A 236,088-nucleotide genomic window follows, 5' to 3' on the forward strand; every position below is an offset into this window, starting at 1 on the left:
GAATCACAGCAATATTATTCAGAAAGTCGCCAAAACACTCGGCACCTAACAAACAACAGGATCACACGGGAAGTCGGCATGTTGTTTACGACAGTTCCAGTACCTTAGGATCGCCCGCATTGTGCCGCTATCTACTGCCAGACATTTTTCATCGGCTCAAGTGTGTTTACCCTCTCTTGTGGCACGACCAGAAGAGTGTTGCATCAGCAGTGTAAGAGACCTGGGTTCGCATCCCACATTGAAACCAGGAAGAACTTGTGTTCAAGTAATCAGTGACGAGTGCAATTAAGAGGCTGTGTTTTTCTCTCCAACATTAGGTTTATGTTTAGGTATACCCTGTACAGCTGAACAACTCACTTCAGAACTCGCTTCTGGTGCCCCTCCGTGGACATTACAGATGGAAAATTTAGCTCACACGTGTCCTTACGCCCAACAACACTTACTGCTTTGGCCACTGGGGGCCGTGTTTTGAATTTCTGTAAGCACAGACCGATTTTAGCTAAAGTCAATCTACTGTTTCTGATTTCACCTTCAAATGTTACATTTGAATTTTTCTCTTTTTGTCCACTAAGGATGTAAGGATGAGCAGGGATGATTTTAAACAAACAAACAAACAAATGATGTCAGTACTGACTTAAAACTCAAAATTTAAATTCTGTCATCATTTACTTACTCTCATGTTATTCAAAACCTACATTTCTTTCATTCTAAAATGAGAAAAACAAAAAGGTCACAAAAAGACAGGATATTAAGGAGTGACAGTCACCACACGCCATTAAAGTGTTAATGTGTGTGTGAATGGGTGAATGGTACACAGTGTAAAGCCCTTTGGTAACCTCTAAGTTTAAAAAAGGTGCTTTATAAGTGCAGACCATTTACCATTCACTTTCAGTCCTCTTTATTTCATACAATGAATGACTGTCTTCCATGGATTGGTCACCATTCACTTGCATCGTGTGGTCCTACAGAGCTGAAATATTCTTCTAAAAATCTTCATTTGTGTTCAATAGAAGAAAGAAAGTCACATCTGTGATGGCATGATGGTGTCAATGAGAATTTTTATATTTGGGTAAACTAACTCTTCAAAGCCTGTTCTTCATAGTCTGGATGTCTAGTGTTTTAGGATGTGATTGTCTAACTTTTGCATGTACACATTAAATAAAGAAATTCACACTAGGGTTTTTCCATGTCTCGTTAAACTAAATTTCAGAAACTTCCATAGATTAAATTTTTGATTTTATTAGCACGTGTTTTCTTTCACCAGTAAATTAATTATGAAAAACTATATTTTGTGCTTGGGACCTTTTGCATTTATTGTTACTTCTTTCCACTGTTAATCAGAATGAGTAATATGAATGTAACATCGACCTTCCTGTGATTCCAGGTTAATTGCATCTGAATTGTTTGAAGTTATATATTGAATCAACATTGGTAATGACTGCTTGCATGTCAAAGAAAATGTTTAACGTAAAGCTTAGATTTTTTTCCTAAAAACTTCTAAGCAAACGAGTAAAAACCTAAATGTTTTACAAAGATCCCTGAACCCCAGTGTACGTTTAGTATGCGGTATGTAAAGTACCGGTTTTATGGAACTACCAAACATAGAAGCCTTCATTCAATTATTTATTTTACTTGTTTTATTAAAAACAGCCAGACAGCAAGTAGAAAAAATTAGTGACACAATCACATTGCTTGAAAAGCAAAAATTTTGTCAATGTATAACTTATTTTTTTTTATCAGAAACCATACACTGCAGTGTAACGGACAATAAAGAACAAAGACGAAGTAGCATACATAGAGGACAAAGATCACATAAAACACAGAGAACAGTCAGCTTTCACAACAGCAATAAAAATGTAAACTTAAAAAGGGTTTGATGGACCTTTGACTATTTCACTACTTTGAAAATATACAAAATGTTTTTGGGTTTTAATGCAACAAAGTCGAGCAGAACCGCTGATGTAGACAAATCTCTGCGGGTGTCTCCTCACACATTGTGTTTTCTGAGTCACTGTGAGTTCCGTAGAAAGCAATGAAATTGTGGTGGTGAGCTGAGAGTAGAGGCATAGGTGGTAGCACAATACATACGGCAATGTCATCTGTTAAATGAAGGGCATCAGCACAGCTCGGCACAAAGAATATTTGACAGGAAAATGTATCCATTTGATAAAAATAAAAAAAATCTGAAATGATGTGTTATCAACCAGACTTCTACAAAGTTTCATATGAACAACAGAGGTTAAATACGCAACATTGTGAAATACTGCAGCACTGTCCACTGACATTTACCCTCAGAGATCTAAAACTTTTCTGGGGTTTAACCATAAAAGACCTCTGTTGGAATGTGGTAGATAAAGGACAAGTTAACAAACAAATGTAAATTCTATCATCATTTACTTAGCCACGTCTTTCCAGCTATTTTTGGCTTCAAAAGAATTTGAATATAGCGCAAAAGCCATATGGACTACTTCTATGATGCTTATATATGCAGGGTTGGGAGGGTTACTTTTGAAATGTATTCCACTACAGAATACAGAATACATGCTGTAAAATGTAATTTGTAATGTATTCCATTAGATTACTCAATTTGAAATGACATGAAGAGAAGGTAAGTCAATGATGACAGACTTTTCATTTTTGTGCGCACTACCCCTTTAAGTATGTTCTATAATCAAGATGAAAAGGGAAGTTTGAAACTGTCTCCTTTGTTGCTACAATGTTATTCACACCTTCACTGACAGCAGGGAGAGCTGGAACAAGAATAGTCAAGACAAAGTAATTACACCTCCAGTAGTAACCTCAATTCTGCTATAAAACATTCTAACACATATTCATGCTTTCACAAATACAGTGTTGTGCTGAGATATGAGAATGATCTGAATGTGAAATAAGCTGCTACCTATTTGACTGCACAGCAAAATACAGTAGACTGACCTTTAAACCAAAAATCTAAGCAATTATACAGTAACAGTCGATGATGCCTAAACAGTTTGAATCCATTTGACTGTCTTTTCAGTGAGACAATCCTTTCTTAATTAAAGAAAATATTAATAATAAAAATAATTATTAAATACACACAGAGCCACTTTTGTAGCAATGACAGCTCTTTTGACCAGTTTTGCACAACCGCTCACCTCAGGTGTAATTCTGTCCCATTTTCCTGGGCAGATTGGCATTTCAAGTTTGCCAGTGACCCTTGCACTGTGACTTTCAAACAGCACCAGAGATTCACAATTGGACTGAGATGAGGTCTTTGACTCGGCCACTGTAGGAGATTCACCTCTAAACTGACTCCAATTTTAAACTGACCTTGTGTTTAGTATCATCGTCAAGCTAAAACATTACCCTATCTTTTTCACCATCCATTCCCCCCTCTTCTTCTAATCCTTTTTTATTTCTTTTAGCAAGGTGCATACAGTAGACCCTGCTTTTAAAAAGGAGTCCAACAAAATGATACTTTCATCGCTTTACTTCAGTCTAGATCCAATGGTTTTTTTTTTTTTTTTATGTTTATAGTTACTTGGGGACTTGGGGATGGTTAATTTGACTTGGGCCATTAAGCAACCACCTGGAACACCTTAGTAACCACCTTGCAACAGCCTAGCAATCACCCACACTAGTGTCAGAAATGAACATAAGCAACAAAAATTTGCTCCTTGGATTTGATTTTCAGGTACTTTTTTTTATTTTATTTTTACCTTTATGAGGGCAATTTTTTTTTCAAACCATATAAAACAACCTCTGTCCCATCTGTTTATGTTAAATACTTTAATATGAATGCAAATGGTCAAGATTGAGAATTATTACCTTTAAAATCAAATGAACATCAACACATTTTTCTTGCAATCATATGTACTGTATAACTAGGGCTATAACTGAAAATTAAGAATTATGTCAGATGTTACAAATACACTTTTTTTTTTTTTTGACCCAATATGTTGAATATCAGGGACATTTTTGCCCCGAGCCCTCCTAACCCTGACCCACACCACCCAGCATCATAGTGCTGAGTTTTTATGGGCAAGTTACCTTCAGAATACTTTCAGAAATTGTTATAGTGATATTCTGTGATATTCGTTTACACCCTTTCCTAATCTATTCAATTGTTTTACATCATCTCTAACGTCATTGTAATGATATTTAGACTTTTTTTTTTTCTAACTGGCCTTTTGAATCCCAATCTGAAATGTTTTGTTGTAAAACTTGTAAAAGTTGTTTCAAGGATTCACAGGTAGAGGCCATCTGTGTCCTTGTAAGGGGAATAATTACTTTAGCAAGACAATGTATAATTGACTCTTAGATTCCACTATTAATGGGGGAAAACACAAAAATCATCGCTTGCAAAAACAGAAAGCCTACCTTTGTCTGCTGTGAATGGCTGAAAGCTTAATTGTGTGACAACATACACATACCAACAAAGAAAAATATAAAAAATAAAATTCAATAACCAGAATAAAATGATAAAAAGTACACTTTAAGCTGCAAAGAAAAGTGATGAAGCGTACACCTCAAAAATGCACCCTTTTAAAAAGTTAAAGAAAAGCATTTATGACATTTGATAAAAGAAACAACATAACACAAGAACAATGCCGAAGTCAGAGTAGTGTTTTCACAAACAAAAAGAACAGAAAATGTGCTGGATTTAGTCTCAATCGAACATCTGGGTGATAGGTCAACATTCCCATTCTTGTGTGAAGTGCTAATGATGCTGTAGATCAATGGAAAGGCATGGACTGTATCAAGCAGATCATGAGATCAAGATTAGCAAGTTTTTCCAAGATTCATGACCTCTCTACCCACAAGTTCAGAGTATATCATTAGTATATATGGTAATAACTGAGGCACGAACAGCAGGGCAGGGGATGAATTCAAGAATATATACAAGATTGAAAGTGCTGTTTTCCTTATCAGGCCTTTTTTATCACATGGTGAACAAAATCAATACATACTGTAAGACAGGAAATTATGTTCCTGGGTCAACACTGGGTCAAGTTGGGATGGGCAAATCGATCTTGAAATATTGATACTTCCCATACTAATGCTGTAATTCAAAGGGTTAATTCTGACATTTAAATATTAATCCTAAGTGTTTTTAACACTTCTGATTGAATTCATTATTTAACATGAAAATGAATGTATCAAAACTTTGAAGGGGAAAAAGTGAACTTTGTTAACAAATATCGCTCAGATGATCACAAGCAGGAATGCCGAAAGACACAAACAGTCACAGACAGTGCTCAGTCAAAGTACTCATTTACGAAAACAGAAAGAGTGGTGCATAGTCAACATGATCGCAGAGAAAATAAACATGTTGCTTCCGAAAGTTCATGTACCCTAAAATCAACCCCATTACTGAAAAGCAGCATCCCCCATCAAGCACTGTTTTATCAATTTCACCGTGAATACATTTCCCTGTAGCGCTACTGGTAGCTTGTTGGATAAACAACCTCCAAGACACAGGTTCTGGTCCCTCGGGAACCAGGAAGTAATCACGTTCACATAATCAACTCAGAGGTTGCATCAAAGACTACCTTTTTACTCCATTGAAGGTTAGGTTTAGGGTCGAGGTTTGGGTTAGACCACGGGTTTAAAAAAACATGCATTCCTGTTAACTGTATCACGTGATTTTCAACTAAAAATACAACTCACTTTTGGCACCACTCTGTGGACATTTCACCCAGATATTGGAGCTCACACATGCCCATATGTTCAACAACATTTCCAGCTTGAGAAAAAATGGACACTGTAACGTCCTGTGATGGGGTTTGCTCAAATATGATTCATGAGATTCATGTAAAAATCGAATTAGTGCATTACCATATACTGTATTTACAACACATTTGGCTGGCAATTCCAAAAACATTTTATCCCATATTTCCCAGTTTCAGTGCTGGTGTAGTGTAGATTTTTGTAGTGTTTGATTTTCATTTTATCCTCAGAAGTGGCAATGAAAATTTTGTGGCATTATGTATGTAAAATAATGTTATGTTGCTCCTTACATGTATCGCGGGAGTTCTGAGTTGAAATGTTCACTGTGTGGCACTAAAAGTGAGTTAAAGTTTCACCAAAACAGATGAGGTGTTTAAAGTTAACGCTCTATCGAGTTTGAAATCAACAAAACCTTCCGCCCTAACCTAAACCTTAAACCTAAAGCTAACTGATTGCGTCATCAAAAAACAATGGTTAAATGAAAAACACAATTGGCTGAAAGAACACTTTTGTGTCACGTTTCTTCGACTCATAGGACTCATACCCCAGTCCTTCATGTTGCAAGTGCAACCAAAATCTTTCTAGCAAGTCAGTCCACTGGCGGCAATCTTTTGAACACTTCTGGGAAGCTATTTCCAGTCATGAATCAGCAGTAAAACACTGGTATCATAAATTGTGCTTCTTTACCACAGATTAGGCTAAAAAACAAAAGCTTATATTGCTTAAAAAAAAAATGTTTAAGCTTATAAAGGGGTTGCGAATGGCATTCTCGAGTTGATTGACAGGCAATGTCTGTATCGAAAAGGTGATTGGCTCTTTTGACAAATTTTACTTTCTACATTCGTAAACTGTTGGGCATTCCAATTTCTCCCATAATAGAAGTGGCTTGTCTCTGCTAAATAATCTCTGGTGCAATTCTCTATTAGACGATCAACTGCGCAATTCGACCACATATTAACAAGCTTGTAAATGTATTTGGTTGTATAATAATATTTCACCAGGAAAATGCCACAATACGAATGAGCTAGGTAAAAATTACTTTGCAGAAATATAGGTATAGTAAGTAAAATTATTCTGTAAGACCAGTTAGAAAACTTTCTCGTTTAATAAAAGGTATCAGTATTGGTATCACAATCGGCTGTATTTTCTCGTACTTGGTATCACATCAAAAAGAAAATAAGTATTATTGCCCATACCTAACTTTACCATGTATCGGTTGTTTAAATGAATTGATTGGCCCAAAGCATGAGCAATATATCATCACAAAACCGCTCCAGAAGTGGCACCACCTTCCTGTTCTCCTATTCTGACTCCATATTTACTCCATCCTCTCTTCACACAGCTAATCCATCCAGCAGCTTTGTTTTTCTCTCCAGGGAAAACATCTGGCACTGCAATGGTGCTTACACGTTGTTGCAATGCCATAGCAATTCTGGTCAAACATGCACAAAGTGGCGCATTATAGAGAAAGGCTGTCTGGGCTGAGCTGCCAGATGATGTCATAATCACAAGATGAAGCATTACGCACAGTATCAACAACAATGAATGTTCTTAATATAGATACAAAAAAAGATCCATGCTGTGCTTTGATGGAGAAAAACCACAACTACATGTGCTGGGGAAGTCTCGACACATCGGGGGAGCTCCTGGGGTGCTGCATTGTCTGCTAGTTTATATGATGCTACGACACTTAGCTACAGTAGCTGTTCAAATTAACCTGCTGATCTGACAACAGAGACAGTGTAAAATCATCTTAAAGGGATAGTTCACCCAAAAATTTAACTTTTGCAATTATTTACCCTCATGTTTAATTATTGGGTGAACTATTCCTTTCAGGATACTGACAGGTAATTTTTTAAACAAGCAAATAAGGCATAAGAATGGTGATGGATTGCTACATGCCGTCAATGTACAGTATACACTACATTTAATACAGGAACAATCTTCACATCGGAACTCACAGCACCGATGCTGGACCATGAACTAGACCATTCTCATGTCATCTCTCTATGGTACATTAGGCAAACAATGTAAATCCAACAATACTATCGCACCTTCGGCTTTCTTGCGTTTTTGCCCTGGTACATAACAACAGAATATAAGTTTATATTCCACAGCCTATTTTAACAGCATAAAACTTGCATAATATCTGCAAGTGTGCAAAAATGATATACCAAGGTTCCCGAATGACCTAATATTCAGCTGTTAAAAGGTTGCATACATATTTACGTGTCCCCAAAGAGACGTGAGTGTCATAGTCATCATTTTTTGGGTTTTTGGCTGATGACTTTTGTAGGTCATGTACAAAATTAAAAGATTTGAGAGTGGCATCACATTTTCTGAGGTCTGATTTAGTCCGATGCTTGTCTATGAGACAATAAATAACTTATTATGTGTACTCATTTACAGAAACCAAGATCCATCGCTGTTCATATAAGACTGCATCAGTAGTTGTTGTGATCCGAGATGCCAATCAAAGCAAAGGTTTCTCAATCATGTACTTCATCGTCTCTTTTCTAAGTCTGGTGATCAAAGAATAAACAAGGATGTGACATTCTACTGTAGCTCATCTTTTCTGCAATAACTGTATGTGCTCAGAGAAAATCTAAGCTACTCGGTTGTCCAATGAGTAAAAAAATTTTAACATGCAAAATCCACTAAATGACCACAACGATTCAACACCAGGTGCAATAGAGACCTCTCAGTATGGTTACGATGGGTGACTTACAACACTCAAACAACTGGTGTTTGAAATTGCAATCAGAGGGATTCTTCACCTCAACGTTTGTGTGTTAATTTAAGATGGAAAGGTTATGGGCCAACAGAGTGTTGGGACATTCAGAAGGAATGGGAGTCTTCCATTGGTCATGACAGCTGCCATTCTGGACTGAAAAACTTGATGGGGTGAGTCTTGGCCCACTTTGCAAAAACCGCCTTCTCTGTGATGAAACGGTGTCCGCCATAAGGTGCGCTCTCGTGCAAGAGATATTCTGCACATTCGTCTCGACTTCCTGCTTCATAGTAGTGGTACGGTACTTTCCTGTTGCCCTCTGACCTAAAGAAAATGACAAGAGGAATGGATGCAAAGGTTATTTTGCTATTCCATGACAGTAACTTTTTTAGCATATTTAAAGTCAAAGTTAAGCTCCAAATGTTTTCACCAAAGCATGTATTTGTCATCTTGCAGTGATGTCAAAAATACCAGTGCTTCTTTATCAAGTTTATACCAAAATATAAATATTAGAGCTGTCAGTCGATTAAACATTTTCATCATGATTAATCGCATTATTTTTCATACCCTTACAAAAATTGAGTGTTCATAGCTAATTCGAAGCAAACTTGCCATGAATTTGCCACTGATAATTTTCACATGCACATGAGCTTTGTGGCAAACATGGGGCAAATTGTCCATTGTTGCCAAAGGTTTGTTGGAGGTTCACCACTACCAGTGAAGAGCAGCATACTTCTGGCAAACATTTGGGGTGAATCAAAAGCTCATTAGCATGTGAAAATAACAAGTGGCAAATTTGCCTCAAGTTTGTGGCTAGTTTAGATTTTTTGTTAGGGTACTCAATTGCGACTAATCGCAGATTTTGAAAGTGCTGTAATTTGTCTAAATATATTTCGTTTCCAGTCAAAATAAATGTATTTCCATCTTGGGAAAGAAAACAAAATGATAAGTAACAATATAATGCTTTATTAACATTTTCCAAACAAAGCCATCCAGAGTATGAAGATAGAAATGCACTAAAATAGCACCTATTCAAGTAACATTAAACATTTCCCAAAGTCTAAGTGGGAGTTTGAACAATTGAAAGAACTAGTCTACACATAGGTTGCATTTTCATCACAATGGGCATTAAATCTCTTAAACACTCATACAAAAACTCTAAACTAGCTGCAAACTTAAAATATAAATTATATATATATATGAATATTAATCAAATGATGGCCACATACATATCCAGAAAAGGTCTGGCTAACCCCTGAATATCCACTGAACCTAGAACCGATTTTATCTATCTGGAACTAGACTTGAGTGAGTCACTCTTGAGATCATTTTGACGTATATTAAATGGTAAATTTTCTCGTTAATTCTATCATTATTAAGAGTCCACGTACCATATTTTTTTTACTGCCTAAAAAGTGTCTAAGTGTCACGAGATCCCAAATCCCAACTGCTTCTCAGGCATACATACACACACAGCCATCGGAATTTAGGTGGCATTATAATATGCACATTTAAGTTCTGCTAATAACTTCCGAATCATATGGGCTAGAATCAAACTGTCTTTTTTTTTTGTCTGATTCCTTGAGTGAAGCGATTTAAAATCTTTATGCCATTTAGATTTTTCTTTTGTGAGAATTGGCCTTGGTGCAACGTGAAAGAGTATTCGCACTTTTCCAAGGCCACTTCACACAAACTTGCCGTCAAACATCTACAGACCCTCCAAAAGAATTGATTCATCAATGCACTTCAAAGTTACAAGCCAATTAAATTCTTGGGCATGACCCATTTTCACTTATCAACAAATATCTTCCAATTGCAAAGTCCAAACTTAAAGAAACTTGGTTTGACTTTTTGAGGAGGCACACCAAATTTCATCCAATTCAGCCCATGGGGGGCGCTATAACTAAAAAAACAGCCATAACGCTGTAACTGTATAAAGGTAGGTTGAATTTGGCATGCAACTTCTTTGGTTTAAGTGCTAACATCTCTCCCTATCTCTCTCTCTCTCTTTCTAGAGCGAGAGAGAGAGAGAGAGAGAGATTTTACTAATGAACAAAAATAGCCACCAGCAGCACATCAAATTTCTGCACCAAATATCTTTAATTGCGATTCATTTAATTGTGCACAATAAGACCAGGAATGTGTACTAAGAAATCAATAAAGGTCCATTTTGATTTTCATGCTCCAACCCATTGTTACTTTTTCATCAAAGCCTGAATGCTCTAAATCCTGAAGGAGATGGCCATTAGAAATGGAAACAGGTGCTTAGGTACGAGCCTGACTGATTCCTGCCAACACAAAATCATCCTGTAAGCATTTGTAACACCTCATTTACATAGTCTTGATTCGGCAAGACAGAAATCATAAACAGATACAATACTTCACAAGTCAATTCACTGTCTAAACTGTTAATATTATATTTACTGTGTAGTCTGCCAATTAAAGATGCCACTTTGAATGACAGCACAGTGGTCTGAGCCTAGATTTGTCAAAATAAAGTGAATACCAAATACTGCACATGTACTGTATGTACTGTTGGTATTGGAAAGAAAAGGAAAGAAGGTCCATTTTCTTTTAAATACATTTTATTGTTCTCTCCCTCTAAAACCAGTTGGAGATCCAAAGAGGTCAACTGCAACAACAGCTCACCACATCCTGCTAAAATAGATACTTCTCAGCAGAACTGCCTTTTTTTTTTGTAATTGTTTTTTTTATTGATTCCTATGTACATGACAAAGAAAAACCCAATTTTTAAATGTGATTATCCCCCAAATGTATGACCACCCCATCACCCAAAATAAAGTAAAATTTGAATGTTCAAAAAGTAACAAATAATTCTGAACTTTTAACCAAAAATCAGAAGTTGGAGACACAACCCCCAAAATACATGGGTTGTGTCCAACTTCTGATTGGTATCGCCAGCAGGTGGGTGTTTATGTATCAATATAATGACTCCCCTGCTCTTACTTGAGCCAGCACTAAAGAAAACATGCCCACCCCATATCTTCCCAAAATTTTCAGCTTCCTGCAAGGAAAGATGTGTTTATTGAAGAAACACTGTCATATTTCTTATGCTTAAGAAAATAAACTTCCTTCTTTTTATGGGAAGCCCCAACCCATTCACATTCCACGTGGAGAAAGATAACCAACACATATTAACATTTTGATATAATAGAAAAAATAAACTGTGTGGCAAAACCAAGATTATAAAGACCACATAAAGACCACATTCCCACATTAGTATAACAACCAAAACCTGAACATTCGCTGAACAACAAACAGATTAATCCAGAACTGTCCTGAAGCGGTGTTATTCCATAAATCAAACACCAGCCACTAAGCAGAACTAGCACAAAAAGAAACAAAACAGGTGTCCCGGTTCCTCGGATGGTCAAGAGTCAAATTCACTCGCAGGCCGCATAAAAAAATACACCATGACTTACTCAGTCCAGCAACTTTATAAAAGACATCCTTTGTGTGGGCATGTAGATATTTTGTGGCCACCCCAGCGTCCACTCTCAATCTGTCTGGGAAACCCAGTTCAAAAGCAATCCTCTGTCAATGCAAATGTTTCTTGAAGGAGAAGTGATATTCTACAAAACAAACTCCAGCCACAAGGTGGAACCAACACAAACAGAAGAAAAATGGTGCCCAGGTTCCTCAGACAATCGAGTGTGTGTTCAGCTAGTCAATCCACTCACATAAGAAACACCAAATGGCTTACTCGCTCCAATGTATTTATGTAGGACAGTGCTTGTTTGGGACACATAAATATTTTGTGGCCATCCTTTGTTTCTATTCTGAGTTTGGCCGGAAACATCAGTGCAAAAGTGATCTTCCGTTAATGAGATCTTTCTTACATTCCTTAAATCGATTGCATTTCTCTCTTCGAATTCGCAAAGTCCAGGAATAAGGATATCAAGAAATCTTTCCTTTGCTCTTCACCTCGTGCAACACGAGATCTTTATCAGATGATCTCAGAAATTTGGCCAGAATTTATCAAGGCCTGTCTCCTTCAGCAGATCGGTTCTCTGTGTGCTTGCTCGATTTCCAGCTTATGGCATGTTATGTCGAGCAGATTCAGGAAGAGCTTGTCCAGAAACCCCACCATATCTCTGCCTTGTTCATGCTCAGGAATTCCAATAATCTGTACGTTATTTCTTTGGCTCCTATTTTCGAGATTTTCCAGTTTATCCAAAATGTTTTCCAGGTCTATTTTAGTCACGAGCGGATTAGCCGATAATCCCTTTCCGATGACTCCAGATAATTGATCCGTTTTTCAACATCTGCCACTCTTGTAACAACCAATTTTATTTCCATCACCATAATCGATTGACGTATTACAGTGAGATCCTCCAAGTCAGCAACAACCTTTATCAGCATCAAAAATATGTTGGACAGTTGACGCTGGATTTCTTTTCCTGCTGTCCCATCCAAATCAAGTACCCTCTCAGCAGGCTAATCAGACGTTTCATCTTGAGCATGTAAGTGTCTTTTACTGTCTCCACAGCCAGAGGATTTTGACTTCTTTGCCATGTTTACCTCAAAGAACAAATATTTAACTGGGTGTATCGAATCTCACTGGATTATAACATGAAAATAATTTTTAAAAAACTAGCAAAGTGCACAGCGCTTGTTTTGTAGAGGAAAGTGGAATGAATAAATGGTTTGGGAAAACAGATGATCATAGCTACACTACAAACACATTAATCACATAATCACATGCTTTTCTTATGTCTATCTACAGCAAGGGGGCATGAGGTTGTCATCAAAGCATTAAATCATTAAACTGCAATCAGACTGTGCAATTCATGATAATGGGGATTTATAGGATGTCAGTAAACTGCAGACACACTAGGGAATGAGTTAAAAAACACGACAATTAAGGGAGTATTTCACATGGCAGATGTTTGTTTGTTTGTTTGTATTATTTTGTACAGGAATAGAATTTTGACCTCTAAAATGATTATTCTACTGACCCCAAAAGACTGTTTTACAAACCAGAAAGTATAACAGAAACTGTTAAATAATTGTATTTGTAAAGTATCATTTTAACTGTTATTGTAATAGTAATAATGCAATAGATATGGTAATACTTGCCTTAGCACCACTAAGAATATTATAGTAACACAGTGTATTGCTGAAACCTTGTGAAAGTAATTATCATTATGGCAAGCCCATAGGTACAATCTGACTGAACTGAGGTGTTGCCTATTGCAGAGCCTTTTTTTCACTAGTATCAGCCTGTGCTGTATGTCCTCCGAACAACACAGAAAATAGGAAGATGAAGTTACTTTTAGACCATTGACAAGTTCTAGATTACGCATCAGTCTTACTTGCAGTACGTGTCGTTAATCATGCCATAGACTCGGATCTCCTTGCACATTTCCATGGCCAGAATGAGTGTGAACCAACCGGTGCTCAGGTACGACCCCGACTGAATCCTGCAAACACAAAATAATCATGTAAGCAAACTTCCTTTATAATACCTCATTTACATGGTCTTGATTCAGCAAGACAGAAATCATAAACACAGATACAACACTTCAAAAGTCAATTCACTGTCTAAACCATTATTATTATTTTCACTGGGTAGTTGGGCAATTGAAGATGCCACTTTGAATGACAGCACAGTGGTCTGATCCTAGTGTTTTCACAATAAAGTGAATGCCAAATACTCCACATGTACTGTATATACTGTTGGCATTGGATAGAAAAGTAAGGAAAAATATGAAAATTTTCTTGGGATGTAAAGTATTTGATTTATACTTATTTTACATTTATGATTGATCTTCAAAAGATGATATTAAAATGCTCTAATCATCTGCTGTTTCCAAAAAGCTGTAGAATAAAAAAAGCACCGTAAAGCAAATACACACACATGCACAGTTCAAAATTCTGAAAACACTAGTGAAACTGCTTCTCTTTTGCATTTTTCTAATTGAATACATTTGTTCCCCTTCTGACCTGTCCAAGGTGTCCCCCGCCTTTCGCCCAATGTTAGCTGGGATAGGCTCCAGCCCCCTGCGACCCTGTACACAGGATAAGCGGTTGACGATGGATAGATGGATGGATGTTCCCCTTCTGTCACTCACTCAACGTTGTGTCGATGTAATAAAAATTTTTCTTCGGAGCCGAGCTGTTGTGTTTCAGCGATCCTTTCATCTCTACAAAAGGTGATGGATTTATGGCGCATTACAGCGGCATCTCCCCCACTTGCATCGGTTGAGTGCAGAGAATGCCCCTGGGCGCTTCAGCAGCCTAAAATAGTATATTATTCCTCTAACCCAGATAGCAAAAAATGTCCGCACGGCTTCTTTTTGCCGCTGTCCCCAAGCTGTCGGCTATAGGTGCGTCCCACTGGCGGTGATCCAGCGTTTGCCGCCGAATTCGTCACGCCCATTTCTTGCGAGATGCCACCGGCGGTCAGATCGGCGGGCCGCCAGCGTCATTTCTCTGGCGGTTGCCTCGCGGCAATTCGACCGCTGACGGCCGGCGGCAAGCCGCTTTGAAATACAGTCACAGCTTGACTCTCAAAATCGACCAGCCATTTGGCTATTATTATTTTTGCTCCAAAGCCATTAGGGTTTATAACAGATTCTTGACTCTTGATTCCATGATAAGGTAAGGTTTAGGAAATGACATTTAAATTACTTTGAAACTCTGAAGCGATTATACAGTAATATATGTAAAATATATTGAATTATTTATGCACTTAGGTGAAAATTGTTTATATTTCTTTGATTGATGCACATTGAGACATGCACCAATAAACCAAGAATAATTCCTTTTTGTAAAACTTACTTGGCAATAAATATCTTTCTGATTCTGATTAGGTTTAAAAATAGATATTTAATACAGGGTATGAAAAATTTAGCAGAATAAATTGATGAAGTTAGACTTTTCACCAATGCCTGACTATCAGTGAACAGTGAAAGACATCTGTCCCCGTTTTGACGTGAAGGATAAACTCAATGAAAAAGCTTTCTCCCCTGGTTTCACAGTTGCGCAGAAATTTCGTTTGTCTGTAATTTTTTCCAACCTCGATTTTTTTTTTTTTTTTTTTTTTTGTTGTTATTTTACCTTTTACAGGTAAGGGATTCATTTGCAATTACGACCTGTACTAATGTTTAAGAAAGTGTGAAAGTCCCTGTAAAGGCAATAAAAATTAAATAATCCAAACACACTATACATGGTAAAAATGTATTGCTAAAACACATTGCACTGTGGACTGTGAAGTACTGAATTGTGTAGTTAAACCGTTAAACAGTTTTGCACCAGTGCTGTGTTCAGGATTCTTTTGGGCGGGGCTAAAACGGTGGCTCGATGACGCACTGGACCCACCGAGGCAGGCCCCTCCCGTAACAATATGACTAGAGCACATTCGGTTCAGTTTGCCATTCATGATCAATCAGAATAATTTCACAATGCAAGGTTTATTAGGGAAAACATCTAGTAACATTTATCACTTTGTTATTAAGTATCTGAGAGACATAGACTTAGACAAAAGGATTTAATTTTTTTTTTTTTTTTTTTTTTTTTAAGCTAAGTTCCAATATCTCTTGATTCACACTCCAGCCCAGTCGGTGGCGGTAATGCACCGTTAAGTTGGTTTGCCAACCGCCATAAAAACAAAAAAAAAAAAAAAGAAAGAAGAAGAAAGAAGAAGAAGTTTGCCATTCAATCACGAGTTACAGTCAGACTCAGTACTAGTTTCAACAGCCTACAGTTAGCAAAGTCATCGACTACCATCGTTTAAGTAAGTACATGTTTCCTTTTTGTGTAACGCAATATTATGTTTACATTGTTTTTAAAATATCTAAGTTAGTCACCATTGTTCTTGCAGTATGCTGCTAGTCCAGTAGCTAGAGTGGCTAGAAAGTGTTAGCTAACACGTGCTGTTTTGCCCTCCTTACAGTACACACTGAGGTTAAGCAATGTTGCTAGTAACATTACATGTAGAAATGTTATTAACTACATACAGTAGTTAGCCAAAGCTTTACATCTAGAAAGACTAAGTATAACTTGTGTGTTTTTTTTCTAACAAAACAATGATGTATATAGGTTGTTGATGTATATATGTATAACGCCATAGGGTTATCTAAAATTAAGATTGTACACTGCATATTCTACAGTCTGAATCCACAGCCGGTCACATTTTAAATTTATGAGAAGCTTCAGAGAAATGTAATTTGTAACCCTTTTTTTTTTTTTCTTTCAGCTTCGGTTTTTGGCAATCAAGTGTGGGAGGGACCTCAAGACAACTGTGTGGCGAATGCTTCAGAGTATCTTCTCTAATCGCCTTTCCATTAACACAACCTGGACTGGTGCAGGGGAAAAAGCATGTTTTAGAGACATGTTCCTGAAGACCATTGTTCAAAGTAAGTTGGCTATTTTTTTTATATTTAAGTAGATGTGTATGACCTTATGCCATTCAAATGGAATGACAGATCTTTATTTTCTACAGGAGCCATCCGGAAGAACTTCGGCAACCCAGGATGCCACTGATGAGGCGATCCAGGTTAACGCTACGCGTTACCTGAAAGGAGCAGCTGACCGTGAAGGTGGAAAAAGGCGCCGCACAGCTGAGAGGGACCCACAGCCGACCCCTCAAACCTAGGCTGACTACCGACACCCCTGCTAAAAGTGTCAGACTAAACTCACTCAATCCACACTCTTCACTAGAAATTGCTGTTTTTTTTTTTTATTTTTCCCCATCTCGTGACCCTGCCTTCAGGGCAGCTCCTTGGATGAATATGGGATGGTTTGTCTTTTTATACAGGCGCACGAGGAATCACTGAAGATGTGCCAATTTGCACTGCCTCATTCTGGAGGTCGAGGAAAACCAGACCCCAACCACTCCAGACATTGTGATTGACTGTGTTCTCAACAGCCAGATTTTCTGCTGTTAATTGCATTTGTTCCCACTTATTGTCATGTTTAAGTTGAATGTAAAACTTTACATTATCCTGCACATTCTTTGATACCAAAGATCTCAATTATTTAATATACAATTTGCTGCTTATTTCATTGTTACAGTGCTTAACTATTCTATTTTTAAATATAGCTTATAAATCCTAGATTATACATCTAATACTTGATATTTGCACATTATCTGGTATCAAATATTCTACTTACCGTGACTTTAGTATTGGCTTATTTCATTCCGTCAGTGCTTAACGATTCTATTATAGTTTGTAAATCCTATTTCATACCTCTGATATTTGATATTGCACTTTTAACTAGTACCAGTTAATTCTACTTTCATTCCATCAGTGTGCTTAACTGTTATTCTATTAAAAATAGCTTGGTTATACTATTTCATACCTTTTGATATTGCACTTTCACTAGTACCAAAAATTCTACTTTCATTCCATCACAGTGCTTAACTGTTATTCTATTGTTAAATATAGCTTGTAAATCCTTGTGCCACAGGTCAGCATTGCAGTTATAATGGCATATTCTACTCCAGAGCTTTACTCTAAATTATTACCACTTATCCTATTGTTAGAAATGACTTGTAAATATGATGTTATACCTCAATTTATTTGATATCCTGCACTTTATTTGGTACCAAATATCCTCATTGCTTATGTTTACTGGTAATTCTTTTCATCCCAGAGCTGACCTCTTTATATTATTAACAATTATTGTAAGTGTTACAATAGTGTTTTTTACAAAAGTGTTTTTTTTTTTGCTTGTTTTTACCAAAATTTAATTGGAAACCTGCATTTTCTTTGGGTGTATATATGTTTGTATTTTTCTGTTATTTATATTTCAGTGATCTGACATATTGTTTCAATGACAGTTACTGTAATTTGAAATGTGGAATAAAAACGGCAAATGGAAATATGTCTGCTTTGATCAATCATTATTCTTGATAAACTGCATGCTATAAATAAATATATATATATATACAATAAGCGCGACAGATCGCTCGAAAAGCGGTTTGCCTCGGCGATCCGCCTTCGATATAACGGCGGCGCGAGCGGCTGGCCAGCGGGCCGTCCGCGGAACGAAGGCGGTAGGAAGGCGGCTGCCGCTTTTAAGCGGCTGCCGCCGGCGGACCGCCGTCGAACGTGTTTGCGATCTCGCCATTCTGCCGCTTCTACTGCCGCCGGCGCGCCGCCGGCGGACCGCCGACTTATTGCTATCTGGGTAAAAGAGTAGCACTCACAGAGAGTATATTTTTAAAGATGCCTTTCCATTTGTATATATTTCCTGGTTGTGATCGTTACCTCTCCGCTTCCCGCGGCCACGATCGCTGCCTCACATACTGGGCACTGCCCATGCAGGGACAGCATTTTACTGCCCAGACCCGGTCTCTGAGCCTCTCCACTCTCACTACCCTCAACAATGGGCCGGCCAGGGGGTACTCGGCGATTCCCCAGGTGGATAAGGCGATTGCGGTGTACCTGTTCCCGCAGAGTGCTGCCACTTTGTGGAGCGCTCCAAGACTCCTGTCCAAGGCCTGTAGGTTTACGTCGTCACTGGTGACTGAGGCCTATAGTGCTGCTGGACAGGCCTTAGTTGCTGGACAGGGCGTGGCTCGCGCTCTCCAACTCGTCGTGGTGGCTGATCAGGACTGTCTGACTAAGCTATGCCATTCAGTTTGACAGGCCCCTGCCGGGTTCAACGGCATACACTTCACCTCGGTGAATGGCAAAACAGCACTGCCTTGCGTGTGGAAATCAAGTCCCTTCTACGGAAAGACGCGATAGAGCCTGTCCCTTCAGCCAAGATGAAGGGGTTTTACAGACCTTTCTTCATCGTACCCAAAAAAGTGGTGGGTTGTGGCCAATCTTGGACCTGCGAGTTCTGAACCGGGCCTTGCATAGTCTCCCGTTCAAGATGCTGAAGCAAAAACAAATTTTAGCAAGAGTCATCAAGATTGGTTTGCGTACGCGTACTTCCACGTCTCGACTTTACCTCATCACAGGCCCTTTCTACAGCTTGCATTCGAGGGCCGGGCATATCAGTACAAAGTCCTCCCCTTCGGTCTGTCCCTGTCACCTCACGCCTTCACGAAGGTAGCAGAGGCAGCCCTTGCATCGTTAGGGGAAGTGGGCATTCACGTCCTCAACTATCTCGACGACTGGCAGATTCTAGCTCACTGTGTTGTGCACACAGGGTCCTAGTGCTCAGGCACCTCAGCCGGCTGGGGCTTCGGGCAACTGGGAAAAGAGCAAGCTCCCCAGTTCAGAGCATCTCTTTTCTCGGCGTGGAGTTAGACTCAGTATCGATGATGGCGCACCTCACAAGCAAGTGCACACAGTTGAGTGCTGAACGGCGATTCAACTGAAATTATTTCAGAGGCTCCTGGGGCATATGGCTTCCTCAATGGTGGTCATGCCGCTCAGGTTGATACATATGAGATTGCTTCAGTACTGACTTCAGACTCGAGTCCAGAGATGGGCATGGCTCTGCAGTGAAAACCACGTGCACGTCATGTTGGTCTGGCGCCGTTTGTTCAGCCCTTGGATGGACATAGCATTTCTAAGGGCAGGGATTCCCCTACAGCAGGTCTCCAGGCACTTCGTGGTTACGATGGACGCCTCCAAGCGTGGCTAGGGCACCGTGTGCAAAGGGCACGCAGCTGCCAGTCCCTGGACAGGGCCACGACTGCATTGGCACATTTACTGCCTCGAGTTGCTGGCAGTATTGCTCGCCCTGCAGAGACTTTTACTGTTGATCCAGGGTAAGCACGTATTGGTCCAGACAGACAACACAGCAATGGTAGCAAACTTCAACCACCAAGATGGAGTGCGCTCTCATCGAATGCCGCAAATAGCCTGCCATCTCCTCCTCTGAATTCAGCAATGGCTCAAGTCATTTCAAGCCACTCACATCCTGGGAAACCTCAACAACGCAGCAAACGCATTGTCGTGGCAGGTCACGGTCAGGGGAGAGTGGAGACTCCACCCTCAGGTGGTCCAGCTGATCTGGATTCAATTCGGTCAAGCGCAGGTAGACCTGTTTGCTTCCCGGGAATCCTCCCACTGCTCGCTCTGGTATTCCCTGACCGAGGCTCCCTTCGGCACAAATGCACTGGCACACAGCTGGCCCCTGGGGCTATGCAAGTTTGCGTTCCCCCCAGTGAGCCTACTTGCACAGACGTTGTGCAAGGTCAGGGAGGACAAGGAGCAGGTTGTCCTAGTAGCACCCTACTGGCCCACCCAGACCTGGTTTTTGGACCTCAAGCTGGCCCCTAGAGTCAACTGAGCTAAAGGCACTCTCTTTGAAGACGGCCCTCCTGACGGCGCATACCTTCAACAAGAGTGTAGGGGACCTGCAGGCATTCTCTATTTCTGTGCCTGAAGATTGGTCTGGGTTACCCCGACTGGGCTATGTGCACACGGTTCCCACAAACCGGTTTAGGGATCAGGTAGTGAACCTGCAAGCGAAGCTGTCCCGGGAGGAGGCAGACACAGCCTTATCTTTGCTGTGTCCGATGCATGCTTTGCGCATCTATTTGGATCGCATGCAGAGCTCTAGATGCTCTGAGCTGCTCTTTGTCTGTTTGTCGGACAGCAGAAAGGGAGCACTGTCTCCAAACAGAGGATCTCCCACTGGGTCATTGATGCTATCGCTATGGCATATCACGCTCAGGATGTGTCGCCCCCCTTGGGGCTACAATCCCACTCTACTAGGAGTGTGGCAGCCTCCTGCGCTCTGACAAATTGTGCCTCTTTAGCGGACATCTGCAGAGCAGCGGGCTGGGTAACACCCAATACCTTGCAAGATTCTATAATATCCGGGTTGAGCCGGTCACGTCCCGTGATTTGTCAGGTACGAACAGGTAAGTTCCGGGAAAGTTGGCCAGGTGTACCACTTGCACATAGTGCTTTTGACCTCCCCTGAGGTGAAGACGTGCGCTGTTTACCCCCAGTCATGTTCACGAAGTTGTGGACCCTGGATGTCCTTCTTCCTTAGCCCTGTGGCAGGCGAGTTTACAGAGAAACTCGCTGCCAGCCCAGTACATGTGCTAACTAGGCCCTGTACTGGGATAGATGCTCCACATGCACTGATTGCCCGTACATAACACCGTGTGATGTATCTGCTGCAAAAGGTTTTCCCTGTTGCTAAACCGCATCTTCCTTGTGCAGAGGTACCTCTTCGCCCAGTCACCGTGTTTGTAGAACTTCTTCCCCAGTTGGATAGGACCTACCACGGAACATCTCCACAAGTAACACTGCCGACAAGGTTCGTAAGACTTTGTGACACATTTCCACTCAAATTGGAAGTGGTCTCCATGGTGTCCTCTTCTTGGGATGGACACCCCCCGACTTGGACCTTATAGAAAAAGATAAGAGGCCACAGTTGGGTCAACTGGTCCCTATTTTTGGGCAGTCAACTTGTCCCGAGGTGCAGGGGACCGCTTGACGCCTGTAAGAGTGTTGGGGGAGGTTACGTGATGGCCTGGTGCGCTGGGCACGAGGCACTCAGTGGGCTGCCTGTCTCGCACCACCAGTTCACATAACACAGCTCAGTTTGTCATGGCATTTTGTATAGGGAAACCTAGTGTCATCCTGCAACAACACTGAATTACCCACTGACCTGGTCTCGGCTCCTCAGCACAAAACTTGAATGAGTGGTTGCATTCCAGCTCCACTGGCCAATTCCCATTGGCCTTTTCTCAAAGATCAGAGGTGTTTGGGGCTACCAAGAGTGACCCCTAGTGTCACTAAATCGACACAACGTCTCGTTCCCTCCATCAGGGAATGGAGGATACAATAGTAACCGAGACATTTACAAATATTATTATCAGCATAAAGTTTAATAAAAATCTGAAACCTTACTGATAGGCTGATGAAGACAGCTAGACTAAGAGGTCCAATACAGGACCTGCACTGCTAAGAAATGTTTAGTAGCTGTTAAGTTAATAGATTAAATCATAGCAGTGTACATGTAAATAATGTTCTATGTCGCACACTATACACACTACTTTACATGTGGAGCTTCCTTGCCCAGTATAAAAGCACCTCCACAGCGTCAAAAGCTCCATCACACACATTCAACTCAGAATCTCATATTCCCTGCAACCTTTGGTCCATGAAAACCCTCCCCTGCTGGGCTCAGGAGAGTGGTCAATCATGAAGACATATTAGACAACGTGGCCATTGGCACCTGTGGAAAAATCAATTTCCCTGGCGCTTTGTTAAGAACATGGGCTTCATCAGAAAGAGCAGACTTGCTTTTAAAGTACAGGCATTAATTTTAAGTTCGCCTTCCCACCATCCACCCACCTCAATTGTGTGTAGGCTTAAATTGCCATTCACACTGAGTTTCAGAGGCAATGTTCGCCTCTAAATCACATAATTTGGCTGATTAAACACAACACCCTTTTAATGACAATTTCAACGGTAACTGCTGAAAATTAAAGGTATATTTAATTTTAAAGGGATAGCCTAAAAATGTAAATTATACCATTATATTTTAGAGTCATTTAAAAAAAAAATGTTTTTATAATGAACAACAGATAATGTGCATTATTCAACTCTTGTGCAACACTTTTCCATTCAACGACAGGGTGAACTATTCTTTTAAAAGAAATGTTCTGCTTGAATACAAGTTCAGCTCAATCAACAGCATTTATGACATGCTGTCAATTACCACAGAAGATAATTTCACCTCGTCTCTTAATTTCCAAAAACAAGCAAAAAATCATGTTTACATTGATGCACTTACAATGGAAGTCTATATAGTAAAGCATTGCACTGGAGTAAGCATTTAAATACACATTGTTTCAAAAGTATAGCCACATACTGCATGTGTTTTAAAATGATACTAGTGAGATAGAATTGCTTACCAAAATTGTTCAAATAGGGAAGCACAGCTATTTTGCAATTTAATTGATGAAACTAGACAGATAATTTTTAATAGTAGGGTTCTGCTGACTAATACAACAGAACACTGCTTTCCAAAGACGTTTTAAACTATTTCTTCCCTTGGGATGAGTTCTTCATATAGCCAGGTGTGAATGCTAGAGTTGACTAGCACACTCAGGCAGCACTAATTTATCTTTGTGAGGGAACTAAGAATGGCCATTATTACCTGACACATTGAAGACAGACAGTTCCTTGAAGCTAAGGTTGTGCTTACTTTCATTTTAGCAATATCTATTAATAACCCCAAGGCTGTCATCAGTTGCTAGTAAAGGTGGCCCTTCAGGAAGTACACCAGCTCCTGTTCTTAAGTGCTTTTTCCTGGTGAGCACAAGACTTTCCAGATGTATCCACTAACAGCTCATTGTGCCATTCCTGTTTTCAGTCTGTCAATGTGTGTGTGTGTGTGTGTGTGATAAGATGAGGGCAGAATGAGTCAATAGAACCTTAGCATTGGAAGGAATGGGAGACATTGTTTTGGATGACAATTGACAACTGAAATAAAATAATTAAAAAAAAAACACTGCTTTAACCAGCCTAAAGTGGTTTACTGAACTTAGTGGGCCACTAAAATCTGGTTTGACTGTTCTAAAGGAGAACAGTTAGCCAGCCAGCTGAACACCAGCTTGGCCAGATTGGGAAGACAAGCCAAGTCTAAGGTTGTTAGCAGGTCTGTTTTTATGGTTTCTAAGGGGTCTGGGGCACTTGTCAGTTGCTCAGGCTGGGAGACCAGCTGAACACTACATTAACTAGGGTTGAAGACAAGCTAAAACAGCAGAACATCAGATTGACTATGCTTGAACTTCAGCTAAACCAGCTGAACACTATCTTGGCTAGACTGGAAGACAAGCTAAACAAGCTGAACATCAGATTGACTAGGCTTGTAGACCAGCTAAACCAGCTTAACAATTTCACCAGATAAGTAACCCAGCTAAATCAGTTGAATATCATCTTGGCCAGATTGGAAGACCAGCTAAACCATTTTAACAAAATACTAACTAGGGCTGAAGATCAGTAAACCATCTGAACACCATATTGACTAGGGCTGAAGACCAGTTAACCAGCTGAACACCATACTAACTAGGGTTGAAGATCAGCAAACCATCTGAACACCATTTGTCCAGACTAGATTAGCAGCTAAACCAACTGTTCACAAGATTGTCTAGGCTTGAAGTCCATCTTCACCATCTGAATACCAGAATGAATAGGCTTGTAGACCATCTAAACCATCTGAAAACCAGATTGACTGGGCTTGAAGACCAGCTAAACCATCTGAACACCAGATTGACCAGGTTTGAAGACCAACTAACCACTATCTTGGCCAGACTGGATAAGCAGCTAAACCAAATGAACATCAGATTGACTAGGCTTGAAGACCAGTTAAATAAACTGAACACCATCTTGGCCAGACCAGAAGACCAGTAAAGCCAACTGAACACAAGATTGATAGGCTTGAATAGCATCTAAACACCAGATTGATTAGCATTGAAGACCAGCTAAACCAGTTGAACACTATCTTTGCTAGACTGGACGAGCAACTAAACCAGCTCAACGTCATTGACAAGGCCAATCATTTGAACACCAGCTGGGTCAGACTAGAAGACCAGCTAAACAAGCTGAACACCATATTGACCATATTCGGCTTGAAGATTAGCTAACTCTAATCTTGATAGGGTGCATTTTTACCCACTTCTTCTCTCTGAAAATCAATGTCATTAGGGGCACTCTCATGCAAGAGATACATTCATCAAAACGTCCTGCTTCTTAGTAGCAGAATGGCACATTTCATATGAGAGCCTGGCTTGTAATCTCAACAGGAAATCCCTTAGGAAATCTGGGCAGACATTAGTTTTGTTTGTGCATTTTGTACAGAATGCTCTATAAAGTTTTCAGGAGCTATAACTCTTTCTGAAACATGACTGCTCAATCTCAACAGTGAAAGGCCTAGAATTACATGTACAAGTAAGTTGACCTAAAATATTACACTCTACACTCACAATCTTGACTCAGTTTCAGTCCTATATTAAAATGGATAGGAGAAGTCCAAAAGCCATGAACTAATTTATCTTCCATCTATTCCTCTTTGTATTCTTTACAGAACAAATTTCATTAGCAGAAATATTCATTAATCAATGACGAGCCTTATGCTCTGATTCGTATCAGCTCACAGAAGCAGCATTGCATGATTTTACAATCTTATATGGTTGAAAATAGAACCAGTTGATCTAATGGCTTTAATGTCACTTTTACTTGATCTAAGGACAGTTTGTGCATTTAAAACAAGGAGAAATGTAGCATTAGATTTGTTGTGAAGTTAAGCAGATTAATTTCAAGTGCGTGCAAATTTTTGCATCAAGTGATTCAAAGATCAATTTAAGTCAAAGCTTGCTGTAATAAATAACCTGAAACCAGCACAAATAATAATACTGCTATCTTGATTTAAAGATAAGAATAGGAAGGATAGTATATCATAGCTGGAAAGATGAATAAATTAAACTGACCACTGCATGATTTATGAATTACCTTCAAAAGAGGTAATTTTATTTCAAGAGAGGCAATGTCTGGAGAAAGAAACATAATTACATCTAACATTTGTCAGCATTTGAATGAACAAGAACAATTTACTGTGAGTTCATTTGTTTTTCAGTGTAATTTTACTTGTACAGTATTTAGCATCTCCACATGTATATTTCTGTTACCAAAAGCATGCATATGGTTTTTCATTTTAAACACAGGCCCAATGTCTTTTTTTCTATCATTTACATGTCCAAAAAACAAAAACACAAAAACATTACTCTATGAAGACAGCCATAGTTTACATTTTTAGATCCAATATCAATCTTCAAGGGCTAAATTGACTTTGTTGGAGTACAAATCTAATCTGTGTGTAGCTGCATTTGCTGCAGGGAGAAATATGTGTGAGCAAAATAATGAACAATTTCAATATTTGAATTACGCTCACATCCCATCTCTGTAATGTCTCTTTCAAAGGCTCCAGAATCTGTAATAATAGGCAATGAATGATGAGGCCTTTAGCATACATTAGGACTTTTATTCCCTCGTCCTACTCACAGGGTCCTCAGGCAGCCCCTTAAATTCATGGACTATAAAGCCATCCATCCCGACACACAGTTGATTCAACAGAACTGGCACAAGAATACACAAAAGGAGGTGCCTCAGGAAGCACTCTCTGAATAATGGAAGGCCATTTTTACTATTTTTCTGACATTCAGCCAAGTTCTACAAATGAAGTGAAATTACACTGGCTGCTAAGAAAGAGAAAATGGATTTCATAATGGCATAAGCATCTCGTAATACATCAGATAGTTCGTAGGGATGTGGATATAGAAGCGCTGCATCACAATTTGCATACTTCTGTACTATGAAATGGCATTTTGCAAAATAACTAGGCTGTTTGCAATGGCTGCAGCTTTCCTTACATAGCAGAAAGGGAGGGGCTTGTGATGCTGTCCTAAAAAAATATTACAATTGCAATTCTCAATAAGCACATCTCAAAAATCCTCCATGAGCATTCAGAACGAAAACTGTAAACTGAAGGACTAATCAGAATGAATACCTTTGCGGTTCCAGTATGAAATAAAGGATTAGAGTGGAAATAGGGGTCAGTGCTGTTTTACATGGTGGATTTGAGACTAAATGTATTTTTCAACCAAACTGCAGTGCAGCGTTTGCACACACAGTCTTTCTCATACATCTCTCTATGAATACATAGAATAAATCAAGTAGGAAAGTACAGTGTCACACTTCAGATGAGTTTAGATATATCAATTACTCTTGATTAGCTTGGATTTTAAAATGCATCAGTGGAGCTATAAGTCTTTCTAATGCAACAGATTTAATGTAGCAGATATTTATAAGTATAAATTTAAGATGCCATCCATGCTTTTGGTTCCAGTAGAACTACAAAAATGTAAAATTTTCAGTCATTACAGACTGTTAATAAATAAAAGAGCAATATGGGGTGGCAATGACAACATGGGGCGAATTAACTTTTGCACAATTTCGGCTATTTAAGATGGTGAAAATCTTTGGGTGTATTTGCGCTGTTACCTGATTTGCATTGCTTTACAGAATCAAACGACAAAATACACTAATGACTATAACAAAAGCTAATTAGAGTCAGGAGTTGGCAAACCTGTCATCCAATTAATGAAACGAGATTGGAGGTGTGGGTTAGAGCTACTTTGACTTATAAAAAGCACTGTGGTACAGTGAGACAGTGGTTCCCTACAAGCAATGTGATAAAAAAAAAAAAATAAAAAAAAAAAAAAAATCAAGCAAATGACAAAATCCTAAATATCCTAAAAAAAATTTAAAACATTTTGAGTTTGCTATTCACAAGAAGTATCTGCTGACATGGACCATGCCTCACAAAAAAAAGAGATCTCAGAAGACCTACGATCAAGAAATGTTTCTTTGCATAAAGCTGGAAAGGGTTACAAAGTTATCTGGAAGAGCTATTCATCTGTCAGCAGTTAGACAAATTGTCTAAAAATGGAGACAATTTAGAACTGTGGCGACTCTCCCTAGAAAAACAGCCTAATGCTCAATGAGGTAAAAAGAATCCAAGAAAGACAGCTAAAGATTTGAAGGAATCGTTGGAACTGAATAACATCTCTATTCACGAGTCTACTAGATGGAAAACATTAAACAAGCATTTTTTGGACTGATGAAACTAAGGTTGAATTGTTAGGGAAGAACACGCAGTACTACATATGGCATAAAAAAGGGTACCGCATACCAAAACGAAAACATCATCCCAACGGTTGATGACCTTTTAGAGTGGCCCAGTCAGAGACCAGACCTTAACCCAATAGAGATGATGTGGAATGACCTCAAGAGAGCCGTTCACACCAGACATCCTAAGAATATGGCTGAGCTGAAGCAGATCTGTAAGGAAGAATGGTCCAAAATTCCTTCTGAATGTTGTGCTGGTCTAATCGGCAGCTACCGGAAACACTTGTTTGAGGTTATGCTTCCAAAGTATGAAATCCAGGGGTTCACTTACATTTTCCACAGCAGTGTGAATGTTTTATGGGATGTGTTCAATAAAAGACATGAAAGATTATAATGAATATAATGAAATATTAAAATGGCAATATTTATATTGTTGGAAAGTACAGCAAATGGGTATAATGTAATAAAGTGATAACAAAGCAGTTATGAAAATGTAACAGATGAAAATACCGGAGAAGCAAACTAAGTCATTCACAAAATGGATCCTCAGACTATCAGTAATATCAGCAGGGACTTGGCACCCTGTGTGAGGTCAACAGTACTACCATGGCAATGGTACCAGCACACTAAAGTGACAGTGTGATTTAGGAGGCTTGTCTGCTGTTATCTACACATAGTTTTGCAGGCCACCCCAACACATATCATGACAGCAAACCAATAAAGGTGTGACATTTAAGATAAAACAAGTCCGTCCGGAAGGTTCTGCTTGGCCTTAAACACAGGGCAGAACATTTTCAGATCCTAAGATTGCAAAAAAGTTTACATATTACCTTGGAGAAAACATGGAAAGGATGTGGAGGCAAGAATGAAGGGAGAAATAAAGGATAATTAAAACAGAGGAAAGGTCATAATGAATGGTAAAAAAAGAAATAAGCCAGGAAAGAAAAAAAGGGATCTAATTAGCCTGAAAACACAGGCAGTTCGAACTCTAATTAAGCTGATTAAAAATCTTGAACATTCACCGGTTGTTTATTCCCACACTGTCCAAAACAGAGAGAAACCGCAGAGAAACAAAACATCTTAAAACATCTTGCTTGTCTCAGCTAAACCAGGCTGGAAGACCAGCTTAACCCTGTTAAGACCAGCAAACCAGCTTAGTGTGCTTTCTTTTTTTTTACACAGGGAAATCTTAATTGCACCACAATGAGAAACAACGAATATTGAATTGCTCAGATTAGTGAATCAGAGGACTGTGTAGTCAGCAGTACAGAAGCTCATCTCATTCTATTCTTTGTGAAACAAAACAAATGAAACTTGTCCTATATATCTTGTCACCAGAAGAACATGCTGTCCTTATAGGGGTACAGCAAGACATAAATGTATGTCAGCACAGTAATGAATGAGTACTGTCTGGTATAATTATGTATGCTCTGTCCCATACAGTACTAACAATGCTTACTCTTTGTTTACTGCACTGCAACTGATTTATCACTATGCTTTGTAACTCCAACTTAAGACAATAAATAGTGATGTCTTCAATGGACACTGGTGTTGTGTTCGAGTCCACGTCAAGCCAGAGTCTTTAAACAATCGAGTCTGTGTCTAAAAGTGGCAGATGGACTAAAGGCCGAGTCCATAACAGGCCAAGTCCATGTCGAGTCCGAATGAATCAGTTCATGAATCTGAATTCAAATTGCAACTGTAAACTTCACAACTAAGAAAAACAGTTTGTCAATATAAATGTAACAAAAACTCCTCTGTTGCATGTCATATATATATTTTATGATTTGTTTCTGCTGAACAAACTTCAAAGTGCTTTCAGAATGAAATCATATGAAGACAAAACTGTCCTTCAATACGCTTCTTATTCTGTTGACATTTATTTATTGGTTGCTTTTACCCCTCCAGTCAAACAGACTAAAGAACTGAAAGCAGTGCTTGTCATTAAAACGTTTGGTTACGTATGTAACCTCCGTTCCCCGAGGGAGGGAACGACACGTTGTGTCGGAGAAGCGACACTAGGGGTCTCTCTTGAGTGCCGATATTCACCTCTGATCTTATTGAAAAGGGCCAATGGGAGTTGGCAGTCAGTATTTGCATACCCCGCCCCCGGATATACGGGTATTTAAGCGGGGCAAATACGGGAGTTCATTCAGGATTTTTCTGAGGAGCCGGAAATGGTCCGGCCACAACAGTGGCTCGGTTCAGCGACATGGCGGAGGAAAGACACAACATGTCGTTCCCTCCCTCGGGGAACGGAGGTTACCTACGTAACCAAACGTTCCCCTTCTGTCGTTGTGTCGGAGAAGCGACACTAGGGGACCCATTCCAATCTTGCCATGCGCTGAACCTTGTACGTGGACCGCCGATACAGAGGCGGGCAGGGATTTCATCCAGTGCCACGCATCGTCTGTACCTGGCTGCACGTACCCTTCCCCAATGCCCCATAAGAACATCGGAGTCCTTCTAGTTACCCTGGGAGGGGAACAAGGCGATGTTTGCCAACATGGAAACGGGCCAGCCTGGCTGGGCCTCTTTTCTCTCTATGTTTCTCGCATAGAGCAATCACGGCCGGGGCCCTTACACGCATATAGGGAAGGGGGTCTTACCCAGACCCTGCGGAGACCACACCTGCCCTTTTTCTTGGGGAGGAAAAGTGGTAGACACGTCCAAGTATGGTGCGGTGGTAGCGCCAGCCTCGAAAGGGGGGAGTTGCTACAGCATGGCGACCGAGGCAGCTGTAACTGCCTAAGGGAGACACGGGGGTCCGCTCGTAAGGGGACAGAACCGTGGAATTACACACAGGGGGAGTCCGAACAGGAGGCCTTCTTATTTTACCTGTGGAGCCCCTATACCAGTACGGGGTGGCCATCAGGGTACCCGCAGTGGCTTGGGTCGGTGAGTTCCTCCGCTGAACCGCGGACCCGGAGGGCTGGGGAGGAATCAACCAGGGGCCCGACTCAGAGTGGGGCGCCCTGGGAAGAAGGCGCACTACTTTACCTTGACGTCAGGAAAAGGGCACTGGGCGCAAGCGATCCACCCGGCCGGTCGGTCTACGTGTTACCGAGTTCTATGGGCTCGGACCTGAGAAAACAGGAGACGCAACCGACTCAACGCGGAGGTTGTAAAACCTCGCGAAGGTGTTGGGTGTTGCCCAACCCGCGGCTCTACAGATGTCTGCAAGGGAGGTGCCCTTGGCCAGTGCCCACGGCCAGTGCCCACGAGGATACAACACCCATTGTTGAGTGAGCTCGGACCCGTAAGGGTAGGGGCACGGCCTGGGTGTGATAAGCCAGTGTGATGGCATCGACAACCCAGTGGGCGAGCCTCTGTTTGGAGACGGCATTCCCTTTCTGCCGTCCCCCAAAGCAGACAAAGAGCTGCTCAGAGCGTCTGGTGCTCTGTGTGCGGTCCAGGGCGCGCACTGGACACAGCAATGAAAGGGCTGGGTCTGCCTCCTCCCGAGGCAGCGCTTGCAGGTTCACTACCTGATCTCGGAATGGTGTGGTAGGAACCTTGGGCACATAGCCCGGTCGCGGTCTTAGGATCACAGACGTATCTGCCGGACCGAACTCCAGGCAAGTGTCGCTGACAGAGAACGCTTGCAGGTCCCTGACCCTCTGAATGGAGGCGAGCGCAATCAGCAGGGCCGTCTTAAGAGAGAGGGCCCTGAGTCCAACTGATTCGAGCGGCTCGAAGGGAGGTCTCTGGAGTCCTGCCAAGACTACCGAGAGATCCCAGGAGGGAACTAGGCCTGGCCGGGAGGGATTCAACCTCCGGGCGCCTCTCAGGAACCAGAGGATCAGGTCGTGCTTACCCAAAGACTTGCCGTCTACAGGATCGTGGTGGGCGGCGATAGCGGCAACATACACCTTGAGGGTGGACAGGGACAGCCTCCTGTCCAGCCTTTCCTGTAGGAACAGAAGCACTGACCTAATCGCGCATCTCTGCGGGTCTTTGGCTCGGGAAGAACACCAATCTGCGAACAAGCGCCACTTTAGGGCGTAAAGGTGCCTGGTAGAGGGAGCTCTGGCTTGGTTGATGGTATTCACAATGGTCACCGGTGCAAGAAGGCTCACTGGGGGAAATGCGTACTTGCGCAGCCCCGAGGGCCAGCTGTGTGCCAGCGCGTCTGTCCCAAGGGGAGCCTCTGTTAGGGCGTACCAGAGCGGGCAGTGGGAGGTTTCCTGGGCGCGAACAGGTTTACCTGGGCCTTGCCAAACCGTTCCCAAATCAGCTGGACTGACTATGGGTGAAGCCTCCACTCCCCGCCGGGCAGGCGTTGTCGTGATAGCGCGTCCACTACGATGTTGAGCTTGCCGGGGATGTGAGTGGCACGCAGCGACTTGAGTTGCTGCTGGCTCCATAGGAGGAGACGGCAGGCGAGTTGTGACATGTGGCGGGAGCGTACGCCGCCTTGGCGATTTATGTACGCCACCACCGTGGTGCTGTCCGATCTCACAAGGACATGTTTGTCCCGAACTAACGGGAGGAACTTCCTGAGAGCAAGAAGGACGGTCAGCAACTCCAGGCAATTGATGTGCCAACGCAGCGGGGCCCCTTTCCAACGGCCCGCTGCTGCGTGCCCGCTGCACACGGCACCCCACCCGGACCGGGAGGCGTCGGTTGTGACCAGGACGCGTCAGGACACCTGCTGCAGGGGCACTCCTGCCCGTAAAAAGCAGAGGTCTGTCCAGGGTCGGAGTGTTTTGAGGCAGGCGGGGGTGATCCTTACCCGATGCGTGCCGCGGTGCCATGCTTGTCTCGGGACTCGAGTCTGGAGCCAGTGCTGGAGTGGTCTCATATGCATCAACCCCAGCGGCACGACCGCCGCGGAGGACGCCATATGCCCCAGGAGCCTCTGGAAAAGTTTTAGAGGGACCACTGTGCCTGGCTTGAAGGAAGCGAGGCAGTCCAGCACCGACTGAGCACGCTTGCTCGTGAGACATGCTGTCATTGAGACTGAGTCTAACTCCAACCCGAGAAAAGAAATGCTCTGAACCAGAGTGAGCTTGCTCTTTTCCCAGTTGACCTGAAGCCCCAAGCGGCTGAGGTGCCGGAGCACCTGGTCTCTGTGTGTGCACAGTAACTCTCGAGAGTGTGCTAGGATGAGCCAGTCGTCGAGGTAGTTGAGAATGCGGATGCGACTTTCGTGAATACGCGAGGGGACAGAGACAGGCCGAAGGGGAGGACTTTGTACTGAAACGCCTGGCCGTTGAACGCGAACCGTAGGAAGGGTCGGTGTCGTGGCAGAATTGAGACGTGGAAGTACGCGTCCTTCAGGTCCACTGCTGCGAACCAATCTAGATGCTGAACGCCAGCCAGAATATTTCTCTGCGTAAGCATTTTGAACGGGAGTTTTAACAAGGCCCGATTGAAAACTCGCAAGACCAGGATTGGTCGTAAGCCGCCGCCTTTCTTGGGTACAATGAAGTAAGGGCTGTAGAAACCCTTCCTCATTTCGGTTGGAGGGACGGGCTCTACCGCACCCTTGGCTAAGAGGGTCGCGATTTCCGTGCGCAGGGAACTGGCGTGCTCGCTGTGTACTGCGGAAAAGCGGACGCCCCTGAAGGGGGGCAGGAGCCGGGCAAACTGAATTGCGTAACCGAGTCGAATGGTCCAGTGCAGCCAGCGTGATGCATTGGGAAGCGAAAGCCACGCTTCCCAGCTCTGCGCTAGGGGCACCAAAGGGACGAGTATTTTGGACGTACCCGGCGGGGCCTCGCAGCGGGGCGGAACAGGTAATGCAGCGTCGGGCGGCTTCGTTGCGGCCTGAGGCTGAGATGCTGAGAATAGACTCAAAGCACTTACCTTGCTCCGCGCGCCCGGCAGGGGGCGGGTTCTTGACTGAGCAGGAGGTCTGATGTTAGCGTCCTCTGGACTTGTCTGAACTGGCCGGCCGGGGGACAGTCGTGGGCAGGCGTCCGGTGTACCGGGACTGTTGTGATCTGAAAGCACATTGCCGTGAAAACGGCATTTGCGGGCCAGGTGACCCAGAGGCAAAGGAAATAGCTCTTTTATTGAGAATGTGGGTACCACATCCCCCGTCAGGGGGTGTGGCAAATGAAAAAACAAAGGATTCTCCTCCCGGCCCTCCACCGGGTGACGGAGCGGTCTTCCCACCTCCGGAGCTAACGTCTTCGGCTCTGGGTCGGCTGTCTCAGGAACGCTTGGGAGCCTTCTGGGTCCTGGAGGGGGTTCGTGAGACAGGGGTCGTGCGCCGCCTGCGGAGTGCTCGACGCTGGGGCTGAGAGCTGGGCCCGGGTTGAGGCGGAGCAGGAGCTGGTTTCCTCGCAGGGGGACGCCCTCGGCGGGCAGACGGGGCAGGGCCCGTAGCGGCAGGTCTGCGGCGGGGCATGATCTGTGAAATGGCCTCCGTCTGCTTCTTCACCGCGGAGAACGGTGTCACCGAAAAGGCCAATCTGGGAGACAGGTGCGTCCAGGAAGCGGTTTTTGTCAGCCTCACGCATCTCGACCAGGTTGAGACAAAGATGGCGTTCCTGGACCACTAGGGTGGCCATCGTCTGTCCGAGTGCCTGCACTGTGGCCTTCGTCGCTCTCAGGGCGAGGTCGGTCGCTGAGCGCAGTTCCTGCAGCACATCAGGATCAGGTCCACCCCCGTGCATGTTTCTGAGAGCTTTGGCCTGGTGGACTTGCAGGAGGGCCATCGCATGCAGGGCGGAGGCAGCGCGTCCAGCCGTAGTGTAGGCCTTCGCGTTAAGCGAGGATGTTGTCCTACAGGGCTTGGATGGGAGTACAGGGCGACCCCGCCAGGAGGTAGGGCTACCGGGGCATAGATGGTGCGCAACTGCCCTATCAACCTGGGGAATCGCGGCGTACCCGTGGCGCTCTCCGCCATCGAGGGTGGATATAGTGGAGCGGGTGAAACCTAGACGAGCGGAGAGCGGGGCTCTCCACGTAGACGTCAGCTCATCATGCACCTCCGGGAAGAAAGGGACCGGGGGGATGCGAGGCCGCGAACGGCGCGCTGCCCCCAGGAACCAATCATCCAACCGAGAAGGCTGTGGGGAGGATGGAGGGTTCCAGTCCAACCCCACGCTCAAGGCGGCCCGGGCAAGCATGTCGGACATCTGAGCGTCGGCCTCTGCCTGCTGGCCCGAAGGCGGCAGTCCAGGGGAGTCCTCGGCATCAGACACCGCACTCTCCGATGCAGCGGCGAGCTCATCTGCTTCGGACTCGGGAGGATAGACAGCCGGGCCGTGAGGCGAGCCGCTATCGCCGCGAGCGTGGACAGAGACCAGCGAGCGTGTCGGGGAACAGGAGGTTCGCGGGGGGCTACCCGGCGAAACTGCACCCGCTGCCGCCCCCAAATCGCCCCCAGCGCCAACCGCACCGTCCTTAATCCTGTGGGAAGAACGAGCAATGCGGGGTGCTGCTGGGGTGGCTTGCTTGCTGTTGAAAGCGAGCAGCGACCGCTAACGTGGTCATGGTCATGTTCTCGCGGAGCATGAACCATCCAACGGCGCCTCTGTGTGATCGCGGCCCAAACACACGAGACAGCGCCTGTGGCCGTCTGAAGCAGAGAGCACTCTACCGCATCCAGGAACGACACAGGGGCGGAAAGGCATCTTGAAAAGACGGCGTCCTTAAAAGGACGTTCAACGCCGCTGTGTTTGCTCTTTTAGAGAAAATTACTCTTTTAGTAAAAACTCTTTTAATACACAGTGTGTGTGTACGTGTCTGCGCTGTCGAAGCGCTCAGGGGCAACAATGCACGCCGTGCACTGAGAAGGAGAAAGAAGGTTGTGCGCCGTCAAGATCCAACAGCATGCAGATCGTCAGAGGAAAAGAGGAACGTTTAAGTGGCGTGTAACTCGCAGCAAACTGCAGACAGACCATCGGCTCCGAAGACATTTTCTGAATGAACTCCCGTATTTGCCCAGCTTAAATACCCGTATGTCCGGGGGCGGGGTATGCAAATACTGACTGCCAACTCCCATTGGCCCTTTTCAATAAGATCAGTGGTGAATATCGGCGCTCAAGAGAGACCCCTAGTGTCGCTTCTCCGACACAACGTGGAGAGAGCGACAGAAGGGGAACCAGAGTTAATATTATTTTGAATTTTAAATTGGTTTTCATTCCTACTTAATTTTCAATTTGTCAAATCAATGTCCATGAAAATTCCACAGTTAACACAGGACAAATTATTTTTGTTTAAAAATTGGACCCTAACACTTACACGGCACATAAATAACTAATATTGGCATTATATTCATGTTGTTTAGCCAGAGGGGAACTGGCCCCCACAGTGAGTCTGGTTTCTCCCAAAGTTATTTTGGTCCATTAACCAACATCTTATAGAGTTTTGTGTTCCTTGTCACAGTCACCTTGAGCTTGATCACTCAGAATATGTCATGTTTGAGGAATTCAGTAAAGTGGTTCCCTGAAAGCAATGCAATGACACATTTCTTTTAAGCAAATGACAAAATCCTAAATTGAAAACATTGAAAAATCAGCTAAAATCAACCTGAAATAAATCAATAAATATTACTTTACTTTCAAAACTAATTTACATTTGGCAGATGCTTTTATCCAAAGGGACTACATTTTACTGGATTGGGTGATCCTTGGGAATCAATCCCATGACTTTGGTGTTGCTGGTACCATTCTCTAAATCAGTTGAGCAACTTAGTATATGAAAACAACTCATATGGGAGAGTTTAATTTCAATTGAAATAATATGCTGATTTGCTGTGGCACTTTTTGTGATATGGCCTACTGTAAGAACTAAAGTTGCTAATACATCTCCGATTGCCTAAACTTAGTGAGATCTATACAGTATCACGGCAGCTCAAACTGAGCAGAGTGATTTCTGGAATTCTTTAAAATTTCCATTCATCGTGTGCTACATTAGAGCCGTCATCACACATATCAGAAATGCCATTGCTGCTCGCAAAAAGAATAATGGAGTGTCTCTCACTTGACTCCCCTGCTGGTTCACACTGTTGGCCTCTGATTGATGGATCACACTGGACTAATGAGACAGAAATGGATAGTCAGACGTATTCACGGAATTCCATTCAGTTTGACAGGTATCTTAGGTGCTGAACAATATGAAAACTGAAAGAAGATGCAAATCAATTATTAACGATGAGGTGCACATGCATTCAAATGAAATATAAAAGCCAACTTTAAGACACCAGCACAAATGACAGTGACTAATTTGTTCAAGGCTGGAACAAAATACTGAATCTGGTTGCATTGGCATCAGGCTGTATATGTTGCACTTAATCCAATAAAGATTGATACTGATACACTAACAGAAAAACAAAACGTTTTGTTAATTTCACACTCCTCTCTGAAACCTCATGTCTATACAGTCCGAGTAGGATTTAGCATGTTACAGCAAGTGAAATGCTGCAACAACAAATGACAATGAATCTCTACCATCCATTTACATATTACTGTATATTAAATCAGTCTCGGTAGTTGTATAATCTGGCCAGTGTGTGAAATTGGTGCAGCTTCAAAATGCCATGGGAAATGAGTTATCTCTAGCAGCAATAGGCTTAAATTATCTCTGGATTCACAAAATATAGCATGCCTACTTCCTTAAGTTTTATGTCTTCACAGTTTGTCCCATAGTAGCCATAGATTTTTACATTCTCCTCCTTGTCACACACAAACCTCAAACCTTTGAATTCTGCTGCAGTCTGCTATGATTTTAGGCTATATTGGTGATCATTTGGTGTCTCTAAGCTGAACAGTCCAATTGCTGGTGTTGTCTATAAGTGAGTCTGCTCCTAAAATATGATTCTAACAAAGGCTTTACCGCCAACTGTTCCCTGACACGCCAATCTGCTCTATTAAGTCTGATTTATTACTGACATTACACACACATCTGCTCATGGCCACACACACACACACACACACACACACACACACACACACACACACACACACACACACACACACACACACACACACACACACACACACATGTTGTGTTTCCATGTTTTATGGGGACTTTCCATAGACATAATGGTTTTTATACTGTACAAACTTTATATTCTATCCCCTAAACCTAACCCTACCCCTAAACCTAACCCTCACAGAAAACTTTCTGCATTTTTACATTTTCAAAAAACATAATTTAGTATGATTTATAAGTTGTTTTCCTCATGGGGACCGACAAAATGTCCCCACAAGGTCAAAAATTTCGGGTTTTACTATCCTTATGGGGACATTTGGTCCCCACAAAGTGATAAATACACGCTCACACACACGTTGGTCTACCTATCATTATGAGGACTTTCCATAGACATAATGATTTTTATACTGTATGAACTATATATTATATCCCCTAAACCTAACCCTCACAAAAAACTTTCTGCATTTTTACATTTTCAATAAAACTTTAATATGTTAAATAAAACAACGTTTCATTTGTTTTTTAAGCTATTTAAATTATGGGGACACTATGTCCTCATAAACCACATTTATAGCATAATACCCTTGCAATTACCAGATTGTAACCTACAAAATTGTCCTTGTAAACCACATTAACATGACCCTCCCCCCCACCCCCCACACACACATATATATAAATGGGGACATATTATTTTTATATAAAACTTTATTATGAACAACCCTAACTCACACCCTAAACCTAAAATTATTAGAATGTTACAAATCATTATAAATGTATGTATGGATGGCTTTTACAAGTGAGGACGTCCCAAAATGTCCTTAAAGGGAGGTTTGTCCAATTTGGCTCAGTTTTGGGAACAAAACTGTCCAGAAACCATAGATAAGGAAGTACACACACACTATTACTTAGCTATCTTAAAGGGATAGTTCACCCAAAAGTGAAAGAAAGAAAGTCATACACATCTGGGATGGCATGAGGGTGAGGAAATGATGAGAGAACTATCCCTTTAATGGGAAACACTGTAGGCTTCTATTGTTTTTTTATATAAAGCTAATTGTAAATTACTATAGACTAACCCTAACCCACACCCTAAGACAATAGCTAAATGCAGTGCAACAAGTGGAACAGAACGCATTAGTGTAACGTATGAGGCTGGTATCCCTTCAGCCGACCGCCAGAGGGAGACCTCTCCTAAATACTGACACCGAACCGTTTTCTTCTATGGTGGCTTCCTGTTTGAACAATATAAACCATATTAATATCCTTGCTTTTTGCCATTGTGTCTTTGCGAAGTATTGCCAGTTTTACTGGCTTACCAAGCGTTTCATTGCCTACTTGTTATGACCATTGTGCCCGCTTTACTGGATTACCGATTTTGGATTAACGTTTTTCTCAGTTTGCCTGGTTGGACTGATTCTGTTAACAACTACTTTGCCTGCTTCAATGATTACATCTCTGCCTTGTGTTTTGGATTAGTATGTTGATTGTCAATAAACTTCCTGCATTTGGATTCTACCTTCGCCTCCATGTCGAGTCTCGAGATGCATTTTTAAAAGTTCTTTTTAACTTGACGCCATCAATTTATGTGCACAATGGTCAAAGTTTTCCCCCTAGCATGTTTACATAGAAAAAACATTCAAAAACAGAGCAGACGGATGCTAAAACATATTTGGCATCAACAGCCCCTAAAAACACATATTTTTCTCCAAACAAGAATGATTCCAAATGTCCCCAAAGGGAGGTTTTGGCAAATTTTGCCTGCTTTGGGGGACACATTTGTTACAAAACTATAGATAACCACACACACACACACACACACACACACACACACACACACACACATGTTGTGTTTCCATGTTTTATGGGGACTTTCCATAGACATAATGGTTTTTATACTGTACAAACTTTATATTCTATCCCCTAAACCTAACCCTACCCCTAAACCTAACCCTCACAGAAAACTTTCTGCATTTTTACATTTTCAAAAAACATAATTTAGAATGATTTATAAGCTGTTTTCCTCATGGGGACCGACAAAATGTCCCCACAAGGTCAAAAATTTCGGGTTTTACTATCCTTATGGGGACATTTGGTCCCCACAAAGTGATAAATACACGCACACATACACACACACACACACACACACACACACACACACACACACACACACACACACACACACACACACACACACACACACATGTTGTGTTTCCATGTTTTATGGGGACTTTCCATAGACATAATGGTTTTTATACTGTACAAACTTTATATTCTATCCCCTAAACCTAACCCTACCCCTAAACCTAACTCTCACAGAAAACTTTCTGCATTTTTACATTTCCAAAAAACATAATTTAGTATGATTTATAAGCTGTTTTCCTCATGGGGACCGACAAAATGTCCCCACAAGTTCAAAAATTTCGGGTTTTACTATCCTTATGGGGACATTTGGTCCCCACAAAGTGATAAATACACGCACACACACACACACACACACACACACACACACACACACACACACACACACACACACACACACACACACACCTCTTCCCTATGCAGGAATTGCACATCACCAATTGCAAATCACCTACTGGATATGTAAACTGCAGCACACTGCTAAAGACACAACTAAAAAGGCTTTTTTTCTAAAGGAGCTGATGTTGGATAAGGGATAATCCTCTCCAGTCCTCCTTAGGAATATCTTTTATCTTTACAATAACACAACAGCATTAGGGCTATCAATTGAGGATTAGCATTGAAAAGCAGATCTATTGCAGCATTTCAGTTGGACTGATCAAACATAGTCTAAGCCTCTCCATGAAAGAGAGATGTTTGGGCTACTTTTTAGACAGTAAGAGTGAATCTGCTGACTTCAAATGAAACATTCAAGAGGGTGTTATGTTATAGTCTGATGTAGGACTGGGCGATATGTAAAAAATATTTTAGCAATAATTGCCCTAAAGAATATCGCGATATCTGATTACATCGTCAACCGCTCCATTTGCATTAGGCAGGAATCTGCAATACATGCTAACTGTGAGGAAATAAAGCGCATTAAACTCACAGCACCTCCCAATATGATCAGGGATAATTGGCAGCGTTATCGTAGATGACATTATTCTTGCAAACAGTTTTCAAACAAATTAGACACAAGCATTGATGGCTTTTCTGTTGTCTGTTCTTAAAAATATAATAAAGTGTGTTTCTTCAAGCGTATGCCTTTGTGACTAACAGCATTTCTTGTCATGTGTCACTATGAGACGTCTTACAGGTCATACGCCTGTTGTGGGTAGATGAGCAAAATTAATAGGTATGCACCAATACCACTTTTATCTCTTCCGATCCCGATATCTGAAATCTCAGTATCGACCGATACCGATCCAATACAAGTGTTGTTGTTTTTTGCTGTATAATCAGTTTAGAATATCTTTATATTATTGTGTGCAACTAATTAGGGTACTCTTATATGTAAAGAAACACAAACCTCTGACTACACATTATTTCAATATAAATGTATAGCTTATTAAGAAAAACTTTATTGTGATAGTGTAACAGCAAAATTAACAGTAATTCTAAGTGTTCATTCACACAGCCATTCAACTTAATTATTGTTATTATTTGTAAACATATAATAACAACAATACATTATTATTATAATTATTACTATTATTATTGACTTTTAGAATTTTATATACAACAGTAATATCTCTCAATCATGCACCTTTAACTTTAAAACACTCTGGCTTTTATTTTGATATTCCGATCTCTCCAGGAAGTCCTGTGTGTGTATGTTTATAGGCAAGTTCACAGTAGTTTAATTCGCTTCTTATTCAAATTCTGGTAAAATGCACCTCAAGCCCCGTTCTAAATGCATATAAGTGAACCGAACTATTGAGCATCTACATCTGAGATGTTGTCGTGAGTAAGTTGTCACGTGAAGGCTAAAAATAGCTGCGAGTGTGTGTGTAAACAGAGCAGCGCCATTCAATAACGCACTGGCGCTGCACGTGCATAATATATATATTTACTTATTAAACACAGCCTTTTGTGATTCACAGAGCTATTGCACATCTTCTAGTGGCTTTGAATAAAATGCACGAGTCATATGATCTACTTCAATGGTGTTTTTATGGTTCTTTTATGTCATTTTTGGAGCTTGACAGTAACGATAACGATCAGTTTAAAAGCTTCAGTATCGGAGCCGATACCGATCCAGGTATCTGATCGGTGCATCCCTAAAAATGACCCGTGCATGAAATTAATTTGGACGAGGAGCTTGCGGACTGGATTCTTTTAGGTTGGCGCGTGCTTGTTTCAAGAAACTGGACACTATTTAATATATTTGGTGACTTCCCAGCTCCATGGTTTTGCCATTTCCAGATATTGTCGATCATCATCTGTTCGCAATCGGCATCGGGATCTTTGTAAGGCATCATCGATATCCGATTACATCGTCATATCGCCCAGCACTAGTCTGATGACTGTAATGATATTTCTCAATGATACAACAGCTGATAAATTTTTTCTCTCTGGCTGCACAGAGCACCAGACTCATTAGCATACAGCAAATCCTCTTCACAACTCAAATAACCTCAAGTCCATTGATTTCTTCTGGTGACGTCTCCCCTTTGTTACCACTGGGATGTTGCTGACGGCACGAGGAACGTTTGATGTACTCTTTCTTTCTGAGAATACAGATTAACTGAATAGCCATTTCAAGCTGGCTGGAAGGTGATATTTCTGCTTTTATACTAAAGATAAAGTAATTTGGTTGCTTATCCAACCCAATCACACGAGAATTCATCATAATATTACGAGGTTAATTCGTACAAATCACGAGTTAAATACCCACCAGTGAAAGATTGTGTCCTTGTCGTTCTCGATGCGGCGCTTCATCCATGTTAATCCAAAACAGTTTTTTCATAACTTTAAACCATACCACAAACCTCATCCCTAAACCTAACCATAGAGTATAAAACCTTACCCTACCAATAGTGTAAACATAGCCATGATATTAATGTTAATAAAACTGATTTGTAATACGGAAGAAAGCAACACTACTGTGTTAGGAGCGTGTTTTGTGAAGTGTATGTGATTGGCTGTGCTGGATAGTAACAGATTACATGTAAACTGGATTGCGTAATCAGATTTAAAAAAATCAAGTACTTGAAATTGGTTAAATTACATTTTAAATTCATATTCGGACTACGGATACTTTTTTATCGATTACATAATTACATATTAACAGTATGTCAGTAAATAGTTAATAATTACTAATCATTTTCATATCAATATCATCATGTTCTTACCCCAAAGCGCAATAGTCTCAATGATTAATATTTTGAGTATGTGCTCTTATTATGTTACAACAGTAAGATATGCCCCTCAGTTAAGGAATAGGCGATGGACTATTACTAAGTAGTAAGGATTAAAAAGTAAGTGTGTCAGAGTTTAGAGCTGTTAGCCTTGACCAAGCAATGTCTTTGCTGTTGATTTCAGGTTCATTGAATGAACTAGATATGTTTTTATTATTATTATTATTTCTTACATTGAACTGAATTGCTTCAAAGGATCTATGGATGCAATCTCTGAAGGTCCTTCCTGCAGGTTACACAAATTCAACTGCAAAATGTGCAGCAATAAGTAACAAAGCCCATCACTCTACTGTTGCTGCTGCAATGGAGTCAACTGCATGAAATGTGAGATAAAACTTGACACAATTGTTCCTTGTGTGACTCAGTGGAACTCTGCTGTTTTTACATATTCTGCTCTTTTAGAATATTCTTGCTGTTCAAAAGATAATATCTCGCAGCTCAGCGTTGGAATAGATGGACTGTCAGTAAGCAGTAAGGGTTAAAAGTGTTTCAGTGTTTTTAGATTAAAGCTTTGACCTAGGCAATGTCATAGCTATTGATTTTATGGTCATTCATTTTTGTTGATTTTATTATTCCCTGGGATGTTGACTCCCCCCATGAATGTTTCATGTGAAAGTATGCTGTGCGTGTTTGGCTGCCGCTTCACACTGGCATTCCTGTATTGTTCTTGTGTTTTGTTTGATTTACTTCCTGGACAACACTGAACTTTTGTTCACTGCTGACTAGGGTTGCAACGGTATGAGATTTTCACAGTATGATAACCGTCTCAGAAAATATCACGGTTTCACGGTATTACACAATTACTATAATTAGTGAAAACAGAAGGGTTATTTATTTATTTATTTTTGAGCAAATACTTTTATTTTATTGAAGTATGTGTAAAAAATGTCTCCCTTTTGAAAATAAAATAGATAGAAAAAATAAGAAAGCTAACAGAATTATAATAATAAATCGAATTATAAACATGATAAAAATGTAACTATAACATGCTAAATAATTAAAGCATGTTAGTTTACATGTTAAAATATCTATAAAATGAAAAATAACTCCAGCTGTGTGAGCTTTTGAATTTATGTCCTATGATTATTAATAATTAACATATACTGTAGACTGCTCCTGTCTGTACCTTTATCTCAGTGGTTCTCAACTGGTTTTGCTTCAGGACAGATTTTACATTGGAAATCAAGTGGCGACCTGCCATAGATTAAACATAACCTGTATTTAATGTATCCTGGGTTGCATTTCCTTTAATGTTGTATAGTTTTATTCATGGTTTTCCAGTACAAGGACATGCATCAAGTGACATCAAGTGTTGATGTCAACGTTTGACTTTCAGCACACAACTGAATAACACAGGCTGCATGAATATGATAAATGATTACTGCAAGAATTAGATTAACATAGTTGCGAAGGGACTTCAACATTTCTCAATTGCACAAATAAAAAATACATTTACATATTTGTCTCTGGCTTGCTTTTGCTTGCATGTCAATGATGCCGAGATCTACTTTTATATTTAATTTAATCACTGAGAAGGTTTACCTGAAAAATTAGTAGCACCAAACATCACAAGCAGCCTCAAGAATGGACACAGCAGCCGTATAACACTTTTCCTTGAGCCGAATATTGCACTACAGATCGGCAAGTTTGTTCAAAGGGGAAAGCGAGACGTACATGTTTGCCAGATTGCACAAAATAAGTATAACGGTAGGCAGAATATTTCCAATTTGCGCAAGTATAAATCTCAAACTGGGGGTTTTTCGTCTCTTATCTGGCAACCCTGAGCATGTTAAACGCTTGTGAGTCCCAATGTAAGTTAACTGAAATATCCAATGAAAAATAAAAATTATTTTACGATAAATGGCCGTATGTTGCCCATGTTTGCTTTAGCTGTTTGCGAGATTATCATTAAATCTGCGTTGGCAGTCCTAAATAGTCTATCACTTGTCGGCCGCCGAAATATCTTCAATGGGAGAATATGGCATTGTTCTTTCTCTGCTGTCCATGACCCAGTCCGAATAGACCAGTTGAGAAACACTGCTTTAAGTCACACACAAACTCATGTCAGACCCCCTCGCTTCTCTCAGACATTTTCTCCGCTGCGCGCGCGTGCGTGTCGCAAGTTGACGAGTCTGAAACAGGCAGACAAGAAATAAAGGAGATTTATTTCTTGTATTTTTTCTCAATACCGTAGATAAGCAAATGTACATGGTATGATAAGTCAATTTCCAAACCGGGGTATACCGTGAAACCGGTATACCGCTGCAACCCAAGCTGACTGTATTTGGAACTTTGCTCTCTTGGAGTCTTCACTGTTGCTAACTTGCTTTCTGAACTTCATGTGCACTGTTGACCATATTTGTACTTCACCGGATCACTGTGGAATATATCTCTACATGGACTACCCACATACCCTGGACTCTTTAGCTCATGCACTGCCTCACACACCATTGGCGAGCCCGCTGACCACTATTTATCCCTGCTGGTTTAGCCGGTGATTAGCCATCTAATGAGTTAGTCTGCACTTTCTACTTGGTTGGGTTATGGTGTTTTCTGCTTGTCTGGTCATGGCTATGTGGTACGGAATGTTGTAGGTGTTGTCTGTCTGTAGTTGAATCTTGTTCTTTGCCATGCCTTATATGAAATAAAAATGTACAGCAGTGAGCTTTATTGGCCTCACTCTGCTAGTTATACAAGTAGCTATCTCTGTGGATATGACACTTGAACACTCTTCATCGCAGCTATGTGGTCTTAACTGCTATTCCCAATTAGACTGATTATTGTAAATGGCTTGGGATTACTAGACGTCTACTCTATGTTCTCCGTTCTGTGAAACATCATTGGAATTTACATTACTCATCACCTACATTGATTCCATCAATCTGGACTTTCTTCATCATGAACTTCTTATTGTTGAGTTAATGTTGGCTTGATACTAACCCCAGTCAGACTTGAATCAGTTAGTAGGCCTGCTATGGACTATGTGTCCCCTTGTAATACCGGTGCTCTTTTAAATGATCGCTCATTGACTGGTGGTAATTCTAATCTATAGACCAATTAATAGACACCAAAGCTTTATTTCTGACCTATTTGCTTACGCTAGACTGTGAAACACATAAAACAGTGATAATATTAGGAGATTTCAATATTCATGTTGACACTAACTCAACTGCTTCTCATGAGTTTATGTCTATACTTGATTGTTTCCATTTCAATAAGCATGTCAATTTTCCTACTCACTGTCATGACCACACTTTGAATTTGGTATGTTCCTCTGAGCTTAACAATCGGTGTTGGGAACTTTGGATGGTTTTTCTGATGATAAAAGTTTAATTTCAGTGGTTATCTTTTTAAGTCTTGTAGCAAAAAACAGATATCCTATCGTAATATAAAATCTATCAATTTGTCGTCTTTCACTGACTCTATCTGTAATTCTGTACTCACATCTTCTATAAAACTTTCCTGCCCTGATGAAATTATTTCTTTATACAATGCAACAACTACCTCCATCTTAGATGACTATGCACTTGTCAAGTGTAGACTGGTTTTTTCCTCTTATTCCTCTCCTTGGTATACTCCAAAATTGCAGGCTATGAAAGCAAAGGGTCGACGTCTGGAACAACTCATCAATAAAACTGGTTTGACTGTTTATTCTGTGGCTCTCTCTGATCATCTTGTCTAATACAAGACTTCTCTTAAAACTGCACGGGCAAACTGTTTTTCTTCCATTATCAATAACTCAAACTGCAAACATAAAACATCTAGGTTACTGTTGTAAACCGTTTTCCCCGATGGAGGGAACGAGACGTTGTGTCGAATAAAGCAATACTAGGGACTTTCTTGAAAGCCTCGGTTACCTCTGAACTTGAAAACAGGCCAATGAGAATTTGGCAGACAGAATTTGCATGTCCCTCCCCCGGACATACGGGTATAAATTGGAGAGAATCATGCATCTGTTCATTCAGGTTTTGCACTGAGGAGCTGAGAATAAGTTTCGGCCATTGCAGTGGCTCGGTTCAGCGTCGTGGCCGGGGGGAAACAACGTCTCGTTCCCTGATGGAATGCCCACGGGAGATGCGGGCCCACCAGCAGGGGGACCGTACCACGGAAAATACACACAGGGGGATTAGTCCACAAAGGCCCATCCTGTGGAGCACCTATTCCAGCACAGAATAATTTTAGTACCCATAGTGGGTCTGGTTGGGGTATTCCTCCGCTGAATGGAGCAGAGGGCTAGCTCTTGATCGAATCGAGTGTGATCATGAGGGCTGTCTTCAAGGAGAGGGCTCTGAGCTCGACTGATTCTAGCGGTTCGAAGGGGGGGGGGGTTCTGAAGGCCTGAAAGGACCACGGAGAGACCCCATGAGGGGAACAGGAATGGCCTAGATGGGTTCAGCATCTGGGCAACTCTAAGGGACCTGATAATCAGATCATGCTTCCCTAGGGACTTACGTCCACTGTGTCATAGTGAGCCAATATGGCGACTACATAAACCTTCAAGGTGGAGGGGAACAGCCTCCCCCCCAGCCTCTCCTGCAGGAATGAGAGCACTGACCCGACTGCGGATCTCTGTGGGTCTTCGGATCGGGAAGAACACCAATTCTCGAACAAGTGCCACTTCAGGGCGTAAAGTTGCCTGGTAGTGGGAGCTCTGGCCAGGTGGTAGGCCACTTAGATCTTCCACATTCCATCCAGTGGCCAGACTTAGGGGTTCCAGAGGTCTGGGTGCAGATGCCAGTGGGTGCCCCGTCCCTGAGAAAGAAGGCCCTTCCTCAGGGAAATTCGCCAGGGAGGGGCTGTCGCGAGGAGCGTGAGATCCGAGAGCCAAGTCTGTGTGGACCAATAGGGGGCCACCAGAGTGACTGGTGTGGCTGAGTGCAGCGTGTCTATCCCGAGGGGAGCCTCCACTAGGGAGCACCAGAGCGGGCAGTGGGAGGTCTCTTGGGAAGCAAACAGGTCTACCTGTGCTTTGCCGAAATGCTCCCAAATCAGCTGGACTGCCTGGGGGTGGAGCCTCCACTCTCCGCTGAGCGTGCCCTGTCGTGACAGCACACGTCTGCTGCCATGTTGAGGTTGCCCGGGATATGAGTGACACGCAATGACCTGAGTCGCTGCTGGCTCCGAAGGTGGAGATTTGCGACATGTGATGAGAGCGCACACCGCTTTGCCGATTTATGTGCGCTATCGTGGCGGTGCTGTCGGAAGCAAATTAAGAGGTTCTTGCCCTGAATCAGTGGGAGAAACCTCCACAGGGCAAGAATTTACAGTAACTCTAGGCAGTTGATGTGCCAACCCAGCCGGGGCCCTGTCCAGCAGCCGGCAGCTATGTGCCCATTACACACGGCACCCCAACATCTGTGGTGACCAGAACGTGTCGGGACACCTGGTCTGTCTAAGGGTTTGATGTCTGGTGGCAGAAAGAGGTGACGAACACATGGTATGTGCTGCGGCACCATGCCCATCTCAGGACTCGAGTCTGAAGCCAGTGCTGAAGTGGTCTCATATGCATCAACCTGCACGGCCACCGCTGAGGATGTCATATGCCCCAGGAGCATCCGGAACTGCCGCAATGGAACCTCTGTGCCTTGTCTGAGCAAACTTAGGCAGTTCAGCACTGGCTGCGTGTGTTCGTTTGTGAGTAGTGCTGTCGTTGAGACTGAGTCTAACTAATCTTTTCCTCATCGATGTGCCTGAGCACCTGGTCCCTGTGGGCGCACAGAGACTCTCAAGAGTGAGCTAGAATCAGCAAGTCGTCGAGATTGTCGAGTACACGGATGCCCACTACCCTTAGCGGGGCAAGGGCAGCCTCTGCAACCTTTGTGAAGACGCTAGGGGACAGGGATGAGCCGAAGGGGAGGAACTGGTACTAGTACCTCAGGCCGTCGGACATGAGCCGTAGGAAGAGTCTGAGCCGAGGCAAAGTGAAACATGAAAGTACATATCCTTCAGGTCTGCCGCTGCGAACCAATCTAGATGCTGGACACATGTTGAATAAGTTTCCTCGTGAGCACCAGGGAGTCTGTGTGAGGCCCTGTTCAGAACTTGCAGTTCCAAGATTGGCTGCCACGCACCGCCTGTCTTGGGTGCGATGAAGTGAGGGCCGTAGAACCCTAGCTTCATCTCGGCTGGAGGGATGGCTCTATCGTACCCCTCTGGGGTGAGTGCCTGGTGAACTAAATCGTGTTGCAGAGTCGGATGGTCCCGGCCCGCCAGCGCAACGGGTTGTAAGCGTAAGCGACCATTCATAAAACGCTGCCTGTGTGTGATCACAGCCCAGGCACACGAGGCAGCTCTTATGACAGTCAGAAGCGGAGAGATATCTGCCGCATCCAGGAACTACACAAAGGCAGAAAGACATCTTTAAAAAGACGCATTACAGTAATCAATACGAACAACGCAGAAACACTAGTCCATGCGTTCATCTCCTCTAGATTGGATTATTGTAACTCACTCTTCTATGGTATACCCACTAAGCCCTAAATCGCCTACAATACATCAAAAATTCTGCAGCTTGAGTTCTTACTTCTAGTAAAAAGTCAGCACACATCACTCCCATTCTGCGACAGCTCCATTGGCTACCAATTACATATTGCATTCAATATAAGACATTGTTGATAACTTTCAAGGCTCTTCACACTCTTGCTCCTCGGTACATCCCAGTTGCTTTGCCCTTAAATTCCCACTCACACTCTACGGTCTGCTGGTGCAAATTTCCTGTTTGTCCCTAAATTCAAGTTATCTTCAATTGGAGGCAGGTCATTTATGACTGTTGCTCCTCAGCTTTGGAATGATCTCCGTCAACCCCTTCGGGAACTCACCACTTCTCCTCCTTTAAATTACATCTAAAAATGTATCTCTTCACTCAGTGTAATCTCTCGGCTGCTTGTTAGTTTTTTTATGTATGTGTTATCTGATGTTATTGTCATTAATGTTCCTGATGACAAGAATTGTTATATGCACTTAAAATTAACTTGATGTCTCAGTGTTTTGAATTATAAATTATGCCATGCCCTGTCATTGCTGTTAAATTTAATATTTATTAAATTCATGTAATGTTTAATGCACTTTTTAAAACTGTCATAAGGTACTCTTTTTGTGAGGATCTTTTTGTTAGTGATAAAGAATGGAATACATTTTTTTCCTGTTTATACTTTTATGTTAAAATCATTATCCTCCTCAAATGCATATGACATAAAATAAAATAGAATTTGGTTGAAAGTAATCCAAAAATAATCAGATTACATTACCCCAAAAATGTAATCTATGAGATTAGGTTACTGATTGTATTTATCATGTAATTTGTAATCAGTACCTGATTACAATTCACCCAGCACTGGTGATTGGTTGATGTTTAAGTAGTACGTTTTTGTAGGAATTAAATCATGCAAATTGGTTTGGAATTTGCCATCTTGTAGTATTGTGACGAATTCTCATCAGACTATGTTACATGTATCTAAAGATAAAAGATATAAAAAAGGACAAAGAGCTCATTTTTTTCAGATGTCATGTGATGAAATTAAATGACAGTGATATATAAGTACGAGCATAGGAACAATTTGGAAAGTGTGTTAATATCTTGCTATTGACGTTTCAAGCTTGATTACACTTCCTAGAACTTGATGCATACGCAGAGAGGTAGGAAGTGTAATCAAGCTTGAAATCATGATCATCAAGGAGACTGCTAATGTCAAGATTTATAGTGAAAAAGAAGATACATTTTGGTATGTTCTCACCCAAAACCGTTCAGGGGTGTATTTCCCTTACAACAACATAACTCACTGCGTTACCACACAGGTAACATGCATTGTTGTAGAAATTAGCTAGCTAGTCACAACAGTTTCCTGACACCACAGTAACTATGTCACACATCCATCATTCAAACCACATTGGTAGAGCTGCCATAAATTATGTTACTCAAGGGGTGGAGTAATAAATTCAACAAATATTAAATTATAATGAATGAATGAATGAACTTTACATTTATATAGCGATTTTCTGACACTACACTCAAAGCGCTTTACATTGTGAACAGGGGACACTCCACAACCACCAACAGTAATAATAGCTAATTTACATGTACACCAGAAAGCCATTAAATGCGAGAAAGTTGCTGAAGACACAAAAACTGCATGCACTGTGTAATGCTACTGATGCATTGCGTTGCAATAGTGGGGTGTTGTCTACATTAGACTTGTGACCGGTGTTGCCATGACACATTTGACGTATACACTGGCAGCTAAAAGTTTGGAATAATGTAGAGATTTTGTGGTTTCGGAAGGAAATTGGTACTTTAATTCACCAAAGTGGCATTCAACTGATCACAAAGTATAGTCTGGACATTACTGATGTTAAAAGAAGCACCATCACTATTTGTCTTCAATGACAAATGAACACAGACATTGGACAACAGATAATTGGAAAAGAGTGTTATGGATCTTAAACTCATTGAGCTTTTGTGGGATAAACTAGACAGCTGATCCCACAAGACAGCTACATCTATGGCAAGTGCTACAAGAAGCATGGGGTGAAAAGTCACCTGAGGATCTGAAGAAACTGACAGCTAGATGGCTGTCGTGTTTACGTGACATTTCAGAATGCCGCTTTCTGCAAAACCTCAGAATATCTTTTTTCTTAAATGCATGTAAAACGTCTAGGTTACGTATGTAACCTCCGTTCCCCGATGGAGGGAACGAGACGTTGTGTCAGAGAAGCGACACTAGGGGTCTCTCTTGAGCGCCGATATTCACCTCTGAACTATGAAAAAAGGCCAATGAGAGTTGGCACCCAGTATTTGCATGTCCCGCCCCCGGACATACGGGTATTTGAGCGGCGCAAATACGGGAGTTCATTTAGGATTTTTCTGAGGAGCCGGAAATGGTCTGGCCACAACAGTCGCTCGGCTCAGTGACGTGGCAGGGGAGACACAACGTCTCGTTCCCTCCATCGGGGAACGGAGGTTACATACATAACCTAGACGTTCCCCTTCTGTCGCTCTCTCCACGTTGTGTCAGAGAAGCGACACTAGGGGTCCACTTATAAAAGTGCCATGCACTGAGCCGTGTACGTGAACTGCTGATACAGGAGCGAGCAGGTATTCTTACGTGCAGGACGACCAACTGTATCAGGCTGCACGTACCATTCCCCAATGCCCCATTTAAGCCATCAGGATTCCTTATCGTTACCCTGGAGGGGGGAACAAGCTGCTGGCCGCCAACCTGGGAACAGGCCAAGCCTGGCCGGGCCTCTTTTCTCTCTATGTTTCTCGCATAGAGCAACTAAGGCCGGGGCCCTTACACGCATTGAGGGAAGGGGGTCTTAGCCCTTATTCAGGGTGGAGAAGACCCTGCGGAGGCCACGCCTACCCGAGAGGGGAGGCAAGTTTAAGTGGCAAAACCATCAGAGGCCTGACTTAGGGCCTATGTGGAAAAGTTGGTGCGGTGGTGGATCCAGCCTCATAGAGGGGGGAACATACAGCACGGCAACCGAGGCAGCCGTGACTGCCTAAGGGAAACACGGGAGTCCGCTCGCCAGAGATTGTAGAATCTCGCAAAACTGTTAGGTGTTGCCCAGCCCGCTGCTCTACAAATGTCTGCTAGGGCAGTGCCCCTAGCCAGTGCCCATGAGGACGCAACACTCCTTGTGGAGTGGGCTCGGACCCGCAAGGGGGGGGGGCAGGGCCTGGGTGTGATAAGCCAGGGAAATGGCGTCGACAACCCAGTGGGCGAGTCTCTGCTTGGAGACAGCGTTCCCTTTCTGCTGTCCAGGGTTTGAAGGTTTGGCAGCAGGCAGAGGTAACTTTTACGTTGTGCGTGTCGCAGCACCATGCTCCTCTCAGGACTCGAGTCCGGAGCCAGTGCTGAAGTGGTCTCATATGCATCAACCCCAGTGGCGGGGCTGCCGCGGAGGATGCCATATGCCCCAGGAGCTGTTGGAAACGTTTTAGCGGGACTACGGCGCCTGGCTTGAAGGAAGCGAGGCATTTCAGCACTGACTGAGCACGCTCGTTGGAGAGACGTGCTGTCATTGAGACTGAGTCTAACTCCAGACCGAGAAAAGAGATGCTCTGGACCGGGGAGAGCTTGCTCTTTTCCCAGTTGACCTGAAGCCCCAAACGGCTGAGGTGGCTGAGCACCTGGTCTCTGTGTGCGCATAGTAACTCTCGGGAGTAGGCCAGTATGAGCCAGTCGTCGAGGTAATTGAGTATGCCTATGCCGGCTTGTCGGAGCGGGGCAAGAGCTGCCTCTGCGACTTTCGTGAAGACGCGAGGGGACAGAGACAGGCCGACGGGGAGGACTTTGTACTGATACGCCTGGCCGTCGAACGCGAACTGTAGGAAGGGTCGATGTCGAGGGCGAATTGAGACGTGGAAGTACGCGTCCTTCAGGTCTACCACTGCGAACCAATCTAGATGCCAGACGCCAGATAGAATTTGTTTCTGGGTGAGCATTTTGAACGGGAGTTTGGACAAGGTCCGATTGAAAACTCGCAGGTCCAAGATCGGTCGTAAGCCGCCGCCTTTCTTGGGTACAACGAAGTAAGGGCTGTAGAAACCCTTCTTCGTTTTGGTTGGAGGGACAGGCTCTATCGCGTCCTTTAATAGAAGGGAGGCGATTTCTTCGCGCAGGGAATGGGCATGTTGGCCGTGTACTGCGGAAAAATGTACGCCCACGAAGGGGGGGCGGAGACCTGGCAAACTGAATTGCGTAACCGAGTCAAATGGTCCGGTGCAGCCAGCGTGACAGGTTGGGCAGTGAAAGCCACGCCTCTAAACTCCGTGCTAGGGGCACCAAGGGGACAAGTTTTTTGGACGTACCCGGTGGGGCTTCGCAGCGGTGCGGAACAGGTAACGCGGCGTCGGGAGGCAACATGGCGTCCCGAGGCTCTGGTGCTGAGAATAGACTCAAAGCACTTACCTTGCTCCGCGCATCTGGCAGGGGACGGGTTCGTGACTGAGGAGGAGGTCTGATGCTGGCGTCCTCTGGACTCGTCTGAACCGGCCGGCCGGGGAACAGTCGTGGGGCTGAAGGCGGGGACACCGCGTCCATGGAGCCGGGACTGTTGAGGCCTGAAAGCAGAGTGCCGTGAGAACGGCATTTGCGGGCCAGGTGACCCCAGAGACAACAAGGAAATAGCTCTATAGAGTGTAAAGTATTTAACAAAAAATTCTCCTCCTGGCCCTCCACCGGGGAACGGAGTGGTCTTACCAGCTCCGGAGCTAACGTCTCGGTCTCTGGGTCTGTCATCTCAGGAGCGCCTGGGAGCCTTCTGGGTCCTCAAGGGGGTCCATGAGACGATGGGTGTCCAACTTCTGCGGGGAGCTCAACGCTGGGGCTGAGAGCTGGGCCCACTCACTTGTTAGTTGAGGCGGAGCACAACTTTCTTTCTTTCTTGAAAGCCGCAGGAGGACGCCCTCGGCGAGCAGACAGGGCATGGCCCCTGGCGGCAGGTTTGCGGCAGGGCAGGATGCTTTTTTGCTTGAAAATAGCCTTCGTCTGTTTCTTCACCACTGAGGACTGCTGGGTGAAGTCGTCAAGTGGTGTCGCCGAATGGACGGAGCTGGGATATGGGGGCGTTTGAGAAAGCGTGCTTTGTCTGCCTCCCGTACTGCCTGTCCATCGTTGCGTTTCTGGGCCATTTGTCTGCCTCACGTACTGCCTGTCCATCGTTGCGTTTCTGGCCATCGCCTGTTTGAGTTCAGTTCCTGCAGATTTTGAAGTGCCCTGGCCCGGTGGACTTGCAGGAGGGGGCCATGGTGTGCAGGGGGGAGCGGTCTGGGACCGTTCTACCACCGAGGGTAGCGAGAGCGGAGGAGCGAGGAAGCTGGGCTTGCTCAGCTTGTCATGCACGTCCGGGAAGGAATCCGGGGGGGGGCAAGAATGCACAGCCGTGCACGAATGAGAAAGCCGCTGTTATGCGCCGTCAGATCCAACAGCATGCAGAGCGTCAGAGGATTCAACAGGAACTTGGTGTGTAACTCGCAGCAGACTTCGTGCACGACCATCGGCTCCGAAGAAATTTTTCTGAATTAACTCCCGTATTTGCGCCGCTCAAATACCCGTATGTCCGGGGGCGGGACATGCAAATACTGGGTGCCAACTCTCATTGGCCTTTTTTCATAGTTCAGAGGTGAATATCGCCGCTCAAGAGAGACCCCTAGTGTCGCTTCTCTGACACAACGTGGAGAGAGCGACAGAAGGGGAACTGGTCAAAGTCTTAACAGAATGAAAGATATGCATGGAATAATGGAAGCATCAGCAAAATCAATGTATGTCCACACAGCAAACTAACAAGAAACTATGATTCTAACCACAGGTGAAGAGCTGTAGTTCCAACAAGACAACTTTAAACAAAAAGCAGTTGTAAACAAAAATAGTTAAAAGGCAATTTTACACTTCCAACTGAAAGGAAGGACTTTCCTATATTCCTTCAGCCTCCTTTTTGAGAGTTGATATTTCTCCCATTCATTTTTTAAGGAGTGGTCTGTCTCTTCTTCCTTGTACTGTCTTACACATTCAGAATCCAGGGCAGATTTAGTGCTCCATTTACTGTCTCTGTATGCACTACAGAATACAGCACAGCACAAACATGTGATAAGACTTTCACAGGAGGTGATTACAGCTCTCTCACCTGTCTTTACCCGTCTCCTTCTTGAATACAGTGTCACAGTAATTCATGCGCTCTTCTGTGGTGACATAGATGCGAGCCTGGTGGTAGTTATCCACTGCCTGCCGCAGCATGTTGTACACAATGCCCTTGCCGTCCTGCCTCATGTTACGTAAGGGTCCCCATACCACATAAACAGTCTCATTCCCCTGGCCAAAAAAGTGCTGTGGCTTTTGGATTAGCAGAGGAACACTGGTGTGGGACACCACCCTCAGGTCCGTCCTGCGGCCCACGTCTATCTCAAAGCCTCTTGTGGGTGCATTGTTCATTCTCCATATGCAGGAGGACTGGTCGATCTCGGCCCCGGCCTCACGCCCCAACATCTGGCCAGAGCTGGACACTATACTGCACAACTCACAATGCAGCTTCAATGGCTAGAGGAGAAAAGAGAAGATGAAATTTAAAACATTCAAGAAAGATTCCATATTTTATTTTGACTATGTATAACAAAACAACCAAGAAAATGCTTTAGGTTATAGCAACTTTGATAGATTATGATTCTGGTTACTGATTATGTCACACATAAAACATAATGAAATTATAATATCCTGATGCTGGGTAGGACCAATTATTTCATACATCTTTATTTAAAGGCAGAGTTCACCCAAACATTTTAATTCTGTCATTATTTACTCACTCTCATGTCATTTAAATCCTAAATGCTGTTATGTTTTCCATGGAAAAACAAAAAAGGGACATTTTGAGGATTCTTTACACATCTACTGAGGAACTGGCTGAAATGTAAGTTATTCACTGATGATGTTCCTCTCCACTGAATCAACAGTGCCAAACCTGAGGCTAAGCATCAATGCATCATATTTAAATCTGAACGTGAACATTCATGATAATAAGGTTATCAAAGTTATTGTATGACATTGAATGATTTGGAATGTAGCACACAAGTCACTAGTTAGTTGTTATTATGTCCTTTTTTAAAGCTTGACAGCCATGCTCACAACCAGTGTTGGGTGTAATCTGATTACAAAATAATTAGTTACTGTAATTGAATTAAATTAGTCAAAAAAGTAGTATAACAGTAATCAGATCCCAGTTATGGACATTCAATTAAGTTAATTCTGTAAGAATTTAGAAGAACGGTGCAGGTCAGGAAAAAAGAAAAGAAAAAAGAAAATGTTTATTTAAGAAAATTTACAAAAAAGGGCAAAACAAATCCTGCAAGAAGAAATTATCAGTTAGAAAAGCAGTGAGCAGACAAACTGAGAAACATGAGCATGACGAACAAACAAACAATTCCACAGAAAACATGGCAAACAAAGGGAATATAAGGAGGGAGAAATCAGGGAGCCAACGAGGACGGCAGGTTACAAGAATAACGAGGAGAAGACAGGGCAAATGAGGGTTTACAGACAAGGCACAAGACATAGGAGCACATGGTGACGAGACACAAAAAGAAACCAAAAGGCAATCTTAGATTTACAGGAAAACAAACAGAGATGACAGGATCCTGACAAATTCCTTTTTAGTATATTACTGTAATTAGGATACACATTGTTCTATTAAAAATATTTATGTAGAATACATTTAAAATATGAATTATGCTCCAATTTATACCTGTTTGTGTTTCTGTGACGGTTGAATTGAACAATATAGATATTACTTTCATTTTTTAACACTTCTGTGAAAATATTTGTAGAAAGTAACTTAAGTTTGAAGTAACTGTAGTCATGACCACACTCTCAAAGATTTATCATGTTAAAATATTGATTGACATGACATATTGATAGGATATTGGTCTTGGCGGACTAGATCTGCTACGCTGCTGCTGCTGCTGCAGATCAAGTACGGAGACATGCTACTGCTAGAACATACGCGGACAAGGCCAGGCTTGACATTGGGGGGTCCAGCAGGGGGCCCACCTTTACCTTAATATAACTTATGTCAACTAATTTAACAGTCAGAAAGAAAGATGGATTGTCAAATATTTTAAGAAAGAGACTGATCACAAATGCTCACTAAAAATACCAGATGGCCAGGATGTACACAGTGTGAGGAGGTAATTACCACAAGCTTAATTGTGGAATTTATTGAGACATGTGGCCAAAAACATGACAAAGTGCTCCGTTCATATAAGGAAAACATTTTAAGTTCGGTTACTGTATGTCTCTCTCTCCTCTTCCACATACCCAATTCAAAATGTCGAAATATTATCATATTAATATATCATCCTTGCAAATACTACAACAACCAAAACACCAACTAAAGTAAACAGTTTGTATCAGGGATTCAAGAAATGAAAACCGCTAACAAATATATATTTTTTTGCTGAAAATAATAGAAGACAGGAGCAGACTTTTTTTCATGTAACAAAAGAATTTCCTGGATTACCTCTTGCCTGAAATCTGACATCGCTCGCAAGCTCTTATGAAGGAAATTAGTTCACCAGGCAGTGACTGCATGCGGCTGACATGACAGATATATTTCTATTTTTGTTTCCAATTTGATCCACTCATTTTATAGAAAATGTTCCCCATATGCTTACCACTTTACATAAAATGTGTCAAATTAAATAGGGGGTGTGGGCAAATGGCATGGGGGGATAGTATTGCGCTAAAATGTATTATTATCCGTCACTCAGAGGGACTGAGTTCTAAAATTTCCATCATGGACTGAGTTTCCCAATAACGTTATTAAGGTAATACCATCATACGTTTTGAACTGGCACGTATATCGTTTGCTATTTATAAAAAACCTAGAGTGGAGTTCAAGCAGAGTGATTTCAGAATGTTTATGATGTCACACACATACAATGCTTCTGTTCTCTTTGTGTTTGTATAGCTAGGGCCTGAAGCACTCAGCGCTATGCTTATATGGCTCTCTCTGAAATACCTTATATTTGTCTTTCTGAAATGGTAGCATAATATTTTATGGTGTAGGGCCCCAACAATTAATCTTGCCCAGGGGCCCCAGCCACCCTAATCCGGTGCTGTACACAGATATATTTAAGCATGTGGACATGGTGCTGCTGTAGTACAATTAGAAAAGCACAAGACATGTGGCATCAAGCATGTATGACATGCTGTTGAAAAATTAGACATCAATACAATCAACAAACCAGGGAAGCTGCACAAAAGCATAACATACAAACACGAAACAACCCTCCAACCAAGCAGATCTATTGCCAAGATTTGTGTACTGCTACTGCTCTGAAGAGCCATATGCACCGAGAATATGCTAGCTACTGTAGGTGTGCCTTGGCCTGCTGGTCAAATGGCATAATGCTAATGAACTAAATCTCTATGTGTGCGTGGGCCTGCTTGGCCAAAAGGCTTTAACAGCTAGTAACTTGATTCAAAGTGTATCTGGACCTGGAAAACCCAGAGCTTCTTTAACTAGTGACTTAGCCTAGCTATGTTTGGATTTATTTAAACTAATGACCTAAGATTGCAATGTGTGCCAGTGCCTGATCTGGCAACAGCTTACCTTGATAAAGGTGAGCTTCTACGTGTCATGGCCAAAGCAGACTTTACCATGCAAGCCCCAGCAACCAAATAGCATTTTCAGAGAAAACTTTTGTGGTGTGCTGCAATGAAACCGGCTAACTAGCAAACTGAGCTAATTTTAATGTTGGGCAGTACGCAAGTTGATTGGCTACCCAAGTACACATCAAAGGACCAACCAGCTTACACCATGTGAGTCGTTTGGCTTGACATATCACATGTGAGCGAGCTGATAGGTTTTATGGAACATCTGTTAGCCAATCTGCTTGCGCTATTCAGAGTTGCATTCCTGAACTTAGTCATTAGTAACTTGATTACTTTTTTTACTTAAGTAATCAATAACGTAATCTGGTTACAATTTTGGATAGGTAATCATTTTTGAATAACTTACTCAACACAATGAACTGGCATTGTATGCAAAGGGACATAAAGATTGTTCAAAATTTGACCTTTTGTGGTTCATGGAATAAAGTGCTAATATCATTTTGAAATTAATGTTTTTGATGAAATAATGACAATTTACATTTTTGGGGAAACTATTAATTTAAGTATGCTTTATCAATTAAAGAAGACATACAGTATAAAAGAGGTGTGTGGATATTTTTAGAAAAATTAATAATAAGCTTTCTGCTGAACTCAAGTTACAGACAAGAAAATGTATTTCTCTCCTGTGTACAGCAGCCAAATGATATGTCTGCTTTGTCTGCTTGAAAGCTATACCCTTAAACTGTGAGCATGCAGGCAGAGTGTGAAATGAATGCTGTTTCTCTAAGCCGATGACTGAGACAGAACTCTTAAACACTTACCTCTACTTACCGGCAATGTAATGACTAATCATCAGCACTGTGGCATTAAATCTATCACCCTGGTCTTTCTATTTATTCGCCTAGAATACCAAAGGGATGCTGAGTGCCATGAGATTGCCCTAACAAATTAGAGCATGTTGGCCCTGCTTGGCTGATCAGCAAATCTGAGCACAAATTACTATTGCTCCAGGCAAGATAATGGTGGTGGGGACCGATGAATAGCTTATGACTGACCAGCAGATCGGTAACAATTAGGCAGTAATTTGAGGTATGCCTCTTTAAATGTTACAATAGTCACATTATTATCTTGGGCACAAAGAACTGTTTAGGTGACCACTGAGTCACTGTCGGCAATGAGACAAAAAATAAAGAACAACTCCTGGAAACCATCAGATGCACCTTAGTGGATGCCAAGTGTTTGGCTACCCATTTGTTCGCCAAAGATAGTCGATAACTATGTAGTGGCTTATATTGTATGATGTCAGACATTACAATGCAATATCTGGAAATGTATCTGTATACTGTATTGTTGTTCCTTCACAGTCTATTTCTTCTCACAAAATAAAATAGTTTTGACACAAATCAATATTTATTGTCCATTTGTTTATTTATTCGACAAGTAGCTGTGTAATAAGTGAAATAATGCACAGTCAACTGGTCATTATTGCAAAATAACCCACGATAATGGAAAGCGGAGGGGTCATGTATGACCCAGAAGGTTTTTTTTAATAATTAATTTTCATCTTAAGATTGGACTACTGCAACACTTTAAAACTTAAACTTCTGAAATTTGCATTTAGTACCCCCTCTGTGGCTGAATCTTCCTCCCTACACACTATCTGCAAAACTAAGGAAAGGTTGCAACTCCAACCTCTCTTTCAGTGGAGACTGAGAGACATCTCAGTGCAGCTTTGGACTCTCACTTGTCCTTCTATTAACACTCTCAACCTGCCGCTGGACTGTACACCCACAACTCACACTGACATACACAAAATGATTGGCTGGCAGGACCAAGACTACACTGTCATTAAGTTGGTTGCCATAAAATCATTTTGGGAGCATCTGGACTATGCCTGGACAACAAAAGACAATCTGGGCAGAACAACAAATATGTACACTTGAAAAAACAAACAGTGGAAAAAACACACACAGACAAATATGTGACATTTTGAAGAGTATATAAGACACCACGATGCATTGCTATAAAAGATTATGTAATTAAATGTGCAATATAAAGTAACATTGAGTTAACATACAAGACAAAAAATCTATTCAATGTGAACTCAAGAAATAGGCTATGCTAAAAAAATAAAAAAAAACAGATTAGCCTCTTCAAAAAATCTGAGATGCTTCTTATAAAAGTACAAATTGTTTTTACATTATACACTGTAAAACTGTCTATTGTCTATTGTAAAATTGTCTATTTTTATAGAAAGTTTTTATATATTTAAAGAGCTTTTTCAGACAGATACAGTACAACATGAATGCTTCATGCATTAATTGTCTGGTTGAGTTCAGCACCTCTGGATTTGTTAAATCAGACTCAAAACAAGGTCATAACAAGAGGAACCAAATGCACATAGTAATGATTAATGCTGTTATGAAGCAGACCACTGCTTTTTTTCATAAAAATGGTGCACAATTGTCCTGCTTTTTTTAATAATTTCACCTTGGAAATGAGCGATTTCATAAACAAATGGTTTGCATTGCATGATCCTAATCAGTTAGGCAATGTTTATACAAACATGTTTAGAAAATGAATGATTGGCTTTTTGAAAGTATCCAAGCTTGTACAAGCCTGGAAACCTGGGATTTGAATCACATGTATTTCCATTAAATTTGGTTTGGAATAAAATGCAGTGGAGTATTGCAATAACCACAATATTTAATCCTCTCACAAAGCTTAAAATGCTGAGAGATAACATAAAAGAAAGAGAAAGAGAGAGAATTAAAGTAATATTCACGGAAAAAATTAAAATTCTCTCATGATTTACTCACCTTTAAGCCATTCCAGATGTGTATGACTTTCATTTTTCAGCAGAATCAATGTGAAGATTTTTATAATCACATTTCAGCTCTTTTTGTCCATACAATGAAAGTGAATGGGTGCCATGACGCTGATGGCTGTCTGATGGTCCAAAAGGCCTATTTAGGCAGCATAAAAGTATACTCCACATGACTCCAGTTGATCAATTAATGTCTTCTGAAGCAAACTGATAAGTTTTTGTGAGAAACAAATTGATAATTAAAACATTTTTAACTTTAAATCGTTTTGAAATGGCCTAACTCTCACGTTATGTTTGTTCCTCTGTTGTATACAAAACATGCGTTTCCGACTTTTTGCGTGATTGCACCATTGAGCTACCATCAGGGGACAGCTCCGTGATGGGTCAACTGGTAGCAGGAAGCATTTTTAAAATTGAATAAAGTTTTAATTATCTATTTATTTTTTTACACAAACCTATCAATTTGCTTCAGAAGACATTCATTGATTGACTGGAGTCTGTGTGGATTATTTTTATGCTGCCTAAATATGCCTTTCAGACCGTCAAACAGCCAGCAGCGTCATAGCACCCATTTGCTTTCATTGTATGGACAATAAGAGTTGAAATGTGCTCATAAAAATATTCTTTTCAGTTATGCTGAAGGAGGAAAGACATACATATCTGGAACGGCTTAAAGGTTAGTAAATCATGAGAGAATTATCATTATAGCATGCAAGCCATATAAACTACTTGATCGTTTGCCTTTTTTGGAGCTTGATATATGAATTTACTTTCATCGTATAAACAAATATAAGAAAATAATCTTGATTTTCTTTCATCTCAGTTTAATATGCAGAGACAACCAAGTAAACTATTCGTAGGTTGATTTCCCCGAAAAGTACAAGCCCTGTGATTATGTGGCACTATCAGAACTATCAGAAGGTATGTCATAAAATATCTTTGTATCGATTACTGATCAGCATGTTATCTTATCTATAGATTTTTGAGGCATTGATATATTTACATCAGCCAGCATTTAAATTAAAATTCTAATTTGCATGTTTTCCAATTGACTCAGTTGGCCGTGTTTTGTGTAGTCTGGTGTAATAGCATTGGATGAATGGTGATATAACATTTACTGAGAAGTGGACAAGGCACAGTTCTCACAACACAGGATGCATCATTAAGGTTCAAGTGGCAGTTTTGAAAAAAGGGAAGAAGGTTTTTGTACATCTTCAAGAATGAACAAAGTAACTTGATGAGTTTGCAGGTTAGTGTATGAAACTGGTGTAACAGTGCAAACTGAACAATTAGAACATATTATGCAATTTCTCTATATGTAGCTTTGAAGAGGATGCATTCAAGCTGTCAAACTAAAAGACATACTTGTAACTGAAATTACATTGTGTAGGCTCTATGAAAGATATATATACACAATATACCATCCTGTTATACTAGAGCAAATAATCCTTTTACTTCGATAATGATTTGGGTCGAATTTAATGGAAAACTATGCAAGTTGATCTCTGCGGCAATGCAGAATTTTGAACAGCCTCCGAAGACGGCAAGTGGTGGCTGCGATGCGCATAACTTTGAAGAAAATAATTGTTACAAATTTTAGAACGCACCATATCGTCCGTCTAATGCGTCTGGTGTGCAAGCTCCTTTAATTTACTCTGCTGCTCACACTTTACCAAAGTTGTGTTGATAAATATCGATAATCATTATTGATGTGTGAAAAATAAATTGATCCAAAGCCTTATAAGAGCATTGTTCTTTTTGTTTGAGAGTCACGACCAGGCAGACACTGCAACAATGACTCAACCAATTGCATAAGATTGGGACGGGATCGGTTTGTTTGACTAATAGCAAACATATAAAAACAATGTTCGTTTTTACAATTCTGTTTGGCATCGCTAATGGCACACATCACCTTTAACATAAAAAAAACAAAACTGTCAAAACAAACAGGTCACCTGTGTCACGGTACAGAAAAGATAGAAGAATAGTTGCAGGATCAACTTTATTTACCATATAATCTATATTTTAATAAAACAATAGTATCAAAAACTCTATAAGCAAGGGAAAAATAGAATCATAAACTGTCGCTAATGGGTCAATATTATTTTCTAAGGATTTTTTCATATGGCAAAGCATTAATTCGGTTGGCACTGCTTAGAAAGGCACATTCAAATTAATTCCACTTTCCTTTGATGCCATAATAAATGTTAGAAGGCTCAATAGAATATATACACTTTTAATAAACAAACATCTTGTTCAGAATCAAAATGTTCAGAACTTCTATGCAATATTTTGACTGAAAAAACATGCAAATTAAAGACGAATGTTCAAGAAAAAAATATTTTAAAATTTTCAGCCTCACTTCACAAAAAGCATATTGATCTCATAACAGCATGATTCAAGATCATTCAAATCTGATCTTTAATATTACTTTTATGGTGATAATCATTTCTATCATTTTAACTGTATCTAGCCGCTGCTGATGAATTTTATTGCTATATCCTTGGCAAAAGGTTCAATGCAATGGGTTCCAGAATAAAAGTAAAAGACAAGACAGTGAATACTAGTGTAGCATATTATAAAGTCATACACTTTACAAGATAACTTACTTGATAATTAATTTTAATAATGAATCTTCTGGGGCCAAACCTAACCTTGAGGTTCAGTAAGATGCTTATAAGCACTCGTTGCCAAAAAGGAAGCCTTCACATGAGCCTGTTCCAACACTACATTTTGATCACAGATCAAAAAAATTAGTTTAAAGGAACAGTTCACTCAAAAATGAAAATTGTGTCAACGACAGCTGTCAAGCTTCAAAAAGAAGAAAAAGAAAACAAAAACACACACACCATAAAAGTAGCTTAAACGATTCATGGGGAAGATTTTCAAACCTAAATTACGGTCTGTTCCTCCCAGACTCTGAATATAGCATGACATATCTTATGTAATATGCACTACTTTTATGTTTTTTCTTTATTGTGTTTTTTGGTCCTTTTGGAGGTTTATGCAATTGTTGTTGACGCTGTATGGAAAATAGCTGTGTAAAGAAACATTTTATTCCTTTTGCATTCCAACAAAAACATAACAGCATACAGGTCCGGAAGTAAACATTGAGTAAATAATGACAGATTTTTCATTTTTGGCTGAACTATCCATTTATATGCATATACTGTGCGAAGAGTAATATAGTGTATCAAGGGGTGGATAAATGCCCTCTATCCAGTTTTTAGCATACGCCTATAGCACTGTGTCCTTGGAATGGCTATCAGCCTAAACATCGCTCATTGTTAAAGGGCAAGTCACATATTTCTGTCAAAATAAATGTCAGTGGAGGCACATTTATGGTCTCTGATAAGACTAAGTCATGTAGGAACATAATCCTGTGCTGATAATATACACTAATGACATACTCAATCAAATACCCTTTTGAGCTTATGTCAAACAAGGACAAAAATACCAGAGTACAAAGGGACCAACGATGAAAATGAATAACTTTTGGTCATTTTCACACTGCAATTCGCTGTCAGTGTGAATGCCCCTTGAATCTGAGACTTGAACATGCCAAAATAAAATCAAGTCCATTATTCACCTGAAAGTAGCAAATAAGACAGTGTGGGACCTCTTTAATAGTTTCTTAAAGGGGTCCTATTATGCTAAATTTACTTTTACATGGAGTTTGTACATAAATGTGAATCGGCAGTGTGTGTACACAACCACCCAACAATGTTACAAGTCCACCCAGTCCTCTTTCTTATATTTCTATTAATCAAAAACAGTGTCTAAAAATGAATTGTTTTCTTTTCTGCTCTAAAGTGAAGTCACGTTAGAGCGGGCCTCGCCAACGACTGGTGACGGACTCCACCCTATTATCACATATCATCCCTTGAGTGATCTACACATTTTTTTCCGTGCTGGAGCAGATACAGTGAGAAGAATAATGTCTCGGCTTCGTAAGCGTCATAAGTGTTCTGTTGTTGGCTGTAAAAGTGAACATAAGAGTCTTCATGTACTCTCGGCATCATAGCCACTGAAGACGCAGTGGACAAGTTTTGTTTTTGAAGGAAATGTGCCCATAAATTTGTGTATGTTTGTGTAAATCATTTGAAACCGGACTGCTTTGTGAATGAGTGTCAATATAAAGCAGGATTTTCAAAAAAATATTTCTCAAGCATGGATCAGTACCAACTTTTCCTGTTCCAGCTTTATATCCTGAAGATGTAAGTATTGCACTTTACATTTGGTGAATGTATATTTGGTGCCTTTCCGAATGTGCTTGTTAGCTGATTCCACAGCTAATGCAGCTAAAATTACCATTGACTGTATTCACGGAGACCAGAGCTATGTCGTGGTAGGGAGCAGCAGCTCATTTGCATTTAAAGAGACACACACGAAAAGAGGCATTTAAAACATGGTATAATAAATGATCCGTGGGGTATTTTGAGCTGAAATTTCACAGACACATTCTGGGGACACCTGAGACTTATAGTGGGTATGGAAAGTATTCAGACCCCCTTAAATTTTTCACTCTGTTATATTGCAGCCATTTGCTAAAATCATTTAAGTTCATTTTTTTTCCTCATTATTGTACACACACATCACCCCCATATTGACAGAAAAACACAGAATTGTTGACATTTTTGCACATTTATTAAAAAAGAAAACTGAAATATCACATGGTCCTAAGTATTCAGACCCTTTGTTCAGTATTTAGTAGAAGCACCCTTTTGATCTAATACAGCCATGAGTCTTTTTGGGAAAGATGCAACAAGTTTTTCACATCTGGATTTGGGTATCCTCTGCCATTCCTCCTTGCAGATCCTCTCCAGTTCTGTCAGGTTGGATGGTAAACGTTGGTGGACAGCCATTTTCAGGTGTCTCCAGAGATGCTCAATTGGGTTTAAGTCAGGGCTCTGGCTGGGCCATTCAAGAACAGTCACGGAGTTGTTGTGAAGCCACTCCTTCGTTATTTTAGCGGTGTGCTTAGGGTCATTGTCTTGTTGGAAGGTGAACCTTCGGCCCAGTCTGAGGTCCAGAGCACTCTGGAGAAGGTTTTCGTCCAGGATATCCCTGTACTTGGCCGCATTCATCTTTCCCTCGATTGCAACCAGTCGTCCTGTCCCTGCAGTTTACTACAACTTTCTCCCATCTCCCGACTGCATCTCTGGAGCTCAGCCACAGTGATCTTTGGGTTCTTCTTTACCTCTCTCACCAAGGCTCTTCTCCCCCGTTAGCTCAGTTTGGCCGGACGGCCAGCTCTAGGAAGGGTTCTGGTCGTCCCAAACGTCTTCCATTTAAGGATTATGGAGGCCACTGTGCTCTTATGAACCTTAAGGCCAGCAGAAATGTTTTTGTAACCTTGGCCAGATCTGTGCCTTGCCACAATTCTGTCTCTGAGCTCTTCAGGCAGTTCCTTTGACCTCATGATTCTCATTTGCTCTGACATGCACTGTGAGCTGTAAGGTCTTATATAGACAGGTGTGTGGCTTTCCTAATCAAGTCCAATCAGTATAATCAAACACAGCTGGACTCAACTGAAGGTGTAGAACCATCTCAAGAATGATCAGAAGAAATGGACAGCACCTGAGTTAAATATATGAGTGTCACAGCAAAGGGTCTGAATACTTAGGACCATGTGATATTTCAGTTTTTCTTTTTTAATAAATGTGCAAAATCAACAATTCTGTGCTTTTCTGTGAATATGGGGTGCTGTGTGTACAATAATGAGGAAAAGAAAATTAACTTAAATGATTTTAGCAAATGGCTGCAATATAACAAAGAGTGAAAAATTTAAGGGGGTCTGAATAATTTCCGTACCCACTGTATATTACATCTTGTAAAAAGGGGCATAATAGGTCCCCTTTAAGTGTTACTGGCAGCTTACGGCAACCTGTCTTGAAACGCACCACCTGACATGTAACCTGACAGAGGGCCATGAACTCAACCTTTCTGATCATAATTCAGGGACGCCATGAATGATTCATGGGTCAAACCACACGATTTTGCTGACTCTTGGCCTTATATTGCCTGCAGGTAGGAAAGAGATTTATTGATTTTGGAAATTTTTCTGCAGAGCTAAATGTCTTGCGTCATGAGAGAGACAAAAAAAACAACTGCTCTGAGTTTCTTTTAGAAAACTGATTGTGTTGTTTGTGTGGCACACAGGACAATGTGGACCGAGTCCCTATTGAGCCAGATCAGTTACATTTGATTTATGTGTATTTCTAAAGGGGCGGAAAAGCAAAGTAGCTTGAAATGCAAATGGTTATGTTTGGGCTTTGAGCAGCTGTGTAGAAGCTTTTGGATATTAGAATACATTAATGCTCATTGGCACTGCAATTGTAGAACTAGGAAATAAAGGGGAAGATACACTACATTAGTCCAAGAGCCCAGAGAAAATAAGCTATGGTTTTTTTCATTAAAGCTGAGATGACAAAAACAAGGAGAATACGCTGCATCTAAAATTGCACTGTGTCAAGCCACAACAGCACTGCATAAGTATGTAAACAGACAATATTTGAGAAATATATTTTCATGTGGCCGCTCGCGTGTGGGTTTATTTTTGTGTTTGGGAGTGCAGAGGGAAACCAGAAAAGTTTTAAGAGAAATTAGCTTCATATTTCTTGAGTTGTGCTAGTATATTTTTTGTTCTGGCACAGTATATCATTAATATATTGTCCTTGTATCCACAGAAAATTTTAGAGAAAATTTAAAGATTTTACAATATATATAACAGTAAAAAATATATTTTTTAAATATGCCAAAAAATCATTTGTCATTTTAAAGTGTTAATTCTACTTCCTTGCAACACATGTATGTTCATAAATAATTGTGAACATACTGTATACATACGTACTTTATGTATATATCTTTTTTTTTTCTAGGGATTTTTTCATTGCCACTGTTCTTAGCTTGCTCACCGGTTGGATGGCATTATTTCATGTCAAGCTGCTTTGGAACAATACTAACTGCTAAAAACTCTACATAAATATTAGTATTTATAAAAAATCAGTAATATTTCTCAAATATTTCTTCCAGGCGGCCGGGCTTCTCGTCCCCCGGCAGATGGCCGCGGCTGCTCCGTTGGGGTGGACGGTAGTGGCGAGAACTCTACTACGGCGTATCCCTCCTCCTTCCCGGGTTTCGGCACCAGTGTAACGTATTCAATGGAAAGGAGGAGGCGAGAACTGGCTTGATAATATAAATAATATTTTAATTATAAACTTAACACACACCCACGCACGACGGACATGTCCGTAAACAATCTCTCTCTCCCGCACAATCCTTCGTAGTCGGCCTTTATCCCTCTCGGAGGCTTAATTAGCCTGATAAGGGACCGGGTGTGTAGAAACACGACCCTGGCACCGCCCTCCACCCTGCCACAATGGTATAGTAACAAGTATTTCAAACTTTTAGAAGTAGAGTCTCTATAAATAAAGAAACTTCATCAAAGCGGACACTAATTACCCTGAATGTGACTTAAAAAGTGGTGTGGTGCACACAGCTGCATGGGAGTGGTGGTGGCGTAGTGGCTAAAGCACACGGTTGCTGGTTCTAACCCCACGGCCACCACCATTGTGTCCTTGAGCAAGGCACTTAAATCCAGGTTGCTCTGGGGGGATTGTCCCTGTAATAAGTGCACTGTAAGTCGCTTTGGATAAAAGCGTCTGCCAAATGCATAAATGTAAATGTAAAAAAAAATACGTTTCACTGCAAAACAACATTAAAAACACAAAGAGAAAAAACATTATACAAAACAAATTATTTTCAAATTATATACATGTCCTCATAAGTCGGCACGCTTTGACCAAACACACTTAAATAAATTCAAGAGCAGGGGATTGTGGGTACTGTCTTTAGCCACAATGCTTCTCCATTGGGCATGCTCAGTAGCAGGTGCAACAAAATGTGTAGTTCATAGTGCTCAACCTTACAAGGTCTATCACTCATTCGATGTTTTGTCGATGAAGTGACACCAGAGGTCACTCTTGGGAGCCCCAAACACCTCTGATCTTTGAGAATTCCCCAGTGGGAATTGGCGAATGGAATTTGCATGCCACTCCTCTGGACATACGGGTATAAAAGTGCCTGGAATGCAACCACTCATTGTGTTCAGTGAGCTGAATTACTCTGCCGATCCATTCACCTCTGAATTGGATTTACGGCGGTTCTCCCCCTCTTGCACCGTTGTGCAGTGAACGCCCTTGTGTGGTTCAGCAGCTAAAAGAGTATATATTCTTCCTCTAAAAGAATATATTTCCTTCTAAAAGAGTGGCACCTACAAAAGCATATTTTTTAAGATGCCTTTCCGTTTGTGTATTATTCCCGGTATCTCTCTGCTTATGGCGGCCACGATCGCTGTCTCACATGTCTGGGCACTACCCACGCTGAGATGTCCTTCGTGGATGGCTTGCAATGCAGTCGTCAGAGGGAATTTGGCAAACTCCCATTCTCCAGCAAGCTCATATGCCCCGGTTGAGTTCTGGGATGAGACCGCGGGCCCATCTCAGAGCGTGTTAGCAATCTCGTTTGGGGCTAGTGAAGAGGATGAGTTGTCGAGAGCACCATCGGAGATCGGGCTCCTCCTGTCTGACGTGGAGGACTCGGCTGGGCTCCCATCCTCGGATGCGGTAGCCCAGTCACAGGCCGATGCGGAGCTGGCGGCCATGCTTGCCCGGGCAGCTGCGAGCATCGGGTTGAAGTGGAATCCTCCGCTACCCCCACAAACCCTCGCAGCCTGATTATTGGTTCCTAGGGCCAAAGTGCCTCTCACGGCCGTGCTCCGCCCCATTCCTTTCTTCCTGGAGGTGCATGAGGAGCTCACGCGATCATGGCAGGCACCTTTTACAGCCCGGACATGGTTCGCTGGGCTCCTCCGCTCTCACTAGCCCTCGACAGTGGGGTGGCCAGGGGGTACTCGCCGATTTCCCCAGGTGGATCAGGTGGTCGCAGTGCACTTTTGCCCACAGAGCGCCGTCCAGGGTCTGTAGGCTTACGTCATCGCTGGCTGTTAAGGCCTACGGTGCTGCTGGACAGGCCGCCTCCACCCTGCATGTCATGGCTCTCCTGCAGGTGCACCAATTGCGAGGCCCCACGATGCGATTGTTCTTTTGGTCCCCCTCGCTGGGAGCTTGGGGCCGTGCTCACTGTTTAAAAATATAAGTTGCTCTGACTTAAATGTCAATTTAAGTCAGATTCAATCAACTTTTTAAATTGAGCTTATCTGACAAAATTAAAATTGGATTTTTACAGTGAACAAAATAGTAATTTAAATTAAAAAAAAAGTGATGAATTATTGTTATATGATTGTATTGATTGTAATATTTAAGCATGCTGACACGCGTGGTGCTTTTGCGTGTAGTTACTATCAGCGAGTAAACTTGAAAAGTTGCTTCTTAAATTGTCCTCATTATTTAAAGCATTGCTTGTGTATATTCAATATAACAATAAATGTGAATTTAAGTAATGATCGGACTTTAAATTGCCTGCTGTAAGCAATACTCCAGTTATTATTCATAGTCCACAGGTTTATTTGTGAGATGTTGTTGTGAACATTATTTTTATGGAGTCTGTTGCCGATTCTTTATGTTGGGATGTCTAACAGACAACAGATTGCTTTAATAAACTGATGCAGAAGAAAACCACTGTTGGATGCCATGAACTACATGTTACGCACCCACAATAATCTTACAGTTACACACTTTTGAAGCACTCTGGTTACATTGAAGCACATCATTGAGCTTGGGATGTGCATAAGTGGTGTCGTGCAAAAGATTGGAGCATCCCTTATTGTACAACTCCTATTTAATTATTTTTATTATAGGGCTGCCCTTAGCATCCACATATCCCCCAGAAATACCTCCACTTAGACGTTTAGACAATTGTTATGTGATATGCATTTGTTGCAACAGTGCTGTTGCATAATAAACATTTTTGCAAATAATTGTAAAACCGGTTAACTGCTATTTGTTTCTCAGACGGTAACCTAACTATCAAAAACTCACACCACGGCATCCCTACGCATCAATAATATAATCTTAAGCACTTCAGATATTTGTTGTGCAGTCTTAAGATTTTTCCTCCATTTTATGTCAGATTTCAAGGTAAATTCATTGACTCTCAGCTGCAGCAAGCAAAGTAATGTTTCACATGCCAACCTCGCCAACATAATCACATGAAATCTGAGGTGAAATGAAAATACCTCCTAAAATTCTCTGCAAAGCAAATTACTTTGAATGTGGAACCAACATTTATATCATTCCATAACAATTTCATATAGATTTGATAATGTGAACTGGAATGGTAGGAATTAATTATTTTAAATACAGCATAAATGTTTGCTCACATTTTTCTTGTTACATTTGTGCTCAATATTTTGCATACCCTGGCAGAAATTGTGAAATTTTGGCATTGATTTTGAAAATATGACTGATAATCTTTTTATTTAAGGATAGTGATCATATGAAGCCATTTATTTTCACATAGTTGTTTGGCTCCTTTTTAAATCATATTGATAACAGAAATCACCCAAATGGCCCTGATCAAAAGTTTACATACCCTTGAATATTTGGCCTTGTTATAAACACACAAGGTGACACACACAGGTTTAAATGGCAATTAAAGGTTAATTTCCCACACCTGTGGCTTTTTAAATTGCAATTAGTGTGTGTATAAATAGTCAATGAGTTTGTTAGCTCTAATGTGGATGCACTGAACAGGCTAGATACTGGAGCCATGGGGAGCAGAAAAGAACTGTCAAAAGACCTGCGTAACAAGGTAATGAAACTTTATAAAGATGGAAAAGGATATAAAAAGATATCCAAAGCCTTGAATTGCCAGTCATTACTGTTCAATCACTTATTAAGAAGAGGAAAATTCAGGGATCACTTGATACCAAGCCACGGTGAGATAGACCAAGAAACATTTCAGCCACAACTGCCAGAAGAATTGTTTTGGATGCAAAGAAAAACCCACAGGTAACCTCAGGAGAAATACAGGCTGCTCTGGAAAAATATGGTGTGGTTGTTTCAAGGAGCACAATAAGACGATACTTGAACAAAAATTAGATGCATGGTCGAGTTGCCAGAAAGAAGCCTTTACTGTGACAATGCCACAAAAATGCCCAGTTACAATATGCCCGACAACACCTTGGGTGAGCTCTAAAGGCACGGGGAGTCTTGTGAAAAAAAGATGTTATCAGAAAATACTTGCAGACAATTTGCATTCTTCTGTACGAAAGCTGCACATTGGAAGCTCTTGGACTTTCCAGCTTGACAATGAGCCGAAGCACAAGGCCAGCTTGACCCTCCAGTGGTTACAGTAGAAAAAGGTGAAGGTTCTGGAGTGGTCATCAGTCTCCTGACCTTTATATCATCGAGCCACTCTGGAGAGATCTCAAACGTACGGTTCAGGCAAGACGACCAAAGACTTTGCATGACTAGTAGGCATTTTGCCAAGACAAATGGGCAACTATACCACCTGCAAGAATTTGGGGCCTCATAGACAACTATTATAAAAGACTACACGCTGTCATTGATGCTAAAGGGTGCAATACACAGAATTAAGAACTAAGGGTATGCAGACTTTTGAACAAAGGTCATTTCATTTTTTTCTTTTTTGCCATGTTTTTTTTATGATTGTGCCATTCTTTATAACCTACCGTTGAATATGAATCCCATAAGAAATATAAGAAATGTGTTTTGCCTGCTCACTCATGTTTTCTTTCTAAATTGTTCATTGACCTATTCTCCTAGGGTATGCAAACCTTTGAGCACAACTGTATATTGTACAAATATTTTAATGCTGAATAATTACAGGAAGTGGAAATGTCAAATTAAATAATAAAAGGTGGATTTTTAATTGAGGATTGCCAATGCAGTACAAGACAAATCTTTCAGCAGTCACCTTGGTTGCATTGAGTAACAACAGGACCACTACAACCGATTTACCCAGCCAATTCACATCACCATATGGCAGAAGTAGAGCAAAGTATTGACAAGAACATCAACAGAGAGATGAGAGGCATTCACTTCACTGTGAGCCGACAGACACCGATCTGACAGGTAACCCTGTTCCTATCTGAATGTGAGGTGCTTGAATTCAACGCCCACACTTCATCATTAGAGAACGAAAGATACAGCTTGTCATTATTTCTCAATTGTATTTATGCGTACAAAAATTCATGCAAATGAACACAACATTTTTAGTTTGTGGACTGATGTGTGGTAGAATATGTATTGTGTATATTTACTGTTTGCATGAGAAATTTTGGAACACTGCTTAACCAATTACATTTAGAGGGGTAGAACTAACTGATGTATAAATGTAGGCAACTTATATTGCATCTAACCCTTACCCTAATGTCATCCAGTTCTTTTGCATTAAGCTGGTTAAGAGTAGACGAGATAATAGGTATCAGATTGTTTCCTAAGATGTGAAATAGGAGGAACAGAATTAAAAGAAACCTGATATCAGCTAAAATACTCACTTTCTGTACCATTAAAAATAGCTTGCATCACACAAAGCCATAACATCACTTTCAATCTAACACCCGAGTTTCAAGATCCAAGGGCAAAAAGTGTAAACTACTGTTCAACAAGTTGCATTTTCAAACAATTGGAAAAATGTATGCATTGTTATCTGACCAAATTTAAATGCCACCACATATGCACTTTCCAGAAACATTTTTAACTTTCTATAGTTTTTATGCCTGCTCATTTTCATTTATATCAATTACATTTAAAGAATGATTAAACTACCCCATAAATGTTACCCTATAAAGGCTTATAAATTGTAGTCATTTTCAAGAATATGCTACTGACTCCGATAGATCCGACCAGATTTCCTTTTAAAAAGAAATTAATTTTTATTAAGCGCAGTCAAGGATTAAAAAAAATCCTTGACTGCGCTTAAAAAATTTTGTCAAATAAAGCCCAGGTCACAAAGATGTAATTCACTGAAGTGTTTCAAAATTGCCTTGATGACTCAACACCATCTGAGAATGAGCATTTCTCTTTAGCATAATCAGCGTAGATTTTTGTTTAAATGTAGCACAGCACAAAAGAGCTTGATAGATACACTTTTAATCATCACACTGATAACCTTAACCCTCTGAGGTTGTCTTGTTTCAGTGGGTAGCATACCTAAAATGAAAGACTCATAACTTGACAACAAAAAAACAAGGAGGATCAAATATCATTGTTTGGTAGCATTGTAAAGAAAGCAAGATTATTTCTTATTTTTCTGATTCGACATCTATTAGGCATGTAACAAAACACAAATTTTACGATACGATGCATAGTCTCACGATATGATATGATTCAATACTATACGAGCACCCACAAATCTTTCGCTCAAACTTGTTCAAGGATTTTACTTTTTTTTTTTTTTATCATAAATGCCACAAAACTGTCTGACATTGGCAACAGAAAGCAATCAAAAGTTAAAGCAATACACATAAAGCAAAGACATTGAGCTTCAGTCAATTTGCTGATGATCTATGCATTCGATTGCCATGTGAGTAATGCGATGTGATATTTTATGTGAGATTATAAGTGAAAACGTGGCATATACGCAACACCTGTTCACATGAATCATAAATGTCAAATACACATACTTGCTATAACTCGCTAAATTACTGTCTATGGCTAAAACAGGCTGGTGGTGTTCTTTCTTTTTCTTTTTTTTTTAGAAAGCTATACAACAAAATATTACACATGGCTATTTGATGAGTTTGATGTTTTAACCGATTAAAATAATAAATTATAAATTATCAAAAAGGTACTGTCACGATTACCTGTGGTCTGCCCTGTGTTTTCCACTTCACCCGTCACCGTTCGCGCTCCATGTCGTGTTTTCCTTGTTGTTCGCCCCGTGTTTCACTGTCCTTGTCAAAACTACATTTCCCACAATTCCCGGCCTCCGTCACTGCCTGCACTCATCAGTGTTTTCACCTGTGTCTCGTTGAGTCTTCATTGTGTTTGTGTATTTAACCGTGTCTGTTTCTCCTTCTTCCTTGTCGGTCTTTTGTTGTATGTAGATGCCTGTTCCCTAGATGCCTGTTCCCATGCTTCCTTCGTCGTTTTCACTCCAGCCATCCCCGTGTTTACCTTCCGTGTTAAGTTAACCCTTTGTTTGCCTTCCGTGTTTATTTACCTTTTCCCATTGTGGATGTTTCTTTTGTTGGTGTTCTTTTGTGTTGCCGTTATTGTTAATAAAACCTGCTGCATTTAGATCCTCGTCCCGACTCTACCTTCTCCGTCATTCGTGACAGAAAGACCGGCCGCAAAAAAATGGATCTAGCAGCGGTTTTCACCACACTGGCCCATGCAAATTTTCCCGTTCGCGAGTACTCACGGCTCTTCTCTGGGGTCACCATCCACACCGGGTTCGACGACGCTTCCCTGAAGCTCATCTACCGGGGCGGGCTATCATCAGCCCAGTGGCGGGAAGCGCCGGAATTCGGAGAGCACACGTGGAGGGAGTACGTGAGTCTCACCCTCAGAAAACTCGCACCCGAGGAACCACTCCTCGTGTTTCCGGCTGTCGATCCTGAGCCCCTGCCTTCCCAGATCGATGAGCCAGCGCAGCCAACTTCTTCCGTCCGGAGAAGGAAAGCCTCCGCTCTCCAGCTCACGCCTGCCACAGTCAGCGAGCCCGCGCCTGCCACGGTCAGCGAGCCGGCGCCCGCGCCTGCCACGATCAGCGGGCCAGCGCCCGCCACGGTCAGCGAGCCGGCGCCCGCGCCTGCCACGGTCAGCGAGCCGGCGCCTGCCACGGTCAGCGAGCCAGTGCCTGCCACGGTCAGCGAGCCGGCACCTACGCATATCACGGTGACCGAGCCAACGCCTACGCACATCACTGTGAGCGAGCCTGTCGCCTCGACCGTCCCTGAGCCAGCGCCTGTAGCATCAAGCGTCAATGAGCCAGCGCCTGTAGCCTCGACCGTCCCTGAGCCAGCGCCTGTAGCCTCGACCGTCCCTGAGCCAGCGCCTGTAGCCTCGACCGTCCCTGAGCCAGCGCCTGTAGCCTCGACCGTCCCTGAGCCAGCACCTGTGGCCTTGACCGTCCCTGAGCCAGCACCTATAGCCATGACCGTCCAAGAGCCAGCGCCAGCAGCCATGACCGTCCCAGGGCCAGCGCCAGCAGCCATGACCGTCCCAGGGCCAGCGCCAGCAGCCATGACCGTCCAAGAGCCAGCGCCAGCAGCCATGACCGTCCAAGGGCCAGCGCCAGCAGCCATGACCGTCCAAGAGCCAGCGCCAGCAGCCATGACCGTCCCAGGGCCAACGCCAGTAGCCAGGACCGTCCAAGGGCCAGCGCCAGCAGCCATGACCGTCCCAGGGCCAACGGCAGTAGCCAGGACCGTCCAACAGCCAGCGCCCCTCGAACCTTCTAGGGCTCTGCTTCCCGAGCCTCCCAGGGCTCCGCCTCTCGAGCTTCCCAGAGCTCTGCCTCTCGAGCTTCCCAGAGCTCCGCCTCTCGAGCGTCCCAGAGCCCCGCCTCTTGAACCTCCCAAAGCTCCACCTCTCGAGCTTCCCAGAGCTCTGCCTCTCAAGCCTCTCGAGCCTCCTAGGGCTCCACCCCTCAAGTCTCTCGAGCCTTCCAGGGCTCCTCCTCCCGAGCCACCCAGGGCTCCACCTCTCAAGTCTCTCGAGCCACCCAGGGCTCCGCCTCTCGAGCCTCTCGGGCCTTCCAGGGCTCCGCCCCTCAAGTCACTCGGGCCTTCCAGGGCTCCACCCCTCAAGTCACTCGGGCCTTCCAGGGCTCCGCCCCTCAATTCACTTGAGCCTTCTAGAGCTCCGCCCCCTGAGCCTCCTCCGGCTCCGCCCCCAGAGCCCCCTACGGCTTTACTCCCAGAGCCTTCTGAGCCCCCCACGGCTCCGCCTCCCGAGCCTCCTACGGCTCCACCCCTAAAGGCCCCTACGGTGCCACCTTCCTCGGCTCCGCCTCCAGGGCCTCCTACGGCTCCGCCTCCCGAGCCTCCTACGGCTCCGCCCCTAAGGGCCCCTACGGCGCCACCTTCCTCGGCTCCGCCTTCTGAGCCTTCCTCGGCTCCGCCTCCTGAGCCTCCCTCGGCTCCACCTCCAGAGCCTTCCAGGCCTCCGCCTCTAGAGCCTCCTACGGCGCCACCTCCATCGGCTCCGCCTCCAGAGCCTTCCAGGCCTCTGCCTTCAAAGCCTCCCACGGCTCTGCCTCCTGAGCCTCTCACTGCTCTGCCTCCTGAGCCCCCAGAGCCTACCTCAGCTTCATCTCCAGAGCCCCTCGCAGCTCCACCCCCAGGGTCTCCTGCGGCCTTGCCTGCGTCTCCTTCGGCGCCACCACCCAAGTCTTCGACTGCGCCATCTCAGAAGTCCTCCTTGGCTCCGCCAGCTCCCCTAGTGGCCACTCTTCCTCCCAGGCCTCTTGAACCTGTCCCTGTCCGGTGGCCACCTCCCAGGCCCCCTAGACCTGTCCCTGTCTTGTGGCTGCCTCCCAGGCCTCCTCGAACTGTCCCGGTCCTGTGGCCACCTCCCGGGTCCCCTGAACTGGCCCCTGTTCTGCGGCCATCTCCCAGACCTCCTAGACCTGTCCCTGTCCTGAGGCCGCCTCCCAGGCCTCCTGGACCTGTCCCTGTCCGATGGCCACCTCCCAGGCCCCCTAGACCTGTCCCTGTCTTGTGGCCGCCTCCCAGGCCTCCTCGAACTGTCCCGGTCCTGTGGCCACCTCCCGGGTGCCCTGAACCGGCCCTTGCCCAGTGGCCAGCTCCCAGGCCCTCTAAACCTGTCCCTACCTGGGGACGTTCCCCAGGCCACCTGACCTGGTTCCCTGCATACACCCCCAGAGACTGCTCACCTGCCCTCTCGGCCTCCCTGGTCTGCCCGTCTGCCCTTTGTGCCCCTGTGGACTGCCTAGTTGCCCCTTTTGCCTCCTTGGACTGCCTAATGTCCCCTTGTGCCCCCGGAGTCTGTCTCCATGTCCCTGGTGCCCCCTTGGTCTGTGTCCCTTGTGCCCTCTTTGGTCCGTCTGTTTTTCCCCTTGTCTAGCCCCTCTCGCCTTGAACATCCGTTTATCCCTGCTATTGTTTCCTGTCTGTGTCTTAAGTCCGTCTGGAATCCGGTCCTTTTGAGGGGGAATTCTGTCACGATTACCTGTGTTCTGCCCTGTGTTCTCTGTCGCACTATCAAGTTTATGTCATGTTTCCTTGTCTGCTCCGTGTTTTCCACTTCACCCGTCACCGTTCGCGCTCCATGTCGTGTTTTCCTTGTTGTTCGCCCGTGTTTCACTGTCCTTGTCAACTACGTTTCCCACAATTCCCGGCCTCCGTCACTGCCTGCACTCATCAGTGTTTTCACCTGTGTCTCATTGAGTCTTCATTGTGTTTGTGTATTTAACCGTGTCTGTTTCTCCTTCCTTGTCGGTCTTTTGTTGTATGTAGATGCCTGTTCCCATGCTTCCTTCGTCAGATGCCTGTTCCCATGCTTCCTTCGTCATTTTCACTCCAGCCATCCCCGTGTTTACCTTCTGTGTTTATTTACCTTTTCCCATCGTGGATGTTTCTTTTGTTGGTGTTCTTTTGTGTTGCCGTTATTGTTAATAAAACCTGCTGCATTTAGATCCTCGTCCCGACTCTACCTTCTCCGTCATTCGTGACAGGTACACTTCTGATTTGTCTACAAGTGTTCAAAGCACTTTTTCACTTTTAGTCATAATGTCTACATGATTTGTAAAGTAGAGCTTCTAATATTTAAAACAATACCTATTTTGTGTTGGTAAAGACTAGGTGTTTTTTCTTGTGGGCCTGAGAGCTATCCCAGCTTAAAGAATTAAAGTACTTGATGTGATTCACAATGTCATTAGTAGGTCTATGTGGATATGTGCACTCTTATTTTCACAATTTCTGTGCTGATTGAAGAGGGAAATCTGCGCAATGGATTTAAATATAATGTGTTAAACAAGGTTGTGTGCCTTTCAGAATTAAATAAAAAATGCCTTTTAAATTCCAAATTAGTTCCTGAATACGAACTGAGGTAACAAACAAAATACAGAATTCAAATTTGAATGTAAATTTATGCATCAACCCGAGCGGCGCAATCGCGGCCGAGGATGCCATATGCCCCAGGAGCCTCTGGAACTGTTTGAGAGGAACCGCTGTACCTGGCTTGAAGTGAGTGAGGCACTCGAGCACTGACTGCGCATGATCGGTTGTGAGGCGTGCTGACATTGAGACTGAGTCTAACTCCAAACTGAGAAAAGAGATGCTCTGAACCGGAGAGGGCTTTTTTCCCAGTTGACCTGAAGCCCTAAATGTCTGAGGTGCGCAAGCACCTGGTTCCTGTGGGCGCAAAGTAACTCTCAAGAGTGTGCTAGGATGAGCCAGTCATAAAGGTAATTGAATATGCGGATGCCCACTTCACGTAGCGGGGCAAGGGCTGCCTCTGCGACCTTGGTGAAGACGCGAGGGGACAGGGACAGGCCGAAGGGGAGGACCTTGTACTGATACGCCTGGCCATCGAACGCGAACCGTAAGAAGGTGTCGGTGTCAAGGCAGAATGGAGATGTGGAAGTTTGCGTCCTTCAGGTCTGCTGCCGAACCAATCTTGATGCCGAACGCAGGTTAGAATTCGCCACTGCGTGAGCATTTTGAACGGGAGTCTGTGTAAAGTCCGATTGAGAAACCGCAGGTCCAAGATTGGCCGCAACCCACCGCCTTTTTTGGGTACAATTGCGTAAGGGCTGTAGAAACCCTTCTTCATCTCGGCTAGAGGGACAAGCTCTATCGCGTCCTTGAGTAGCAGAGTGGTAATCTCTGCTCGTAAGGTGCTAGCGTTTTCACCGTGCATCGGAGTGGAGCAAATACCGCTGAAACGAGGCGGGAGCCTGGCGAACTGAATCGCGTAGCCGAGTCGGATGGTCCTGGCCAGCCAACACGACAGACTGGGAAGCGCAAGCCATGCGTCTAAGCTCCGTGCGAGGGGCACTAACGGGACGATGGTTTTGGACGTACCGGGTGGGGCCTCGCGGCGGGGGGGGTAGCAGGTTATAGTGCGTCAGGAGGCTTGGGTGCTGAGAAAAAACTCAAAGCACTTACCTACCTACACGCACCCAGCAGGGATCTTGTAGGGACACCCTGACGGGGGGCAGCCTGTGCTGCGACGGCACGGCATGATGTGAGAGATGGCCTCCGTCCGCTTCCTCACCGGCAAAAACTGCTGGGTGAAGTCGTTGACGGTGTGAAGAGACAGAACTGGGAGATGGGTCCATTTAGATAGCGGGAACGTTGCGCATCTCGACCAAGTTCAGCCACAGGTGGAATTCCTGGACCACGAAGGTGGCCATCGCCCGCCTGAGTGCTTGCGCTGTGACCTTTGTAGCCCTGAGAGCCAGGTCGGTGGCAGAGCACAGTTCCTGCAGCACGTTGGGATCGGGACTACCCTGGTGCAGTTTTTTGAGTGCCATGGCTTGGTGTACCTGTAGGAGTGCCATGGCATGAAAGTTGGAGGCGGCCTGTCCAGTGGCACTGTAGGCTTTCGCAGTCAGTGACGACGTTGTCCAACAGGCCTTGGAGGGGATTACCGGGCGGTACCGGCAGGTGGCGGTGTTCTCGGGACACAGGTGGATTGCAACCACCCTGTCCACCTGAGGGACCTCCGTGTACCAGTGGACCACTCTGCCATCCAGGGTAGCGAGAGTGGACGAGCGAGGAGGTCTGTTCCGGGCAGTAAAAGGTGCCCTCCACGAACTCGTCAGCTCGTCATGCACTTCCGGGAATAAAGATACCGGTGGCTGAGAGCGGCGCCCAGAGCCGAGGTGCCAATCATCAAGCCACGAGGGTTGGGTGGAGGACGGAGGGTTCCTGTCCAACCCAACGCTCACAGAGGCCCGGGAAAGCATGTTGGCCATCTGCGCGTCAGACTATGACTGGGCGGGCTGGCCTGAGGACAGGAGTCCAATATATATTGCTTTTGGATTGACAAATGCTTATCAATAATACTCTTATGGCTAAAATGTCAACAGTTTTCATTGACTAAAATTAAAAAGCCCAGTAAGCCAAACAAAACAAAGCACAATTACAGATGTGTTTGCGAGTGTCACGCCATATGACAAGTCTTCACAGAGATATAGAAGAGACATGATGCACTGTTAGCAAAGTGGGATTTCAGAAAATGATCCACACACTGGACAAGAGGTACCAGCTATAAGAAGAACTTTTTAGAAAGAGGATTTGGAAATACCAGTTGGTCATTTAAAAAAAAAAAACACAACAGCAACAGTTTTAGTGGTTTGAGTGAACCACACTTTTATATCCAGTTTCCTTTTCAAAAGGGTTTATACAAAGTACATGTTACATCCTGCTTAAATGTCTGTTTGTTTGGACAATCTTATTTTCATGAACATTTGTATGTTCTAATTTATTTTTCTATTTTATTTAGGTGTAATATTGAGAAAATAACAAGTTTGCAGTAATGCAAAGATGTTATTATTTAATTTTGTAAAAATATTTTAATTTGAAAACACTGCATTTATAGTTGTTGTTGTTTGAGTTGAGAAATATACATTTCAGCATTATCAGTAATCTATCAATTTTACTTGATAACCAAGCAAGTTGTCACCATTTGTTTATTATATCGCAATCACAATATTAGCCTCAATAATCGCAATATGACACTTTCCCCAAATCGTGCAGCCCTAATATATATACCGGTGTGTTTATATAGTTTTGCGAAATCTGCGACACTTCTTTTCAATTATGTGGGTGCAGAATCTGTGCAAGCCTAGTTATTAGTCATATTTTAAATGTAAATGGTTTTCTATGGTCGAAACTGTTGTTGAAGGGAGTTTTGTGACTTTGAAAAGGCTGAATTATTTAGAGAGGCTGCCCAGCAACTAAAAAACCTTTCACTGAGGCATGACTGTCATGACAAGCCTCGTAAACCTTGACAAAGTTATTCAATAATGCACTACAACCAGGACCATCTCTGCCCCATCATTTGTGTATACAGCAAACTGTAAACACACAAGTGAATAAATCTGACCCTCCAGAGTTCAGTTTACTGTAGAGCAATAAATTAATTAAACTTTTTTTTTTCTTTAATAATCCCTGTTTCATTGTAAGCAGGGAACAAGCAAACCTCTGCACTAATTGTGGCAATAAATCACATGAGTGGTTGAAACTGCATTAACTTGGCAGTTATGATTCAAACCTGGTCTGTGTGTGTGGATGTCTCTCCAATGACCTTCAACATGAGGAAAACTCTTTGGAAAAACTCAATTTAAACATTTGGGCCACAGATTTCATCATCCACCCATCCGAGACCACATCTTGAGGCAAAATTGGCTAAAACTATTGTTAATGTCCTCATAAATATTCATGTGATTAGAATTCAGTCTTTACAAACTCATTAGCACTGGGTAAAATACTGTAGAAACAGTGTTTTTTCTATACTTGCTTATAGAAACACTTCCAAGCGCCCATTATCAAGTATAAAATGGCTTGAAGAGTATTTGATCATTATGTAAATCTACAAAGTTGAAAACTAAAAACTTCCTGTAACTTCAGCAGTTAGCCACTGATGGTAGATGCAGTATATATACTGTAACTAAACCATTGTGTGGGCAAAAAGCAAGTTTCTCCATTAACGGACATTCAAAAGCAGCTGTGTATTCAGACAGAATAAATGTATTTGCGAGCAAGATTTCCGTATGAAGTATGACTGTTTCATTTATTTAAAACATAATGTGACCATCACTTCGAGTAATGTTAACTACAGACCTTATTATACTCCGTCATCAAAAATCGCAATTCTAAAAACCCACTAAAAATTCTAAATCACACCGAATTAGACTTCCGGGTTGGCATTTCAATTGACATCATGACTGAACAGTTCTACAAATTATTATAGTATTTGTTTGCAGAGGTGGATTTAGGCATGGGCTGACATGGGCAGGTGCCAGGGTTGGCATATTGTGGAGGTTGGGGTGGGATCAAGGACCGATTTGTGAATGGAGAGTGAGACCGGGAGATGAGAGCAGTAAGGAGTTAAACCTGTGGGCAATTTTACTAACAGCTGTTCTGTGTTGCACTGAGAGGTGACAGAGAGATAAAAGGGAGTTGAGAGGCACAGAAGAGGAGAGGAGTGACATGCGCAATTCTGTGTGTGTGTGTGTGTGTGTGTGTGTGTGTGTGTGTGTGTGTGTGTGTGTGTGCGCGCGGCGTGCGTGCGTGCGTGCGTGCGCGCGTGCGTGCGCGTGCGTCTGTAGTTTTGTTGTCAGCTCTGAAAAGTGTAAAAAGAAATTGAATATATATGGAGAATGGAGAATTCACCTGGAACGCCACTTCCTCATTTAAGTTAAAAGAAGGAACTTATTACAATAGTGCTGAAACCCGTGAATATTTGAGGAAGAAACGCTGTCATGGAGTCCTCGCCATTAGCTAAAGTCATCAAGACACTTGTCGGCAACCACCAGACCTAACATCAAGCCCTTCTGGATTACATGTGGAGCAGCATTGGGGGGCTTATGAAGCGGGTTTCACCCAGGGCACCATACAAGCTAGAACCGCTAATGCTTGTTTGTTTGTTTGTTTGTTTGATTGAAAAAAGGCCAGTTTATTTTTATTCAAATATAATGCATTTTAAAAAAGACAGAAAAGCAGCTTTTGTGTATTACTTGAGCTCTAGTGTTACCTCCTGGTTGGGGATACTGAGGTAGCCACGGTGGGGTTTGAAGGCTTTTTGTGGTGGACGGGAGAACATCCAGTTTCTGCTGAAGCTCTGGCCAAATACAGGCTGCAGAAGGAAGTAAGGCTTCTCGGAGTAATTCATCACCACCAGAAACAGAGACACTACCACGATAAGACTGCTTACTATTACTGACTTCCTCTGTGAGGGGAGGGAGAGAAGAACAGAAAACATATCGTCATTAGCTTTTCTGTTCATGCTAATGGGACAAATAATTGACAAGCAAACAAACAGGTAACAAAATACTGTAACATTTACAGATTAACTGTAATAGTGTCAACAGTACTGTATTGTCCCTTATGTTCCCAGCATGCACAAATAAACTATGCACAAACAAATAGCATTTTTATTTTACGATTTGCTGTTGATTTAGCTATTGGAAGTGTATATTAGAGTTAAAAAGGCCTATTTATTACAAAAATCTATTTCTCAAATGGTTGTGTCTAGGGATGCACCGAAATGAAAATTCTGGGCCGAAACCGAAACCGAAAATCCAGGATGCACTTGGCCGAAAACCGAAACCGAAACCGAAATTTTTACCTATTTAAAAAAAAAAAATAATAATGTTGTGTATAATTGTATTAAAACTTTTTCATTAATTTCATGAATTTAATTAATCTGAATTGAAAAACTACAAACCAATAAAATAAATCACACTTTTATTGAAAGTAGCACAACAAAATTGGACAAAAAATATATTAAAACTATATTAAATATTCTTCTTCTTTCAGTTCTGTAAAAATCAAATTTTACAGATTTTATTAACAATTATCCAAATAATGTAAAGTTTTAGAAAACTATTATATGCAAAACAAGAGTCAAGAAATGAACTTAGCTAACATCTTTCAAAAAGTTTAAATATGCAACAGTAATTTTAATTAAAACAACAGGCAGAACACAGAATGGCAGAGGGCCTCTATTCCACTGATCTATATATAACTATAATATATAATTATATATATAGATCAGTGCTCTATTCTGTTTATGTAAATGTATGTACACTTTAAGTGAAAATGATTGTGCAAAACAGCAGTAATTGAACTAAATCCAACCTCAACTGTAAACGACAGATGTATCCTCAAGTGAAGAACAAGTGTAATGTAATTGCTATTCACATCATATTGGACCGCTTTCTATTTAAGTACAAGTGACAGGTTTCTCTTCAAGAACAACAGTTGCTAAACGTTCTGACAGTCTCTCCTGTCAGAAAGCTCATCAAGAACATGAGATGCTGCACTGAACAGTCTCTCACTCTCTGTGCTAGTGCGTGGGGCAGATAAATACCTGTGCGCAATCCGCGCAAGCAAAGGAAAGCGGTCTTTGTTTATGCGACCGTAGTCAAGGGGATTGTCGCTTCTGGAGTAGTTCAGATAAATACGTCTCAAGTTGTGGTGTAGCTGCGCTAGTTGTGACATTTTCCTGTAGAATCTCTTGCTGTATTCTGTATATATATATCTTGAAAGTTCTGCTGAATAAACACTGCAGATCGCAAATTTGATGTCCTTATCAGAAACTTTGAAGAATTTCCACACCGCTGACATGATCGGCCTTTGTTTGGTAGCGCTGTGATAAGGGCTAGATCGATCCAGATTGAAATCTGAGCACTGAGGGGCGGGGCGAGGAGGTATATATTTTTGGCCTTTTTTCTCTTTCGGCCGAAAACCGAAAGTGCTGAAAGTGCCATTTTCGGCCGAAAATTTTCGGCGGCCGAAATTTCGGTGCATCCCTAGTTGTGTCCCTCTGGAATTGTAACTGAGCTCTGCATGTGTGTGCACTACAGGCCTAAAAAAATGAAAAATGTTTTCCAAGGAATGAAAAACAAAAAATGTTTGCAGATCGTAACCGAAAACAGGAGCAAATTCCCTTTCAACTGTTCCGGAGTGAAAACTTTATATTTAAATGTTGGTAACAAGTTAATCATTTTGATTAAAAATAAAAAATAAATTCATGAAACCAAAGTCTTCATGGTTTATTACAGTACATTTTCGATGTTTTTGCTATCTCTCTGATGGGTTTGTTTTGATTATTCAGCCTAATGATGGCTTGCTTCACTGATAGTGACAGCTCTTTGGATCTCATATTGAGAGTTGACAGCAACAGATTCCAAATGCAAATAGCACACTTGAAATGAACTCTGGACCTTTTATCTGCTCCTTGTAAATGGGGTAATGAGGGAATAACACACACCTGGCCATGGAACAGCTGAGCAGCCAATTGTCCCATTACTTTTGGTCCCTTAAAAAGTGGGAGGCACATATACAAACTGTTGTAATTCCTACACCGTTCACCTGATTTGGATGTAAATACCCTCAAATTAAAGCTGAAAGTCTGCAGTTAAAGCACATCTTGTTCCTTTCATTTCAAATCCATTGTGGTGGTGTATAGAGCCAAAAAGATTAGAATTGTGTCAGTGACCCAACATTTATGGACCTGACTGTATATTTAATATTAAGAACACATTTATTGAAAAGATATACAGTCTACTATATACTTTGCTTGTAATGATTGCTGATAATTCCACCACATGGGGAAACATTTTTTTTTTTTACAGTGTACAATATCAATAATGTTGTATCAACACAAATCATTATTCTTTTCTCAATACTTATCCTAATTGTAAAAATTCACACCACATTATATATATAAATATATAATATATATAAAGTAATTCTACAGTCCTTAAAACGGATGAAACCTCACAGAAACTGAAGCTCTTTCTCCTGTTTTGGACTCAGCTGATAGCGGAGAATAATTCAAGCCAATAAATAGTTCATTTATTATATATATATATATATATATATATATATATATATATATATATATATATATATATATATATATATATATATTATAGTTCAGAATATTCTCCTCCTTCATGTTTATCTGATATGACACATTTTCCATCGAGTATTCACAAAAAACCAAATAGCTCTTAAAATGTCACATCTTTACATTCTATTTTTTATTTTCACAATGAAAGATTGGAACTGTCAAAGCTATCTCACGGACAGCTGAAAGTGCCCACAGACATAATGTGTATGAGGTTTTTATAAATAAATGAGGCACTGTGAAAAATGTGAAAAAAAGATGCAGTACATCTCGATTAAAGACTAACTGCATACAAATGAGTCTGAGACAGCTTTCAAAATGATGGACATATTAAATTTAGAGCTCAAACAGAATTAAATTATTTATCCTTTATAATAATACTGTTGTAAATGCCATGGTATGCAATATACATATTAATTCAACTTTTAAAGACCCCATGAAATAAAAATTTGAGTTTTGTGGCATTTTGACCATGTAAGCTTTGAGGTCATCAATAAGATACAATCTGACATAAAACTTGTTCACAGGTGCATTTACACGTTTTTACAAATAATTTATATTAAGAATGCCCCTTGCCCACATTATCATCTGGCACCCACTAGCAATAGCAACTAGCAAATCATTGACTACGTTGGGAATAGCATACTCCCACACTACTCTTAATGTTTCTAGTTGACCTAGTTTCAGGATGGCCTAGTGCACATTTAGAAGATGTGCATTATACAATACTTGACCTTCCATATGCATCAATTTCTATGCAAACTATCAAGAATTAAAAAATGATATAATTAATAATTCCTTACATTTATATAACACTTTTCTAGGCACTCAAAGCACTTTGCATAGTATAGGGGGACTCTCTTCAACCACAGCCTGTTTGCAGCATTCACTTGGGTGATGCGACAGCAGACAATGTGCACCAGTAATCTCACCACACCAGCTATTGGAGGAGAGGAGAGAGAAGAGGGATACAACCAATTCATGGATGGGGATTATTAGTAGGCCATGATTGAGAAGGGCCTATGGGGGAAATTTGGCCAGGAAATCAGGGTTACACCCCTACTCTTTACGAGAAGTGTCCTGTGATTTTTTTTATTAATGGTAAATGGTCTGCATTTATATCACACTTTTTTAACCTTTAAATTTAAGCTGTTTTCAAAGCGCTTTACACTGTGACTCATTCACCCATTGAAACACACTCTCACACACCAATGACGGCAGAGCTGCCATGCAAGGCACTAGCCTTCCATTGGGAGCAACTTGGGGTTCAGTGTCTTGCCCAAAGACACTTCGGCATGTGGAGTCACGTGGGCCAGGACACCATCGCAAAGAATCGAACCGCCAACCCTGCAATTAATGACCAACCTGCTCTACCATCTGAGCCACAGCCGCCCCACAATTACCACACAGTCAGGACTTCTGTTTAACGTCTTGTCCAAAAGACAGTGCCTTTTTACAGTTTAATGTCCCCATCACTATACTGGGGCATTAGGACCCACACAGACCACAGGGTGAGCACCCCCTGCTGGCCTCCCTAATACTTCTTCAGTAGCAAACTTAGTTTTCCCCCAGGAGGTCTCCCATCCAGGTACTGGCCAGGCTCAACCCTGCTTAGCTACAGTAGGCAACCAGGCAAGAGCTGCATGGTGATATGGCTGCTGAAATAGTATACAGTATATTGACTATTTATTAGTAAGGCAAATCCTTCAATATGTCTTTCTTCAACTTGTTGTTTTAATATGAAATGTGTCAACAAGAAAAAAAATGGTGTTTGCCAAACCATTTCATGGGGTCTTTAATTTCAACAGTTAAAATGGACAAATATACAATTATGTGAGGTTCAAATGCATATCTTAGATCGTAGAAAGCATGCACATCCAAACAAAGTTTTGAATCCAGGTGTTTTTGCCACACTTGTGTAAATATGTATTTATATTTTAGGTATGGTTGTATATACATTTATTTTTGTCTTCTCTTTGATATGGTCATGTGATGCTGTGATGTGATGTCTTGACTGATACACACAGGTATATATGAGTGTTTGTAAGTGTCATATTAGTCTGATAAAGAGCGTGTAGTTCGAAACATCACGTTTGCTTTTTCTGTGGTGAGCTCATTACATTTATTTAGGAGCAACAGTGGGCTGACTTTGTTGTGAGTTTTTATAGATCTTAACATCATGCTCCAGGCTGAGGCTATGTCTGTGTACCGCAATGTTTTTAGCCACTGCAGATGTTTATCCATGCAATGGAGACATATAAAGCAAAAGCCCCCTATTTTGCTGCTAAGATGTGGATGTCTATGTTCTTTGATGTGGTTTGATGGCCTGAAATTTGCCATCTAGAATAGAATCGTGTCTGGAATAATAGGGTGGTTGTCAGCAAATCTGTCTGAGCCAGTGGGGCTCAAATTTGGCACATCAAACATCTCAGGGAGAGTCTTTGGCTTTATACTTCAGAGGAAGAGATCAAACATGAATTGATACCAAAGAAATGACCATTTAAAGCTTGGACTATGATATTGCATTTCACACATTGCAGAAATGTTGCATCATTATCTAGCGATGGTCTCACATTTCTGGCTTGTCATTGAGATCAATGGTGAATGCTACAAAATTTCTGTACCGCTATAGCGTCACCAAACAGAATTGCAAAAACATTGCTTTTTGTCATACAGGCTTCCTGAACACTCCCCACATCTATCATTGGTTGGACAAACAGATTAAGAGAAGCTTAAAAGAAATGGATCCATCTTGGTTTTTTAAATGTATAAAGTAACTAAAGTGACTTTAAATTCAATTTTAATGCTGAAATCTGAAAAAGGACAAAGGTAAAAAAATGTATATCTCTGTTATATCTCACAAAAGTAGATTCTTTGCTCACTGCCTTTGTTAAAAGCTTACAATAAGATCATGGCCTGCAATTTGATTAGGTTTTGACAAGCTTTCATGAATCTGAGTCATAGGAACTCCTGTGAGACTGTGATTGAGCCCTAAAGCTCTCCAATATCCAACCAAGAGAAAGAAAGGAGGGGAAAAAAAATATCCATCTGCTTGACCTCATCTGTTCTTATGGCAAGGATGAGTATAAAGGAAATATCCAGCTACCTTGATTTCAATCTCTGGTCACAAATCTTGAAGCAATGTGTCACATTTGGGGGTGAGGTAAAGGCTTTGAGGAGAGTGAGGAAATCAGAGAAGTTCGATCAGCACAACATGACTCATCTTATCATTGTATTATCCATCAGGATAATCATCGCACAGGCCTTGTGTTCTGCACAATTTCACCCATTTCAGGGGAGAGGAATTACTCAGAAGCAGTAACAGAAAGAGGGAAGAATTGAAAGCACTAGAGAGAAAGGGAGAGAGCGAGAGAGGACAACAGCGCCATCATAGGACTATTACAATAAACTAAAAATAAAAGTGAATCGATACAGTCCAATCGTGGACAACTGGGTGACCATCAATAGAAAAACTGGTTGTACCTGGTTTAAGCTGGTCTCCCAGGCCGGCAAAGCCGGTCTTCCAGCCGAATCTCATTAATATACGTAGCTATTTGTACGTTAATATTTGTAACATTTAAACGTACATGTTTGTATATGTGGACATTTGAACAGACACTTAACGTACAATATGGACGTTTCAAAGCATCTAAAATGTAACAAATTGTATGTATTTTTGTATATTTGTAATCCATTACAAATATATTTGAATACACAAATCGATTATAAATGTATTTGCAAATCTTTACTGTTTTATGGATATTTTAGATCCCTTAACCCTCCACAACCTCCAAACATAACCACTTATGTGAGAATTTTTATTCATTATAACATTTTAAAATGTAATCTTGGTTAAAGTGATATAATCCTTTAAAACGTTGTACATGGCATCTGAAATCACACAGAACTGAATGAAACCATTAAAATGTCATATTATTATGTCAACTTTGTAAAATACATGTGATGGCATTGAACTAATCTCATTGATTATAAATTAAATGTTGTAAACTGATTAATTATATTAATTCAATATAAATCAATTTAAACAGTACACATAACATTTGTACATTTATATAGGTGTTAATAGGTAAAATGATGATGTTTACATGCTGTCAATACATCAGTAAATTAAAATTAGGCTTGCTTGAGCATTAAGTGTCGTTTCAAGTTCTGGCTTTCGTGCGTGAACTTGTTTTAACAATGCAAAATGGTATTATTAGTTAGCTGCGACATAATGTATGATGCCCAAAGGCATACGGTGTCTTATTCATTGTGAAACTTAATGGCATGAATCACACTGAAGGCCTAGACTTTAAATGCACGGCCCACCACTGGCCTCATCTGACCACATGTGATCGGATCACCTGACCAGGCAGAAATGGGCCCCGAGTTATACTTGATGGGGCAACGAGTGGAGTAACCCATATCCCACTCTGTGGCAGCGGGGGCGTGGAGAGAAAAGCGGTAAGGGCGCTCACACCTGAGCTAAATTATGTCTAACACCTGTCTCTAATTGCAGTAGCTTCAGGAGAGCGGCATAAAAAGCAGCAGCAACAGAGCCCGAGAGAGAGAGCCCGACACGAAGGCCAAGAAGCTGCTGTGTTGACTCTGTGAATAAACTATTGATTTAGAATTAAAAAGCAACCTTACCTGAAACCTGTTGCTGTTTCCGTCCCTTCCTCAGTGGAAAACTCTCACACTGGTGCCGAAACCAGGGAAAATTTTCAGGAACAGTTGTCCAAGCTATGGAACAGAGTCGCCCCATAGAGTCCTCCCAGCTGGCGGAAGTCCTCCAGTCCCTCGCTACGCTCCATCAGAGCCACCAACAATCTCTGCTTGAGCTCCGACAGGACCAGGATCGTCCGTTCTTTGAGATCATGCAGGCGCAAGCAGAGGACCGGCTTGCCATCCGGAGCCTCCTCAGCCAGGGGGCCGCTCCAGCCTCAGCCGCGACCCCGGACACCCGCGCCACACTGCCCCCACCTGCGCTACAGAAGATGGGGCCGGCAGATGATCCGGAGGCATTCCTGGACCTCTTTGAGTGCACGGCGGAAATTTGGGGTTGGCCACGCGACCAGTGGATAGCCCGCCTAGTCCCTCTCTTGTCCGGGGAAGCACAACTCGCGGCACAACAACTTCCGGCAACAAGCCTCCTGGCTTATACCGACTTGAGGAGATCCATCCTGCAACGGGTTGGTCGGAGCCCGGAAGAAAGTCGCCAGCTCTTCCGGGCCTTGAAACTGGATAAATCCGACCGCCCGTTTGCGTTCGCCCAGCGGCTCCGTGATGCCTGTCCGAGGGACTTGTCGATCAGGTGGTACTGGAGCAGTTTGTCCAGCGCTTGACCCGGAGAATGGCGGAGTGGGTCCAGTGCCACCGCCCGGCGTTGCTGGAGGAAGCCGTACGACTCGCGGAGGACCACATGGCGGCGATTCCAAGGGCGGATGAGCCCTCTCTGTCTCTCTCCCCTTCCCCTGTGTCTTCCCCTGTTTTTTTCCCCTCCCCTCTTCCCTCTCGCTCTTCTCTCTCCCCAGGGCCCGTTCCTGCCCCGCGCAGGCGTGGAGGATTCGTGAGGCCAACTTCCCGGCCGTGGGAGAACCTGCCTACCCCTTCCCCGTCCTTCAGCCGCTCTCCTCCTCAGGTGGGGGTGCCCGCCAGAACGGGTGGGGCCGTGGCGCCTGGGCCGGCCTGCTGGAGGTGCGGAGACCCGGACCACTTCCGGGATCAGTGTCCACTGATGGAAGTGGGGACTGTGGTGCGGTCTCCGATGTCCCGCAGGCTGCCCCCGATCGGGCTGGAGCGTACCGTATTCCGGTAAGGATTCAGGGGGGTACATACCAAGCATTGTTGGATACCGGCTGTAACCAGACCACCATCCACCAACGCTTGGTTCAACCCGGGGCTTTGGGCTCAGCTAAACGGGTGAGGGTGAGGTGTGTGCATGGGGATGTTCACAAGTATCCCATGGTGACTTTGGCGATCAAATTCCGGGGAGAAAAACATAGTGTGGAGGCAGCGGTTAGTTCCCGCCTCACCCATCCGCTAATCTTGGGTACTGATTGGCTGAATTTTAGAAATGTATTGGAGGGAGTTTGTGCGGATGGGTCCTGCATGAAAGTGAAGAGATGTGTGATGTGCGATGCTTTGGCGGGGGAGGTGGAGCCGGGGCCATCCTCGGCTGCTCCGAATGACGAGGGAAGGGGCGAGGTTGTCGCCCCCTCCTCTCAGGGAATTCCCGGAGGGGGACTTCCCCTTGGAGCAGTCGCGGGATGAAACCCTTAAGCACGCTTTTGACCAAGTGAGAGTAATTGATGGTCAACAACTCCGGCCGGGTGTCACCATTTCATATCCATATTTTTCGCTTATTAAAGACCGGTTGTACAGAGTGACGCAGGACGCTCAAACAAAGGAGGAGGTGACACAATTGTTGATTCCACGGAGCCGCCGGGAAATGGTTTTCCAGGCGGCTCACTATAATCCTATGGCCGGTCACCTAGGGGAAAGGAAGACACTTCTCCGTCTAATAGCCCGTTTCTATTGGCCGGGCATTGGCGGCGACGTCCGCAGGTGGTGTGCGGCGTGCCGCGAATGTCAGCTCGTAAACCCACCGGCCACCCCAAAAGCGCCATTGTCCCCTTCCATTGATCGAGGTTCCCTTCGAAAGAAATGGAATGGACCTCGTCGGGCCATTAGACCGGACGGCACGCGGACATCGCTTTGTGTTAGTCCTGGTGGATTACGCAACGCGATATCCGGAAGCAGTGCCTTTGAGCAACATCTCAGCACGTAGTGTTGCAGGGGCACTCTTCAAGATAATCTCCCGGGTGGGGGTTCCGAAAGAAATCCTCACCGACCAAGGCACTACTTTTATGTCACGAACACTTCGCGAACTTCACGAACTCTTGGGCATTAAGTCGATTCAGCACTAGCGTGTACCATCCTCAGACAGATGGACTGGTGGAACGATTTAATAAGACGCTCAAAAATATGATTCGCAAATTCATACACGAAGACGCTAGGAATTGGGATAAGTGGCTGGACCCCCTGTTATTCGCAGTACGAGAGGTCCCGCAAGCCTCCACGGGGTTCTCCCCATTTGAGCTGCTGTACGGGCGACGCCCACGCGGGGTCCTCGACGTCATCCGCGAAACTTGGGAGGAGGGACCTTCTAATAGTAAAAATGAAATTCAATACGTTCTTGATCTTCGAGCAAAGCTCCACACACTGGGGAAATTAACACAGGAGAATTTGCTCCAGGCTCAAGAACGCCAACGCCGGCTGTATGACAGGGGTGCTCAGCTACGGGAATTTGCACCGGGAGATAAGGTGCTTGTATTACTCCCAACATCGAGCTCGAAATTACTCGCCAAGTGGCAAGGACCCTTTGAGGTCACCACGGCCAGTAGGGGATCTCGATTATGAGGTTAAGCGTACCGATAGAGGCGGCGTCAAATATATCACCTCAACCTCATGAAATTGTGGAGAAGCGGCAGCCTCTGTGGCGTTAGCAACGGTAGTTCGGAGAGGGTGGAGCTCGGACCGGAGGTAAACAAAGCCTGCAATCCTAACACCCCGGTTCCTTGTGGAGACCACCTCTCACCGCGCCAACTCGCAGAGGTTTCCGAACTACAAAAGGAGTTTGCAGACGTGTTTTCTCCTCTACCGGGCCGCACAAACATCATACATCACCATACTGAGACCGAGCCGGCGTGGTGGTACGTTGCCGCCCTATCGCTTGCCCGAACATAAAAAGAAAGTAGTTTGGGAAGAATTGGATGCGATGCTTGAGATGGGAGTAATAGAAGAATCCCACAGCGATTGGTCCAGCCCGGTCGTCCTTGTTCCCAAGAGTGACGGGTCTGTACGTTTCTGTGTGGATTATAGAAAAGTCAACGCGGTGTCTAAATTTGACGCGTACCCAATGCCCCGTGTTGATGAACTGCTCGATCGGTTAGGTACTGCTCGGTTTTATTCGACCTTGGATCTAACGAAGGGTTATTGGCAGATCCCCTTGACACCAATATCCCGTGAAAAAACGGCCTTCACCACACCGTTCGGATTACACCAATTCGTGATGCTTCCTTTCGGTTTGTTCGGGGCACCAGCCACGTTTCAGCGTCTCATGGATAGGATCCTCAGACCGCATACTGCTTACGCCGCTGCCTATCTAGACGATATCATCATTTATAGCAATGATTGGCAGCGGCACATGCAACATCTGAGGGCCGTCCTGAGGTCGCTGCGGCGGGTGGGGCTCACGGCAATCCTGAAAAAGTGCACGGTTGGGCGTGTGGAGGTACGGTATCTTGGGTTCCACTTGGGTCATGGCCAGGTGCGTCCCCAAATTGACAAGACCGCGGCGATTGCGACTTGCCCTAGACCCAAGACCAAAAAGGGGGTGAGGCAGTTCCTGGGGCTGGCTGGCTATTACAGAAGATTTGTGCCTAATTATTCGGATGTCACCAGCCCGCTGACTGACCTCACTAAAAAGGGGGCTCCAGATCCGGTCCAATGGTCGGAGCAGTGCCAACAGGCGTTTACACAGATTAAAGCTGCACTTTGTGGGGGCCGCTTTTGCATGCACCTGACTTCTCTCTCCCTTTTGTTTTGCAGGCGGACGCTTCAGACAGAGGGCTGGGGGCGTACTCGCTGAGGTGGTGGAGGGAGAGGCGCCGGTGCTGTACATTAGCCGGAAGCTCTCCTTGAGGGAGACTAAGTACAGCACCGTAGAGAAGGAGTGTCTGGCCATCAAGTGGGCGGTCCTCACCCTCCGATACTACCTGCTGGGGCGGGCCTTCACCATCTGCTCGGATCATGCTCCACTGCAGTGGCTCCACCACATGAAAGATACTAACGCCCGGATCACCCGTTGGTATCTGGCCCTCCAGCCTTTTAAGTTCAAGGTGGTCCACAGACCGGGGGTGCAGATGGCTGCCGCTGACTTCCTCTCCAGAAATGGGGGGGGAGTGGTAGGCAGGCCGGATGACGCCCCGGCATGAGTCGGGCGGTGGGGGTATGTGGCAGTGGTGGCGTGGTCAAGCGCCCGTCCGGGAGAGAAAAGCAGTAAGGGCGCTCACACCTGAGCTAAATTATGTCTAACACCTGTCTCTAATTGCAGTAGCTTGAGGAGAGCGGCATAAAAAGCAGCAGCAACAGAGCCCGAGAGAGAGCCTGACACGAAGGCCAAGAAGCTGCTGTGTTGAATCTGTGAATAAACTATTGATTTAGAATTAAAAAGCAACCTTACCTGAAACCTGTTGCTGTTTCCGTCCCTTCCTCAGTGGAAAACTCTCACACACTCCATCCGAATTCTAACCCTGTCAAACACACACTCTTGTGTCCATTGTGATTATGTGTATTCATTCCAATGAAACCGTAACGGTATAGCTCAGATTTCAAAGTGTTTCACAATTCCACCTGTGAGCGACTGCTGTAAGTCTTGAAAATACTGTCCACAGACGAAAGTGCTTCCTCATTTAATAACAAAGTTTCTTTCTTTGCGTTTAAATGTCTGAACCCACTGAGCCTGTACAAAGTTCAGTATCTTTTGGAAATGAATGGAAACACAAATTTCTGGACATTTGTGAAAATAGGAACAATGTAGTGGTGCTGGGTATTACTGTTCTTCCCAATCGCCGCTGTAGTTTACCTGACTATGATGCCTTGCACACGCAGAAGTGTGAAAAGGGTCCATTGACAATAGTCAAAAGAGCCAACAGTGAAGTCTGCTATGTACATGTAAGTGGTGCTTGCCTGTGTGTTATTAGTGCATTGCTATGTGGTTGCTGAGCTAATCTAGGTTGTTGCTAGGGTGTTGCTATAGTGTTCTGGGTGGTTGCTAATTGGCGAAAGCCAAAAGAGCCCACCTCAAAGTCTTTATTATTTTCTGGTCGCTAAGATATGTCTTGTGTCACTCGTTTGATCACAGTAATAGCACACCTCTCCTCAACAACCGATCTGTAGACTAGTTACACCCAAACTTTTTGCTCAATAATATATTATACAGTATGTGAAACATTGCCCTTTCAACAGTTCCAGCTTTGCTTTTTTACAGAGTGAAGATACATTTCTTAGTGAAAATCATTGTATGTGTTATTAGTTAAATGAACATTAGGCCGTGTGCTTGTATTCAATGCACTCTCTGCAAGAAACTATTATGCTTTCAATGAATGTTCACTCCAATCTCATGGCCAGGATATAAAGAGGTACCATAAACTTCAAGGTTCCTCACCAGGACTGGACACTGAGCTGGATAAATTCTGCTTCTTTTATGAAAATTCTTTACAACCGGCTCTGACAGAGAGTTTTACAGTGCTACGCAACTGACACTGTGGCTAACAAAGCTTTCTCTGTGGAACATCTCTCTGCTCAGGGCTATTTCTAGAGCCACAACCAGTCTCATTTCAACAAGTATTGATCTGCAGTCCAGACTGAGCACTAGGCATCAAAGCAATCCCATACACTGACTAGAATCATCCTGGCAGCCTCGCAAGTATGTGTGAGAGAGTTACAGAGATAAATTGGATTTCTCCCAGATTTAAGGTGGGAAATTAAACACATCTGGAGAAGCAAAAACATGGACGGCACGCTGAGATGCATGCTAATAATGCTGATGCCTTTGTATTATCATATGTGTGAGAAATAGTGGCTTGTCTAAGTAGTCAGATTAAGATTTTCATCTGGTGGACAATACAATGAGCATAAAAATCCCACAGACACTGAAGAAGGCACTTGAAGAAGATCAGACGAGACCACCCAGAACACCTTTGCAACCCCCCAAAACATTCCAGCAGCCAACAAGAACATCCTAGCAACACCCTAGAAACCACCCATAACACTCCAGCAGCCACCCAGAACATCCTAGCAACACCCTAGCAACCACCCAGAACACCCTAATAACCACCCAAAACACTCCAGCAGCCACCCAGAACACTGCCTCACAGTTTTGCTTGGGCAAGTGTCACTCACATGTTCTTCAAAAAATTTATATTTGCCTATAGAAACTCTGTCACTATGTTGGCCTAAGCAAATACAGTATTTTTAAATGCACTTAAGTTTAAATTAATACTACACACTGATAAACACTTAATTTGTTTTAAAAGCTTACTTTGGGTAGGTTCATAATGTCAATGCATATGATCTCTGAAGACATCTAAAGAGCTCAAGTTCAACACAGAATCTATTTTCAGACCTCTTCACATCAATAACAAGCATGGAAATTACATTTGCAATGCAAAGATGCTTCATTGACAAACTGTTTCGACACCCATAGAGTGAGCCATTAAAATCCAGTTTCAGTTAATAAAGGAGTTATTTAATAGAAATATATACAGAGCATTTCTCCTATTTCCTCTCCTCTAATCTCCAGCTAATTCTCAAGAATCATTATTATTCTCAAAAGGAAACAAGACAACCAGACTCGGTAAAAAATCTCAAGTGGATTTAGTCATGTAACATCTAAGTATTTTCTCCATTACTGTCCTTTTGTACTTCAGTAAGTTTTTCATGTGTAGGCCTATGTATTTAATCAGAGTATTTTCATTTTGAGAAATATTTAGTTTTACTCCTCTTCATTCCAAAATGTAACATCTTAATTTTGACTCCACTACATTTCAGAAAACATGCTGTTCTTCGTTATTTCAGAGTGAAGAAATAAATGTTAATATAAACAAGAAATAATATTAGATAAAAACACTGATCATAAACAAGTTTTTATGCTTTGCAATTGAAAACATTTGACATGTTTTGTATAATTTTGAACATGTGGCCAAAATAAAGTTGTCTAGCTGGCATAGATGAGATTTTATCAAAACTGCAAGAATGCTTTGTGATAGTCTAGGACGTATCAGTAAGAAATGGTTAAAAATCAAAACTATTTCAGAGTCTATTGTTTATGAATGTATAGGAATAATTATTCTCACACATATAAAATGTTGCAAAAATAGATATTTATCCCATTTGTAAAAATCTGATCTACTAGCATAACAAATCCTTATTATTGAGGCCCTTACTCTCCCTGGTTTAACTATAAGTTGGTCTGCAAATACTTCCAAAATAGAGTATGTAAGACATATTACTGTAGTTGTCCTGACAGTAACCAGTAGAGGGATCCCCTCCCTATATAACAGCACCAGTAGTGTTCAGAGATACTCTCCTCAAGCCTCATGTAAAGTGAGATCTTTTCATTTTGCCAGACAAAAGGAGCAACAGAAGAATCTGGAAGCGCAAGAGGCTATTTTGCATCAAGTTAAGAGTATGAAGGAGAGTATGGCAGGGTTGGGTAAAGGAGAAAATTGAGAATGAATAAACATCATGTCATTAACTGACAATGACTAAACAGCATTCAGCAACAGAACGTAACATTCTGTGTTATGGGACCTAAACTCTGGAGCTCACTTCCATAGAGTCTATAAAATGGCAAGGATAAAGATCACACTGCAAGGGACATTCAATTAGCTATTACCACAATGCCCTTGAGCAACCCCAGGTCCCTGAATTAAATGTGTGTCACTTTGGAAAGCAGCATCTGCGAACTGACCACCAGCTGTCTCTATATGTAAAACATAATTTAAAACTCACCTTGTCTCATGGTTCTGTTGTTTACCCCCCTGGCCATGAACTATTATGAAGTTGTCACTATGTGCCTTTTCTATGCACTACTGCTCTGTTTGCTTAAGCCTACTGTTTTAGGTGATACTTTGTTGTTCGACCAGTGTATACGGCAAGTGTATTGGGGAAAGCTGTTGAAATTTAATGTTTATTTTTGCAGTTTCATTTGGTGAAGCTTCAGAAGGCCCAACTGCAAGGAATTTATTTCCAAAGTTTTGTTGCTAAAAACGTTTTATTTTTTATGTATTTTTTTTATGGTCAGTAAATTATAATTTTGTTCTATACAATGTTATTTATTACTGCTTTAGGTTAATACAGCTATTTGAACTAAACATTTTCCAATCTCTCAAACTGAGTTTTATGTGCCGCTTTCCATGTTTTGCTGCAGTTTCTTGGTGAAACCTTCACTAGAGGCACTGCAACTGCATTTTATTCACCTTCACACAAATCATGGGTACTATGGCTGTTTATGACTTTATAAACACGTATTTTTCGCTCCATTACTCACACCCTGCCATGGTATTACATATAAACACTTTTATGCTAATGCCTCATTTGAAAAACAATACATTTTAATGCTTGAATTACAGACACACTTAGATTTACACACATATTCCAATGAGAAAGGAAGAGCAGACATCTGCTTTTATTAAATGTTTCCTTTTGCAAATAGCAAAATGGGCACAAGCTGTTCTTTCATGTTTGTTCAAAGAGGAGAGCAAGATTTGGATAGCAAAAGACAAATAAAAAATAATCCACTCTCCCTACCCCGCGGTCTTTATTTTCTGCCGTTTTTCTTTTTTTTTTTCTCAGTGCAAATTAGTGCAAATGCACATAAGCTCATTTGATATGGAGACTGAGCCTCGATGTCAATAGTACGTGGTGTTGAGAGAAGGACCCAAGTGCAGAAATGAGTGAAAAATAAATACTGTATATTTTATTAAATAACTGAAAACAAACAAGCAAAACAAAACTCTCATGAGGGAGAGAAAACAAACTTAACATAAACCAGAATGAAGACAATTACTAGGACCGACTGGGAAAATGAACAAGACTAGCACAGGAACAGATGAACTTGCTAACAAAACAAATTGACAAAGCAAGAGGAAAGAGGGCTCAATATCTAGAGGAACATACATGAGGGACAGGTGAAGACAATCAACATGACAAGGACTAAACGAGGAGGCATGGCAGGAGGAAACAAAGCAGAGCGCATGGCAGACAGAAAGCACAACAGAGCTTTGTGCTCAAACACATGACAGACACAAACACATTCACAGAAACAGAAATGACAGGGCTGTCAGACCAAGGCCGTGACACTCGAGCCCAGCCTAAGATAAATAATAAATTATGCGGATGCTTCAGTAAATGTGTTTTTAATGTCCAATTTGCTTTTAAAGCACTATTGGTTAGGTAGTACTAATAGTGTTCAAAAAAATAAATGAGAGGTGAACAAAACAGACATCTGTTTGGTTAGGTTTAGGTTAAAGTTTTAAGGAGGGAGGTATGTTTTACTCATTAAAGCATCCATCTAACATTCACCTTAAAAACCTTGCGTGATAACATAATTTCACTTGCTACTGGCGCCCCGCCTAACCCCCCCGCTGGACATTTCACAGGGGAACTGCAGCCAAACATGTAATGGAGCACGTATTTTTGGTTTGCACAAATGTTGTCATAGTCATGTACATTTTATGAGATCAGGCTGGTGCTTATAAAAAAATAAAAATAAAAAAGGTCTGTAAAGTTGATAATCTGTTAAAGTGATTCACCACTCAGGTAAAGAGTTCCAAAGCTGTCCTACTAAAAGTCTTTCAGTCACCAAAGCACCAAATGCAAGTAAAAAATGCCATTCCTCCTTCATTAGATGGAATGAAAATAGATGACTAAATGTTGACTAGATGAGAGGTTTTTTTCCTACAGAAATTAATTTTGAGTACAAAATCATAATGATAACTCTCTCAATTTGCCTGCCATTGGCAGCCCGCTACATTTTTCATACATACAGCCAATCACAATTGAATGTTCGCTATCTATCCCACTTTTACTTACAAGCATGAACCATTTAGCATTTAAAAGGCTCTCATAAAACCAGGTCACTGCAGATATAATCCCGTTTGCATGACACAGCACTGAAGTTCTTTGAGCCAGTATGTCACAAATTTACCACAGTGGATCACTCGTTCCTCCCCCACTCCACCCAACCCAGCTCATCATGGAGAGTGAAACTGAGTAGAATGACAAAAGTATGTGGCTTTTGTCTTTCAAAATGTAATACACAGAAAAAGAGCACTCCAGACTGATCACACTGTGATTTCGGCAATAGTAAGTCTCTGCTTGCCAAAATTAAAATCACTGCCCCCAGAGGCTGATGCTAGAAGTGTTGTCTGACAAATGAAATATAGGACACAGTTTCTGAGTGTTTATATTTTAGGTTACTGTTGTTTGTGTATGTGGTCATTTTGAAATGTTATGTTTTACATTTTATGACTGTGAAGCACTTTGGTCAACTTTGTTGTTTTAAATGTGATATATTTAAAGCTGAGCTGAGATTAAAGTGCAAATGCTGTGATTTTATTTATATAAATATATATATATATATATATATTACATGTGCTGTGTGGTTCACAGTGGATAAGTGCTCTGCTCTGTCATCTGGTACAACGTGAATGATTCTCAATATCTGTGAAGTTTCTAGTGGATGAGATTCAGCGGTCAGATTTATTTTTAATTTAATAAATCACACTAGGACATGTCACAATTTTAATTAGATTAATTGTCCATTTCAGTGTACAAGGAGTAACAGAGTACGATTCAAAATAAGCATATGAGCATTATAAAGCAGCCTTGTGTCAGTCATATTGCGCGCTGGTACCGGACAGAGTTGGTGCTCGGTACTACCGGTACTGCAGAAACACTGGTATCGTTACAACTTTTTTATTTTAGTATCGACTTGGTACCAAAGTATCGGTAATTTTGACAACACTAAAATGTAGTAATAAAGTCAACAGGAACGCATACTATATTAACTCGACCCCCTAACCCGAACCCTAAACCTAACTGTCAGTGGAGTAAAAAAGTAATTTAAGAGTGAAAATGCAACCTCCGTCGTTCATGAACTTAACTATTGTTTATGTGAACATGGTTACTTCCTGGTTTACACAGAGGTTGCTCACGCAACCCGCTGCCAATTTCAAATCATAATCCCTACAATACGTAATCCCAAAAATCCCTAAAAATAAAAGTATTCCTTTCAAATTCTGATGTTTTTTGCATTGCTTTAATACCACTATAAGTCAAACAATTCTGGCATCCATTGAGGCAGTTGTTCAAAATAAAATAATATGTACATTTATAACAGGTGCAATACATTTTGATTTCCATGTCCACATTTTGTACATTTGTCCCCCTAACTTTTTATGCTTCAATGTCAAACGTACAGTAATGTTTGCCATTTATTGTAATCTCGCTTGCTACAGTTGACAGAGTCAATGATTTCTGTGCTGTGCTCCAAGGCCAAGACAATGTCTTTTAGCTCTGTGGGTGATTAATGTGAATACTGAGCTTTTCACTGACACTGTTCACTTAAAAGAATTGCCCTCCATTATACCTGCGGTGGGTCACACAAAAAGGTTTTCATTCACTGATGTACTTCTTTGGCTTCATATTTTGGAATGACATTTTTAGATCTGGGACATTGTGTACTTAAGGTAGGTACCCAGCAATGACCATCTGGTTCAGGAAATAGCTACTCTGACAGAGGAATACAAAGCCAACACTAGCAATATGTTATCTGGGAATGCATTGACTTTATCACCAAATGCTTTCTATGGCAGGTATTAAACAGTTTTCTCTATCAGGGGTGTAAAGTAATGAATTACAAATATTCTTGTTCCTGTAATTAAGTTGTTTTTCTCAGGAACTGTACTTTTTTAAGTAGTTTTAAAATTGGATACTTTTACTTAAATTTTGACAGACTGTGGTATATTTAAAGGCGCTCCTTCCCTGTTCTGATTTTATTTTTATCCATCAACGTGATTGGCTAGGGAGAGTCTCATGACTCCTGTCAAATCAAAACACGTAGAAAACTTGAACGTGTAGTGGCACCAACTGCTATCATGAGCCTGTTGTGCAAAAGTGCCTTAGTTTGTTCCTGATAGGCAGCAGATGTCCTAACCCCACCACCATCATAATCCTAACCATATGGAGCCTGTATGGCCTAGCAGCCTCCTGAGAACAACACAAGGCACCTTTCACCAATCGCGCTATCATGATGGATGTAGAGGATGCCTCAAGCAACACTTCAACACCTAAACATCCACAGCCAAACCTAAAAGGGCTTTTCACAATAAAGTAGGCCAATTTCTTGATCGTATCATGTGAGTATAGCTTGCTCAAGCCAGTAGAGCTATCAACATTAATTCTATGTCTAATTTGAAGAAGCATCTTGAGGTAAATTTCATATTTCTGCTTACTAGATTTTCTGTATCTATAAAGCCTGTAAATTAGCTATCACTGAGATTATTGGGCTACTGTGAGAGATTTGTCCAATGTTAGCTAGATTATGGGGCTAAAAAAACAATCTCGATATTTCTCATGGAAAAAATCCTCAATATCGATGATAAACTTTTGAGTAATTTTCTATATTTAGCCTATATCTAGACCAAGGGTGCTCATTACATCATTTGCGATAGCAAGACAACCATTGGATGATCTCAACAAAATCAAAAATGTACTTTATATTTTCTCAAAGTGTCATTTGATTGACAGGTGGCGTGTGTGTGTTTGTGTGTATGTGTACGTTTATACTACATTGTGGGGACCAAATGTCCCCACAAGGATAGGAAAACCTGAGATCACCTACCTTGTGGGGCCCAGCCAGCGGGAAATTACTTATTAAACATACTAAACTATGTTTTTTTCAGTCAAATACACTTCATAATTCCAACAAAATGCTGATGCAAAGATCTTGCTGAGGAATTAATGTAAACAAAGTCAGTTATATCTAAATTGAATGTAAACAGTGAACTGGAATTGCACCAGTCATTTTTGCCAAATCAAACTAACATACCTAAGTAATGTGATTGTAGCATTACTCCCTCCAGCAGTTTCAAGTTTCCTGTATTCTGTTGAGCTTCCTCAGTGAGCGTTTAGTGATTTCGGTTGCTGACAATGAAACCACATCTGGATTCAGGATGGAAAATTCATATTGTGTTCCTACATAAATAAACTTCTCCTTCTGTCGCTCTCTCCACGTTGTGTCGGAGAAGCGACACTAGGGGTCTCTCTTGAGCGCCAATATCCACCTCTGATCTATGAAAAAAGGCCAATGAGAGTTGGCAGCCGGTATTTGCATATCTCGCCCCGGACATACGGGTATTTAAGCGGCGCAAATACGGGAGTTCATTCAGAAAATGTCTTCGGAGCCGATGGTCTGTCTGCAGTTTGCTGCGAGTTACACACCACTTTAAACGTTCCTGTTTCCTCTGACGATCTGCATGCTGTTGGATCTTGACGGCGCACAACAGCGGCTTTCTCCTTCACATTGCACGGCCTGCATTGTTGCCCCTGAGCGCTTCGACAGCGCAGACACACACACACACTGTGTATTAAAAGAGTAAATTCCTATTAAAAGAGTAATTTCTCTAAAAGAGCAAAACACAGCGGTGTTGAACGTCCTTTTCAGGACGCGTCTTTTTCAAGATGCCCTTCCGCCCCTGTGTTGTTCCTGGATGCGGTAGAGTGCTCTCCGCTTCAGACGGCCACAGGCGCTGTCTCGTGTGTTTGGGCCGCGATCACACCGAGGCGGCATTTGTGGATGGCTCATGTTCTCACTGCGAGAACATGACCATGACCACGTTGCGGTCGCGGCTTGCTTTCAACAGAAAGCAAGCCACCCCAGCTGCACCCCGCATTGCTCCTTCTTCCCATGGGATTGAAGACGATGCAGTTGGCGCTGGGGGCGATTTGGGGGCGGCAGCGGTGCAGTTTCGCCGGGTAGCCCCCGCGAACCTCCTGTTCCCGACACGCCGCTGGTCCCCGTCCATGCTCAAGGGCGATAGCGGCTCGCCTCACGGCCTGGCTGTCTATCCTCCCGAGCCAGAAGCAGATGAGCTCGCCGCTGCATCGGAGAGTGTGATGTCTGATGCCGAGGACTCCCCTGGACTGCCGCCGGGCCAGCAGGCCCAGGCTGAGGCCGACGCTCAGATGTCTGACATGCTTTCCGGCCGCCTTGAGCGTGGGGTTGGATTGGAACCCTCCATCCTCCCCACAGCCTTCACGGTTGTATGACTGGTTCCTGGGGCAGCGCGCGTTCACGGCCTCGCGATCCCCCGGTCCCGCTTTTCCCGGAGGTGCATGACGAGCTGACGCTCACGTGGAGAGCCCCGCTCTCCGCCCGTCTAGGTGCCACCCGCTCCACTCTCACCACCCTCGACGGCGGAGAGCGCCACGGATACGGGGCGATTCCCCACGTCGATAGGGCAGTTGTGTACCATCTATGCCCCGGTAGCCCTACCTCCTGGCGTGGCCGCCCCGTACTCCCATCCAAGCCCTGTAGGACAACATCCTCGCTCAACGCGAAGGCCTACAGTGCGGCTGGACGTGCTGCCTCCGCCCTGCATGCGATGGCCCTCTTGCAAGTCCACCAGGCCAAACATGCACGGGGGTGGACCTGATCCTGATGTGCTGCAGGAACTGCGCTCAGCGACCGACCTCGCCCTGAGAGCGACAAAGGCCACAGCGAAGGCACTCGGACAGGCGATGGCCACCATAGTGGTCCAGGAATGCCAGCTTTGGATCAATCTGGTCGAGATGCGTGAGGCCGGCAAGAACCGCTTCCTGGACGCACCTGTCTCTCAGATTGGCCTTTTCGGCGACACCGTCGAGGACTTCACCCAACAGTTCCCCGCGGTGAAGAAGCAGACGGAGGCCATCTCTCACTTCATGCCCCGCCGCAGACCTGCCGCTACGGGCCCTGCCCCGTCTGCCCGCCGAGGGCGTCCCCCTGCGATGAAACCAGCTCCTGCTCCGCCTCAACCCGGGCCCAGCTCTCAGCCCCAGCGCCGAAAGCACCCCGCAGGGCGGCAAGACGCCCCTGTCTCACGTAACCCCTCTAGGACCCGGAAGGCTCCCAAGCCGCTCCTGAGACAGCCGACCCAGAGCCGAAGACGTTAGCTCCGGAGGTGGTAAGATCGCTCCGCCCCCGGTGGAGGGCCGGGGGGAGAATACTTTGTTTTTTCATTTGCCACACCCCCTGACGGGGGCTGTGGTACCCACATTCTCAATAAAAGAGCTATTTCCTTTGCCTCTGGGTCACCTGGCCCGCAAAGGCCGTTCTCACAGCAATCTGCTTTCAGATTACGACAGTCCCGGTACACCGGATGCGGCGATCCCGCTTTCCGCCTGCCCACGACTGTCCCCCGGCCGGCCGGTTCAGACGAGTCCAGAGGACGCCAGCATCAGACCTCCTCCTCAGTCACGAACCCGCCCCCTGCCGGGTGCGCGGAGCAAGGTAAATGCTTTGAGTCTATTCTCAGCACCTCAGCCTCAGGCCGCAACGAAGCCGCCCGACGCTGCACTACCTGTTCCGCCCCACTGCGAGGCCCCGCCGGGTACGTCCAAAATACTCGTCCCTTTGGTGCCCCTAGCGCAGAGCTGGGAAGCGTGGCTTTCGCTTCCCAACGCATCACGCTGGCTGCACCGGACCATTCGACTCGGTTACGCAATTCAGTTTGCCCGGCTCCCGCCCCCCTTCAGGGGCGTCCGCTTTTCCGCAGTACACGGTGAGCATGCCAGTCCCCTGCGCACGGAAATCGTGACCCTCTTAGCCAAGGGCGCGAAACATGCGTTTCAGTACAAAGTCCTCCCCTTCAGCCTGTCTCTGTCCCCTCGCGTCTTCACGAAGGTCGCAGAGGTGGTCCTTGCCCCGCTACGAGTAGCCGGCATCCACACAGAGACCAGGTGCTCCAGCACCTCAGCCACTTGGGGCTTCAGGTCAACTGGGAAAAGAGCAAGCTCACTCCGGTCCAGAGCATCTCTTTTCTCGGGTTGGAGTTAGACTCAGTCTCAATGACAGCACGTCTCACGAGCAAGCGTGCTCAGTCGGTGCTGGACTGCCTCGCTTCCTTCAAGCCAGGCACAGTGGTCCCTCTAAAACTTTTCCAGAGGCTCCTGGGGCATATGGCGTCCTCCGCGGCGGTCGTGCCGCTGGGGTTGATGCATATGAGACCACTCCAGCACTGGCTCCAGACTCGAGTCCCGAGACAAGCATGGCACCGCGGCACGCATCGGGTAAGGATCACCCCCGCCTGCCTCAAAACACTCCGACCCTGGACAGACCTCTGCTTTTTACGGGCAGGAGTGCCCCTGCAGCAGGTGTCCTGACGCGTCCTGGTCACAACCGACGCCTCCCGGTCCGGGTGGGGTGCCGTGTGCAGCGGGCACGCAGCAGCGGGCCGTTGGAAAGGGGCCCCGCTGCGTTGGCACATCAATTGCCTGGAGTTGCTGACCGTCCTTCTTGCTCTCAGGAAGTTCCTCCCGTTAGTTCGGGACAAACATGTCCTTGTGAGATCGGACAGCACCACGGTGGTGGCGTACATAAATCGCCAAGGTGGCGTACGCTCCCGCCACATGTCACAACTCGCCTGCCGTCTCCTCCTATGGAGCCAGCAGCGACTCAAGTCTGCGTGCCACTCATATCCCCGGCAAGCTCAACGTCGTAGCGGACGCGCTATCACGACAACACCTGCCCGGCGGGGAGTGGAGGCTTCACCCCCAGTCGGTCCAGCTGATTTGGGAACGGTTTGGCAAGGCCCAGGTACACCTGTTTGCCTCCCAGGAAAACTCCCACTGCCCGCTCTGGTACGCCCTAACAGAGGCTCCCCTCGGGACAGACGCGCTGGCACACAGCTGGCCCTCGGGGCTGCGCAAGTACGCGTTTCCCCCAGTGAGCCTTCTTGCACCGGTGCTGTGCAAGGTCAGGGAGGACGAGGAGCAAGTCACGCTAGTGGCCCCCTACTGGCCCACTCGGACTTGGTTCTCGAACTCAGACTTCTCGCGACAGCTCCTCCCTGGTGAATTCCCCTGAGAAAGGACCTCCTCTCTCAGGGACGGGCACGCTCTGGCACCCGCTCCAGACCTCTGGAACCTCCACGTCTGGTCCCTGGACGGGATGCGGAAGAACTAGCCGGCTTACCGGCGACCGTTGTGAATACAATCAACCAAGCCAGAGCCCCCTCTACCAGGCACCTAAAGTGCCGCTTGTTTGCAGATTGGTGTTCTTCCCGAACTGAAGACCCGCAGAGATGTGCGATCAAGTCAGTGCTCCTGTTCCTACAGGAGAGGCTGGACAGGAGGCTGTCCCTGTCCACCCTCAAGGTGTATGTTGCCGCCATTGCCACCCACCACGATCCTGTAGACGGCAAGTCTTTGGGTAAGCACGACTTGATCCTCAGGTTCCTGAGAGGCGCCCGGAGGTTGAATCCCTCCCGGCCAGGCCTAGTTCCCTCCTGGGATCTCTCGATTGTCTTGGCAGGACTCCAGAGACCTCTCTTCGAGCTGCTTGAATCAATTGGACTCAGGGCCCTCTCTCTTAAGACGGCCCTGCTGATCGCGCTCGCCTCTATCAAGAGGGTCGGGGACCTGCAAGCGTTCTCTGTCAGCGACACTTGCCTGGAGTTCGGTCTGGCGGATACATCTGTGATCCTAAGACCGCGACCGGGCTATGTGCCCAAGGTTCCTACCACACCCTTCCGAGATCAGGTAGTGAACCTGCAAGCGCTGCCCCGGGAGGAGGCAGACCCAGCCCTTTCGTTGCTATGTCCAGTGCACGCCCTGTGCATTTACCTGGACCGCACACAGAGCACCAGACGCTCTGAGCAGCTCTTTGTCTGCTTTGGGGGACGGCAGAAAGGGAATGCCGTCTCCAAACAGAGGCTTGCCCACTGGGTTGTCGACGCCATCACACTGGCTTATCACACCCAGGCCGTGCCCCTACCCTTGCGGGTCCGAGCTCACTCAACAAGGGGTGTTGCGTCCTCGTGGGCACTGGCCAAGGGCACCTCCCTAGCAGACATCTGTAGAGCCGCGGGTTGGGCAACACCCAACACCTTCGCGAGGTTTTACAACCTCCGCGTCGAGTCGGTTGCGTCTCGTGTTTTCTCAGGTCCGAGCCCGTAGAACACGGTAACACGTAGACCGACCGGCCGGGTGGATCGCTTGCACCCAGCGCCCTTTTACTGACGTCAAGGTAAAGTAGTGCGCCTTCTTCCCAGTGCGCCCCACTCCGAGTCGGGGCCCTGGTCGATTCCTCCCCAGCCTTCCGGGTCCGCGGTTCAGCGGAGGAACTCGCCGACCCAAGCCACTGCGGGTACCCTGATGGCTACCCTGTACTGGTATAGGTGCTCCGTAGGTAAGGCCTCCTGCTTGGACTCCCCCTGTGTGTAATTCCACGGTTCTGTCCCCTTACGAGCGGACCCCCCGTGTCTCCCTTAGGCAGTTAAAGCTGCCTCGGTCGCCGTGCTGTAGCAACTCCCCCCTTTCGAGGCTGGATCTACCACCGCACCATACTTTCCACACGAGCCCTAAGACAGCCGTGTGACGTGTCTACCACTTTTCCTCCCCAAGAAAAAGGGCAGGTGTGGTCTCCGCAAGGTCTGGGTAAGATCCCCTTCCCTATATGCGTGTAAGGGCCCCGGCCGTGATTGCTCTATGCGAGAAACATAGAGAGAAAAGAGGCCCAGCCAGGCTGGCCTGTTCCCATGTTGGCAAACATCGCCTTGTTCCCCTTCCAGGGTAACTAGAAGGATTCCGATGTTCTTATGGGGCATTGGGGAAGGGTACGTGCAGCCAGGTACAGACGATGCGCGGCACTGGATGAAATCCCTGCCCGCCTCTGTATCGGCAGTTCACGTACACGGTTCAGCGCATGGCAAGATTGGAATGGGTCCCCTAGTGTCGCTTCTCCGACACAACGTGGAGAGAGCGACAGAAGGGGAACGTTTGGTTATGTATGTAACCTCCGTTCCCCGAGGGAGGGAACGACACGTTGTGTCTTTCCTCCGCCATGTCGCTGAACCGAGCCACTGTTGTGGCCGGACCATTTCCGCTCCTCAGAAAAATCCTGAATGAACTCCCGTATTTGCGCCGCTTAAATACCCGTGATGTCCGGGGCGGACATGCAAATACCGGCTGCCAACTCTCATTGGCCTTTTTTCATAGATCAGAGGTGGATATCGGCGCTCAAGAGAGACCCCTAGTGTCGCTTCTCCGACACAACGTGTCGTTCCCTCCCTCGGGGAACGGAGGTTACATACGTAACCAAACGTTTGCAAACCTTTTTCTTTGAAAAATAGATCTCTGTGTCAGTGAAGTGATTGGCCTATTGTAACTAACTGTAATCTAAGCCTACAGTGGCAAAATTTAACACTTATGCTACTAATTATTAGGCTTGGGATCTATGCCTTTTTCACGCATCGATAATCAGAAGATTTTTCTGATGATTATCGATATATATAGAGATTTTTATTTTCCATAAATTAATAGTCTTTGTCTCTTTAGACATATTTCTATACAAAACTTTGGTAAACTGTGAGCGGATTAAATTAAAGGGGGTTCTACATCTGGTGGAAGAAATGGTGCATTCTAAAATTCAAAATAATTATTTATTTTCTACAAAGGTATACACACACCACCAACGCTCAACATCAACATTCTGCAGCGCCACGGAGCTCAACTCGCATAGTTTTCCATTAAATTTCACCAAAATCATTATCAAAGGACAAACATTATTTACTCTTGTATAATTGGATAATATATTGTATAATTATCTTTCATAGAGCCTACACAATGTGTTTTCAGTTACAAGTATGTATTTTTGTGGTTTGACAGCTTGAATGAAAGACTTATTCAATGCTACATACAGAGAAATTGTATAATAAACGTTGCACAGTTACATCAGTTTCACTAACCAATCAACATCACTGTTTATTCTTGAAAAAGTACAAAAACTGCCATCTGCACTGCTTCAGCTCGTCCTGTGTGTGTGTTTGTGTCAAGGAGTTCTAAAATACCATTTTGTGTGTGTGTGTGATCGTGAACGCAACCGGCTTCAGTAAATGGTACATCGCCCCCTTGTGGTCTCCCAATGCTAGTACGCCAGTCTGTTAAACAGAGTCCAACTGACTGAATTGGAAAGCATGTCAATTGGGCTTCTAATATAAATGTCGACTAATTTTAATATATCGATGAATCAAAAATATATCAATTAATGTGCCGATCGATAATCAATAAATCGATATTTGATGACATCCCTAGTTAACACTACTATTTTAACTACGATTTTGCTCTCCGAATCGGAAAATGTTTCTCTTGTTGTAGGGCAAAATTTAGGCTACTTTGTTTTAAAGATGTTTAGTTATTTTACAGGAAAATAAGATCAATAAAATTATTAAGAAAACAATTTTTTGTCGTGTACAGCCGGATTCAGACTGCACGATTTTGGCCATGATTTTGCCGTCTGATTCAAGGATCGTAAAAGATTTCTCTTGTTCTAGGTGCAAAATATACCAATATATCAATTTATTTTCCAGATATAAATAGGGCTACTCATTGCAAAATAGTCTTCAGACATATTTCTCAACACAACTTTGGTAAACTGTGAGTGGCAGGGTAATTTAAAGGTGGTTGCACATGGGACGTGTCTGGTGGACAACATGGCGCATTCTAAAATTCAAACAATGATTTATTTTCTACAAAGATGCGCACACCGCCAATACTCAGCGTCAACATTCTGCAGCGCTACGGAGCTCATAGTTGTCCATTAAATTAGACTCAAATCATTATCAAAGGACAAAGATTATTTACTCTAGCCAAAATAAGTAAATTCAGAAGCACAATCGTTGTGGAATAAGCAGAGCCGGAGCTCTTTAAAGGAAAACAACCAGCATTACATCTTAAATGCAGTTATAATTAATGTGTTATAGCTTTATTAAAGTTCAAATAATATGGAAGCAGATCAGTCAAATAAATACAAACTCTGAAACTGGCATTTCTCTGTGTGGTCAGCACCTTTTCTATGAGCTGTGCGAATGTCCCGATCTAAGGGAGAGAGATTGAAACTGCACCCGGCTGAGGCACACTCTGTCACGGGGACGCTGCAGCTAGATTATAACGTGATGACTTGTGACTTATTGAATCATTATATATGTGTCACTGTGCATTTCTTATAATGAAGAAATAAGCAGCTTTATTAATTAGTTTTTTGTGAGTTAAAGATGGATTGAAGTGAACAGAAAGGTGAGAGACTCTAGTCTTTGCCCCATTATACACTGAAACAAAATATGCTTTTTACTGCACTCGCAGAAATATAACCAAGTAAAAAATACACTTATATACAAAACACACTTACTGTATATTTAAGATACATTCTCTTAAAGCAAGTCTAAATATCTTGAAAACAATACCATTTTTTGCAGTGAAATTCTTTACTGAAGTAAACTTAATAAAAAGTATTTTTTTCAAGTTAATTCAGTGAATGTATTAAGAGGTATTTTTAAAAGATGATTTTGTCCTCTTTATTGTAAGTAAACACATTTAATACAACCTTTTAAGTTTGGCACAAGCTGAATAATCGGATAAGTATAATCCATACATTTTCCTCACTGCGGCTCTCAAATCTCATTTGCGTTTGCATTTAGATTTAATAATGGAATGTTTAAAATCTTTGATGGCACAGGCCACTGGTTCTCACATTTTTCATAACTGAAAATGGCACAGCAGTTTAAATGTACAGAATGGAGAATAAGACATCAGAGCAGCAGCGGAAGGGAAGATTATTTAGCGAGTAACGACTTAGCTATGTGTGAGGGTGAGACCAAAATGTATCGTATATATTCAGAAGACTTGGATTGAAGTGCTGGAGTCATTGGGACTAATTGAGAGCTTTAAAGCAGCAATCAGCGACTAAGTATGAACTGTCTTTTATGGAAAAGATTAATGTGAAGAATTGTTTAAATATTCTCCTTTCGTGTTTCACTGAAAATTAACAGCATTCAATGAACTATTCATATAACTTTACAAAAGAAAACAATTTGACAGTGACCCACAACACTTAAAGTGATTGCACTGAATAAAATCTTTATAGTCATGATTTTACCAAAATATTATCATAGTCTGATCCTTTAATGCAATCGTGTCTTACAGTGTCAAGAAAAAGTATGTGAACCCTTTGGAATTAGCTGGTTTCCTAATTAATTAATTGGTCATAAATTGTGGTCTCATTCTGTAGTGGATTTACTTCGATGTTTAGGGTCATTGTCCTGCTGCATCACCCCACTTCTACTGAGCTTCTGCTGCCACACATCTTGACAAACTTAATTATCCCAGGAATTAATTTTTCCCTCAATGATGGCAAGTGTTTCATGATACTCCCTTCACCGTATTTCATTGCTGTGATGATGTTTTCATGTTGGTATGTGATGCCCTTTTTAAACCATACGTAGTGCTGCATGTCCTTCCCAAACAATTCAACCTTCATTTCATCAATCCACGAAACATTTTCCCAGTAGCGAGTGTCAAGGTGGTCTTTGGCAAACTTCAGTCACACATCAATGTTTCTGTTGGAAAGCAGATGCTTCATTCGTGGTGTCCTGCCATTTGTCACCATGCCTGTTTAATGTTTTCTGTATAGTAGACTCATGAACATGAGCCATCTTAAGATGTCTTAATCCATCACTCTAGGGTTATTTTTTACCTCATTGAGCATTCTGCGTTGTGCCCTTTGAGTCATCTTGGCTTGACGGACACTTCTAGGGAGAGTAGCCACAGTACTAAATCATCTCGATTCATAGACAATTTGTCTAACTGTGGACAGATGAATAGCTCTTCCAGATAACTTTGTAACCCTTTCCAGCTTTATGCAAAACAACAATTCTTGATTGTAAATCTCTTTTTGCAAGGCATAGTCCACATCAGCAGATGCTTCTTGTGAATAGCAAACTCAAAATGTTTGAATGATTTTATAAGTCAAAGCAGCTCTAACTCACACCTCCAATCTCATTTCGTTAATTGGATGCCAGGTTTGCTAACTCCTGACTCTAATTAGCTTTAGTTGACGTCAATAGCCTAGGGGTTCACATACTTTTTACAACCTACACTGTGAATGTTTGAATGATATATTCAACATGTACAAGAACAATACAATAATTTGTGTGTTATTGTTAAAAACAGATTGTGTTTGTTTATTATAACTTGATGAAGATCAAACCAGATTTTAAGACCAATTTATCCATACATAAATCAATGTGCTCCAAGTTGTCAGATGTATTCATCACAAACTGTTTATAATTAAGAGGGTGGAAACATGATGACATTTATGGCTCTGTGCATTATGGGATAAATGTTGATAATTTTTTTACTAACGTCTGAGCTGATGGATTCAGTGGTTCATGCGATATAAAAATGTTACAACAGATTAATGGAGTCATGGCACTGAGGAGAAGACATGATAATATTTTAAGAATTTAATTAAGGAAATTAGACAAAGAAACACCATTGAAACGACTTTTGTGATACACTCAAATAAACAATTTTAAGATTTAAGCGTTTAAATTTTATATAAAAATACCATCAAATTGAATTGAGTAATCTATAATAAAATCAATTTATATTTTTTGCAAAAATTCTCCTTCTGTGTTCCATGGAAAAATTAGCATAAAACTTTGGAACGACATAGGAATGACCAAATCATGCCAGAACCTTCATATTTGGGTGAAATATCCCTCGTCATCAATGTCATTTTTAACCAATCAACCTTTAGTTTGCATCTGGGCCAGAAACAACTGCAAAAAAAAGGGCTGCAATAGCTACAGTACATGGTAACGCCTGATTTTCATGCACAAACCACAATTCATTTATAAGAATTTACACTTCATTATAGAGAGGTAACAGACATGTATTCTGGATCCACATCTGTTGTGACACTGTGCATGTGCGCATGGATCACATGTGTAAATCCTCAAACAGCCACACAAGCAGATCCCATCTCTCCCTGGCTTCCTCACTAAGCTACTTTCCCACAGCCACACTGTACTATTCCAAGCCAGATTACCAGTTAAATGAGATGTCTTTCACTTTCTGACCTAGTTACCTTTCTCCACCTATTCAACAAAAATGAGTTAGTACATCAAAAGAATATAGCACAGCAACACATCAAGAGCTCCTGTTGGACATCTGGGTGAAGCAAACACCAAACTATACTTTAATGATCTTATCAGAGGGGTAAAGAACTTGCTAATCCCTTTTACCTGCAACCTTTTAAGATTGATTTAATTACAACAGCAAAACATGTGCATTGATGTTTATATGCCTCAGAGCAAGATCAACACTGTGGAATATGCTACAACCTGAAAAATAACTTTAGCTTTAGGAGGCAAGTAGTGAGAAATCATATGTGTATCCTCCTGAAATAGAATTAAGGACAGCCACAAAATTGAACTGTAATTGCCAGTATACCTGATATTCCTTTACAATGGTGGTGTGAAGAATATCATCTCAAAATGCTATTCTGAGATGCAGGTTGGCGCTGTTTTGGTGGCACAAGGGGGACCCACACAATATTATACAGGTGCTTTTAATGTTGTGGCTGATCCGTGTATATGTGAAGTAATTAAGAAGGGATGGGATTATAGATATGGTTACCTCACAATTCGGTTTGATGTACAATATGAAGATCACAATTTGATATAATCTTGATTCAATATAATAACACTTAAATTGACAAAGTATGACAGAAAATTATATAAAATACAAAAAACAAATTTGAGCAAAATGCACAAAATAATTTCTCATTTGTTCTAATTTGTTTGTCATCATTATTGTAGTCACGTTTTAACTTGAAATATAAAAAATATAAAAATGTCTATATTCTATCAATATTATATCATGAAATGACAGTATATATAATAGTGATATGAGCTGTCACTGTTTGAAATAGTGTGTACAATTTACAAGTATTTACATTAAGTTTACTTTAATTTCTATAAAAGGCACTAAAATGGTACTGCATTTTTAAGAGTTTATCGAGCGTCTGAAGTCTAATTTATACTTACATGTGTGAACAGGCTTCTTTTCAACACACTCTCACAGCGAAATCATAAGGATTTGTACGGCTTTTCTAAATTTGGCTAGACATCACAAGACATCGTTACCATCTAATACACAACCAATGCTGGGTTGTAACGGATTGCATGTAATCCGGATTAATTAATCAGATTACATAAATCAAGTAAACAATTTAATTGTTTAATACTCGTAATCGGACTACAGTTAATTTTTATAGATTACATGATTACATATTAACAAGGCATCGGCAATAAATTGTTAATAATTTATTGATAATTTTCATATCAATATCATCATATTCTTACCCCAAAGCGCAATAGTCTCACAGATGAACATTTTCAGTATGTGCTCCTTTTACATTACAACAGTAACATGTGCACCTCAGTTAAGGAATAGGTGATGGACTATTACTAAGTAGTAAGGGTTAAAAAGTAAGTGTGTCAGAATTTGGATCTGTTAACTTTGACCTAGAAATGTCATTTCTGTTGATCGTATTATGTTGATTTTATGGTAATCTTTCCAGCACTGTACAAAACAATTACTTGCTTCTGTCACACACAACAGCTTCCTATCATGTTTACACACTCTGCTGATTGGTTAATTTTAGATAAAGGGTTTGGGTAACAAAATCGTATGAAATCATACTAAATAGCCAACTCGTAAAATATGTAAAAAAAACAATATGAGATCAGGTTGTTCTTTTAGTTCACCTAACAATGATGACGAAATGCAGAGGTGTTTTTATTCTGACAAGGTGTTCACTAGGTTCTATTTCTCCTGTTTGCAAACATCTCTGAAATTCTTGACCTAGGAGAACTTGGTTGGTCAAAGTGTGTTGATGATTGGTTAAAACTAATTGTGGGTGTGGTTTGAAAGTGAAATTATATATTTACAATCGCAAGTGCTAGCTGAGGAGTAGTTATAGGTTAATTGACAACTTTATAACCCGTATTTTAGATTTTGTGCTAAAGTAAAAAAGATTTATATGATTCACAACACAAAGTCCACAAAGACAGTGTGGCCACAACAAATCAGTGGATAGAGATTGCGGTCTTTATAAAGTCAGATCAGATAACTTGTTGCCAAAAGTGGAAGGGGTTCTGTCGCAAGTTTAGCCAGGCAAAGATGCATTGCAGCACTAAAAGCGCAGATCCATGGAAAGACCTGCATTATTGGCATTACTTCAGGGGCTGGAACGTTAAACACGTCAACTAACTAATTTTAAAATGACACCGCGCATAAACGCTGGCTTCATTCATCTAGGTTGCTTTAGTTTGTCCAGGAGAAAAAGTTTGGCTGCTTCATAGTATAAATTAGGCTTCACAGTGTTCTGGTTAATCAAAGATATAATGTTATGAATAGGGAAATCAGGAGAAGGCAGAAGGGAGGTGCGGATCCAACTGCGGTTTTTATTAACAAGCAACAATAAACAAACACAGGAACAAAAGAAAAGTCCACGATGGGAAAAAACTAAACTAAAACACCAAATACACACAGATGAACACAGGTTGACAAAACATCCACGAAGGGCAGGGTAACCTCGAACGAACACGAGTGACAAGCGTAGGCAAACATGTGCACGAACATGAAACGTCAACGAACGACAAAGGAAAGGGAAAACAACAGGGTTTAAATAGACAGACACAGTAATAACAAAATCACGAACAGATGCGGACAATAACGCTGTGACAGCGGTGATGAGGGCCAGGAAATGTAGTTCATACAAGGACAGTGAAACACGGGGCAGACAACAAGGAAAACGTGACATGGAACGTGTTCATTGGTGAGTGAAACGGAAAACACTGGGCAGACAACAAGGGATCGTAACATATAATGAGAGAAGAGTCTTGTTTTCTTTACCACATCCGTGCTATGTGTGATTAAAATTAATGTTTCTTTTTACTTTTTGATCAACAAATAAAAGAAAGGATGTTAAAATACACATTATTCAATCAGAGACGAGTGCGTGGATCTTATCTTTGATGGACACACATTACACGGAAGAAATCTTCTATTTTAATCTCAAGAAATTTTCAACAAAATAAGCAGATTTTCCAGGTATTCCAATACTTAAATTTCTAAAAGCTAAATTCAAGAACTTGAAGCACCTCAAGAACCTTGTCGAAAGCTGTAAACAGTGTAGAAAAAGCAACAAAGATTTTGATGTTTCATGGGTCATATAATTTATGATCACATGGACAGAAAAACATTTCACAAATTTCGCAATATCGAGTTTTGCCTTGGTGTGGTTCATCATATTTTGGTTTGGATATTTCAAAATTCGATATAGTGTCTCTTAAATTAAGTGTGCCATAATTGAGTAGATGCTGGATTAGTCAGAATTCAATGTGTGCAACAGCTCATTTAAATTGGCTAATTGGGCCAGAACATGCAGTCTTATAGTAAATAGACCTTTAATGATTTAAATGTTTGCTATATTGCATAACTAGATGCATTTTGCTGCTATCATGTGTTATGCCAACACATGCAAACATTTGTAATAATTTTTTTTTACTTTTGGAAAAGCATCTGTGTAATAGGGGGTCTGGGTAGCTCAGCGAGTATTGACGACCACCCCTGGAGTAGCAAGTTCGAAATCCAGGGAGTGCTGAGTGACTCCAGCCAGGTCTCCTAAGCAACCAAATTGGCCAGGCTGCATGTCACATGGGGTAACCTCCTCGTGGTTACAATTAGGGGGCTCTCAATGGGGGCTCGTGGTAAGTTGTACGTGGGTCGCGGAGAGTAGTTTGAGCCTCCACATGCTGTGAGGATTGAGGTGAGTAACCGCACCACCATGAGGACCTACTAAGTAGAGGGAATTGGACATTCCTAATTGTGAGAAAAGGGGATAACATCAATAAATAAATAGTCTAATAGAGATTTGTGTAGTCCAGTTAAAATTGGCTTTTTCTCTTCATCTTAATAATAATCTTTAAAATTAGATATTTTAGATCTTTGGAATGGAACTAATACTTTCTAAAATATGAATGACCCACATCAATTTATTAGCAAAATATTTTTTTCCAATACCCACATCTATTTAATTTCAATCAATTCTAAATACACTTAGCCAGTAACTGTTTATAGAACATGATATACTATTCAAAGTATGATAAACAATGTGTTTGGGGGGAGACATCTAGTGCACACCATTCAGTTCTGGACAAATGTTAACCTAAAAAAATGTTCATGTGGTCCCATCTAAATTAATTAATTTAGGTCACAACTATTATTTATTATCTAAATACATTAGGTTACACATCATCAAAACTAATTTTAAGGGTTAGATTAAGTATAAATATCTTGGAGGCTGCCACATTTTTACATGTGTGTGGCTCAACAGCTGCTGCTAGCAACACCAAGGACAAAGGTTGATTCCCAGAGAGTGTCCTCATAAAATGTATTGCTTGAAGGCACTGTAATTCAATAATGTGAATGATGTATACAGATACTGATGACTTTATATACAATACCAAGTGTGAGCTGAAGTGACCACTGTGGACAACATGTGGGACTAATTGTCTGTGATTACAAAGAGGCTCTCAGTCAAACTCTGCACTCTGACCAGCTCCTGAAAGTGCATTACCATAACAAAACAGCTAAAACTGTCCAGAAGTAAAGCAAAGTGCTTAAAGAGGGTCTGAGGGATTTCTGTAGAACAGTTCACGTTAAAGCAACCAGAAGCATACATTTTAGATCAGTGGAGCTCTAAATAATTAATCTGCCCCTCTTCTCTGTTTACTGATAGTTATCTGATGCAGACGTATAGATTAAGGGTAATGATAAAGAGCTGACAGAGGAAACTCTTAGTCTGAAAATACGGCCGACTGAGGCTTTTTACAGCTACACAAGAGCTAAAAGTATATCCTGATTATATGTCTTAAGTTATACTTGTCTGAAAGCACATGTAAGAAAACAAACATGCCTGAATTTCAACACAGTCAGTGTCAGTCTGAAAGTGTTCACCATACAGATCCCCAATGCTGGGTCACACCAAAACTTTGTTAACACACACTGAAATTGTCTGTTTGAAAGTGAATCAAGTGTGTGTCTGTTCTTGCTGCCAGTTCAATTTTTTTATTATTATTATTATTATTTTGGTAACTACCAATAAAAAATAATTTGGTGGTGTGAACATTCTTTGACCAATTCTTCTCAAAGCTTCACAGATTTTCATGCATCAGTGGATCCAAATGAAAATGTGAATGAAAATTTCCCAAGCCTTTTTCTAATTTACTAAATAATCCAGTGACTTGAGCATGTTTGAAAATGCAATCAGCCTGGATCCAATTTGCTGTCCCATTTCAATGAAAACAGAAAATGATGCACTCATGCCCCAGAGAATGATGTAACTCAACTATTATGAGTGATAGTCTTATGATGCATGAGGATCTTCAGTTATTTTTGAATAACAGAAGATCTAAAACATCAAGGAGAATGTATAAAAACCTATTGCATGTGCATATTTTCGTCACTGAATGTAATAAAGTGCATTTAGCGTGATAACTCACAACTTGATGTTGGCATGTGTCTCTTTCCCACTTCAATGAAAAGACAATAATGGTAGTTTGCAAAATCAGACACCATCATCTGGATGTGTCGATACATGATGCCTTGTCATTGCAAAATACAGTAGAGATAAAGAATAAATGTGGTTGTAAAGTGTAAGCTAACGGAACACACGTGTCACTTGAACAACAACAGTGTATACAGTTACATTCAATAGAAGAGGAGCTAGATATTTGCATAAATCTCCACGTCTCGCTCACGACGAGACTTTAGAGATAAAACACCAGCATTTTTAAAACAATTTGTGTGCCTGTGTTAACAGCACACTTTATGCACATTCATCATTACTACATATAAAGCGAGAAAAAACCGTCAGCGGCTCCACTTACCTTCCAGATCCAGGCCATTTTACAGGCTGAATAAATAACTTGCGATGCTGGAGTGCTCAATTTACAGATGAAAGAGCCAGTATTGGGTGTTTACTGTTTTATTGATCTGCGGCATGAGTGTCCGACGTTGAATTGTATTTTAGTAAATATTGTAGCGTTCCGTTATTCATGCTCAATTCCCTGATCTGAAGAGCTCGGATTAACGTGCACTCCTATTGGCTGATGGCTACGAAAGCTCCGCCCCTATCACGTGACTGTGTTTTTTCTCTCCTGTAAAGTTTGACCAGTCTGAGTGACAGTGAATTACGTCACTATTGTTACACGATTCAGTAGTAACACAATGTGGCCATTGTGGTATAATTAAAACGTTTCTTTTTATCTTTCGATTAGATGATTTAATGCGTGTATTTGCAGAAGAAATTACTGTGTGATAGTTACTAATAAGCTATGCTGTGCAATTCATGGAATTACGCGTAATAACACATTGTTTACTCTATTACCATAATTAATTGCAGTTAGTAGCATGTAACATTGTAAAACAATTGGATAAGAGAGAACGGCAGGTCTGCATATTTACATTGTTGTTTTTAATAAATAAAATAGGTTTGCATTTATGATAACTCTTTTTTTAAATTTTCCGTCAAATGATGTTCACAATAAAGGGTAAAAAGAAGGGCCTTGTTTGCATGCTGTTACAGTATGATCCAACACATTTATTTGTAAATAAAATAGTATATAGGCCTATTATCTACCGTTTTACCGCACATATTTCACATTGTTTTAGGAATGAGGACTTACAGATTATTGGGCAAACCAGCATGTGGTTTTTTCTTCTTCTTCTTCTTCTTCTCTATGATGTGAGTAAATTCTATTTACATTTATTGACTTAGCATATGCTTTTATACAGAAGGATGAGACAATATGAATAATGTTCCGGGTTCAATACAAGTTAAGATCAATCGACAGCATTTGTGGCATAATGGTGATTATAACAAAAATTTATTTCTACTAGTCCCTTGTTTATTAAAAAAGCAAAGCAAAAATGGTTGTTAACAGTGAGTCACTTAAAATTCAAGTAAATAGGGCTAATCCATAAAATAGCTGTTTTAAACCCACAAGATTTAATATTACAGGGGTTAATATCTTTTTCGTGTGATAAAATCGCTTGTCTAAGTTATATTCAAAGTTAAAACTTTGTTTTCATAACGATATAACGTCGGTAAATGCTGTAGTCATGGTGTGCGACTTTATCACACTAAAAATCATATTAAATGCGACACATCCCTCCTTTTCTTTAAAAATAAAACATCTGGGTTACAATGAGGCACTTACAATGGAAGTGAATGGAGCCAAATATTGGAGGGCAGAAATGTTTTTATATTTTTTATAAAAGCACTCTCATTGATTCTTCTGTTAAAACTCATGTATTATTTGAGCTGTAATGTTTTGTAAATCATCATTTTACAGTCGTTTTAGGGTTTGTTGACCTTACATCCTCATAGCAACAAAGTTGTAAAATTAGCTATAACTTCAAACAGAAAAGTTTAGTAAGCAATTTTCATACTCTAAAATCATGTGAACATGCATATTGTTTATGTTTTGTGAATGTACTTTTGAAACAGTGAGTATTAGACCCATGCCCACCCAGAATATTACAGATTATTCTTTGTCTGTAAATATATATTTACTAAATAGTTTTTTTTTAAAGCATAAATTCTGATTTCTGAATGTGTGAAAGAACTGTTTGAATGCTCTGCTTCTCGGTTGTTAAGGATAATTTGTTCAAATAAAAATTGTGTGAAAACCTGGCCCATTCATTATTTTTATTCCCACCCAAAAGTAATTTCTCAAAAATTAAACCCAGTGATTTTAACGTTTACGGATTGGCCCCATTCACTTCTATTGTAAGTACCTCGCTTTAACCTCATCTTTTTTCTCTTGAGACAAAGGGATGCATGATTCAACTAAAGACGATTTATGAAGAAACCTCAAACTTCATACCATTCTATTGCTAAACTCTAATAGAAACTAAATTCTTCTAGAAAACGCAAACCCCTCCAAACTCTGAAATGACAGCAAAGCTGTTGGTTGAAACATGTTAGATGTGTTTTAATACAATATGACACTTGAAAAAACTAATTAATTTACCATTAAGAACATAGCCATTGTCATTGATGTTTAAAAAATATTCCTAGAGGACATTAATTGAAATAATCAGAGGTGAAAACCATAATTTCATGACCTACTGTATTAAAAGTATCGGTGTGTATTTAACACAATAACACATGCAAATGGCTTCATGGTTTATTGTTATTTAGCAGTAACATGTGACATGTTAATCATTCATTAATTACAGGTTGCCCATCTCCTATCAACCAATGAAGATTCCCAGCAGTTGATAACAGAATATCAGACAGAAATTTAGAAGCACCTGGAGGGTAACTCATACCACACTGAATTTGTTATTTGTTTTGTAGTGAAATAAATATAGCAGTAATTTTAAAGTAATTTTTACATTGTAATCAATACAAACATGTACAAAATAAAGCTCTAACAGCTAGCTTATAAATAACTATTATTCATAATTGTTTTTTATCTATAAAATGTATAATTTTGTATCACTTCTAAAGAAGAAAACCTTGTAAGATTTATTGGCTAATATGAGTTCATTTCAGTAGTAAATAAAATAAAAACATTTGATTAAACTTTTTGAAGCTGGTGTTTCCAGCATGCACCAGGCTTGAATTATTAATGAGATTGCATTGTTTCACTGTTTGTACGTTTATTTACGCAGTTTGTATTGTTGATCTTGTTGTATGTTTTGTAACTTCTTGTTTCTTGAAATCTGAAGTTATTTCTACTCAAAATGACCTGTTCATGATCAAAAAACAAAATTCTATTGATTGTTACCATCATTGTGTTGTAGAAAATAAATGTACATGGTATTAAAGTGCCACAATTTTCCATCATTATATGTAGGAACAGTGTGAGCTAGGAATTAAATTAAACTGTCTTTATTCGACATTATTCTGTAAGGAAATTTATAATGGAATTAGTCGCGTTCGACAACCATTATAAATGAGATAAATTACAGATAACTAGAATGTTTGTCTGAATAAAATTCTCCACCATTAAAATCGTAATACAACGTGTCATTGTATCCGCTCACAATTTGTACTGTAAGGTATTAGCTTTAATAAGTGAATTATGATTAATTCACTTATTTAAGTGATATTATTCTCATGGTTTATTGAAAATAATATCACACGTATTAAGGTACAGCTTTGAAATTAAAACAGGGATGAGATTATTTATCAAAATATACCACAATCAAATTATCTTTGAATAGTGACAAACTGTATTGCTATTCTAAACATAAAACTAATCTAACACATACAACATGTAACAGGTTGGTGATTAGTGATAGAGTGTGAAGTAAATTATCAATACAGAGAAAATTAACTTTATGGAGTCTGTTGACCGTGCCATAAGAACAATATATCCTTCTTTGAGTCTAAATCGATTTGCTGTCAGATTACCCAAAGTATTCAACTAATACACCAGCACTTTGAGCAAAAGTCTGGAGATGTACTTGTGTGTCGTTCATTCCATCGATGTTTTGGACTTTGATATGATCACAGATAGTTATTGTCTGGTTGAAGCGAGACCTTCTGCAAGGAGAACTCACGACTCCAGTTGGGTGTGTGAACTATAGAGCAGAGAATGAGAGGCTTCCTCGGGACTTTGTGGAGGATCTGGAAGCAGCAAGAGACGCTTCCAAATAGAGCGTTGCAAGAGTGAAAATCAGCAGAAGAGGAAGATCAAGAGAAGAGAAGAAGAGAGAGTTCTTCCTTGGGTAGGACAGTTTTGTACTGAAATTGGCTGCACCCCAAAGGTGTCCTGAGCCAATCAGAAGTGATTTTCCAGAGTTAGATGGTCGACTTTCCTGCCCCTTTTCAGAGTTGATTTACAATCCTTTGTGGAGTATTCTTACAAACTCCTGCTCAAAAATAGTGCATGTTTAATCATGAACTTTTATATGTTGACAAAAGTACAAGAGACATGACATTCGTTGTGATCAACATGTAAACAAGCAAGCATTTACATACTAAGATATTCTTTCATGAATATTATACATGTAGGTAACAAACATTAAAATCCCTGGTTACAAATCATATTGGTTATTCATTAGTTTTACAACATGGATAATACATTACATGTTATGAGCAACCTGATTGTCGGGGTATAATATCAAGTTGAACCTTGAAGTTACCATACAAGATTAAAGATTATAATCATCAATTTGTTAGTTAGAAGTGATTACAGATCACTACACATATTTTAAAAAGGTACACCAGTCTATAATCATTAATTTGTCAGTTATAAAAATGTTCGCAGGTCATAGAGTCATTTTCAGAATTATCTAGCAAGGCTAGATATGGTGTATATTCTGTGGGTCCATGCGGTCTCTGCTGAGCTAAGAGAGAATGTCCTTGGAATGTGCAGAGGGGGAGAAACAGATGCCCATGTTTTAGATCCATGTTGATTTTGGGCCTTGCGACTGTCTTCATGAGTCTCCGTTTCCTGATATGGCCGCAGATTTATGCATTTAAGGCCACAAGGTGTTACTTGGCCATTTGGTCTTACCGAGGGTTTAAGTTTGTGGAACAAAGAAGGATCTTCTTTATTGGTCAGATCTATCAATACAAACCCTAATTTGAGATTAAGCAGGCATGGGAGAGACGGTCTTCCTCAGCAATTTAGGTGTCATGGATTTTCATGGCTCTCTAATGGCTTGGTGGGGGATCTCTTTGATCTGTGGAATGTGTTGTTGTGTTCATTTGATGGCTTTGTTCGTGGATAATCCTACATTGTTTTGTGCACCCAGTGTTAAGGTCTGCATGCGCAACTCTGAATTTTGTTTCTACATCCAAAAACGCAAGGTGATGCTGTCTAATAGACTTCATACTGTAGCATACATTATGCTTACTTGTGGAAAATGTCTGTATATCATGTGGTATATTAAATGTGATTATAGGAAAAGTTCTAATAAAAATACAATTTATATAAATAATATGCTCATTAAACATATTTAAAGTTACTGTATTGATTAAAATATTTAAGTTAAACTTACTCAATCACAGTTAATATTATACATACATAATATTATTCCACAGGTAAGTAGATTTTACTTAATTTAATACCAATAAAATGCACTTAAAAAAACTGTGCAAAACTAGCAAAAAAAATGTATCTTTATCTTTCTGTTCGTTTTTTCAGTGCAGCAGAGAAGCTACTCTCACAGAAATGTGGTCCTATGACATTGCACTGTGTAATGAGGTTAAGTGCTGCTGAATCTGCCCCAACAAACTGATAAAGCTACATGGAGGAGTAACAAAACATCTTAAAACCTATAAATGAACATTTTCAAGGTCATGTAGGTCCCAGCACAATGCGACTCCTGCTCAGCATTAATTCAGGCATTGTGAGGTTCTGTGAGATGGATTCTGATTGATGATCTCTCTTAGGCTCTGTAATTCTCTGCCTTTGCTCACAGACACTAACAATGCAGCCATGCCAGAGAAAGTCTCCTTCTGAAGCTTTCCAGATATTTTATAACAAAAGAATGCCCAAGAATGCTCATCGTTTCTGTTTGAAAATGAATAAGTTAAGAAAAGATGCTCTCTGAAACAACTTGCATGAGGCTATGGGAATTATTTATTTATTTGTTTGTTTGTTTTTTGGTGTAGAAAGGTATATACAGACTTGGCAATTTCAACTTAACCTGACTCAGAAATTACAGGCTTAACCTAAAGTATTTGGGTTGATTCTGTCATATTAAATAAATATTTTTGACTTCAATAAAACTAGTTTATTTAGATGTAACCACATCTAAATGGGGGGTGACACACACACACACACAACTCAGTTGGTGGCTCGCACAGACCGAACACTTACAGTGCAGAATTAATATATTACAGTCTATTAGTATGATATAAGTATTATGTGAATATATGCATATTATATACTTTGAATATTTGTAGTATTTTAAAGATTCAAGTATTGCAAATTAATTGCAAAAAAGCTGAAAAAATAAAGGACATCTTGTGGAGCACTTGCTTCTGTTTCACACATGACAATAAAAGACTGAGCACAAGCTAGCCCAGAATAAATTTTTTATTCAATTACAATATTGACAATTGTGCATGTGCACCAGAGTTTTTTACTCTGTGCTTGAGCATTGTGAGATTTAAATGTATCCAAGAGGCTCGAGTGTTTTGACTACGTTCACCAAAATTCATTCAGATCCATTTAATGATTCAGAGACCATTTCTGGTGATGCCAGCAGGTTGTGATAAATGAGTGTCTTGTCTGAAATGAGTTAGTCACTGAATCAACAAACAAAAGAACATTTTAATCCTTTCAAATTTGTACATACAGACCTTCAAAGAGACTTTAGCAGAGGTTTTAAGCATAATAAGAATAAAGCAAATCTATAATTTCCCTTCGGTTTGAGAGCTGCTGAGCATGACTTTTATCAAAAGACAACAATAATAGTCTCAATAGTTTCAATAATGTCCATACATTTTCATGTATAAAAAAGCATGTCTACAAATCTATTCAATTCAGTAAAATGTATTCAGTAAAGTGTTTTAAGAACACAGCAGATCTATCTTTTTTCCAACAGTTTGTCGACTGCACACCAACATAGAGGTAAAGAACTGGAACTGATATTAAAAATAGCTTTACATATTTAACACAGATCTAGTAATCTGCTTAAATTGGCAAAAACAACCGATCAAACTATTACATCACAAACATAATGTAAAAAGCATAACTTAATAAAGACTCTGAGATAAACTCCACTTACAACGTGTGCTTAAAAGAAGGGTTGTCCTATGTTTTTGCTTTTTTCTGCAGTGCATTTCATGTAATGTTGCCAATCAAGAATGATATGCCGATAAATAACTCTCGTTTGTGTGTTCCTCATCTCTAGATTATTCATTTAGATCAACATCAATGAATGAACATGGATGAACATGGAGCATTGTTGAAAGCAACTTTGTAAAAATGAACCGAGCCATGTTGATAAGACTGTCTGACTGATGGTCTATTATTTAAGGGTTGATTCAGCTCATGAAACTCACCTGTGATTGGCTGGATGGTCGCTCAATCAGCCCACCATAACAAAACGCATAGAAAAATGTATACAAATCCACCATTTGGACTCGATATGGGTTTAGCTTCAAAAAGTGAAGGGGACGTGTCCCCCACGTCTGCGACGCCTTTAAGTGAAGTAGTGAATAAAACTGATGCTTAGAGAAATGTATATGCAATTTTAGAAATGAGCTTATTGAAAAATGACTGGACATAAGGCTTACCCTCATGGCTATGTGTGTATTCTTATCCGTGTATCTCACAGCATGAGGCTCTGTAAAAAGCACTCTAATGATGTTCTCTAAAAAATTTTCCTCTTCTCAATTCCTTAAGAAAAGTTCACTTAGAAACTGGCTTTTAAATAGACAGTACATACATTAGATGGCTTTGAGGTCTTGGGAAAAGGGTTTGTCCATTGAAAAATGTTTAATATTATCCAGTTTAAGCAAAGGTTATACTGTATGCATCAGATCTATGGTATACTTATCTAATGATCAGTGGAAAAGCTCAAGTTAATATTAAAGCAGTGTGCCAGAGTTGTTTATTTTATGTTATCCAAGACTATCGCCTTAAAGAATGTAAATAGCCATTTCATTGAGTTTTGTTTTGTGAGTCAGAACTGCATCTTTAATGAATCAACTACAATTCAAGAAAGAGCACTTTGGTAAAATTGAGAAACAGATCAATATTTAAGTCCTTTTTCACTGTAAATCACCACTTTCCCTTTCACTTCCAAATTCTTGTTCTTGTGTTCTTTTGCATTTGTTGTGTATATCGCCACCTACTGGAAAGGAGGAGAATTTAAGGACCCAAAAATGAATATTCTCTCATGATTGACTCCCAGATGTGTAAGAATTTCCTTCTTTAGCAGAACTGAAGTGAAGATTTTTATAAGCACATTTCAGCTCTGTCTGTTTAAAACGTTTTAACCTTAAATCATTGCTTCCACCCAGCGCTGTATTGCTGTTTGAAATGACCTAACTCTTGTGTGATGTTCGTTCCTCTGTTGTATAAAAAATGTGGGCTTCTGACTTCTTGCATGAACGTGCCACAGCGCTTACACTGATTCGTCATCTGCTGAGAGGAAGCGATTTCTTGAAGTTAAAAACATTTTGATTATCGATTTGTTTTATACACAAACCTATCAATTTGCTTCAGAAGGCATTTATTGATTGACTGGGGTCGTGTGGATTTCTTTTATGCTGCCTAAATATGCCTTTTAGACCACTGAATAGCCAGCAGTCTAATGGCACCCATTCATTTGCATTGAATGGACAAAAAAGAGATGAAATGTGCTTATAAAAATCTTTATTTCGGTTATGCTTAATAAGGAAAGTCATACACATCTGGGATGGCTTAAAGGTAGGTAAATAATGAGAGGATTTTCATTTTTGGGAGACCTAACCCTTTAAATATTTATCTGTTTCTCACCCATACCTATCATATAGCTTCTGAAGACATCGATTTAACCACTGGAGTCATATGGATTACTTTTATGCTCCCTTTATATGATTTTTGAAACTTCAAAGCTTGGTTACCATTGGTTACCATTCACTTGCATTGTTTTGATCTACAGAGCTGAAATATATTTCTAAAAATCTTTGTTTGTGTTGTGCAGAAGAAAGTCATACACATCTGGGATGGCATGAGAGTGAGTAAATGATAAGAGAATTTTCATTTTTGTGTGAACTGTTCCTTCTAAGCTGATTTTGTGATTTCTGGGACACTAGCACCACTGAGTAAAATGAACATTGTTTTTAAAACAGCTTTTTGAATACAGCCTTCATCTGAACATTGGTCAAACAAAATGATAGTCCTGCTCCCAGATCATGCCATTGGTTGAGTCATGTTGTTTGGGCGGGTCTAAGGAGCTCACACAAAATAAACACAATAATTGTTATAGTGCCACAGAGACACAGGGTGAAATCCAATCAAAAGTAATCATCCCTATTGACAGCAAAGTGCTCTTGATGAGGGCACTCTGAAGGGAGCATGGCATTACTATATGAACGCACTCCTCGCTAATAGTCTTGTGGAAGGGCCCTTCGTGAAAACATTTTGGTTGGAAAAGACCCTTCTAGTGGCGTCCCCTTCCCACAGTGCCCTTCAAGGGCACAAAAATTATGTTTGAAAACACTCATATTCGAGAATACTTACCTATAAATGACTTATGGTTGTTTCTGCATATTAAGCTGGGATAGAAGTATTTCAACACTGAAAAAGTTACAGTCTTCAGTATAAAGTATTAAAAATACATAAATATGTATGCAACATTTAGTGATGTCCCACATCAGCTATGTTTACCTGGAAACACTGTAACAACATTCAGGCAAGAAAGCAAAGGCTGTGTCAGTTCTAGCTAATTCAGAGAGTAGATTTTGGTGACATCTAGTGTACAGTATAACATGCAGTAAATATATGAGAACTTATAAGTCAAATGACCTCTGTTTGTGTTGACAGCTTTATAATCAGATTGAAAGCAGTCTCTTGGATTAAGGGCTGTAGTAAGGACACATTTGCATACTTAAATGTTTAGTTAAATATCACAGGCAGAGCATTCATTTATCTTTTTTATTCAAAATACATATTTAAAAAAAATATATGTGGTTAATGTGGGTGCTACTCTCAAAACAAAGAAGTATTTTATAATTATGACCTGATATTTTCATATTATTATGAAGTATTGACTAAAATAATAAGTGTAGATCACAAATCAACAGATTGATAAGTGTATCATTGTTTACACTGATTGCAAAATTCCTCACACGCCTTACAGCAGGCTTTATATCACTGACTGTAAGACTGACTGAAGAATGTTTAAGTGTGTTTATTAAGCATGTATAACATGTGAACTAAATTGATCACTATTTGGCAAGTATTGCATACAAAAAAAAAAAAATCACCCTTTTTATTCATGTTGTTATAATCACCAATCAATGCTTTATAATTCATATGTAAATTATTTATGAGTTATTAATGAACCCCTTTATAAACCCTTAACAAAGGGAACACTCATGTAAAGTGTTACCAAGGTATAATTTTCTGTTTATCTTTAATTGGCTGATATTGCAGTTGTCTTGGACTTATACTGACACCTAGTGGTTTGGATGCAGCATCACACACTGATTCCATTGAATAAATGCTCTTGTAAGATATGATTCATTTATTTCACAAGCAAAAGTGTAATAGGGGGATACTAAGATAAAGTTTATTCAGTTAGTCATGTGATCTCAATATAGTGGGCCCTCTGAGGTGATCTGCCCCATGTAAATAAATAAATACATTTAAAAAAACTCATGTCAAAGTGCAAATTATTTTAAACAGATTAATTTCGGTGTGTAAAAGAAATATTACACAGTGCGCCTTTAAGTGCTTTAGAAAAATAGTTATTTCCCATATTGATTGTATCGTTCACATATCCTTGGACTATCTTCAGTTGCAAATAGCACAAACAAATCTGCATATAACACCTTTTCCCCAGCCTTTCACACAGTCATTGAGCACATCAAATGTAATATGTAGGACAGGATGCTTATGATTTATTGCCTACAGCTTTGCCTTTAACACAATAACTTCTTCAAAACTGGTCTTAAAACTCAGGGAGCTGAGTACATCTATCTGCAACTGGGTACTCTGCAAATATAAGTGCAATGAATAAGTGCAGACACTATGTTTTCAAGACTAAAAACACTTTGTATGGGTTCTTTTTATAACACATTGTGTAGGTAGCGCATCCTGAGTGTTTGGTAAATTTTTCAAAGCACTCAGCCTTACAGAGCTGCTGCGTCATCCCTAAATTATGCTCACTATTCACCTATGACTGACTGCATCTCCAAACACTAGCAGCAATGTCAGCAAAACAAATGTAATTATTTTTAACATCAGAAAACGAAGGACAACTCGAAGGAATTACTTTGACATTATTTTACTGAAATATTGTGAGGCGCTGTAACTATGCAATTACAACATATATAGTATAAAAATATAGCATACAAGTTCCTCCTTTAGGATAAACTGAGCTTTGTGATCAATGAAAAAATGTTTGTTTTTACAACAAATTAAGTAACATTTAATTTAATGGTGGATATGCAAGTGGCAAGCTAGTAAAATTGTGGTCTAATATACAGTTGAAGTCAGAAGTCATTAAAACACATTTTTTTAACTACTCCACAGATTTAATATTAGCAAACTATAGTTTTGGCCAGTCGTTTGGAACATCTACTTTCTGCAAGTAATTTTTCCAGAAACTGTTTACAGACAGACTGTTTCACTTTTAATTGACTATATCACACCAGTAGGTAAAAAATTTGCATTAGCAGCTTGTCAATTTCAAGAAAATGATGTCAAGCCTTCGATTCTGATAGGAGGTGTACTGAATTGAAAGTATACCTGTGGATGTATTTTAAGTCCTACCTTCAAACTCAGTGCTTCTTAGCTTGACATCATGGGAAAATCAAAAGAAATCAGCCAAGACTTTAGAAAAAGATTGTGGACCTCCACAAGTCCGGTTCATCCTTGGGAGCAATTTCCAAATGCCAGAAGGTATCACGTTCATCTGTACAAACAATAGTATGCAAGTATAAACACCATGGGACCACAGAGCCATCATAACTGTCATAACTGGAGCATTCTGTCTACTAGAAATTAACGTAGTTTGGTGCGAAAAGTGCAAATCAATCCCGACATCCTATATCCAAAGTGTCCTATATCGACAAAACCTGAAATGCTGCTCAGCAAGGAAGAAGTCACTGCTCCAAAACCGCCATAAAAAAGCCAGACTACAGTTTGCAAGTGCACATGGGGACAAAGATCTTAATTTTTGGAGAAATGTCCTCTGGACTAATTAAACAAATACTGAATTGTTTGGCCATAATGACCATTGTTATGTTTGGAGGGAAAAACGAGGATTGCAAACTGAAGAACACCATCCCAACCGTGAACATGGGGGTGGTAGCATCATGTTGTGGGGTTGCTTTGCTGCAGAAGGGACTGGTGCACTTCACAAAATAGATGACATCATGAGGACAGAAAATTATGTGGATATATTGAAGCAACATCTCAAGACATCAGCCAGGAAGTTAAAGCTTGGTCGCAAATGGGTCTTCCAAATGGACAATGACCCCAAGCATACCTCCAAAGTCAAGGCATCACAAAGCCCCGACCACAAACCGATAGATAATTTGTGGGCAGAACTAAAAAAGTGTGCGTGAGCAAGGAGGCCTACAAACCTGACTCAATTACACCAGTTCTGTCTGGAGGAATGGGCCAAAATTTCAGCAACTTATTGTGAGAAGCTTGTGGAAGGCTACCCAAAATGTTTGACCCAAGTTAAAAATGTAAAGACAATGCTACCAAATACTAAGAAAGAGTATGTAAACTTCTGACCCACTGGAAGTGTGATAAAAGAAATAAAAGCAGAAATAAATTATTCTCTTTAATATTATTATGATATTTCACATTCTTTTTCTGTATTATTTTCTCCCCAATTTGGAATGCCCAATTCCCAATACACTCTAAGTTCTCGTTATGGCTTCATTCTGCACATCTAATCACGTGGCTTGTTGAGCGCCTGTGGAGGCTTCACTCTGTTCTCCGCAGCATCCACGCACAGCTCACCTTGTGCCCCACCGAGAGCGAGAACCACATCATAGCAACCACGAGGAGGTTACCCCATGTGACTCTATGCTCCCTAGCATTCAGGCCAATTTGGTTGCTTAGGAGACCTGACATGAAGTCACTCAACACACCCTGGATTAGAACTTGCAACTTCAGGGTTGGTAGTCATTGTCTTTACTTGCTGAGCTACCCAGGCCCCCGACATTTCACATTCTCTTTCTTATCAACAATTTTATTGACTTCAAATAACATCACATTATATTATTTACAACCCTTCCTCCCGAACATTCCAACTCTTCCAATTCTGCTACCCTGCCCATCTCCTCGTAACACTCGTGAAACGAGGGCACTCCAGCCATCTTCCATACTCGAAGGATAACCTGTCTGTCTATCATAACACCGACCAGGTCTTATCTTAACTGACCACCAAAAACATGAGCTATGTTCCCATCTTCTGATTGGCAAAGCCAGCAGGTGGGTGTGTCTTTAAGACCCAGCCTATACAATCTAGAGGGGATCCAATAGAATCTACAGTATGTATAATCTTGAATTGCATAAGGCACACCCTTGCATCTCTAGATGTAGTCTTGATGTTTTTTAGAATCCTAGCCCACACTCCCTCCTCCAATACCAAGTTTAGATCTAACATAATCTCTTGAGCGAAGTTAAAGCTCCGTCCCCCAGACTCTGAATTAGCAAGGAATAATATACACTGATGCCTCATGACCTTTTCCAAAAGCAGTAAATCACTATTCCCAGAGTGTCTGCCAAATTTAGGGGGGTGTATACTACTCCAAAAGATAGTACAGAGCAGGTGGTACAGCTGTAAATACCAAAAGAGCTGAGATCTGGGAATCCTAAAATGTTGAACCATATTTTCAAAGGATCTCAACACTCCACTCTCATATAGGTCACGAGTGTATAAACCTCCCTCACAATCCACTCTGACCAGCAGAAAGGGGACTTATTAATATGTAATTTTGGGTTCAGCCTTATGCTCGAGGCAACATTTAAATAAATGTCTGAATTAAACACTGAGTGCAAATGTGAGATAATGGGGTGTAATTAAACTTCTTGGATTAGTTTGATAGAAAGGCTTTGAAATGGCGAAATAGGGGCAAGAGCTTCTTGTTCAAAACAAAATCAGTGAGGGGCTCTCTCAGGTGGAAGCAACCAATGAGCCAAATGTTTGAGACCGAATGCATAATAAACATTTCACATTCTTAAAATAAAGCAGTGATTCTAACTGACCTCATTTTTTATGCGAGCACCTTATGCAGTCCAAAGATGTCTGAAAGTGGACTGATTTGCTAAAAAGACTTTGATAGAATACAAAAAGCATTGCATAAATGTAGGCTATACTGTATAAATATAATCCGGCTTCACAATATTTTAGTAACAAAAAATAAAAAAAGAGAGTAAAGAATGGTGGAGACAAAATAACATTGTATCAGCATCTGTCAAACGTGATGAACCAACCTAGATGACATGTGGAGATCATAGTAGGGTTTCGAATAAGTCTGAATTAAAGAATAATTTTATAATGTTATTTTATAATGCTGTTATAATTGTATGCACTGGTTTGCTATAACCTAAATGAAAGGGTCAATGGACAGATGTCTACAGAACGTTTGTTGGCTGAACAACCATAACGTAAGAAAACTCATAGCTTCTACTCCGCTTTACTTCATTTGCATTAATGTGTACAACACAAAAAGATACATAGGAGGAATAATCTTAAAAAGTCTTAAAAATCCATAAAATTCAGATTTTAAGTAGGCCTACCACTAACACAAACGATCAGGTTGTGGGGAATACCCAAAATCCCTTACGCTTAAATAGTTTAAGCATGTTTGTTTGCTCAAAAATAAATTGTGTGCGTATTTAATTAGTTGTTATTACGAAATCATAAAGATGTTTAGCTCTTTTTAGTATTATTGATGTTGTTTTACTGTATATAGCTGTTTCGTGTAAAGTCACCATTAGGTGAATTAAATTAAATGAAGACAATAATATAAATGTTAATTTGAAACAACATGCTATTTAGTTGTTAAATCTTATGTGTGTGACATACCTTAAATAAATAGTAAATAAAGTTGAATGAACTGAAACATTTGTGTATATCTAACAAAGGTTTTTAGTTATGCTGGTATAAAATGACCATAAGTTTAATTTCCATTAAAAACATGATTAAAAAATGCAGCATATACTGTATATTTTAAGTAAATCCAACACATCTTTTTTCAGTGACCTTTTGCTTTTGTTTCGAGTTTAGCAAAACATTAATAGTCAAAAACATTCCAATAATGCAACAACAATAAGTATGATATTAACATGTTTATTTAACCATCATAGAGGAATGTTTGTAGAGTTTCTCGGATGACAAAAAGACAAAGCAACAAAATGTGAGGAAGGAAGAGCAGAAATAACAATGTGTTGCATCATAGGAGCGGTATAAATAAAAACTTCTTTCCTTCAGGCGCTGGGGGCGTATTGCATGGAAAGTCTGTCAAATTCATTCTCCTGTGGAAAACAATTAGTTTTAATTACTTCTAAGAGTTAAGTAAACATTAAACAATGGTTCACAGCTAAATCTACTATTCCAATCAACATCCTCACAACATTCCCTCACAATATGTCTACAAATATAAGGTGTAATTGCTCTTTAATATCTAATGTGTATTGCAAGACTGGGTAACCTTACCTTAGCAAGATATTCCTTAATGAAAGGATGAGATTTGTGTGCATCTTTCAGTTGAGACAAATAACGATTTGTAACCTGAAACACAGGCACTATGAGCATCTATAATATGCTTTAGAAAAAGACCATGCTACACAACTGATACATTTTCAACTACGTAAAATGGAAGTGTATAACAAAACCCCTTCAAATACATTGGTTTATAAAGTTCTCCAAATATGTTAGCTGTTTTATTCTACATAGAGAGGGTCCACACATGGGGGCTGCCATGTTAGAATCACATGACCAGTCGAATAATACTCGCTTAATCTCAGTAACCGTCCTGTTATTGGACACTTTCAATCATTGATTAAAGTCATCATGGCTGACTGTGAATACCAAATTTCAACAATGATATCTGAAACTGAAAACTAGTGATTTTAAATGATGCTGCATCCAAGCCGTCAAGAGTCAGTGTAAGTCCAAGATGACACAAAGACAAAAGTTAATAAGTGCACCATTAAAATATAAACATCCACAATCTGCAGATGGTTTCCTCAGTCTGTGCCAAGAACGTGTATTTTCACGGAACTTACCTCAGGAGGCTTGCCTAAATGCTGCGTCAACACAATGAGGTTGATAAGTGTCTCAGGGTGACTACTGTCCTATAAAAGATCAAAGGACAAAATCATGACATTTCACTTGGATAAACATGAATAGCTTCAAATGAAAAAAGCCAGCTCACTGAACAGTCACTGAATGTGTTAATTCTGCACTGCAATCTTAATGGTAATTCTGACATTTTTCTGAAGCATTTAGACTTCTTCGTCACCTCAGACATGCATTAAACCAAATGCTTATACTAGATTTCCTATGACATTTTTTATAGAAATGCTTGTTTTCCATTCACATCTACTAATTTACAGCATTTTTAAGGTCAACATAAGAATTAATGGGAAAAGAAGCAGAATTTGCCCCTAATTAGACTAAATGCATCATACTGAAATCTTACTTTGTCAAGAGCATCCTGTAGAACTGACTCGGCCTCATCCCACTTATTCTGAGCCATGTGACTGGCAGCCTGACCGCTCAGTAGCAGCAGTGTGGGGGAGTACTTGTCTGACATTTCCTGGAAGATGTAGAATGCATCCAGCAATTTCTCTCCTCCCTATTAATGGAGGGAGGGCGAGAAAGACATTTAAATCCCAGTTATTAAGGACAGACCTTTATTAACCCTTCTAAGTCGACTGACGATCCAGAGCGTCAAAGTGCGCACCTCTGACATATCTATTAATAACTTTGGAATGGATCAAGGTATTAACTTACTTTTTTTTTTGTTGTTTTTTATGAAAAAGCTGACATTCGTCTGCATAGACTGTGTTGACTTCCATGAATGATAAGCCTTCCAGTATTTTAGTGCAAATCTATAGCATTATTATTATAGATTTTACCATAAAACAAAGACATTGTACTTTATTTTATCTAATGATATAAAACGCTGTTGGTGTGTGTAAACCAATCAAAGATCTGTGTGTGTGTGAACCAATCACAGACCAAAAGCAAAGAATGACATGGTCAGATGTCATTGGAGTAAAAGGGGGGAGGGGTGTGAAATTCCTTTCAGCCAAGTGTGGCAGAGAATGACTGATGAAAAGCACATCAATCAGTGGTGCAACAGTTCCATCTTGTGGTGTTTTTGGATATTACTCCATTTATACAGCTTCTTATTCCATTCACATGAACGGTTTTTTCCCTATTATATTTTCTTATGTTTTTCAACCCAAAAAAAAACTTATGGTGACTATAGTCACAGAAATGTAAATAGTTGTTTTGTTTCTTTATATTTTTTCACCCAATTTCTTTTGAAGTTGTTCTAAAGCCTTTGAGGAATAAATATTTGTTGTAAAATTCCTTATTCATTTATGTTTAATATTTTTTATATAATAAAAACAACAAAATTGAATATCCGCTTTTTGTATTTTTTTGGTGATATATCACATCAGAACATGTAAAATTTCTCAAGAAGTGTATTTACAATGCATCCACATTGTAGATGAGAATCTATAGAATCCAGAAATATGACTCTCTTCACTCTGCTATGAAAATTGACCATTCCAGAAGCCAAAATATCAAAATAATGCCAGGCGGACTTAAGACCCCTTAGACCTTGGAGGGTTAAAGTGACAGTAAACTCAGAAAATGCTGAAAACATTTATGGAGAAAAAAAAGAACTCAACAAATATGTACATAAGCAAGTCGAAAGACATACATATAAAAGTCATCATGTGTATGTAGTGGAGGATGTTATATAAACCAATTATTTGTATTTATTTATGTTTAAGGTTTTTTAAAGGAATAGTTCACCCTAAAATCATATATCTCTAATCATTTACTCACCCTTATGTCATCTCTAACTTGTATGACTTTCTTTCTTCCGTTGAACAAAAACGAAGATATTTAATGGAGACTTGGAGTCTGTTTGTCCATACAATGCAAGTGAATGGTGACCAATGTTACAAGTTCCAAAAAACACAAAGGCAGCATAAAGGTAATTCATATGACTCCAGTGGTTTAATCTATGACTTCTGAGTAATCCAGCCAGTTCTGTGTTAGAAAAGATCCAAATAAATCTCCTTTTTCACTTTAAACCTTGACATCAGCCAAAACCATATCACTCAAATCATATCACTTAAGAGGAAATTGATTAAACGCCAGTGTCTTATGGATTACCTTTATGATGCTTTTATATCTGTTTAAAAGCTTGAAAATTGTGTCACCATTCACTTGCATTGTATATACAAACAGACATATCTCCATTAAAATATCTTAATTTGTGTTCATCTGAAGAAAATCATATGAGTTTGAGACTACATAAAGGTGAGTAAATGATAAGAGAATTATCATTTTTTGGAGAACTATTGCTTTAGAAGGCACTTTTGATGTTTTTCACTGAATCAAGAATGTGAATAAGACTTCAAAAAAGGAAATGCGGGTTAATACCCACAATTGCAAGGTTGACCCAAGCGGTAGCAAGCTGGGTTAGGGTGGCATCTTCATCTTGATCTTGCATCTTCTTTAGCTCTTTTCTGGTGAGACAATGACAAACACAACAGCTCTATTATAATTAACATATAAAGTCAACATATAATCCAAACTGATCCTATAACATTTCTGGTCTTATTTTGTGTGTGATTAATCAGTGCATCAGTTATTTCATCAATCCCTCTTACTTTTTCAAAACTTCCTGTTTAACCACCTGCCCTATAGAGGCCATTTCTCATGATCCAATACATTTACTGCAAGTTAAAATTAAGCCCTACATTTTGTTCTCATTGAATGTGCTATTAACTAATGGACTGCTGAACAGATTATTGGTTGACCCCTTCCTTCAAGAACTATACACTTCCAGAGTAAGGAAAAGGGCAGGAAAAAAAATCCCTCTGGACCCCACTCGCCCTGCCCACTACCTTTTTGAACTGCTGCCTTCTTGGCAGGTGCTACAGAGCTCCAAGCAGCAGAACAGTCAGGCACAAGAACAGTTTTTTCCCCACAGGCTATCAATCTCATGAATAGTTAAAACTGCCCCATTGAGCAATAATTATGTGCAATACACAGCTTAGTCTATTTATCCAAAAAAATGCTACCTCTTCTGCCATTACATTCCCTATAATCAGATGATCTGTATATAACAGATTTGTATTAGTACATATGTATTGTCTTATTGTGTATTTATTTATATATATATATACTTAAATTTTCTATTTCGCTTTTTATTCTATTATTATTTTTTTTCTGTCTTGTATTGTTTGTGCATTGGAAGCTTCTGTCACAAGACAAATTCCTTGTATGTGTAAGCATACTTAGCAATAAAGCTCATTCTTCTAAAGGCAGGAGTATTTTCTTATTTATAGCAAAACATTTTATCAAATAAAAGGGACCAATATTTTCTTAAGGGGTCATGACAAGAAGAATCAAATTATTCTTGATCTTTTGATATATAAGAGGTCTTTGTACTATAAAAACAAACTTTAATTTTCAGAACTCAAAACTTCATCCTCATCGAAAAAAAAAAAAATAGCATTTGTTGAAAACAAGTTGACAAAATGACTCGTTCTCTACTTCCTCCACATTTTGATGTCACACAGCAGTAGACATTTGTATGGGAGCACCTCCAAAACAAAACACCAAAGCCTAATTTATCACGTCCATAGCGCACCCAGTAGTGATATGAAAGTAAATTCATGACTTAATTCTTTGAAGCATAAAATGTTAAATTGCTCTTATAAAAAAATTAAATGTATTGTATTATCAGTGCTTGCATTTAAATGCGTTGAATTTACAGAGTTGCATTTTGGAAGGCTGAAATTTAACATTTACATTTATGCATTTGTCAGACGCTTTTATCCAAAGCGATTTACAGTGCAATTATTAAAGGGACAATCCCCCCGAAGCAACCTGGAGTTAAGTGCCATGCTCAAGGACACAATTGTGGTGGCTGTGGGGTTAGAACCAACAACCTTCTGATAACCAGTTATGTGCTTTAGTCCACTACGCCACCACCACATTGTTGTATTTTTAAGAATTGAATATTTAATTTAGAAACATTTCACAACTAATTACATTATTAAAAATTCATCAAAATATTCACCTTTCTAATTTAATTTACAAAATATTCAGTTAATTTGAAAATACCATCAAGATTTTTCGACAGGTAAAATTCAGCCCATTCTATTTTGCTTAACAAAATGTGCTTCCTCAAATTCAGTGGTTCAAATTCAGTTGGAAATTCATCCTTCCACATCTGGGAACTGCAGGAAAACCAACAACGTACCAATGCAAAAACTCAACCTGATACTATCCGTTCTCTCCAGTAGGTGGTGCAATGCAATTGTGTGTGTTGACTGCTGAAGACCAGAGCTACAGGTAGAGAAAAAGGAATGCCTGTGACACAAACCGTATTAGTAAGAGAAGGGTCTAGACAGGGTTTTGTGCCAACATTCTGTGGAGTGTTGGTGGCGTAGTGGTCTAATACACATAACTGGTAAACTGGTGATCTGAAGGTTGTTGGTTCGATTCCCACAGCCACCACCATTGTGTCCTTGAGCAAGGCAATTAACTCCAGGTTGCTCCGGGGGGATTGTCCCTGTAATAAGGGCTCTGTAAGTCGCTTTGGATAAAAGCGTCTGCCAAATGCATAAATGTAAAAAATGTATGTAAATGTATTTTCACAGTTTATCAGAGAATAAGGAACGCTTAATAAGTTGCTGTGCAAGTAGGCTCACTCCATACCGAGAAAAGAGATGCTCTGAACCACGGAGCGTTTGCTCTTTTCCCAGTTGACCCAAAGCCCTAAACGGGCACTAGGTCTCTGTGTGAACACAGTAACTCTCGAGTGCGCTATAATCAGCCAATTATCGAGGTAAGAGTATGCGAATGCCCACTTCCCTTAACAGGGCAAGGGCTGCCTCTGCGACCTTCGTGAAGACACGAGGGGACAGGGACAGGCCGAAGGGGATGACCTTGTACTGCTACGCCTGACAGCTGAAAGCGGAAAGTAGGAAGTGCATGTGTCAAGGTAAAATAGAGATGTGAAAGTACGCATCCTTCAGGTGTACAGCCGCGAACCAATCTTGATGCCGGATACACGTCAAAATGTGCTTTTTGAATGGGAGTCTGTGTGAGGCCTGGTTCAGAACTAGCTGGTCCAGGATTGGCCACAACCCACCACCCTTTTTCTGGATTAATGAAGGACTGTAAAACCCTTGCCTCACCTCGGCTGGAGGGACAGGCTCTATCGTGCCCTTTTCCGCATGTAGGATGACAGCGTTGTTACCCTTCACTGACATGAAGTGAACGCCACGGAACCATGTCAGTCGCCTGGCGAATTGAATCGCATAGCTGACTCGGACGGTCCTGGCCAACCAGCATGATGGGTTGGAAAGCGGCTGGCCGGCGGTGTGGCTTATGTCCGAAGAGAGAGGAAATTGCTCTTTTTTTTCGACAATATGGATACTGCTGGGCGATGTCCTTGGTGTCGCCGAAAAGGCCAACCTGGGAGATGGCCACTTTCAGGAAATGTGCCTTGTCCAAGTCCCTCATCTCAACCAAGTTCAGCCACAGGTGGCGCTCCTGGACCACGAGAGTGGACATCATCTGCCAGAGTGTGCGCACCATGACCTGTCACACGGAGGACGAGTTCTTGTAGCACAACGTGATCAGAACTACCCTCGTGCAGCTCTTTTAGCACATTGGCCTGATGGACATGAAAGAGGGCCAAGGCATGCAGGGAGGTGGCCTGACCGGCAGCACTGTAGGCTTTGGTCGCCAGAGACAACATAGTCCTACTGGTTAGTGATGGGTGTGCCGGGCGACTCCACCAGGTCGTGGACCTCAATGGGCACAGATGTGCCGTAACCGCCATATCCACCTGGCGAATCGTGGCATAAACCTCGGCCACTCCGCCGTCAAGGGTAGTGAGAGCGGGCGAGCTGAAGGATCAGGTTCGGGCAGTGAAAGGTGCCTACCACTACCTCGTCAGCTCATGCACCTCTGGGAAGAAGGGGACTGGAGGGAGGTGTTGCCGCAATAGGCGTGCCAACCCGAAGAACCAGTCATCAAGCCTCGAGTGCTCGCGGTGGCACGGGCAAGCATAGCGGTCAGCTCCGCGTTGGCCTCAGATTGAGCTGGCACACCCAAAGGCACCAGCCGGTCGATTCCTCTGCGTCTGACATCACCAAGGCGCTCTCTGATGCAGCACTCAACATCTCATCCAACCCGAGAGCTCCGAAAGAGACATTTGGCTGGCACAGAGGCGAGCTGCCTGTCTCATCCCAGAACTGGATGGGAGCAAACGAGCATACCGGGGAATTAACGGTCTGTGGGGTATTAACCGGCGGAACCGTACACATAGAAGACCCCGAATTGACCTTCAGCATCAACTGGGGCGGTGTCATACCCATAGGTAGAAGGACCAACGGAGGGGACAGCTGACGTGGCTTTCCCCCAGGAGGAGGAACGCGTTGCCTTGGTCATGTACTCGCAGTGAGAACATGAACCATCCACGAATGCTTCCTCACAGTGATTACTGCACAGACACGTAAGGCAGCGATCGTGGCCGTCAGAGGCGGAGAGGTAACGACCGCACCCAGGAACTACACAGAGACGGAAAGGCATCTTTAAAAAGACAAGTCTTAAAGACATTCAACATCAATGTGTTTGCTCTAATAGATGAAATATTACACTTTAGAGGAGAAATACACTATTTTAGTGCTGATGGACAGAAAGCTGATGGAATGCGCCGTATATCCAACAGCAAACGCTTCTTTAGAGGTGAATTGGAACAGCAGTGGATTCAGCTTGCTGATACACAACCACTCATCTTGGAAGAAAAAATCTGAATGAACTCCATCCAGCTGCCTTTTATACCCGTATGTATTTTTTTTAACTACTATATGAATTGCAACAGTTAAAGAAACCAAGTGACACCAGTTTAAAATCTGTGGTCAACTGAATCTAATTTAAAGAGTTTTGACAAGGCACTTATCTATGAGGCGAGGTAAAACAGATCCCAAATGCCTTTGGATAACAAAATTTGTGTTTATTTACATTGGGTTTAGTCAAATCAAATATGTATGTGTATGTAGCTCAATGGAGTTCTTGTTCAATGTAAACATGGCAAGGGCCACCCCTGAAACCGCAATGCGAGCACCGCCTACACTGGTACAAAACGCATGTGTAATGAGGGAGCGAGAGCTTTATATCTCTTGACATTTCTCTTAATGTATGTTGTTTTGCACGCCATTTCTTTCTAAGCTGCCATTGCTTCTAAACATTTAAAACTGAAATGGAGAGAGCTCCCAGCCAAGTGCATTGATCATGAGAAACAAAGGCTGTGTTTTTCTGATAACTGGGTCTTAGCTCTTAAGAGCGTTATCTACATGCAAAGTTGTGAATGTTCTCTCCTTTTTTCGAAACGCGAAAACGAACACGACGCACCATTGTTAAGTGGTGAAATCTGACCGTATAATGTTGCACATTCAAAGATTTGCACATAACTTTATAAATACTTGTAATTTAGCTCGTTGAGAACTGTTAAAAATTATTTTCCTAAATAATAAAACTAATTAACTTCATATTTAAATACAAAGTTTTGAAATAATTTGTTGTGCTGGAAGCTACGATCTACTGTTTTTACACAATCACTGCTTTGTTCATCAACTGTACGTTTGCAAAGTTTCATTTATCATCTGTGGGTCGACCATCGGGTGCAAGCTTCTAGGGTCTGTGAAGACAATATAAAATGTAGAATGAGGTTAACTGATGAGCACTAACATAGGGTAAATGTACAAACATTCACTGATTAAGCAGTAATCTGCACTTCACATCCAAACTGATCATCAATGCATAACAATGTGCACGTGACGTGACAGCACTCTTTGGTGTCAGAGAGGAAGATGAGAGTTTTTAAAGAAATGTGGGAAGATGCGCCAATATAGACAAGTACCCTGTAGATATAGTATAACATTGACATCATTCCTTCTGAATTTAATACTACATGCGGCCACTTTGTACAAACTCGTGCACAAACGGTAAGCCTATTGTTTATTGATTTAGGCCTAATTCATTTTTTCATTCATTCATTCATTCATTCATTCATTCATTATTTTTATTGTAATATATAATTTTAAGGGGGCCTTCAATAGACAGTTCACATGGTGTTACACTTGCATTGATTCCTACTACCCCAGACTCAAGCTTCATAATAACAGTGAAATACCACATTCTTTTTTTTTATTCAGTACTGTATGTAGAGTAGCAATATTCACAGATAGCAGTGGTATTCAGCTGAACTTGGTGGTGAAGCAGCTCAAATTATGAGCCCAGACCAGGGGCTGTTCAATCAGATAAAACACAACAGAACGCAAGAATCTAGAGAACATCTTAACTGACAAAGCATTTAAACAACTCATTGCTTAATCTGAGAAACACTTATTAGAGAGCAAGACGCAACTGCCAAAGACCTCCACCAACTGCACGGGGCTGTTCAAACCAAACACTTTTAAAACCATCCATTTGTTTTTCTATTTAAATGCACACTAGACGAACATCTTTGTTTCCAATTGTTTTTGATTAATCAGCATCTCGTGCTGGAGCACTGTTTTTTATGTGCCAATTATAAAGAACTTTAAAAGCATATTAAGACACCTGCTTTATGTTAAACTGTATTTGTTGCGCTGTGTCTAGCCTCTTTCCGCACAAGAATGTGGTCGATCTGAAGTCATCGTATTACAGTAAGGATCATTTTTTTTAAATGAAATCAGATGGGTTTCTGATTTGTTTATACGTTTCTCTCGGCTGCATGAAGATATTAATTTGCTTTCTCACATAACTAGCTTTAAATATGCAACTTAGCTGGCTGACGAATGTATAAACATGACCAGCTGGATATAAACTAATGCAAATAGATGGTACTAGATGGTAACAATCGTGACATTTGAACATATGGGCAGGACTCGCATGTATTTTTGTTACATTGTTCTAACCGCTTGAGGTTAGCGTCCTCTCAGCCTTGTTGACAATCATACAGCTGTTCTCTACTAATGCACCATCTAGTCAACAAATGAATTACTTTATAATGATATGACAATGTGTACAGTAGTGTACTGTATACATACATTTTCGTTGTTGATGTTTTAAATCCGACTTAAGTGTTCAGCTCGATGCAGAGTGTTGTCTCAATTGTCAAAACAAACACCAAAGCATCAGTTAAGCGACAGTTTTATTTTGCCTCGAGGCCGCTCTCATAGTGTATAACGACAGCGGACCCTTCCCAGCAGCTCTAGCACCAGACGCAACGTGGAAAACCTATCAGTGTGGATTTTTGCCTATAACCGATAGTTCCAGACATCTGTTAACAGTGTCGATTAATAGATAAAACCAATATATTGGTCAACCTCTAAATGGTACTTTGCTGCTTTTCCTGCAGTTCCCGGACGTGGAAGGTTGAATTTCCAATATGAACCATTGAATTTGAAGAAGTGAATTTTGTTAAGCGAAATAGAATGGGCTGAATTTTACCTGTTGAAAATCTAGATGGTATTTTCAAATGAACTGAATATTTTGGAAATTTATTTTTAAATTAAATATTTATTGTTGAATTTTTAATAATTAAATTAATTGTGAAATTTTTCCAAATTCAATGCTTAAAAATACAACAATGTTAAATTTCAGCCTCCCAAAATGCACATTTTGTAACTCTAAATGCAACACATTTAAAAGCAAGCACTGACAATACAATGCATTCATTATTTCGATTACAGCAATTCAATATGCTTTTATGCTTCAAAGACTTTAGTCATGAATTTACTTCCATATAGTGGTGAGCAGTGCCATGGCAAGAAGAGAGAGCATATAAGTCAAGAGCAGAGAACCAATCAAAACGTTTGGTGTTTACGGTCAATTCTTAAATGAGAAGCAGCCCCAAAACTGAGCGAAAGTGGAATAATCACTGCTCATTTTTTACAAATATTGTGTGTTTTTGTGGAAAATAAATTTACTCATATTATAAGTGAACCTCAAAGAATATATTCATATAATACTAAAGGCATGTCATGACCCCTTTAAATTTTCTAAAATCTGCAAATAGCATTCATACACACACACAAAGATACCAATACCTTGCCATATCAACTCTGTCCAATTTTAGAAGTATCTGGACAGCCATAGCCATGCTACAAGAGAAAGACAAAATTATGTTGGGCAACTTATAGATTAGTAAACCAATTTATTACATTAGGATTTTGAATCTTAATAGGATCAAAAATTAATTCACCACCCACCACTCCAGACTGTCTCCCTGGTGCAAGGTGCGTAATGCAGCATCTGTGTTCATCTCGTGCAGATAAATGCAAGCTGCCATCAGCAGGAAAATAGTGTTGGAAACATCAACACTCTTAGACATCTTTTTGTCCAGTTCTGTCACTATTGCATCCCTAAGAGAAGTAAATACTGTGCCATCAGGTACATGATCTAGTTCACTTCATTCAGAACAAGTCATAGATGCATGGAACTGCATGTCAGGCCACCATAAAGTAATTTGTTTTGCATTTCTGATTTATTCTGATTGCACAAACCTCTTGTCTTCATTGGAAAGGTACTCTGCAAACATCCTAACAGCCTGCAATTCCTCTGAGGAGCTGGGCTTAATTTCATCCAGTACCACGCCATACTTTCTCTATGGAAAAACATGCATCAATAACTACTTGAAGCACATTCTTTGAATAATATGAATATGAGAAAACGACATGGATGGGAAACGTTTCATATAGTATGTTAATAAACCCGTCATGTTGAAATTGTTGTTTATTTAATTTATTCAGAATCTCAACACTACAAATCAACATATCATTATGTCAAACCGATGGTAAACAAAATTTACCTGAGCAATGTATGCACGGTACAGAAAAATGTTTTTCTCCGTTTCTTTTTCTGGCCCAGATGTCTAAAAATGCACAAACACAGTTGAACATTGTGGTTCAGCATTTGATAAACACAACGTTTTAAAGTATTCAACTTCATAACTGAACAAACTAATGAATTAGCCTGATAGAAAACAGACATACAGCAAATAAAGAAATGCTCCAGCAGTTCTAGACTATTTATTTGGACTCACCTTTACTTTCTGGGCTTCGTTAATGCAGTGTTGATAACTGCCGATGTAAAAGGCATTTTTCACATCAAACAGCTCATCCACTTCACCCTGCTGCGCCGCCATGTTTGTGAAACGTAAACTTTACCGATGTCAGATCGTGTCTAGAAGGTAACCTCCCAGTTACCTGAAGTCTCGCGAGAGCCACATGCAACGTTCACAAAATTGTGTTGATTTGGAGTCCTACAGAAACCTTACACTAACCCATAAACCTAACCTTACCACTACATCTACATCTACATCTACATCTACATCTACATCTACATCTAAACATAACCTTAGGAGCAGTGAATAAGACTATCGCGAGACTTAGGCTGCGAGGGTGTTGCATTATATACACAGGCCTGACGTCACAATGGCCACGTTAGATCCGTGCCGTTATCAAATCTTTGATGAACTCGAACCGGTTTTTGTGAGCTGTCGCCTCTTGTGGCACCTTAAAGAAAAGTCTAGCAGCTGCTTTTTCATAGCATTCATAATAAAAAAATAAATAAAGATACAGTATTACAGCATTATAAATGGTTAGGGTATTTTAAGAAACATTAATAAAAACAAATATGACGTTAAATGTATACAGTAGGCCTAGCTCACCCAAAAATAAAAACCCTGTAACCCTCATTTCAAACTTGTATGACTTTTTTATCTTCTTCTGTGAAACAAAATATAGGTCTATATATATCTGAATGCAACAATTTTTTGAATAAAGGGTTTAAAGGCGATAAAGGCCAAAATTGTATAATTGTTTGGTTTTAAAATATTTTTTCACATAGTACAAGACTACCAATGTGACATTGCTAGCAATTTGCCTTAATTGTTTTAGTCATCTTTTCTTTCTTTTTGTGCTGTAGGCCTATCATAGAAAATATGAATATGCTATAATTAGAATTTATTTTCATTATTGATGTATCTGTAAAATCCCATCAAGTTAACCTCATTGTTTTTTTCTCCAGTAGAATCTTAACATATTTTCTTCAAGAAAGTTTTTTTCCACACAAAAACGTGTAACTCGTATTGAGAATAGCAGAGGGTTATGGGAATTACTATACACAAGCAGGGTGTCAACTCGAAGCCACATATCAAATTTTGTGACCATCAGCCACACCTGTCGGTATAATTAGCTAATTCGCGTTTTTGCTCCTAACTCCGGAACCGTATTGGCTACAATACAAACTTGTATTATTAATATTATTGTTAATTATTAAATAATTTTTATAATTAATATACCATAAAAGTAGTCTACAACACATAGCTGTTGTATGGCCCCAAGAAAGCTTGGAATATAGTGCACTTGTCATATGGACTACTGTTATGATGTCTTTATACTGAACCTTTAATAATGCTTTATAGTATTTCTCCTTTATGAAGCTTGACAGCTTCTGCTCACTATAAACTGTTATTCTATGCCATAGCTGCTTAAAATATAGATTTTTATGTTCCAAGACAAAAACCCAGCATATGGGTTTTGAACAACATAAAGGTGAGTAAATGAGAGAGTCATTTTTGTATTTGAGAGTATTTTTTGGTGAACTACTCCTTTAACTGGTGGCTCATCTTGTCACAGACCTGACAAGACATCCTCAAAATTAAACAGTCTCTTTTAAAAGCAGACTCTTAGGATATGCTGCACAACATTCAGAATGAATTAAAGACAAAGACATTATTTAGAAAACTTACATTGATTTTAAATAATTACCTAATAATATTTGCATTAAGAATATATGGCACTGTCCTTGCCAAAACCTAAAAAAACACTAAATTGAAGTCACACGTCACAGGTCTCACCATGTTCTAGTTCTGACCTGAGGGTGAAAACCCTCTACTTTATGTTACAGATACATTTCTAAGACAATATCAAGTACATTTTCTAAAAAGGAACTTCAGAAACTTACTAGATAACCACATTCATTCAATCCCTTTATAACATACACACGATTCACTCTTTGTCTTAAGCCTGACATGCTGAAAACTGCTCTGTTAATGTTTTCACATTCAAAATTATGAATGGCATAAGAATCACGTACTCTACGTGACATGTTTTTAATTCAAAACGGTGAATTTCACCAAATGGTGAATAGTTTCCACCATTGGAAATTACTGTTGGTCTGTTCAACATTGCAATCATAAATCGTAATCATAATTCAGTCATGATTGCAGGCAAATATTGCATGTTTAGTTATAAACTTACATCTCACATGACACAAACCCTTAACCTGAACTGCTGACAGTGATGCGTGCGTGATGTGTGGCACTGGAATAATCCATGAGGTTCCACTTCAAACTATTTTAAACCATTATGTTATTCCTGCAACAACTTAATGACAATTAAACAGTGGTGCATAATGAACTCAACAACCAAACAGCAACAAGGATATCAATTATTTGGGGGGACAATCTGCCCATATCTAATTGTTGGGGAGACTTGTCCTCCTCAATGTATATTGTGGTTACGGCCCTGAATGAAAGTAAATGGTGACTGAGGCTAACATTCTGTCTTTTATTTTGTGTCATTTGGTGTTACTCTGAAGGAAGAAAGATTAAATGATGACAGAATTTTCATTTTTTTCCTTTTAAAGGTGCACTCAGTATCTTTTGTGTTTACGTCATCTTGGACTTACACTGACACCTAGCAGCTTGGATGCAGCATCATTATAATCACTAGTTTTCAGTTTCAGATGCCATTGTTGAAATTTGGTATTCAGCCATGATTAATTTAATCAATGAGTGAAAGTGTCCAATAACAGGACGGTTACTGAGATTAAGCCAGTAGTATTCGACTGGTCATGTGATTCTAACATGGCAGCCGCCTTGTGTGGACCCTCTCCATGTAGAATAACACAGCTTTTATACGTTTACTGAAATGACTGGAGTCTTCATCTTAATGTGAGTGCTCATGATTCACATACATTGCAAAATTACAATTCATGTCTTTAGGAGAAACCATTTTTATGAAGAAAAAATACTGAGTTCAACTGTAAGGCTTTTCCTAAGCATGAAATATAGCAAGTTTTAATTGAAATATTCAGTGCTAATACTTTTTGAGGATTTGAATGTGAACTGAGCATAGCTTTCCCTTGTTTGCTTATTCCTTTTCTTGCACTTGGCTACATTTGCCATTACCTTCCTATCTATTAAGAGTATTGCTTCAAGAAAGATCATTGTTTTATTGAACATTTATTCTGTTTAAAATCTGCTTGGGTTCTGCAATCCTTGTGCTGCCTGCTCTGTGTTATACCGTGTTTGTTTTCAACTAGCTTAGTATTGCAATCACACTTTAACATCAATCCATAAAAGAACAATGATAAAAATGATAGAGTATACAACAGCAAATTGGATGTTTGTAACCTTGTGATATTGGTGCATTAAAAATATGTGACCTTCCAAAACTAAAACAAACAAACTAGAGTAAAAGAACAACAAATCAAGAAAGAGTTACATGGCATCTTTCCTCAACTCTTGTTCTATATTATGGCAATGAAGAAAGCAATGTCTCAATTTTTGTGGTCAGGCTATAATTCAGCAAAGCGCAAGGAACAGCCCTCACAAAGCTAGCACCCATTCCGTTATAGAAGCCTCTGACTCCGTACTGCTCATAGATTCCAATGAGACCTTGAAGAGCATGTGCAGGTTTCTGTGAGGTTGAACAGATAGCTAAAATTGTAAAAAAAAAAAAAAAAAACAGCACAGTGACCATTAAAAAAACAAATATTCAGTGCTTAACATTCACAAGAAATTAATTGAAATAGTTTCAAATTAGCCAGAATGAAAAACATTGTAGACATTTACTACGATCAGTAAATAAAAATGCATATAATTATGATTATTTCAGGGTAACCTTTACCTAGAGCTTGCTGCTGTGTTCTGATGACAGCGAGAGGGTAACTGGTGGCCTGTCCTGATGCGAACGCTGCAAAACTGAAGAGGAAGAGTTTGGGGTCGCTGATGTGGGCTGTGTCCTGTCTGGCCCAGTTCATAATTGACTGCCACCAGAGGAGAAAGGTATAAAACGTGAATCTCTACAAGAAGCGACCATTGGTCAACGGCAGGCAACTGTATCTTGATTAAATTTAAGGTGAGAAGAACATAAAGGCTAGGTTTCAGCTTGCCTATTGAGCAGCCACACTGCCTGAAACTTGTATACTTTCTCTATAGCTCCGACTTACCTGATGCACTGCACATTCCACGCCAGCATAGGGTATCATGCAGAGTATGCTGGGTTTGAACCCTCTGTAGAAAGCTGCCACAGACTCATTATGGTAAATCAACTTGGCACATCCCAGTACTCCAATGTAGGTGCCAGCAGGCTGGAGATTAAGTCTTACTTTCAGCACCTGCCATTAGTAGAATTACAAGTCAGTCATAAATCAGCTTACAGTTCACCGAAAAACAACTAAAATGTAAGTCCATACAACTTGTGCAATATATTCCAAGTCTTCTGAAGCCCTATTATGTCTTTGTATTAGGAACAGAGCAAATTTAAGCTGTTATTCACTAAAAATCTTTCCCTCCACTGTAGCTTTCAAATCTCATTCACACATGCACATACTGTATGCAAACTTGGCACATTATTGGCAAAACTACGTGTCTGCCATGCAACCAATTGGGATGCAATCGGGATGCACCAAGTCTAAACATGGCCAGTTTGAATATTGTAATATATGGGCTACTTCTATGTTGTTTTTAAACCTTTTTTTTACTTGACAACCACTGATCACAATGAGCTTTCAATGAATGGAAAAGGGCAGTCGGTGAGAACATTCTTAAAAAATATATATTGATGAAAGAATTTGCCCTTCGGATGAACTATTGTTGTAATAGAATTTGAAGTATACAAAAGCGTTGCAAGACACAACAGGAACATAAACAGGACTCGCATAAACTGCAAGGAAGGTATACAGAACATTTTAGCCTAGTACTTCTTAGGCCAGGTCCAAACTAGTCCATTTAAAACTTTCGTTTTCCTTTACCTGAGTCATCACTTTCCAAGTTATTCTGTAATGGAGACCGTTTTCAAAATGCTCACATTTTTTGTGGAGGACAACGCCATTCTAGTGTGGATGAAAGGTGTAAATGTAGTGAAATTAAGAGGTTTTCAAACTAAAATGTATTGGTGTGGATGTGGCCTAAGAAAAAAGTTGAATACTTTGGCGACTTCATTTGGTTATTTGTAAAAATAACATTGTTTTACTTGGTTAATGCGTGGCTGTTTGTGATGGTTGTTTGGTCCTTTTGCAAGACAACACAATTGAAAGACAACACCTAACAGTAAGGAACTCCAACCTGTTGCATCTCTCTGATACCTCTAAGGGGTAGAACACAGCATGTGCTACAGCCCCTGACACACAGCCCAGTCCAAACCTTTGATGCACCGACAGACTGTCCCTCTCGCCAAGAGTATACATCCTCATCTGTAAGAAGAAACAAACAAAGGATGTTTGGACATCGTGCATATAGAGTATGAGCATAAGCGTGTGCATGTTTCTGTGCTCACCTGTGCATAGATGAAGCACTGAAGCACTGATTGTGGTGTTCCTTTAAGGACATTTACAGCATTTCCTTGCCACATTGATCTAAAACCTCCAGTCTGTAGCTCTCTGAATCCCAGAGACACAGCACTGGATCCAAAAACCTATCATTGTGTGGATACAGTATTTTATTCATAAATAAAATCATGTACATTGTGCATACTCTAAAACCAGACACGGAAATACAAATTATTTTCCAACTAAAACCTAGCTTCAACCTACTGTAGCTAAAACAGGCCTTCAAAGTGAATTTCACAGCAAGTGTGGGAAACTACCTGAAGTCGGGTCTTTAACTGGTCAATTGGTGCGGTCACAGTTCTAGATACTGCATCTGACAAGCCTGCAGCCAATATAAAATTCCCCCAGACAGATAGGTCAGTCTCCTCCTGGGTTAGCTCAATAGGCACAGGGCGACTCTCACCTACATCAAATACCTATAAGAACACCACCAAATTCATTCATAAACTAAACCCCTAAAATGGGATAAGGGATAGTTCACTCAAAAATGAAAATTCTCTCATCACTTACCCACCCTCATGCCATCCCATATATGTATGACTTTCTTCTGCTGAACACAAACAAAGGTTTATAGAAAAATACCTCAGATCTGTAGGTCCATACAATGCAAGTGAATGTGACCAGAACTTTGAAGGTCCAAAAAGCACATAATACTAATACAACTCCAGTGCTTAAATCTATATTATCAAAAGTGATATGATAGGTGAGGGTGAGAAACAGATCAACATTTACATCATGTTTTACAATCAATCTCCACATTCACTTGCACATTCTTCTTCTTTTGTTTTTAACGATTTACATTCTTCGTGCATATAGCCGCCTAATCAGCAGGGAGGGAAATTTATAGTAAAAAAGGGACTTAAATATTGGTCTGTTTCTCACTCATACCTATCATATCGCTTCTGAAGATATGGATTTAACCACTGTCCCATTACTTTTATGTTGCCTTTATGTGTTTTTTGGACCTTCACATTTCTGGCCACCATTTACTTGCATTGTATGGACCTACAGAGCTGAGATATTTTTCTAAAATTCTTTGTTTGTGTTCTGCAGAAAGTCATACACACCTGGAATGGCATGAGGTTGAGTAAATTATGTGAGAATTTTAATATTTCGGTAAACTATCCCTTTAAAAGACTTTCTAAATAGTTACCCTATAGATATCTGAAATTAACATTGCCATTAATGAATACCAACATAAAAAAATTGCATTTTACTGGTTGTATTTCAATTGTTGATATCAGGAATGTACATCTGCACTAGTAAAAATGTAATTATTGTTATAAAAGAATCATGTTTTGTTACTAGTTGAAATTCTATGTATTATATCAAGAATTAATGTTTACTAGTGCACATATACAAAATTAGCATTTTCACTAGTAGTATTTATTTTGCTGATATCAAGAATAGCATTTTATCAAGTTTAAGATATCGCTTTGGATAAATGTGTCTGCCAAATTAATAAATGTAAATGTAAATAAATGTCAACAATTCATATCCCGCACATGATTAAATCTGGCTTTTAATCAGAGAACAACTGCTATGTGCAAAACATTGAACTAAAGTATGCTTTCAAAGTGGTTTAAGAGAGAAACGAGTATTTGAATCTTTACCAGGTTATGTTTCCAGGAAGATACCAGCTCTCCAATGTTATCTGCTGGGTTAATGATAACATGCTGAAGAAATTCCTCCCAGTCTACTGTCATAGAATTGTCTCTATCCATTCTAATAAACAAACATAATCATAGGACAACTTTATTCACAAACATCAAATGCTACATAAACAATGTGAAAATGCAAATGCCACAATAAAAATACTGTTCAAATCAAGGGGACCCAGAATTCTTTAGTTGGCCTGATTTGATCAACATTTTCTTTATCAGCAGAACAAAGATATGGATTCTATGGGATGATCTTGCGTGATCTTATCAAGTCTTACATTTGAATGATCCTCCTTGCGTTGGGTTTTGATAAAACCACACCTAATTCTTTAAATAGAGTCATGATATCCTCCAGGTCAATTGTTCCTAATCAGAGAAGAGATGGCACTTTGTTTGTGAGCTCAGATCACCTTTAACAACATTCAACAGTGACCAGTTATAAGACTATAAATAGGAGGATTTGTCACAGACAACTTACCACATTTCTTTCTGTCAAGGGCATGGAAGTCTATTTTCCAATGCTTCTCTCTGTCTGTCATGTAAATGAGGAATTCCTCATAGCTTAGAAGTCCATCCTCATTTTGGTCATATTTGGACATGATGGCCTGAATGAAGGAAGTATCTTTGATGCAGATAATGTAAACCAACTTGCATAAAAGTACAATTTCTCATAATTGTGCAACTGTATTTAAATCAGCAATTAATTGCACAAAAAAGATCTTACTTGCGCCTTTTCACAAACTGGTACCACACCTATTCTTCGCATTTCACTATGCAGTTCTTCAACTGATATGAATCCGTCTTCATCCTTGTCGAGTTTATCAAACAAGCCGCGAAAATGATCCATGATTAAATAGCTATACAAATAAAAGTTAAAGACACGTGTTTCAAGTATTATATTGTTATGGTAAATTATTATATATTGACCTTATCTCGATAACGCTGAGTCATGAGTCTCCTCGTAGGTTCTGCACAGGATGGAGTTCTTTGTGGTGGTCCAGTGCAGTGCAGTGTCATCCCGTCACTGGGGAAACATGCGTGCTATACCGATGCTAAGCAGCAGATGGCACTGTGATGTTTATTTATTTTATTATTATTTATTTTTAATAATTAATATCAAGAACAATCCGCATACTTACAGAAGTTGATTACAGTAAAATAGAAAAATAACAATGCAACAAAATAAAAATTAATAAATGAAAACAAACAACAGCCAGAGGGAAACAATTCTAAGAGGTTATAAATCAACAATATTTCTTGACATTTTTGTGAGTTTTTGTTGTTAATGGCTAATAAAGATGCAACATTTGAATTTATATCAACCAGAGATGAGCACCTTCTTGCCCAAGAATTTACACTTATAATTGAAAATTGTTTCTAAAAATAAATAAACATGTTGACAATTTATTGAATCTGTGCATTTTGAGTCTATTTACTAACACAACAGATTTCTAGATGTAAACCTGTGCCTGACCACACTTATATTTGCCATTTTATGCTAATATTATATCCAATATCTAATATTTTGAAAAGAACAAAGGTTTCGGAAGGCTGCCACCAGTAATATTATAAGATCTGGAAATAAATCAGCAGCAGTTTATTTCTACTTGTTTGCATTTCAGTCTTGTAAATATCTTGTAAATTTAAAAGTCAATTTATTTAGCCCAAAAAAAAATATATATATATATATATATATATATATATATATATATATATATATATATATATATATATATATATATATATATATATATATATATATATATAAAATGTCACTGTCAGTATCTGTCAACAGCTCCAGTGCCTGTCACTTTCCCACACCAGCCCAAATGCCTACCATTGTCTGTCTCACTAGCCCTAGTACCTGTCAGTGTCTGTGTTCAGCCACAATGCCTGCCAGAGTTTCTAACCTACCCAATGCCTGCCAGAAGCTGTCGTTAGCTCCACTGAGTGCAAGTGTGCCTCACCAGCCCCAGTGCTTGCAAGTGTTTGTATTCAGCCCCAGTATCTGCCATTATCTTTCACCAGCCTCATTGCTATCTGGTGTCTATTATTGGCTACAATGCCTGTCAGTGTCTGACACCAGTCCCTGTCCCTGCCAGTGTCTCACCGGCCCCAATGTATGCCAGTACCTGTCAATAGTCGAATTCCTGCCTCTCACCAGCCTGAGTACCTTTCATGATTATGTTCAGCCGCAGTACCTGCCAGTGTCTCTCACCGGCCCAGGATGTATCATCTGCTATAGTGCCTGCCACAATCCCTCACCAGCCCCAGTGCCTACCAGTGTGTATCATCAGGATCAATAACTGCCAGTGTCCCTTGCCAGCCCAAGTGGCTGTTAGCATCTGTCTTCAGCCACATTCCTGCCAGTCTTTCTCACCAACCCCCGGGCCTACCAGTGTCTCTTCTCAGACCCATTGACTGCCAGTGTCACTTACCATGTTATGTGTAGTGTTTCCTTCAGATCCTTTCATCAATAAATTCCAATTTGAAGAAAGTGTCCATTGATACACAACAAGACCACTAATATACAAAAAGGGCAATATGGTTGAATAGGTTATAAGCTCAGTGTTAAAAAAATGTTTTGTGAACAGTCACAAGGTGAGGGTGAGCCATTTAATAAATTACATTGTGATATACAGATCTACACTTGTCTCCAACAATCTCCAACAAATAATTCCAAGCAATTGTTTTCATACTGACACATGAAGCCTCCTCCTGAGGACAAGCTGCGACTGCTGATTGTATGAGTGTCCAACATCCCACACTACTTGCACTTTCTACACTACAAAACGGCATAGAATAGAACAGAAGTATGGGATTTGGCATGCAGCTTTAATTTCCTTGGATAATCCAATTAAAAATAACAGGAACTGGAACTGTCAAGCTTCAAAAAAGATGCCAGTCATGTGATTTATGTTATTTGATGCAAATTTAAGTTATTATTCACTTATAACCTCATCATAATCTGATGTTTACCTCTGCGACGGGATCATTGGGTCAGCTGAACTTGAGAAATAGATCAATCTGATTTGTGATCGCAATCGTGAGTGCGTGTTTGGAACAACATAAGGGTCAGTAAATGACAGGATATTAATTTTTGGATAAATTATTCCATATTTAGACAAGATGTATTCTGTTACTCCCCAACCCCATTTCATATAGTTTCCTTGGATATTACACTGCATGGGTTTATTTTAAGATAAAGACTGGCTTACTGTACATTATCCCGCTTATAAAGAATAAAATAGACATGCAATGTCGATTTGTAAGAATGATGTGATTGTGTGAGAAGAAAGAGACTGCAGAGTTTCCAGAAACACTGAATTAAACTTCTGCTCCAAGTCAGGGTTCTGATGAACCTGTTGGTGTTTTTTTTTGCATAAATCACCATCTGGCTGCTCAAAATTCCATTTATTACAAGACTGCCTGCCAAAGAAGTAAATAAATGGATATATGGAAATATTAAGAGTGCATATTAGATGTAGGAGACTTGCAATACCCAGATGACCAGTGAAATATCCCTTTATCCTTGGATGTGCAGTCATTATTCAGAAATATCAGACCACTGGATGACCAATCAGAATTGAGTATTCATGATATAAAGAGAGCCATGAAATAAAATATGTTCAGTGCTGTAACTTGGATCTTATGGGCCACAGTGCAAAGAACCTGTCGGCCCACTCCTTGGGGAGCATGTGTCATTTATCGTCACCCGTCGGGTCCGCAGTCATTTTTATGGTTCCTTTTGGTCACCTGTTGTGGGTCCCTCTCACCCCAGGCCCTAGGGCGACTGCCAAGGCTGCCCTCCCTTTAGTTATTCCCCTGAATGTATTTTGTTGTGCCTAAATGAATAACAATTTGTTACTACCATATCTTTATCATATAGCACAACATTCATAGTTTTGAATCGATAATGTGAAATAACTTGTGCTGGCTATGTTAGTATGGGAATTTAAATGTACTTTATTTTAAGTACATTTTTAAAAACTACCATAACATAGTGAAATATTTACAATTGAAATATTCCTTGCAAAAAACTAATTTGGTTAAAATACACAGCTTCTTTTGAATGGAGACAGATGCTATTTGCCCTCAGAATGTTGTAGTTATGGCATCTTTCGGCAGGGGTCATGCTACTAGGTCATGCTAATAAACCAAATCTTAATCCCTTGGCATGTGCCCCTCATGGGCCAGCCAAGTCAGAGGTCTGGACACGTCACTTGTTTTGTACAATGGTGCAACGCTACTCCATCCTGACTGTAGGAAAACCTGCTAGCTGTACCAATGCTAACCAGCAGATGGCTGTGATGTTTATTATTGGGTCTGATATGACGCAGTGCAGATCACAGTACTAGAACAATAATATTCACACGCCACAAAATCTATTGCTACACTAGACTTTAATATATTATAAAAGATTACTTTAAATATGCAAAGCAAGTCTGGTCAGGAGGAAAGGTTGGGATGGAGAGGAAACTGGATCTTTTGCTGGCAAGCTGCCACCAGCCAGGGTAACATTGAACTACTAAACTTAGAATGAGTACTGCCTTTTAATATCTGACATTTTCCGACTATTTTTAGAAAATGACGTCCTATGGCCTGTGGTAACTTTGATTACTGTGCTCTGATGAAGACAGATACAACACAATTTGACTATGGCTTAAAGGGCAGCTTAAGATTTTGTCCCTGTAATAAGTGCACTGTTGTCACGAACCCCGCTCCCTCGCTCCGCCCCCTCGAGCTTCCACGCTCGTTCCGCCCCCTCGAGCTCCTACGCTCGTTCCGCCCCCTCGAGCTCCTACGCTCGTTCCGCCCCCTCGAGCTTGCATGCTCTTTTTGCTCGCTCGTGCCCTCACGCCCACTTTGCTCCTACTCGCTCACATGCTCGTAGGCAATCTCCCTTCCTCGAGTTTCTCACGCGTTTCCAATCCCCCAGAACATTATGACCACCTGCACTCGCGTCATCTGCACTCCTGCACATTAGTTTCACCTGCACTCGTCTCATCACCTGTCATGGTTTACACCTGCACTCGCCCCTATATATATCACTACCCTTTCGTCTCACGGTTGTTGGTTATTGTATTTAGTTTCCCGTGTCTTTGCCCCCGCTAGTCTCGTCTAGTTTTGATCTCTTGAACTCCTCTTGTCCTCCTCTTAGCTTGCCAGCTCCCCTTGTTCCCCTGTCTTCGATCCCGTCTAGTTGTGCTTGTTTCCCGGCTCGACCTCCGCTCTCGTTCACCACTCTCTCCCGGATTTGCCCCTTTACTCTACGTTGATTCCCCGGCCTTTTGACCCCCACGCTCCCCTTGACTACTCTTAACTGGTTTTGCCCTTGTTTTGTACTGTTGCCTGCTTTTATTGTAATAAAGCAGTTTTTTCTCCAACATTGTGACTGTCTCTACTTGTATTCGCTACAGAATAACCAACCCCACCGAAGACAGTCACAATGCATCACGCGGAGAATTCACGCAGCTCACTAGAGCGGAGGTTTTCAGCGCACTCTGCCCCAGGATCTACCGGTGGGAGTCATGATCGCACGCTCACAGCCCAGGGCCTGCAGATACGTGCGATTTTTGATTTTTGTCACCCTGCGTCACCTGTGTCTGCCCCTGAGCCCGTTTATGCTTCCCATGCATATTTGAGCGCCGTGAACTCTCCACCCCCGGAGAGGTTTTTTTGGCTCTTCGGACGCTGACCAAGGGGTTTTTATGCGAGGCAGTGGTTGTGTAACTCATAACCCTGCCCTCGACATTAAGGAGCCAACGGCCCGACTCTTGGGGTTGCGTCAGGGGAGTCAACCTTTGGAGGTTTTTGTTATGGATTTTTGTGCCCTGGCGTACCAGGTGAATTTTGATGAGGTGGCTCTGAAAGACATTTTTCAATGTGGACTGAATGAGCCAACCTCATCATTCATGCCAGGTGGTCGCTGCTCTCTCAACCTGGCTCAGTTTATTGACCTCGCCCTACTGTACGCTGGTTCCTCGTTTACTGTGGGGGAGGCAGAAACTGAACCAGCGTTCCATACCACGGCCCCCGTCTTGAAGCCTACCACGGCCCCCGTCTTGAAGCCTACCACGGCCCCCGTCTTGAATCCTTACACGGCCCCCGTCCCAAAGCCTGTCACGGCCCTAGTCCCGAAGCCTGTCACGGCCCTCGTCCCGAAGCCTGACACGGCCCTAGTCCCGAAGCCTGACACGGCCCTCATCCCGAAGCCTGACACGGCCCTAGCCCCGAAGCCTTACACGGCCCTAGCCCCGAAGCCTGACACGGCCCCAGTCCCGAGGCCTGTCACGGCCCCAGTCCCGAAGCCTGTCACGGCCCTAGTCCCGAAGCCTGTCACAGCCCTAATCCTGAAGCCTGACACGGCCCCAGTCCCGAGGCCTGTCACGGCCCCAGTCCCGAAGCCTGACACGGCCCTAGCCCCGAAGCCTGACACGGCCCCAGTCCCGAGGCCTGTCACGGCCCCAGTCCCGAAGCCTGTCACGGCCCCAGTCTCGAAGCCTGGCACGGCCAGCGAGTCAACGCCCATGCCTGCCACGGCCAGAGAGTCAGCGCCCATGCCCGCCACGGCCAACGAGCCAGCGCCCATGTCCACCAAGGCCAACGAGCCAGCGCCCATGCCCGCCATGGCCAACGAGCCAGCGCCCTGCCCGCCACGGTCAGCGAGCCAGCGCCTGTAGCCTCGACCGTCCCCATGGCCACGTCCCCTGTTGGCCGAGGACGCAAGAGAAGGAAGAGGGCCCCTTCTCCCCAGTCTCGTCTTGTGCTCAAGACCGCAGAGGTTCCCTCAGAGTCTTCCACAGCTCTACTGACCTCTGCTCCGCCCCCAGAGTCTTCCATGGCTCTGCCGGGTTCTGCTCCGTCCCCAGAGTCTTCCACGGCTCTGCCGGGTTCTGCTCCGCCCCCAGAGTCTTCCACGGCTCTGCCGGGTTCTGCTCCGCCCCAGAGTCTTCCACGGCTCTGCCGGGTTCTGCTCCGCCCCCAGGGTCTTCCACGGCTCTGCCGGGTTCTGCTCCACCCCCAGGGTCTTCCACGGCTCTGCCGGGTTCTGCTCCGCCCCCAGGGTCTTCTACGGCTCTGCCGGGTTCTGCTCCGCCCCCAGAGTCTTCCACGGCTCTGCCGGGTTCTGCTCCGCCCTCAGAGTCTTCCACGGCTCTGCCAGCCTCTGCTCCGCTCTCAGAGTCTTCCACGGCTCTGCCAGCCTCTGCTCGCCCCTCAGAGCCCTCGCGGCCTCCGCCTCTCGAGTCTCCCAAGGCTCCTCCTCTCAAGCCTCCCAGGGCTCTTCCTCTCAAGCCTCCCAGGGCTCTTCCTCTCGAGCCTCCTAAGGCTCCTCCTCTCGAGCCTCCCAGAGCTCTACCTCCCAAGCCCCCCAGGGTTCTGCCTTTCAAGTCTCTCGAGCCTCCCAGAGCGCCGCCTCTCAGGGCTTCTCCTCCCGAGTCTTTCAAGGCTCCTCCTCCCAAGCCTCCCAGGGCTCCTCTTCTCGAGCCTTCCAAGGCTCCTCCTCCCAAGCCTCCTCCTCCCAAGCCTCCCAGGGCTCCTCCTCTCGAGCCTCTCAGGGCTTCTTCTCTTGAGTCTTTCAGGGCTCCCCGTCCCAAGCCTCTCAGGGCTTCTCCTCTCGAGTCTTTCATGGCTCCACCCCTCTCACTGCTTTGCCTCTCGGGTCTCTCAGGGCTCCTCCCCCTCTCAAGCCTCTCAGGGCTTCCCCTCTCGAGTCTCTCAGGGCTCCTCCTCCCCTCAAGCCTCTCAGGGCTTCTCCTCTCGAGTCTTTCAGGGCTCCACCTCCTTCCAAGCCTCTCAGGGCTTCTCCTCTCGAGTCTTTCAGGGCCCCGTCCCTCGAGTCTCTCAGGGCTCCTCCTCCCCTCCGGCCTCTCGGGGCTTCGTCTCTCAAGTCTTCCAGGGCTCCTCCCCTCCAGAGCCTCTCGGGGCTCCGTCTCTTGAGTCTTTCATGACTCCCCCCCTCGAGCCTCTCGAGCCTTCCAGGGCCCCACCTCTAGAGCCTCTCGAGTCTTCCACGACCTTTTTCCCCGAGCCTCTCACGGCTCTACTCCCAGAGACTCCAGAGCTTCCTAGGGCTCCGCCTCCCGAGCCTCCTACGGCTCCGCCTCTCGAGCCTCCTACGGCTCCGCCTCCTGAGCCTCCTACGGCTCCCCCTCCAGAGCCTCCCACGGCTCCACCTCCCGAGCCCCTCACGGCTCTGCTCCCAAAGACTCCAGAGCTTTCTATGGCTCCGCCTCTCGGGCCTCCTACGGCTCTACCCCCTGAGACTACAGAGCCTGCCAGGTCGTCCCTCGGGGACCTCCCACGGCGCCACCTCCATTGGCTCCACCTCCTGAGCCTTCCAGGCCTTCCCCCCTAAAGCCTCCTTCGGCTCCACCTCCAGAGCCTTTCAGGCCTTCGCCCCTAAAGCCTCCTTTGGCTCCACCTCCAGAGCCTTCCAGGACCCCACCTCCAGAGCCGCCTACAGTGCCGCCTCTGACGGCACCGCCTTTCACGGCTCAGCCCGGACTTCCTGACCCTCTCCCTGTCCTGTGGCCTCTTCCCTGGCCTCCGGACCCTATTCCTGTCCGGTGGTCACCTTCCAGACCCCCGGACCCAGTCCCTGTCCTCCAGTCGCCTTCCAGACCCCCTGACCCTGTCTCTGCCCTACGGCTGCCCCCTAGATCTCCCGACCACCCGCCTGTCCGCTATGTTCCCCCAGACCTTGCCTTGATACTGCCCAATGACCCCATGGACTGTCTCATTTCCCTCTATGCCCCTTGGACTGCCCTCAATTTTGTTTGTGTGTTTTGTGGGTTGTCTGTTCAGGGTTTTTTGTTTGTTGGGTTCGTCCAGCACCACTTCCTCGCAACCGAGCGCGGCCGTCAGGAGCCGTCCGTTTTAGAGGGGGGAGTACTGTCACGAACCCCGCTCCCTCGCTCCGCCCCCTCGAGCTTCCACGCTCGTTCCGCCCCCTCGAGCTCCCACGCTTGTTCCGCCCCCTCGAGCTTGCATGCTCTTTTTGCTCGCTCGAGCCCTCACGCCCACTTTGCTCCTACTCGCTCACATGCTCGTAGGCAATCTCCCTTCCTCGAGTTTCTCACGCGTTTCCAATCCCCCAGAACATTATGACCACCTGCACTCACGTCATCTGCACTCCTGCACATTAGTTTCACCTGCACTCATCTCATCACCTGTCATGGTTTACACCTGCACTCGCCCCTATATATATCACTACCCTTTCGTCTCACGGTTGTTGGTTATTGTATTTAGTTTCCCGTGTCTTTGCCCCCGCTAGTCTCGTCTAGTTTTGATCTCTTGAACTCCTCTTGTCCTCCTCTTAGCTTGCCAGCTCCCCTTGTTCCCCTGTCTTCGATCCCGTCTAGTTGTGCTTGTTTCCTGGCTTCGACCTCCCGCTCTCGTTCACCACTCTCTCCCGGATTTGCCCCTTTACTCTACGTTGATTCCCCGGCCTTTTGACCCCCACGCTCCCCTTGACTACTCTTAACTGGTTTTGCCCTTGTTTTGTACTGTTGCCTGATTTTATTGTAATAAAGCAGTTTTTTCTCCGACATTGTGACTGTCTCTACTTGTATTCGCTACAACTGTAAGTTGCTTTGGATAAAAGTGTCTGCCAAATGCATAAATTTAAATATAAGTTAAATTTACATTTACTCGTCTGGCAGACACTTTTATCCAAAATGACTTACAAAAGAGGAACAATAACATAAGCTATTAATCTTATGGAGACAGTAGTATAAAAAAGGCTGCATTACAAAGTTTCAATTGCATTAGAAAAATACTATCCAAGACAGATTAGAGTGCAACAATTGTGTCAAAATTCACATATTGTATATAAGAGTGTGTACAGCATTTGATGAAATACGTTCTGGCCGTTTGTTCTTTGGCTGTTAAGAAAGTACATTCTTCTTAAGGTATGCAGGTAGGCCCGGACATACTTCATCCGGCTTTGCGGGCCTTGTCCTCTGACCTGATTCCCAACAACTATCTTATTTAGTCTGGTTTTGTTCAAGTACAATTTAACCACCTGGTGTATGCAGGACTTACAGGTGAAGCTGCCCGACTCGCAAGTTCACCACGTTTTTTTAATTCAGTGTTTTGATTCTGATGTAATATTGTTTAAGTTTAAAGAGTGGATTGCACTCTTTATAATCTCAACAGATGTTGCAGGCAATCCAAGAATTTCTCAAATACTGTTTTATGAATACTGATGTTTCGGACATACACATTTTTTGATGTACTGCTTTTGGCATACTATACAGTATGTATATATCATATAGTAAAGTCACAATGGGCAACAACAAGCCTAAAGTCACATAGACGATAGATAGACAGGATATAGATAATGGATGGATGAATTGATGAATGATGAAAGATTAATGGATTGATTGGCAACAGACAGACAATCAGACCGCTACATCTTCACAGACAGGATACATAGACAGACAGACAGACAGACAGACAGACAGACATTTACATTTATACGCTTTCATCCAAAGCGACTTACAGTGCACTTATTACAGGGACAATCCACCCGGAGCAACATGGAGTTAAGTGCCTTGCTCAAGGACACAATGGTTATTCAACATAATGGGAACTGGAACTGTCAAGCTTCAAAAAAGATGCCAGTCATGTGATTTAAGTTGTTTGATGCAAATTTAAGCTATTATTCACTTATAACCTCATCATAATCTGATGTTTACCACTGATCATTGGGTCACCAAACACCATCTACACAGTACACACACACACACACTGAGTTATATGCTACATTTTTATACAAACCCTCCTGGGCTTCAGTGAATTTAGATATTTCTGAAAATGGGAAATGACGTGCCTCATCTCTTACTTTCTAGAAAGCACCCTCGGATTGCAGTGAGCTGCACTGATACAGGGGAGGGAGCGATGGCTATTTAAAGAGAGTAAAATAACACAAGATCTTTAGAGCTGAGTAACCGCCTCTGAACAAACATAGCAGCACCAACCATCTGTATCCCAGTTTAAAGAGGCAGGATTCTGACTGTACCCACTAACAGTGTTTTAATCTCTGACGAGTCCACAGGCAGCGCCGTCAAAACGGTCTTCATTCATTAGAGACAATGGGCAAAGATTATTACAAGATTTTGGGAATTCCGAAAGGGTCATCGGACGACGATATCAAAAAGGCGTACAGAAAACAGGCTCTGAAATGGCATCCTGACAAAAACAAGGCGGCCAATGCGGAGGAGAAATTCAAGGAGGTCGCGGAGGCTTATGAAGTTCTTAGTGATCCAAAGAAAAGAGAAATATATGACCAATACGGCGAAGAAGGTATGGTTCCTACTTTATAATGTTCGTAATAATACTGAAACATATTTCATCTTTAATCCTTTTTTTCGTTATGTCGAATCACAAAATATAACAGACAAATGATGTGATGAACATGAGACTGCACAGTTAATACGGAGTCTGGGTTTTGTTGTGCATTTGCAGTGCTCATATTGTCTTAAATCGAAAACAAAGCATCGTGTAATGTCCTTATTTTATCGAGCAGTATGTCGGAATTGGTTGGGCAACGATGTTACCGCTGCTGTTTTATAGCGTTATGTTTTGACTAATATCTCATATATGATGTGAGTGTTTATATTGGGGTACTGGGTTGCATACAGTAATTCAAGCGTACACCGCGAGGCCTGGGGCCTAAATTTTACTTTGTGTCCCCCCCGCAGAAATAAAACAGTTTTTTTGTTTCTTAAATCTGTTTATTATTAGGGCTTAAAGGAGGTGGAGGTGCGACGGACGGGCCAGGTGGCAACTTCACCTACACCTTCCATGGAGATCCTCATGCGACGTTTGCCACGTTTTTCGGGGGCGCCAATCCTTTCGAGATATTTTTCGGCAGAAAAGTTAATGGACGAGATGACGATGGCATGGAGGTGGACGGAAGTGACCCCTTTGGTTCTTTTACTAGTTTTAACGTCAGTGGATTTCCACGCGAGCGGCACATTGGTCAGGGCGGCCCGCCGCGCAGAAAACAAGACCCCGCGATCCACCACGAGCTCCGGGTGACTTTGGAGGAGGTTTTTCATGGGTGCACCAAGCGCATGAAGATCTCACGCAAGCGCTTGAATCCAGATGGTCGGACAATGAGAACCGAGGACAAAATCCTTACTATTGAGATCAAGCGTGGCTGGAAAGAAGGAACCAAAATCACGTTCCCACGCGAAGGCGACGAATCGCCCAGCACGATTCCCGCTGATATTGTGTTTGTCATCAAGGACAAGCCTCACGCCCACTTTAAACGAGAGGGCTCTGATATCGTGTACCCGGTTCGGGTCAGTTTGCGCCAGGTGAGATCCACTTAGATGAGTGCTCATACATATTTCCATCTCTTTGATAGCATCCCCATTCAGGTGCACATGGTTATCCATCCATATATAGTCTGCCTGTCTGTGAATAGTAGCTCTCTGTCGGTCCATCCATCCTGTCTCTCTGTCGCCCATTAATTCATCCTTCCATCTGTAGTCTGTCTGTCTTTGAAGATGTAGCTCTCTGTCTGTCTGTCTGTCTGTCTGTCGATCTATCTATCTATCTATCTATCTATCTATCTATCTATCTATCTATCTATCTATCCTGTCTGTCTCTCTGTCTATCTATCATCTATCTATCCTGTCTGTCTGTCTGTCTGTCTGTCTATCATCTATCTATCATCTATCTATCCTGTCTGTCTGTCTATCATCTATCTATCTATCTGTCTATCCTGTCTGTCTATCTATCTATCTATCCTGTCTGTCTGTCTCTCTGTCTATCTATCATCTATCTATCCTGTCTGTCTGTCTATCATCTATCTATCCTGTCTGTCTGTCTCTCTGTCTATCTATCATCTGTCTATCTATCCTGTCTGTCTATCTATCTATCTATCATCTATCTATCATCATCTATCTATCCTGTCTGTCTATCTATCTATCCTGTCTGTCTGTCTCTCTGTCTATCTATCATCTATCTATCTATCTATCCTGTCTGTCTGTCTATCATCTATCTATGTATCCTGTCTGTCTGTCTATCATCTATCTATCTATCTATCTATCTATCTATCTATCTATCTATCTATCTATCCTGTCTGTCTATCTGTCCTGTCTGTCTATCTATCCTGTCTGTCTGTCTATCATCTATCTATCCATCTATCTATCCTGTCTGTCTGTCTCTCTGTCTATCTATCCTGTCTGTCTGTCTATCATATATCTATCTATCTATCTATTTATCTATCTATCTATCCTGTCTGTCTATCTGTCCTGTCTGTCTATCTATCCTGTCTGTCTGTCTATCATCTATCTATCTATCCATCTATCTATCCTGTCTGTCTGTCTCTCTGTCTATCTATCCTGTCTGTCTTTCTATCATCTATCTATCTATCTATCTATCCTGTCTGTCTATCTATCTATCCTGTCTGTCTGTCTATCATCTATCTATCCTGTCTGTCTATCTATCTGTCTATAGTGTCTGTCTGTCTATCCTGTCTGTCTGTCTGTATGTCTATTGCCCATCAATCCATTAATCCATCCATCCATCCAATATATTTTAAAATCTATCAGTTTAATCTATCTAATTTTAAAAAGAGAACAGATACCCCTTATAAGTAGTTTTGTTTTAATTATTTGACTGAGGTCTTGTCTCTTATGTAATATGGAGTTTGTACAGGAAGGAACATGAGCAGGATCAGCTGTTGTGAGATGCCAGAAAAGGAGCTTGCCTACTTAAACTGTTACAGGGCCAGATGTACTTATATGGCAGAATCACTGATAGACAGTCTTCTGTCTGTAAATCCCACTACATAATGTCTATCCAATCCAGCTACTTAAAAGTGTTGTTAGGCATAAAATGGTAAAATTGTAAAGAATTAAAAAAAATATGTTTGTGACTAGGGCTTGATATAGTTAAAAAAAATTACATATTGACTTCGATACCGGTTCCTGAACGATACTTTTTTCGATACCAATTTTATGAAATCCGTTTAAACAAGATTACAATTATTACATCAAAAAACAATTTTTTTCAGTTTGTAGACTTTTTTTACAGACTCAAAGATTCATCTCCTGAGCCTTCTGGTCTCCTCATGCCAGGGTCGACAGGGGCAGAGGCTATAACATCAATGTGAAGAGGGAAAAAAACAAACAAGAGAGCTAAACTGTTAATTCAGCCAACCCTAAGGATAAGTACGGTTTAACAAGATAACTAGTTTAATGTACGTTAAACTTGATCAGTTACGGTCAACCTTAAAGCATTTTTAGCATCGATTTAGCTAGCTATCTATAGCCATACATCCAAACAATATCTAACGTTATGCAGGTCCCAGTTTATAGGACTATGTCACCGTGCGCAGGAATGTTAATTTAACAAGTACACAAGCATGTACCACTACAAGTTAGCTGATTTTGTTTGTTGGTTTGTTTGCTAAACGTTAACCTACCCATCGGTGTCCCAGTCATAGCGCCGCTTCATTCGTCAGTAGTTTTGGAGGAGGACTCGTGTGGTGGGGATGTTGAACGGAGCTCTGTATCAGGACGCTGAGAGGATGACTTCACCGGCTCAGTCTTCTTGCAGTCGAAGACGGAGCAACTTTCTGCTCTTTAAGTTTATTCCGTGCACTGTAAAGTGCTTCATCAGATTTGTCATGTTGTTGGTCTTGGCATCAATTATCTTGTCGCAAATATTGCATCACGAGCTGTTGGCATCGAGCCTGGTGACATGTAGCCACACTCTTGATCTTTTCCACATTTTTTACATCTATGAGGGTTGGGACGCATAAACACTACAGCCTCACATGTGAGCCGCGTCTCTGGGCGTAACGGGCGTAAACTAGTGTTTTTCCTTGATGCCTAAACACAGCCAATCACCTGCACTTTTAGATTTGGGCACATCTAGCATGCTACATGCTTATCACTGACGTTGATGAGATTAACCCCTGTGGTATCGAAATTTGGTACCGAACGACAATACATTTTTGATACTCGATTGTTTAGAGGCAATTCGGTCAGTACCTAAAATGTATCGAACTCAATACCCAGCCCTATTTGTGACAAACAGAACAAGTCAGATACATTTCTGTTTTGCAGACAGTATCTGCAGTATAATTAATCTTTTACAATTTTTATTTTCTCCCTGTCTGGATGCTTGCCATTTAACATGATTGGTGCATGTATAAATAACGTGAAACATTGAAGTATGGTATCAACTGAAAAGCAGCTCCCATTACATTACTATAAAGGTTAGATTTACATAATTCATATTCAAACAATATACGTCATACGAAATCGAAGAACTAATGGGTGTGATGACATTTAGAACAAAATCTGGCCAAAAATAAGGTGAGTTCATTCTGGTGGTTCGTAACAGCTCGCCAGTGCAAGCTTTAAGAAAACTTCTTACCGTCTGCTAAACACCTTCGTACTGACATTGGTCCATGTCATCTGGTGTGACCTGAATCCACCAGCCTTAAAGCCAACAGCTAATTCCCATTCAGTCAGTTAACATCAGTCAACATGAACACACGGGCCTGTAGTTATTAGCGAGCTGGGGCAAGCTTACCTACATCTGTATGATCGTTCGCTTAGAGACATTATCCAAGACCATGTCATGCAATTGTTTTGTTTTTGTTTGTTTAATTAGTTAAAAGAGGAATTTAATCTACTCAAATACTCTGAAGTGCCCATTCACTCATGTGCCATCTGCAGCGAAAGCCATTCACACATCTGCCCAAAGTAAGATATGCCTCTATAATCATCATTCTTTTGTCTTTATTCTGAACATTAACACTCTTTTATACACCAGTCTTTGCAGTAGTATCAGTGTCATCATAAATTACGGAGTGTAATCGGCACATATTATGACCGTGTATAGCATGTTAGCACATTAGCGTCATGAATTCAGAATGTAAAAAAGACAAATAAGATGTTATCTACTGTATATGTTACTTTAAATCATCATCGATTGGTTAAAATAGTTTTTTTTTTTTACTGATCTTGTGTGAATTCTTCTCATAGAATGAGGCATAAAGTCATTGATAACACATTTTTAAGGTTTTACAAGTAGCGTCCTCATACTTAAATCTACTTCTAAACACCTCCCTCAGTGGTGTGGCGGATGTCTGAATGTTCGCAAGCAGTATACCATTGCTCAGCTGTTTAGAACTTCTTAGAGTTTTTTGTGTGATTTACAGTTGGGAATATTAGTTATCTGATTAACAATTTTTTTAATGTATTTTTTATCATAGTCATTGTGTGGCTGCTCTGTCACCGTGTCAACAATAGATGGTAAAACATGCAATATGAAGATAACCGATGTCATCAAACCAGGCATGAGGAAGATAATTGCTGGACAAGGATTGCCCTTCCCAAAGAACTCAGAACAAAGAGGGGACCTCATTGTAGAGTTTGATGTGCACTTTCCTGACAGTCTGCCATCCAATGCCAAGGATGTCCTGAAACGGCACTTACCAACCTCATAAACTGAGGTTGGATAGACTGTAGTGACATTTCTATATGAACAATTTGGTCCTCTTTTTAGGTGGACGATGATGACAAATCCGTTTTTAGAATGTGCAATTTCTATTTTTATCTAATTGTTTATTCTGTATAGTCTACATGCTGTATGTCTAATACATCTACTGTACGTATATACACTCTCTGAGCACTTCATTAGGAACATTAAGACTGTAATAAAGTGCCTGATGAGGTCTTCTGCTTTTGTAGCCCATCCGTCTCAAGGTTCAACGTGTTGTGCATTCAGAGATGCTATTCTGCTCACTACAATTGTACAGAGTGGTTATCTAAGTTACCGTAGCCTTTCTGTCAGCTCGAACTAGTCTGACCATTCTCCGTTGACCTCTCTCATCAACAAGGTGTTTCCTTCCGCAGAACTGCCACTTACTGGATGTTTTTTTGGCACCATTCGGAGTAAACTCTAGAGACTGTTGTGCATAAAAATCCCAGATCATCAACAGTTACAGAAATACTCAAACCAGCCCGTCTGACACCAACAATCATGCCACAGTTGAAATCACTAAGATACATTTTTTTCCCCATTCTGTTGGTTGATGTGATCATTAAATGAAGCTCCTGACCCATTTCTGACTGATTTTATGCATTGCACTGCTGCCACACAATTGGCTGATTAGATAATCGCATGAATAAGTAGGTGTACAAGTGTAAATAAAAGTAAATAAAGTGCTCATTGAGTGTGTGTATATATATATATATTAATTACATTGCATGCCTATGTACAGTATGTCAGTGACAGTGCAAGCTTAAAGTGCAATCTATGTCAATCTATTGGCTTTTGTTCCCCCTTCAATTCAATTGTGCAGTATTATCTTAAAACATTTTATTGCAACTTTATACCGTATCAGTATTACACAGAGTAAATTTTAAAGATGTTTTTGTTTGCCTTTTTCTGTGTTTTACATTTCTTAGTACTGTTACAGGTCATGTACTGTTAGTCAGTTCAAGTTACACGGTGACTTGCTAAATGCAATGAAGGACAATGGATGGTATTCATGGTAGGTATTCTAAACATTTAGCTATACTCAAATGCCTTTTTCAGGTCTGATATGTCAGATCCAAGTGCGAGCAATTTTGTCTTTGACAGAGACCAAAATATTTAATTGAAGTGGTTACTTGTGCTCTGGGTTCACATATACCACATGTATTCATGGAAAATCATGGAAAGTTGTAGTCTTTGAATAATCATAATTATTTGAACTTACATTACAAGTCTTTTTGCCAATTTTCTTCTCCTAGTGTTTTGTGTTTGGAAGGCAGTTTCTGGAAAAATTATTATGATACAATTAATAAAAATCATACAAGGTACACAACCCTTGACTTACTCAAGATTTAACCCTTAGATGCATGTGAATTTCACTGAAAACTTTAGATTATTTTGGTCTTTAGAGACCTGGCACTTATATCTTTCACAAATTGATCTAAAAAATGTCCATATTGTGTAAAATGTAAAGTAACTAGTAATTAGAAAAGAATATAATAAAATATATTTTGATGTTTTATTTTTCATATATCAAGGACATAACGCAACAAATCTAGAACAGCATTCATACATTTTCATGAGACGCAACTGGCAGTCAAAAACATTGAGCTACACGTATCACATAAAATATACATAATTATTTTCTCAGGAACGTTTTGAGTCTAAATAGATGCACAATTTACATAATTTCAGTATAGTACACCCAATTGCTGCTTCTGTCAGCTAGCAATGTTAAATGTAAATCAAGTCAATCACTGAATCAACAGTGTCACCTTGAATATGCATGTTTAATATGTGTACATGCATATAGGATACTGATAATTCACCATTGTCACACAGAAAATCAGCATGATTTTGTATGAGTTTCCATTTACATGCACAGTTTAAGCGGTGTGGCTCGTCAGTAAGCCAATTTCTCCACATCAACATAATTTTCCCACAATGCTTGTGTAAACATACATGGAATCTGTGGAAGACTTCACTATTTTACTTTCTATTGATTTGCTTTATTTCCAGATATTCTAGAATTGTTGCTGTGTTTGTTTCCTTAACTTACTATCCAACCTGCAGATGAATTACTATGTGGGGGTATCCCGCTTACATAAAACTCTGGGATTCCCCCAGTGTACAGCACATAAGTGTACAGTCATATTTTACATTTGTGTGTAAAACGGGTATAGTTAATGTGTATGTGATTTTCCCACTGTAATGGCAGAAATGTCAATTCTTTCCGCTGGGTTGACATGTTGTTGGGTTCCATTGTTATCCCAATCTGTTCCATGCAGGTGCACTCTTCAAACACCAATCAGAACACCACTTATGCATTTACATGACCACAATAAGCTGCTATCTCCAAGAGAAACCTAGATGTGTTCAACCGCTTTCTCTTCATCCCTTAATTGCCGTAAGGAAATCGGCGTTCTTGTTTACAAGACGTTTAAGAGCACTGCTTTCAGCAAAACCCTGGAGAAAACAAAACGTTTTTTAAGTGCATGTAAACGTGGTGAGTGTTGAAAGAAGGCCTACTGATCTTCCTCATTATAGTAGCTGTAGTTTCTGTGATGACTCGGCTGTGGGAACACGCCCATCACTGTTATGAAATCCATCAGTTTTGGTATATCTACAGCAGTGTGTATTAGAATGTATTAATAATATAATATAATCTATATCATTAGGTCGTATCTATTTTGTTCAGGCGCATGTTTTAGGTCATTCTGCTTTTGAGTTTAAAATATAATCAATGGGCACCTGAGCCAGGTAAATGAGTCTCTGGATGACGTCACAACACACCGTAAGCGACTCCTTCCCAGAGCGCGCGCCCGCATTCGCCAATAGAGTTGCCCATTGTTTGCGCACCAACGACTAAAGAGTTTACAGTAGATTCAATCTACCTGTTGCATACCACCGTTTCCGCTCTCTGGGTCGCTTTCGAAGAGAGGAAACGGGCACACCGAGCTCAAAGAATATTCAGCAGGTTTAATTTCTTCTTCCAATGCTCTAGCTGTCCGGTTTCCGTGTGTTTTAATAATCCCCTCACGGATTTACAGGAGGAGCAAGCATGCCTTTGGGACTCAGGAAAAAGAAAAACAAGTCAAGGGAAAGCTCGAACTTGGTTGAAAATGAGGAGGTCGGCGCACACTCAGGTGGAGGTGCCGGGAAGTCCACCGTGAACGGTGGCGGTCTTCCACCGCCACCTGCCAGCCTGCGACCGAAATTGGTGTTTCACACGCAGCTCGCCCACGGGAGCCCCACGGGCAGAATCGAGGGCTTCACGAACGTCAAAGAGCTGTACAACAAAATGGCAGAAGCGTTTAACCTAAATCAGGATGAGGTAAATCTCAAATGTCAATTATTTTAAAATTCATAGATTCAAAATCTCGATGAATAAATTATGTGGGCTTGCGTCAATACGCAGGTAGGCAGTGAGTCAGAAAAAAATACACAAACGAAGTTGCAAATGAAAAGCATTGGTATAGTGGCTTAGTGTTTGCATAAGGTGCGACTGTCTGTGGACAGGGAACTGACATGAAAATCCCTAAAATTATCATATGTTTCAAACATTAGTTGACTTTTTCAAACATTGTTTATCAATTAGAAATGAGTTCTGGTAGTAACTTTCAGCTAGTAGCCTACTGTTTGTAGAGACACCTGCTTCGTTTTGTTTATTTCATGGTATTACCATAATTGAAGATATAGTTTGAAGATATAGATATAGATAATTGTTTAGAATAAGTCATTTGATAAATCCATATCGTTTGCTAACTAATATGAATATTTCACGTCTGTGGTGTTTACAGCCTATCCACAGTGTGTTGTTCCTCACAGCTTTAATCAGTTTGTTGTCTGGTCCCTCACAGAATCAGTTAGTCCACATTTGAGTATTGAAAGTGTCCTAGCATAGGTCCTATTTTGAAAATATGGGGGTACAGTACAATCCAATCCAAAAATTATTCAGTGTTGTGTCAAAGATTTAAAGGTATAGCTTTACATGTATATGGGTAAATCTATCTAGGTATGGCAATAATAAAAAAAATCTTTATAAATTGTTGTATAATATTCAATGAATGTCTCATTTAAATGTTTTCTGATGGAGGCTTTAGGACACCCACAGCACCCCCTCTCCCCCCATGAATTTGACAGAAGTTCGATGGTGGTCGCCCATTCTACTGATTATTTATTTCTAAATTCTTGTTTAATATTCAATGAAACAGTACGGGGTAATCCCATTTAAAAGTTTTATTTGACTAAAAGAAGTTTAAATTTCACAAAGAAGGTTAATGGTAACCACCCATAGCGGCTGCGATCATTTTCTTATAAATCCACCTCTAATTATTTGTTTATGTGCAAGGGTGGTTCAGGCCTGAGGACGAATGGTGGGATGGTATAGGAACAGTGCAGGTCCTCAGAGGAAGTCCCTCACATCCTGTGCATTGGGCAAAGCCCTAACACATGATGATAAACTGCTTAGGCCTCCCCAGGGATGGAGGGCACACAGACGAGTGAATACCATGCAGCGATTCGTTACCCTTACATATACTGTTCAGTGATTATTTCTTAGATGGTTCTATCATTAATGGATTATGGATTTTTTTTAGCAATGTTGTAAACATAATTGTCTTCTAGATCTTTAGCAGTAATTTGACAGCTGTTAACTATTATGGATTATTTGGTATATTAAAATTACGCAAGCAAATTACATGTTTTTGCTGCATTCAAATCCTCACCATGTTGACTTTGATCAAATTAAGTTGGTCCTGTTAAAAAGGCAATGTTGATCTGGTTAGAGTGCCCTCTGTTAATGTTTTAACGTGTGCTTGTACAACATTCATTACCATCCTTTGCAAAATTAATGTGACAAAGAGACTCAATGAGACAGTCAAGTGTCTGGCAGGCTGAAGTTTTCACACCAATTAAAGTGGTTTAATGCGGGCAAACAATACATTGTAAGGCTTCATAAGTTATTTCACAGGACTTATCTGGTCAAAGTCTGTTTATTATCAGGGCATTTAAGCTCTTTTGCACATGTTCATCTAGGTGACTACTCTAAGTGTCCATTTGTGAAGACAACAAGTCATTTGTTTAGTATTTAAATGCAGGTCTCTGTTTAACATCCAGTTTTGCTTTCTATTTTTGTAGGATTTGGTAGTGGGTAATTTAGGGGCAGTAGTTTGTTGTGTCCTCATTGCAGGCTAGTATAGTCTTTGAATCATTGAATACATGCAACACCTTGCCAAATGACCTTGGTATCCAGTCAGTTTACTGGAAGAAATAGAAACATAAACTGACTGATAATCAGAAAAGAATAGCTGTTTTAATCCATTCAGGGTCTTGTAAACAGAAAATAATTGTCTGGCCTGTTCTGATTACAAAGAGCGGGTGTAGTGTGTGACCACAACAGATATCCTCTTTGAAGTCCTTGTTAATACTTATTCAATAGCCTTTTGTAAGTGCCCTATCTGCAGTTTTTTTAATGCCAATTATGTTAAAACGCAGGGCCATATTAACGATTCCAAAAGTGCGGAAAGACCAATTATGGCATGGGTCCGAACGTAGACAGTTTTAAATGTAATGGGTTCTACAGCCCATCCAGTTAGCTCTAAAGGGATAACTCCCCTAAAATGAAAATTCTGTCATAATTTACTCACCCTCATGCCATCCCTCATGACTCAGTTACCATTCACTTTCATTGCATCTTTTTATCAATTGCAAGCAAGTGAATGGTGAATCAGGCTATCATTTTGTCTAAAGTATCCTTTGATGTTCCATTGAAAGAAGAAAGAAAAAATTCAAGGTTTGAAACCACATCAGGGTGAATAAATGATGTCAGAATTTTCATTTTTCGTTGAATTATCCTTTTAAGATTGAATAAAGCAGTTCAGGATGGAATCATTGATATTTGAGTAATTTTATTTGTGTTAAATCAAATCAGTGGTCAGTGGTTGGGTTTATATTCTGTCATTGGTACAACAGTGATAGTAGGAATCTTTTTTTTTTTCTCTCTCTCTTTTAAAATGCTAGATAGACTTCTATTAATCACAGATTCTGTCTATCAGAATCATCCAGTGTGACTGACACACACAGGATATCTCTGTGTACCATCTACAGTACTTGTAAACTACAGTATAGAAGTAATATGTACAACCTAGATTCCTTCATTGCTTCATAGACAACATCACCCATATTACTTCTCGTGTAACCAACAACAATCGAACTAAACACTAAATTCTAGTCTGGTAATCATTTACCAGGAATTAAATAATTGAATCATTTGCTGATAAGGCATGCAATTATATATTGTTTAGTCTAATAGGGTGAATCTCCTGTCAAAAACATGTTTGTTTATATTTCAACCCAAAATCAATAGAAGAAAACAAGAAATTCGCTTTTGCAAAAAGAGAATGAAGCCTATTTTAGCTTGTGAAATTATTTTCATAACAATAATTCACCACCCTCCCATTGTCAGTAATGCTTGTACAGTATTTAACCGTCATATTAGTATTTTATGTACTTCCTTGAATTTATGATTTTAATTAAAATAATTGCATCTGGACAGGATAGTTTTAACATGGATCCATTACATAAATGAGATTTAATCATGAAAAGAATATCAGAATGCAAATTCTTAAAGGTTCTAAAATGGCTCATTATCTTAACACAAATTAAAATGTTTTCTTCTTTTATCATTTTTCTACTGATTATTCTACAGTATACTGTGTGAATTTTGGTGCCATTCATGCACACTGTTATAGGTAAGCTCTTTGGGAATGTAAAGTATTGACTATTACTTCCAAAGTGCAGCATGTAAAGGATTTTTCATAAACCATTCAGTTCAGTATTTACCAGTCTCAAGGCATTTCATTGGCAATTTTCACCTCAGACTTGGGGCATTCATGTAGAAGCAGAGTTTTGACATTTAGCTGCTTGTCATGTAATGCTAATACTTGTTACCCACACTGAGAACAGTGTTATTATGGGAATATAATTTATCAATCTTGAAACATGTCATTCAAGTATGAACTTGATTTTGTCAGCTGAATGGAATGTTAAAACAAGACACAATATGAGTCGTGCCTTCATTAAAACTTGTTTGTAGGGTTGTGTTGTAACTTTAGACTTCATCTGTGTACTCAGAATATTTTTTTCATCCGAATGGAAGATGGTTTTCATGGTATAACCATTATTTTGTTTTGTACATGTCATTATAGGACCTAAAAGGTGCACTCAGTAATTGTTTTAATCACACTAGTTTTCAGTTACAGATGCCACTGTAGAAATTCACAATTCACAGTTAGCCATGATTAATTTAACTCATGAGTGAAAGTATCCAATTCTAAGGTGTTACTGAGATTAAGCGAGTAGTATTCGGCTGGTCATGTGATTCTAACATGGCAGCCCCCATGTGCAGACCCTCTCCATGTAGAATAAAACTGCTTTTATAAGATTACTGAAATGACTTGAGTCTTCATTTTAATGTGTGCTCGTGATTTAAATATATTTCAAAATTACAATTCATGTCTTTAGGAGAAACCTTTTTTATGAGGAAAAAAATACTGAGTGCACCTGTAAACAGTCATGTTCAGAAGAACTTAAAATGTTTTGGATGAACTATTCCTTTAAATACCTCCTTGGCGTTAATGGTTACATCTGAAAAAATGTTTATGAGCCTTATTTTGCTGTTGTGAATGGATTTACACCGTAATATTTAAGCCAGTCAGTTAGTCAGTTGTTGTAATGAATGATTTGATTGTTCCCTTTACTTCATTCTTTCCATCAACAAACACGTTCATGTGGTATTAAATGTGGCTGCTTCAGCATTTTTACTTTTTTTATGTTAATCTTAATTAACTAAACCAGCAAGACTTTCTTGGCCAACTTTCTTTAACAGAATCAGATCATGCAGGTTGATTTAGCTGGTGAACAGCTTTGTAATATTGGTCCATCAGCTAGACTAGCACCAACCGAGCCTGGACCAGGACGAAAATGTAAATATGGTCTAATATGTTCTTTGCAGCAGGCTATCCATTAAAAAAAAACATTGTGGTATGTAGATTTCCTCCACAATCCACTTTATTTCCTTAGAGTTGTTAACTCACTGTACATGGTTCCCATGGTCAGAAAAACAGGACATTTATGTAATCTCCAAAATTTCTATTATGAATATACTAAGGATTCATTATATATAAAAACAATCCAATGCATTACAAAATGAACGCAATTAATCAAGACGCCATTATAAGGAGTTTTCCTAACAATAGAGCACCTCTGTTTTTACGAGTCTCAGTCAGTAGGGGGCAGTAGCTGCAGCTCCACCTGTATAGGCAATGCACAGCTGTTCAGAGAAGAAACCAACAGAAGGGTAGAGCTTTAAGTTGCAAACTACATTTAACTTGATACAGCTGGTGTATATACACTCACCGACCACTACAACTGTACACCTACTTATTCATGTGCTTATTTAATCAGCCAATTGTGTGGCAGCAGTGCATTGAATTTAGTTATCTGTCTGAATTTGAAAGATTAAACATCTTTATCCTATAATCACAATTTAACAACTGTAAAAAGTCATGGAAATTCAAGTGTGAAACAACATCTTATATTGGTGTCCTGGAATTCCTGGTAAGGATTGTTTGTGGCCAAGTTGATCGTTCACCCAAATATTTGAATTCTGTCATTATTTACTCTTCATACCTTCTTGTCAAAATCCATATGACCTTCTTTCTTCCGTGGAACACAAAAGGTGAATTTTTAAAAAGTCTTTACAGGGTGTATTTGCCATGCAATACAAGTGGAAAGTCTGTCAAGCTCAAAAAAGGACAAAAGGGCTTACATCTCCTTTTGTGTTCCATGGAAGAAAGAGAGACATGTGGGTTTGGAACAACATAAAGTAAGTAAATAATGACATGATCTTCAGTTTTGGACAAACTATCACTTAAAGTCTTTATCTGCTCATTTCATTTCCTGCTGTTCTGAGGAATGTAATTCTGTAAGGCCGGACTGTTGAAATCCTTGCCTCATTCTGTGGGTGTGCCCTGTAATGTAGGTGAGATATTTGTCAGTTCCAGAAGGTTTTTCTCATAGAGTGTGGGCGGGCACTTCAGCACAAGAGAGCATGGCTGCCTAGGAAGTCCTGTGGCTCTACAAACGTGCCGAGTGTAAGAGGAAGCATGATGTCAGCTGCAACCTTGGTAATGCTGAGTAGGTGTCTGTGAATCCGCCCACAAGAGAGATAAGGCAAGAATCCGCCTCTCAGCCGGCCATGGCAGAGCAAAGCTTGCCATCTAGCAGGCAACAGCCCTCTCCTCCCCCTAGTCCCTACGAAAGCTCCCCCTTAATCCTGGGCCTTTTGATATGCTCTGGTAACCAGGGCAGCGGTCTTGTACGCATGTCAGCTGATGTGTGTCCAAAGTGCCTGTAGTGCACAAAAGGAGGGGAAAACAAGTCTTCTTTGTTGGAGTGTCTACACCACCAAAGGTCGTTATAAAGAGCTGATACGGGCTGATTGTTTTTTTTTTGTTCTTTGGAATTTCTCTCCAAATTGCGTCCAAAGGTTGTCAGAATCTAGAAAGTGTGTTGTAATAATCTGTCTCAACAGAAGGTTAAGCACATGATTGTCTGTTTAAAATGAATCTAATTATAATGGAAAAAGTGAAATGCGATGGTCATTTCTAACTTGTTCTTGTGTTGTAGTCCTGTGTGGGTAGAATAGGCTTAAATAGAGGTATTTACATTGCATGCATTTGATACACACTTTAAATCGACTTCAGGAAATATATTTGTAGCTGTATATACTGTATGTTTGCTGGGAATTTTACTTTTAAGTGCTATGCTCTACCAGTTCTGCTCTAGCAGAATATTCTGCATTAAGCTTTCATTGGCCAAGTTTATCCACCATGAACCTTAAATCTGGTGTCACATGTGACCAGGTATCACATTTCCCGGTATCGTGTTTCCCTATTGCTGCCAGGAAGTCACAATGACAGACATGATGCCAGATTTTTAGATGATTGACACCAGTGTGACCTTATATACATGGCTTTGTTGACCTTTGATATGAGGGTATGAACATCCAGCCACCTTCATTTGGATGTCAACAAAACAAATGACACTGACCACTGTTATTAGATGGTTCAAAATATGTTTATAGGAATAGATCACCCAAAAATGATAATTCTCTCATAATGAATCTTAAACTCGTATAAGATATTTTGATGGAGATATGATGTAAATATATCCAACAATGTAAGTCAATGGGGTTCAACAAGTTCAAGCTCCAAAAAGGACATAAAGGCAGCATAAAGGTAACCCATACCTTTATGGATTATGGACTACTTCGAACTTCAAATTATGATCACGACTTGCAGATTCATTTTGATCTGTTCTCACACCCAAAACCAATCGTATCACTTCAGAAGACATGGATTACTCCACTAGAGTTGTATGGATTAGTTTTATGCTGCGTTTATGTCCTTTTTGGAGCTTGAAAGTGTTGGACCCCATTGACATGCATTGTATGGATATACTGTATATTCACATATCTTCATCAAAATATCTTGTGTTCCGCAGAAGAAGTTTAAAACCGTATAAGGATGAGTAAATTAAGAGAGAATTGTCATTTTTGGGTAAACTATTCTTTAAATATTACTTTTAGTATTACGTAAGGCATCATTAATGACATCAGTCAGTACAACATTGAAAATCTACCTTATGAGCAGTGTAGGAGATTCTGTTTCTAATACATTTGACTATTATGCCATTGACTTACACACCAGAGTAAAAGCATTTTCTTTTTTTCTTTTTTCCAAAAGGAACACATTCTTTATTAGACCACGCTTAATCTGTGCACTGTGAAATTCTATGCAGTGAATTGTGCTATGGATTTAAATATGGTAAGATGTGTTAAATAGCTGAGCGTACGTCTTGGCAGCTGAAAGTATTTTCAGATTAGCTATTAAAATATCTAATAAACAAAATGCAATTCCTAGTCAGTCAAAAATCCCAAAGGAAGCTGCACTGAACTTGTTGTTGTTGGATTCATTTCATGAAATTGTCGACATTGGTGAAAATTAGTTTTTTTGGTATGAAATTAAAATATAGGCTCTACTCAAAATCATTGTGTAGTGAATGTTATGTGTTATGGACTCTATCTATCAAGTCCCATGCAAAGCATGCTGGGAACTGGAAATCCACTGTCCAGTTTCAACAATACATTGATGCAATATTATTCACATAGTACCAACGCAACTGGATTAAGTGAACATAGGATTATACACAATGAGATTAAGTTGAGACCAAATGCTAAAGAATTGTGTTGCATCATCTCATTTTAAATAAATTGAGCAAGCAGTAAAAAATCACATTGAGTGAACACTATCATTTTCAAGTCTGAATCCATTTGAACTTTTCATAGCAAAGTGATCATATGACTTTTTGATGACTGTGTTGAATATCACTTGGACTTTATGCAATACAATTATGTTCTCATCTCAAACTTAAATGTATTCAGTTGATTTCAAGTGTACTGGTTTAGTATCTTCAATAGAGCTTCTTTTCCTTTTATTCAGTGTGTAAAGCAATCCTTACTGAAGGAACCAATCCTAATTGGATCCAAGAGAATCCTACAAGAATTCAATAAGATCCTACTGGATTAACAGAAATTCCTACAAGGGTTTTGATTGTTATTTGATTATGGAATATTGTGCTATCTTTAACAAAACTCTACTTGTATTGAAATTGACTATTGTCTTGCTACTGGAAAGTTACAGTAAATCATGTAGGGAGTGATAGAAGTTTTAAAATAATGAAGAATTTTACGTCACTCACTGTAGCTGAATCTCCTTTCTCTATGTTGTACTAAACAGATCCTGTTTTGCACACTCAACACCCACAAAATTGATATGGAGAAGCTTCTGGGAGGACAGATAGGACTGGAGGACTTCATCTTCGCTCACATTAAAGGGATCAAAAAGGAGGTGGATGTGCACAAAGCAGAGGAGGCACTTGGACTCACCATCACAGACAATGGAGCTGGATTCGCCTTTATAAAGGTACACTCACAATGCCCCATTTATTCTAGAGCAGGGTGTTATTAAAGGATGGAGGCCCTTTTGTAGTACAGTGAACACAGCTTGTTGTTGTACATGTACTGCCCAAATACAATGATGATTTGCATTTTTTGAAAGTAAGCAAATCTAGTGCCTGGAAAGTATTTTATAACCTTGCACAATGTACATATAAGTGTACAAATAAAAGCACTGTTTACCTTTTTATGTTTGATGTTGGATTTGTTTGGCCAAGCTAATAATAATAATCAACCAAGTATTATTTAGAAGTGGCTGTGGACATACAAGACCAAAGAAGATTGGGAAACACTGTCATATTGTTCTACTCAGAACATTAAATTTGTATATTTTGAACTTGTGTCCACAAGTTTAACAACGTAGTTTTCAGTTTCCAAATGTCATTTTTTTCCAAAGTTTTTGAAACGCTCCATTTTATGCAGAGGCAAACGCAACTGTAGTGTGCATAAGAGGCGCAAACAAATTAGTGTTGATGTGTCCTAAGTTTAAAACCTACGTTCTCAGTTTCCTACTGTCATTGTTATCCAAATTACTGTATGTGGTTCTCGAGATTGTTTTAGAAAGTTTCAGTAGATGAGAGGCATAAACATAGCAAAATCAGTGCATTTTCATTTGACAATACCATTTTCAGTTTAATAACATCATTGTTTTTCGTCCAAGTATGTGGTAATGGAGAGCATTTTCAAAAGGAGGAACACTGCATTTTGTTGTGGATTAGAGGGGTAAACGTTGCAAAATAAATGCATTTTCAAACAACATAAATGTAAATGTGGCCTCTAAATCTTTTATTACAAATTTTGCTTACTAAACATTGATTTGAGAAACAGATTTGTTCAATTGCTACTTTGTTTTTTAAAATAATTGGTGATCCTAGAATGTCAACATATGTTATTTTTCAAATACTTACATTATTCACAATGGCACAGCTACAGTAAGAAGCCTTCCTGTTCATATTTCACATTTCATGCAATTGAGCATGTGACAAATGTGATTTATTTTTTTTAACACTGACATAACTAATATTTATTTCAACCCTTTTAGCTCTGAATGTGTTTTTAAAGATTTCCTGTTTCAGTAGCATGCCCAAAATGAAAGGCTTATAACTACAAAAAATACACAAAGATGGTCAATTGTTTAATTTGTTTTTACATGATTAATTATGAGACTCTGTCCAAGAAACTGTAGAAAAATCGTGCACACAACTTTTATTTTTTTTAATTATTTTTTCTTATATTTAATATTTTACATGATATATACTCAGGGTGTAAATAAGGTAGCTAAAAAAAAACTATGTTTTGTTCCCAATCATGTCATCTGTGAATAAACGTTTGTGTTGATATGACAAAGCAATCAAAAGTTATATCATTACAAATATAATTTATCCTAGTGTCCAAAAATTTTTCCAAAAGCTTCTCTGAACAAATAAAACATAATAATTGTACATACTTTGTACATTACACATGCAACAATGAATAAATGTATGCTGTCTCTCCAAGTATGCAGGCATAAGTAACAAGATCTCATTCAGTTCCTTTCGGTCATTTGAGCCATCACTGAGTCTGTATTGTGTACTTGCCACCATTTCCTGGTGGCCATATGTATTTGGGGTGAACAATCCTCTCTGCCCATATTTGGATGACTTCCACCTCTGGTTGCAGCAATGTGAATCCTAATATGATTGGTTTAACATTTCATGATGCTGGACAACATACTACATAATTTCCAATGACATCATCTGATTCAGGAAAGCTAATATGTTTTTAGCCAGATAGCTAATTATGTGCTGCGTGCACATTGTACTTTGTGTGGATTATCGAATAATCTGAGTATGTCGTGTGAGGGCTCGTTTTAAAGACAATCGGCTCTTATAATAGTAAACTAGTAATGTTATGTGATATTTTATATTCTGTTTATTTTTCATGAAGTTATATGTGAAAACACCTGTTTTCATATAATATGTATGTCAAAGACCTGTACTTGGCTATTACTTGCTATATTTTTTTTTGGAGTAAAAATATAGCTGTTTGTATTCTTTGAGAGCTTTCCAAAAGCATATGACACATGGGTATATGATCTGTTTGATGTTTTTACCAATGAAGATATTATGTACAGTTCAGTTTTTATATAATTTATCAAAACGGAACACTTCTGATTTGTCTAGAAGTGTTCAAAGCATTTGTTCAGTTTTGGTCGTAATGCCTACATGCATTGTAAAGTACAACTTCTAAGCTTTAAAATTATACATATTTTGTGTTGGTCAAGACTTTCTCGGCCATCCAATCGGAGTTTAAAGGGTTAACAAATATAGTTATTTAACTAGTTCAAACCACAGTTAATTTACCATCTGTCACATACTTCTGTTTTACCAGCCTCTGTTTTGTGTTTTGTTGCTGGCAGAGGATCAAGGAGGGCAGTGTGGTGGACGGGGTGAAGGTGATCTGTGTAGGAGATCATATCGAGTGCATTAACGGAAAGAACATTGTTGGCATGCGGCACTTTGAGGTAGCACGAATGCTGAAGGAGCTGCCTAAAAACCAGTCCTTCACCCTCAAACTGGTGGAGCCCATGAAAGCCTTCGGTTTGTCTTGTTTATTCTTGTTGGGCCAATAATTCTGTCAGGATATTCTAAATCTGAATGTATTTGACAGTTGTTACACAGGTAGTTCCGATTATATTTTCATGTCATGCATGTACAAAAATCTGTGCCTTGATTACTGAAATTGCTTTCTGTGATTTGATAGACTTGCCCCCAAAAGACCTTTTGGACTCTTAAAGGAATATTCTGGGTTCAATATAAGTTAAACTCAATCGACATCATGTGGCATATTGGTTCCCACAAAATTGTATTTGAACTTTCCACTCTTAAAAAAAAAAAAAAGCTAAATCTGGGTTACAGTGGAAGTGAATGGGGTCCAATTAAAATTTTCCTAATAATCTTTTTTTTTTTTTTTTTTTTAAACGTTTTGCTTAAAGTGTGAATTTTTTTTATTTATTTTTTTTACTTTCAAATAAATTGCACTTGCTTGATGTTTGTGCACTTGTTTTGCTAATGCAAAGTCATACAACAAAAATACTACTTGGGGCCACCATACAACTTCACCATGTGACCTAATAAAAGTTATTTTGTAGATTTAATGTGCATTTGTTTGAAGTAAATTCCTATTTCATTTGGCAGAGATGCTTGAACCAAGGTCAAGGGGAAGTGGAGCCAAAGCCTCTGGAGACAACCGAGTAGGCACAGGCAGAGAAACTCTCCGAATGCGCTCCAAGGGTCCTGCAACAGTCGAGGAGATGGTAAAAGTATTAGCATCAAGATCACTGATACTCTAATAGTTGATAGTGTATCTAATGCCTTTCTATTACTCCACACAGCCCACAGAGTTTGAAGAGAAAGCTGTGAAGAAAGTAGATGACCTTCTGGAAAGTTACATGGGCATTCGAGACACAGAATTAGGTAAGAGTTCTGTAGTGTGCATGAAGTCATAAACGTTAGACCATAAATCGATTAAAGTTAAGCTAGAGATTACATTAGGCTGAAATAGTTGCATGGCTCAGACTAAGTCCCTTTATTGCAGGAGGGGGGGGGGGGGTTACTTGCATTTGCAGATACTGCTAGCATGAGTGTATAGAACAACAGTATTTGATGTCCTTCTCATTCCTGCACAGCGGCAACAATGGTGGAGGTGGGCAGAGACAAGAATAACCCTGATGAGTTTGCCATGGCTCTGGACCAGGCACTTGGTGACTTTGCCTTCCCTGATGAGTTTGTGTTTGATGTTTGGGGAGCCATTGGTGATGCCAAACAGGGACGGTTTTAAAACACCAGTACACGGCACGACCATCCCACCACACACAGCATTTAAAAACTGAGCTAAAATGATGGGGATGCTGTTTATAGTCATGCAGTTTATAGCTGGTGTACTGAACATTTGAATTTATGTGATTGACGATAATGTTTTTACAGAAAAAACAAAAAGCTCCGCTCTATTTTCCATCCTGAGTGCATTCAGGCACAAGGTTTTGGCCTATCAGGAGGCGAATTTAGAGTTTATTTCCATGGGTAGCATTTATAAGTGGAGCAGGGAGTGTATCATATTTAACACAAGCCAAGGGAAAGTGTGATGTTTGAAACACTCTTGAATATTATTTTGTATAGAATTATTGATATACACAATTGTCTTTTTAGAAATATATTTAGATCTTTTAATTTATATGTTTAATAAAGTGGTCAGATTTTGACAGTCAAATACTTTTAATTGCCGATTATTTTTTGTGTTGGATGCTCTGTTGGAAAGTGTCATCAGATTTAAAGTCAATTCATTTGGAATATACAAAAATAAAAACATTAAAAGCATTGTTTCAAGTTTTCATTTTACCTTAAGACAGTGCCAACCAGACAGACACAATTTAATAATACCACGTTGATTTTAATGTTATGACTTTATTGTACAATCCATAAGGGATCACTTTGTATTTGTTTTGTGCCTTGACTGTTGCATTGTCAATTGAATTTTGTATGAACAATGTGCTCAAATAACATGTTTTTTTTTTTTCTTTGCCCATTTTTCCACATTAAAGGTGGAAAAAAGATGCATTAAATGACCAGTGAACCTGATAATTCACTGTGATAAAATAAACTGTTACCCTTCCAGTCCTGCATTACTGTTTATTATTAGAAGTAATTAAGGCATCATCCAAGATTGCCATATATAATTCAAGCCACAATACAGACTTTGAGTTGTAGTCAAATCATTTGAGAATAATTATGCTTAACATCTCATTGTTCTTATAAAGGGCACAAAATTCTTGTAGCAAAAGGTCCACTGTTAACAGTAGGAGTGAAGTTTTACTCTTTACAGCTTATAATAACTGGATAATGACTGCCCCCTACTGTATCACAAATCATTAAGCATTTAGCTTACTTCAGTAGCTCTGTCAGCCAGTTTAAGTGTGTGACACATTATTGTTAGATCAGTTGTATAATTTAATTAGACCTGGAGCAGAGCTGTAACTTTCTCTTAAAATGGGTCCTCTCGGCTGGGCCCAATAAGTAGGCTATAAAACGTGTGAAGGTATTTGCTGTTTTGGGAGTTTTCTTTTTATCCAAAAAACAAATTTTCTTTGTCATTTGTCACTACAGGGTCCCCACACCTTTACACCAAATAATTTTCATGACTTTCAAATAAATGTACTTTATTTTTAGATTGTCTTCGCAAAAAGCAATTTCAAGCAATAAAATATATTAGTGCGGAGCATAACTATATAAAATTGACATTATTTTTCAGGTCTAGAAAAAGTAAATAAAAAATGGTTTTCATGACTGTGGGGACCCAGTGACCGATACAACTGTAGGCATGTCTACAGTGTTGTTAGCTTTCAGCTAACACTGAAATAACCATACAATATTTTGTATCAACTTTATTTGTCTTGTTTTAAATATTGGTAAAAAATACAGTATGGCAACGACAATTCCCTCAATCCAAAAAGAAGAAACAAATTATGAAAAACAAGAAATTCCAGTTTACATTAAAAGGTTTTCATTCACAGGTCTATAGTAAAAATGTGTCTTTAAAAACCAAAAAGCAACTCCATATATTGAGGACTAAATACAAGTTAAGAAATAGTTAACATTTTGAATCTTAACATAGCAGGACTGCTGAGCTCATAAAAACCTAACCCAATGCTTGGTTTCGAAGCAGGTAAAGTTTGTGTATTATAAGGCCTCCAAAATGGCTAACTAGATCTGTTGCACTGCAGCTTGCAAGATAAGGCTTGGAAGCACATGGAATTGCTTTATTGGTGTGTTTGGGGCGTTTCTTAATGTGCCTTGTGGACGCAGTTCAGGGTCTATACCATGTTATTAGGTTTTCAACCTGAAGAATATAACTTGTAAGCTGTAAATGTTTGAAAAGCAGAAAAAAAAACGTTAGCACCCTTTATGTGAAATGGACAAAGTATGCTTTGGTTCTCAAAGTGATAAGCCTGTGATACCTTGAAAAGTACATTGTAGATGCATTCTGAATTCCTTCACTTTTGAAGCTAATCTTGTGCCACAGTAGTTCAAATGAAATGACAGAAGTTGAGGTTGGAGATGAATCTAGTGTGGCCAGTGGAATGAATTAGTGTATTGGCTGAGATCTTTCCATGTTAACCTTCTTACAGTTCATCTCCAATGTGAGCCGTCCTGAAGGCATTACCAGTCAGCTTCTCTTGAGCTTCCTTCATGCTAGTCACAACTGCACATGGTAGAGACAGGGGGTCAATGCAACACAGGTCACTTGGATGACGTGATTTCACAGAATAATTTTTAGCTACACTAAACTAGAAGGTTTAGCATTGATGCAATTCTAGGAACAAGTCTATACCACAAGACATCCATTTCTGGATTTGTCTTAAATTTGGAATTTTTTTCGCAGACCCAAAACTTTGTTTAGCAAATCCAAGCTTTAGAACAGACTATGCAATGTCATTTGGATGCATTCACTATATAGCCAAAGCCACATAGTTCATGGGCCAAAAGGAGTACATTCAAACACAACTAAAGACAATACAGCACACTGTATATGTTTACTTGTGTATGATATTCAGATTTGAGACAGATGTCAAACTCTTAAAAAGACCAATATGGAAATGTGAAGTACTTAAGTTACAAAAGGGGCAACTACAATAATAAAGTGAAAAAATAAAATGGGTCAAACACCAAAAAAAAAATAATTAATTAATAAAAAGAGGTGACTTATTTTGTATTTGTCCCTTTTTTTCTTTTTTGTAATCACCCCTTGATTCATTTATTATTTTGCATGTCCCTTTTTTGTAAACAATTGTTTTGGTAAAAGGGGCAACTACAAAAATAAAAAAAGCTAAAAAAGGGACAAATATAAAAAACAAATACAACAAAAAAAAGGGACTACTGCAAAATAATAAAAGTAAAAAAGGGGCAACTACAAAAAGGATAAAGATAATGAGCAACTACACAAATAATAAACCAAATATATATATATATAAAAAAAACACTACAAATGAACAAGTATATAAAAGAAAAGGGGTAAATACAAAAATAAACAAAAGGGAAACCACAAAAATGAACGTAAATTCAGATTTACTTATTTTCTTTCCCATATATCGTAACATCGCGCTGATTTCAATTGTACCGTTTTTCCAAATAATGTCAAAAAAAAAATTTGACATTATTTGACAGACTGAAAGGAATTAGGAACATCAAATTTTACTTTAAGCTTCTTATTCCCTTATATAATATTATTTCTTACCTTGATCTGCATTGCTGTAAAAGTACTTGTAGTTGGGATTCCCATTCTTGTTTGTGATTTCAGAGTGGACATTACCAGTGGGATCTACCAGAAAACAAATATATTTGCATCTACACCAAACTCTGAAATATCAAGTACAACGAATAATTTCCTATGCAAAGGTTGAAACAACAATACATGTTCACACTATTGCACATTTGCTTAGACGATTTGTTTATTTCTATGACCTACCAAGAAAAAGTATTCTAGGAATGTAACCGCCATCTGGACTGAAGCTCTCATCTTTTGGCTCCTCTTCATCCTATAGCCAGATGGGACATGGGAGAAAATGCCATAAAACAAAACAGCATATGTGATACATTCACATCGTAAACATTAGTATGGCACAGAGCAAAATATTAGGAGTTAGACGTCTTTTTCAAGCGCAGAGAGCTTTTAACAATTTAACTTTAAACAAGATGAAAACAACCCATTTCATGTTAGGTATTTTTGAAAAGTAGTGAGCAGACACAAATGAACATCAGGAAAACAATTTTAAATTGTAATGTATGGTTACAATCACAATAGGGAGGAGAAAGACTTTGAAATTTAGTATCAAAATTTGCCAATTCGTTAAAACACAATTTGTTTGCACTAAAAACTAGTTGTTCAGTTTGGTTCTGTACACACTACTCAGATTTAAATGTAAATAACCGAATGTGGAGCGGAGGGGGGCGGGGCCGGGTCGGAATATCGGATAAAGGTGGCCAGTGACAATGGTTCGAGAGAGAGAGAGAATTACGGGCATGTCCGTCATGTGTGTGTTTGTTTATGCTTTTGGTTTGAGTTTAATTAAATATTATTTATGTTGACAAGCCGGTTCTCGCCGCCTCCTTGCCCATCCTTTAACTGTGTTACACCGAACTTTGTACAGTATAGGATTTTCACTATTAAGTACATGAGCCAAACAAACTGGTCACATGACAAGTCATTATAAAAAGTATATGGCAAAAAAAAAGTACAAAAAACACGAGTCAATGAAAAAAAGATTTTCCCTAAATTAAACCCCTAACCAACCATAATTTTAATAGGAAAATAACTTTGAGGTTTGGAACGAGAAGATGGAAGCACATTTGTATTGCCCAAATAAAAATGGAATTAATAACCAAATTTGTCCACTGATGTTTTCTTTCATAAATTTGAAAATTGTATTCCTGTATTTTGGTTGGTCTGTATAGGAATAAAAGGCGCACATTTTCATTCAAGCCGAGTCATACAATATCTTACGATTTCATCTCGTACGAATAATTACGAGTTGTCATGAGACAACTATTGTCAACTATTGGTGGCAACTATTGAATTAGATGCAGCGTGTACGTGAAGTATATATGGCTCCTATAAAATGTCCCACATTCAATGTATTTGGGTAGTTTGACATGTCAATGAGAAATGTGATCAAATTTTTTTTGAAATGATTAAGTTGTTTACATTTGTGTATTCAAGGCACAAGGAACATACTTTAATACCTTTTACTTGATGGTTACACCACATTCAATTAATTAAAGTCATTAAATCACCCAAATAGCACACGTAGATATCAGATGTCTGTTTTAGATCTTTTTATCTGGAAAGCATCACAATCTAATTCACATTTGCTCGAAATCATAAACATATCAAAAGACATCTGCTGAATGTCTTATTGACATCCGAGAGAAACCTCTTACAGGCATATGAGCAAACAATATAAAAAAAAATACACCTTCTAGATGTAGACACATCAAACAGACATGTGGTAGATGTATGTGTGCTATCAGGGCAAAGTCCCCTGTATAACAGCATTAGCTGGGAGAGAATTTCTTTCATATGCAAGCAAAAGGAACTTTATAAATATACCCATATGAATCTGTAGCAAAATGAAAATGTAATTGAAAGCTTGTGAATTGGATTCAGAACACATGTATCAATACCAAGCCCTACTTGAAGTTGGACACAAATTATACAATTTTTACTTTACAAGTGTGTCTTAAACAAAATTTTAAAGCTGCAATATGTAAGATTTTTTTGGTTAAAAATTAACAAATTGCCATTATTGATAGAGTACATATATATATATATATATATATTTTTTTTTTTTTTTAAGTGTCCAAAATAATGTCCTTACCCGATTCACTACAATATGCCTACAAACATTTAGATTTTGAGCAGTCAGGTCGGATTTGGCACGAAATCACAGGCTTATGATATTCATCCTTACGTTATTACGTCATGTCTGTAAACAGGAAAGAACCTGCTGTCGTGTTCGGCTGGAGAAACAGTCGAACTTCAGACAGTCACACACGCTGCAGACTGCATGGATGTTTATCTGTTATAATGCTTGGATATGTTTTCTGGTAGGGTTGTTGAAGCTTATATTGCTTGTCATGCTTTTATGAGTCGAACATTACTCGTGTTAACCGATTGGGATTTATCCATGTTTGGGGGGAAGTTACTGTGACATCCACATTTTAATCCAGACATGCACATGGCAGGGCCAAGAGTGCAATGTCAGAAAATAGGCACTGCATATGCAGATGTATTTGGTCCTTGTAACATCACAAGTTCCACGAATTCAAAACGAGCAGTTTTTGCAGCTTGGTTTAAATGAATGCTCTTTTTCTGTTAAGGAAGTTTTCAGTTCTGAAACTTACAGAATGTTTTTATAGTAAAATAATCTCATATGTCAAAAGATCAAGGACAATTTGATTCCTCATGTCATGACCCCTTTATTTGAAGATAAAATGCTGCAATAATTATATTAAAATATACTGGTAACTGGAGGTGATTGAGTCCCCTGTTCTCTATGTAAAAAGCACTTTGAGTGCAGTGTCAGAAAAGCGTTATAAGCGTAAAATCATGAGAATGATCCGCCGGAAGAGCAGCACAGAAACATTACTCACGTACAGTGGATATAAAACGTCTACACACACCTGTTAAAATACCAGATTTTTGTGATGTAAAGGAATGAGACAAAGATAAATCATGTCAGAACTTTTTCCACCTTTAATGTGACATATAACGTGAACAATTCAACTGAAAAACAAACTGAAATCTTTGTGGAAAAAACCTCACAATAACCTGGTTGCATAAGTGTGCACACCCTTCAACTAATACTTTGTTGAAGCACCTTTTGATTTTATTACAGCACTCAGTCTTTTTGGGTAGGAGTCTATTAGCATGACACATCTTGTCGTGGCAATATTTGCCCACTCTTTTTTGCAAAAGGGCTCCAAATCTGTCAGATTGCGAGTTCTGATCTCCTGTGAACAGCCCTCTTCAGATCACCCCACAGATGTTCAATTGGTTTCAGGTCTGGGCTCTGGCTGGGCCATTCCAAAACGTTAATCTTCTCCTGGTGAAGCCATGCTTTTGTGGATTTGGATGTGTGCTTTGGGTCGTTGTCATGCTGGAAGGTGAATTTCCTCTTCATCAAACATACCTTTTGGAATTATGGCCAAAAAGTTCAACCTTGGTTTCATCAGACCATAACACATTTTCCCACATGCTTTTGGGAGACTTGATGTTTGTTTTTGCAAACTTCAGCTAGGCTTGGATGTTTTTCTTTGTAAGAAAAGGCTTCCGTCTTGCCACCCTACCTCATAGCCCATTCATATGAAGAATATGGGAGATTGTTGTCACATGTAGCACACAGCCAGTACTTGACAGAAATTCCTGCAGTTCCTTTAATGTTACTGTAGGCCTCTTGGAAGCCTCCCTGACCAGTTTTCTTCTCTTTTCATCAATTTTGGAGGGACGTCCAGTTCTTGGTAATGTCTCTGTTGTTCCATATTTTTGCCACTTGATGACTGTCTTCACTGTGTTCCATGGTATATCTAATGCTTTGGAAATTCTTTTGTACCCTTCTCCTGACTGATATCTTTCAACAATGAGATCCCTCTGATGCTTTGGAAGATCTCTGCGGACCATGGCTTTTGCTCTGAGATGCAACTAAAATGTCAAATCCTACTAGAACAGCTGAACTTTATTTGTGATTAATCAGTCACTTTAAATGATGGCAGGTGTGTAATGACTTCTATTTAACATGAGTTTGAATGTGATTGGTTAATTTGGAACACAGCCACATCACCAGTTATAAGAGGGTGTGCACACTTATGCAACCAGGTTATTGTAAGGTTTTTAAACTTTTCCCCCACGAAGATTTCAGTTTGTTTTTCAATTGATCACATTATACGTCACATTAAAAGCGGAAAAAAAATTGACATTATCTTTGTCTCATTCTTTTACATCACAAAAACCTGCCATTTTAAACAGGGGTGTGTAGACTTTTTATATCCACTGTAAAAGTGTTCAACCACAGATATTGCTAGAGAGCACAAATTTACAAAGTGCAGCTTTAAAGACTTCTCATTTTTATCACCTCGGACAACTTTATTCGCCAGTGACTCATACATGAATACATGTTGATGCATAAACTACAATATGCATTTCTGTAAGAGGCAAGTGAATGTATAAAAAAGGCAATATTCCTTACCTCCAAGTTAACCAGGATAAAGTTGTGGGCCAACTCCGAGATCTCTTTCGATTCAGCAAACTTGGGCTTCAGTGCTTAAGTAAAAAGTTTAACAAATAAAATGTGCCATAAACATGACAAACCTTATGACTGATATTCCAGCGCATTTTAGCATCATACCTTTACATGCACCACACCAAGTCTTGTGAATAATCACCATCAGAGGCAGTCCACTGGAAAGAAAGTCGCAGTTAAAGCAAAACACAAGGATAAAGGATAAGATACTAAATAGCCCATAATATCAGATGAAAATGAAATGGACTTGAGTTCATGTGCACCTTGCTTCAGCCTCCTTCTTCCCATCCTCAAGGCTCCGCCAGTGAATGTGGTCACCAAACCCTATATTTTTACACACAAACATACAAGATCTTTAACATATTATCAACACATCAGATTGGGCACAAGTGTGCCTGTTAGGACAAGCCACCGATATTCAAGCACAGGACAAAGAGATCCAAGAGCAGAGAGCTCATACCACCATTTAATCCGAATTGACAGAGCTAACTTGATCATTCAACATCATTGTGGAGCAATGCCTTATATGCCACTGCCATTTGATCCTTTATGATTCATTGATAATCACAGCAGCAAACAGAAAACTAAGCCGCTCAGATGAGTTCCCCATATGCATAAACGTGCTAATTTCACTTGTTCGGTAATAAATTGGGTAAGATCGTCAGTTCATATACACACACCGTTATTAAATAAACGCGTTTTGGTAAGTCTAGGCTACATGACTTTAGATCCACTTCCTGGGTCAGATGCCGGTAGTCTAGTCTAGTCACAGCTAGCTTTGTTTGGAATTATTTAGACGATAAGGTAAATGTATTTACCTCGTCCATCCCCTTCAGCTGACACCTCTCCAAAATACGATGCAAGAAAAAACGGTACAATTGAAATCAGCGCGATGTTACGTAAAGAAGACGGCATTTTCATTCCGACGGTCGTTAGCCTGGCGCGACGCAAACTAGATACAGGATCCTAAATCCTCCCCCATTTAAAGGGGTGTCGTCATGCATCGTCAGCTGCGTCACTTTGTTTTGTGCTGCCTAGTAAGAACTAGAAGCTGTTCAGAAGTTGTATTTATCCACCTTTTTCCTGAACGTGGAAATGTTCCACGATTCGACTGTTTTTAATATCCGGTCTCCAGTGTTTTCACAGGCGTCCGCTTATATTCTTAGCGGGTAATGTCATGTTTAAAATTGAACTCAGAAATTCTAATCTAATACACTTTTTGTCAAATTCAGCAAATGTCTCCTCACATTCTGCTAGCTGTCCGTTCTGTGGGTGGGCTGGAAAAATCTAGTATTTGTACACAGCCCTGGCTCTGTAAATGAAAAGAAAAGAAACAGAAGGATCCACACAACACTGCTCCATCCAAGTTGAGCCTGAAATTCAATTTTACACCAAGGAACACTTCAATCAATGGTTGTTGGTCTTCTCTGGATCGCTCATTTTGGCAGTTTTTACTTGCCGTCTCGAGACCAGAAATAGATAACAGGCAATTAGAATCATCATGGCGCTGCCCAGTTGTTGCTCAGGAAAATTGTGAATAGGCATATATACAGTCATTTCATTTCACATAACCTTCATTGACGTGCGGTCTGGGTAGGCAAACTAGGCACTGCCTACCCTGCCAAAATTAAAAAATAAAATGTTTATTAAATAATAAACTTGTATTTATATTTTTACTTTTTATTCTTGTGATTTATATATGCAATATGTGTGTTATTCCAATTGTTTAGACGTTATGATGACAAATGTAGCAGTTACGCATAATCAACTAAAAACAAATGGTAGAATAAGCAGTTGCTTTTACGGTCCATTCATTGCAGACGACAAGCGGAAATCCCATGTTGCGCATGCGCACTTCGATCCTGTATTCTTTAACACGTACGGCAAAAAGCACAAATCTGCTGTGCCTTTTGACGTAAATATGTTATGCCCGTAATCATCTCCGTTCCGTATCAGACATGGACCAATTAAAATCAAGATATTCCTGGACATTTGCGTAGCTGACGTCATTACATCACAGCTAGCGTAGCCTACATGCCTAATCCCCGCCAAAATCAAAATGACAGCACCGGCTGTAATCACGGAATTAAGAAATTTTTCCAAGCTCGATTTTAATTCCAAATAGGAGTTAATTGCAAGAGGGAGGTCTACGCCAGCCTTAGATGGACTAGTACAGCAAAAGGGCCCAAAAATTATCCGATCATTTCAAACTGATGTGGCTGTGCGCTTGTGTGTGTGTGTGTGTGCGTGAGAGAGAGAGCGAGAGAGAGAGAGTACACTATATACATCCTGATTTGTACATTTCTTGATATGCCGCGCTTGTGCGTAACGTTCACTGTTTACACGCTTGTGTGTGTGTGTGCGTGAGAGAGAGAGAGAGTACACTATATACATCCTGATTTGTACATTTCTTGATATGTCGCGCTTGTGCGTAACGTTCACTGTTATTACGTATTATTAGCTTAAACAATAAATCAGGTAATCTGGCTTTCATAACTCAGTGCCTAGCCTCTTTAAGACATCACCGCACGTCACTGATAACCTTAACACCTACAGTTGTGGCCAAAAATATTGGCACCCTTGGTAAATAAGAGCAATTAACGCTGTGAAAAATATGTCTTTATTGTTTATCCTTTTGATCTTTCATTCAAAATATTAACAAAATTCGAACCTTTATTCGACATTTCATAATTAAGTAAAATTCTCCAAAACACGTTGGCCACAGTTATTGGCACCCCCGGAAATTCTTATGAGTATAATATATCTGAAGTATTCCCATTCATATTTTGCATTTTTTAGTATAGGCTACCTGGGTTATAGGAACATGAGACTGTTCAGCCATGACTTTCTTTTTCAGAGGGGTATATAAATGAAGTAACAAATAAGCCAAATTACGTTAATCATCAATCACAGTTGGTAAGACCAAAGAATAAAGTTATGATGTGTGGTAAAAGGTTGTTGAGCTTAAAAAAAAATGTGAAGTGGCTAAAAGAAAATAGCCAAAGCAATGAAATTGCCCATTTCCACCATCAGGGCAATAACTAAGATGTTCCAATCAGCTGGAGATGTTAAGAATCAGCCTGGAAAAGGACGCATGCCTATATTGTCTCCACGCATGGCAAGGAGGATGGTTTGAGTGGTCAAACATTCTCCAAGGATCACAGCTGCAGAATTGCTGGAATTATTTAGGTCTTGGGGTCAGAAAGTCTTTAAACTGAAATCAGAAGTCACCTACATCACAAGTAGTTTGGGAGGGTTTCAAGAAAAAAGCCTCTGCTCTCATGCAACAACAAACTCAAGCATCTTCAGTTTGATAGACACTATTGGATCTTCAAATAGGAGCGAGTTCTATGGTCAGATGAAACAAAAATAGAGCTTTTTTGCAGCAAACACCAGAGATGGGTTTGGCGCACACAGAGAGGTAGCCATATGGAAAAGTACCCCATGCCCACGATTAAATATGGTGCTGGATCTTTAATGTTGTGGGGCAGTTTTTATGCCAGAGGTCCTAGGCATCTTGTTCTGTCTCTGCCAGAAAGCTTAAAATGGGCTATGGTTAGATCTTCCAGCAGGACAATGATCCAAAGTACACATAAAAATCAACACAAATACAGTTCACTGACCTCAAAATCAAGGTTATGTCATGGCCATCCCAGTCCCCTGTCCTGAACTCCATAGAAAACCTGTGGGGTGAACTGAAGAGGAGAATCCAACAGTGTGGACCTCAACATTTGAAGGATCTGGAGAGATTCTGTATGGAAGAATGGTCTCAGATCACTAGCCAGGTGTTCTCCAACCTCATTATGATTATAGGAGAAGACTGGAGCTGTTATCTTGGCAAAGGGAGGTTGCACAAATTATTGAAAAAAAAAGGGTGCCAATAACTGTGCCACACATATGTTTACAAAATTATTTGTTTTTTGATAAAACTTGTGTTTTGTTTAAAAAAAAAATTATATCCATTAGTGGATATATCATTTTTTTATATTTTGATTGAAAGATCAAAACGATAAACAATAAAGACATATTTTTCACAGCCTTAATTCATATTTACCAAGGGTGCCAATATTTTTCACAATCACAACTCTAATGTTCCTTTGGCCCTGCATGTACACTCTCTCGCTGTACATATATGTAATTTAATTATACCATTTATGCTAGTTAATAAAACACACCAAATTCAAACATGATTAAATTAAATAAATGCTTATTTTATACTATAGGGATAGTTCACCCAAAAATGAAAATTCTCTCATCATTTACTCCCCCTCCCATCCCAGACGTATATGACTTTCTTTCTTCTGCTGAACACAAATGAAGATTTTTAGAAGAATATCTCAGCTCTGAAGGTCCATATAATGCAAGTGAATGGTGCCCAGAACTTGGAAGGCCCCAAAAACATATAAAGGCAGCATAAAAGTAATCCATAGATCTCCAGTGGTTTAATCCATATCTTCAGAAGAAATTTGATAGGTGTGGTTGAGAATCTCAATATTTAAGTCCTTTTTCACTATAAATTCTCCTCCCTGCCCAGTAGGTGGTGATATGCACAAAGAATGTGACTCACCAAAAACAAAAGAAGAACAATGTGGAGGTGAAAGTGAAAGTGGATATTTATAGTATGAACCATCCCTTTAAACAAAATACACTCCAAAACATTTGTGCATTTTAGATGTGACACAAGGGGGAGCTGAGACCAGTATGTCTCTTTCTTGTTATTCTTTCTTCTTAAAGGTGTACACAGTAATTTTGTCTTGGACATGCACTAACACATAGGGGTGTGGATGTAGCATATTTCAAACACAATAGTTTTCAGTTACAGATGCCATTGCAGATATTCATTTTCACAGTAAGCATGGGTTCATTTAAATGGGTCATGACATGAATCAAATTTCCTTGATCTTTTGAGTTTTGACATATGCTGCCTGTCCAAAAAAAAGCTGTAATTTGGATTTAAATAAGCAGATACTTAAGAGCATATGATTGGATCATTATTATAATTATTTAGCTGGCAAAAATTATTTTAATCCTAACTGATGCAGTTTGTAGCTTCTTATTTCTTAATCAGTCATGTTGGAAGACGTATCCCTTGGCAGTGTAAAATATGTTACTGTGTCAGAAGGGGCAAATTATTGGCCAGCATCAAGCAAAATAAACAACTAAGGAGATTGCTTAAATCACTGGAATTGGGTTAAGAACTTTCCAACGCACTATTAAAACCTGGAAGGATAGTGGTGAACCATCAGCTTCACGGAAGAAATGTGGTCAGACAAAATCTTGAATGATCATGATCGGAGACCACTAAAACACTTGGTAAAGTCACATAGCAAAAAATCGACAGTAGAACTCAAGTCTATGTTTAATAGGGAAAGCAAGAGCATTTCCACATGCACAGCGCGACGAGAACTTACAGGACTGGGACTAAACTGCTGTGTGGCCACAAGAAAGCCACTTGTAAGTTAAGCTATACTTAAATTTGCTAGGGAGCATAAAAATTGAACTGTGGAACAATGGAAAAGATCATGTGGTCTGAGGAGTCCAGATTTAACCTATCCAAAGTGATGGGCACGTCAGGGTAAGAAGGGAAGCGCATGAACGATGCACCCATCTTGCATAGTGCCAAGGTACAAGCCTCTGGAGGGGGACTTATGATCTGGGGCTGCTTCAGTTGGTCAGGTCTAGACTCAACAAAGTCAGCTGACTACCTGAATGTACTGAATGACCAGGTTATCCCATCAGTGGATTTTTCTTCCCTGATGATACGGGCATATTCCAGGATGACAATGCCAAGATTGATTGGGCTCAAATTGTGAAAGAGTGGTTCAGGGAGCATGAGGAATCATTTTCACACATGAATTGGCCACCACAGAGTCCTGACCTTAATCCCATTGAAAGTCTTTGGGATGTGCTGGAGAAGATTTCACAGAGTGGTTCGACTCTCCTGTCATCAATATAAGACAAAAATTAATGCAACTCTGGATGGAAATAAATGTTGTGACATTGCATAAGGTTGTCGAAACAATGCCATGAGGAACGTGCGCCTTAATCAAAGCTAAAGGCAGTCCAACGAAATATTAAAGTGTGTGACTTTTTTATGGCCAGGCTGTGTATAAGAGGTCATTGTACTATAAAAACATACTGTAAGTTTCAGAACTGAAAACTTCCTTGTTTGGAATTTGTGGAACTTGTGACACCACAAGGACCAAATACATCTGCAAATGAAATGCCTATTTTCTGTCATTGCACCCTTGACCCTGCCCACTGGTGCTCAGAGTCAGAGAGATGGGCCTGTCATGGGAGATTCATCCTAAGTGGCACATGTCTGGATTTAAATGTTTTTCTTCATAAATGTACACATCTTTGACCATTATCATACATCTCATGCCGTTTTTAAAAGATAACTAGTTATAACTCTAAAAGTTATAGTTAAGTTGCTGTTGTGGTGTTTTGAAGGCGTCCTGGACTGTTTTTGCACCCATTGGTGCTATTTTTAATTGTTGGTCTTCTGTAAAAAGATTGATTGTTTCAATGCATTTCAGGCGATATACGCCACAATTTAAAAGCTGTACAAGCCCAACTTTTAAAAATGCCTCTCATTCTGCTTCTGCCATTGACTTGGGGAAGCACATGCAGTTCTGTTTGTAAACAAACCATGAAAACTGTATGATGTGAAAACCAGCATCTCTGCTTTGGCCTGTTGAAGCCAGTTAAAGCACCCAACATCTCCATGGATTGTACAATGTTTGTGTATTCAGAATATTTTAGTGTGGATTGCTTGTGAAATTGTCACAATATGATTCAAGAATTGCAAAGAACTGTAATTGAAAGACGGGGCAGTTAAAATTGGACTATTGGACGTTTGATAATTTATGGTGCTGCTTGAGTGAACAGTTTTATACATTCAGATGAAATGTGAAATGTAGTTTTACAATTTTCTTTGGATTGAGTATAAAAAATAGCTGTATTGGAAGGGCTGCATGATGTTAGCCAATCATAACACTGGGCGTTCATGCTAAAGTCTTAAAGGGTCAGACAACTTAAAACCGAGCGTTTCAGACAGAGGGCCAGAGACAGGGTGGAAAGTTATTATTTATGAATACATTATGACTGTTTGGTGCAAAAAAAAAACTTTACTAAGATTATAAGTGTACCTCAGGGAAGATAATACAATTATAAAAAAAAGAGTATGTCATGACCCCTGTAATCCATGAGTGACAGTGTCGAATCACAGGACGGTTACTGAGATTAATTAGTAGTATTCAGCTGGTCACGTGATTCAAACATGGCAGCCTCCATGTGCAGACCCTCTAGAATAAAACAGCTTTTGTAATGTTAATGATATGACTGGAGTCTTTATTTTAATGTGAGTGCTCATGATTTTATACATGTTTCAAAATTACTATTCAATTCTTTTAATGTAAAACTTATTAAATGAGGGCAAAATTACTGAGTGCACCTTTAAGCATTACATTTTGTGCAGAATGACTTCAGTGACAGTCCTAATTTAGAAGCTAGTAGAAAGTAACAGATTGTGTTCAAGAATTACCTCCTTGCATTTGTATCAAGAATGTAGCCAAACGTTATTGTCTCATGTAATAGATTTATCTAAAGTTTAGTTCTGAAATACTTAGCAAGGCACTTTTTTATAAATGGCTGTGGGGCAAATTGAGTCAGATCATGCTCTGAGTTGAGGAAATAGTTGTTACCACCAATTAATAATCTCTGTCATGTGCTTCTTACAGGATTTAGGGTTTTGCAGTAGAGCACTGACCCCCACCCTAACCCCATTAATTGTTTTGGACGGGGTTCATTCCAAGTTATATAAACTAGTAAGCACATGGCCATAAACTCATAATAATGAGTGCAACAACTGGATTGCTTCAGAAGACATTGATTTAAAAATCTTATGGATTACTTTTACGCTGCCTTTATGTGCTTTTTGGAGCTTTTGGAGTTCTGGTCACCATTCACTTGCATTGTATGGACTTACAGAGATAAAATATTCTTCTAAAAATCTTTGTTTATGTTCAGCAGAAGGAAGAAAGTCATTCACATCTGGGATGGCATGAGGATGAGTAACTGATGAGAGAGTTTTCATTTTTGGATGAACTATCCCTTTAATGCTGAGATCCTGATTGGATAGGAAATTATATCTATGATCTAATCTACTGTCTACTATCTAATATATATCTTTGTTGTATAAAATACATTTTCAGGTAGCGACAGCTAAACAAATTATATTATTTTTTACAGCCATTTGTAAATGTTGTACAATACCAATATGTTGTACATAAAACAACATGAGAAAAACAATAGATCAGACAATGTGATATTCTTAATATTTTGTACCAAAGTAAAGTAATCTTACAACCAAATGCAGAAAACCCCTCACATTGAAATGGGGCTTAGGGGCACTATAAAAAAAATTAATCTGCAGGAGCACTGACAAAAACAAACCCTCCTTTGCTTAAAATTTCTTCGATGTTCCGCATTCATTTACAGTAAGAGAAGATACCTCCACCTCATAAAGGGCAGACTGCAGGGAATGCCGATTAGTCTCACTTGGACAACTGATGCATTTGTTTAAGTTTAGTTATAGATCTTTTTTGTAATCTTTTATTTTTTTATTTTCTCAAAATCTGTAGAACAATGTGATTAAATCAGAATTTCCTCTCTATTTAAATTCCATTTTTATTTTTATATTTATCCCACTGTTAAAACATTACGCTGTGTAGTAACTCCTTGGAAACTTCCTCCTATATGATGACATTAGCTCACTTAAAACTATTTTGTGTGTGTGTGTGTGTGTGTGTGTGGTTTAGTAGTTTCCCAGAAAGCAAACAACCTCAACTAAAATGATTATTTGAATGAGAAATGTATGAATGTTACCTTGCTATCTGAGTTTTCGCATGGAATTGTGTGAAAACAAAAGAATAAATGGCAATACAATTTTCAATACTTGGTCACTCTGATGATGTAAATGCTACATTGTAACCATTTTTATATTTTCAAATAATTAAGGAAGTAGGATATATGGTAATTATTAGGAAGCAAATGTCAGAACAAATGTCAAAGTCCTCTTTTTCCTTGGCATCTCCGTTAATAATGCATACAGTGATTAGAGTCTAAAAACTTAAAAGTTTGATGCCTGGTGGTCTAAAATGCACAATGTCATTGGCTATTTAAAATGTATGCTGTTAACTCAAAATTGTCTTCACAATCATTATATAGATATATATATTAGGGCTGTCAAGTGATTAACATTTTTAATCGAATTAATTACATGGTGTCCCAATTAATTTATCGATTGCATTTAATCGCATATACAAATATTTGCAAATATTTCCCTCATATAATAATAATTCAATGTTGAAATAATTATACATAGTTATATTTAAAATATATATATATATATATATATATATATATATATATATATATATATATATATATAAAGATAATTAAAATGCATTAAATCAAATCACTTTATTGTCACACTACTGTGTACACAAGTGCAACAGTAGGTGAAAGTCTTGACATTACATTCTTGAGGCAGAAGAGTTAATCATTGATAAGACAACACAAAAAGTGGCTTTAGAATACAATGTATTGTTTACTACCATATTATTGATCATAATCCAATCATTGGCATACAGTTCACAGCAATCCATTTCACAAGTGAATTTGTCAATCAGTTCGAGATTTATTATGAGGACTTATTTAAGGACCGTCAATTTACACCTGCGTCAGACATGCTTGTGTAGCTTCTCGGCATTGCATCATAAACATAAAATGTTTAGTTCACTGTTTCAAGTTAAATAAAGTTTAATACTTAGAACACATCTTGAGATCCCTTAAAGTTCGAATTTGCGCTCCATCAAGTGTTTTGAATACAAGAACGTAACGCATGTCTGAGTTGTTTGTCTGCTGGATGGTTGTTTTCTTCACTGTATAAACTGTGCATTGCCACACAGCTGAAACTTCAATTACTGCCCTCTGGAGTAAACAGGTGGTACTACAACCTTGCATTTCTCAGGAATCTTCCTTATTACAATCCGGGGGCATTGCGATTACTTGCGTACCTTTTTTAACGCGTTATTTGTAATAAATTTAATCGCACTGAATTAACGTGTTAAATCGACAGCCCTAATACATATATATATATATATATATATATATATATATATATATATATATATATATATATATATATATATATGTATATCATTTCTGATAGACATTTAAATCAGTTGGATGTGTTGAAATCTACAACATCACAAGTATAACACCTTGTTCAAACATTTGGTGAAGTGCATGGACAACTTTAATAAAACAGCAAAAACAAAAACAGTTTACAACTGAAAATAACAAAACATACATTACGCCCTAATAAATAATGTTTAAATAAATTAAATAACTTAAATAATAATAAATAATTATTCCTTTATTCAATGACTGTAACTGACCTGTTACTGTTTGCTTATTATTTTGACAAAATGTAGTTGAAAACTCGATTTATTGTTATGGCTCGAAGGTGGAAGCCTTTTAAGACTTTGCACAGCTGCAGTCGTTCTTGAAAAGATTTTTGATGATCCATGGACACCTGTAAAAATAGATAATCAAACTTACGCATGGCAGGATCACAGAGGTCAAAGAATGTAATGGAAACAAAGAATGTAATGGAAACAAAGAATGTAATGGAAACATAATGTGTCTAAATTGTCAACAAAGATAACCTATTATACCTTGAGCGGAGAGTTGTCCACCTTAGAGACAGAAAAACAGTCCTGTAAAAACATTTTTAAAAAGAAAGAAAATGGACAGTGAGTGAAATGAGTCCTCTAGTCTGAAAGCCATTTGTTATTGTTTCATTGCCTTAATGTACCTGCATGAGGTCATCGATGCTCCTAACAACCGTTTTGGTGAGCTCTGGGTTAGAGTATGCTGTAAATGTTTCCTGATAGTAGCGAAGATCTTCTAAAATTCTCAGTAGACATTCATTCTGCAAAAATATATGGCAGCATATGTCAACGGAACAGGCAAAAGACATTGCCAATAAAAAAATAATATGGAAAATGGATAGTAAAATTACCTCATCGATATTTAGGGCAGTTGTGTGAGCACAGTCTGAGTTCTGTTGAATGAAGTACAAATAATAAGTGTCAAAATTTTTATTTTGTTATCAAGAATGAACCGTGATCAAGAAAGGAGAGTAGTAATTATTATTTTGATTACAATGGCTATTTATAACAAAATATAATGAATATAACAACAGCATATAAACATACACTCACTGTCCACTTTTTTAGATACACTTGTACACTATACTTATTCATGCTATTATCTAATCAACCAATCGTATGGCAGCAGTTCAGTGCATAAAATCATGCAGATTATTAATGATCCTAATGAAGTGCTCAATGAGTGCATGTCTAAAAATATCAAATAAACAAAACAAAAAATATAGAAACTAAAGCATGAGCCCGTTAATTTTAGGCAGTTAGGTATAATTCTTAAGCATTCCTTTTAAATATAGGCAACCTATATCTAAACAGGTATTCAATATACAGGTACATCCAACAAGAAGTTGAATTTTCTTAAAGCCTTATACTTTCTAGCAATTTTACTACATTTCATTTGAGACATTTTAACACAAAATAGTCTCTCTCCTGCACGATTAAGCTTTCAAAATGTTTGATTAAGCCATCTACTATACTGTGTTTGACCAAGATATTGAAAAAATGAGGTTATAGGATTTACACAAAGTAAGTTCACAGTTATTTCTTACAATCTCTTCATAATCATAGACATTTAACTTCCATGTGTACTCAACATAAATAGTACAACAATAAAACTTTAGTCCCAATTTTCTGCCTCTCATCTCTTACCTGTTGTATGCACGCTGACACTGTTTGCGCCCTGAGGTGCACTTCTGCGTTTTGCTTGGAACAGGTAAACCCGCTGAAAAGATGATCCTGTAAGTGACAACAAATGTTAGACTTCAAACCACTTGTGCATAGACCTATATGTGCTGATGTATTATTGAATGACGCTGACCATCGCGAGCGCTTCTGACACGTTCCAGAGCAAAGAGCGCGCGAGCACATTGCATGTTCCTGTGAGGCGCAACGGTGAGTCACGCGCTTTGACAGGACCGGCGATGCCACGCTGCCACACCGCACAGCAGAGCACGGCGACTGCCAAATCTGTCACAAAACATCACATATTCAACAGATTTTCTATTAAAATGATCGATATTTTGACATTAAGGCACTCCTTAGAAATCACTGAGCTAGTCAGTCTTTAGAAATGAACTGAAAGCTGAGGGTTGAATTGAATGGATCAGAGTAAGAGTCATTAAAAATCGTAAGAAAAACAATACTTACAATTAGAGACACTGGACAGCATTGCTGCTTCAATTGCACGGACTGTTGCGAATTCTGATGCTCATGTTTAGGATTTGCCCTTTTAAATACATCCTTCTGGAGATATGGGAGTTTCCTTTCAAAAGATTAACTAAAATGAAAATAACCCACTCCCCGTGTGTTTTGTAATTTCCATGGTACAGATATTGAATTCTGAAATTTGAGGACACATTGCTTGCATAAATGGAATTAACGTACGTTTCGATTTACATGGACAAACTTCACACATAGTGCGTGTAGCTAAAGGATGATAATCTTGAACCTCTGGTAAACCCCTTTCACTGTCACTTTCATCCAGTATTTTAAATTTAGTTGTATTCCAGTTTACGGTCATAATAAACATTTTTGCAGAAACACGTAAAAGAAGAACATGTAAAAAAAATAAAAATAATAATTAAAAAAAAAATAAAAAAACAAAAAAAAGAATATATATATATATATATATATATATATATATATATATATATATATATATATATATATATATATATATATATATATATAATTAATTGGCAATTTCAAAGATGTCCCGATTTAATACATCGAAGCCTACATTCATTTATCTAATTTATAATAATCCTATTTTTTTAAAATATATTTCTTAATATTATTATATGTTGTACATCTTAATGTTTTATATATTTGTATATGTATTTATTTTTTTATTATTTCATTATTTACTTAATTAATTATTTATTGAATTGTAAGGCTTCTCCTTAGTCACACCAATTATTTGAAGTATGAAGATTTCCTAGTATTATTAGTTGGATGGGGTTTTCAAAAATTTTCAAAGAAAATCAAGACAGGTGTTAACAAACACACTAATCTTTAAAAAAAAAAAAAAAAAGCACACAGCTTGCCCCCTTTTTGAGGGTAAAATGTCATTTTCTGGAAATACCTCTTTGCCAAGTTTGAAAAAATATTTATTTAATCTGGACAGGCCCAGCCTGTATGGATTCTTTGAAAGCGATCCATTTAATTTTATGTAATTCATACTGTATGTTTACATGTCTGTGGGTGTTTAGGCCACAGTGTTGAACAAGAGTGGAATACCCAATAAAAACAGCTGTTTTTATTTTCTATATAGACATCTGTGATCATTTGAAAAAGCAGACACGTCATATCTCATGAAAACTATGTCATGTTGTGGTAATGGGCTCTCCTCTCTGGTATCAGAAAGAGACAGATCGCACAGTGGTGCTCTCCTGTGTTTGAAGTAATCTGGCCGAAAAAAAAAGGAAGCAGAAACTACTCAACTCTCAGTTTAGGTTTTGTATGCTAATACTTAATGTCAAAGTATTGCGAGATTCACTGCTGTGTTATAACACTCTGGTGGTTTTAGTGATAAGATTAAAATACTAGAAAATGAACTCAATAAAGAAACAGACACACTTTCTATTTTTAAACTATTCTTTTTTTCATTTATTGCTTTAATTTTCTTTCACTTTTGGAACTGGCTTAATGCAAACTACAATGACACTTGTTTGGTGTTTGATAAATTGAAATAGTTTTTGATTCACTTGTTATGCCTTGTGACTGCACTAAATGAGTATTTAGGCCTTAAGTGGGTATTGACATGAAATAATTTTTGAAGTTGATATGTCCTGCAGTGTGACATGCCACAATTCATCCAAAACTATTTTAAACAGCATTTTCAACTTTTTAATAATTACTATTCATGCAGGTTTTAAGTTAGATTAATTGAGAGATTACATTAAAAGGTATTTTCACACCACATGACCATTTAAAATGAACTTGTTAATGCAAAAATAAATACATTCAATATAGAAAAAAATATATGTATATGGTGGGAAAGAAATGGTGATTAGTCACAGGATCTAAGATATACACTTTCTTTTATATATTCACATAACTTTTAACTTAAAATCTTGATGTTGATTATATATATATATATATATATATATATATATATATATGTATGAAATCTGTGTGATATAGTAATTATATATAAGTTGAAATATGTATGAATAGTATATATATATATATATATATATATATATATATATATATATATATATATATATATATATATATATATATATATACATATACACATACACACACACACACATACACCATGGGCACATTATGTCAGCTACACAACTACTGAAGATTACAACAATAAAAAGTCATACTGGCCCATGTTAAGTAATTTATTAGTTCACAATTTACTTTTACATTTCTGTGAAACAGGAAATGTCATATTTGGATGAAAAAGTAAGTAAAATCTTGACATTCTTAAAAGACTGACTTAATAGTTCACCGTGAACATAGGAATCAATTACCAGCACACAAGGCAGCTTCTTACCAATAATAATGGAAAAACTACAATGCTCACATCAACTTCATAAAATGTAGATTCCATTCAAACCTTTCAAAAGTTTTGGTTGTGTTTTCCTTATTTTAGGTAGGGTAGCTCCATACACAGCACATTAGCAAGTGCAAAAACTGCGTCAGAGTAAACTTGATTTAATCCCAGGGAGGGAAATTGCAGGTTAATAAGCAAATCCAGCAATAATCTGCACAGAGAAGCAGTTAACTAGTTGACAGTGTTAATATATATGAACTATTATGGTCCATACAGAGTGACCAGAAAGAACAGTACTGAAATCACAGGGAAAGTTACAACCTGTGAAATGAAATCCCATTGATAGATCCATGTCACCTGATTCTTTATGTTCTTCCCTAATGTATACATTATGTATGATTAACAGTTATTCTGCAAAGTGAGTGTGTGACCCTCAGCTAAGGTGCGGGCATGCATGAACACTTATAGCATGTATAATTAACATACATCCACACAAAGCTTTTAACATAGGCAATAACACACATCTAGTTGGACTGAAAAAGAGAATCTAGTGAGTACGCTGCTTCATCACATAGTGAAACACAAGTGGTTGGCCCCTGTGCTGGTTACTGTTTGCCTCAGAATGGAGAATCACAGCGAGTGTGGGAAGCTCCTTTGCCTTTGGCCAGAGATTTCTCCATCATATGTCTCTGCTGGCTATGTGCATGCCTGTTCAAAAAAACATGACAGATTTCTTACATACTCATCCCACACTGTTTGGAAGACAATCACTGTATACATTAAAAGATATTCAAGGCACCATTTGGTAAATTGTACTTCTCGTTTTGAAAAAAATAAGAGGGCAAACTTGCATTTTGTTTTTTATTTACTACTGCCCTGATAAAGCTATATGACATAATAAATACTTACATATATTCCACAAGACAAAATAATAACTGAATTGTCACAGGTGATCTTGTTCAAAGGTTAACATCCCCTTGTTTCTTAAAGGAATAGTTCACCCAAAAATCTGAATAATTAAATAATTTACTCACCCTCATCCCAGATGTGTATGACTTTCTTTCTTCTTCTGAACACAAATGAAGATTTTTAGAAGAATATTTCAGCTCTGTAGGTCCATACAATGAAAGTGAATGGTGACCAGAACTTGGAAGGTCCAAAAGCACATGAAGTCAGCATAAAATGAATCCATATGACTCCAATGGTTAAATCCATATAATCAGAATCTATATAATAAGTGTAGGTTAGAAACAGACCAATAGTTAAGTCCTTTTTACTATAATTTCTCCTCTCTGCTCAGTAGGTGGTGATATGCACAAGGAATGTGAATTGCCAAAAACAAAAGTATGTGAAAGTGAAAGTGTAGATTTAGAGTAAAAAAGGACTTGATCTGTTTCTCACACACACCTATCATATCGCTACAGAAGATATGGATTTAACCTCTGGAGTTATGGGGATTACTTTTATGCTGCCTTTATGTTATTTTTGGAGCTTCAAAGATCTGGCCACCATTCACTTGCATTGTATGGACCTACAGAGAAGAAATATTATTCTAAAAATCTTCGTTTGTGTTCAGCACAAGAAAGAAAGACATACACATCTGGGATTGCATAAGAGTTAATGAGAGAATAAAAATTTTGGGGTAAACTATCCCTTTAATATGGTGTACAGTAGGGTAGCAACGGTATGAGATTTTCACGGTACGATAACCGTCTCAGAAAATATCATGTTTTCACAGTATCACGGTATACGGTATTACACAATTATTATTATCAGTTAATGACCCTTAAAGGAGTGAAAACAGTTTTTGTTTTTTTGGTTGAACAAACACTTTATTTTAATTGAAACTTGAAACCATTTCTTTAATGGAAGTATGTGTAAAAAAAGTCTCCCTTTTGAAAATAAATAGAATAAATAAGAAAGCTAAAATAATTATAACAATAAACCGAATTATAATCATGATAAAAAATAGCACGTAACTATAACATGTTATATAACTAAAGCAGTTTAGTTTACATGTTAGCATAGCATGTTAAATTTATTACTAAATGAAAAATAACATAAGCTGTGTGAGCTTTTAAAGTAATGTTCTATGATTATTAACAATTAACATATACTGTAGGTGCACGGCAGTGCAGCCAGACTGCTCCTGTCTGTCCCTTTAACTTCAGGAAAGATTTGACATTGGAAATCAAGTGGCAACCCACCATAGTAAAAATGTAACCTGTATTTAATGTATCCTGGGTCACATTTCCTTTTATGTTGCATAGTTTTGTTCATGGTTTTCCAGTACAAGGACATGCGGCAAGTGATTATTTTTGTTGTTGATGTCAACAAGCATGGGAGCAGGATGCGCTAGCCACGCCTTTTCTCTCTCTATGATTCTTGCATAGAGTTAAAGCGGCTGGGGCCATTTAACACTATAACACGCATTGGGGAAGGCTTTCTTTTCCAACTCCTATTCTTTTAGGGGGGAAAGACACAGCGGAGACCACATCCTGCCCAGGCTGGGGGGAGGTTAAATGTGGCGAATACGTCACATGGGTTTTCACGCCACATGTGGAAGTGGTGCGGTGGTAGATCCTACAAAGCGAGGGAGGAGTTGCAACAAACACAGCGTCCGGGGGGCAGAGGGAACTGCCCAAGGGAGACACAGGTCCGCCAGCAGGGGGACCGTACCGCTGAAAATACACACAGGGGGATAAATCCGTGATGGCCAAACCCTGTGGAGCACCTAATCCAGTACAGAGTATTTAGTGCCCATAGTGGGTCTGGTCGGGAATTCCTCCGCTGAATTCGCGGACCAGAGGGCTAGGGAGAAAAGACATCCAGGGAGCGCAAGCCTAGTGGACTCTCCTGGTAGAAAGTGCGCACTTGATCGCCTCAGTGGAGGGGAAGGGCGCTACGTGCAAGCGAAACACCCGGTCAGCCGTTCCGCATTACCGAGTTCTACGAGCTCGGACCTGAGAAAAAACGGGACAAGACTGACTCAACCCTGAGATTGTAGAATCTTGTAAAGGTATTGGGTGTTGCCCAGCCCGCCGCTCTGCAGATGTCTGCTAGGGAGGTGCCGTTGGCCAGTGCCCATGAGAATGCCACAACGGTCGTAGAGTGTGCTCGAACCCACAAGGGGGCGGACACGGCCCGGGTCTGATAGGCTAGCCATGGCGTTGACGACACAGTGGGCAATCTCTGTTGGAAACAGCACCCCTTTCCGCTGTCTGCCACAGCAAATAAAAAGCTGCTCAGAACATCTAAATCTCTGCGTGCAGTCCACATAGGTACGCAAAGCACGCACTGGACACAGCACCGATAAGCTGGGTCTGCCTCCTCCTGGGGCAGCTTCACTTGCAGGTTTACTACCTGAGGAGCGTAGGAACCTTGGGTTGACGTGAGCATCTGCCGGACCAGACTCCAGGCAAGTGTTGCTGACAGAGAACACTCGCAGGTCCCAACCCTCTTGATGGAAGCGAGCGCAATCAGGAGAGCCGTCTTTAAGGAGAGGGCTCTAAGCTCGACAGACTCTAGCAGCTCGAAGGGGGGTCTCTGAAGGCCCAAAAGGACCATGGAGAGATACCATGACATGGAGGTTCTAGAGGTCTGGGCGCGGTTGACAGAGGATGCCCCGTCCCTGAGAAAGAAGGTCCCTTCTCAGGGGAATCTGCCAGGGAGGTGCTGTCGCAAGGAGCATAAGATCCGAGAACCAAGATGTTTTTCAGCTGCAGGAACTGGGAGACTAGTCAGGATCAAGGGAAAGATGAATGCAGCAATGTACAGAGACATCCTTGATGAAAACCTGCTCCAGAGCACTCTGGACCTCAGACTGGGGCAAAGGTTCATCTTCCTACAGGACAACGACTCTAAGCACACAGCCAAGATAACAAACGAGTGGCTACGGGACAACTCTGTGAATGTTCTTGAGTGACCCAGCCAGAGTCTACCTTGAACCCGATTGAACATCTCTGGAGAGATCTGAAAATGGCTGTGCACTGACGCTCCCCATTCAACCTGATGGAGCTTGAGAGGTCCTGCAAAGAAGAATGGAAGAAACTGCCCAAAAATAGGTGTGCCAAGCTTGTAGCATCATACTCAGAAAGACTTGAGGCTGTAATTGGTGCCAAAGGTGCTTCAACAAAGTATTGCGCAAAGGCTGTGAATCCTTATGTACATGTGATTTTTTTTTTTGTGATTTCAAACAAACTTCTTTCACATTGTCATTATGGGGTATTGTTTGTAGAATTTTGAGGAATATAATGAATTTAAATTTTTTTGGAATAAGGCTGTAACAACAAAATGTGGAAAAAGTGAAGCGCTGTGAATACTTTCCAGATGCACTGTAGCTGCACAGATTCAAATTAAGCAAAACTATGGTCAGAGATTCCAGAATCTACTACCTCAAGATTGGTCACATGAAGACCAGAGGTTAATACCAAATCAAGAGTATGACCCTTTACATGAGTAGGGCCTGAATCTAACTGTGTGAGATTAAAGGAATCCACCATACATAATAAATCCTGCACATTCTTTGGTTTTCCAACATCTTCTACACATTTTAGTTTTATATAGTTATAATGGTTAATATATATACTTATTCACTTTTAGTATTTGGGGGTTCCTTCAGTAACCCCATTTTAAGGGAAAGGCTTTGAGGCTCTTGAAATATATACAGGTATATGTGTGGCATGTGAGGAACCCCAAATGGTGCCTTGAGTATCTTAATTTTTTACAATGTGTAATGTCTTGACTGTAGGTTCTAATTTACACTGCAGTTTCATTGTTAACCAAATGTTCTGGACTAAGGCCTAACCTGGTTAGATCCTCCACATCTACCAGCATGGCATCCTGCTCCATGTGCAGTTCATCTCTCATAAATAACAGCTGCACCAGCTCCTCATTCAGACCTTCAATTGAATTTAAAACAATAAGCGTTATAATACAACATGAATAAACATAATGTGAAGGTGATAGGTGTTCATCCAGAGTAAAACCTGAAAGAATTGGTGCAATTCTATCTGGGAAACCATTGCCATTACAACTTCATAGCATAATACTGATTAAAGTGAGTGAGTAACTTTGTAAGTTTTATTAACAAATCTGATGTACTTGTTACTTAAACTTAGTAAAAATTTAAATGAAAATGTTATTTAAACATTTCACATACTGAATTTTACTTATAAACTCATGTTTAATCATTTACCAAATGACATGCAGAAACATTCCACAAGGAAGGTTAATGCATGCTATGTAGCCTACTAGACAACATCACCTTGCATTATTGTCAATAAGAGAACAAAATGACTATGCAGATGCCAGAAGTCAACAGACGTCAATACTTGGTGCACAAAACACAATGACAGAAACAATCAACAGATAATTGTTTGATCATGAATGGGTAATCTTGAGTAGAAAATTATCTTCAGAATTCACAAAACAAAAAGTGGTCAACCATAACAAAATCAACAATAAAAAGGGTGTAAATAAGCTTGGATTCAGTGAAACCATGCAAGCTCATTCATTATTCAAGCCTAGTGCATGCTGGGAACACCAGCTTCAAAAAGGATTCATGCATGATGACGCATTATGAAGATAACAAACAATCATAAATAACATTTCCTTATAAGCTAGAGCACTAATTTTTACATGTTTAAATTGAGTACAAATTTAGAATTCACCTAATATTTTTAAGTTCATGCTTTAACTTATTAATGGTAGAAATAACTTAATATGTTCTGCTCTATTTACTTCACCACTAAATTATTTTTTTCAGAGTGCTTACAGTATTTTTGAGAAAACATGTGCTGTCCTAACCTTGTATCTGAGAGTGCAGATCATTGGTGATGACCTGTAACTGGCCGAAATTCATGTCCCTCAGGTCCACGGGCCTCAAATTTCTCTTCAGTAGACTCTCACTGATATGTGGCAGATGAGGCAACTATAACACATGGAAACAGTTGAGATACTCTGATAGGCTGATGAAGAGCAAATGCTCAAAGTTAAAAAATAAGAAACAATAAAACAAGCTTTGGGAAAGGAACATTCATTAATTCCATGCACAAGAACATTTGGTGTTTTTTCCAGATGCTTTTAAAGCTGTGTATTGTAAACAAATGCAGCATTATTCTTGGCTTCACACACCAGGTCTGCCACAGGGGATCTGCGGTGTAGCTGAATCTGTCTTTCCACCTCCACTTGCATTCGGGCCATTGGACGGGCCAAAGCCAGAGCCACACGGGCCTCCTCCTGCAGACGTCTCTGAAGCCGCCAGAATTCTGAATCCTCCGTGTCGAGATCTTCCTCACCTGTGTCCCGGTCAGAGAGAGAAGAACTCTGCTTGCTCTTTAATGAGACAGAGAAAACCAAACATGTTTAATTTAAACTGGATGACACTATGAAAATATACTAATTTAGATATACTAAAGGTTGTGATTTCTACCATAGGAGACAATGGGGTGTCCAGGCTGGTTTCTGTTCTGCTGTCCTCTGCATCACTATCCCTGTCACTGCTGCTGTCATTCACAAAGCACATCTGTAGGTTCACCCCATTCTGAAGCCTACAGTGCAGAAAGAGCAGTGAAGATGAAAGGTGGAGAACATGAGTGGCATTCTTCAATCAAAATTTTTTTCAACATCATTGACATACATATTTCTATAGTATCAATGAAAATAATGGGATTTTTTTTTATTGTGTCTTTAATTTGTAGACATTTTTATTTCTCAGTTATACTGTAGATTATACATGGTATACCAAATTGTGACATTGTCTTTACAGTAATAGTTGGGTGAAATGCATGACCAAAGACACTGGCTCTTTAGAATCAATTGAAATAGACAACCTATTTATTTTAGTCCCATAACTGTGAATTACATAAACCCTTTAAACCCCTGAGAACTTGAGACTTGTTACAGTTGACAGTAACCAGAAAACATTTAAACTCTCAAATGAGAAAGGTCCATTTTTAGTGTTTGTGAACCACAGTGAAGCAAGCACTTCCCGTATAAAGCTGAACTAGACTTTTTTTCGGCAATTGCTAGAGAAGTTTATGTTTAACTTAATAGTATACTTAGAGAACACTGACTAGGCCTCAAAAGTCTATAATTACAAAGTTAGCCTTCATTGTTGGAAGACTTTACCCTTCTACACTGATTTGAGATTCTGTGGTACCCTGTAAGTTAAATTAGAAGCAATTACTCTTTATTCAGTGATACCATGGAAACATGGCTAATTCTCATTACTTGAATTTGACTCTGTGTGGACTTTCCTTTGCTTGACCATTCTGGACTTGGCTGTTGTTTCTAGGAACCTTCTAGAAATCATGTTCCAAAATGTGAAGAGACACTGAAATGCAGCAATCCCGACACCCACAAAGCCAAAGTGCCTCATGGTGAAACTCTAGAGCTGCATGAATTATAATTAGTCATCAAATTGAACAACCCCAAATATATTCTCTTTATTTGACATAAAACAGCAAGTTCACACTACAAATAACAATCATTATATAGAAGTGTTATAACATTCTGTCATCATTTACTCCCCCTTTTGTTGTTCCAATCCAATACAACTTTTTTTTCCATGGAACACAGAAGATGATGTTAGGTGCAATGTCACCATTCTCAGCCTCAGTCACCATTCACTTTCATTGTATGGGAAAAAAGATGCAATGATAGTGAATGGTGACTAAGGTTGCCAGTCCGTAACATTCTGTCTTACATCCACGGAAGTTCCAAGGAAGAAAGTCATAGGGGTTTGAAATGACTTGAGGGTAAGAAAATTACAGAATTAGCATTTATTTGGTGAACTATGCATTTAAAGGAATAGTTAACACCAAAATTAAAATGCTCATGCCATACCAGATGTGTATAACTTTATTCTATATATATATTAGTTACACTATAGCTTAGTATAATTAAGCTCCTAAAAGCACATAAAGGCAGCATAATAGTAATCCATACGACTCCAGTGGTTAAATTCATGACTTCAGAAGTGATCCAGTTGGTTTTGGATGAGAACAGACCAAAATATAACTAATTTTTCACTGTACATCTTGTCATTGCAGTCTCTAGGCCTGATCATGATTTCAAGCTCGAATACACTTCCTAGCTCTTGACGCATACGAATCAAGCTTAAAATAATGTTCGGCAAGGAAACTGCAGATGTTAAGATTTATACAAAAAAAGTAGTTATATTTTGGTCTTTTCCAAAACCAACTGGATTACTTCTGAAGTCATGAATTTAACCACTGGAGTCTTATGGATTACTTTTATGCTGCCTTTATGTGCTTTTAGGAGCTTCAAAGTTTTTGTCACAATTCACTTGCATTTTGTGGAACAGGGCTGAGATATTTTTCTAAAAATGTTCTGCAGAAGAAAGTCATACACATCTGGGATGGCATGAGGCCGAGTATTTGTGGATGAACAATTCCTTTAAAGTCTATGACAGTGAACATGCACACACACAAAACACCAATCCACAAAAGACAAGCACACACTGACCGTGAGGACAAGCAGCTCTTGCTGCAGCCAGTAAAGGTAACCGGTCCGTCATCATAGAAACTGCCAAGGGCCAGTTTCTGTCTAATGGACTCCCTCTCATTCCTCTGGGCCTGAGCAAAAGCACAGTTGACTTCAATAAATGAGCAGAAAGCTCACAGAGCCGGCATGCACAAGGCCACAGAAGACCTCATAACCAGTAATATTTGATGTGGCATTTTAAAATAGATGATGATGTCTAGCACTGCTATTTTAACATGCTTACATACTACGTATTACGTAAGTAATGTGATGCTCATTTTTGTCTGTACCTACTAGTTTATTCAAAAATACATTGAAAATGCAAATCATACGAAATTTGACTTGAATACTCTTCTTTAATGAATGTTTCGATTTCTGACTTAAAATTCCATTTGGATAATTTTTGTGCATTTTTAAAACAAAAATGTTATTGAGATTTGAAACATTTTTGTTGTATCAAAGTCAGTATGGCATAATGAACATGCATGAAGCCGTTTTGCTGTCATGTGACAAGAAAACCATAAAACAGTAAATTATATTACAGATATAACACCTGTAGAAACTCACAACCAGGGACTGAAACGAAAAATGAAAACGAAAACTTTTATTTTGCAGAACGTAACTGTAAACTGGAACAAAGTCCCTTTCAATCACTTACGACTGTGTGCGAAAGTCAAAATATATATATTTTTTTAAATACACTAATTTATCACTGTATTAGGAACACCTGTACACCTACTTAATCCCCGTAAACACATGCAGCGACTTTATCACTCGATGTTACTGCTGTCGCTCTAACGTTATTGGTGGACTGCACGTCTGGCCATGTCTTTTGAAATATGATCACAGATAAGATGTACTGTCTGTAAAGATTTATTTCTAAATTGACAATGAAACCGTTTTCTTGTCCCTAAAATGCACATTCTGCATGGGAGAGTGTTTTACATGAACTGAAGCCATGCTTATTGCGTCGTGTCCATAATAAAAGATGAACGATCTATTAATGTACGAATCAAGCTCACTCAGACTGCTGACAGTTTCTTTACCACACTTCATTTAAAATTTTATCCATGTATGTTGTTCCAGAACATTGAAATCTCTCACAGAAACATCACAATGCTGCTCCGTCTAGTCTGCACTCAACGGCATTATTTCAAAGGAGACGGATGACGTGACCTCCACTGAACACCCTCTTCCCTCCTTTTGGTTCTCGCTCCTGAAAGTCACTCCTCATTTTAATAAAGTTAAACTTTTCTTAACTTTGTCACGGCGCTCACCACGCCCATATCTAGTCGCCAGAGGTCACTGTTGCTTGTGTCGCTGAAAGTCGCCAGATTTAATTGAAAATGAATGAGATGAGGTCGCTTTGTCGCTGGTAGTCACTGTTCGGGACTTTCATGCAATTTTCTAATCAGCCAATCGTGTGGCAGCAGTGCAATGCATAAAATCATGCAGATACGGGTCAGGAGCTTCAGTTAATGTTCACATCAACCATCAGTATGGAAGAAAAAATGTATCTAAAATTAAACTGTGGCATGATTGTTGGTGCCAGACGGGCTAGTTTGAGTATTTCTGGAACTGCTGATCTCCTGGGATTTTCACACACAACAGTCTCAAGAGTGTATAGAGAATGGTGCAAAAAACTAAAATCAACCGGCTGTTCTGTGGACGAAAAATGCCTTGTTGATGAGAGAGGTCAACTGAGAGTGTCTAGACTGGTTCTAGCTGACAGAAAGGCTACAGTAACTCAGATAACCACTCTGTACAATTGTAATGAGCAGAATAACATCTCAGAATGCACAACATGTTGAACCTTGAGACAGATGGGCTTCAACGGCAGAAGACCAGGTCAGACACTTTATTAGGACCTTAACGTTCCTAATAAAATGCTCAATGAGTGTATATTTATATGTTTTTAAAAAGTCTTGGCTAGTTCAGGTCTAATGGACAATCCCCAAGAAAACTTTGTGACATTCAAAAATCCATTATATTTGTTACACAGAAATCATTTTTTAGCATGTTTTAAAACTTTTAAGAAAAAAGGATAAGGAAAGTTTTTTAAAAACATTTTACTTTGTGGTTACAGAAGTAATTCAAAATCAATCAAAATTTGGATTGAAAATTTTATAAATGTTTTTCAAACATGTAACCAACATGAGTAAAAAGATTATAGCCTATTTCTAAGAACTTGGCACATGCATTTAAAGTAGAGTTTTTAAAACATCTCTCTTTTGTATCATCTCATATGTCCATATTTGCCATTGACCTATATATAATCTAAATGTTCATGACAAGAGTAAAAATAACTAACTGGATATCTTCCAAGGACATAACGGTTTTGGTGTGGGAGTAGAGAGAGACTGAGTGTAGCAATGAGGGAGTGGTATAAATTCTGGCTTTGTGTTAGTGGTGAAATCACTGCTGCTTCAATGAACAGCAAATTACAGAGATGGAGAGAAAAAAGAGGGAGAGAGACCTGAGGTAGTACACATGAAAGAGCACAGGCCCAAACAAACATACCCACATAGACACACATGAAAATATATACAATTGTATGACTACTCCTACATGACCTTTCCTAGACATTATGTTTGCAAAGATAAGACCCTCTCTTAGATCATCTACTTCATTGCCATGGCAACAGCATTTTCCTTCTATTCTGTGCTCAGAATGACTAATATTTTATATATAGCTGTCATCCATCTCCGATCTATTGACAATACAGGCCTACTAGTTATAAAATTCAATATTTTCCTCTTCCGTTCTTCGTTGACCATTTTTTTAAACCCTTGGTCTTTTCCTCTCTCTAATGAGAATCCACAAATTACACATTTATTTTTATCTACCTCTCTCTATCTCTCTACTTCCTTTCCTTTTCTGACTGATTGCAGATCAGTTCTCCTCAGATGACGATTTGTATATATATATCCAGCTTGTGAAGTATAATTAAAAATCTATGAAGCAGGATTCTGGTGCATTCTGAAGAACGGAAACAAACCGGTTTGCTCTCACCCCCTAATACATGCTGTTATCAAGGGAAGGGATGGTCTGCTGCCACTTAACTAGCAGATAAACGAAGCACCTCTCCATATACACAGAAAAATATGACCTTGTGTGGTATGGGTTGAAATAACAAACAGGGTAATTTTTCTGTTTTGATTACATTATCGTCAAAATAAATCTACAAATAGGCTAATAATTCTAGCACTCTTCAGAATTGCATTTTTAGCATCAGCAATGACCAAAAAAAAAAAAAACATTTTAACCTTGGAGAAAAAGCATCACAGACAGAGCGACTTTATACAAACCTATTTTTTTAACATGTACTTAACATAAAGCACATTGACACAACCCCCACAGGCACAAAAAGTACAGTAGCTCATCAGACAGACTCATCTTACCTGGTAAACACATTTCTCCTGGTGTACCATCTTTCAGCGCATTGTATAGTGCAGCAGCCAAGCCCTACCTTCCACTGCAGTGTCTGAGCTACACCCTTGAGACCAGCCGTGATCCTGCATCAATACACGCACATCAAGGGGGGAGGAGGGAGAGCACGAGTGAGCGTGCAAGGAGGAGCTCAAGCACTTCGCACAGTCACTAGAAAAGCAAAGGCAGTGAACTGGATCAGTGTTTTGCTGTCAATTTCACACTTGATTATTCAATCTGGCTTTCCAGCCATCCCCCACTTTAGTATGCTGTATAAGGCACCTTGTATTCTAATGCAAAGGACTTGATTTGCAAAAGTACAGAACAACAGCAATATATGGGGATGTCCTCAAACCAATCATCGTCAAAAACAGACTTTCGAACAGATTTGCATATACCACTCAAAACCTTATTACTTTGATTTTGTATTTCTCCCTTTGTATTTCTTCCACAGATCAGCATTTATCAAAACCTAGTGTTGGGTTAGAGTCCAGAGTCTTTAACCAATTGAGTTTGAGTCTACTCAGAGTCCAAAGGGGGCCGAGTCGGACTCAAGATCGAGTCCATAACAGGCCGAGTCAAGAGTCGAGTCCAAATTAATCTGTTTATGAATCCGAATTCAAATTGTAACTGTAATCTCAACACCAAGCCATTACAAGAATATTTTAAGATTATTTTAACCATCTAAGAAAAATGTATGTGTCTACATAAAAGTCACAAAACATACCTCTAGAGCATTTTATATCAACATCTTATGATTAATAGGCTATCCTGCCTAACTCATTTAATTTTTGTATTTCCTCCAACACAGTTATTGAACAGCCTATTTTTTAGTTTAGTTTTTAAAAAAAAAGTTAATTTCCATATCTAAAATTATCCCCATCTAATAAAACAAATGTATATACTAAGATGTTTTATGTCTCTTTCTGTAGAGATTTGGGAAAATACATTAAAGATTGAGAACAGTTGTAACACTTTTTGCTATACTGTACAAATAATTTACCAGAATAAACATGCCATTTTTTTTTCTCACAAAATGCTTTTATCTGTTTACCAGCAAAGTCAATGTTAAAAACCTACATACATAGTTCCTTTTTCCACAATTACTGTGTGAAAACAAGGAATGCGTTTGTTACAACTGTCCTCATGCTGGGTACTGTTGTAATACTTTACTGGACAGTTCATAACATGTTCCAAATATGTTAATTTTAAGATGACAAATCAATAATTACAACAAGCACAGTTTACTTTCATGGTCAGCAGGAATAACAATCTATTCACAATGACAGTGGAATAATAATAACATAAAATTATTTCATATTTTATTTAATGTGTTGAACATAAATCAATAATAAATAAGCACTGTTTTATTTAATCAGTTTCAGCTGTTGTTTACTTTAGCAATAACTAGAGATGTCCTGATCGGGTCAGATAATGCACTCACGTACCTGTACTCGTAAAAATGCTCCAATGCCAAAATGTAAAAAAACCTGATACCATCTGACATTTGAATCACTGTGTAAACATTCAGCACACAATCGCAATATGTCCTAGTGTGATTATTAAACCGCAAAGGCTGTGATTTAATGAAATAAATATATATTGTGTATGTGCTGTGCACTTCAAAGTGAAAGTGTGAAGCTGGCCGCTCATACACTGAAAACACAACATTAGGCTTGTCACATGCGCTTGTGCAATAGATGACAGAAAGCAGAACACACATACAGATTTCATATTTATTTATTGATATCACAGCCTTTTGTAGTTTAATAATCACATTAGGACATATTGTGATTTTAATTTGTCTGCTGAATTTTTACACAATTATTTTTATTTCGGTGGTCAGGTTTGTTTTTTGGCATTGGACCATGTACTTGGAGTACAAGTACGTGAGTGCATTATTGGACCCTATCAGCCTGCTTTTCTGGAGTTGAGAAACTACCGTAAAAAACTCTGAAAAGTGTTTCTGCCAAAAATAAATGCTCAGTTTAAACAAAAATAAAAAACATTAAAAAAAATTAAAATACTACAGATATCACTGCTGTATGATTGTGTAATATTCACTGTAATAATATTCCTACTAATTAGGGCTGGGCAATACAACAATATTTATCTCAATAAAAAAATCCACGATATCGATGAAATTTTCTATATTTAGCCTGTCTTCTACATCACCTGTGATCAGATGCGTGTCGCTAGAAAAGAAAGCAGTTTGGCTTTCTTAAACTGTATGAAGTTGCTAATATTAGCTGCCTTGCTAACGATTAGGCTACGCCAGTCACCACAGTCCGGGTCTGGACCATCCATACCGCAAGACATCATGATGACAGTTGCGTCTATTCAAACTTTTACATTTACTACATTTTCTCTCAGGGGATACCCCTGAATCCCCATACTGTATTATTCCTCAGACTCAAGGGCCTCCATGCCCCCATACTTTCTATCTAAATGTAACAAAAATCAAATAAATTTGAATGTAAATATAATATGCAGTTATTATGTTTCAAAATGAACGGATGGTCTTTTAACATTCATGTCCAACTGCATTCTATAAAATATTTTGGTAGTAGATCCCTCAGACACCACTGCTTTGGCTGTCTCTGGTCACCCATTGCACTTTTCTATAGACTATTTTAAATGTTTAGGATTTTCTTTTCTTCTTTTCCTCTGCCAAATAAAAAAGAAATTTGCAAATGTGAATGTATATAGTGATAAATATCGATAGATATGAAAAATAATATTGTGATAATATTTTTGGCCATATTGCCCAGCCCTGCTACTAATACTGATAATAATAAATCAATAACAGTTTAACACAAGCAATATCTCACATATTAATAACTCCAGTGTTGTATTTTGGATAGTGCTGTGAGGATCTGTATAAAAGCACTTCATTTGATAAGATAATGCAATGTTACATTGGAAATTAATTGTTCAACTTTCATTTGATTATAATGGGGATAATAATGCTCAGACTAGCAGCTCAGAATGGCAAACAATACTTAACAGTGAGAGCAATGCTTATATAGTACTTGTGTGATGAGCAGAACATTGGATGCAGGTGTGCTGAATCTAGCTGTGGATAGTAGTGAGGTGATGACCTCCAACCAGTGTAAGTGCAGATCTGGATGTGACACCTAACCCTTCCTTATGCAAAATATTCCTTATTGATAAACAACCTTTACAAATTGGTTATTAGTATGGCTTTTTTTGTGTGTGTGAAATTTTAAGTTGGACTATTCTTGATGTATAAAGTTTATATATAATTTTTTCCTCTCTTTTTTGATAATGACTAATGAGTTACAGTCAACATGCTGTCCTCAAATCAAAAGTCCCACAGCAATTTCTTTTTAAACTGAATCAATAAAAAAATATTAAGAAAAATGTTGTCAAAACACCCCAAACAATAACAATTTTCCAACTATTCAAAAAAGTAAAACCATCAGTTCATTTTATGTTTTTCTTATTAAGAACTAACAAATTCCATTATTGAGTACAGGACAAAAAATTCATTGTTTTAAAACCCTGTCCTTATAGCAAAGCGGTAAGCCTACAATAATGCTTTATATTATGCTGGCTTACTTTATTCAGCCTTGCATGTTTACATGTCCATAAGCACAGAAAAGAAGGGCTTGGGAAGCTACAATAGTTTTCTAAGCAGTAGGATTGCAGTCTCTGGATGGATGTTTAACTGTTTACTTGTTATAATAATAGGACATGTTTTCTGGTAGGGTTGTTAAAGTTTGTATTGGTGGTCTCACTTTAATGAATTGAACATTACACAGGGGATATTGTGTTTACTGATAACGATGTGCCAATTTGTTTATTGTGCATTTCTGCACATTATCTACAGGTTAAATAAAGAATATTTTATCTCTATAATTTTTGTTTTACTGAGTGCATAGACCTACTATTGTCGTTAATTTATTGCATTGTGCACAGAGGCTGTAGATTATAATACCTGGCTTCAATTGAACACATATCAGCCATATCACAAATGTCATCTCTTGAAGTACAAAACGAGCATTAATTTGTGGTGGATAAAACACTTACATAATCACTCAAATATATTCTCAAAGCAAGTAAAATTTCGGTTATAAACGTTTAATCAAATATCAATATAAAAAGAGAAGGCATTGATTGTGGCTCTCAGGTGAAAACCTCCGAGTGATCACAGGCAAACCAGGTAACCTCAAACCATGAGATTCACATGCGCAAAAGTACTGAGGCAAAACACAACTGACGGTCTCGTTTGGAAAGATGCGTCCTGCGGAGGTCGCATTCGTCATCGAGGCGGTCTCGTTTCAGAAAAGCGAGCATGACATTTTGGACACATCCTTCCTGGGCACTCACAACCCACGATACTTTGCTTAAAACGGAAATGTAAAAATGATGCCAATTTGCCCGTAAATATGACGTTCAAACGCAAGGAATGTTAATTCCCAAGTTGAAGTACATCAGTAGATGGGTGCGGAGTATATAATATGTATAATTATATTAATATATAATTAAAATAAAGTATTAGACTAAAAGTACACCTTTAAAATCTAGTTTATTTTGTCTTTACATCATTATAACTCTCCTAAAATGTACCTCATATATTCTCTTCTTAAGGGACATTGTTCCCTTCTCACTCGAGCCGCTCGCGCTGGTTAAAGAGAGGCGTGCTGTCATAGCAACCATGATACGTTATGTTTCCGTTTCTCCTACGAAGGCCGTCTCGTTTAAACGAGGCTTGTTTAAAAGGAGGACACTCGGTATAGCCTACTGCAGCCTTCAGAGGACGCATCCTACCTAGCACACAGCTTTCCAAACGAGACACAGTCTTTAGTCTCTTTAGAAGAGAATGTATGAGGCACTTCAACTTGGGAATGAACATTCCTTGCGTTCGCTGTATTCGAGGTGTCCTACAGCCTCGATGACGACAAATGCGACCTCCGCAGGACGCATCCTTCAAAACGAGACACAGCCAAAATGTTCCTCCGCAAGTTAATTGCAATTTTAGCTTTTAACAACAGACGTTGAAACAGAGCTCAAAGTTTTGTAGTGCAGCTAGACCTGTTAGATGCGAGTATTGTGCTTGTGTTGTGGCGCTTTAATCACTTACACGTTTGGTAAATAATGCACGGCCAATCACCTGTTCCGTTTAATTAGCCTGATTTGGCTTTACCTCTCAGCAGGTTCTACGAGTCCATTTTGCAGTAAGTGAACACGCTGCGTTTTATATGTAATTCAGTAGTTTGGTTCAAGTATTGTTGCACTCGTAGGCTATTAGAGCAAATTATTTTTATAATTCATTCAAAAATGAGCAATCTTGAAATTGTCATTCATTGTTTTTAAAACAAAATGTTATGATATGGATTTGTGAGTAAACCACATAAAAATATAATTAAAATACTCTTGCTGTTTTGTCACTCTGGTCTGAACAATATGGTATCCCACAGCGTTTGATATTACGGGCTGGACAGCTCCCATAAGGGCTCTTAAATGTCCACAATACCATCAACAATTTACTGGGTGCATTCCTTCAATGCACTACTGTGAAACAATCCCAGATCAGATATAGCCTCATAATATCTTAAATAAAGTATTATCTGTAATAGTGACTAAGGGAAACAAAGGGAAAAACTAAGGGAAACAAAAAAGTATAGGATGCTCTTTCCCTCTAACTTTCTCTACTGTGGATGGGACAAGAAACTGCAAGTGAAAATATGATTCCCTGGATATCTGGGGAATACCAATGTGATATGGAAGATCAGAGGGGATCCTTTTTTCACTTTGATTCTGTATAGGGTATTTAATGACCCTATACACATTTGGTAACTAAGCAGTTACCAAAATTATTGTGTTGTTTAAAAATGAATATGAATTTGTTTTCTTTGCATTACTCGAGGTCTGAAAACACTGCATCTTTTTTGTTATTTTGACCAGTTGACATTTTCTGCTAATAAATACTCTAAACTACAATATTTTTATTTGGAATTTGGGAGAAATGTTGTCAGTACTTTATAGAATAATACAAACAGTTTACTCAAACACATACCTATAAATAGTAAATCCAGAGAAACCTATAATTTTGCAGTGGTCTCTTAATTTTTTCCAGAGCTGTATATATATATATATATATATATATATATATATATATATATATATATATATATATACATATACATACACTGTTCAGCCACAACATTAAAACCACCTGCCTAATATTGTGTAGGTCCCCCTCGTGCCTTCAAAACAGCACCAACCCACATCTCATCTCAGAATAGCATTCTGAGATTATATTCTTCTCCCCACAATTGGACAGAGCGGTTATCTGAGTTACTGTAGACTTTGTCAATTCAAACCAGTCTGGCCATTCTCTGTTGACCTCTCTCAGCAAAAAGGTATTTCCGTCCACAGAACTGCTGCTCACTGGATGCATAAAAGAGAGTCTCAGGGAGAATACAGTCCTCAGGTTGTCTTTGAGTTCTCGTTAAAAAGTTGTACCCCCTTGTGCAGTACATTTGTATGAAAGTCTAGCCTATATGCTAAAGAGATAGTTCACCCAAAAATTTGAATTCTGCAATCGTTTACTCCATTTACCATGTACCATTTTGCCACAACTTTGGAGGTATGCTTGGGGTCATTGTCCATTTGGAAGACCCATTTGTGACCAAGCTTTAACTTCCTGGCTGATGTCTTGAGATGTTGCTTCAATATATCCACATATTTATTCTTCCTCATGATATCATCTATTTTGTGAAGTGCACCAGTCCCTCCTTCAGCAAAGCAACCCCAACAACATGATGCTACCACCCCCATGCTTCACGTTTGGGATGGTGTTCTTCAGTTTGCAAGCCTCACCCTTTTTTCTCCAAATATAACCATTATGGCCAAAGATTTACATTTTTGTTTCATCAGACAAGAGGGCATTTCTCCAAAAAGTAAGATTTTTGTCCCCATGTGTACTTGGAAACTGTAGTCTGGCTTTTTATTGTGGTTTTGGAGCTGTTGCTTCTTCCTTGCTGAGCAGCATTTCAGGTTATGTTGATATAGGTCTCGTTTTACTGTGGATATAGATATTTGACCTGTTTCCTCCAGCATCTTCACAAGGTCCTTTGCTGCTGTTCTGGGATTTATTTGCACTTTTCACACCAAACTACGTTCATCTCTAGGAGAGAGAATACATCTCCTTCCTGAGCGGTATGATGGCTGCGTGGAAAAAATTACTCATGCAAAAAGTGGATGTCCTAAACGACTTGACAAAACAGTTTGCTAATATTAAATCTGTAGAGTGGTTAAAAAATTAGTTTTAATGACTTATGTAAACTTGTATGTAAACTTCTGAATTCAACTGTAGATAGATAGACAGATAGATAGTTGATGGAAGATAGATAGATAGATAGATAGATAGATAGATAGATAGATAGATAGATAGATAGATAGATAGATAGATAGATAACAAGGAAAGGAAAACAGAGAGAGCGAGAGAGAGTTAAAGCATATGGCCTTGGTAATGTTTACATTTTTTATTTTTTTTTTGACATTGTGAGTTTGGATAGTCTTGGACTGTTTGACCATTCTGATAATGCAAGGCTGTGAGAAAAAGTCATAGCAACCAGTGTAAATGTTGCAAGTGAAGGGCTTGGGATTGTAAAAAAATGAGTGTTGTCAGGATGTAATTTTGCTATAGTGTCAGCATGGTTAGTCACATGCTATTTATGGTTTAGGTGACGCTCAAAAAAACTTTCCCAAAATTGAGGACATATGAGTAAATATGGCAGCATGCATGTCACATGTTTTAGGGGTCTCGCATCACATACCAGCTAGGCCACTGCCATGGTTGTATCTAGAAGGGAACTGTTAAGTTGGGGAAAGTCTTGCGAAATTCCACTATGTTTGTCATGTTAATTACATCTCCCCTTACCCCTAAACCTTACCCTACCCTTAACCCTTCCCCTAACCCCTAAACCTAACTCTACACCTAACCCTAAACCTATCCTTAACCCTAAACCTAACCCTAACTTTTGTAATGGTCAATGTGACTCTTCGACTCTTCCCTTCTAGACATGACCAACTGCTGTTGAGATGCCATATACTGGTCATATCCAAGGGCGCCGTAAAGGGGTGGGAGGTTAGGACGATTCTAAGGACCCAGGCTGATTTAGGGCCCAGAAGAGCAGACCCCCTTTTTCTTTTCTTATTTCTTTTCTCTTTTTTTATACATACATTAAATGTGCTAGGGTCCCTCATACACTAAATGTGTATTTTGTCCGTTTGGCCATAGATTTAATATTTAAAAAACAAATAATGTATTTACTGTTTCAGTCACACCCCTCCCCCTCACAATGGTTCATTCCACCTGCGCTGTCCGAGCTACGATCGTTAGTGTAGCGTCTCTTGCTTATTGCACTTGCTATGATGCAGTGCAGACAGTGACACACGCAGGCATGTCACATCAAAAGTCAGGGCATCAAAAACGGAAAGAAAAGAAGGAAAGAGAAGACAGAGAACGCCGAAGTCGACAGTATGTCACACAGTTTTTCAAAAAGAAAGGTAGCTTGCCCTATTCCTGTATTCCAAAACTTTCAGAGTTACTTATTTTTGTTGCTACATGACCTGCTTTTATCTAGCTAGCTTAGTAAATAATTACTGAATTATGATTTACATCCAACAATAATAACATCTCTGCTGTCTCCGGGGTTATCATGTCTCGTAGACACAGATTCAGCGGCTGCTGCACACCCACTTCCTCCTTCACCCCCGTCCCCGTCTCAGCCGAACAAGGTGAGCATGAGCGCGAAACTTCACGAAGATTGAAGCCTCTAAACACGTCTTATCTACTGTGTTCGCCACATGATGATAACTTTACAAAACAAAAATTAATCTACACGCTTAAAAAATTACAAAATCAGTTTGCCGTGTGTGTGTGTGTCGTGTGTTCTGTGAAGTGACAGTGCTGCTGCTACGATCGATGCTGTCAAACTTGACGTTCTCTTACGAGAGGTTCTCACGTATTGCGTAAGCTAGCTTACGCTACGGGAAAGATTAATCTTTTCTGAGATATTGAAGCCAAAAAAATTATCCTTAATTTTTGTATCCATTGTCAACGCAGTGCGGCAGCTGCAGACCTTGAGCGGGCTAGCTAGCGAGCTCATAGGTTGCTCTGCGGCAACTGCTGCAGCCTATAGACGAGCTTGGGTGAACTCGCATCCAATGAGAGGCGTCCGCGCGCTCACTGCAACAAAGCCCGCCAAAATGGGCGTGACTAGAGTGCATATAAGCGTAGTTCGTAGGCTGGAACCCTGATTTTCATCTCTTCAGCGAAGCTCTTCGCATCTCTGAACTGGAGCACCTCGAACGGCGCGTCGCCGTTCGAGGGGCATCAAGCAAGCGCGGACAGCGCTCGAAGAAGCCGGCCGTCTTCGCCACCTTCAGCTGTCCTGCGAGCTACGCCATCCGGCGACGTATCCTTTTTAAAGCAAGCTAGTTCTTATGAACTTCACAAAAGAGTACGAGCGTCTTTTTAAAGATGCCGCGCCCCTCTCAGCACCGGAGACCGCCACGTCATCTGCGCTCTCTGCCTGGGACTGGGGCATGCAGAGCTCGCCCTCGCTGAAGGCGGATGCGATCTCTGCGAGGAGCTTCCGATGTCGACCCTGCGGGCTCGACTCGAAGCGTTCAGGACCGAAGCCGCCGCGCCGCCTTCCATTCAGCCGCGCAGTAAAAAGCGCCGCTCTCAAAGGCTGCCGGAACCAGTGGTAGAAGCGATTGCCTCGCCGGAGCCCCTCCCTCGAGCATCGCCTTCACCCTCCCCGCCCACCGGGACGCGCGAGTTGCTGCCGAGCGGCTGCTCTGCTGCCATCTCGGATGAAGAAGCGGAGGATAAGGGCTGTTCCATCATGGCTTCGGACAGCGAGGAGTGGTCAGGCTCACACGCCTCCTCCTCGGCCCAGGAATCCAGCAGGACCCGCGCCGGAGTCGAAGGGGAACTAACGCGCCTCCTCACACAGGCCGTCGACCGCCTCGGGCTCGAGTGGTCACCGCCCCCTGAGCAGGCTCCCAACAGACTCCACGCCGCACCTTTGCCCGCCCTCGGCGAGATGGCGGTCTAAGCTGGTGCTCCCGTCTAAGGCCTGCAGAACTACTTCCGCCTGTGTTGGCCGTGCCTATACCGCCACCGGCCAAGCCTCCTGCACGAGCCTCTTCACAGCGCCCAGCTCAACAAGCCAGACTTCTCAGCGTCGACAGGGCGGCCGCCCTCGATCGCGCTCAGACCGCCGTCCCTGCGGGCCTCGGCCTAAGATTGTACTGAACCCTGAGCAACCGAAGTCCTCCTAGCGTTGTTGAGAAAACGACGGCTCAGTCCCGCCACGGCCGGACCACCGTCAAAGCTTCGCCCCCTGTCTGTCCCCTTCTCTCAGGCTACTGCAGTGGTGGATTCAGCAGCCAACAAGCCGGTGATACTACCCGTTTGCCTGCACTCAAACGCCGTTTTCACGGCGACCCAAAGAAATCTTGTAAAGAGTAAACATGCCTTATGTGTAGAAAATGTGCCCACAATCCAGTGCTCACCCCTACACACAAGCATTACACATCCCGTGTCCCTATCAGAGCACACTCACATAAGCGGTTACGACCGCTCGAGTGTTAGAGTTAATAAACGCGCCCACGAGCCCGTCGCGCATCCCTCCTCTGCCCGCTCTGTCACACGGCCAGCTGTATGTAAGTCCCGTACGCCCCTGTCAGTCCCCTTCTCTCAGGCTACTGCAGTGGTGGATTCAGCAGCCAACAAGCCGGTGATATTACCCGCTTGCCTGCACTCAAACGCCGTTTCCACGGCGACCCAAAATAAAGCCTTATGTGTAGAAAATGTGCCCACAATTCAGTGTTCACCCCTACACACAAGCATTACACGTCCGTGTCCCTATCAGAGCACACTCACATAAAGCGGTTACGACCCGCTCGAGTGTTAGGGTTAATAAACGCACCCACGAATCCGTCGCGGCGCCCATTCTCTGGCAGCTCTGTCACACGACCAGCCTTATGTGTAGAAAATGTGCCCACAATCTAGTGTTCACCTCTACACACAAGCATTACACGTTCCGTGTCCCCATCAGAGCACACTCAAAAGCGGTTATGAACCGCTCGAGTGTTAGAGTCAATAAATGCGCTCACGAATACGTGCGCACGCCCATTCTCTGCCCGCTCTGTCACACGGCCAGCAAACACTTCTCTGTATGTAAGTCCCGTGCCCGTGGCTATGCTTGCGCATCACTTAACAGACGTGACTCTTTCCCCATTCACCTCAATCGGAAGTCACTCACAGAACAGCCTGTCCATGCTGTCTGCGAGCAGTCCAGCATAAGCACAGTAAGCGCGCTCACACATTCTGTTCAGCGGCTGTATGCGGCAATCAGAGCGATTTGGCCATTCACCCTCTAACATTACGCTTCAAAGCGTGGGAAGATATTCCAGGGATATCCGAATGGGTGTTAAGCACAATAAAACAGGGCTATTTGCTACAGTTCGATCGCCGTCCTCCTTGCTTCAGAGCTGGCTCGAAACTACTTTGAACACGGAAGCAGCGTGCATGCTTCGTTCAGAAATAGCAAACCTTCTGTGCAAAAGGGCCATAGAGAGAGTGCCTCCCCTGAGCTGAGTCGGGGTTTTACAGCCGTTATTTTCTTGTCCCCAAGAAAGACGGCGGCCTCAGACCAATATTAGATCTCAGGGTTTTGAACAAAGCGCTTGCAAAAGACCGTTCAAAATGCTTACAACCAGCAAACTCCTCGCGCATGATGCGCCAGGGGACTGGTTTATTTCTCTCGATCTGAAAAATGCATACTTTCAGATTCAGATAAATCCCGTCACAGGCCATTCTTGAGATTCAGCCGACGGCCAGGTTTATCAATACACCGTCCTTCCGTTCGGCCTGTCCTTAGCACCCGTACTTTCACGAAGTGCATGGACGCTGGCGCCGCACCCCTGCGGAGTCAGGGTTTGCGAATTCTGAACTATTTGGACGATTGGCTGATTTTGGCACAATCACATACGGAGCTTCTGTCTCACAGGACAGTTCTCCTCAGTCATCTGAACAGTTTGGGCCTTGCAGTCAATTGGACCAAGAGCTCACTACAGCCCAGTCAGGCAATTTCCTTCCTTGGAATAGAACTAGACTCAGTGGCAATGACGGCTCGCTTATCTACACAGCACGCAGCGCCGTGTG

At 40.4% G+C, this 236,088-nt stretch overlaps 8 protein-coding genes and 1 long non-coding RNA gene across 10 annotated transcripts; 3 read left to right on the forward strand and 6 right to left on the reverse strand.

The window, feature by feature from the left end:
- Positions 1 to 1,868: 1,868 nt before the first annotated feature.
- On the reverse strand, positions 1,869 to 122,564 carry LOC127649317 (alpha-N-acetylgalactosaminide alpha-2,6-sialyltransferase 3-like). Its single transcript, XM_052134372.1, has 5 exons — positions 122,398 to 122,564; positions 84,887 to 85,081; positions 55,920 to 56,329; positions 13,777 to 13,884; positions 1,869 to 8,764 (listed from the first exon to the last, which is right to left on the reverse strand). The coding sequence occupies exons 1-5, from the start codon at positions 122,413 to 122,415 to the stop codon at positions 8,575 to 8,577; spliced, it is 921 nt and encodes a 306-aa protein (XP_051990332.1). The 5' UTR covers positions 122,416 to 122,564; the 3' UTR covers positions 1,869 to 8,574.
- Positions 15,016 to 16,925, forward strand: LOC127649326 (uncharacterized). The gene is made up of 3 exons (XR_007971281.1): positions 15,016 to 16,199; positions 16,662 to 16,821; positions 16,908 to 16,925. It is a non-coding gene; the product is annotated as an uncharacterized LOC127649326 (long non-coding RNA).
- Positions 122,565 to 137,504: 14,940 nt separating the features above from the next.
- On the reverse strand, positions 137,505 to 149,653 carry LOC127649318 (coatomer subunit epsilon-like). The gene is made up of 10 exons (XM_052134373.1): positions 149,523 to 149,653; positions 149,289 to 149,351; positions 148,984 to 149,084; positions 148,690 to 148,842; positions 148,528 to 148,581; positions 140,856 to 140,937; positions 138,864 to 139,019; positions 138,448 to 138,516; positions 137,876 to 137,950; positions 137,505 to 137,694 (listed from the first exon to the last, which is right to left on the reverse strand). Exons 1-10 carry the CDS (start codon positions 149,622 to 149,624, stop codon positions 137,647 to 137,649), a joined length of 903 nt encoding a protein of 300 aa, XP_051990333.1. The 5' UTR covers positions 149,625 to 149,653; the 3' UTR covers positions 137,505 to 137,646.
- Positions 149,654 to 152,719: 3,066 nt separating this feature from the next.
- slc25a24l (solute carrier family 25 member 24, like) lies at positions 152,720 to 157,651 on the reverse strand. The gene is made up of 10 exons (XM_052134380.1): positions 157,484 to 157,651; positions 157,238 to 157,364; positions 157,038 to 157,125; positions 156,712 to 156,823; positions 155,356 to 155,514; positions 155,047 to 155,184; positions 154,856 to 154,963; positions 153,719 to 153,886; positions 153,397 to 153,535; positions 152,720 to 153,206 (listed from the first exon to the last, which is right to left on the reverse strand). Exons 1-10 carry the CDS (start codon positions 157,604 to 157,606, stop codon positions 153,022 to 153,024), a joined length of 1,347 nt encoding a protein of 448 aa, XP_051990340.1. The 5' UTR covers positions 157,607 to 157,651; the 3' UTR covers positions 152,720 to 153,021.
- Positions 157,652 to 167,672: 10,021 nt separating this feature from the next.
- dnajb4 (DnaJ heat shock protein family (Hsp40) member B4) lies at positions 167,673 to 174,596 on the forward strand. Its single transcript, XM_052134367.1, has 3 exons — positions 167,673 to 168,069; positions 168,511 to 169,088; positions 173,009 to 174,596. Exons 1-3 carry the CDS (start codon positions 167,859 to 167,861, stop codon positions 173,240 to 173,242), a joined length of 1,023 nt encoding a protein of 340 aa, XP_051990327.1. The 5' UTR covers positions 167,673 to 167,858; the 3' UTR covers positions 173,243 to 174,596.
- A 1,506-nt stretch (positions 174,597 to 176,102) lies between these two features.
- On the forward strand, positions 176,103 to 189,996 carry LOC127649315 (PDZ domain-containing protein GIPC1-like). The gene is made up of 6 exons (XM_052134368.1): positions 176,103 to 176,608; positions 185,136 to 185,321; positions 187,752 to 187,932; positions 188,530 to 188,648; positions 188,727 to 188,808; positions 189,021 to 189,996. The coding sequence occupies exons 1-6, from the start codon at positions 176,336 to 176,338 to the stop codon at positions 189,170 to 189,172; spliced, it is 993 nt and encodes a 330-aa protein (XP_051990328.1). The 5' UTR covers positions 176,103 to 176,335; the 3' UTR covers positions 189,173 to 189,996.
- A 491-nt stretch (positions 189,997 to 190,487) lies between these two features.
- LOC127649322 (thioredoxin domain-containing protein 12-like) lies at positions 190,488 to 198,176 on the reverse strand. 2 transcript variants are annotated; one of them, XR_007971280.1, is made up of 8 exons: positions 198,002 to 198,176; positions 197,447 to 197,507; positions 197,289 to 197,341; positions 197,130 to 197,203; positions 192,854 to 192,923; positions 192,623 to 192,706; positions 191,346 to 191,590; positions 190,488 to 191,248 (listed from the first exon to the last, which is right to left on the reverse strand). XR_007971280.1 is itself a non-coding variant. In XM_052134376.1 (7 exons), the coding sequence occupies exons 1-7, from the start codon at positions 198,102 to 198,104 to the stop codon at positions 191,511 to 191,513; spliced, it is 525 nt and encodes a 174-aa protein (XP_051990336.1). In that variant the 5' UTR covers positions 198,105 to 198,176; the 3' UTR covers positions 190,638 to 191,510. The 2 variants fall into 2 exon arrangements, 1 of the variants encoding a protein (XP_051990336.1); XM_052134376.1 differs by having other exon boundaries at positions 190,638 to 191,590.
- Positions 198,177 to 207,666: 9,490 nt separating this feature from the next.
- Positions 207,667 to 209,591, reverse strand: zmp:0000001127 (uncharacterized). The gene is made up of 7 exons (XM_052134917.1): positions 209,570 to 209,591; positions 209,241 to 209,389; positions 209,072 to 209,158; positions 208,276 to 208,317; positions 208,069 to 208,185; positions 207,929 to 207,970; positions 207,667 to 207,786 (listed from the first exon to the last, which is right to left on the reverse strand). Exons 1-7 carry the CDS (start codon positions 209,589 to 209,591, stop codon positions 207,667 to 207,669), a joined length of 579 nt encoding a protein of 192 aa, XP_051990877.1.
- A 2,177-nt stretch (positions 209,592 to 211,768) lies between these two features.
- On the reverse strand, positions 211,769 to 224,004 carry zgc:153615 (uncharacterized protein LOC777747 homolog). The gene is made up of 7 exons (XM_052134374.1): positions 223,847 to 224,004; positions 220,428 to 220,537; positions 218,371 to 218,488; positions 218,073 to 218,273; positions 217,746 to 217,869; positions 216,745 to 216,838; positions 211,769 to 212,645 (listed from the first exon to the last, which is right to left on the reverse strand). Exons 1-7 carry the CDS (start codon positions 223,874 to 223,876, stop codon positions 212,555 to 212,557), a joined length of 768 nt encoding a protein of 255 aa, XP_051990334.1. The 5' UTR covers positions 223,877 to 224,004; the 3' UTR covers positions 211,769 to 212,554.
- Positions 224,005 to 236,088: the final 12,084 nt, after the last annotated feature.

The sequence above is a fragment of the Xyrauchen texanus genome, chromosome 9, assembly GCF_025860055.1.
Source record: "Xyrauchen texanus isolate HMW12.3.18 chromosome 9, RBS_HiC_50CHRs, whole genome shotgun sequence".
NCBI classification, from domain to species: domain Eukaryota; kingdom Metazoa; phylum Chordata; class Actinopteri; order Cypriniformes; family Catostomidae; genus Xyrauchen; species Xyrauchen texanus.

What these genes read in the sequence shown, in the direction of transcription:
- LOC127649317 (XM_052134372.1), bottom strand. An exon ending in AAGGAGACGGGTAAAGACAG is followed by an intron (nt 13,885 to 55,919) that starts GTGAGAGAGCTG and finishes TTGTGTTTGCAG; the next exon opens with GATTCAGTCGGGGTCGTACC. An exon ending in ATTAACGACACGTACTGCAA is followed by an intron (nt 8,765 to 13,776) that starts GTAAGACTGATG and finishes CATTTTCTTTAG; the next exon opens with GTCAGAGGGCAACAGGAAAG.
- LOC127649318 (XM_052134373.1), bottom strand. Translation starts at nt 149,624, where the DNA reads ATGGCGGCGCAGCAGGGTGAAGTGGATGAGCTGTTTGATGTGAAAAAT. An exon ending in CTTGGGTCAACCTTGCAATT is followed by an intron (nt 139,020 to 140,855) that starts GTGGGTATTAAC and finishes CTCCATTAATAG; the next exon opens with GGAGGAGAGAAATTGCTGGA. An exon ending in ATTTAGGCAAGCCTCCTGAG is followed by an intron (nt 137,951 to 138,447) that starts GTAAGTTCCGTG and finishes CCTGTGTTTCAG; the next exon opens with GTTACAAATCGTTATTTGTC.
- slc25a24l (XM_052134380.1), bottom strand. Translation starts at nt 157,606, where the DNA reads ATGGATCATTTTCGCGGCTTGTTTGATAAACTCGACAAGGATGAAGAC. An exon ending in GCAAGGAGGATCATTCAAAT is followed by an intron (nt 156,824 to 157,037) that starts GTAAGACTTGAT and finishes TTTGTTTATTAG; the next exon opens with AATGGATAGAGACAATTCTA. An exon ending in AGTTAAAGACCCGACTTCAG is followed by an intron (nt 155,185 to 155,355) that starts GTAGTTTCCCAC and finishes ACACAATGATAG; the next exon opens with GTTTTTGGATCCAGTGCTGT.
- dnajb4 (XM_052134367.1), top strand. Translation starts at nt 167,859, where the DNA reads ATGGGCAAAGATTATTACAAGATTTTGGGAATTCCGAAAGGGTCATCG. An exon ending in TGACCAATACGGCGAAGAAG is followed by an intron (nt 168,070 to 168,510) that starts GTATGGTTCCTA and finishes GTTTATTATTAG; the next exon opens with GGCTTAAAGGAGGTGGAGGT. An exon ending in TTCGGGTCAGTTTGCGCCAG is followed by an intron (nt 169,089 to 173,008) that starts GTGAGATCCACT and finishes TTTTTATCATAG; the next exon opens with TCATTGTGTGGCTGCTCTGT.
- LOC127649315 (XM_052134368.1), top strand. Translation starts at nt 176,336, where the DNA reads ATGCCTTTGGGACTCAGGAAAAAGAAAAACAAGTCAAGGGAAAGCTCG. An exon ending in GGAGCCCATGAAAGCCTTCG is followed by an intron (nt 187,933 to 188,529) that starts GTTTGTCTTGTT and finishes TTCATTTGGCAG; the next exon opens with AGATGCTTGAACCAAGGTCA. An exon ending in CTGCAACAGTCGAGGAGATG is followed by an intron (nt 188,649 to 188,726) that starts GTAAAAGTATTA and finishes TACTCCACACAG; the next exon opens with CCCACAGAGTTTGAAGAGAA.
- LOC127649322 (XM_052134376.1), bottom strand. Translation starts at nt 198,104, where the DNA reads ATGAAAATGCCGTCTTCTTTACGTAACATCGCGCTGATTTCAATTGTA. An exon ending in TTATCCTGGTTAACTTGGAG is followed by an intron (nt 192,924 to 197,129) that starts GTAAGGAATATT and finishes ATCTGGCTATAG; the next exon opens with GATGAAGAGGAGCCAAAAGA. An exon ending in TCCTAGAATACTTTTTCTTG is followed by an intron (nt 192,707 to 192,853) that starts GTAGGTCATAGA and finishes GTTTTCTGGTAG; the next exon opens with ATCCCACTGGTAATGTCCAC.
- zmp:0000001127 (XM_052134917.1), bottom strand. Translation starts at nt 209,591, where the DNA reads ATGCTGTCCAGTGTCTCTAATT. An exon ending in TGTCAGAAGCGCTCGCGATG is followed by an intron (nt 209,159 to 209,240) that starts GTCAGCGTCATT and finishes TGTCACTTACAG; the next exon opens with GATCATCTTTTCAGCGGGTT. An exon ending in TGGACAACTCTCCGCTCAAG is followed by an intron (nt 207,787 to 207,928) that starts GTATAATAGGTT and finishes CTATTTTTACAG; the next exon opens with GTGTCCATGGATCATCAAAA.
- zgc:153615 (XM_052134374.1), bottom strand. Translation starts at nt 223,876, where the DNA reads ATGGTACACCAGGAGAAATGTGTTTACCAG. An exon ending in AAGAGCTGCTTGTCCTCACG is followed by an intron (nt 218,489 to 220,427) that starts GTCAGTGTGTGC and finishes TCTGCACTGTAG; the next exon opens with GCTTCAGAATGGGGTGAACC. An exon ending in TCTGCACTCTCAGATACAAG is followed by an intron (nt 216,839 to 217,745) that starts GTTAGGACAGCA and finishes ATTCAATTGAAG; the next exon opens with GTCTGAATGAGGAGCTGGTG.